The sequence below is a fragment of the Nyctibius grandis genome, chromosome 3, assembly GCF_013368605.1.
Source record: "Nyctibius grandis isolate bNycGra1 chromosome 3, bNycGra1.pri, whole genome shotgun sequence".
In the NCBI taxonomy this organism is placed as follows: domain Eukaryota; kingdom Metazoa; phylum Chordata; class Aves; order Nyctibiiformes; family Nyctibiidae; genus Nyctibius; species Nyctibius grandis.
The window spans coordinates 44280777-44568888 of NC_090660.1; the positions used below are offsets into that span (position 1 = coordinate 44280777).

Genomic DNA, 288112 nt, shown 5'->3' on the forward strand with positions numbered 1-288112 from the left:
AGTCCTTGAGGGAAACGTGAGACTTCAGGGAAGAAGTGGTGTTTAGGGGGGGAAAAAAAGTTTGCTAAAACTTGTAACCTTCCTCCTTGGTTTATGAAAAGGAAGCAGCAGCAGGCAGGGATCTCTCACCTTCTCATCCCTCCCAGCCGTCAGGAGGAAGGGATGAAGAGCCACGTAATGAAGACAGATGGAAATCTACACCCTCTTCCTTCTGTAATGCTAATCAAAAGAAGAAACCTTGGGGTTAGAGGACTCAGTGCTCATAGAGAAAGGCTGGTATGTATATTCATGATGGTCCTGCTTGGGACTACACGTGATGTGAATGTCACACGTATATTCACCTGCAGTGGTTTCAAGTAGCTGAGACTGGGCTCTGTGTCTTTGTGTGTGCTCCCAAAATCATTTATAGCAGCTTCATTATCTCCTTTGAGATCCTTTACACGTAGTTTTTTCCAAGTTGCTTTTGCTTCAATATAAATAGTTCGATTTTATGCAAATACCGATCGCTTTAGAGACACTCTCACAAGCAGAGGAGAAAAGGCTTTTAAAAGGTATTTAACGTTTGTCCTGAGCAGGCTTCTATTTGATCTGAGAAAAAGAAAAAACAAACCTGAAGAACTAAAAGTTGCATTTTACTCAGGAAATATCAGGTCTGCAAATTATGGTCTTTCAGAGAGGTCGCAACAGTGATGTCCAGCTTTTCCAGTGTGCAAAGGAAAAGGAGATACTGCGGAGCTGATGTCTTTAAGCAGCAGCGTGCCAGTGGCTCAGTACAGGGGTTCCCCGCCTGGAAGCCTGGGGTCACCTTCTCACTCCAGAAAAATGCTCATCAAGATGCTAACGCAATGGCAAGACTAAAAGCAACCCCCGCGTTTCATGAGTGTGCTTGTGAAATGGGGGACCCCAGCATGGGGGAGTCTGAATTTTTAGGGGACACCTGCACAAGTCCCTTGCTGGCATGACCAGCCGCTCCACAGGTTTCTGTTTGACCTGTCCTTGCCTCACTTCATCTTAGAATCATAGAATAATTTAGGTTGGAAAGGACCTTTAAGATCATCAAGTCCAACCATTAGCCTGGCACTGCCCAGCCCACCACTAAACCATGTCCCTAAGCACCACATCTACACGTCTTTTAAATACCTCCAGGGATGGTGACTCCACCACTTCCCTGGGCAGCCTGTTCTTGCATGGAACCTCTCCTGCAGCCTCTTCCCAGTGCTTCCCCAGCAGTGGTGGCCTTGTGTGCCCCATGGGAGCTGCCTGAGTTCCTGCATGGTGTGACGTCACCTGGCACTGCTCCATGGCATGGTGGGGCATGAAGGCCACTTTTTGGCCCCATCTTTCTTCCCAGGACCCAGAGCCCTTCTGCCCCAGGCAGGGAGCATCCTGTTCCAGGTTTTTAGCAAAGAGCTGCCCATCAGTTTCTAGTAAGGTTTGTAACCTGGCTTTGGAAAGCATTACCACAGCTGATACCAACAAAGGTCCTTGGTAGTATGGTCATGACAACTAGTTTCTTACTAAAAATATTCTTAACAAAGCTAACTTAAGAGGAAATACTACCCATGTTTTGAAACACTTGCAAGGGGAAGCACCCTGCTGTTCAACAGAGACAGCAAGATTTTATGGGAACCGATGCAAAACCCAGGGCACTGAGAAGAGCTTGTCACAGCTGGTTCTCCCCCCATGCCCTCACAGTAGAACGAGCGGGCAAGAAGCACCACCTGATTTAAACTGCCAATATTTATTCAGGATCTCACACAACCTCAGTGAAACCAGGTCCAGGTTAGAGATAAAAAAGGACCTTAAAGCTTAATGGGCTCTCACAAAAACTCATCGTTACCTGTGCATGAGGGTGTGGATGATACGTGTCCGTCGGTCTGAGCATCCCTGTCCTCCCATGCACCATCAGTGCCAGCTGCCTGCTCCGGCAGAGAGAGGCTCTGCTTTGACACAGCAGCAGAGCCTGCTTGCAAAGGGAGGCGGGGGGGAAAAGGAGCAGAGATGATGGCCTCCTCTTCTTGTTGCAGCACCTATGCCTTTGCTCCCCCCCCCCAAACCCTTCACCAACATACCCTATAGATATAGGGGTCACCCCACAGACACACAGCTTAACCGCTCTGCCCCAACATGTATTGCACAAGATGGATTTAGGGGCCTTAGGGGTGGAATTGCAGAAATTTAGCTCAAAATGACTGGAACCAGGTAAGCTGAGAGAAACTCCAGCCTGCGGTGAGGCTCTGGCCGCCCCGCTGCATGGCTAAAATGGAGTTCGGCTTCTCCAGTTGCTTTGGGTGACTCAATAAGAAGAGGAAGCTCAGAGGTGACCTTATTGCAGTCTACAAGTACCTGAAGGGAGGTTGTAGTGAAGTGGGAGTTGGCCTCTTCTCCCAGGCAACTAGTGATAGGACAAGAGGACATAGCCTCAAGCTTCGCCAGGGGAGGTTCAGGTTGGACATTAGGAAGCATTTCTTCTCAGAAAGGGTCATTAGTCATTGGAACGGGCTGCCCAGGGAGGTGGTGGAGTCACCACCTCTGGATGTGTTTAAGAAAAGACTGGACATGGCACTTAGTGCCATGGTCTAGTTGACATTGTGGTGTCAGGGCAACGGTTGGACTCGATGATCCCAGAGGTCTCTTCCAACCTGATCGATTCTGTGATTCTGTAATAAAGCATGAATGGAAAAAAAAAACCCCAGCTCAAAGCAACTTTTGCTGGTTTGGCAGGGCTTTCTGCAGGGTACCGTAAATTTGAGGAGCGCATTGAACTGTGGATCTATTGCCGTTACTATTAAAGCAAGAAACTGAAGACAGCTGCTGTGTGTGCAGCTCACGCACCAAACCCAGCAACCGCTCTGCCTTGGGTTATTTCCTTAAAGGAATAAATAAGAATTAAAGGTAGGCAGTATTTTAAAAAGTAGGGAATGCTTTTGATTAAGGACTTCTCCTTCGGCTCCAGCTTTACACTGTGCAGTTAACATTCGACTTAGAAGATCTCAAATCTGTGTTTTGAAAAGCTGAAAATGGAAAAAAAAAAAGCAATTGAATTCTTTTGCTTCAGAGCATTATAGATTTTTAAAGATACAGATTTTGAAAACCACACCACTGTCCCATTATTTTTTTCTTAAGTTCAGAAATGGCTTTAATGTAATAATACTTGACAGGATGATTTTTTCCATTAAGGATTTGTGATGGCAGATCATTAGTTCAGATGTTTCTTTTATTGGTTTATTTTCAGATTATGGCAATTAGACATCAAAGGATAAAAAAAGTCCCTTTTTTTTAATGTGAATCTGGGTGTGTAAAATAGCTTTGGAAAATGTATAAAACCAGCTATTTTTCTAGAAAACTTGTTTTCTCTGTGATCTGCAAGGCTTCTGAAAAATGCAACCAACAATTTGGGATATAGATAAGTAAGACTCACTGGGAAGTGGAAATGAACAACTTGTTCCCAGTAACTCTTCTCTCCTTTCAGGTCAGGTTGTCTCATGTTAGTGGGTACCAGCTCTCGCTCTGCCACTCAGGAAGCCTCCAACCCAGCTTCTGCACCTTCCTGGGCTCCCCAACAGGTGCTTCTCTTCCACAGCACCACTCACCCTTCCCAAAATCCTGCCTTGAGTAGTCCCACAAAGACGCTCTCATTTGCAAAGAAGAGAAAATACCCTGGATACACCTTGACTTTGGTAGTATTTGGCTTTTATGTGATTGTGCTTCAGTAAGTGCCTTGACTCCAGAAGCATTTGCATGGGCATTATGTGGCCCCGCTGTGCATCGGGGAGCCCTCCACCTGGGGGACACCACCAACGATGTGTTGTTTAGCTGGTACTGATAATAAATTTTAAAAATGGCAATTTTTCCAAAGTAAGGAGCGGAGTAAGCATGTGGCCAAACCCCAGGCTGGGCCAGCTTTGTAGAAAGGCTTAATCAAGCAACTGTAAATGGGAAAACATACATAAAAGTGCAGATTGCTGATTTGGAAACAGAAAAAGGGGCATAACGATAACTGCCTCGTTCTTTGGGCCAGACCAAAAGTATTGATGTCACACATGTGGGTTTTCATGACCAGAATAAGGAACAAAGAAAAAAATCAGCATCTGGATTTGTGGCACAACTTTGTTCCTCACAAAGAAGATAATTCCAATAGATGCAGACACGGATTTACAAATGGAAATAATTTTCCTTGTCAAATGGCTTCAGCTACCCTCATCTTTGCACTGACCAGAGACGCCAAAGAAGCCACTGCTGGCACCCATCAGCATTTCCTCCTGCATGGAGCATGTGTTTTGCAGGTAGTTTGGGTCCTGCAGGAAGCCCAAGCCCAGATCCTTGGCACGACCTGACCCCCAGCACCTGGCTTGCACCAGTGCGGTGGGAAGCGAGGGTGCCAGAAGAGCTGCTGTGCACAGCTGGGGCTGCGGAGGGTGGGGACGATGTGTTGGCACCCAGCAAGGCGTCTGTGAGCATCCCAGCAAAGGAAAATGCTGGAGGAGCAGATGAAAGACAAACTGAAAGGGAAACAAAGTGGAAATAACAGTGTTGGTGAAACCCCCTACAATTTCCCTGGAAATCAAGTCAGAGAGAAAGCTGCCTGCTGCAGAAAAGAAATAGACTCTTTTTGCCAGCCCCACCCTCAGATGGGTACAAGCTGCTTATTAGCAGCAGACCCCTACCCCCACGTTCCCATGTGGATGCCCTCCTACCTCCCCCCCCCTCCCTCCCTCCCTCTGCCCAGCAAATCCCGCATCCCTGTGCCAGGCTCGATGCTGGCTCCATCCTTTCTGGCTCAGTCGGTGCAGGGGTGTGGGTGCAGGGGTCCATGGGGTTGCACAGCCAGTTCAGGTCCCAGTACTGACTGATGATGTGATGTGACAATTACCATCCCAGGGATGTTCCCATCCAGAGTCCCACTAAGGCCAGGTTTTTCCAGCCTTCCCTGTGCAGCCCCCCCAAACTGAGAGGTATCAGATGTCTGTCTTGTTCCCCGTTTTGGATCGGCAATGGGGACCCCATGAGTGTTATGGGGGAGCAGCCACCCCCTTTCCCACCAGGATGCTGCTGGGAAGGAGGGGTCGAGACTCGGGCCATCAGATGGGATCTAAGAAGAGATTTTCCCAATGGAAAAGCTGACTTTTCCCCCAGCCACGCACTGATCAATGCAGCTCAGCCAGGGGACTGCAGTCTCAGTTATAGTTAATGGCTTTCATTATTTCAGTCTTATGCTAGAATTTAATGTCACCCAAATAAACTGGGGGCTGTACACCCTCCATGGGGCTCTCCTCTGCCCACCGCTGTGTCTTACCCACCTAAGCAAGCGGGAAGGGAAGGAGGCATCCCCGGAGTGGTGCTGAGCAGAGATTACAGAGTTAGCTTTGCTCCTCCATTTAGTGCAACCAAATTGGATTTGCCAAGCTAGCAGCCCCTCTCCTGCCTTCGCTGGCCAGTATCAATCTAATTAAAACGCTCGTTGTCCCACACAGCTTTTCTCCTCCTCAATTCAACTTACTGGAAAAGCAGAAAAAACAGGCTCTGAAGGGCTGGGGCTGGGGTCAGCTGGCAGAGCTCACGGCAAATTGCCAAAGCAGCATCAGCACAGAGGTATCGGAGTGTGGACTCCGTCACGGGGCTGGGAGGGACTGCGGCAGCATCTCTGCTTTCCCACACAGGCTTCTCAAATGCGGGCGCTTGAAACCCGCATCTAATAAAGCCCCAGGACAGCTGATGTAGGGGTGTCAAGGACAGAGTGGCTTTCATGTCGGGAAGAGACCCTTCTCATATTGGTAGGAGCCTCTTCAGTTTGTTGCGGCATACAGAGTAAGAAGTGAAGTTTCGTGATAGCACAGCCCTTGCAAAGACACCTCTAAAAAAAAAAAAAATGCATTTTCCCCTTCATCTGATGTGCAAAGGACCACACTTTGTTTTCTCTCTTTTTGAAAATGCAGGGTCTCACTGTTCAGCTTCTTGGTGCTGATGAGCATCATTGCTCTTACAGCAATTGCTCTCCCAGGGCAGTGGCAGCTCCTGCTCCTGCGGGGTCTCGCTGAAGCAGCAGGAGCAACCGCGGATGGGATGTCCCAGGGAGACGGTGAGCTGGCAGCCCAGGTATGGCGAGGTGAAGGGACTTGCCCCAGGCTGCCCAGGGCAGGGCAAGGAGGGTGGTCCTGGTTCCCACACAGGCAAGGACCTTGTCCCAAGGACCAGCTTGTCCCTGGCTGCGTGTGATGGACAACCAACAGCTCTGTCTCTAAGGCAGAGGAAAAGAGAGTCACTTGGTTTTAAGAGATTTCATTTAAGCTGGCAGAGACACAGAAGCTGATCCCTTCGCTCTTTTCCTCCAGGCCTCACACAGAGGCAGGAGCTGTGCCCTGTCCTCTTTCCACCACCTCCTCTCACCACCTGTGACCCGGAGCCTCCGGGATGTCTCACATCCCCAAAGGGCGCTTGGGTGCAGCCACCCCCAGGCCGCTGTGTAGAGACTTGCCACCAGCTTTTACACCGCTCAACTTGTTTCACTGCCCTGCAGCTCACTGTGAGACCTCAGTTTTGTGTTTCTTCACCCCGTTCAGATGCCTGTTCCTGGATTCCTGTACACACGAACGCTGCCAGGGAGCTCCCAATGGTGCATCACACGTGTCTCCACGTCCTTTGCCAGGTACCACCGCGTTTCAGCGCAGAAGCCCCTGCTGAAGCTGGCAGTGCTTAGCTCCCCCTCCCAGACCCTCAGAAGGACGACCTGGGCACGGTAGCCTTTCAGCACGTCTCAAAATAACCCCAGATAAATAAAGAAATAGCCAAAATAAATTACTAAAACAAACGACTGCCTCCAAGATGGTGTTGCCTTCGACACCCCATGGCCCTTCTGCCCTTGTTACAGCCCGGTCCCACGCCAGGATAAGGGGCAACCCTGTGAGGACAAGCCTGCAGCCCCAGTGCCTTCAGCCAAGGTGCTCCGGGCAGTTTTCCACCCATTTCTGTGTATCTCAAGGGATTGCGACAGGGCACAGGAGGGGAACACAAGATGGCAGGAGTCCCACAGCCAAATCCACTGTAGCCTTGATGCTGGCAGCAAATCTAGGCTGGAAAACCACCCTTCAGAGCTGGGGAAATCTCGGTTGCAAAAAGGGAAAAGAAGATTGCCGTGTGCAATGATCAGAGCAGCGTTTTAGCCTGCCAAGCGCTGGCAGTGCCTGCTGAAGTCATGGCCTGAGGGCCAGGGAGCCCTGGCTGTTTAGCAGAGCTGGTTGCCCTCAACCAAAAATGAACGTACGCCTGTCTGCCCCCCCAGGGAAATCACCCCAGCTGCTGAGGGGTCCTGCCCCATCTGTGGTCACGATGGTCCTGGAAATGTTGGACACTGGAGGAGGCTCAAGTGAAGGGTCACTTGCCATGGAGTTGGCGAGATGCTCAGGTTGGGGAGAAGCATGAGGGCTGCAGGAGGGTGGAGGAAAGCTGGGAAGGTGCCTGGCAGATCTCCCTATGATCTCTTATATCCAGGGTGGGGAGGTGGAGGCCAACCCAAGGCAGCACTTTTCTCTCTTTAGCAGGACACAAGTTAGTGTTTATGTGACAGACTGAAGGCATTTTCATTATCCTGTGAGTGGTTTGTAACCTTGGAGAGACTCTCTGGCAATGCCATTGGGGCACCCAGAGGAGTGAGGAGGGTTTCAGCCGGGCATGGGCAGGGCAGCGTGGCCCTGGGCACCAGCTCACCAGTTGCCTGCCCAGAGCTACAGAAAGGGCTCATGGGGAGGGGGCGAGGGCTGGTGCTTAGGGGGAGTCATGCAGACAACTGGGTTTTGTCACCTCCTGCATTTAAGGAAAGAGGAGGTCGTTTCTCTGTGTTTATGTAGCAATTTTCATCCTCCCCATTTACAGACTTTCTTAGGACAGGGAAAGACCGCTCTTCTTTCCAGGCCTGGTGTTAAATGATGACCTCTGGTTCTCACCTGCACTGTATTTGTTAGACATCCTCTGGGCCACAGCACCAGGAGAAGTGAAGGACAGTGTCACTACCTGAAACCTCTCCCTAGATTCAGCACAAGCAGAGGATAATCCCGAGAGGTGGGATTCGGGCACAGCCCACCCAGCATCAGCATCCCTGGGCGCGGGGAGAGCAGCGCGGCTCCCTCATGACCACAAGAAAGTGGCGTTTCAAATGGGAGCAGAGCTTTCTGGTATTCTCCTAGAAAATGTTTCTCAGTAGCTTTTTTCCTATGCAACAGGAGAAAGAAATCATCTCCACATTAATCAATTAATAAGCAGCAGCAGCAAGAGCTCACGCCGATGGCAGCTCTCAGTGAAGGGCGGTGGGTCGCGCAGATTTGTGACTAATGAGCCACATTAATTCCCAAATAGTCTCAGCCCGGCTGGATGGCTCTGGTGAAGGAGGGAGATTTAAGACAATTGCTGTTTCCATCTTAGGAAGCAGCTATTTACTATTGTTACTGCACATCAGGGAATACTTTAAAACGCTCAGAATCTGTCAGCCATATTTTAAACTCCTTTAGTAGGGAGTGGGAAGTAGGTCCTGAAGATGTGGTGTAGAGCTGTCTGAGTCCACGCTGGAGCCGGGCAGGCAGCCACAGCCCTTCTCCAGTGCAGCTCAGATGGGGAGGTGCTCCTGCTACGTACATCATGGGTGAAATTCTTCAATGGCAAAACCTGAAAACCAGATTTAGGAGCAGAGAAGGGCAGGGCAGCTCCCTCCAAGAGCTTCTTGCCCGTTTCCCAGGGGTGGATCAAGTAGGTGCGGATCTGACTAGAGATGCTGGCGTCAGGACTCCTTCCAGGGCAGCATTTCTGACCGAGTGACCAGGGCGGCTGGGTCCTTCGCTCTGATTTAGTTGCACAGTACAGGTGCTTGTGTGGACGGAGGGATTCAGAGGACCTCGCTGACACCTCAGATGCTGCCACCCCCTCACCATCACCTCCAAAACCAGCGTATGCAACATGCAGCTGCTGTCTTGCCTGAGACCAGCCATGGTCCAGGGACCAAACCATCGTGTTGGACATAACCCCAGCTGGACCCCCGAGCCCTTTCTGAGCAACCAGACCGCAGGGCACAGCAATGTGGAGATGCCCTCAGCTGTGAGAGGAAGGCTGGTGGCATGCCCAGGAGCAAGCCGCCTCTCCTCCAGCCCTAGGCTCTGCTCCCACTGCTGCTGGCACGGCTGGAGGTGCTCAGGCAGCAGACTGGGAGGAACGCAGAGCATCGGTGGTACTCACAAGCACTATGGATGCCCCGGGGGAACAAGTAACAGCAGTTTTCTTCAGTGGTACCACTAGCTGATCTCTCTGTTCAGCCTCCAAGGAGCTCCAGGGATCTCTGCCATTGGCATCCCACCAATGCAGCTGAAGGTGCCTTCCGGGCTCTGCCCCTCCTGCCCTTGCAGGGCAGCACACAGCCTGGGACAGGCAGGGAATATGGGGGACCGACCACAGAGCATCCACGGGGCGGCTCAGGCAGCAGGGAGGCAACAAGAGAAACGAGGAGGGTTCCCCCAGCTGCACATCTGCTTTGGAGGGCCGGCAGCTCGTGGAAAGGCAGTGCCTCCCCTGCCCTCCCACACCGTGACCCCTCAAACCTCCCAACCAGCTTGGCTTGGGTATGGTGGTTGGTACTTCTCGGAAACACCCTCGCAGTAACCCAAGGCCTCTATGGGCTCAAGATACTGAAAACGAAAGTCACTGCTTCTTAAATGCAGAAGAGGCACCATGGGGGTGGCTCTGGACACAAGGTGAATTATTTGCAATCGGGCTGACAGTGCTGGGCTCGCCAGGCAGAAAGATGGTAAAGAAATGAACATCATTGCTCCTCCCCACACCCAAAACCACATACACGCACTGAAACAACCCCCAGGTCTCCAAGAGCTCACACTAGCATCCCCTAAAGTTGTTTCTCCACCACTCAGCCTGCCCACAACACGCTGGTGGCTGGCATAAAGACTGCCATCTGGAACGGTTTTCCATAACTAATAAGGAAAAACATTACTGTCTAATGAAATCTGTATACTCCAGCAGAGAGCTATTACAGCACTACAGCTTTTCTTCTTCTCGTGTCCATCAGCACAAACACATACTACTTTCTCTACAGCATTTCAGACATCCCTGTCTTTGGTTTACTGGTACCAGGGTGATAGGCACACACTGTTGCCCTGCTTTCTCACAGCAGGACCCGTACAATACTTCCAGTGACTGGTGAGAAGGACATTGAGCACAAATACGAGAATTTTTCAGCAGTTGGAAGTCAGAGTCTATTTTTTTAATTAATACCACAGACCTTGCTGTTAATTGTCTTAAATTCACAAAGCCAACCTTTCTTGTATACTTAGACTTCTCAGACAGTTGTCTTTTCCATGTCATATGGGAATGAAAATTGCAGTGGACTATTTATGACTGGATTATTTTTCCTTTCTAATGCAAGCATCTCAAGTTTTCCTTTGTCGTTTGTCTTTTATTCTCACTGATGCCCGATAAATCAAGAATATACGTATGTGAAAGTGAAGAACTTCCTCATTGATAATAGACAAGTGCAGAATTTCAAGACAGTGCAACCCCCCAAGTTCGTACTTAGGTACAAACCCCCAGCCTTCAGGACCTCTTTTCCCACTGCCTTGTACCTTACTTTTGAGATATAAAGCTCTACAAAGTGTTTCCAAAAGGTTCTGGTATAAAAGGCTACTGTTTTGACACGGCAGCCCTTTATATGGCAACAGGAGAAGCGGCGACAGTGAGTATGTGCGCAGGGATGAGATGGAAGGTCACCCGACAGACGGGTATCTGAGCATTTGTACCCAGGCAAGAAGCCACACCAAGGTCAGGGCAATTGCTCTTGGGAGAGAGTTACCAAAATAATTTTGTTCTGTCCTGTGGAACCAAAACAGAGAATTTAGATAGCAGGTGTTCCTGGCTCATGTGAAGGCTGCTTTGCTGAAGACCCCAAGGGAGGAGATGAGCAAAGAGATCTTCTCTCAGCGATTTTATGAAGATGATATGTACGTGTCCCTTTCAGCAGGAACAGACATTTTACTAGAAGCAGAAAAACATTATATGGTTTTTGTCTTAACTGCACACTTTGTCTGCCTGACACAATGCCATCATTCAAAGAGCAGAGACCACCAGACCAAAAATAGCGCTGTAAAAACGAAGATTAGTATTTCAGTTGTAAAATCGTTTTTTATTGTTACAAATATACATATGAATAAAATCCCTTCAACCTTCAATGTAAGTGGGTAGCTGTGAAATTTGCACCCCCTCCCTCAAAAGCAGAAATGTTTTTACAGATGTCAAACTATTCTTCTTGTAGAATTACACATTGAAAGGAAGCTAATATGCAGACAGAACTGAGGAAGGCCTCTAGAAAACACCAATATTAATAAAATTTCAATTGCCCTCATTCCAATCAACTATATACATTAATATATGAATGTGGAAGCATACTATGATTATACGTCATCCAAATCCTTCTCTGTTGTGCTTTTTGACGTTACACAAATGTAAGCGCTGGAGCTTTATGTACAGTACGAGAACAGGAAGAAAGAAGCTCCCTATGGGAGAATGTAAAAACCATACCCAAGCATTTAATATATATAATCTATACAAATTATTTTATTAGTGTGCTCTTTTAATATAATTACAATGTGCAATTGCATACCGCAAGAATATATTTATAGGTAAGTCACGTGCAGATTTGACACATTTACATTCAGCAGTACAACACATTACCTGCTGTACAGTGTATTAGGGTAAGACAGTGTCCAGTTAATTTGCTTCGCTTTCTAAATGCCCTAACCCAGGGCACTCTTTGTAGCTGCTTCAGAGAAATTCAAGTAGAATACATGAAAGAATCGCTGGCTTTAGCAAAGGCATGGAAAGGAACGTCTGCCTTGTACAGAACAGAAATTAAGGACCGCATCAACGCCAAGTGAGCGTACTGTAAATCACGACTGGAAGATCAGATTTTCTGCATGGAAATGTACCAGTGGTGAAAGAGCAGCTGGCTAGGAGGGCTGTTGATTGCCGTACCCTGATTGTTATAAAAAGCTCTTGCGCTACGAAGCACTTGTACTGATTGCTAAACAAAAATAAAATCTTTATCTGCTTCTTCGCCAGAGTCACTGGACTTGCTTCCCTGATGGCCGTCTTTACTTAAGGACCTCTGCTTCAGTTCCTGGAACTCGTGAGACTGCTGCCCAGGGCTTCTTTTTGCAGCTGTATAAAACAGAAATAGGCCTTACTAACAATTGTAGAAGAGAAAGGAAGAAAAATAATTTATAAAAAGTCATTCATGCACACAGGACCCGCTCCTGCTCCCACTGAATTCATTTGCCCTAGTGGGAATAGCACAGGTCCATTAATTCTTCAACCCAGAAAAAGGTGAAAGAGAGAGTGCGAACAAACTTTATTCTTCTGCTGGCTGGCAAGCAGACAAACCTGAAATATGAAACCCAGTACTTCACTGTGACATGGATAAACATTACCGTTAGAAACGGCCTGGAGACTTTCTTCTCACCACACCACTTCAAAACCAGAACAGCATTCTGTTTTCCAGCTGGGCTGGAGCTCAGATGATGCACTCCTGACTGCTCAGGTGAATATCCTCGCTGGGCAGCCCCAGACCAGTGGCGCACATCCCAGGCAGGCCTGTCTCCCTAGGAGGACACATCTATATTCTCCCATTTGACCCAGCAGCCTTAATCAGGACAGACATTCACCTTGGCATCCAAGTTACCTGAAATGCAGCTCCCTGCCCCACCAGCACTTCCAGGTCCCGATGCCCTCCCTGTTCCCTGATGGGTAGGTGGGGGGGATAACCACGGCTCTGAGCCCAACCTGCACCTCTCAGAAAGGGTCATTAGACATTGGAACAGGCTGCCCAGGGAGGTGGTGGAGTCACCATCTCTGGCTGTGTTTAAGAAAAGACTGGACATGGCACTTAGTGCCATGGTCTAGTTGACATGGTGGTGTCAGGGCAATGGTTGGACTTGATGATCCCAAAGGTCTCTTCCAACCTGATTGATTCTGTGATTCTTCCTGCTGAGATGACAGCTCTGCACCTTGCTGTGCTTGGCAGCGCAGAAAGCAGGAGGACATACCCACTTCCCATCATCTAAAAGCAAATAGTACCCATTTTGTTTGCCCAGCACTCCAAAATCTCAGTAAGGCCCAAAACCTAGAAGCTTTGAAATAAAATGGAAAGAAGGTTGTGAAACCTTGTTAAGATTTCTGATCTAATCAGTGGTCTAAAATTGCTATGGTAACAAGGGAGATATTATACACATCAGTGGGGGTGGGGGGAGGATTGATAGCTTTAGAAATCTCATACTTCCAATTAAAATGAACCTTTAAACACACAGTGGCCCTTAAATGTGACTTCATTGCAAGTCATCTCGCTTCACCCCCACAAAATTAAACGTTACACTTATAAGACCTTCTTTGCTCCACCATTTCAGATAAAGGATCAGCTCTGGTCCGCGCTGCTCCTTGTGCCTGTTCCTGTTTGTGCACGCCTCTCTTAGCAAGGCACCGGCAGCTGTGATGCCTTGCAGCACCACCTCTCCTTCCCCACGTACAGCTCACCCAGAGCCTCACCGGCGCAAGGGACAGCCTGCCCTGTCACCAGCGCGCAGCTCCAGCCTCAGCAGGGGCAGACAAGCAGCAGGCTGTCGCTGACGCAGCTCCGTGGCCGTTTCAAACCACGCCAGGCTGTGTTAGGGTCTGCCAGGAATGTGGAAAATGCAGAGAGGGATCTCAAGGGAGCCGATGCTGCGGAGGTGCTGGGGCAGCCTCAGCAGAGATGCTCCCTGTACCCCTGGGGATACAGCACGACTCCCCAGGCAGCGCTGGTGCATGCCAACAGGCTGTAAAACAGGGGATGGAAAGCTCTGGCCCGTTTTTGTTTGGCATGGACGTTGTCCAGTTCTGGATCTCTGCTGTTGACGAAAGCAGAATGGACACATCCAGCGCGCATCTTGCGGATACCCACCTCCACACAGCACATTTGCTACCCAAATAGTTCTCCTGAGTCCAAAATACCTGTTTCCTTATTTGTGGTAGTCAAAATGTGGGAGGAAATGAGAGCCAGCAGCTACACACTCACTGCATTCTTATCCCAGCTTTGCAAGCTGGGAAATAAGAGGAAAGGATTTTGAGAAAGGTTTTTAAAGCTTTTTAACGGAATTGGAGAGGATTAGGATACCTAAATTCTGAAAAAAAAATAAATTTAGGCATTTCCACCTTCACAAACACCACTGCTTCTCAAAGAAAGAGGTGCCTGGAAATTTTTGAGTCATTCTTGATACTTGTACCTCCCACTAATTACATGGCCTTTGTTCGAGCCTCCATTCACTCTTCAAAGATAACCCAGAACACATCCTGCAGCAGCCATTTTAGTTTATGGTCTGATAAATCAAGACAGGTAGTGTGCCCCAAAAACACCTGAGAAATATATCAGGCAGTTAAGTCCACATACTGCAAGCAGGCTTCTGCCACAAGAGCTTACCCTTGCCCCAATGAAACCATACACAGGGGACCTGTGTACATCTGTGGCAGAATCAGTTTTTGAAACTTACTTTATCAGAGAGATATCTTAGGACAAACTAAAATATAATAATTTTATTATGATGGGGAGGAGAGATTCCAAGTTTGGGTGGGCTAAGTTTGATTCTACAATATGAAAAGAAAATCAGTTTATACATTTTGGGCTGAGGATGTTACAAAAGGGATACATGATGTTTTATAAATAGAAAAACTGTGGGTAAATGTAATTGCATAAGATGTTAAAATACCTCATTAAAATACTTCAGAAAAAAAGTAATTTTGAACCATTGCTTAAACAAATGACTTAAGAGGTAAAAAGAGAAGCATGTAAACACGTACCATTTGAGAACAGGAGCGTTTATATTTTAAAAACACATAGATCAACCAAACATTTTTATGGCCTACTGAATGAGTTCACTGTAAGTCAAAGTTGCTCTTGAGGAAGCATGGCTTAAGCGTGCAGCACAGTGCTGGGTTTGGGTTCTTTTGGTGTGTTTTTGTTTGTTTATGCAGCCGAAAAGCAAAGTACTATGTCAAAATAAGCCGATTTACCCAGTTCTCAAATGGTTTTGTGAGTGATGTACTGAAACTGGCACTAACAATATTCAGGCTGAAATGTGTTTTGAAATACTTCAGTGCACGCATCTTAAAAAGGAAAGGTACGCAAGCACACAAAGCAGTGGAGAGTCTACCTGCAGCGTGCCAGCCTCACCTCAATGAGCAGTCACGGTTTGTAATGACCCCTCTTCTGCAGAGGGGCTGCAGGTGCTATGGTACAGGTCACTGGTGTTGTCAGGAAGGAAAAATGCACACACATTTCTTATCTGGAAATTTCTTCACTCCATGTATTTCCCACAGGGGCAGAAAGATGATCAGCATCCCATGAGATTTTTACCTTTCTCATAATCCAATTACAAACCCACACCCTTTTGTGGCTTCTTTGCTATTACAGTTTCCTAACGATTGTTAGTGCCAGTTATCAAGCACCGTCTCGATGAAAAAATGAAAACTTCTAACCAGAAATGGGCTGTGCCTTCCTCTGCCCAAGCACATCAGCTTCCTCTTCTGCACTGGTAGAATACTGCCCCAAAGTGGTTTTCACGCTGCCAGATGGCTTGGCACAGTCATGAGCTGTATCGCTTTTTTGACAATCTCCTGTTTGCTCTAGCAGGGAAAAGGATTCATTTATACCTCTAAGCTGTTCTGTAGGCCCACATACGGAAAGTAATATAAATAATTTCACTTATCCACCCTATTTAATCAATTGTTCAAAGAGTACTAATCAATACGCCAGATGCTTGCTTAAATTTAGTCCAGATATTTGTGTAGGTTGGTCACTGCAGCCCAATCTTACAGGTATGCTGTGTAAAGAGGTGTATTTTGAGATTGTCCCACAAAGTACAATTAAACTAATTAACATAAAGCAATTTTATAATCAAGTATCATCTAATTTGCAGCTTTCTTTTGCAGGAGATATAATTTTGTTTACGAACTTCAGCAGATTTGCTGTGATTTACCAGTTGCAGAAATAAATTGAGCACGGTAGCCTGAAAGGTGGCAGAAAGCAAGGACAGAGGAATGACTGAATGAGGAAGCGGAACAGTAATAAAGAAAAAGAAAAACCCAAAAAAGAATAAAAAATAAAAGAAACAGAAGTTACTCTAGAACTTCTAGCAACTAGAAAACCCTGTGTTTGGCCAAGTCATCTGTGGAGGTCTAAGGGAGCAACAAGCGAGGAAAACAGTGTCTGACCCCTTTTGTGTAAGGGTTTGCAAATAGCAAACCCATTTTAAAAATAAAGCAAATGTCCCTCTTCTCATGTGACAGCCACAAACTGCAAAATCTTGTCAAATCTCTGCTGTGTTAGAGATTGCTGTAGCACAAAAAGATTGTAGTTATGATCCAATATTCCCTGCTTCTCCAATATATCCCCTCTCATGACAGGGAGATGGAGAAGGCAGATAGCACAGAAACGGTGAGGTTAACCTCAACAAGTCCCATTACATTGTGTTTCTCTAGTCATGTAGTAGTAACAAGTTGTCCCTCACAGTCTGGTGAAAAGCTGGTGAGAAAACAAGAACTCCAGTGTATGCAGCCATCAAACAGCAGCTCAGAGAGTCTGTTGTGGCAAGAGCTTTCTACTGCAACCATTCTCAACATGATGGCACCAGTGTAGTGAGTCTGATCCCTAATATGTAGCCCAGTTCACCTGTCTCAACACAGGCTCTGATGGGACCAAAGACAGGAAAAAAAACAGACTCTGTTCTGCCTTGCAGCTGTCATAATGCCACAGTCACTGGGAGGCACTTCAGACACAGAATCACAGAATCACAGAATGTTAGGGATTGGAAGGGACCTCGAAAGATCATCTAGTCCAATCCCCCTGCCGGGGCAGGATTGCCTAGACCATATCACACAGGAACGCGTCCAGGCGGGTTTTGAATGTCTCCAGAGAAGGAGACTCCACAACCTCTCTGGGCAGCCTGTTCCAGTGTTCAGTCACCCTTACAGTAAAGAAGTTTTTCCTCAAATTTAAGTGGAACCTCCTGTGCTCCAGCTTGCACCCATTGCCCCTTGTCCTGTCAAGGGATGTCACTGAGAAGAGCCTGGCTCCATCCTCTTGACACTTGCCCTTTACATATTTATAAACATTAATGAGGTCACCCCTCAGTCTCCTCTTCTCTAAGCTAAAGAGACCCAGCTCCCTCAGCCTCTCCTCATAAGGGAGATGTTCCACCCCCTTAATCATCTTTGTGGCTCTGCGCTGGACTCTCTCTAGCAGTTCCCTGTCCTTCTTGAACTGAGGGGCCCAGAACTGGACACAATACTCCAGATGCGGCCTCACCAGGGCAGAGTAGAGGGGGAGGAGAACCTCTCTCGACCTGCTAACCACACCCCTTCTAATACACCCCAGGATGCCATTGGCCTTCTTGGCCACAAGGGCACACTGCTGGCTCATGGTCATCCTGTTGTCCACTAGGACCCCCAGGTCCCTTTCCCCTACACTGCTCTCCAACAGCTCTGTCCCCAACTTGTACTGGTACATGGGGTTGTTCTTGCCCAGATGCAGGACTCTACACTTGCCCTTGTTATATTTCATTAAATTTCTCCCCGCCCAACTCTCCAGCCTGTCCAGGTCTCTCTGAATGGCTGCGCAGCCTTCCGGCATCTCAGCCACTCCTCCCAGTTTTGTGTCATCAGCGAACTTGCTGACAGTGCACTCTATTCCCTCATCCAAGTCATTAAAGAATATATTGAATAGTACTGGTCCCAGAACCGACCCTTGCGGAACTCCGCTAGACACAGACCTCCAACTGGACTCTGTCCCGCTGACCACTACTCTCTGGCTTCTTTCCTTCAGCCAGTTCACAATCCACCTCACTACCCGATCATCCAGACCACACTTCCTCAGTTTAGCTGCGAGGATGCTGTGGGAGACCGTGTCAAACGCTTTACTGAAATCGAGATAGACCACATCCACAGCTTTACCATCATCTATCCACCGGGTAACATCCTCATAAAAGGCTATCAAGTTGGTTGAGCAAGACTTCCCGTTGGTGAAGCCATGTTGACTGCCCCTAATGATCCCCCTATCCTTGATGTGCCTAGAGACAGCACCAAGAACAAGTTGCTCCATCACCTTTCCGGGGATGGAGGTGAGGCTGACTGGTCTATAGTTACCCGGGTCCTCCTTCCTGCCCTTTTTGAAGACTGGAGTGACATTCGCTTTCCTCCAGTCCTCAGGCACCTCTCCTGTTGCCCACGACTTAGCAAAGATGATGGAGAGTGGCCTAGCAATGACTTCCGCCAGCTCCCTCAGCACCCGCGGGTGCATCCCATCAGGGCCCATGGATTTATGGACATCCAGGTTGCTTAATTGGTCCCTGACCCAGCCCTCATCAACCAAGACAGATTCCTCCTCTATCCTGACTTCTTCTGAGGCCGCAGGGGTCCAGGGATCCTCAGGACAGCCTCCAACAGTATAGACAGAGGCAAAGAAGGCATTCAGTAACTCCGCCTTCTTTTTATCCTCTGTCTCCAGGACCCCCACCTCATTCATCAGTGGGCCTACATTGCCTCTAGTGTTGGCTTTACTTGCAATGTATTTGAAGAAGCCCTTTCTGTTGTCCTTGACCTCTCTTGCAAGGTTTAATTCCAAGGAGGCCTTAGCTTTCCTAGTTGCCTCCCTACATCCTCTGACAACAGACTTATATTCCTCCCAAGTGGCCAGCCCCTCCTTCCACGATCTGTACACCTTCTTCTTCCACTTGAGTTTGCCCAGCAGTTCCCTGTTCAACCATGCAGGTCTCCTGGTACCCTTCCTTGACTTCCTACCTGTTGGGATGCTCTGATCTTGAGCTCGGAAGAAGCAGTCCTTGAACGCTAACCAACTATCTTGGGCCCCCTTACCTTCTAGTACCCTGTCCCATGGGATTTCCCCTAGCAATTGCTTGAAAAGGCCAAAGTTGGCCCTCCTGAAGTTCAGGGTTGCGATTCTGCTAGCTATTCTGTTCCTGCCACATGAGATCCTGAACTCTACCATCTCATGGTCGCTACAACCAAGGCTGCCCTCAACCTTCACCTCTTCCACCAGACCCTCCTTGTTAGTGAGGATCAGATCCAGCAGCGCTCCTCTCCTAGTTGGCTCATCCACCATTTGCATCAGAAAGTTATCATCAATGCACTGGAGGAACCTCCTGGACTGAGGATGGCTGGCTGAGTAGGCCTCCCAGCAAATATCAGGGTAGTTGAAATCCCCCACAACAACCAGGCCCTGTAATTGAGAGACTGCTCTCAGCTGCCTGTAGAAGGCCTCATCACCGTCCTCATCCTGATCCGGTGGCCTGTAATAGACACCCACAACAGTATCACCCCTGCCAGCCTGCCCCTTAATTTGCACCCACAAACTCTCAACTCGCTCCTGATCTGCCTCTGGACAGAACTCAATACATTCTAGCTGCTCACTCACATAAAGAGCAACTCCACCACCTCTCCTTAGTGGCCTGTCTTTCCTGAACAGGACATAGCCATCCATGACCACATTCCAGTCATGCGAGGCGTCCCACCAAGAAAAGACACACCCTGATGTCTTTTCTGGACTTCGAGCCACAAACTGCTGCAGCTTTTGGTAACATGGACCATCTGAACCCTCAGCCCTCTCCAGGCACAGGAGAAGTCCTTGGGTATGCCATGTCCTACTAGCTCTACGTAACTCAGCGAGACTGTAGTGGTTGGGCTGGGCTACTTTTATGGCACAAGAGCAGCCCAACAGCATCATACAGGTGGCTGAAGCGAGCCACAATCTATAGACAGATACCCCACACATGCTGACATGCAGTCACCAAACAGTAGCCACCAGAGCAACTATTTTCCAAGCAGAGCAAAACCCAGACTGTGAGATAAGTCATTTCATAAAGGAAATGGTAGTTTTAGGAGAGAAAGGGAGAAGCTTCTCAAAATACACCATTCCACTTTGGGGATGGCTTTGCCTCTCCCCTTATCTAGAGGGTAACAGTGGGCTCTGTGGGCAGCACAACTCCTCAGTCTTCACAACTCGGTGTTATGCATCTGCCTTGAGTCAGCTGCCCCCATCCTACACTCTGAAAAACTGCTGCCAGAGTGTGAAAGGGTCCCCCTTTCTCTCACAGCTTAAGCGATGGGAATCATCTTGGGATGGAAAAGGGGCTCACTGTCTTTCTTGAGTAGAGTCCCAGGAAGGAAAAGGTCCCACTCCCAGATGTCAAACCTTATCATTTGTGCCAGCTATCACCACATTGAGCAATATTTCTGTGACTATTTCTCCACATATCCTATGCTATCAGAGGAACCCTTAGCTCTTCTAAGAGCCAACTGTGGACAAGCAAACGCATCAGAAAAAGTAGAAATCCAGTGCACACATGAAAAGCAGCAAAGAGAAGGCAGCAGCCTACTGTTGTGCGTAAAAGGTACCAAGCCCTGCCCTGGCACACACAGACACATTGCCCAAGGAGGAGGTGAGCTCAGTCACATGCAGCTGCCCCACAGAAGGGAGTAGTAGTCAAACAGAGCAACAGGCTGACTGCGAGGAACAAAGTAATGTCTGCTCCCCTGGACACACGCTGAACCACAGAGCTGCTTTTCACATTATTCTGTGTGACCAATATCAACCAGCATCTTGATTCAGACCAAACTAAATCATAACATACACAAGAGTCCTTTAATTGGTCAGCCACATTATTAATACCAAGGGATTCATCTTTCACTTCGTTTGATCAAAGGAAGAAAATATGGAGCACCAACACGTGGGTGGAGGAGATGGGGAATAGGTGACCAGATACACTTTCCTTGCTTTTTCCTCCAAATCAATAACCCTCTTCCCTTCCAAGTGAAAGCAAATCAGGGGACAATGACACATTGAATTCTAGTAGAAGACAAGCACACTGGAACAACAGTTATACCAACACTCCTACCTTCTTGAGAAAATGATCTGACTGTGGGGTTGCTCTGACCATCCTTTTCTTTATCAGAAGGAACTTTCTTCAGCACAGGTGGAAGCAGGGCAACTTTTGGGGAACTGGGGCCCGAAGGAGACTCCGGAGTGTCCTCTGTGGAGTACCATGAACAAAAGGGTGAGAAGTTATATTTGCGCTGTAGCTCACAGAAACGGTGCTGTTATGATGGGCCAAACCTCAACACAATACACAAACAAGAAACAGCTAGAATCTGTGTCAGAACAAGAAGGATTCAGGAATTTACATTATGTCAAGAGAACACACGATGGCCCTCAGTCCAGGTGAAAGAATTTTAATAGCCAAAGCAAAGATCTCAATTTCAGCATTTTTAATGTGTACCACTACAGTAGCACAAATAGAAATGTGATGGGACCAACTGAATTTTCTGCGAGACGTAAATAGGCAATTTGTGAAGAACAGATTAAAATTATTTTGGATGGATTTTTGGAAATATTTGTTCTATTTATATTTTTATTGTCCTGAAACATAATGAACTGATCAATTTAGATGTCCTGTTTCCCAGTTACAAAGCATAAAACTGAACCAGTGAAACAGACTTCATAAACAGCCTACAAAACTATGTACTTCCAGGAATAAATTGCCAGTACATAACATGATAGCATCTGCAAAGATTTTCTAAATAGAAAAAAACCTTTGTCCTCTAGACTGTGAGGAAATCTGGAATTTAAATTAAAATCCATAGTTTAAACCATCTGGATATCTTGTTTCTCTAAAAGGCTGGATATGCGTTATGTATGGCAAGTCGACTACCATCTTTACAGTCCTTACAGGAAGACCTTTTCAGTCTTACACTAGATAGCCTTTGTTTGGACAGCAGGGAAGTACAGCTACAATGGATTACTTAAACTGCTTGTATGTTTGCTTCCCAAGGAGTAAACAGTGGCATATGTATGCTACAGAGGAACTAGGAAAACACATTAGTATTGATAGAAGGAAAAAGGAACTCATAGTATTACCTGTATTGCATATTTGTACAATGGGTTAATTCAGTTGCATACTGGAAATTAATAAGAATTTATCTCACTGTTGAGAAGTCACCACAAAGGAGTCAATCTTTTTACTTTCAGCAAAGGAAAGCCATGACCTTCCAAATGCAACTCCATTTGAACAGATACACCAATTTTTGGACATTCTCCAAGCTTTTGATGTGCCTGTGAGGCCAGTTGCTTTGGGAAGCTCGGTATCAACATATGGATGAGCGCAGCACCTGGCAAACACGGCTATATCTTTCTGAATTAAAGCTGCTCTGTGCTTTATTGAGGAACCACATTCAGTCTTCATGGACATCCAAGCTGTGCTCCTTTGCCCCCAGATTACTTAGCAAAAATTTGCTACTGTTAGTTTGGCCACACTGCTGGAAACAACAGCAGGAGCAAGAGCGTAAATAGTATTATTGCTTGGCTGCTTCATCACGTTGCGTGGGCGTGCTTAGCCGGTAGGTTGCTACAAGTACTAGGATAGAAGTTAGACTGCAACAGAGACGGTGCTGTGTTTGCTGCCACCCAAGGAGCTGGACTATTACGAGTAAATATTAATTACTCTCTGTGTTAAACCCACAGTATGCTCTCTCTGCAGGAAATCGAGGCTGGCAGAAACAGATAGCTCAGGTCTTTCTGATACCTAAGATTTTGAGATAACACGCTGCCTATTTTACAGATTAAGTATCACCAAGTAAATCATGCTTTCCTATTCTATTCATCTTCATGAGCATCTTACCTGGCACCTCTCACTTTTATGACCATATCTAAAATGGCCAATAAAATAAAATTAAAGGCATCTAATACCTGAAGGTGATTCTGTACTTGAAAAACATTCTACCCACTGGAGTGCAGAGAGTAAGTAATGGTCAGGTACACACCAAGGGCAGGGAAGAGGAGATAACATCCCTCTGCCCCCTCGTCCTCACCAGAAATTACATCTTTTTAAGGTCAACAGTGAGTATCGGAAAAGCCTAGATGTCTGTCAGCTCTTACAGATGGCTATGCTCACATTTTTCAGTCACTAGCAATTAATAAGCTGTATTTGCCACAGCTACCTGGGGGAGTCAGTAACTAGCATTTAATTCCCCTCAACCGCAGTGTCTGTACTTTGGGAAGAGGGGGTTGTAACACTGGCCTATTAGACAGCAGACAGACAAATCTATGGGAGAGCTGCTGAAATATTTCCCACTATTGGAAACCTTCAGATAATATCTGGGCAGGGGATTAGGACAGAGCAGAAGTTAATAGTCATTCAGCTGGCAGTCCTGCAGGGTTATAAAAGCACAGTTACAATTATTTCCAGTCAAAAGGAATAAGGAAAGAAACAAAGGCAAAACAAGGAAAAAGAGAATGAGAGACAATCGGTTTGTGCAAGTTATTATGAATAACAGGCATTTGTTTGAGGGGCTAAGAGTAGCCTGCTAGAAAACCCTGAGGACTTCAGTATTTATAGCCAGGTGTTAGAGAAAATACAGTTATTTTTGTCGGTGCTACTACAACAGGGCTTTGATGCTGAAGTAGCTTTCTATGTTCTCCTCTTCCATGAAAGCAGGTTAACAGCTCCGCTGCTGCTGCTGCTGCTATTGCTTCTCCTCAGGCTTTACTATTGCAGATCACAGATTAAACCATTTTAAGAAGTCTATTTGAATTAGGGCAGAGGGAGGTGGAAAAGAAGGATGCAAGTCAAAAGCAAGTGACTGAAGAACCCATCCCTCTACATTTAACTTCTGTTCAGGATGTGGCCATGGGTGTCTCCTGCATAACCCACACAAACACCACTCTGAAGTACCCATCTGGGGATAACGAACACCCAGAAGAGCTCCTCACCAGTACGAGAGGCAGAGCGTGGTTTCTGTGGCACCGTGGGTCGTCCTGCCAGGCTGGGCTTTGTTGACTGCAGTGGAGGTTTTGGGCTGGTCGGTGTATTGGAAGAACTTCTTGCCTTTGCACCAGCTTCTGCCTTTGGTTCAGCTTTTGTATTTTTTTCTGATGATGCTGAGATGGAGTCACCTTTATTCGAGGCAAACCGGCTTTCTGGAAGAGTTTGCTGGAGTTTAGGCACTAAAATAAATAGACATGTAAAATAAACTCTCCTGCAACACAGAATGCTCTGTGAACAGGTACACTCACGTGGAAAATATCATCATTAGCTTACGTATCACTGCTGCACTGCAGTATTAGTGTGTAAGAGAATCCCTAATATTTAATTCAAAATAACTGCAAGAAAAGCATGTAAAACCACAATTCTTGCCTGTGCTAAACTTCACAATTCAATTGCCTCGGAGGCGATGGCATTTCCTCCCTTTTAATATATTTAGGGTAATGGCTGGCTGGACCTTATACTCCCTTCATATTTCTGGGAGCAGATGGTACAGTCTACCTGCTGAGAAAGTAGCAATGGATCAGTGGAAAAGGCAGCCTTTGGCTGTTTTGTGCCTCTACAGACAAAAGGTTGGCTATCCAAAATCAGCAGAGAAATCCTGGCCCAGAAAAATCCCAAATGTGTGATCAGCAGGCTACATCTTGTTATTTGTTGCTTTTAGCAAGCTCTAGAGGGGATTTTGAAAGTTAACCAAGATCAAAGTATTCTCTACATAATATTTTGGTTTATCTAATAACACTGTATATGGATTATGGTTTCCACACATTAGCAAGTTTATCAACATATTATATATCCCAAACAAAGACCAATATATTTACAGATAAAGCTACGCTGATTTCCAAGCAATAAACCAGTCCTATCTAGCTGTGCAAGTTGGTAGAAAGCCTGCTGGACGCTAGGTTGCAAACAAACAAAATGCCTGCCCTACTTTCCTTCTTTGCAGCTTTGAGGAGTTTGAAGGCTTTTATGAAGCAGATATAATGATAGTCTTGGAACTTCTATGCTAGCTTGGGATGTTCCACAACTGTCACATCCTTATTCTCAGAAGAGAATCACAGACTAACTGAAATGCAGACTGGTGGCCTTGGTACCTGGCAAAGCCAAGTATGTGCTCACAGATGCTGACTTGACCTACCTACCTGCTATTCCCATTCAGAAATCCTACATGTTACACAAGTGCTGAGCACAGACATTTTAATGGCAGTGGGAGGGAGGGGAGTGTTGATATAGTTTGTTGCAAGCCAGTCTCCAATATGTTTTTCCAGCTTATGCAGCTGTTTTTCAGCCCAGCTGGAGTTAAACTCTGGCAAACCATAGAGAGTTGCGTGGTGCATGTATTTGTGTCAGTGCATGACAGGCAGAGTTCATGTCTGCATGCATGCAATAGACCTTCACACTGCAAGCGAAACAGCAGGACACCTTCTCCACTTTTGTGTGTGTGCATACAAACAAGCAGGCAATATCCAGACATGAAGCAAGGAATAGCAAAACCTTCTTTTCCTTCAGCATCAATTTTCCATTAACTCTCTCTCTTGCCTTCCCAACCTCAGGCCTGCTAATATTATTAGATCCCAGTAAGTTAAAATAAATTAACCCAAAACAAACACAAACTGTAGTTGCAACAGCAAAGAACAGCTTCGGGGAGCTCTCAAGCAAGAGTGGTAAAGAAAGAACTGACAGCCAGAGGCCAAACGGAAGGGGCATGCACAGTGCAGTGAGGTGGAGGTGAAATATGTCACATACAAAGACAAGGACCAGAGAAAACTGGAGTCAGACACCCCCAGCTACTCTAACACCCCGAGCACAGACTGTCCTTGCTCCTCTGACTTCAGTTTGATGATATTGGGAAGCACATATAGTACACAAGCTCCTCTTCAAAAGACAAGCAGGCTTTAAAAGCGCCGATTTATGGAGTTCAGCGTGCTCTGAATATGCTGTCTTTTAAAACTAGCTTTACAAAGGCATAAAACCTCAAAATCCATTTCTGAAGTGCACAACCAAGATAACCACATTTGGATTTAGATTTCAGCCTGGTTTTTCAGCCTTCTTTCTGTATGTTGTGGCAACCCTATGTGCTGGGCTTGCAGGGTACCTAGCACCACTGTTGAGAAATCAGACCTGGATTTCCTAGTTCAGCCTTGACAAGGGCCCCTCAGCTAGTGCTCAGCGGGACTAGCTGCAGAGTGAATCGGTGCTGTAAGCACTGCAAGGCTGAACTCCACTTTGTATACGATGGGGAGTCATTGTGTGCATGCATGCAGTATCCAGGGACCTCCACAGCTTTGCAGAGAGCCCTGGCTTCGGTCAAGTTGGCAAAACCCTTGGAAGAGCCAGCTGCCATTGCCTATGAGCTGTATATTCTAACAGCTGAAAGCCAGGACTACTCAAGCTGGTACCTGCACTGACTACTATAAACCTTGAAAACTGGTCATGTTTAGGTCTTCAGGTTTATTTAGGAGTTTCACTTCTTCGTACGAAGACATTTTTGCTGGCTCCTGGGTTCAGCTTCAGCTTTTCTGATCCCATTACAAGTCAGCACCTTTTCGAAGGTGCCCCAGGCACATGCACTGAGTACTTTCCCTCCTCTGCAACGTGGAGCACAAGAGTAAAAGCTGAGCTGTCAACTCAGCCCTAAAACTGACTTCATGAAAAGCACTGTCAAACACAGTACAAAAGTGAGCTTTGTTTCCAATCCTTTCCATTTAGCATAAGCTCGTATTTTCCTTAAGCAACTGTAGGCACACAATCTGGAGAGGGAAGTAAGATTTTGAGGTTAGGCATTTTGCATTTTCTAGGAAGAGATTATACCAGGAAAACCAAAATGTACCTGTACCACTTCCATCCAGTCGTTCTGAGCTCATCGCCGTGTCAAAAGTCTCTCTGGGAGTTGTGTCATTTCCAAGTTTCTGAAAGAGTGAGAAAAGTTCTCATATTAATCATATATTTGTAATTAATACAACTCAGTGGTTCTTTTAGGAAAAAAAGCTCTAATTTAGAAGCCATAAGGCAGAGAAAGCAGTGATAGTAATAAATGGTGGATTTTCTTTCCTTGTTTCTCTTTCAGGTCTTGGAGATCTAAGCAGGAAGAAAACGACACTGATTTGATAACTAATACTGCCACACGTCTAGCAAAGCTGCAATGATACCTTGCCTCCTTAGTGACAGGTCTGCTAATGTATAGGCATTGAAACTGAAGGTGCTAGTTAGAAACAGTCTTTTCTTCAAAGATAGCTCCGTACTTTAAAATTCCTTGTTTAGGTTTAAAATAAAAAGTCTTTTTCTGAAGATCTAGATTTTGATTATAAGAGTGCTGAATAGATCCTATGCTCTTCCACGTACAAGAATTACTTTTTATTTTAGATAAACTTACAACTACAGAAGCAGCAGTGCCCACATATTTACAGGAGTTCTCTAAAACCAAACAGACCTTGCTTCTTGAAAGGTGTTTAAAGCAACCCATCACAAGGGCTGTTGGGTGCTCAGCACCTCTAAAGAAAGGGGGCTTCTTGTTTATGTGCTGATATTTTACCAAGTCTTCTGTTCTTAAGAATAGCTTTCCTAACAACCTGGCCTCAAAAGAAAAGGTGCAAAGACTTTTGCCTCATACCTGCAGAATAGGTATGAGGCGCTGGAGCCTGAGCGTCTTCCTGAGTGTCAGGAAGATACAAATCTAGGTGAAAGATCCTCTACGGGGCTACGTAAACAAAAGCAACCAAGTAAGAGGGTTGCAAGCAGCTCCAAAAAGGAGAAAAGAAAAGTAATTGTTATAGGCGACTCCCTGCTAAGGGGAACGGAGGGCCCCATATGCAGGCCAGACCCGACTCACAGGGAAGTCTGCTGCCTCCCTGGGGCACGGGTAAGGGATGTTGCCAGGAGGATTCCTCAACTGGTGAGGCCCTCTGACTACTACCCACTATTAGTATTCCAGGTGGGTAGGGATGAGATTGAAGAGAGAAGTCCCAGGGCAATCAAAAGGGACTTCAGGGCCCTGGGGCGTTTGGTAAAGGGGGTAGGTGCGCAGGTGATATTCTCTTCAATTCCTTTGGTATTTGGTGAAAATAGGGAAAAGACTATGAAAGTACAACAGATTAATAGGTGGCTAAGAGACTGGTGCCGTAGGTGGGATTTTGGGTTTGTTGACCACGGGGCGGCTTTCATGGCACTGGGCCTGCTTATGCCGGATGGGGAACAGCTGAGTCAGAAGGGGGAAAGGGTTATGGCCCAGAAGTTGGCAGGGCTGATCAAGAGGTCTTTAAACTAGGTTCGATGGGGGAGGGGGATAAGACCAGGGCAGCCACAAATGAACCTAGGGGTGACAGGCCTGCGTTGGGGGCAAGGCCGCTAGCCCAGCTGAAGTGCGTTTACACCAATGCACGCAGTATGGGCAGCAAACAGGAAGAGCTAGAGGCCACTGTACAGCAGGAAGGTTATGATGTGGTTGCCATCACAGAAACGTGGTGGGATGACTCTCATGACTGGAGTGCAACTATGGATGGCTATAAGCTCTTTAAGAGGGACAGGCGAAGCAGGAGAGGCGGTGGGGTAGCGCTATATGTTAGGGAGTGCTTGGACTGGGTTGAAATTGAGGAAGATGGTGAGGATGACAAGGTTGAATGTTTATGGGTGAAGATCAGGGGGAAGGTCGGCAGGGCGGACATTACGGTGGGAGTCTGTTATAGACCAACCAGGATGAGCAGGCGGACGAGGCGTTTTACAAGCGGCTGTTAGAAGCCGCCTGGTCGCCGGCCCTTGTACTCGTGGGCGACTTCAACTTGCTGGATGTCTGCTGGAAATACAACATGGCAGAGAGGAAGCAATCTAGGAGGTTCCTAGAATGTGTGGAGGACAACTTCCTCATGCAAGTGGTAAATGAGCCCACTAGAAGAGGGGCCCTGCTTGACCTGTTGTTTGTGAACAGAGAAGGACTAGTGGGAGATGTGAGGGTCGGTGGCCGTCTTGGGAATAGCGACCACGAAATGTTAGAGTTTTCGATAGTGGGGGAAGTAAGGAGGGGCAAGAGTAGAACTTCTGCTTTAGATTTCCGGCGGGCTGACTTTAGCCTGTTTAAGAGGCTGGTGGACCGAGTCCCTTGGGAATCGGTCCTGGAGGGCAAAGGAGTCCAGGAAGGCTGGACATGCTTCAAAAGGGAATTGTTAAATATTCAGGAGCAGGCTGTCCCAGTTTGTAGGAAGGCAAGCCATCGGGGAAAAAGACCGGCCTGGTTAAACAGGGAACTTAGACTAGAACTTAAGGAAAAAAAGAGAGCCTACTTGCTCTAGAAGAAGGGTCGGGCAACTTGGGAGGTCTATAGGGACGTGGCCAGGTCGTGTAGGGAGAAGATTAGAAGGGCCAAAGCTCAATTAGAGCTCGATTTGGCTGCTACAGTCAAAGACAACAAAAAAAGCTTTTACAAATACATCAACAGCAAAAGGAGGGTCAAGGAGAGCCTCCACCACTTGCTGAATGAGGAGGGTAGTGTAGTGTCAGGGGATGAGGAAAAGGCAGAGGTGCTCAATGCCTTCTTTGCCTCGGTCTTTAATGTCAAGACTGGTTGTCCTCAGGAGACTCGGCCCCCAGAGCCTGAAGTTAGGGACGGGGGGCTGTGTGAACCTCCCAGGATCCAGGAGGAGACGGTTAGTGACCTGCTGTGCCAGTTCGACACCCACAAGGCTATGGGCCCGGATGGGATTCACCCCAGAGTAATGAAGGAACTGGCAAATGAACTTGCCAAACCACTCTCGATTATCTACTGGCAGTCCTGGCTAACTGGAGAAGTTCCAGCTGACTGGAAATTAGCAAATGTAACGCCCATCTACAAGAAGGGTCGGAAGGACGATCCAGGGAACTATAGGCCTGTCAGCCTGACCTCGGTGCCAGGCAAGGTGATGGAACAGATCATCCTGAGTGCCATTACATGGCACATGCAGGACAATCGGGGCATCGGGGCCAGCCAACATGGATTCATGAAAGGCAGGTCCTGCTCGACCAACCTGGTCTCCTTCTATGACAAAGTGACCCGCTTAGTAGATGAGGGTAGGGCTGTGGATGTAGTCTATCTAGACTTCAGTAAGGCATTCGACACTGTCTCCCACGGCATCCTCCTAGACAAACTGGCTGCCCGGGGCTTGGATGGGTGGACTCTTCGATGGGTTAAAAACTGGCTGGATGGCCGAGCCCAGAGAGTGGTGGTGAATGGGGCAAAGTCCAGCTGGCAGCCAGTCACTAGAGGTGTTCCCCAGGGCTCAGTTCTGGGGCCGGTGCTGTTCAATATCTTTATAGATGATCTAGACGTAGGGATTGAGTGCACCCTCAGTAAATTTGCAGATGACACCAAGCTGGGTGGGAGTGTCCATCTGCTGGAGGGTAGGAAGGCCCTTCAGAGGGATTTGGACAGGTTAGATAGATGGGCCGAGACCAACGGCATGAGGTTCAACAAGAACAAGTGCCGGGTCTTACACTTCGGCCACAACAACCCCATGCAGCGCTACAGGCTGGGGGAAGAGTGGTTAGAAAGCGGACCGGGGGAAAGAGATCTGGGGGTGCTGATCGACAGACGGCTAAACATGAGCCAGCAGTGTGCCCAGGTGGCCAAGAAGGCCAACGGCATCCTGGCCTCTATTAGGAATAGCGTAGCCAGCCGGTCTAGGGAAGTGATTGTCCCTCTGTACTCGGCACTGGTGAGGCCGCACCTTGAGTACTGTGTCCAGTTCTGGGCCCCGCACTTCAAGAAAGATGTTGAGGTGTTGGAGCGAGTCCAGAGGAGGGCGACCAAGCTGGTGAAGGGTCTGGAGGGTCTGACCTACGAGGAACGGCTGAGGGAGCTGGGGTTGTTTAGCCTGGAGAAGAGGAGGCTCAGAGGTGACCTTATTGCAGTCTACAACTACCTGAAGGGAGGTTGTAGTGAAGTGGGAGTTGGCCTCTTCTCCCGGGCAACTACCGATAGGACAAGAGGGCACAGCCTCAAGCTTCGCCAGGGGAGGTTCAGGTTGGACATCAGGAAGAATTTCTTTACAGAAAGGGTTATTAGACATTGGAATGGGCTGCCCAGGGAGGTGGTGGAGTCACCATCTCTGGATGTGTTTAAGAAAAGACTGGACATGGCACTTAGTGCCATGGTCTAGTTGACAGGGTGGTGTAGGGGCAGCGGTTGGACTCGATGATCCCTGAGGTCTCTTCCAACCTGGTTGATTCTGTGATTCTGTGATTCTGTCATATCATAGCTCTAGCCTAAGTGAGCTTGAAACCTGTGTGTTCACCAGGAGAAGTTTAGATACACAGCCAATGTGCTTGTAACAGAACCAGCCTCCTTTTACTGTCTTACCTGCTACCAAAGCTTAAGCAGAGGAATAAACAGGGGGATACAAAAAGTGCATAGAAGTGAGTGCAGGCTATACTGTGACAGAAAGCCTTATAAAGATAACACTAGGCAAAAAAGTGAGATTTTTTTGAAACTAAAGAAGCGGGGATAAACTTTTGCAGGCAGCTTCAATCTTGATCTGCTATTTCAAGAGAGAGTGGCAAATGACTTAAAGCAAATTATTTGTGCTGATGACCGTTGCATTTGGTTGTATACCCACGCATAAGTCACATTGACATGTTCAGGACACTGCTACTACTACTACAACACCAGCTCTGCATGACTTGTGCAGGGATCTGACTGTCCCATAGAGTTCAGAAACCTCCACCACATGCCATGCAGCTTACATCAAACGTGATCACTGCTCTTTGGAGCTTACAATCTAAAAGACTCCTAGGTATAGCACATAGATAAAAATTGAGAACAGGAAACGTAGGAAGGAAGAGAAAGGTTACAAGTAGCAGGAGTACGTACTAATTATAGAAAAATTGACAGATTTAGAGTGAAAATAGTATTTAAATTATAAACATAAAGGAATGATCTCTAAATATCCATGCTGGCTACATGTCTCTCCCCTCTGGTGGTAATTCAACACAGGCATTTCAGGAGAAGCAGACTTTGGGGAGCGATTCATTAAACAGTGTGGTTGGCCTTACAGATCTACCAACACCTCCATTTTGCTCATGTAATCTCACAGCTCCTAAAACAAAGCCTCTCTTTAATCCAACACAGAAAAGGATGGAGATGATGAGTGCCTGCCATTCCTGTATAAGACCTGCCAGGGTAATGCCACCTCCTGACTTCTTGACTAAGTCCAGTGTGCGCTTAAAATGGCACACTGCATTAAGGAGGACGCTATTACAATTGTCATTACACTTCCTATACTGTAAAACTACCCCAATACAGATATCCACTATAAGGGATTATATTTCTACAGGTCTTAAGTATAAAATCATCTGTATGTTAACAAACACGTGTAAGCCAAACAACGAGGTCTTCTGGTCAGAAGCACTCTAGAAATGCAATGACTTGTAGGGCCAGAATGGTAAGCTATGGTGCCTGTATGAAGAAAACAAATTCCCCTGCAAAGCTAGCAGGAACGTTATGCTTTGTACCACTGGGAGAAAACCCAGCTTTTATTCCCATTTCTTGACTGTCTTTGAGATCTTGGCTAAATTCTCACCTCTCCACCTCCTAAAGCCATGCGTTTCTTTGTAAGACTGTCTTGGCTATATATTTTTGAAGGGAATACCACTCTCCACTTACTGGATTTTTCTTCCATACCTTGGAAAAACAACCTTTGAGAACTGAATTTACCAACAATTTCTTCATGGAATGTGAATTCCCACAAGCTTTTAGCAAAATACTGATTTTCCTACGTAAATATTGAAGATATATGCATAACACCTAACTACAGTAAATGACTTTTAAGAGAGCTGTATGACAATATGAAAACTAATTTCACTGTAACTCCTTCCTCCCTCTGTAGTTATGGGACTACTGGGGAAATATGACCACGTGCAGAGACAAGTACAAAAGCCAGTGCTGGCATCTATTAGTGTAGTACTTAAAAATGCAATTAGGATGTTAACATATTTGGCTTCCTACTGTACACACATTACAAACTGCTTACGGTCCTGAGACAACACTAAACACTTGCTGCAAAAATTTACTCTGAGAAGCTGTCAATCATGTCAGATAAATGCAGGCGAATTTATCATGCAGATAAGTAATGACCAAGCTCTACTTTTAGTAGGAATTCATGCAAGGTTGGGAAATACTGCAGAGTTGGGTGCCATTAAGAATGAATAAACAGGTTACAGATGATCTTGATCTGCTCATAGGTCTTGCTCGAGGTATTTAAAAATTCAGTCTGTAAACACTAGATGGAGTAAAAGATCTTTTTATGTACACCTAGAGGCAATACTAATCTGCAAATACTCCTCTCTACCATTAATGCCAATTTGCACGTTGTCTTCTATGAAAAATGAAAAAAAAGCATTTACCATCTTTCCATCTACTATGCACCTGCTCATCACTTGTATCTGTAGCAAGACTGCAGTAGGGTATGAATGAAATAGTAAATTCCTCCTGGCTTTGTTTTCATGTAAAATAGCTCAGAATATAAGCAACCATCTGTACCTTAAAGGAAAATACTATTTTCTATCATACTGGAATTCTGATAAATTTGAAGATGTTAGGGAAGCTGATGTCATATCCATCCTAAACAATGTAACAGAAGTGGGATGCTGTCTTCTGTAGCTCAACCATCAGGATACTGTATGATTTTCACCTTCATGAATATCATGAATAAAAGTGCAAACCTAAATTATTCGATACTGTGATCTAGGATGAAGTATGTGAAAAATTCTTTTGAACAGCAGTTCAATTTTGTGCGGTCTGGGCAATATTAAGAATGGATAACTCAGTGCCCTGCTGTGTAGAGATGCCTATTTCAATTTAGTTTTCTTGTGAATCTTTAAATTTAAAAGAAAAAAAAAAGACTTACTTTTGCATTCCATAAATATAAATTTTTACAAAATCTAACAAAAAATTAAGATCAATAACATTATTTTCTTGAAAATTAAACCTGAAAGAAGAGGGTTAACCTTTTCAACCAGTGAAAAAGTGAAAGGTGGAAAAAAAAAATACTGGGAAAAGGCAACAACTTTTCTTTTTGATAGATGAAATTCAAGCTTTCAATCAATGCTATGAAAGCTCATCAATCAAAGAGGACTTTTACTCTCCCCACTTAAAAAAAATTTACATGTTAATATTCTACCTCAGTCACATCATTCCAGATCTCATTAAGTCTAGATGATAAGTGTTAAGAACTTGAAGACCATCAAGCGCATGCAATTTATGCGGTTGTAAAAATTTATAGAATCTGGAGTAGCTTGGTATTTTATAAGTTACAGGCAGAGAAATACACACAGGTAAAATCTTACGGCATTTTACTTGAAAACTTGGTGTTTTAGAAATCAATGAGACTCTTCATGGACACTACTCAGCACCAATGAGAAAGGTAGGAATTGGTCATTTCTTTAGAAAAACCATTTTTATGCTGAGGATCCCTTTAATGAGGTATAGACTACTGTGTTAATTTGAATCTGCTTACTACAAGACTCCAGTGTCTGCAGGAATGGTTCAGATGTCACGGCAAGCACTGTAACACTATGAAGAAAGGTAAAAATGATCTTTGGGTGCCTTTCTTGGTCATAGCAAGACAATTCTGGAATGTGTTAAAGGAAGAAAAACACAGCAAAGCTTGCACATGAGCTTTCTCATAAGGCAACACACCTTCGAAATTACAGGGGATAATGGTGGTGAATGGATAGCATCTGAGTGCCCTGCATGTTGAAGGGGAAGAGAGGAGTGGAAAAAGGCTGATCCTTTGGTAATTTTAGAACATGCCAACTGCAGATAGGAGGAAGCAGGGGATGATAATGGGGAAGTTCAATGGGAAATGGGCGTCAGGCAAAATAGGTCGGCACAAAATGCTGTGCAGCAACACAAGGATACTCCACTCCACACATTTGCAAAGTGAAGCAGCGTTCCTGCCCAGCATAAGCACTTCACAGAGGAGAAAATTAGAAAAAGTGAAGGGAATCCAGACAGGTAAGTGGGAATAGATTAATTTTTTTTAACGTATGCTTATTTTCTTTGACTGTTAGTATTTGAAATACAGAAATCAAAGGCATAAAAACAATCAGGTGCGGAACCAAAGGACATAAAAATTAAAAAGTGCAACAGGAAAAGTATAAGCTCAATAGTTGTAAACAGTGTCTGGAAGCCAGATTTACTTCTCTGCATGGAATATATAATTTAAAATACAGTACCTCTCTCCACCTTTCTACATCACCTTACAAAAGAGAAGAGTACAGGTAAGCTACTGCTGTAGTTAACTCTGCCAAACACCTGAGGCACCGGTGTGCAGGGGGCACACAGTAAGAAGTCTGTCCTAGCTTTACCTTTTGTAAAGCATGCTTCCATTGCATGTGAACAAACCACACATCATATAGAGTGGCGATGTCCATGCTGTGCTTAGTAGTTGCCCAAAAATTACTCTGTAATACATGCAAACAATTACACATCCTCTTCTTTGCTTGTGATGGCCTGACATCAAGCGTAAGAGCTGGTATCACCTCCTCCACAAAACGAGAGAAAGTGCAGGCTTAAGGGTGCATCTCCTGCTCCACACATGCAGCCTAGTCCTTGGCCAGGGTATTTGTGTTTAACCAACACAGCAGAGAGCAATCCTCTTGCAGGAACACCATACTCCCCAGCGGAAATCAGGACTGATGTGTCAAGCCCCAGCCACCAACCTTTGTAGATCCAACCCACCTCCCCTGAAGACACCTAGCTCTTGCTCATTTTTTCAACAACTCAAGAGAAATCAAATTGCCTTCACCTTCTGAGCAGAGGCTGCTCTCTTCTCCTGCTTGGCTTTCATTTCTGCGAGAAGTCCACTGCCCATCACCTGCACGCCATACCTCCGGCCTCCTTGTGGGCTTCCTTTGCTGTCACTCCTCTCAGCTTTTGCAGCATCATCTGGCTGCGCCTCCTCCAGCGAGTCTGGCGTCTTTAATTCCTCAGATCGCTCTGTACTACCGTTCTGCTCTGCAGGCTTTACCTCCTTCTTGCTTGTGTCCACAGCTGGACTTCTCGCAACAACTTTGGGTGAGGAGGGCTCCTCTGCCACCAACACAGTCTGGGGACGTTCAGATTTGGAGCCTCTTGATTTGATTAAGTTAAGGAAGCCACTCTTCCTTGAGTCTCTTTTCTTCTTCTCATCACCTGCTTCACTGGGCTCACTGCTGTCTGAACTTTTAGTTGATGGCCTCCTATGAAAAGACACAGACATTTTAAACTCTTCTCCACTCCCCTCCTCCCTCTCTTTTAAACAGTACCTAATGACTTCTCTTGGGCAAAGCCAATCTTTTGTATGATCCATACATTGCCCTAGGCTCAGTCATTAGCTGGTGTTTCTAAATTAAAAACTGGACAATTAACATTGATCACACTATCTTGAGGATTCCTGTGCTGGCCTTTTGCATGGTATAACGAAGAGAGGCAGCTGTTTCATCTGCACTGGGCACCCAACTGTTTCCAATACCAGTGAGGTGTTGCTTCAGTGGAGCTCTGCCCAAGCTGTCTATGCACATAAAATTTCACTCTGCTCTGTTTCCAGACTGCACTACCTCCAGTTAGTATCTGCCCATTAGCAAAAGGAGAACAACTGATCCGCGCACATGATTCACACAGCTCTTGGGGGATCTTGTCCCTTAAGGGCCCTGTTTGAAATAGGAACTAGTTGGCACAGCCACCTTCTCTCGATAAGGAACACAGAGAGATCACCTTTATAGTGCAGACGCTCATCCTCAGAAAAACAACAGAAAAACCTCACCCCAAAAAAACACAACAACCCACTTGCCAGTAAGATTTTCTACAGGCATCTTACGAGCAGAGTAGTCACACTTCAGGGGAAAGCTGGATGCATAACACATCTGCATACGAGCACCCCAACCGGAGAAAAAGCCACTGGTGCAGCAAATGGAGCAAAGATCCTTAGCCATGGGCATGGCCAGGGATGGGCACATGGGGATATTGCAAGTTCACAGGGACATCTGAAATGAGCGGCTGGCAGGTGCCCAAGGGAAGCAGAGGAGGATGCGCTAGTCTGCAAGCACCCTGGACTTAACCTGGCTAATCCATTTTTCAAAGCTACCATAATTTTACCACTACACATAGGATATCACACATGGCTTCACATGTCACTATGGATATTTACAACTCACAGTGACTTTAAAACATTGGCTTTTCCTGAAACATCTATCTACCAGTTAACACCTACCATTTTCCTTAATGGATGTCACATACAGCATAGAAGGGGTCATTCCAAGTTGGCTGGAAATCACCCTAGCTTTCTCACTTATTTATGTAAGTATTTTTGTGCGTGTATGTGTGTCTCTGTGTGTGTATGTGCACAAATATGCATGCATGCAAGAACATCTAGATGCATCGTTCTGTGAATATGCAACCAGCTACAAATCAACTATATAAGCTGTATAACCCTAATACAAAGCTGAAGGAGATCCACCTTTCAGATGATGTATTGCCTAAATCCTGAATACTACAAATTGGTCAAACACATCTTTAACGTATTTCTGAAACAACATAAATCTACTGTCATCTATCGAAACACTGTGCCAAACAGCACACGAGACGAAGACACCTGTGTATACTACTAGCACTGGAGATGAGAGCCTCAACCAATACACAGCTCTGCTTCAGCTCTAATGAGCTCCACTGAAGGTTAAAATGAAGTCAACTGAATTACAGAAATACACACTACTCAATAATCCCCTCCACATGGTATATTAAAGCAATTTATTTTAAAGTAGTCATTTTTAAGGGAGGGTAATTGAATTCATAATGTCTTGACTACTAAGGTATTTTCTGACTTTGACAACAGCAACCCTGGATATGGGGAACAGAAGTCAAATACAACTGAGAAGAGCTACTTGCCCAGCTATCAGGAAGTTGTTTGGTTTTTTTTTTTAAAATTTTAACTTACTTTGAATCCATTTTTGTCACTTTCTTAGTGAAAAATTCATCCACGCCTTCATCCACTCTCCCCATGAGGCCATTCTGATCCCCTTCTGGAGGCACTCCAGCAGACACCTGACAGAAGAAAAAACTCTCTCTGGTATATAATAATCTAAGCATATCTATTTCAATGATAATAATTAAGAGTTAAGACATTATAAAAATAGTGTGTACCAACCAAACCTCAGTGCAGACAACGGAATCACCACTGAATTCCCCCTTTAGTCATGACATTTGATCAAATGCAAAGTAACCCAAAACACCAGTGACACATTGGATACTGCAATGCATGAGGCCAGGAATCAAATCATTGAATCATAGAATGGTTTGGGTTGGAAGGGACGTTAAAGATCATCTAGTTCCAACCCCCCTGCCACAAGCAGGGACACCTTTCCACTAGACCAGGTTGCTCAAAGCCTCATCCAACCTGGCCTTAAACACTGCTAGGGAGGGGGCATCCACAACTTCTCTGGGCAACCTGTTCCAGTGTCTCACCACCCTCACAAGAAAGAATTTCATCCTAATATCTAATCTAAATCCACCCTCTTTCAGTTTAAAACCATTCCCCCTCGTCCTGTCACTACTTGCCCTTGTAAAAAGCCCCTCTCCTGCTTTCCTGTAGGCCCCCTTCAGATACTGGAAGGCTGCTCTACGGTCTCCCTGGAGCCTTCTCTTCTCCATGCCTTGGTCTTGTGAGAATAGAGCACTGGTTCAGTTAGAAAAGAAAAAAAAGCAGTTAAGGAAAAATTAAATCCTGATCAGGTGGTGACCTGAAGAGAAAGTATTGTCAACAGCTAGTTGTTTCTCTGTTCATAGAAAACATATGTTCTGGATTTTGGATTTAGAGGTTGAGAAACAGATCTCCAGCAGGCTAACAGAGCCTTTTATAACTCATTCAATCCAGTACTTCCAAAAGCAGAGACTCTAAATACAGAATCAGGTGTCTCACTTTAGGAACAGAACACAGATTTTCACTGAGTGTCTCAAAATGGAAAACCTGCTCCCCTTCTTTGGTTTCAGTGTCCAAGTTTTGAATGTGGGTGACTAGAGGCATCTAAACCAGGCTGACTTAATAATACCTGCCAAACACAAAGGCCCTGTAAAGGTTAGTTGGTGACTGTGCAGCCTCCTGCAGATGAAACACGCCATCTCCTGGGAGGATTTCTCATGTTGTCTAGCTCCCGTATGTGGCTTTGATTTGGAAAAGCTCTATTACCAGTAGAGAGACTTCCTTCAATTTAAATGCCATATGGAAACCTTTTAGGTGACTACAGAGGACTCCACAAGATCCAACCCAGTTGTATTCTTGGTAGTACTAATGACCAGGAATCAGTCTGCCACAAAATATCAGTGTTCATAATTTGAAACAATTTAAATCAAGGAATCTCCTAGTAATCCCAGCTTCCCTTTTCAGCTGGAATACACACTCTTTTCTATGCCTCTAAAAAGAAAAATAAATACTCTTAAAAGCTGCTGTTAACATCAAACCCAGCCTCATTAAGCCAGGACAATGGATTGCATATGAACTAATGCTTTGACACATCCATGAAACTTTTTACTTTCCAGTGGCTGAACCTTGTTAGAAGCCTAGTATTTACTTTGTTATGAAAGATAATAGTTAATATTTTACTGAAACCTGCTGTCACAATGTAATACTCATCTGAAAAGAGCCCACCTGGTAACAACTGCTTTGTTACCAGTCAAACTGCATATTTTCTATAAAAAACAGTTTTATTCTAAGAAGTGCAACAACTTCTCAGACTTCCAACTCTGCCACCTTTGGGGTTTTCTGTAGAGAACTTGTTTAGCTGGAACATCTGACACTAGGCAGCAATGTGTATACTGACATCTGGGTTGGTCACACCAGTGCTAGTTGTCTCAGTGTATTTACCTTCTCAGTCAAAAAACAGTTGACACTGACATTTCAACTGAAACTTGTCAACCAAAAGTGGCTGACACATTTCAACAGAAACAAGAAATCATTTAATATTGATACTGGAGCCCTCCAGATAATAGGAACAACCACCGAAGTATCAAAGGCAAGTGCATCTCCTGAAGGGGAAGCAATGCAAGGATCCAATAATCTACAGCAAATGAGATCTACCTCACGAAATAAATAATTTTGTATCTGAAAAAGCAGCAAGTTCCTAAAAATGTACTAAAGACGTACACAAATGTTGAGGGCGTAATAAGGTCCTTAAGGCACAGGATATTCTTATGGATGTTTATTGTAATGCCTTTTGGTGTTTAATGTGAATATAAAAGACTGAACTCTGATTTATTTCGTGTTTCATGCTCCGAATGCTTAAAAAAAAAAGTAGTTAGTTTTCATTTGTCTTTTTTTTTTTAACCCTAACTTTAAAGGTGAGCCTTCTGTTTCTTTATTAAGGAAAAAAACTGGCTTGGAAGCACAAATAAATAAGATGAGTCACAATCTCTTTCATACATTAGAAATTCACCTCTTTCTTGTACTAAATTTTCACACATGATGGAAGAACTCATGAGGTTGAGATCTCACAAATTCTAAATTACAAACAACTGTATCAGCATATTACTTCAAAGCTATTTGGGGGTGGGTAGTGCTAAGGTTTTCTTTTTCTTCCTTTTTTTTTTTTTTTCTCTCTGAACACTCATTTCAGTAAAAACCCTGACAAAACTACAAATCTTTCTTCTGCCCGCCCACCTACCCCAAGTTAAAAGTTTACATTTCTCTCTTTTTTTTTTCTCCAGTTTTCCCCTTTTTTCCTTACATTTTTCAGCTTACAAAAACCAAATCTGTTTTCCAGCAAAACCAGAGAAGTACAGCTATGATCACCTGAGACCCCTTAATTACTACACGGAAATAATGGGAAGAGCAAACAACTCAACAGACATGCTTTAAGCAGTAGAAAACGTCAAGATTTTGCCTCTCACATTTTAAGTGCTTTTCCTAACCACTGCTTTCTGTGTTTTCAAAGTGGCAAAACCAGCAGCAAATAAATTCTGCAAACAATGCCACAGTCCACTCACGACTCTGGCCTTCAAAATTTGGCTGTTTCATTTCTGGAAGCATCAAAGCAAACACCTTAAGTCTTTCAAAAATTTGTTTAGATTTGTTATGACGTCAGAAGTAGTAAGGAATTAAATTGTCCACAAAAACAAGACAGGGACAAATGAGTTTTAAAAAGCTCCTTTCAATTTTTGTAATTAAATAAACCCCTAATTTCCTAGTTAATTCAATATGGACGAGCATTCCCACAACATTGCACTGTCATGGGAAGTAACACTTCTCCTCTACAAGAAGTAAGCTTTTTGTTTCTGTTGAGCAAGACATTGTACGTCCCAGTTCCATGCCTAGTAGCAAAGCACTTGCCCTCCCATGGCCCCACTCCTTCCCCACCCCTGTGCAGATGACACAGGATGCACCAAGTAAGTTTGGAAGAAAGGCAAATTTAGCAACTAGGAAAACACGTGCATTCTGCAGAATTGGAATTGGAAGAAATAAACACAGATGTGTTTTCACTACAACATGGAGACCAGTCCATCCTTCTGCTACCTTTATCCTTCACTGTAAAGTGCAAGGGAATGGAAAGTTGGCTTGAATATCACCTCTGCTTGAAGGTTTCTCCATTTCCAAGTGATGCAAAATGCTTGATATGATCTTTCCCAGCATTAGGGAAATTTTCAAGTGCCCTCACTGCCAACAATCCTCAGGGAGCAGAACAGGCCACAGACATTCATTACCAGGCAGCACAACTCAGAGAAACAATGTCTGCCCCTTGATAAGGGTTACTTATCATATCAGCTGTACTCTGTTGCCGTGAGATAGCTCTCTAACTCCTCCAGATCTGTCCTTACATATCCTGAGGACATACCATCACAGGAATAAATCTTTATTGATGTGGTATGCCAAGGAAATGGAACTGTGGGAAGTCCACATACGTATACTTGGGTTCACACCAATGCTTTTCGTAGACAGACAGTGCTCTTCTGTTTTGCTTTTCTAAGGCAGGCTCCAGCACGAAAAGCAGATCTGTGACTATGCAGATTTGCTGGCCCAAACACCACCTTTAGTTAAGGAGCTGTGGGAAGCTGGATGTCACAGAGCAGCTCCTCTGAGAGCCGATAGAAATAAGAATTCATGCCAAGTTACCACATCTTAATGCAGGCAGAAAAAAGGATTAACTTAGCAAACCCTTACAATATAATTGAAAAGTCTCATGATATTTCGTGCATTTCCTGTGAAAGCTCCAAGTACCTCCAGAAACTGTTTCCATGAAAAAAAAAAAAGCAAATTAAAAAAGGATAAAACATATCCTGGTTTTAGGCTATGTCAAACAAGACAAAGAGCTTGTAATAGGGATTGCACACTGAAAGACATAAATACCAGAAGAAAAATTAAGTAGCTGCTATGGCTTTTAAAACTTTAACAGTTGTCCACATTACATTGCAAGACCTGACTTATGGCAAAAAGCAACCCACAGACGACATCGCCAGCAATATTTTAATGTAGACTCACTGCTGCTTGGCTGGGCTGCTGCTTTTTATTTCTTTTGGGCCTTAATTTTGTAAAGTGTTCCAGTTTTCTCCCTTCTTCTGAAGGCAGCTCTGAAATGAATCCAGAAGTTCGTTTGTCCGGCCTGCTGGAAGGAAATGGTGGGTCTTCTATATGGATAGGTACTTCTTCCAGTGCTTTATCTAGATCAAATTCCATTTCTAAGAGAAATCAAAACTTTCTAATTAGACTTAACATGCTATTTAAAACAAAAGACAATGCCATTCCTCTCTTTTGTGGTGAACAATTATAAACACATTTAGAGAACTCAGCCACAACATGTTTGTGAGCAGAGAAAGCACTGTGAGCAAATATTTATTACCAAACACACTAGAAGAGTCACAAAACAAAGCAACCAGTGTGGGCCTCAAATGCAATCCAGAAGGAGGGAGAGTCACCTGTGCTTTTCAACCAAGAACCACCCAGAAGAGTCTGAGGCAAGCAAAGCAGTAAAAAGGTTTTAAGAAATTCTCACTTACCAAAAGCTCTGGACACTGGCCGGAGCATTCTACTGTGGATGCTTTTCCTTTTTGACTTAGGAGTCATCTATCAACATAAAACAAAACAAAAATTACTTTAGTGGACAGAAGAAATGACAAACACCTCTTTCTTTCTATCCAATGAATCAGTTCTTCAAGCGTATGTATCATTTCAAGATCTGATAGGGTTTAACACCAGGAGGGAACGGGGTTTTTTCCTTCCCTTCTCAAACATTCAGACCTTTTTCTAAACTGACCTTTTGTTCAACTGACTTTGAACAGAACCAGGGAGGTAGTTTATTCTTACCATTAAAACCATAGGCTGTACACAGGATGATTATTTGAATTGTGCGAGCATTAATTCATTGATCCCCAACTGTAAAAAAAGGGAACTATTGAAACCTCACCTCTGCATTTGAGATCATGAGGCACAGAAAACTTAACTACTGCATCCAGTGCTGCATAGTTAATGACAATACCAGGGACAGCCTCCCCCTTATTCTGGCTTGTATTTTTGATACAAAATACACTTTCTCAGTTCATTTGTTAGTGACATGCTACTGGGAATGATTAAATACAGGTATCTATGCCTCTGGACACCATCACACAGATCACCAAACTTCCCTAGGAAAATGCAGTCTTGGAGCACACAGCCCTTCTTCAAAAAGCAAAAATACCATGTCACAGTTAGCAATATCTCCAGCAAACACATGATTTCCCTGCACTTCAGATATGCTGAGAATAGGTGGAAAGTTACCTTGGCATACATTCAATGTAGTTACCGAAAGTTATGCGCCATTATTCTTCTCATCTTCATATTCCCAGAAAAAATGGGTATGTTGCCTTAAGAGCACAAATACCCAGACTTAAGACACGAGTTTGTTATTTTTGGAAGAAAGTTGCCCTTATTTTCTTGCCTGAACTTTTCTGAAAGTTTGCGTGCCAAGAAAGACTGTTTCACTACAAGAAATGCAGGCGTCACCAATTCCGAACCTCTTAACATAGCTCGGCATTGTAAGACTTCTAAATAAAAAGTTGACCTGCAGGTTTTCTAAAGAGTTAATTTTAAAATGACTCAGCTTTTGCAAAGATGGGCTCCTTTTGTGGCAGAGTCATACATGCCGGCTTTAGTGACTTCCATTTACTTGCTAGTCTTGAAGCCTAGTGGCTTCAAATCTGGAGTGTCAGTCAGGAAGCTGCTATGGTTCACAACTCATTAACAGAATTGTTAATCAAGTTTAGTAGTGTCAATTTTATACGAGCCAGAAAAGACATAGTTGGCATCGACATTTCAGACAAATCATGAATTGTTTAGGGTAAACATTTGCTAGTTTTTATGCATGAAAAGTTCAGTGCACAGACTTACACGTACTGAATTCATATTCCCATCCAAAGTAAATCAGGAAGATTATTATGCCACTATTGACATGCTAAGGATTATGACAGTTTTTCATAACAGGAAAGTTACTACCCATCTTCTCAAGATCAGAAAAGGACTTGCAGACTACAGAGAGGGCAGTGATAGCACTGTCTGGGCTCTGTTTTTATTGCCATGCACATTGCTGGGAAAAAAAAGATACCTTCAGCTGTTGCAGGTTTTCAGTTCTACATGTGACAAGCATCAGTAAATCATACAATAGTTTCAAGACCAGCCAGGAAATAGCTTGCCACCTGAGCAGACTTACCCTGAAACTAATGAGCAGGCAAAGTGTTACTTCATCAAAATGTCAGACATAACTTTCAGAGTTACCAATAAATTAAAAGCAATGGATTCGATGGCAAGTGGCTGGAGAGATGCTGAACTTTTTCAGCCAAAATTGCAGTGGATTGTGCAACTGGTAGGCAGCTGGGCAGCCTCTGAACTGCACACTTTGGCAGCTGCCGATCCATCACCCAAACCTGAAACAACCAAAAGCATCTGCTCCTCCTGTAAGGAAGAGCTGAAGCAGCGCAGCATTTGAGGAACGGCAATTAAAAGTCACTACCAGTAGTCCCCTGGTTTTATTTCCAGCCGTAGCCCGGTTCTCTCGTTATTGTGCATCTGCACGCATTTTGGTCTGCTTGCCTCTTTTTCTGGTGGTGTGACTGGAAATTACACCTAGTAGGACAATGCAGTAACTCATGCGCTAAAGAAGATCAGAAAGGAGGACAGAAAGCAAGGCTGATGGGAGACCTCTGATCGCTCTGTAACTTCACAGCCATGGCCGGTGTTCAGAGTGCTCCTGGATGAACACAGACAAACTGAGAGCTGCATCTGCCCAGGGCACCAATGCAAAACAGCACAGGGCAAGTTTTGAGGTTCCTGTGCAGGGACTGAAATGCTGCAAGACATCCCTGACAGCCTGGAACAGAATGATTTCATCTTGCTTCCTAGACAAGAAAACGCCCCCAGATGACCCTGCAGAGCTTGTGCTGATGACCATAAGCCAGTCTCTGGATCACTGCTACAACTTACTGACAGCTTGGCATGATCCATCAGCAGGTTAGTTGCTGGGGATAAAGGCATAGGGATAGAGATGCCTCCCATTTGCTTTAACAGCATGAATAACAGCCATACATACACTTTCATTTGACAACCTTCTGTTTTCTAGCCTGTTTAGGAAGTGCACAGATGAAAGGCTTCTGGCCAAGTGAACTTTCTAGATCACACGCAGAGCGAAATGGGTCAAAGCATTAATTTAAATAGGCCAGAGTGATCTTTTTACAAAATATTAGACTTAATCTCAGCTTAATATATCAGCCACTGTGCAGTATGCTACAGCAGCAAAGCACGTCATCACCAGAGGAGATATCTGAACTCCTAGGGAAAGATCTCTACCTCTCCCCAGCCTGAGCTCCACTTCCCATAGTTCATGGAAGCAGTTCAGGTTTGGCAGACGTGCACCTTCTGCTTTCCCAGCACCTCTGGCTACACAAGCACAACATGGCTCTCCTGCCTTACGTTTAGCTTGTGGCCTTTACAGGGGAATAGCTGTTAGTGTCAACCTCCCCTCCTTCACTTCTTCCACATCTTCCAGGGACTTTCCATTCTAGCAGATCACCTCCTGAACTTCTTGTTTTGCCTACTGTTCCGTGAGCACACTGTAGGCTGCCTGGCAGAGCAGATAAAAAGATTAACTGCATCTTTGGGTCCTGGGAGGCCCTCTTGGAAGGCTTCGTGCACCTATGCCACTGAGCTCTCTGGAGATGGCTCCATGAAGGTACCCCTCTGCAGCAAACTGGAGCCAGCAAATCTCCACCACACTCCCAAATAAGGGCCTATTTAGAGTCAGACACTCTCACGTGTCTAAGCTAACTTTAAACTCCCAGGATCTCTTCCCACGATCACTCTTCCAGATTCCTCCCTTCTGACTCCACTCCTCACAAAACTATCTGAGCTCCCTTGAGTTTTCTTAAATTATGTTACCAGCTGTGGAAGAACACTAGTATCTTGGGAACTGAAAATAACTAAAACACTAGCACTAAAACAACTTTGTTTTGAGTGCTAGAAAATAATGTGCCTATAGCAACAGCGTCTCAGATACACTACATTCCTTGTTCATACAGATAATTGAAATTACTCTCTGTGCTGAGGGATATGCTCATTTCCATGTTTTTCTCCTCCTCCGAAGTAATTTATATTCAATCCTGTTACATACAGGGATGCTCTGTGACCCTCCTGTCACTTCCCTTTCCAAAGATTTCAAACAAACTAATGAATAACTTCCCCCTCCCTCTTGAAATTCAGCTCCCCAACCAGTTTCCCTTCAATCCTCCTTCCTGCAAAACAACGTATGGGATTTCAGCTTCAAGAACACACTAAGGGCAACAGCACAAAAAGGTGAGAACAGCAGTCAAAAGCTCAAGGTGATTCAACTAGACAAAGAAAACACAACTGACCAAATGGAGATAACCCCTGACATCTCTTCCACCCTAGTGGCAAGAAAGCCCTAGTTTATGCCCATTTTTAAGCCATTCTTTCTTTAATCTGGATGACACTTGAATATAAAACCAAATCAATAGGTTTTATTTCTGAGCAGTAACGTTTGTGCTTATACTTCCGACATCAGCACTCTGCTTTGGTTTGGTCCTAAAGCCAAGGGATGCTTTAAATTCAGATGCTACGCTAGCTGAACCTTCTGGTAAAATCCAATCTCATCCCTGAACCGCTGCCTATTTCATTTGTAGGTGCAGACGGATGGCACTACAGTTTCCCAGGAGACTCACGAGGCAGTGCAGAGGCAAATGGAGCACAAGAACGTAAACAAGTACGCCAGAAACAGCAGAGCTAAAAAAATACTTACACTTGTACAGCAGAGAGTCTCCATGCAGCAAAAAAGAAAGAAAAAAGAATATGAATGGGGAAGACAGAGCAATAGTAGTTCTCAGGGAAGGAGGCAAAACTAGAATTCACCAAAATAAAGAAAACTAAAGCCAAAACACTTAGAAGTCTTAGCAGGAAAGGTGACATGCAAGAATGAGGTAAAAATCTTTGCATTTGGAGGTGTGATACACTTCGTGTTTCCAGAGGATAACCAGAGAAGGATGTGATATCTCTTGTTTTATCTACGTTGGGACAAATTCAGGTTTTCAGATGTTTGTTTCCAATATATGGCATTCGCTTAAAGGTGCCAACCTGCCACCTGCTGTCCCAATGTACTGTGTTTTTTTTCATTTTGCTGGCACCAGTAGTAAGAAAAAACCTGTAATTCTGTTATTTCCTAGTCTGAAGGAAGCTTCTGAAATAAAAATCTGTAGTTTGTTGTGGAAAGCAGGAGAATTAGGAAAACAAAACACAGTTTCTCTTGAAAGAATGAAAAGGGATGCAAGTCTGTTCTCCAGAGGTTTAAAAAAACCTAAGCCAAAGCAACAGTATTTCTCCTTCCCATAAGAAGGTTTAGAAGCACAGGCCTTTCAAGCATTTTTGGCACATTAGAAGAACGCTATTCCATTAAAGCAGCACAACCTTTCCTCTCCCCTTCAAAAATGTATTTAAAAAAAAAACCATCAAGCAGCACAGCCATCATATGAAATGAAGTAATGCCATAGCCCATCTCTTGAGTGGCACATGCCCCATCCAATCACACTTCTCCTTAATTTAGGGTAAAAAACCCCAATTACTAGAAGTGTGGGTTTGCCTTCAAGTTGAACGGGAACTGCTGTTACAACAACACTGCAGATATTCACACAGCGTTTGTCACAGAAGTCAATAGTCATGGTCTGGATTAAACTACTTGGCAAGGAAGTGCTGCATTTTTAAATGGATATTGCACTGGTGTTTAATTATCAGCAGTAAAAACAGTCTGTGCATAACATGAAGTTCATAATTTAATTGTTGAAGGCATATTAAGGTCAGTTATTCAACGCTTTGACATTTTCAACAATAATGATCCACTTGTCACAGTTCATCCTTTGAAGCTTAACTGTAGCTAAAAGTTTTAAAGACACGATGGGCTATCTTTGAATAGCAAGAGCAGCGTTCTTGCACACAGCTCCAGTCCTTTATTTTCCTACTGTCCTCAGGGCTTTTTTTTTTTTTTTTAATTTTTATTTTCCTTTACTCTCAGAAACTTTGGCTTTATGGAGTTCCGAGTTGACAGTGATTCAGGCAAGCCTCCTCATTACTCTCATTTTTTTGTGCTATCCACACACACACACTCTCTTACTCCATTTCCCTGCCAGAATACATGTTCTCTCTTCTCTTGCCCATCTTCTATATTACCATTCTCTAGGGCTGCACTGAGATTGCTGGAGAAACTGCAGAATCCATTGAGAAACATCTCTAAAACCGAAACCATCTTAAAAATATATCTCCAGCACATTTTAAAAAAATCAGTCTGCAACACAGTTTCTCTTTCAGACAGCATTCTTGGCAGTACTCCAGTGTGTTCTGTGTATTTAATGCACAGGCAGGAAAGTTATCTATATTACACAGGGAGCTGGAGACGATATTAGGACCAAAGTGCAAAGCAGTATATACAACAGGAAGCAATACCAGGATTTGGGGAGTTTTCAGCCTACAGTCCTGGTCCAGCAAGGGCTTACGGAAGCTCCTACCTTCCACACTTCAGTGATCTCACCCAAGTGAGTGTGACTACTGAGCTGCTTAAAAGGTGCTAAACAGCTTGTGGGTGGGGAGCAAGGAGGGAGAAGGAGGAGAGGGAGGCACATAGCAGGCAACAGGTTAGACAAGGAAGCACCATTAAGCAAAGCAAAGACTAAGGGACTTGCCTGAAGTCATCAATGAATTTGGCTGCTCTACAGGGAACCTAATGCCTGTCTTCAGACCTCTGAACAACTACAGACCATCAGGCTACCCAACCCTTCCCTTCGTTTGCTCTCAGCATAATTGCAAAATAAAGTGGGCTGCCTCCCTGCCTACATGAGCCATTGCTGAAGACAAAACACCAACCCACAACCAAAAATCCCAACAAAATTCAACCCAAACAAAACCAGAAATTGGATTAGGGAATCATAACAATGTGCTAACTGGGAATGAGCTGTCAGAAAAAAAGATTTTTAAGGATTCTTCCAGAACATTTTAAACCAGCGCTAAATTGTTTCAGCTATGTGTATTTTGTGGGGTAACCCTTTTTAAGATAGGGGCACAAGAAAACAAGGCATTTTATCACTGGTCCTGCTGTTTTCTTTTGCTGTAAGGAATCCTGACCTGTAAAGCTGCCATGACACCAATTCAGTCAATGAACATTTCCCATGCTTCTTTCAGTCTCCTACCTACCTTTGACAGAGATGTTGAACATCTGTTGTGTTATTTTAAAAAAAAAAGAAATCTTCACGTATTCTTCATTAAACAGAGCAGTTAATTGACCAACTTTGCTTTTTTGCACCTGAATCTTTGGACACACAGGTGTCTCACCATTGTATAGAAAGCCTAAGAAACTAGAAAGTCGCTATTGCTTACTTCAACCACTGAAGATTTTATAACATGATTTCCAGGGTAAAACCCTCAGGAATGGCTTGCAGAATTTCAGCTACGTACTTCCCACTAGCAGCGATGGTAACCTGAATCAACGCCCTTAGAATTTCCCCCTTGAGTGCCATCGTCCTTGGAAAGTTAAATGCAATGCTAAAATCCATGACAGCTAATGGAGTATTTTACAGGAGAGCAAAGCCACTAACACATCGTTTAGAAACCAAGGACAAGCTGTGATAGGCTGCTGTTTGTGTCAGCTGTCCTGAACATAGCGGCTATGCCTTTTTACACCAGCAGAGGATCTAGTCCTGACCTTGTATTTCAGAGTTCTGTCCTTTAATATGGAAATACTATACATAAATATAGATATTGTAAATAAATATGGCATACAAGTAATCCATACATGAATTTAAGGCATATGTTTGTTTATTTCCTTCCCTTCCTCAAGAGTTGAATTTCTAGAGAAAGAGCTGTGGTTCAGAATTAATTCAATTAGTCTCATCTAAACCAGCCTGACCTTTAGAATTACTCTGTAGAGCAACATTTTCTAAAAGAAAAGGAGTAGCACTGCAGTAAGACAAGCTCAATAGATATGCCCTTGAGCTCATTTTATTTTCCTTGCTGAGATGTAGCTCATGTACTCTGTGATATTTTGCCAAGTATTTCAATATATTCTTTCACTTAATAATTCTGTGCTGGCATCTTTCAAGTCATGTAAAATTCCTGCTAATAAATATTCCTGCGTATAAATATCCAAAGCTTTTATTAGGAAGAGTAAAAAACGGATGCGTGAATTAAACTGAGCAGTTCCTGTAACTATTAAACTGAATCTTTTATTTCATGTTCTGAATGAGTATCCTGCAAGGAACTCTGCCTGCAACTACCACCTGCAAGAGAAAAAGCAGTTCTCAGTATCATTAGTTCTGTTTTCTACTTGCTCATGAAGAGGCTAGCAGTGTCTTCTACTTGCTCATGAAGAGGCTAGCAGCGTCTTCATGTTCAGCTAGGCTTTAAGATGAACAAAGAGGATGGCTCCAGCTGTGTTCATGACCTAAACTTCCACATAGTAAGAAGAAAAAGTTCTTAAACACAGCAAATATGGACGACTGTTTAAGATATTCTTAGGCAATTCTTTAAATACAGCCACCATATGTATCAGGTGCCCTGGGCAATAACATCATTAAAGTAAGTTTGAGGCAAGGTACTCCTGAATGGAAGTGTTCACGGTGGGACGGGGCTTTGAGCAAACCGATCTAGTGAAAGGTGTCCCTGCCCATGACAGGGAGGTGGGCTAGATGACCTTTAAAGGTCCCTTCCAGCCCAAGTCTTTCTTGGGATTTTATGAAAAGGAACTGTTTTATCTGCCTACCCTACAGCTTTCGAGGCCTGAGAATCTACACAACTTCCGCATCTCTCCTTCCTTCTGACATCCTGCAGTGCGCAGCTACCAAAAGGATAGGTAGTCATCTAGGCAAAACCCACCAGTCATCTTCCCACCATCATTAGAACCTTTACGGGCAAATGATGCATTGGTTGCACTGAAATAGTGACATTTCAAAGGAGAAATGCTACAGGGAGACTCATCACAGTGAATCAGATACAGTTTACCCTGGACAGAGAAGTGGACTAGTAGCCTCCCTGCTCAGAATTATGATGGCAAGTTTTACCTTTGAAAACCCAGGCACACTTGAGCTGCTGCTCTTTTCTCATTGAAGTTTGTTTCCGACATCTTTCCAGCACACACAGTAAATCTTTATACCCCTTAGACACTTTGAGATACACTTTGTGAACTTAAACATTAAAAAAAACCCAACCAGCCTTCTTAAGTCCTGTCAGGAGCTACTATATCAAGATATCTCCATATTAAAAACAGGAGATCTCTTGATTGGCAACTAGCAAATATTCTAAGGCCCTGTATGGGAAACAGAAATATTTGAGTAGAGTATTTGAGTTTCTTCTCTAAAACAAACTGATGGAAATGGTCAATCATAATTATCCAAGAGAGGACAGCAAAACTCAAAGGCTGGTCTATGGAGTGCCAGCACCTAAGTGTGATACACGATTTAAATAATGCTGCTTGGTCAGACAGTCATGAGGCAGGACACGAGCCTAGGAAGGACAGAAACACCACAAAAGAAGAGGAAGACGCCTACCCTGCAAAGTAGAACTGCTCACCCGCAAGCATGGAGTTAAGTGCTGGCTGGCAACCAGGCACTGGATTCTGCAATTTCTCAGAGCATATGGACACAAACTTCCCCTGGAGTACCTAATACCATGGTATTGGAAATGACCCACAGCTAAAATGTACAAGATAAAAAGAGGTTGTGATCAGCTTTGAATGAAACTACCCTGACTTTTCAATCGCTTTGTCTTTCTGTCCTGCTGATTCCTTTCAGTTTTCTTTAACATCTGCTTACTTGAAGGGTTTTTTCACCAGTTTAAGTGCTTTTGGTTTCAGATCAGTATTCCATTCCTGTCACTACTGACCTCAAAAATTCACAGTAATTTGATCTTTACTCACATGAAGCAAGATCTTACTGCAGAGATACACCCACCACTTTGCAATGAGGCTTTAGCTGACCTCAATAACAACAGAAGAAAGAATCCATTTACCTCTAAGTTTTCCTCTAGTCTGACAGAGATGTTTTGAGAGAATTGTGTGATGCAGTTGACAGTGATAGCAGGGATGAGATTTGATGACTCAGAGGCTGTCTTCAAGTCTTTTGGCACTATATACTCTTGATTTTATTTATTTATTTACTTAAAAGTTCCCATTCCTGTAACCCAGCTCATCCTAAACTCCTTTTCCTTGACAAAATACAGCAAAATCTAATGGTACTCTAGAACCGCCTGCCCTAACAGGCTTCCTCTCGCCTTTTCTTGCGAGCAACTATTCTTTATCACTCCAATATGAGGTACCAATTTTGCAGAGCAAAAATTCGCAAGCCTCCTGTTCTTCTGGGTGAAGCGAGAACCGTGAAGCGCTCTTAGTGAGACAGACTCGTGCATGTGCTATTTTCAGTAGGCTATCCAGATTTCAGAGTAAACAAGACTCCCCCATACAACACAGATAAGTAACTTGTGCTAAGTTATTTATCTGAGATGCTGGAAGAATCAAAAAACAGTAGAAAGGACCATGCAACCTATACAGAAAACTCCTCAACCACTTGAGAAGGTCATTTTGCCAGGTATTAATTGAATCAAGAAGCATTATGGCTGCAGACAGATGTGTGCTACACAAACAGCACTATTAGAGGTTATTCTCATGCTGTTTGCTGTTGTCCCTCTGCCAAAGGTTACACAGTCTAGATTTTGGCAAGAACTCCTCCAAAGGAGCTCTTGCTAATCTGCCATGGGAAATAACGAGCAGGTTCTCACAAACAGAGGCTGTGGAAAGATGAATTCTGGATCTATTTATGCTGAACATCGATTGACCGCACAGCTCTGCTGGCAAAAGAGATCACACAAGTGCCCCCTGATCCAGCCCGTGCAAAGGGTCTTTGCCCTCATAACCTGTTAACTTTACCTGAAGGAGGTAAGTGAGCGCTTGGGTGATCCCTGCTCCTGGCCGTATGGGTGAGTGCTGTCTGGCAAGGCAAGCGAACCCAGGCAGGGACAGTCACCGTTCTCACCAAGTCAGCTAAACTGGATGGGTGTTCACCAGCAGGCTACAGCCTGCAACAGATAGCTGGTGCCTGATGATATGACTCTGCCTACAGTCTAAGCATTCAAATCCTTTCTAGAAGAGTGGCAAATGGTGGGACTGTGCAGCTGGGGCTGGCACTATGTATAGACTGCATAGCTACATGTGCAAGACCTTTCTGTTTACCAGAGTCTAACTTCTTAGTAGTAAACTCCCTCTTAAAACCACTCCAGAGAAGTCAAGACCAGTGTTTCAGTGAGTGCTTTGTTACTGAACTGTCTTTTCAATGTGGCTTTTTCCTGACACATGAAACAAAATGACGTAAACTCAGTATCAGTACGACAACTTCAGCCACAAAGGATGTAACTACACATCCTTCCCTCCACCCCCAATAAAAATCTGGGTCTACTAAGGCAAAACAAAGCATCAGCGTTACTGGAAGACAAGCTCCTGATACAGAAGTGCCACCATGCAAACAGAATACACAGCAGTTGCACTTCACAATTCTCGTTTTAACCTAAGCAGAAAAGTCTCCAATTTTACGCTATTTTTTTTCTTAACTAAGTGTGTAGTGCTGTTACTAGAAGCAGTTTATCGCATTCTTCATTTACTTTGTATTGTGCCAATGATGTACCCTAGATTAGGAGAAACAGCTCTGGATTCTGACTCAGAAATCTTAGTTGGTTTAAGAAAAACATACTATATATCAATTATCCATCACCTCCTTCCACTCAAAGAGACCAAGAAAAAGACATTGAAAGCCAGACTCCTTTTGAAGTGTTTCAGCTGGGAACACATAACCCCTCATGAGCCTGAAAGAGACTGTAGTCTATAGTATATATATGTAACAGGCATTGAATAAACCAGGATAAGGACCTCTAAGGGCAGTGAGGTTGCTGCAAAACTATATATAAAAAAAACCAGGAAAAGATAGGTAACAAATATTCACAACTAAAATTAATGTGATCATAATACTAACGGTGAGGCTAACATATAAAAACACAACTCGCAAATAAACAAGATATTCACAGGCTCTGCAAAATTATCACACTGGCTCCCTTTGTTTGTTACTTTCTCAGCCACAGCACTGCCTGCGCAGGGAAGGGCTGAGGGAGCACACTGGCTCTGTGCTGTGCCCCTCCTGGTGATGTTTTCATAAACTGTCCTAGTTTGGAGCGAGATAGAAATACTACTGGCCTCCCACTGAAGTAGATTTGCTTGCATGCCTGCGATGCAGCCTTTTCAGAAGCCAAGAATACTCTCGCATACCTTAATGCCAGTTCCTAGCTTCCCACAGAGTGCTGTATTTAGTACACATCAAAGGCCCATTTCTGCTAATGTATACAAGAGAGAAACTCAAGTGTCACAATCAATTTAATTCAGCATTCATCCAGGCTGCTGCCTTTGCCCTCATCCCTGCCTGCTTGTTCCTGCCGCTCAGGATTTGTTTTGTGAACTCAAGCAGAGAACTAGTCAGTCTGTAAACTAACCTGGGAAAGAAATCCTCTGTAAAAAGCTTCATTTTCAGCTGAATCAATTCCCACACCCAGTTTGTGGTGAGGTTGTGTGAACACCAGTACAAGTGTGAGGGTGTGGGCAGGAAAGAGAGAGCTGTGTACAGGGGAAAGTGGGAATGCTCTTTTTCAGCAAGAGCAATGATTTTTGCTGGATTAACCCAGAGCTTTATTTATAGCACAGAAGAACATAAGGAGTCCAACAGGAACTAGGGTTTTATGGCAGTCGGTATTCAGTAGGTATTCCTTCATCCAAAAAGCTGACTATCTATGCCCAAGACAATTCTGCTGCAGGTAAACAGAGAGCAACAAGAACAGGATGTGGTAGTATGTCAGGGCATACCAGAGAATCTGGCATTTTTCTTGCTATGATATCAGCACACATGTACATACGAGTCTGTATCATTATTTTCTCCTTCCTCCAGTGAAAGCAACTGAAGGGGTTTCCGTTGTTTTAATTATAATTTTCTCTGGATGAGGGGGTGGAGAGAGAAAAACTTTCAGCTGGTGCTTTATAAGTTTTCTTTTTATTTTAAAAATAAATTTAATTCTGGTGTAGTGAGTGCAATTTCTCCCTTTTCTCTGAAAACGCTGAGGTCCATACATTCCTTGTCTTCAAGACCCATGGGTTCATAAGTCTTCACCTGGATACTGGACTAATCTGCTAAATCTTTGATGATCCAGTTAGTACATACACCACCGATCTACAAGTGCTCTGCTACTTCTGCAAATTTTCTTCTCTACCATACAGGTGAAATCTATTGTTCAATAAAGACTAAAACATTGCTCATGGGATTATTTTTTTTTAAAACTTTCCTCCATTAAAGTCATAGAACCATCTCTATGGTTAAAATTAGAAATAGATGAGAAATGGGTAAGATTCAATATTCATCACAGGCAGTTCTATTTTATTAGCTACAAGCATTTTTGCAAACACGTAATTTACCATCCAAGCATTTCAATCTTATACTGAAATGCTTTAAAGAAGATTTGTAAGCAGATTTGTGTATTACAACCTACAATTCCTTTACATGTTTCAGTTTCCTACCATCACAGAATCACAGAATGTTAGGGATTGGAAGGGACCTCGAAAGATCATCTAGTCCAATCCCCCTGCCAGAGCAGGATTACCTTGACCATATCACACAGGAACGCGTCCAGGCGGGTTTTGAATGTCTCCAGAGAAGGAGACTCCACAACCTCTCTGGGTAGCCTGTTCCAGTGTTCGGTCACCCTCACCGTAAAGAAGTTTTTCCTCATATTTATGTGGAACCTCCTGTGTTCCAGCTTGCACCCATTGCCCCTTGTCCTGTCAAGGGATGTCACTGAGAAGAGCCTGGCTCCATCCTCATGACACTTGCCCTTTACATATTTATAAACATTAATGAGGTCACCCCTCAGTCTCCTCTTCTCTAAGCTAAAGAGACCCAGCTCCCTCAGCCTCTCCTCATAAGGGAGATGTTCCACTCCCTTAATCATCTTCGTGGCTCTGCGCTGGACTCTCTCTAGCAGTTCCCTGTCCTTCTTGAACTGAGGGGCCCAGAACTGGACACAATATTCCAGATGCGGCCTCACCAGGGCAGAGTAGAGGGGGAGGAGAACCTCTCTCGACCTGCTAACCACACCCCTTCTAATACACCCCAGGATGCCATTGGCCTTCTTGGCCACAAGGGCACATTGCTGGCTCATGGTCATCCTGCTGTCCACTAGGACCCCCAGGTCCCTTTCCCCTACGCTGCTCTCCAACAGGTCTGTCCCCCACTTGAGCTCATACATGGGGTTGTTCTTGCCCAGATGCAGGACTCTACACTTGCCCTTGTTATATTTCATTAAGTTTCTCCCCGCCCAACTCTCCAGCCTGTCCAGGTCTCTCCGAATGGCTGCGCAGCCTTCTGGCGTGTCAGCCACTCCTCCCAGTTTTGTGTCATCAGCAAACTTGCTGACAGTGCACTCTATTCCCTTATCCAAGTCATTAGTGAATATATTGAATAGTACTGGTCCCAATACCGACCCTTGAGGGACTCCGCAAGATACAGGCCTCCAACTGGACTCTGTCCCATTGACCACCACTCTCTGGCTTCTTTCCTTCAGCCAGTTCACAATCCACCTCACTTCCCGATCATCCAGACCACACTTCCTCAGTTTAGCTGCGAGGATGCTGTGGGAGACCGTGTCAAACGCTTTACTGAAATCGAGATAGACCACATCCACAGCTTTACCATCATCTATCCACCGGGTAACATCCTCATAAAAGGCTATCAAGTTGGTTGAGCAAGACTTCCCGTTGGTGAAGCCATGTTGACTGCCCCTAATGATCCCCCTATCCTTGATGTGCCTAGAGACAGCACCAAGGACAAGTTGTTCCATTACCTTTCCAGGGATGGAGGTGAGGCTGACCGGTCTATAGTTACCCGGGTCCTCCTTCTTGCCCTTTTTGAAGACTGGAGTGACATTTGCTTTCCTACAGTCCTCAGGCGCCTCTCCCGTTGCCCACGACTTAGCAAAGATGATGGAGAGTGGCCTAGCAATGACTTCCGCCAGCTCCCTCAGCACCTGTGGGTGCATCCCATCAAGGCCCATGGATTTATGGACGTTCAGGTTGCTTAATTGGTCCCTGACCCAGCCCTCATCAACCAAGACAGATCCCTCCTCTATCCTGACTTCTTCTGGGGCCTCAGGGGTCCATCCCTCTTCATAATGCAAATAACTTCTGCTTTGCTCTAAAAACAATAGTTATCCTGGCTGTACGCTTGTTACTAACTATAGTAATAAAATTATATTACTGAAATGGATATTTTAAAGATGATGAGTACATGGATTTCTAGTAAAGAAAAGCTGTTTCTAGTAAAAAAGCTGTTTCTCTCAAAACTTTTCTTCAAATAATGGCTCAACTCTGGTGATCTCCTTTTAGTATTCTGGAAGCCAAACTAACATTCAAATAGCTAAAAAAAAAAAAAAACGGCTTTAGAATGGAACTGTTAATCACAATCTAACAAAGATGCTCCATTACCTTTTGGTGGGGAATTGAGCACCATTTAGTATCGCTTACTTCTGCAAAGAACTAATGGCTAGAAAAGAATAAAGTACAACTAGAAGCATTAAGCAAAACTAAATCAGTTAGTATCTACCTACACAATTACCCAGATACTCAATCTCAGTAAAAAAGGGTGCTTTATTTAAAGTTCGTTTTAAAATGCATGCATTATTTTAAAATGTGTCACTCTCCTCATATATGCACAGAAAAATTTAGAGAAACTGTACTATTTTATGAAATTAATTCATGATTGAGTCTAAGCTCTGAAAAGCAGGCCATGCTTTTTCCCTTAATCTGACAACAGTAAGTAATGTTCTGCATAAAGATTTTTCTTTCTTTACTTGCACACAACTTTTATCTAATGACTTATTACCATCAAAGCAGCTCTAATTAAATGTAGACAACTAAGACAGCTGTAAATTAGGGAAGCATCAATTTACTGTGGTGCAGGTCAGGGAGATCAGAAACTCTAGGGTCCATAATGTTCCAGCTATCACGTCCTATGCTGGACCACTCAATCACTCCCAGCGTTCTTCAGGACTCATTTAATAGACTAGCAAATTCTGGTATGACTGACAAATGTTTCATGTTATGGGCTCTCCGGCCAGTGTTAAAGGCTGGATGAGAATCATATCCTAAGTTGAAGCTAATAAGCTTTAACTTCACGGTTTGGTATTTAGTCAGTCCTAATTCCCACAATGAAAAAATACTAGAAATAACATTTAATTTTTTTCAGTGGGGCATTTCAAGGGCTCATTTGTGATATTTCATTCTGTCTGTGTTGTTTATACATATCAAACTTCGAAGCAGATGGATGGCAACTCTCTACTCCGGCACAGAAATCCTCTCAGCCACAGCCACTCCGCGCCCTGCTCGAGAACAGGTGGCCAGGCTGTGAAACACACCAGTGACTGTTCGCTCTGTCACCAGCACATAGGTTTCAGACCCTATTCTGCCTGTCTGAGTTTTATAAACAAACCTGCACATCTTCCAATTTCAATCCGCATATAAGAACAAATAGCTCAAGCATTTTATTCCAAATAATCTACCTCATTCATAGTCATTCACTTTGTTTCAGTGCTATATAATCTACCTGCAATTATAAAGTCAAAACTGAACCTAGATCTAGTTTTTCCCCAAATTGTTCAAATACAGCTTCAAGCAAGGGTGGTGCATAACAACGTGCTGTTGTATACATTGCCTCAGCCAGAATACTGATCCTTGACAGCTTCTTGAAGAAAAGAAGAACAAAGAGAAGCAGCTTGCTGAAGATAATGGGTTTGAAAAATGAATCCAGTTTTGCAAATGGAAAAAAACCCAGCTCCCGCAAAATGGTGGTCCAAGCTCAGTGCCTCTCCTATAAGCCCAAAATCTCTGCTTCCCCGGACACCTTGACAAGTAGTTGGAGCAAACTGATAGACAGCAAACTGGAAAAGAAATGGCTTAGAATAGGAGAATTTTTCCTGGCATCCCAGTGACATGATCAGCCCCATATCCCGTGTTCCGTAGTCTTTTGGCAATAGGAGGGTAGGCTCCCAAACACGCACAACACCAAGCTGCAATTCAAGGTTTCAGATTTGAGGTTCACAGAACACACAGCTGGGTGCATCCTCTATTCATGTGTCTAAGATCCGTTTTAGCATTATACTTTGTACTGCTTAGGGATTTCCAGTGGCCACACAAGGCAGTGTTCTGGACTAATGCCATTTTGGAAGTGGGATCTAAATAGCTATTTCTCATTTAAGATTAAAAGTAATCAAAGGAAATTAGGTTCATAATTATAGTTCATAAAACCATATGCTTCTCTTTCTAGTAAAATCTTTCAGCAATGTATCTGTTTCCTGCACTGGCCAGCTCACAAAGCATTCACTGCTGCCCCTTTCAGAAGGTTCCTCATTTTGATGCAAATACCTGTACGATGCTTAAGAGCTGCCACAAATCAGGTTCATTTTTCGAAGCCAGTATCTGAAATCCATATGATTTTCCCATAGCTAGAATACATCATTTGGAAAGCACTATCTTTGAAGTTACTAACTCCACCCAGAAAATGTAAGAAATCCATTCTCAAGATGTTTGTAGTTGCAAAAAACTCAGTAAGAACACTAGCTCAGTAAAAATCACCGTATACTATTCAGCCTCTTGGGGCTACCTATTTATCTATATATTTTTACAACAACAACTGGTATCATTTGCACCCAGGATTCAAAAAGCAGCTCTTAAAAATGGATTACATTTTTTAATAAATGGGTTCTTTAGCACTAAGATTACTGCCTTGTGTTTATTTGATGCTTCATTTTCTTCAGAAATGAGACATTGATGAGAATCTGGGTTACAAAGGTATTTGAATGTCTGTGCAAGATGAGGGTGAATGAGGAGAATGAAGAGAGATATAAACACTTCTGAAGATAAGTACTGTTAGCATCTAATGCATCTTTTAAAGAGTGTAAGCATCATCACATTTCCATTATTTTAATATGACCAAAGTGAAAGGTATCAGCACAGCAATACGATCCTTTCATATAACCATGGTGATGTGAGATAAAGACAGGAGCTATTTTTTAAACTTCCAGTACTATTATTTTTAACATGCTGCAAGAATAAATTTAAAGGGGGAAGGAGCAGGTTAAAATGAAACCTTAGCTTATTTTTCTATAAATGAAGCCAGCATGCAAAAAGTAACTTACAGGTACAGGGTTCAGATGCTACATATTTTACTGGGATGTCTCTCTCCCATAGGATTTAGGGCTCCAAATGATTACTGAATGTTGGCTACAGAAAGTATCTAAAATTTGATAGCACCAATGATGAGCCAGATGATGCGGTCAACACCCCATGCCTCACAGGGATTTGTGATGTTCAGACAAACATTGCATCAAATCAAGTCTTGATGAAGAAGGAGATTTGGAAGGGAAAGAGAACTATTTTAAGCCAATATTCCCAGTGAAGGTGTGCTTTCATTTTACAGCTAAGCGAGACCAACAGACAGGTGCTGCAGAAAGGAGTAACCCTGCTGCTCGTTCTCTTGAGCTGTACTTGTCTGACTCTGCAGTAAGTCTATTCAGGAAGCTGAATCAACAAAACTTCATCTACAAAAAGATGCAATCAATTTTTCTGCCAGTTTAGCTTCCTGTGAAAGCACATGGCCAAGAAGCCAGGTAGGAAGGCAGAAGAGAAAGCCCATCCCTTGCAGCAGTAACCACCTATTAGACTAAGTCATAATAGAGAAGCGCTCCCTGACGTTCCCGTCCACAGCAGAGTTCCTCAACAGACTGAGTTGGGTGGAGGTGGATTTGAGGTTGAAAACAGTTAGCAACCCATTTATTCAGAATTCTGCAGATTTACATCTCATAAAGGAACATGATATGGCATGGAGCCATCTTTATAGTAAAAATCACACATGGGATTTTATACGGCACTTCAGTGATTTACGTTCAGCACTTTTACTGAATCTCACACTCCTTTTGAAAACCTTGCCCTGTAGGGCTACTTGCGCCCGGTCTCAAGGTTTTAAGACTTCTTCCATACATTCAAAAGCTAATTTTAAAAAATCAGCTTCTGTTCATGGCCAGTAACGTAACTTCTAGACAGAAGCATTTTTTTGTTATGCCTCAGAGGAATCCACATCAAGCAGAAGGAAGACAAAGGCAGAAAGCAGCATGTTGACAAAGGACAGCATGGTCCAATTTATTACTGCAACTGAACCTCTGTGAAACTGTGGCCAGTGAAAGAGACGTTTATTCTATTAGCTTGATTGTAGCAATGTATGCAAGGGAAAGGTCCTTGAATATGTACCAGGAAAGGGGAAGTGAAAAAAAGGAAAAAGTTTTTCCTTTGCTGAACAGCAATATGCAACTCAGACAAAATGTTCACAAGCTATCATTTATTTTTTCTAGTAGCCAGTTCCTAACTTCAGTTTCCTGATACCATGAAATTGCCAAATGACGTTTTGAAAAACATTTTTCTTCCAGTTATTTTCATGTTTAACCAAATGGGCTGAGGAATGTGTCTTACCATACAAGTGTCCAGATCCTCCAGACGTTCTATCTCTGTCAACTCCTCAACTGTGATTATAGAGCGTTTAGTTGGTTTTTCTTCTGCTAACTCAATTTCCAGTGATTCCTGCTGTGGAAGTGGTTTGCCACGTCTGGTCAAATGGTCAGCCTGCAGACAAGTATAAAGACAGAAACAAATCAAACTGTTGAAAAAAGGCAAACCAGAAAGCTTGAAGAATTTAAGTGATCACAGATCCTAGAAGACCAATTACAAAAGCAAAGCTCAGTTTTGTGTGTTAATCTTTACACAGGGTTTGTTTTGTTTTGGGTTTTTTTCCCCTCTTTTTTTGAATGGAAAACACCTTCCATCACACATTCTAAGAAGGAAGGGAGAAAGTCTAACAGGAGAAAAGAGAAGGAAAAAGGTCAGATAAAAAGCCACCCTTTTTTACTTATAATAGTCTTATGGGGCTTCCTCAGCATTTGTCCCATCTTTATTATAAAGAAAATAAAGGGATGGAAAAGAACCTTTGTTCTGGACCATTTTTTGAATTAAATAACACAAAGACATGTATAGTTTCAGCTAATGTAATTTCGATAATTATTAGATGGCCAAAATGTTAACATCCCCTATTCAAAAACCAGGACAGCTCTGTTAAAAAACTCAGTTCTGTTTCACTGAAGAAACACGTAGGTGTTACCATAAAAAGAGAGAAAAAAATCATCAGTGATAGATCCATGAGGTAAGATTTTTTTTTTTGAAGTATCAGAGAAAAAAACCTCCAACAATAATACAATCCCTTATTAGACCTGCATAGCAAAAACTGTTACTAAGAACACAGAGAATGTTATATAAACCACCCTGGATTGTACTTGGAATGGAGTGGGTTCATGTCGTCAGGAAAATGATGACATACTTTCTAGTTCTGTTGCTAACTAAAGAGAATATTAAATAACATCTGTTAAGAGTGTTTGAAGATCAGCTGGCCCAAATCAGTTAGTCACAGAAGCTTTCAAAGAGGCAGCTAGGGAGAGCTGTAGTCCACTGCTTAATATCAGCAGGACTCTGGACAACCAGTGTACTGTAGTTTTGTTAACCATCAAAGGTAAACAGATGACCTGAGTAAATTATAGCTCACTTAGTCTAGTGTCTACTCAGGAAAAACAACTGCAGACATGTTACAGATTTATCTTTAATCTCACTAAAATGGCTAGAATAATAATCAGCACATTAGGCAAACACAGGTCTTGTCGAACAAGTTCTATTTCTCAAATTTGTCTCAAACACTATCGTGTCAACGCAACATTCATAGACATTTGTAGGTGGCTGAATTAGTAGTACGTGACAGTCCAATTTAAGGAGCTAGCACAGAACTGTAACAGTGCATTTAATCTTTGCTCTATTAAGAACTAGCTGCCAGCTCTCAGATTGCAGCTGTCAGTCGAAGATTAACACTGACAAATTAGACAGGAGTTGCTCCACCAGCATTTTTGAGATCCGTGCTCTTCTATGTTTTCATCATTGCTATACTATCTGAAATAATCTGCAGCTACCAGAAACATGGGAGAGCTAAACAGTGAAAGGGACATGTTATTAATGCAGGCCAAAATGGATCACAAAGTACATCAACTCAAATCAAATGTACAGACAATCATGCCCAAGGAACTAAGAGCACTGGCGATTAGCTATGGACACAATCCTGAAAAGCAGCAAGTGACAAGCATCCAGAAGCCATTATTGGGACAGAGCTCTACCAAACTCAGTCCTGAAAATGAGCTACCACTGAAACTCTGACAAAGGAAGGAATTCTTATCTCCTTGGCTATGTAAATACAAGAGGTAAAGAATATCAGGAGAAAAACTATTTCACTCCTATATACAGTGTTGGTTAAAACACTGGAATAGTCTGTCTGGTTCTTGGGACTGTAATTTTAAAAGAGGCTTTTAAAACAGCTGGAAAAAGTGCAGAGGACTATTACTGAAGTGACTCAAAGGCTGGAGAAAATGACTTACTGTGCAAGAGTCAGGGTAGGTTGTGCAATACCACTGGACAGAGACAGCCCACTGTTGATGCCAGCTGAGCCTGCTCCAGGACCAACTGGAGCTAATTAATGTGGCCACTCACACAGCAGGCTGATGCTGCTGCATATCTCCTGAGACCAGAGGTTGTATCTTTACACAATCCTGCTCTGTATCATGAAGACACACCCTCATATAACCCAGTCTGGTAATTCATTTTTTAAAACAAAAAAAGAAAAAGAAAAAAAAAAAAAGGGGTGTGTGTGGGGGAAGGAGAGTGATTTGTTTTCTGTGTATGAGGACTTTCATAGTGGAAATAAAGAGAAATATATGTGGCTCCCTTATCTTGTGGGGAAAAGCATCTGAATGAACTCATGACTGCAAGCTGAAGTCAGAGAAATTTCAAATAGAAATGAAGAGCAATTTCTATCAATCAGGTGAATGACCACTCAGGTGGCTTCTTTAAAAAAAAACAGTACTGGATTCTCCTTACAGAGGCCCATCACATTAGAAATCAAAACGTTTTTCTGTACATACACAGCTGTTTATTTCTTATACTCTTGATGAAGCAAGTACCTTTACAATAATAACTGTGCCTTCTGACAGCTCAGCACCTTCAAATAACAGTGTTTCCTTTCCTACGTTTCTACTCGCGACTCTTCAAACTTGATACCTACATTCTGAAGTAGCCTCAAGACGTATTAATTCAGGGAACAAGGTCTCAGCAGTCCCTCTCTAAAGAATGAAATTTTACCTCTCATCTCACGAGCAACTGACCCGTATCATCTCACCAGGACAACTACTGGCACTGTTCTTAACTAATGACTCAATGTTGCTTCCTGATGGCATTTTTAGTTTCAGATCTGATAATAGTGCAAAAGATAAGAAGACAAATATATAATGCAGCCTCTTCCGAGGTTGTATCCTCCTTAAAGCAAAGAGGCAAGAGTCCCATGATCATATTTCAAATTACGTCAGTGATGCCAATGAAAATAAGACCAATTTCAAATCGAGCTGTGCTAAGGAGAAACCGAAAAAGATACGAATGTAATGGCATTGTTAAGATACCCAGCATATTCAGATATCAACCATGCAAATACTCACCAGTTTGTGATGGCAGTGGGAAAGTGCATCCAGGATTTCATCTACAACTCGGTCAGACAGGAAAGAAGCCACTGTCAGCTTTACTTCACTGTGTGAGGATTAAAAATGAGACAGAGGAAATTTTAATTCACACAGAAGAATTTTGTCTTTATTACACATTCAACAGTGCAACGATTATCCACAGCGCTGTCACTTTATTTGAAATAAAACATTACAGGGTGTCAGGATACATGACTGCAGGTTTCAGAAATAAACTCATGAATCACACAACAAACACAAGAGCCTCTGTACCATATTTAACCTGCTTCTAACATTTTTCTAAGAGCTGAAATGAAAACATCTGGGTAAGAGAGCTGAATAGAAACAACATGTGAAACTCAGTAAGGAACACTTCGCCACTGAAGTCAAGAGAAACACGAAGCTCAGATGAATGGGATTAGGACAGTGCTGCCTGTTTAACAGTACTATACTGAACAACTACAATCCACTCATTTCCTCAACTCCTTGTTGTGTTTGTCTGCCAGCTGAAGGGCAACTGTACAACATTGCTTCTCCAGTCTTTGCCATCACAACTTTACTGCTTCTTTTTGCTCTAGGTAACCACTTTCTGTCTCAAGAACTTCATGACAGCCATTTCCTTGACACAGACGTACATGGAACACCAGCACACCCCGTACACTGAATTGAGGTTTTACTGGTACCTTCCTATCAAGGAAATGTGTACCTTCAATTGCGCCATTGGCGTCCCAACTTTGGCCACAGTACAAAAGGCTCAGGCTGTGGAGGGGAGTTCATTTGCAGCTGACAAGCACGTAAGCCTGAGCTGCAGCCCGAAGCTCCATCTCTCCTGCCTCTGTGGTTTCAAGGCCAACTGCTTCAACTGACATTTGCCAGCCAGTAACATGATTTTGTTTTCAAGTTTTTATGTGCGGATTGAGTTGCACTGGATTAACAAAGCTATTTCTGTCTGGGGCTGGCACTACTGCTGCAGAAAGCCTGGGAAAAAGGTAAGAAACTCATTGGAAAGGCAATGCAATGCAATTCATAGGGAGGCAGAATGGTGGCCAAGCTACAGTGAGAAGAGGATGAGAGTGAAGGGATTTTCCCTCAGTTACCTACATATTAATTTCAAATAATATAAGGCAGGAAGGGTGACAGTGTGGCACCCTCACCCCACTGACAGATGCAGCTTCTACAGGTGGAAGGAGGAAGGGGCACTATTATTGTCTCAGGGTCACAATTTGTTTGACAGAACTGAGGTGAAGAAAACTCACTCCCTGAACCATTTTAAACACTCTGAAGGCATAGCTAAAGTCTTTAACACCTTTTCCTGCCCATTTTGCTGCACTCTGCAAAACTAATTTCTAAGTCTTACTGTTTTCTTCTTCTGCAAAGATATTAGCACCACAATGCAAAATGACATGCTTTTCCATCAAGCAGAAAGGATTCTTTAGCCACACGATGGCAACTGCAAAGGTTTCAGTACAGGTCAACCACATTATACCGCATAAATATATTCTCTGGTATATATTTAATATGAAAAAAAGATGCAGTAAAAGGTCAGGTAAAAGCCTCTCTCCCTCCCCCCACCCTTCTTTTAAAGAGCGAACAAAGAGTTGTTTAGGGTCACTGTTTCTGCTCCAGGTTTGTGGTTTGAATATCCAAGTTTCCATTTTTTAACTATGTCTGTCTGCTCTGCACAACTCCCACACAAACAGAGAGGTTTAAAGTGATTGCTACAGCTACAAGACAAGACCAAATGCAGCAACAGACAAAGCTCTGTTAACACCGAAAGCAAGTCAGTGCAATTTCCTTCTATTACAGTAATTGCGTGTTACCCGAGAACATCAACAGGTTTAAAAAAATGTATCAGTCATGAAAATGTTATTTGTGTACCATAAACCAAAACTCTTACTAAATAAAACAGAAACATACGCATTAATGATCAAGTTAACATCCTTGGAGATTCCAAATATTTGAATCCCCTGAACTAAGTTCACCAGACCAGTAGGACAATTTCCTCCTCTCTGAATGCCTTAATATGTTTTCTTGTGAGTCACAAAAGCATTCCAAAAATCTTCTACTACAAAAATACACATATACATAACCCAAAATCCAAATTCAATAACCAATTTTATTAGATTAGTCTTTTAAAGTACCTGATTTTATTGAGGATATCAATTCCAGATTGCTCCAAGAGGACATTTTTCACAAAAGTGCGTGGGATGGAAATCTTCTCAGTGCTAGCCTCAATCAGATCTTCACGGATGTGAGCTTTCTTCATTACATTTGGGCAAAGGTTTTCTGCTGCATCCACCATAGACTCAAGCAGCGTCTGCAGCACAGTAAGCAAAAGCTAACATCAGGTACTGAGATTTTCATTACCTTGAAGCTCACAGCATTATTCTGGTGCATAGCACTATGACACTTTTAGACGTGTAATTTTTACATTTTTTCTTCCTAATTTCCAATCCACTTTGCAATCCAACTGCAATATAAAAGGCATGTTACAAAATAAAGCTAAGGAGGAACAACATACTTGTTTTGGAAATGACCCACAACTGTACTTGTTTGCCTTTTCAAATATGAAACATTTACATCTCTGTGTGTTTAACTGTCAGAACAACAAATTAGCTTCCCTTGTGCACCCACCACTGCTGCCCCGGCATGCTGCAGAAGCAGTGGATGCTCTGCTGCAGCTGCCTTCGCTCCAAACTGTGCCCTGTATCAGCAATTTTCGTCAATGCTCCAGACCTGCCAGTTTGTAAGAGGCATGAGTTTATGAAGAAAGGAGACTCATGAGAACTTGGCATGCTGTACAGGGCTGGAATACACCAGCCAAATATTAAGAAGTAGCTACAAGTATGATTTGCAGTGGGCATACAAACCTTTACTATATGGATCTCATTTACATACATGGAAGTCCACAGTGAACCTTAGGTGCAGTCAACAATTTTTATTCTTTTTTAATGACTGATCAAAACCCCAAACCAGGACAGAAGGAAAACCATACACATTCCAGAAACAGGACTGTGTAACCCCCCAACCCCCTCAACTTTCTTTTTCTTAAAATAAGGTCTCCCTTTCTGATGGTATAAAGTCAACTTCTCTCTCAGACTTTCTCTTAGAAAAATCTTTCATATATATCTCAATGCTATGAAGTTATGTTATGAAGCCCCTTTCAGTTGCATTAGATTTACCTCCTATCTGTGCCTGTGAGAACAGGTAATTCTGGTTTAAATCCTCTTTTATCACCTACTGGTTTCTTTTCCAAACTCCAGCTCTGACTAGAAGGCTAAAGAGCCCTCACTACAGGCACAGGTGAGGGCTCACAGTCCCTCACATAATCATCCACGTATGAACTTGTGTCACGAAAAGTGCAGGAAAGCTCAAATGTACACACATAGGGATCAGGATGAGACACAGAAACACTACTAGTGCCCTATATCACTGAAACATCGTCCCTCTCATTGCTTTCAATTTTCGTATCCGAAAAGGTTAGGTAGGACCACAGAAGGTATAAAACAATCAGCTGGTCACCTGGAAAACTACATTTTAAATTAATACTGTTTTATCTGCATGCTGATATGTACCCTGTGTACAGTAAAACAGATTTATTTATAAACACAAAGCAGTATTTTCTGACAAGACTGGAAATGGTTCTTTGTTCAATGGTTCTTTGTTCAAATTCTCTCCTATATCCACCTTAGTCCATCTCCAGTCCCAGGAGCTCAGGAAATCTATTTTAGGTATCTTCAGAAGGCTGTTCAACCATCAATTAATTTCCCATCAAATACCTTGTTTCAGAGATTGCAAGAGGTCAAGGCTCATCAGTACCAGATCTGAAAGTAAACCCTCTACGTCCATTCCCAGCATGATGTGCTACTTAGGAAAGATCAATAAGGAGATGGTTCTCTCCAGCAGCAGGTCCCTCTGCATGCTGAAGCTGTCAGACTGCCGCACTCCAGTGACCGTGGGGTCTCCTCAGGCTACAATGCTTCCAAGGTGGCAGCAAGAATAAACACAATGTCCTTGGTTCATGCTTCAGTGTACGTGCAAGACCCATTTCCCCCAACTTTGAATCCTCTAAACAAGTGGAGTAGAGCTCAGTTTACTGAAATGGGCCAAGTCGTCTTCAGCAAGACTGAAGTTTGATAACCGAACAGGAAAAGGTACTTAAAAATAATAAAAAGAAACAAAATCATAGTTTCATTAGGCCTAGCTCTAACCTAGGTGCTTCAAGAAATTGTAAGAAAATAATGAATCGCATCCCTTGAAAACTCTACTGATTTCCTTTTTCTTCTCAATCTCACTCCACAGGTAAAGGACCTCAGCCTGAACTCCATCTTATCAGAGCTTTTTTCTCTTTGCGTAGCCCTACCATAACTAGCAATTTTCATATGTAGATACTGAGTACAAAACAAAAATACCATTACTGCATAATAATTTAAATGATTCATAGCAGCATCTTTCAGTCTGTACCTCTTAATTGACTGATTTTTAAGTGTAGATTCATGAGGACAACACAGCAGCATGAAGCAGCCACAGCACGCAGGGAAGTCTGATCTTTACAACATTTGATTTTCAGGTATAAGGGACAACTGCCATTACAGCTAACATGGAGCTTGTTTCTCGGTTCCCAATCTCTCTGCACTTTAAGGACCCCTCCCACACTCCCTCCTTCAATCCCCAAGCAGATTCTGGGGCTGTAACACTAACAAAGAGCCTTTCAAGCCCTGCAGCCATATCCACATGGAGGATGAAGAACTTCAATGGCAGCGACAACTGAGCCAGGTAAGCTACTAATGAGAATTTCTGACACATCCATTTTTTCCTATGGCATTTATTCACTGGTGCAACTGTGTAGTCTACCTTGAAAAATCACACTCAGCCTCCCAAGAGTTACTGATGGATCACAATCATAAAAGTTATAGAGACTTGCTATGTTGAATTACAAATGCAGTCTAAGCATGGACTTTCAAAATGGATCATGTGAAGAAATGCTGCTTGAAGGTGTCAGTGGGAAGTAGGAGGAAAAACTAAAGACCTTACCTGATAATTTCAAAATTATTTTTTATTCAAAATACTCAGAGAATGTGCAATTTAAAAGTTAAATAGAGTTTGGATCTCTTCTTTAAGTGCACAACTGAACATAATTTATTTAGTGGTGGATTATAACTGTTGATTTCATGTGACTTATCACATCTACAGAAACCTTCTCTGTCCCCTTCTTCCATCCCAAAACCTTTCAGTGATGGAAGCTCACAGTTAACAATATTGACTGTGGAGGGGCAAACCTTTCAGTCACAAGGCCGCAAGTGCCAGTCAGCAGGCGTGCAGAAAGAAGAGAATGAAGTCCTGCCCACAATTAATGACTCCTAACATTCAGGAGAAAGATTCAGTGAGTAAAACAACTGGAGGATGATGATATCGAAAGAAAAAATGGAACAGGTGACGAAGCCAACAAACCCTTTGCACTAGGACAGAATTTAGGAGGAGTAGTTCAAGCACTCTTATCCTTACAAAACAATCTTCTCTTGTCTAAGCACCATTTGACTTGCCTATGATTTTTCCCTTGAGCTTCTGCCAACCAAATAAAGCATCTCTGGTTTCTGTGTGTCCACAGTGACACCAGCAGAAGAGGAGAAATGCAAGGGCCTTGCTATAATTTCTCCTTTGACCAACTCAACTTACTCCAAGATGTTGCTTTTCCTTATTCTAACTTCTTCCTTCCCTTCTCTTCCCTTCTTTGAGGTTAAAAAAAAACAAACCCTCTTATCTGCCTGAAAAGCATTCATTGACTTTACCCAATTTCCAAACACTTCTTTCTAGAATCAGGCTCTGGTTGTTATGGAAGCTAAAAATCAAAACTCCACTTACAGCACATAGGATGTGTTTCCTCCACAATTACAAAAAGAGCTGTACTTATGTGAGCTCCCTTATCTATCTTCACAAATAATAAACTGCATAGGATGTTTTGAATTTCCTGAACAACTAGAAAAAAAAAATCCTAATACACATTCAATATTTTCTCCTTCATGCAAAGTACAACACCGTAGAACTTAAAGGAAAACCTTTCAGCTTTGAGTGTAAAATTAATAAAAATTAGTGTTACAATATACAAAGAGCATTATGACTTTAGAGTTTCTTGTAAGGCACTTAAACTTTAATGCCACATAAACCAAAAGCAAATGTGAAAGTTAGAATGGTTGAGCTAAAGTGCTTTTTGCTGTAAATGTGTAAAGGCATAAATGGAACACCCTTTAATGCAATCTTATGCCAGGAACTATAAATAACATTCCAAATGCTGAAGAGGCTTTTTTTATTCCCCTTCTATAAGACTCTCCAAAATGCACAGGACTTACTTAAGTGCATGAGCCCTGCCTGAAGGGCTGACCTGACTATTCCTGTCCCAATAATAGCCTAGAAGCTCCGTACAGATCCCAACAGTTGCTAAAGTTCCCCCACCTTGACTTCTTCCTGGACTGATACCTTCGCACATGCTGTATGGATGACTCTTCCTTGCTTATTCTACAGTAAGATCTAACATAGTGGAAGGCAGAAGTTTCTCAGCAAGAGCTAGCTGAACACACAGGTGAGAATATTTACAGATCAATGACATCTATTTCAAGAACTGAGGTTTGACAGGCAACTTGTGAAAAGATTTCCTGTAAAGCTGCCTGTACTAATTCTTGGGGCACTCTCAATACATACAAGTTATCCAAGCTAAATAGTTAAAGTTGAAATTCTGCACCAGGTTCAAAAATGGTCACTAGGAAAAAATTCTGCAATGAAGTCTACAGAAAAGCAGCTTTCACTCCAGTGGGATACCTTAACTAGTGAGTACTTTTCTCCAGGGCATGAGACTTTTTAGGGTGCTTGAGAGATGCTTTTATTAAGGGCCTAAGGAGCAATTGATATGTTTTCCCCTTCTAGAAGATAAAATAAGATGATAATAAACAGTATATGCTCCTTCTGCCCACTGCAAACACTAAAACACCTTTTTTCATTCCAATTGGGCAAGTATCCAGATAACAAGGCACAAGTTGGAAGAAACTAATAATGAAAAGATAGCTTATGTACAAATATATTGAGACGTAAAAAAAAAAAAGTGTGACACATTTGCATTTAGCAACAGAAGATATTAGATTTAGTTATTTCTGCATGTCAGAGATGGTAACACATCTATCCACAGACCTTAAGTTGCTCATCCACAACCCTTGTGACTTCTCCAGCCATGGATTCAAGTGTCTCTTGGATTGGATTGGAGAGTGAACCATTTGCTCCTGCCCAAGATGCTCCACCAAGGTGATACAGATTGGGTAAGAGCTGTAAGACAGAAAGAATATCTTCAGAAAGTAGGCTCATCACTACCGGTCTTCAAATCTGGACAAATAGGAGGAAATCTCTCTGCTAAAGAGATCTTCTCCCAAAATGAGAAAAGCTGCAAGCACACACTGAACTGCTCTCAGTACTACCAGCATGCTGGGAAAGGCTTACTGTTTTGGAGTTCTTAGCATCCCGCATAAGCCGTTCTGCAGATTTAACATCTTCCTGTACAGCATCCACACCACAGTTTCTTAAAGAGTTGAGATGATCTTGCACTTTTACACATATTCTGTCAATCATCTACTTGAACAAAAGAAATACAAAAGATAAAACATCAGAATGTTGGTCAAACACCAATTAAATTCAGTCCAGGTAGCATATCAATAGTAGCATCATGAGATTTGTAGTGACAATACAACAATCTGGAAATGTATGATTAGAGCTTGGAGATACATCAATGTTACTGAAGGAAAGCATTATATCTCATAAAGACACACCTAAACATTGGAAAAATAAATAAAACTTTACCATTAAAAAAAAAAAAAAATGCTCTGGAATATTTCCCCCACAGTTACCTCCAAGATAACTGCAAATAACCCACAAGTTATCCAGTTCAAATGTTGTTCTGTTTTTTGAAGTAAGTTTAATGCTGAAAATGTTGTCGATATATCTAACACTTAGCTCTAAAGGTCCCTGAATTGTTAAGAAGTTCAGACAGTAAAAGAAAGCTCTGTCACTAACCATTCAACAAACACCAACAGAGATTTCTCCTGTCTAAGCAAAATGCAATTGTGCAGGCTTCTGCGGTATTCTTTCAAAATGTAAATATTCCTATTTGCAAGGGAACTATAACTACCAAAGCAGAAGTTTCCATCAGACCTTTCACAGTGGGATAAATTGAACTTAATCTGTATCTACAACAGAAGTCATTCAACATGCTGCAAATACAGGGCAGGTGGTATATCTCTATCCTTAGAAGACAAACCAGTGAGAATTCCTGACATATAGTCAGTTTTGATTAAGATATATGAGTCAGGGAGATATAATAGTTAAAAGTCTTTATCAGCCCACGTAACATTCATTAGAACTGGCTATCTGACATTTTGCAACAACATCTAAGTGCATGTGTCATCATCATACAAAACCTAGAGTTCTAGCATCTTATATCATTAGCAAGGAGAACTGAAATAACTTCACAGCATGCTCCTTTTCTGCTCCACATGACTCTTCCTCTTCAAAGGGTTTTGGGTGTTTTTTTTGTAGAAGTACAAAAAGCTAATTAATTATTGTACAGTGGAAAGCCTCACTGGGACATCTGGACTGAAAAAAAAGGAAAAATACACTCTGGGAATAATAATGCAATTCCACCATACTAACTAGAGAATCTTTTCCATCCCTCTTTTAAAAATGTTTTTAAAATCCATCCTTATTGTACACAATTTAATATAGAAATGAGTAGTATTATTCTACTTTCAAAATAACAATAAATTACATTTACTGAAATCTGATGTGTGTGTGGTTGTTGGAGAAAAGCACAACTAAAACCACCAAGCTATAAAAAGACCTAAACTTAATTCATATGGAGATTATTAACATGGGAAAAAAAGGTAGCATTGGAACAGATAAACTACTAAAATAAAATAAAGCGATGCTGTTCTTGCAGTTTTTAGTGCCAGCACATCTCCACGTACCATATTCTCTGTCGAGAGGTTAGAGTACAATTTCAGGTTCTAGTAATAAAACTCTGTCCCATTACATTTTAATAACACAGGTAGAAAAAGGCCACATCAAATTAAAATTCATCAAAAAAAGTTGCAGAGAACAGAGAGATATTTCGTTGACTCAGCTGAAGAGCAAAACAGATATTCCTCTCCTGTTTGCTTGAGTCTCCCATTTGCATGGGAACACAACTGGTGCAAACAGACATGGAAGTAAATTTAAGACAAAAGCCGTGACAAGTTTTATTCTGCTCACACCACCTTGCTTCTGTGTTGTACTGCAGCTTAAAACAGCCCTGATGGGTACCGGAAAGAAAGGCAGTGGAACAGAGAAAATGGTGAGCTACCACAGAAAATGCCTGTAGTCCTCTCAAGAGAAAGGAAAAAAAAAAAAGAACACATGGCATTTAGGAAACCTAATGGCAAAACAGAAAAGCTTCCCAGCTTCAAGTAATATTTTGGGCTGTGTTAGACAGGAAGCCTTTTCAGCTGTCAAGACTATAAGGAGAAGAGAAGACTTCTATCTTCCTTTGCTCCCTCCAAGTAAACCTTCCCATGACACCCACTGTTCTGAAGGTGTAAGGTAGATGATGACTGGCTCTCTAAAGCTATTTGTTGTGGTGGTACCCAAGAGCATGTTTACATGGTTGCTCAATGCTAGGCAGAGAGACTGGAACTCACTCAGACACCACAACTGGCACAGCCTTATGATTATGCTTGTCACACTGATGAGAGCCTGCTGAAAAGTCAGACTCGAGAGCACAAATGAACTGAACTGTTCCTGGTTCCAACAGTAGTTCACCCAGCAATAGCTCAGGTCTTTCTCTACACAGTACTACTATACTTAAGACCTCCCTCTCACAAAAGCTTTTTTTCCTTCCAAAAATATTATCATTGATAGTTATTATTTCTTGAGAAACGAAGTATCACCCACAAGGCAAATCTTGCTTTAAGCTACTCTGAGAGAATGAGAGAGAACTCTGTCCCAAGACACATTTTAGACACCAAGAAGTACCAGTAATGAACAAGTTCTCACCTGCTGAGTGGTACTAGTGACAATGCCTTGCTGCAGCCGGTACGCTTGCTCCTGTAGGTACTTCCTGGTCTCATGATTACGAAGTAAGTAGTTTTCTATCTGAAAAACAAAGCCAGATTAGGAAACTGATTCGACACTCCACATTGTAATCTTCTTTCAATTTTGCCGTCGTATCAGAAATGGGGACTGACAGGAAAAACTGCCTAAGCGTTTATTTGTTATCTGCAAACCTTATTCTGTGTGTCTCAATGCTTAATAATCACATTGGCCAATATTCATTCACTCACTGACCAGTGAAACATCTCTAAACACTGTGCTTTTGTCAGTGTTTTCTGAATTAGTCTTCTACTTTGAACAATTTAGTAAGTTACGCTGACAAAGGAGTAGATCCAGGTTTGAGAAATATTTAAAGAGACTCTATCCATAAAGTGTTGTTGTAGAGACCATGATGACACAAGATAGATGATTCTTTTCTTTTAGACATTTGGCCCACTGCAAAGACACAGACTGAAATAGCGGTACAGTCTGGAGAGAAGATAAAATATCTAAAAGTGCCTAACTGACAGAAGTCTCAGTTCAAAAGTCACTTAAGGCTAAGCAGTACATAAGTGCTCTTCAAAGACAAGTGATTCCTACCCACAGCTGCTGGTCACAGCCCACCACAACTGTCACCAGCAGTAAGCACCTACCATCAGCCAGCTTAATGGCACATAGAATAACTCCCCAACCTGGCTCTATCAAACTTAGTCAAGTCAAAAAACCCTACTAGTAAACTGTTTAAAGTTCATCAAAGGTGATGGATCTGGTCTGAAAGGAAGAGCGGGGAAAAGGATGGGTGGAGTGGCCAGCAAGCTGTGAGGCAGAGACTAACAGGGACTGATGGTCACCTCTAAACCTGCATCAGCAGCAAGAACTGAACAGTCTGACCATCCCCCATGGTAATGCAGGGTGTTTCCAGTTTGCCCACACTGTAAGTAAAGCATGCTGCAGAGATACCGGAGCTCAGGAGGTTAGCTACTATGTCCATCTGGTGCCGGACCAGGGCCAGGAGCACTCTCACTGTACTCAAGCTGTGGTATGATGAAGCTTACGGACCCTCCCGAGACATCAGTCAGTCAGTTCAGATGTCCCTGCACCCGGCATGACAGCACAGTCCATGCGGGCATGCATTCCTGCGTGCATGGAGTTAGCTGTGTTCACAGTACCGCTCCACAGACTGTTACATTTTTTTGGAGAGAACTTCCTTGTGTTGTGTAAAGAAAGCCTGAACCACACATGTTAAAACAAACTCAGGGCCAAACTGTTTTAGCAACTTTGAAATGAATAAAAGAAATTGCTCTTTGTACACAATGCCTAATTAACACATAGAATTTAAATCCCTGTGGCCAGAAGCTTCACGATATTTTTTTCAGAGATGCATCTGTCATTCTAGATATGAACCTATCTACAAATATATTAAACAAGATGTAAGAAATATGTCCATCCACCACAATTCAGATTTTTAAAGCAGAATTTAGATAATTTTCATGCATCAAAACAAAATGCACTAACTACCAGCACTTTTCCCCGTGAGAATCACTTTATTGAAAATTTCTTTACTAATAAGGATCATAGACATTTGTTTTTTAATCACAGTTATCTGTAAGAACTATTTCTAAGTTTTTTATGACCTTACTCTGGCTGAAGAAAAACTACTCATTAAAGAGATGTGAACTGTATGCCTTCTGATTGAGCAGGAGGCTCATTTGGAGTTCACAAGATTTACTATATTAAAACTCATCTGGGAGTTTTATAACTCATGCAAGTGGAACAGCTACAGATACTGTCAACACCTCTTCATCCAAAAGAACATGTTGGTGCAGTTGCTTATTTAGGGTAACATAGTGTGTGAATTTTATATGTACAATATAAAACACAGGCAGCAAATGTTTTTATCCTCCTTCAAATTAAAGGGCATCCTTTGTCTTGTACAGTGCTGACTGCACTTTTTATGTCAAAATAAAAAATGCATACCCATAACTCTCTGCACACAGAAATAAGCACAAGCACATATGTAGCAAACATGCCAGATTCCAACTCTCCCTTTCACAGTTATGCATACAGCAATACAAGGTCTTAGTTAGTTATGACCTTTTGATACTACACCACTGCATTCCATCACCCTTTACTCCAACCACTCTTTGGAATAAAAAGCCTTACGTGCTCCCGCAGCACTTGATTACCGTGTATATGTCCATGCAAATCAAACGATCAATGAATCTAGCCTAGAATTCTTACTCATCCAAGCAAGAAATCACAGGCAGTTAAAATTACTACTTTATTTTTAGTGGTTTCATTTCTGAACATTGGCAGTATATGCAATACCTTTTGCAGTGCCTCTTCTGTTTTCTCAGGGTTTGTTTTGAGTGCTTGGGAAGCATCATTCATTGGTATAGGCATGAATCTCAAAGTATAATTCCTAAAGAAAAATAAAAGAAAATATTCTTAATAGTAAAAGTTAACCTAACTACTGTATCTCTTTATGAAGAATAAACTAGAAGGGAGAAATAAGATGCATCTGGCTTGCCCGTGGAAGGTACTAGGAATGTATTTTTCACATCTGTAAGTGGACTAACTGGATACATGCGTGTTCCTTTTTGCTCCCAATTCTTCTTTGCCACTAGACAGAGGTGGAGATTTTAGAAAGCGCAAAATGCAGTTAAGCAGCCAGCGCCCAGTGGCTGTCAATTAAAGGCCTAGCTGTCCTCTCTATCTTTGTGCACGGGGTTGGATTACTTTTTCCCATATCAAAACAGAAGAGGGAGTGTCAGTGCCTGCTGGCAATTCTACCAGATCTAAGTCTAAATGGAAATATTCAGTAACAGATAGATAGTGGCTAATAGACTGAGTTTTGAAAATTCAGATTTAATAACTTGTGTTTAAAACAATTTGAAGACACTTACTGAATTTTTAATAAAAGCTGACAAAACAAGTGTAGCATCTCCACATTGCTTTACACAAACAATTGCTCCCTGCATTTTACTTATTTGTTTGCAAAATATTTCTGTAGCTTTGTCCATCTGCTGCAATATGAGAATAAAGATAGGGTTTTGGTCATGACTCAAAATTGTATTTAAGCTCTGAGAACATAACTTGGCTAGCATCACACAGGTAAACCTAAAACGCTGTATGCAGTGGTATGTCCACACACCTTCAGATTTGAATAAATGAAAGCAAAAAAGACTAAGAAGTTCTTAAAAAGTGGAAAGAAAATTATTCTGCCTATTTTCAATTATCCTTAATTTCCTGCAAACATTTCTTCCTTCTCCTTCGGCTGCCTGCAAACGTCCCACTAACCACCTGTTCCTATTCCATCCAGAGTTTCATTTATATGGTTGGAACCCTCTACTTTTGAGCACTTTAAAGTTGACAATTTCAATTGAGTCAACTCCATTGACTTCAGTGGACCCATCCCTCACTAAATGCACTAACTCCAATAGAAGAGTCATTAACTACTGTGAAACTCCAAGGTTCTTTCACTTCCTATCCCACCATTTGCTTAGCCACACAGAACACCACTCTGAAGGTCTTTTGAACTGCCAAACACACTGATTCCTCATTGATACCACCCAACATTTTACATTAAATGATAACAGAAGACTTCTACGCTTCCCCAATGTAAACATGCTGATGTATAGCTGTCAGTGGCAGGCAGTTACTCACATGGAGTCAGCAAGGTCCCTGTCCATCCACAGTCCTTCCACAGTGTCCAACTGCCTACTGCATCACAGCCAGAAAATTAACGTTTCTTTCTAGTTGTCGTATCCTTCAAAAGTATTGTGCCTACTATACAGGCTCTGTTATGTGTTCTCATGTAATACTAAACAGAGAATAACTGGCTGTCCACCAGCATGGGGACCATTTTTAAATGTCAAAGATACCAAGCTCAAAGACAGACAGTAATTACAGAACTTGCTGATTGCCTACAACCTGGCAGGTGGGGTATTTACTTAGTTAAAAAGAAACAAAGGTAGATATCCAAGGATCTCTGTAGCTGTTTGACATTTAATACATCACATTCATTGAAATCTATAATTGCCAGCTCTCATGCTAGTAATTATATGCTAAATTCAATTAAGTCAAAGGCTTGGTGCACCCTCCCTCACACACACAGACACACACAGAGAAGAAGGGTGAAAAATGAAAGGCAAGGAGACCTCATGGACACACAGTCACAGTGGCAGAACTTCAAAAGATCACTCCCCTAAGGAAGGCTCTGTACTTGGTTTCCTTCCAGACAGACAGCATTGTATTGGAATGCTACTTTATTTTCATCTAAGAACTAACCAGCTCTTAGGGGCAAAAAAATCAAGAATTTAAAGCTCACTTTTCAACTTCGATCATCAGAGGAACATTTATCTTCACACTTCATTTTTCTCTGTTTCCTTTGAAGTCTAAAATATGCCTCCTTTCTTCTTTTTATTAACACTCCGCTTGTCTCTTGTAATGCAGTATGTTTCTTTACCAACTCAATAATTCAGTAATTTCATAATGCATTAATACTCTCAGCAAAATGCCTATGTTTAAAGGATGTTAAATTTCAGAGAGGCACTCAGAGACTGGAAAGGATGTCTCAAAAACCTCCATCTACATACAGCACATGTGACAACAGTCCTACATTTCATTACACATTATTTCCCTTGTAATAACTTCTGCTCCATTCATGACATACACTCTGTGCTGCAGAGAGATGATTTTACTGCCTATGTTTTTTCAAAACCAGGAATAAGACATCTGTTTTGCAGGCCTGGGTATGTGAATTTCATGTCACTGAAAATGTCTCTAACAAATCCCAGTATTTCCCATCAGATTTTAGAACTTGTGCTATTTCTTCAGTCTGTCCATACAGAAAAAGAAAAAAATCTAGAAGTTAATATGGGGCAATACTGTACAGTTCTACAACAGAGTGGGCTCTAGGCCGCAAAGGACGCAAGCACATGCTCACTTCCATATCAAAATTACTGAGATACAAAACCCTGTTTAACAGCCAGGCTGAACAGGATGCCCACTGTTCTCAAATGCTCTCCTGAACTGACACCTGTACCAGACTCTACAGAAGGTCCTCTCAGCATCTCATGTCAGCTGGCTGGGACAACCTTGGAGCAACTCTGCCAACAGCTAAGCTCCTGGAATTCCCTTGCAGAAAGAACATTTTCACACAACTTAAAGCAGAAGAAGAAAAGCTGGAAGGAAGGGAAAAAACAATCTTCAGATTACTTCAGCCTGTTTTAAAGTCTGTTACAATCCCTCCCAATTCTCCTTGGCCTCCTCATCATACTATAAAAGTCTAGCTTTCTTCTTTTTTTGTGGTTTACTACACGATCATTTTTCTTAAGAACAAAATCAAAGCAACACACACAACACACATACCCCCAAGCATCTTCAGCATATTTCATTCCATTTTGAGCTACAATTCTTTGCTACAGAATATTGAGGGTTTCATGTATTTTTAGGAAACATATGGTGCAGGATGTTCTCAATATGTCTTCGAGATGGATTGTTTAAAGGCTAATTGTTTTCAGCCAGTATTGACAGTCCATCTCTGGCAAGTTTAAACCTTTGTTGCTTGCGGTTTAATCTGTGACATTATCAATGGTTTTAGCAATTTTAAAATGTTAGAGGAGACATACAATGACCTCAGCTTCCAAGCTAAATAAATGAGATTTCACCTCAGCAAAGTGCAATGTCACACAATTATCTGTAGCATTTCTTTTTTTTCTGCTTAGATGATTTGCTTTTGCCTTAGGATTTCGCCCTCCTTTCTGTTTACTTATCCAAGCACTTCAGAACAGAAAAGTAAAGTTGATGCTAACCAGAAAATAAGTATATTTTCCTTTCTACCAGACTTTCTTATAAATGTACATGCTATTGCTCTCTAACAGAGAAATGTCTGCAAGCTGACAAATAACCTTTGCAATTTATTATTCCCTACTATCAATGGAATCACTGCAAGATTATTTGCTTAATTAGACATCATTTATATAATTTCCCCCATCAGTGCAACTGAATTCATTTTGAAACCATATATATAAACTACATCAGTTTCATAAAACAAGTAACTTTATAAACTCTAGCCTCGTGACCCCTCTGAGGGTTAAGATGCTCCCCTAAGTAGCTATACAGTTTTGCAAGACATCTTTTCTAGAAACTAGCAATTGTACATAACCTTCACCTTCTAAAGAGAGCCCTTGCTCATCTCACAGGATTTAATGACGTGAAACAACTGCAACTGCAACTGCTGCTTAATTTAAATCTGCAATTTTTCCCTCTTAAGAAAAGTAATAACATATAAAGAAATGTGATGGAGATGGAGAGACATTAAAGTCATTTAGCATCTATCACTGGTAATGGCTGAAACTGTGGGTAAGCCCAGGGAAGCAAAATGACCCAGACCACAGCGATTACGATGAACAACTGCAGTTCCTGAGATCATCACTATTAGTTTCAACTTGCTGGGGGGAAAAAAAAAAAAAAAGTCAGACCACAAAGGCATGCTTCAGTAATTTTCTGTTATTATATACAGCTTCATTCACTGACTAGAATAGAATTTCTGCATGCTATCAACACAAGAGAACGAAGAAAATAGAAAATATTCTCAAATCCAGATTTTAAGGCTAACAGCAGAACTCAATGGCCTTAATGCTGATAGCAGAGTATGGATGAAAGAGCCACAGAGCCTCTTCCCATCCTTTTGAAGGATGTTAAGTCATATATTTTCCTTTACATTAAGCACCCTGATGCTTAAAGTTGAGAGCACTCAGCATCTTCAAATCATATCGACTACGATGAGAGCTGCAGCTGCTCACATCATTCAGGATCTAAGTCTTTGGCCTCTTCATCAGTCATTCAGTTGCTTGAGAACTTACTTTTCCAGTGCCACAGCTATGTCCTGGAAGCCCTGCGCAGTGATGTTATTCTTGTCCCATATTACAGTTCTGAAAGGTGGTGGGGAGAAGAAAGGAAAAAAAAAAAAAGTTAAACAAGGACCACCAAATAAATCTGTATTGAAACTTTGCATATTGAAATAACACAGTGCTGTATGTTCAAAATTGTACAGTTGAAGGCAACTTTTAAAAAACCTGTCTTTGGTTATATGCCAAAACCTTGAATGACAGAAATTAGGGACAAAGATACTAGAAAATTCAGTTTCCCTTCCTTTAAATGGGACTCTGTACTATATTTTCCATCATTAACATAAAAATGTAACTTTTCTAAAATACAGTTAATAGAAAGATTTTGACATAAAATTTCAGCTTTTTCCAGGAATAGCATCAAAAATAAAGTTCAAACGTCTGCTTCCCAGGCCCACACTGAAAAAAACCAAAATTGCAGTAAGTGATCAATCTCCGTGCCACATTGGCTATATGGCTACAGTTCTAGAAAAAGGTATTTAAAAAATCCATGCTGATTGGTGGTCAAAATCTGCAGGCTATTGTATATTCAATCTTGTACTAGCTCATCACACAGTTCCTATGATTCCACATGCAACATAACTAGTTGCCAGTACAAGCCATTAAGTCAGGTGCATAAATTGCAGCTCTTTTCAATACACAATAGTGATGAGTGATCAGGCCTCCCCCCTCCTCCCCCAATTTAGACCACTCAAGCAGACTGCCTGGCAATTTGTGAACACGTGCTCAAAGATCTCATTAGTAGTCAGAAGAGACAGTAAAGCGGATAAATCTTGCTTGTGCAAGAGCAGTAGTTGTAGCTGTTCTTAAAAAAAAGGCACAAAAACGAACAAAGATTTCTGGTGTTAAAGAAAAAAAAAGACAGATGGCAGGGCTTCACAGGTATTGACACCCTTCTGCTGTTGCAGAATTACCCCTTGGTTTTTTAGATGGAATGATGGAGGTAAGGAAGTGAGGAAGGTTGACTCTACTCCCACTCTGCAAAGATCAGGTATGCTTAGGGTCATATCTTGGATATTTTTGTCACTGGAAAGTGTGTTTATATTTCTACCTGGATGTGATGTTATAACCTTTTAAGCAGAGCTAGTTATCATTGCGTTATTCAGTTTGTAATCACACCACAGACTGTGGTGACATTATGTCAACTGTGACATTCAGTGTACTGTGGAACATTTCAGTGTGCCATCCTGAAAGTCATCAAGGCTTTATTTCTTCAGGTACTGTGGTCATTTCAGGTTAACACATTCAATAAACCTAAGCCACCTCTCCAGTGTTTTCTTGACATCTTCAACATTTAGTTTGGGCAACACAAAGACCAGGATCCCGGCTTCTGAACAAAATAGCCAGGACTGTTCTGGGGTATTTCTTATCCTCCAGGGAATAAATGCTTGGAGACCAAGCACAAAGTGGTCTCTTCACACAGACAATACACTGAGGAAGGTTCATCTGCACAGTCTGACAAGAGGAGTGACGATAAGCTTTCCTGATGATGGTGACATATTTAGAGGTCCCCATCCAGATTCATGCCAATTGAAGGTTTTACTGTTTGCTAATCACATGCTGGACAGAAAAAAAGTGATACTCTCAAGCCATCAGTGCCAGACATGTGCTAACAAGCACTGAAGTTGTCAGGCAGATGAAGTTGCAAAGAAGAGATGCCAAGGTCCATCAGCACTGTAGGCAGGGGAGAGGGGAAGGGGGGATGGTCCATGCTGCTGCCCATTCTGAATTCCACATGCTCTTAGTTCTCCTACAAACTGATACTCCAGAAGACAAAGAATAATTTGCTTTAGTTTCCCACACAAGTACCAGAATTTTCTCTGCTGAGAAGGCCTCCAGTAGAAAAGAGAGAAGAGCAGAACAGAAGAGAGTGGCTAAGCACTGAAACATGGTTCCCAGAGACACTGTAGAATCCCTGTACTTGAAGATCTTCAAAATCTGCCTGGACGAGGCACTGAGCAACCTCGTATAGCTTTAAAGTTGGCCCTGCTTTGAGAAGGACATTGGATTAGATGACATCCAGAGCTCTATAACAAGGTAATGTTTCTTCCTATGATTCTAGGAAATTTAGAGCTCTCTTGTTACAACAAGAGATCTTTCTGTTTAAATTTAGAAAATGTAATTTTCTCCAGTTTCAGTTACGGAAATGTTTCTGCAGAGACAATTTGCTTCTCAAGGTTTTTTTGTTCGTTTGTTTGTTTTGTTTTTTTTTGTTGGTTTGTTTTTTGTTTTTTGTTTTTTTTTTAAGAAAAAAGGATGAGAATCTTTGCAAATGGAGACACTATAAAGCGGCTGTGCCAAGAAGGGTTCTGAAGAGAAACAGCTTGAGAATAATCCAACAACTTCAGTATTATTAAGCCATTCTATCTTTTATTGCAAATACATTCCCCTTACCTGAGCTTGGTGTTTATCTGTAGGGCTTTTGCCAGCATCTTTGCTCCCATATCTCCCATGGCATTTCCACTAATATCCACTTTTGTAAGAGAAGTATTGCTGCCCAAGGCATTAATAATGATGGTGACCTCAGTCTTCAGCTTGGAATCTGCGAGGGACAATGACTGCAGAGGCTGTGGAGCACAGAAAAGGCACTGGTAACAGCAACTGATAATGCAATAACTCTTCAAACATCAACCAAAAGAAGTTTCAAGTTCCTCAAACTCCTAGAGACGGCAGTAAGCATATAAGTTATTTCTGTGTTTGCTGCAGATCCTACAACACATGATAAATAGGGAGTCAACAACTTACAGCACAGGTGTCAAACACATACACACACACACAGATTAAGTTGCAACATCCTGAAAAAAACCCTATCTTTAGGTGACAGTGCCTCCAGTTTTCTGTGTCCTATTAAGTACAGAATACAGCAGGAACCTGAAAAGAGGCAAGACAGCAACAACCAGCTTCGCTAGACAACCTCTAGTGTCCAGTGGGTTTTGCTTAACCAGCGTGCTTCACTGTCAGTGAGAAAATATCTGGCACTCCCCCTCCTCTCCCTCAGACTGACTGCTTTATGCAATGACAAATGAGGATCTGAGACATTGTCAAAACACAACCAAATCCTTTAAACTGTTTTATTACTGTTACTTCAACTTTAGGAGTGATTTTGCATATCTGTTCCTTCAACTAAGGGCATGGACATCTGGGAGGAGAGATAGAAAACTGTAGCAGGTCTGACATTTAAAACAGTAAGACAGGTATCTATTAAAATGAGTAAGTCAATGGATATTATTCACAGTGGTGTTCTGACACTATGATTGCGATATCTTTATGTAACTTTTTTTTTATGTACTATGTTAAGCTGAAACTACTTTATTTGGCTCCTGCAAGTCACACTGTAAGACTTAAGAAAGCTTTTAAAAATGCCTGTATTCCCTCCATTCTCAGTGTCCCAGCACTCAATGGCAGGAGCTCAGAAACTACAGTCTATCCATCACCGTGCCTTGCAGAGGTATTACAGCTGCTAAAACTGTAATTTATCTTTGCTGATGTATGAGAACTCGACAAAACATTTCCCTTGCTCAAGTGTGAGTTCATATAGAGGAGTGTATTGTCATTATACACCCACTTAGGCATGTATTGGAAGATGAATTTTAGGAGCCTAAAATCTCCAAATTGCCAGTATGGGAAAATCAACATCTCATAAGGATGAACCATGGCACTTACATTAGATACCTAAAGCTTAGATTAATATAAATAAACCAACTGAACTGTACATGCCTTCAAGATGCTTGCATGGTACCGCTATACATTGAGACTCCAGCCTCCACACATCACTGGATTACAGTGATAACCAAAAAGCTTGCAACAATAAGAAAAGCACTTATAAATGAGGAAATGCATAAAAATTTGGAGGCACAGCAGGCTTATAATTAAAAAGTCTGACAGTAACACAAGCCACATGCTGGGGTTTTTTTAAATGGACGTTATTAAATTACTATGTTAATGCCCTTAATCTGCCTGTGTTTCCCCATTTTATTACATTCTGTAGTCTAAAGAATATTAGCATCATATTAGAATGACATTTAGAGCTCTTGGCACAAGTTAGAGAAGACCTCCTGCGACAGATTCACAGAAAAGCAGCATGGCGCAGTTCTCAGACAGAAATCACCAATGAGCTTGTGAAAGTGAAGTTTCTTCTGTTTCTCACGTGTCACTTTAGAAAGGGTCATTCAAGTAACTTAGCTGGAAGTGTTCCCTCTGCATACCAATTTTTCTAAACCTCAAATATCCTCCCAGGAAAGAATTTCTCACCTCTTGCATTCCAATACTCTGACAAAACAGTATATGATTGAAAACGCTTCTGCACTGTGTTCTGCAAGAATTGACACCTATACATGATTACTACCACATATGAAATAGGCATATAGCACAGTAAAGCAACTGCTATATTAGCAGTGTCTTTGAAGTAGATGAACTGCTAGTTTTGTTGCACAGCTACCCTTATTTCCTCAACAAGCAAGAAGCAAAAATGTCTGGACTCACTTGGTGCCCTGAATGCAAACTAAAATCAGAATGTAACTCTGTAGTATTAAACGCACAGGCTGCTAAATATTCATTAAATTCTCTGACCATTACATTAAAAAAAACAACCAAACAACAAAACACTCCCACCAAAATCGAATTCCCTACAAAAAGGGGCAATACTCTACATAGCCTACATTTATTTCTTTTTAACAACTTAATAGTTTTAGCTGGATATTGAGAAAACAGAAGTCTGACAAGCAGTTCAGTGTCCCTGCTGCAGAAAACAGATACTTTGCCAATACAGTGAAGATGTCTTAACACAATCTTATTAAGGAAGAGGAAATTCTTAAAGTAAAGAATAGAATTGGAAATTAGAATCATAGAATCGTTTTGGTTGGAATGAACCTTTAAGAACATCGAGTCCAACCATTAACCTAACACTACCAAGTCCACTACTAAACCATATCCCTAAGCACCACATCTACTCATCAATTGTATGATTGCATGCATTGATTTTGTCATACTCCCGCTGGAAAACATTTAAGAACTAAATCAAGCTAAATTTGTTCTCCTACGAACAAAAATGCTGTAAAAACCCTCAAAAGGCCAATTTTGCAACAAACACTGAACTAAGAACTAAAGATATTCAGCACTGTAGTAATTCTCTGCACCTATGCAGGATTGACTACCACTCTGAGCAACGGTAACATCTATTTTTGCAAGAAGAAAAGAAATGGCACAAACATACAGCTCCAGATGCTTCCTGCAATACTAATAAGAATACATTATTATAGCCTGCACAGTACAGCATCTACCTAAAAAGAGAAAAAAACAAATAAAACCAAAACCAAAAAACAAATCTAAATATTACATTCTTGTCTATATTAAACACCTGGGAAATTTTGCTGTTGAGGTTACTACTACTGCTTTTAAATTGTGTAGAATTACGTTTGCATCTAGCTGTATTTTTACAGTCATAAAACCAAGCTATTGATTGTTTAAATCATTTTACTCATGACTCATATTAACACAGTAACGGATCTATTTAAAGTATGTATAAACATATGAAGAAGCATTTGGCAGATGACTATTTTAGATTAAAGCCTCTTGCTTCAGATTTCCACACAGTAATGCATGGTCCCCAAACTGTCTCAGCCTGCAGGCAATACTGATCAAGCAGTATGCTCTTGGCAACATCATACGCTGGTCTCTCCAATTCCACCCTTACTTTTTCATGTCCTGTGGCAGTAAATGCATAGTAATGGCAGAACAAGGACCACCCCTTTTAGGATTCAAAACCAAACCAAAATAACCAGAAACTTAAAATAATTTTCTAAGCATTGTACTATCTCAAGGTAGAGTGAGGACCATCCAGCTATCTGCAACACATGCTTTTCTACATCCTCAGCTCTTTAGCTGCTAGGAGATGCTTCAGAATGATTTTAGCACCTGATGAAACAGAAACAAACAAGATTCCTTCACAGAAAGGGATTAAAAAGAGAAAAGAACATGGGGAGAGAAGAGACAGGTTAACACCAACAGGATCACATGCTGTATCCCAAAGGTTAATGCATGATATGAAGGAGAGACAGTTATTTTAAGTACCTAAATAAAATAACTTTTTGGTGGATTATTTCATTGTAACACTGTTTGAAAACAGGATGAGAGTACAGAGCGTGTTCTGTAGGTTAGCTCAGGAAAGACAAAGTGAGTAAGAATTACAGGAGCACACCTGACCACTGGGATTGTGGCAAAGGCAGAAAGTGGAAGGACAGTTGACGTTGCCTATGGGCTGCAAGGAAAAGGAGCACAGGAAGCTGACGCTGATGATGCAATGGAGGGAGAGCTGCGAGAATGATACATCCAAAATTCAGCAGCTACATTTTCCTGTTCCAGAAGCCTTAAAAACAGAAGCCATGAAATATAAACAGAAGGTTGTAACACTTAATAGAGACAATAAGGTGAAAGTTGGAATTTTTATCCTTGTGAACAGATAACATGAACGGGATAGTCATATAAATAGAAAAAACCCCAACAGCATGTTTGAGAAGACTGTTTGGATACTGAAGGACACACAGAGTATGTTGAAGAGGTGTTTTAGGATATGGCCTGAGTGGGAAGAAATGTTCACCTGCAACAGAGCAAAGGGAGGAAGGAAACTGAGAAAAAACATACTAAATTACATTTGCTTGTGATTAATCTGGTTTGAGAAACAGTCTTCACAGGATAGCTGTGAAAGATTAAGCATGAGATACAGGGCAGGACAGAGATAAATGTCCAAAAAGAAGAAGCAGGTGCCATCTGATGAAATGATACCACCTCTCAGTATGGTATCAACAGGAAAAGGAGAGAAGGGGAAGACAGACCTGTACCACTCCCATGAGAGACAGAGTAGGAGGAGGTGGTCACATACTGCAAAATGAAAAGGCTAGTTTGATACAACAAGTAATACAGAGTTCTACCAATACATTTCTTAGCACAATCCTGCATCTGACTTGTGCAAACAAGGACTTATTGCTTTCATTAGAAGTGCTAACTCAATTAGAACCAGCTCTGGTATCCATATGCAGCACTTCACTCTATCACACTGACATCCCATGTTTTAAAGAAGAAGGTGAGGAGGTAGGCAAAGAATCAATAAAAAAAGAGTACCACTAATCCCAATTAAGAGGACACAGAGAGGAGAGAGGACTAGTTTAACAGATCACTTCAAATACAACTAAGCAGTAAGAAAAGATGAGCACAGAATATGGGTCTAATGACCTTGCATGGAAGGAGACATCAGAAACCCTGGTAAAAACTGCTCCACTGAATTCCAGGGTGTAGACACCGATGGTAGTAGAAAATAAGAAAGCAGTTAGTGTGGAGACCATGGACTTGGAGGTGAGACAATAAAGACAACAAGAATAGCAAGTGTTTAGACAACTGAAGTCTACAGTCAGCTGTTTCTGGAGAATGAGGAAAGTACAGCTTGCTTGTTACTTGTATGGGAAATGAAGGAGAAAGAAAGGACTAAGAACAGCTGAATAAAGATTGACAAGCATGAGAGCGACAGAGCATCTTAAGATTCCCTTATAGCCAAAACTAGGATGCCAAGCAAGGCAAGAACACAAACCCAACCACAAAAGTCTTTCTGAATCAGGAGAGAGAGTGGAAATGAAGAAAGTGAGCAAGGATCCCAGCAAAGCACCATGAAAAGATTTTATGAAATTGCTCCTGTGATTCATGTACTAGGAGAAGTAAAGAACAGCACAGTGAACAGTTTATTTGCATCTTTTGAAGGAGAAAGGAGTTCTAGGAGAGCACTGCAGTGACTTTGCATTTTGTCAAGCAAAAAAAAATACTAATACTCAAGAACAACTATCAGGAAATAGTGCATTCTATTAATTAAAAAAATTGAAAAATAAAAACTCAGTTATTGAAGGAGTATCATCACCCAGAGAACACTACCATTATAATCTCCAATCAGGACACAAAAGTTTTGAAAACTTGTGCCTACAGGGCTGTATAATTTAGACCTAACGCAACTAGGTTAACCACATCCAACTATTTAGAATGAATATTTTTCAAGAAGCACGGATCCTAAGACCATCCTAAGAAACATTTACCTACATGCTACACATAATCCAAATCACTATTTGAGAAAATAAAAACCAAAACGTTGGCTGTGTCTGTGCAGGATCATGATCAAATCTTATGCAGCAAATTAACACAGTGAAGAAAATTATCAGAAATAGGCTGTAAGGGTACAAATACACACGGTGATAGTAGGCAGAAAGATACTCACTGAATCCTCGTCTTGAATCATCTGAACTAAATTATCAAGTACTGGAGTGAGATTTCTGAGGGAAGAAAAGTTAGGAAGATGATGAAATCAGCAGCTTCTCCTCATCCATTCTCTTGTTATTTAAAAGAAAGAAAAGCCTTACTTGGATTTCATGTTGTTAAAGTTTTTGCCTAATGCCAAGTGTCTTATCGATCGGTTTTTACTAAGCCAGACTACAAGGGTTGAGAGGTCAGATTCTAGGCCTGTAAAGAATCAGATTAGATTAAGAATTAAAACACGTTTTCACAAAAGCTCCAGACAGGGTCCAGTTATCAACACTATATTCATTCAAGCAACTGTATCAGTGTACTAATTTCCAAGAGTTCTAGAAAAATGTCCATACTTCTATTTTTTTTTTAATATTTTTCTCTTTTTTTGCCTCTGTTTTTCTATGAGAATAAATGCTTTCTCTAAAACGAGCCCTTTAAATCTCCATCCTAATCAGCCATTGAAGGCACCTCTCAGAAACACAAAAGATAAAAGTAGTCCCTTATCTGTAGTCCAGCCATACAAGGGTAGTTCCTCGCATTGTCAGGCAGTTTAAAAAGTTCCTTTAAGAATTTTGAGACCACGCTAACTGCTAGTTAGTCTTAGTAGAGCTGTGAACTAACAAGTTCTCAAAGCCTTCAAGTGCAAAAAGGCTAACATAATAGGTTATGAATAAAATGACCTGAAAAACAAGCCCAATTTTACTCTACTCGAGCGTAAGAAAAAACAACTTGCTGTAGTATTTTATTCCCAAACTAGTGCTGTATTTGAGGAGTCCACTAGTTAGATTACAATGACTTAGGATCCAGATCCACGGGATAATTTAGATGTCAAATATCTTTACTCACAACAATCAATCAATCTGTTTACATAATTGGGCTGAGTCAGTAGCTCCCAAAGTTTTCCACTTGCCAATCCATCCCCCCTTTCTTGGGCATTCAATTGTACTGGGAATCTCTTTCTGAAAGACTTCTGCATTTGGCTGTCAGAGGGGCAAACGCAGCAGGTGAATTCTTCTATTCCATACGTCTACAGTTTGAGTTTGCAAGATGAGAAGGCAGCTGGTATTCCCAGCTAGGATGCACAGAGCCTCCAAAGCAGGAATAGTCTAAGACTTTTCCAAAGAATCAAACAGGCCTTCTCTGACCTGAAGCTGGTTGACAGTTTGCTCCAAATTTCCCTCTCCTGCTTCTTTAGTATCATGACCCCACCAGCTTCACTCTGTATCTCATCTTTCACTTTCTTCTTTCACTACACTTTCATTTCTCATTTAGCTTCTCATCCCCTTGTACTTAAACCCACTTTCCTCTAGATCTAATATTGACACTTGCTGCCATCAGTTTATTCTGCTGTGTTACATTTACCTCAAAAACCACAAACTTCTGAGGGTACGGTTAGTCTTTAAACATTTCTTACACACTTTATAGCAATAAGAATTCTTGGTCTGAGACATTTCTATAACCAATATGGCCAATAATCATAAAGCAAGAGTGACTATCCTTGATTACATTGTGAGCTGAAAGAAAAAGAGTTTCTCAGATTCTGGACTTGCATGACCCTCCGTTCCTGTTCTATGTACTTACCATTGTCTGAAATATCTAGGCTGGTGATATTGTGTATTTCTGCTATGCATCCTTCCAAGACTTGTGCACCTCCAGATCTTAACTAGAGACAAAACATCATCCATTTTTGCAAACTAGTTATGGTCTCAAGATCACATAGAAAACAGCGGTAGGAGCTTTGTGAATACAGAAGGCACTATCAGCGGCAAAACCAACAGCAACAGGAGAAGTTACAGACATCAACATGACAGCCTGTGCACACATTCCTACTATTCTCATCCTGCATATAAATAAGAAAAAGGGCTCTCTTTCCTTTCTCTTAAAACTACTGCTCAGCAGTTAAATCAGGGAAAGCTTTAAATGGTGCATACACTATGAATACTTTAAGAGTGACTGCAGGAACTTGGTGAGGGTTCTCTACATGAGAGGGCCAGGATACTTCCAACATCCAGTGAGAAAAAAAATAAACTTAGTCCAACCTATAAGCATGCAACACAGTCACCCTTGAATTCCACTACAGTCAAAGCTTACAGTGAGCATCTTCTTTCAGCTCTTAGCACAATGCTAGGGTGCCCAGATCAAAGATGACTAGTAAATTTAAAAAAAAAAAAAATAAAAAAAAAGCAATGAAATTATGTTTCCCTGACACTGAAAAGAAAATTCACATAATCCAATTGTAAAATGGCCACAAAAGACCATAAACAAGAGAAATCAGTAATTTACCTTATTCTTAATTTAAAGATAGGCATAAAAGAGAAAAACAGCAACAATAACAAAAATGCCTAGCTGGAAAGTATCAATTACAATATTACTAATCTGAAATATTACGTGAATATAAAAATGTCAGGATTTAATGAAAAAAAAATGAAATGGTCTAGGGGAAAACAGCAACATTAAGAATCAAAGTTATGAAAACTTACACACTTATTTACTAATGCTACTGAATTAAACAACGCAATATATTTTTTTCCAAAGAAGCATTTCCTTAGTTCTTGCAGCTATTCAAACTATATAAAGTTCACTTTATGAACATCCCCCAGAGAAAGACTTAAGCAAAAGAGGGGAAAAGTTCTACAAAAATTCTATTTTTGCATCTTCTGTTTTCACTGCCCTTGCTTCAAAAACATGAAATAGCCTTTTTGCCTCCTGTACATAAAAAATGAGTAATATTTTCCTTAGTCAACTTACTTGGCTAAATATCCTGAATCAACCTGCTGATATTTCTGTGAATAGTCTCTTTTACCCATGCTATAATTAAGGAACCACAAATGCCTTCTAGAAGTATTTTTCAATAAAGACTTGATTTGGCACTTTTTAGAAAGTTTGAGATATGCGATTGGTTAACAAGCAGCTCAACAACTTGGACTGAGCATTTAAAGAACAGTGGCAGTCATAGGCAACATCTAAATTGTAAGTCACATCTGGAAGTGTAAGAGATACAGAATGTAAGGCACCCTTTCTCTTCTGCATAAAGCAAAGCCTACCTATCCTTCATCCTACCCTCTCAAGAAGTGGTCAGATTAAAGTCACCTTTGCTCTGTGCTGCTCTCTTAGCATGGCCCACCACAAGACAACCATTTTACACAGTGTCACATCTATTACTGCAACATCTATGGAACTGGCAGATTATATGCAGTCTTGGATTGGTTGTCGGTATGCTAAAAGTTCTATACACCAAGTTATACTCACAATAGAATCCAAATGCTTATGCTATATATACTTTGAGGGTTGAAATGGACAATTTTTCAGGAGCAGCTTTCAATCTTGTACCGATAATTCTACATTAAAAATCTTAAATACACAAACATTTCATGTGCACAAATGGTGACATCTATTTAATCTGAGGGTGATGATAACAACTTGTCTTTTACGATCAAAATTTATTGCAACTGTATTAAAATTATATATATATATATAAAAGCAGAGATTAATTGAAGGGCTGTTCATCAATGTAGACTGTGATACTGAAAAAAACTCCACCTCTGCAACATCTCCTATATGACATACTTCTGAGATTACACATACAAGCTCTTATTCAGAAAACGAACAACCCTTCAACAATTAAAAATGCCAAGTGTGTTCAAAGCTATGAGGTACCAATACGGGAAGGGCAAACAAAGCTGCTTACCAATTTAACAATTAAGGTAAAGCATGGAGAGTACTTACACAGTGACCAAGCTAAGGGAAGCAGAAGGGAAAAGAGTGAAATACATCAGTGCTGAGCAGGTAGAAATAAAAATGTAATTTTCATAGTAAAAATAATGAAAAAACAAACAAACAAGCAAGCAATATAAAATGATTAAGCTTGGAGTTAATATACCAGAAAATTATGGGAGCAAATAAAAAGTGGTGGGAGAGGGAAGGAACAGAGAGATTTATCCTTCCATAGTTGAGTACAGCTTGCCTGATGTAGGAAAGAGGAGGGCAAAGCTGAAGCATCAGCTTAACGGCCTCCTAACAGCGTGTGCTTGCAGGAACTGGGAGTAGTGGAGGTCACCAGCTCGGAGCTTCCCACAGCTCTGTTTCTGGGTGCAGATTACCCTGCCCAGCCCACAGAGGGTCAGGGAGAGGTGGAGCAGGACCCTGCAGTGCTGGGCCCACTGAGAGAACTCCCAGCTCCTGCCACATCAACTCCCCTTCTGGTGGAAGCGTAACTACTTCTTCCCAAAGCACGTGAGAATGGATAAAGCTCAGTGATGTGGAAAAAATGTTAAGGGAAGGATCTAAGGAAGTGCTGTCAGTTTGGAGGGACCACCTATGGGAACGCAACACCGCGAGCTGGGCACTATTCCTTCCTTTCTGTCATTAGGGTCAGCCATGACCACTTGTGCTTCAGTGTCCAATACAGCTAATCGCCCCTCAAAGGGCTCTTCCATATCCCATCCTAGGGGTTATTTAATGAAAGGCTTACGTTTTCAGTCCTGTCAGCCCTCGTTGATTTACATGCTAATTTATACTCTCATTACTTATGTTTGTGTTTTATTGATTTAGTCTTTTAAGGTTATGATTACAGGACTTCATTTTTGTTACTTTAATTACTCCTCCCTTTTCCTTTCTCCCTCTGAAAGAAAAATTATCATCCGTCTGATCTCTCTACTCAGAAGTATGTGTACTTGACTTGAAAGCTTTTCTATTTGGAATTTACATGTAATGCTCTTCGAAGTAATACCATTTTTAAAAAAGTATAAAATATCAAAACAAACTGTGAAATCCATTCACAACGATTTGGTTTTTCCTTCATAAGTAAATTTGTGCCCATTCCAAAAGCAACTGACCATGAACCTAAGGCAAGGTTTACTGCACATCAACATGTTCATCAAATTGCATGTTTTCTACTTAAAGGGAAACCATTGCATTTGAAAGACACTTCCAGAACAGTTAACTCAGGTGATGGACTTCGAAAGATCTGCCTAACAAGTGAGAGGCTTTCTTTGCAGCTTAAAAAAGAAAGGGTGGCCGCTCAGCTACGGAAGGCCTGAGCCAAAGCTGGTTAGTGTTCTTTTTGGCAAAAGTCCACACAGTTCTCTGTGTGACTTTGCCTCCCTGGCTCCCCACAGCCCTGGCTGATCTTTTGTCATAAGTTGCAGCCACACAGGTGGTATCCTGCAAGAGTATGGACAATCCTGAGCAACAAAGTGCAGAGCAAAGCACAGAGAAGCAAGAGGGAACAAGATAAAGCAAATCAAGCTGCCACAATTGGTTTTTGTTTATTCTTCAGACATTTAAAGCTGTTTGTACAGTGCCTCTTAAGTTAATGGCATGCTTCAATCAATGTTTACCAAAGTTCCCTATTGGCCTGAATTGATTAATTGATTAGGAAAGCAGAATTTCTCCCAAGGTTAAAAAGCAAAGCTGCAGAAGAGGAAGCATGTCCCAGGTTTTGAAGGAAGACAATTAAACCATGGACATGCCTCTAGGGCATGCAGCTTCCTGCAATCCATTCAAATCTGGGCACCCTGGGAAGCCCTGCTGCAGGGTCCTGTGTAATCACAGCACCAGAGAGCAGAAGCTGCCAAGCAGCAAACGGGGCTGGCTCACTATCTAGAACAGCTACACTGCAAGGAGGGTTTTGCCAATCAGGTGCTGCAAGTGCTTTGAACCTCTGTGCTCTTTATTTAGGATGATGCTGTAACACACAGCAGCTGATTTTTACCATAATGGCTTCTCTGAGCTCTACTTTTCCCACAACTTTTGACTACAGCAGAAGAATATCTTGCCCAGTGGATTTCATGGGAACTCCAATTCCACATCACTGCATCTTTTGAACACATCCTGATAAATATTTCTTACCTCACAGCTACTGAGATCTAAAGACACCTCCTTCAGATTGTGATTGCAAGCCAGGCCTAATAAAAGAGCTCTGAAAAAGATCAATTTTAGAATCATTTAAAAAAAAAAAAAGGCAGCTTTACATCATCATCATCATCTAAGCGATCACAGGTTAATACACCTATAATGCGAAGAACCATTTCAAAACAAAACCACACCAGCTGAGCAGTTATTTATTAAATGACAATGGCAGCAGAAACCTGCCACACTTAGAACACTCCAGCAGCTTCAAAAACTGCAGGGATGCATGGCTAATAAAGAAACTCTAAAGCTAATGCTATATCAACATTTAATAACATTCATCAGAGATGAATTTTCTTCAACATTTGCTTTCAAAGATCATCAAATTATTACAAAAATAAATGTTCTGTTGTACTACTGTACTAACTGTCTGATTTTCCAAAAATTTGGGAAAAAATGGAGGTTTTAATATATGCAAGATGCAGTGCAGCCAGCCATTTCAGCCATGCACAGTGCCTGTAACACTCAAATGCTGGATCGTGTTCAAGTATCACACAATTCTCCACTTCTGCAACCCAATAAATACAGATTTCAAAATTATATTCCCAGACAATGGTAACCTTTGTCTTTAGGCAGAATGGCAGAGAAATGTAGCAACGACGATTATGATTTTCATAAATCCACCTTTAAATTCTTACAGAAGTTTGTTTTCACATATAAAAGTTAGTGTTAATATCACATTTGTATTAATACTGTCAAATCAGAAAGCACAACGGTATGTGTCTTAGAGAAGGAGCAAACGCTATCTGTGAATACCTGCCAGTATCTTTAGAATAGATGCTGCTTTGAATTAGTAATTGAACAGCGAAACAGGAGGACTTCCTCCCCAAACTTCATCTCAGCCATAAAGCAAGCCAACAGAATCCAAACTACTGCTGCATGGAGATAAAAAAACAATCCATTTTGCTGAGCCATTTGCCTATACACTTGCTATGCAAGTAGTGTGTAAAAGCTATATTTAAAATGTGTGTGCCCTGGGAAGGTTTTTCATTTAAACCTATTTATATCTGCCCTGCAGGTAAAAATGTTAATCGCAACTTTGCTGTTAACAAAGGCAAATATCTTGTGCTTATTTACTTATTAAGCTATTAATATGTAGAGTTCGAAAAAAAAAGTGAAAGCTCTGCAACAGTTTTTACAAATTTTTAGACGATCCTTGTCTAGATTTCCTTCCCAAACATGCTTTTATTCAAAGTTAGTCTGGCTGACGATAATTTTGCAAAGAACTTCCTAAACATTTGGAGGCAACATAAAAAAATACAGTGCAACCATAAAAAATGCAAATTAAAAGAGAGACACAGTACTGCTTCAAGTGTACTCTCTTCACAGGAAGCAAAGAAGAGTTGCTCTGTCCTATAAACTCATCCTAAGAAAATCTCATGATTTCTCAATTCTTTGTCATGAAAAATCACCAGCATTCAAAGGCGCTGAAGGCAGACATATTATAATTATACTCAGCCACTATGTTTAAATCACACACACGGCAATACGTGGATAGGTCTTGTCAACTGTGCTAGATACAGAATGCAAGAACTGGCCTTCTAATTAGCATTTGCATGAGAAGCGTATCAGAAACTTGACTTGTTATAGCACTGACAGATCAAAACACAACTTTTGGCAATGTGTGTAAATGAACAAAACTACCAATGTACGCTTAAACAAGGAAAAGAGCGAGCTATGATGGAACATTAACTATATTAACTACATACAAGAATTAAAAGCACCCTTTCCCCACCCACTACGTGGCATCCTCGCAGTACAGCTTTATCAGCAAACCTCTTCCCTGAAAGGCTTGACTTATATTAACAGGTCTATCACTGTACAAGCAAGTTCACCTCCTTCCCTGACTGCACTAATTAACCAGTATCTTCAAACTTGCTGAGTTAGCATATGAGATTAAACATACCACAACTGTTGATCTAAAGGAAGCTGATAAGTAAGAAATCAAGTAACAATTAATCAGGGGAATTTGGGACTCAGAGTGTCAGGCATCTGCATTTATCTATATTTTTTTCTGTAGGCAGGCTTGATCTTGAATCACACAGCCAACCCTGTGACCTCTGGTTCACAGACACATACCAGGAAAAACTCCTTGTCACAGGACAGTTCTAAGGCCCACGCTGTCAAAAGCTTTTCGACATGCACTGATCAAAGATGCCAGAGAAGTACTATTATTGTACACTATGACATTTTTATTTTTCCTTCTAGAAATCATCCCTCCTGTGCTACTGCAATCTTGGCAATGACTGTAAATCTGTCTGAAAAAAGATGTTTCCATCTTCTTGTCTTGAACAAATCCTATGATCTTGATTGCTCTGTAGAAGTTTTGTAATTTCTTACAATTAAGACCAAAAGGCTAAGCAGCTGCCCCAGGATATAGCACATCCTCCATCCTTTTAACTTCAGATTAACTTCCGCAGGATGCTTTTCAAGTATATTAGTCAAGCTATACAGGTTTTGAGAGGGAAAGCAAGGTGTACTGCAGATCACAGTTCTCTGTAGTGTTGTTGAGATACACTCAGCTCAGACTGGAGAAAAAGCTCAGGTCAGAGAAAAAGCACAACAAGGAAACTACCAAAAAATATTAAAAGTTCTGTCCCACCCCCTAGGCAGAGGTGAATGCTGCCATCAGAACAAAAGAAATGAAGCCCATGCCAAAATGCCAGCCAGCTGAGAGTGGCATGGACACTCTGAGACCATCCGTGTCCAGCTGGACTTTGGACAGATGCTCCATTCTGGAGCTGTCTGTGCTGGTGAAAGAGGTTACTGCGCTCAGCTTATCCTACTCTACCCATCACTGCTTCTTTATTACCACTGACACCAGTCATAAGGGTAACTCCCTCTAACCCAATTCAGCCAAATTGGGCCACATTAGCTTAAACATTATCAACAAAGTAGGTTTTTGCTAATACAGATCACTTTGGCTGAAAAGGACTAGGAAGATCTCATTTGCTGCACAGCTGGTAGATCAAGGGGTCACAACTATTTGGGATAAATTAATACAATAACATCTTCCATGAGCACAGCCAATTGTAGAACACTCATCTGCCAAAACTTCTTACACCCCAGGAGATACTCAGCCTGCCAAGGATAAGAGCTAAATATGAACCTTAGTGTTTGGGGCTTCTCACCTTTCCTAACCTGTGTAGATACATTCAATGTCTCACAGCATTTTTTTTTTCCTGTAGCATTGGTAAGATTGTCTTGTGTATTACACACATCCATCCTCCGTTCGTCTTGCTTCATTAAACATAACTCCCTGCTGCCGTTCACCACAGAATGAATAGCCCTAAATTAATCAGAATCAACCAATGCGTTTCTCAATAATCACTTTCTGTTCAAAAACACATCAGTACCATACCTTCCTAATCTTAGCAAAGTCTAAGCAAGAAGACAGCAACCAAGAGCATCACACAGAACACAGTGAGAGATCAGAGCTAAAATGACAGGCTCCTGCAGTTGAATATTGATTTCAATTCAGTGCATCTTACTTAAGCATCATATTGTACTGTCTCCTCCAACATTAAACTGCATTAACAAAAAATATCCCAAACCAATGTACACTACTCTTTCCTGTGTGGCACTTGTCACTTTTTCTCTCCCCTTGCTTCCCCCAGATTGTATCAAAAGCTTTCTATCCGGTACTCACTAACTACTCTCTATATCCCACATCTCTGATTTTGCCATCAACTCCCATTCATTAGCTACTTCCTTGCTGAGCTACTGTCCACTGCCCTTCCCTGTTCTCCCTCAGGAGGCAGGCTCCCAACCACACAAGTATACGTACATGCACATACATACCTGTATCTGTGTTCAGATAAGGATTTTGGAGATGTGTTCCCCGAAATGGTTAGTGAACATGTCTAGGTGTCTACTATGGATAGGGTTATGTATGCTTTAATGCATATTAGCTAACAAGCTGACACTCTGGAGAGAGCCCTTTCTTTAATTTAGCCCAATAAAAACAAGGATTCTGCCAGAATCACAGAATGACCTATCCAGACCAGACCTACCCATCCAGACCTATCTTGACTTTAAAACAGACTTGTAAATTTTATATCTGGAAAGTTCACCACTGTTCAAAAAGGCACACGTCACAGGAAGGGTGACACAGTGTTACACAGTTTCCCTCAGTCTTCATTAGGCTGTAAAAGAAGTTTCTCTGCAGTGTTGGGTAGGCAACGGAAGTGCCCAGTCCACATCACCAGAACCTGTCAGACACAGGATGGGTGACACACAGCGAAAAGATGCGTTACACTTAGCATTACCACAAGCTTCTGCCATTGTCTCTTGCTACAAAATGAGGGCATAGCTCTGTTTAACAGGCTTCTCCTTCCAAGCACTGCAACAGGTTCAGTTTCACAATGGCTATTGCAATACTGCAGCCTCAAAGGAACAGCACTCAGTACAAGCACATAATCCCATTTTACTGTGAAGCAAACAAGTTTTGTTTGTAAGCCACAAAGTGAGAAATATATCACAAAAAAAAAGCTGACGGAAGCTAAACAGCTGTGACATTCCCACAGAACAAACTATCACTAATAGTCTCAACTGTGAGATGGAAACAATATTTCTTAAATGTGTGAACATCAGGAAACTCACTCTTGCAGTATCAATAAAGTACAATGGAAAAAAAAAACAAGTAAAATCCTTTCTCCTTCATTTTTAATATGAGGCACTCACATAAGAATAATGCAAACTAGGTTTTAGGCAACAGAAGAAAATGAAATTAAATTCTTACTTTAGAGGCTCAGGAGGGAGTTTAGTTCCCGAAAGATTAATCTGCATCAAAGCAAGCGAGCTGCTGAAAAACTGTTTGAAGGAGGGAGGGACTTCTTTTCCTTTTCTGTAAGTAAACAAATTCATTAATAAGTAGCACCTAGACACTCTTCATTTCAATAAATAGTGAATGTAAGCCGTCAGAATTGTAATGATCTTTTACATGTTTAATTTGCTCTACCTTCAACAGATCTCTAATCAGTGGCTCTCAATTAGCTTAGAAATACAATGTCATCAAAACGTTGATTCAACAAACAATCCTCAGCACCGCACTGCTGCACAGAAGACATTATTATCTAGCATCTGTTTGGTGAACTACAAAGAATGACCATTTAGGTCTGGTTAACAGTGAACATACTTATAAGCAAGATCAAACAGGACATTAGAAAAACCCTGAAATTGCCTTTTCACCACTAGAAATAATTACTCAATGCTGGAGTAGCTTACTCCCACTTAGGTGTCATTTCTGATATTGACCCAAGACACTGATTTGAAGAAAAGGGGAAGCTAATGTTAATATTTCCTATAATGCAAATATTCCACAAAGTCAATGTTCAGTCTCAAAGACTTTTAAAGAGACTTCTTCCCAGACTTCAAAGCCTAACGTTATGCCTCTTAGAGACAAAAGATGTACATAGACTTTCTGCTGCATCAGTATCACAAAAAAAGTACCAGACAAGGTAGCTTATTTTACAGCCATCTAGCAAAGAGTGGAAAGGGAAAGAAAATAGTTTGCTTGGAATAAATAATACCTGTTTCATAGAGAACTAAGACTTCTAAGGCTTTTATAAAGTCTTAGATTTCTTCTTAAAAAGACAGGTGCAACTTAAGAGCAAGAAATTGTAATACAAAATATTGCAGGAGTTGAGAGTAATGACATTTAAACTGTACCTGTGAGAAAAAAGGGTCCTAGAGAGACTAAGGACAGCTAGATGCTGAAGACACCCACGAAGGAGGGCTCCACATACCTGGTTTAAAACAAAGAAGATTGATTTTACTTTTTATTAACCCAGAAAAGTACCTAGGGATAGAAGGTGGGGAATGTTTCCTTGGTATTTGAACCTCCACAAAAAACATCTTTACCATATCTAGCGCACACTCTGTGTTGGATAAATCCAGATGAACAAGGGCATTTGGCTGGGCCAAAAAATTGTACAGGCTCTATAATTAATGGAGAAAAAAAATATCCATGTTAATTTTGATTTTATGACACCGATCACTGGATCGCTACTTCTCATTACATTTTAGGCTTTTATAATAAAATTGCACAAGAGTTCTGTCTGAAACTTCTTTTCACCTAATCAATACAACCTATTTTAATTTTGAAAGTGATCATTTTTAAAAACAATACGGGAAAAAAATGGTGCTCAGATTACATCTACCAAACATTACTCTTAATGCACAAGTCTTGAGTTACCTTGCAATTCACTTTCACAGCAAATGATAATTAATTTAATCAGAAATACCTTGGAATGTCACTCAGTTTGCTGTTACATTTCAGAAAGGCTAATTGGTTTGTAAGTTTAAGCCAGCCCCTTTAAGCATGAGGGAAGCAACTAATTTGCGTCTGAAGCCCATGGATTCAGTGCATTGAAGGTTTAAGGGAGAATCCAGATCAGGTAATAAGATATTAATATTGATGGCTTCAGTGCTGCATAGGATACGTCATGTAAATGTTAGTGTATGTAAAACTTCTTACTATATGCTGTTTTATTTTGGGCTTTTTTTAGTCTCAGAGAGCAACACAGAAAGATACAAGTATGACCTAATTCACAGAAACGTGGAACATTCAACTCCACATGAAATCCAGCCAAACAGAGCATGTTCATCATTTCTAAAATAGATCCATCTTTCTAAAAATTAGGTCATTTAGCCCCTGTACCAACAGTGCAAGAAAGGTCCCTGCTTTAAAAATCCCTGCGCTTTGCTAGGGTTTATTTTAATTGCTAAGTAACAGGATTTCCTTACTCCTGTTGGAAAACCATTCCACAGATTAAGAGATCTCTGTATTAATAATCTTTTTCTTTGAACTGTATCTCTCTGACAGGCTAAGAAAACCCCCACTTTTTATATTTATGTCCCTTAAAATATTGTAGGTAGGCATCAGATTTCTTTAAGCATTGCCTATCAAAGCTGTACATTTTATTTTACTTTTTGTTTTTACATTACTTGATATGTTATCCTCTCTTAAAGAGTAATTCACTGTGTGCCTTTATTTACATCTAACTGTTTGTTTGCTACCTTTTAAATCCTCTTGTCCCACTGAAACTTTCACCTCTTAAGTCTGAAAAGACTAGTTCTTTGAATGTGCTGATGAATCTGAAACTAGTAAGATCTCTGAAAAAGTCAGTCATGTCTGACTGCACTTTAAATAAGATAGAGTGACTCTAGTGTTGCATATTTTAAATGCTAAATACTTAAAGAATTCAAAGCCCGATACTTACATGCACAAAACTTTTGATGTGAGAGAGAAATATGGATGTAACAGTCAAAAAGTGACTACATACAATTGAGAACTAAGTGGATTTTGTTGTGGAGAAAATAGAGCTGCACCTCTATGGCAACTGATAAACTGAACAAGGGAATTGAAAAAACAACTACATTCTTCAAAGAATCATGAGCTTCAATGGCATGTATCAAGAAGGCGTACAGGTTTATTTATACAAACAAAAAAATTAAAAATGATAAATTAATTAAGCCTTTCCAAGTCAAAACAAATAGTTTCCAATCTTCCAATGAAAAATCTGTAATACACTTATCACTAAAAAGATGAGGTTTTTTAATTGTATTTTGGTCACTTTCAAACAGAACTCGGGGAGCATGGTACGCCCACTGAAACAAGTGGCACACTTGCAGTTTTCTCATTTATCAGTAGAAGCCAAGGACTAAAAACGTGAACTAAAATTATGTGGATTTCTTTAGTTGTGTGGGGCAATTTAATTCTCTGACTATATACTGAAGAGTAGAGATCAAAATGTTATTTTCTATCCCTACTAGAACTGTACTGAAATAAAGGCAAAAAAGGATCTAAACAAAATGGCTTTGCCCTTCTCTTAACAATTAATTAAAACATCCATTCATTAACTCACAAATGAGAAGAAAGTGCTTACTGAGAGATCATCACCGCGGAGCGCGTTCCCTGAGAGGTCAAGATAGACGAGCGTGTTTGCGATCAGCGAGTTGGCACTCAGTGACTGGGAAAGGCTATTCACCCCTGCCAAAAAAAATGTCAGTACTCATCTCAGTCTACTCTAGACAAAACTAGCCGAGACCCTGCAAATGCACAATTTCAGTGAACACAGATGTATATAAATGTTTCATGACCTCCTGTTACCATCAGTGTACTGCAGCAGAGGAATATAGATCACCAGGCAGATACAAGACACTTCCCTGCCCCAGCATGCCCCGTTTTGCCCAGACCACACTCCATCAGCTGCCCTGATGGAGCCACAGTGTGTTATAGGTCCTGGATTCAGGGAAGAAGTTTTTTTGTGAAGTCTGAAATGGCTTTAACAGCGCAATCCCATTTTGAAACAGATTTTTAAAACAGAGTTTACTCCGTAATGTTAAGACAGTGTCTTCCTGCAAACAATAATGTTTAGATAAAAGTATCTGTGGAAGCAGATGAAAGCCTCTGTGGAAGACCAAGTACATTAACAATTATAATTGCCAGAACTTCAAAAGCAACTGACAAGGCCTAGAAGTTAAAAATATTTCAATTACATATTTGCCTGTAATTTCAGAAGAATAGTTAGTTAATTAAAATACCAAGAGATGCATGAAGATTCTCAATTCTTGATCAGAACAAATCCATATTTTTCACATTAAAATTTAAAAGCTCACGTTAGGAACAAACTAGTCAGAGCTTTCTTCCTCTCAAATTGTCCAGCTTTTCCAAATACAAATTAGGACACGGCTACTTCCAGCAAATCTAACTTTCATCTGAGGGTTCTGTAGCTTATCAGCAAGTTCTCAATTTATTGTAGATGGCTATTGCTGCCTTTCAAGCAGTACATGGATGTGTTTCTTATATGCATGTGTTTTGTAAGTGCCCGGACAAAGCCATAAAGCAGGCAAGTGTTTTGATCTACTACACAATATTGGGCAATTTCTCAAAGCTACTGGTCAGTGAAAATGGACTGGCATTCAAAGGACAGAACATGTCCATTCTTCAATTGAAAACTATTACGAAAGGGATTTATCAGTGAGGATGTGGAGGAAGCAGCTAGCAAGCCACTGGAGACCAAAATACCCCACTTAAGCGCTTTAGTTTTCCAAGCCTTCAAATATTAAGAAAGTCTCCCATGTCAGTAGTATGGCTCTTGGTTTCAGGAGGCTTTTGATACTGAAAAGAATTGAAGCACAGTAACATCTTTGCCAACTCTCAAAACGTTTTCGTTCAGTGTAATTTTTCTTTTATCTTAAAATTGCATGGTTGAATCCACACCCTATCTATAAAAGTAAACTGAAAATTAATACTTTTTGAAAGATCTAAAAGCTCTGTTTAACCACTGCAGCTTATAGCTCTGGATTCACTTCAGTAGGTCTTCTCAACAGCATTTATAAGCAACAAGAAGTAGAAATGAATGTAATGTACTGTCAACAATTCAGCAAATACTACCGAGAACCAACTCTGGAAATTCAAGAGCAGTGTCTGAGTCTGGGGGAGAAGAGCAGTTATCAAACGATCCACAACACTGCCACCTGTTTCATACTTCACAAGGGCCAACTGCTCAGAATCAGTCACATTGCTGAAGGCAAACAATGCGAATGAGGGATTTTTTTAATTAGCCTTTGGCTTGGGCTCAGAAGAGCCAGCCCTATCTTTGAATGAGTATACTAGAATTTTCTATTTAACCAGAATCTTCAAATCAATAAATTTTTGTTTGAACTTCACCTGCCTCATGCTATACTCTAACAGTAATCTCACTTTCATTTGCAGACAATCTTTCATGCTCTTTTACCGCTCTCAGGAGGCTCAGAGTGTTAATTGCTCTCAGGAACTTTGAGATACAATATTTGAAGAAAGATCTTCTGGGAAGTTACCACCTGAACTTCAATTCTCAATCTCAGAAACTTATCTTGAATAGAAAGTGCTTTTTAAATAAGGTCAAAACCAGTGAGGGATTGTACAGAATTTCTGAAACTGAAAAGCTCAAAAAAAAAAAAAAATAAAAAGGAAAAGAAAGGCTGGAAAAAAAAAAAAATCCACGCACCTTGGAGTCTACTGAATCCAAGATCCAAGGTCTCCTTTAGACTTTCCCCATAGAAAATATTACAATATTCCCCCCTCAACATCAGAAGTTCAAAAATAGCCTCCCAAGTTAAAACTAATTCAGTACTGTCCTCTTAAGTTAATGGAAAACTGGCTAAGACAGACAGCTTTGCATACAATCAAAGAGGTGAAGCTGAGTTTCTTCAGGTCCAGAGGGTTATAAGAATTACAATTTTAAGACATCGCATATACTTTTTTTGAGGAATTCTGAGAAGCTGCCATGGGACAATATTCATGGTGACATGTTACTCTCTGGAGAATAGATAGTCATTGCAATGTAGTCTGGACTAGGATTCACATGAGGTCAGTATTAGACATACTGGAATATATTTTCAGCTTTTGTTTAAAGATTGTCTTTAAAAAGTGTGTTAAAAACCTTTCAAATTCTTTTCATCAGAATTAATTTTTACTGACAAGAGTTTTATGCATGAACTTCATCTAGCTGGCATTTATTCTTTACAAAGACGGAAGCGTAGCTGGAGTGTTCTCTTGACTCAGCGATCACGAGCACTTGCTGAAATCATTCAGACCACATGAAGAAAAGCACAGGATGAATGAACATACCAGAACTGCATGAATTTCTGTCAAATCATGAACATCTAATCTAAAGAGTACATGTAAGGTTAGTCAAGATTTTTAATCAATTGCTTGTCACCAAAAATGGAGTTAGCAGTAGAAAAAAAACAATCCTAGAGTTTAATGAAGTCTTTTTAATGAAAATCATGATTGAATAAATTCAGTTAAATTTTATTTACTTAAGCATAACAAGAGCTACAGAACACTCAAAAAACAACAAAAAACCCTTCTCCCCATCCATATTCCCCCAGGTCAACCCTTAAAGCTTAGGAGAACACAGAATCTGCACTTCAAAGATCAAAAATTAAAAGGATGAAAGAGCATGGCTCCTATCTGTTATCAACTAATGTCCTTCATAGACCGTAACTCACTCATCTTTTCCAGGTCATCAACACCTGCGAAAAAGCTGCAATAATGTCAGTGCATTTTTTCTATTTTTTAACACTTGCGTTCCATACAGGAGACCCTGGGTTTGTGTAGTTTGCTTAGGAGGTCAACGTGTCTATTATTCGTAAAAGAGCAATGCAAAAAACGCTGAAAGCTTCTGACTTGTGCTTCAGTACTGCTATTGCTTTTAAAATATACATACATTTCAATTATGATATCAAACTGGAAATTTGTAAATTATAAAAAAAAAAGAAGTCTTTACTCAGAGCAAACCACTTAACAGCCATTGTCACAACAGTGGGTTTCATAAAACAATTGCATGCAAAACATTTGGAAAATTCCCTACGCTTTTGCTTCAGACATCTTTTTGAAGCATATATGAAACATATCATTTATGCCAATTCTAAATTCAGTCTTTCTTTACAATACAGGTTCAAGCCCAGAGCTTACAGAAGCAAGTAAGAGTTTTTCAAAGTACTGAAGGGGACACAGAACCCAGTCCATGGTTCAGCAACCTAGGACTGCAAAAAAGCAGCTGCGCTGTTGAGAATACACGTGTAAATCAATTACAGAATTAATTACTTTATAATCTGGTAAGAAAAGGTATTATTAGGATGGAAGCCTGAAACTTTTAGAACAGAAAAAGAGGCATATCTATAAAACATACCTTTAGGTGATAAGGAGGTTTTAGATAAATTTAAATGTTTCAGTCCCTTTGGAAGTTTGGCGAACTGGATGCTCAAAGACGACACACCTGTTGGGGGAGTGAAGAGAAAAAGGATGTTTTCAGATTATCTGTGCGATCCCAGGTATTCCCAGCAATCACACTGGGGGCAAATACTCTTACAGGAGGAACTGTGCTCACTGTGGGGGTGGGCCCAAAATTATCGTGTCTTTTTATGAGCATAAATCTTTGAAATGACTGTTGTAGTCGAGATCCCTTCTTTATTACCCATTGAACAGACAGGGAACTTTGTTGTTAACAATCAGTGAGACACCTTAATTAGATTAAAAACTATATAATGCACACATACTTTCGAGAAGGGGTCAAAGGGAAGGTAGTATACCTGTCAAACAGTCAGCACTTGGGAAATCTGGAAGCTTTATGGTTTGGCCAAAAAAAATTATGTAAGTTAAAGAAAAAACACCACCACAAAATAAAACCCAAGAATGGTACTTCACATGAAACTACAAACTATTTTTATTTTCTTTTAAAAGGAAGAGCTGTCAAGGCAAGAGAGACATCCACGTTAGCTAACACTGTCCTCTTCTCCACCAAGTTGTAATGGCCACCTAACTCACTCCCTTACAGTAGCCTGCAAGTTACCAGCTTAGACATGCTACAACCACTTGCAATCCCAAACAGTCAAAACCTATTAAGATGCTGACAGGGACTAGACTACCTCAGCACAAATCCAATGAAAAAAAATAAAAAAGCACTTTTCATTAAAGCCCTTTCTCAGCACATCCGAGTTCCACACTCCATAAATTTATTCTTCTTATTTAAGCAAAAGATTGAAATTTGATTAAGAGGGCACATCCTAAATAACAATGGAACCAATCCATGAAAAATTTATTAGAGGAATAAATCAACAGAGAAAATCCAGGCTTAACCTGAGGTGTGAAATATAGTCCTCTACAGCAACTCACTTGGTGAGAAAAGGGCAGAAAAGGGGGTAAAACCTTATACTTGTTTTAAAACAACACAGTAAATGAAAAAGCTGATACCCTTCTCCATGTATGCAGACATGAAACAGTCCGCTAGTATGTCACATACATATGTTTATTCTGCTTTTATCATGTTTTACCTATCATTGATAATGAAAGAGCAGCTACTTTGCAGATGTTGTTGCAGGGGTTTTTTAATGCCCTCTCTAAAAGCAGATTACATGTGGTAGGTGAAACACCCACACAGCTCAAAACAAACACTGTATTTTACTTATATTGCCAAAATATTAGACTGATGATGCCTTGGCATGTTTATTGTAAAACACAATGTTAACCGGATGTCTTCACCAACTTTCAGCAAGAATGAATCAAGTCATATTAATAGGATTTTCTTTCATAGCTCTACTACAAAAAAAAAAAAAACAAACCTTTTTAGCTCAATCTATCTTAAGTTGGCCTCCAAATTTATATTCTGTAGCTGACTGTCCACTCTTGTTGAGCTGGTTTAGTCAAAATATATACTTTCAAAATCAAGGTAGAGTTATGCTGGCAGAAGAGGTGAAAAAGGAATACAATCAGATCATTAAGGATATCACAAATGTAATTTTCGTTGTGAAGTATTTTGGGTAAGAAGAGCAGCAAATAATTTTACCTCTTTACCTTTTATTTAGCTAAAAATCAACAGACCACTTATCACTCTAGCAGAGCTGAATAATTTTAACATCTTATCAGCACTGAGGGTTAAGGATCCACCCAGTTATAAGATGCAGGAATCAGGTGCAGAAACAAAAAAGTCCTTCTGGTCATTCAGGCCCTTGAACACTCTTTAAACCACCCGTTTTTGCTAACCTCATAACAGATATGAGAGCTCTAATGGCAGAAGTAGAGTTAACTGCATCCAGTCAAACAGTTTTGAATTTCAGTATTTCTAGGCTTCAGCATGCTTGTTTTGCATTATTTTTAATAAAATAGGAGATTAAATTCTGATCCTAGTGGAGCCAAAAGCAAAACTCCCATCACCTTAGCACGGCTAGATTTTAAAGCCAAGACTGATAATGAACTTTCCAGGTGTTAGTCTCACAAATATTGACAGTACCATAAAGGGAAGCCAATCACAAATTAAGAGACTAGTCTCAGGGTAAAACCACTTCATATAAACACTGCTTTGTATTTGAACTGAAGCCAGGTCCTACGCCTTAGTTAAACTAAACACATTTCTCATATTATTGGAATACAGACAGTTGCATTAATGTAATAATATAATGTCTTTACTTATTGGTACCTAATAATATATAATAGCTTAGGGTGGGTTTTTTTATTCAAACAAGGCACAATGATATGTTCTTCCCCATAATTCACACAACTCTGTTATTTCACTTATAATTGCAGAATAATCTGGTTGAACTTCCAGTTCCTGCAGAGGTGATTTTTCAAGAGATATTTTCCGAAATCTGTATGTTTACATGAATCTCTGTTATGCCAACCTTTACCTCTGAAATCCTTGCTGCCCCTCCAGTTTAGTAAAGTCAAATCTACTTTGCACTCTGTGAATATCAGATCACAGAACATGTAAGTATTTCTTAAACTGAAAAGCTGCAATATTTACACATTGCAATTAAAGTTAATTTCTCTTTAAATACTTATATAATTTATCTAATTATTTAATGAAAAGGTCAAATCTTAATTGCATATGTGATAGGAGAGACTGAGATAATGAAAAAACCATACTAATTTCTCCAAGTTGTAGTTTCTGCATTTCATTTATAACTGTACGAGTATACTGCAGAATGGTTTGAATCTACAGGTTTGTTGAGAAGAAAGTACCCACACCGATATGTTTAAAAAACAAACAAAAAAAACCCACAAAAAAACAACCCTGCACTGTAGAATATCTACCAAATGCTTTGGTCATTTGTTTTGCTTTCAAGATAAAAACGAGTTTCTTTTAAAAAAAACCTTCCACATAGAATCTAAATACACTTCTTCAAAAGCAGAATCAACAACATGACAGCCTGTTTTCCACCTTACAACAGAAATTTTTGTACAATGCAGTTAGGCCTATGGCACATTGTAATATTAATGTTCTTCAGTAAAACACTGGCTTTCACGCGATATGGATTCTTAAGGAGGCCAAGCGATAATCAGCAAGCAAGAGGCTATCAGAAGAGTTAAAGCAATTCATGTGAACAATTTTAAACAAAAAAATACTGTGAACAGGTTAAAAACAAAAATAATTTTCATACTTGTTTCTAGTCAAAAGGAAAAGAGATACAAAAGAGGAAAGGAAAAAACCCCTTCCCATCTTTTTTTCCTCACTGAACCAGGAAGAAAGGAGAGATACCTGCAAAACTCTGTGTTAACAACATTCTGAGTCACTCAAGTTATAACCAAAATGAACAGGTTTTCCATTTTGAATCATGACAGCAAAGAGACTGGAAAATTTCCCCAAAACAAACCAAATAAAACAAGAAAAGATTCACTGTATAAAATTCTTAATTTTTCTTCTGGCCCAACAGGAGCACAAGATAGTCTGATCCCAGAACACTGTGTGCCTGGAATGCATTAAGTGAAGCAAATGGAAATCTCACATGGGCAGCGCTGAAGGGTCAACTCCAGACTGAAAGAATGTAACCTTATTTTAAAAATAAATGCCTCTCGGGTGAAAAGAGAGTAGACAAGGGAGGGGAATGACTTGATATGTATTGAAATCATGCCTAGCGGTGCCTAGTCTGAGAAAAGCTGAGCTGTTCAGCTTGATTTCCGATCTTGTGGAGTCAACAGCACTTTGCTCCATAAGGATGCCAGTTATGCCAGTATTACTGAACATCGCCAAATACTGCCAACACTACAGACTAGCACAAAGCTGAAAAAGAAATAGTTTCAATATGGGAAATAAGTACCTAATTATGGCTGAAAAAAACCCACAAAACCATCAGGAAAATATAATCCAAGCAACAAAGTTGCCTCATGCTTCATCTTTCAACTGATTACATTGCCTTTAAAAATGCACACCACTTTATTTACTCTCTAGTTCTAAACAGCCACTGTGTTCTATCTTCCTTTAAAAGAAACTTCTATGAAAATGTAATGAAATCTACTGAAATCCATGGTTGGTTTAAGACATTTAAATATTTCTCGACACGCTAACGGATACATATAAATCAAAAAGAATAGTGATGCTCAGTTATTTGTGAACAGTAGGTATTTACAATAGCATCACACACAGAACAATAACCTATTATTCAGGCAAAGCTGAATGGAGCAGAGTAATCCTATTACATTTGTAGAAAGAGAAAAATATAAATGTTACAGTACCTCTGTCTTCAAGTGGATTGCTAGCAAGGTTGATCGTATGCAGTCCTGAGTTGGGATTATGGGCTAGGGCACTGGTTAGTTTCTGTGCAAAATCTCTGCAAGAAACGAAGAGAGAGGAAGAAAGACTCCTGTTATCTCCTGTATCAACAGCATATTCAGAGACTTAAAAATGTCAAGGGATTACTAGACAGAAGTGGCCTATCCTACTGCAGAGCAGTAACTGATTCTTCACAGTTTTAAACAATGCTTATCTTTCAAAGCTGGGTATTTTAGTATTTATTTATTCTGTGGCCTAAGAGACTGAAGAGAACTCAGCCAAAGCTCAAACTGCTTTTCATAAAGATCTGAAGATATAAAATAGGAGTTACACAGAATAACTCAAAATTCGAGCACGCCTTCCATCTCCTCCATGTCACACACGGGTGAGATATATACATCAACTTGCGTACCACTACCTCCTTCACTCACAAGTCAACCGAATCACTTGCAGCAGCTCTCTACCAACAGTCACTCAAACAGATGGGCTTTGCAGCGCACCCAAAAGGTCAACAAACCAGGAGTATTTCTAACCTTGTAAACAGCAGGAACAACGCTCTCAAAGAACAGCAACACGCTGATGAGCTGTGCCACCTGACAAGCCTCAGGGTATCCTGCTTTGCTACCAGCTGCTGCTGCAGAAGACTATCTATCTCCTGTAGGTCCCCAGTTACACTTGCCAACACTCTGTGGATACCCTTCAGCATTTAGTATGGTACTAGATGCCCGTGCTTAGGCAACTGAATCAAGCTCCTTATGTCCAGCCAAGAAAAATGAGGGTTTGAGTCAGAAACCAAACAAAATCCCTTTTCTTCATGAGGAGTTTCCTCCTCTTAGTTTATCCTTAACAGATTCTTGTCATTACAGAGTTCTGCCTACACCTCCAGGCTTGTTTACAAACTCTGCTCCAACTTTTGCCACCAATATAGGCAGGATTACCAAAACTTTTTGGAAAACTAGAGTGTGTGTGAACTACTTAGCAAAAGGCACAGTAAATCGATGGCCACCAGAAAGCACATGTAGGCTGCATGAGGCTCCAAGGCTCATTTTGGAAAAAACTAATACAACTGCTCAGCTCCCTGTGCAGGGATCTGGGTGACATCTCTTCACCTCCTTTGTCCACTCTTTGTTTCAAGTCCTAAAATTTATTGGGTTTTTTGGACTCACACTTCAACCACAGAGCAGGTAACACATGCCTGACGCTTTCTATAAAGCATCAAACTCGCTCTGTATGTCCTGCACAGCCACACGTGCCTGAACCGAGGACATTCAGGCTTGGAGGTAAAGCCCAAAAAAGACCCAATATAAGTACACATATGGCAGAGTAAGGATATTTCACCAAGGCAAAACTGACAAATGTGTCCATGACAAAAACAGACAATGCTGATCAGAGCAGATAGATACTGAGGTAAAATGCCAAACAGTGTTCATGTAGATGGAGACATGAAAACTAAAGTCACAGGCTGACGACCTGTCAAGTCCTGCTAAAACTGAAACCAGTTTATCCACCTGCAATAAGTTAAGGTAGGCAATGTGCAAAGGTAGTCAATATATCTTTTAATATTTATGATTATCACTGGATTTCGTGGTACATACCACAAGAAAAACGAGATTAAAATCAGGTACTTATGTTTGAAATAACAGCTATTAACGGCAACGCACTAGTGATCAGAAAGTTTGGGTGTAATTCCAAACTCCACCTCAAGTTTCCTGTGTCATTTAGTCAATTTTCTTTCAAAGGTATTTCAATGCAAAACCTATTCTACAAAGTAGAAAAAGACCCAAACAATGTAAGAGGAGACAACATAAAGCACGCCAAATATTTTCCCTGTGCTTGTTTCCCCTCTTTATTTTTAATTCAGTATAGCATTCTACTTCTCCCACCTTTTCACTGCTTTTTTCATTAATATAAAAATTCATTAGCGCTAGACTTTAACTTGTCTACATGGTCGTAGATGCTACTCTAACACCAAAACAAGCTACAAATACTTCCAACTGGGCTAGTTTGTACCTTGAACTTAGTTGCTTTTTTTCCCCCTTCACAGGAAATAGAAACAACCTAGTAACTACAACTTACTGTATTTAAAACATATGCAAGGATTAAATTCTATGGCTTACCTCTATGTACCTTTCTTTTAAGGCTATGGTAAAGCAGTAAATTTATCTACTTTCTTGCTTTAAAAAAGTTGCTAATTGCAATCCACAATAAGATAAAACCAGCTCTCTTGGCAATGAAACTCTAATCTGTTATGCAAGATGGAATAATACGCTTTTTTAACAAAACCTCAAACATTGTTTCTTAAATGATAACAAGATAGTCATACTTGTATTGGCAATCGTATTTGGAGAGGAACAGTATGAGCTGATTTAGGGTTTATGCCCTTATCTGGTCCGTTTTGCTCCACTTAACCCAACTTTCCAGGCAAAATCTTAAAAATCATCAGTTTAAAGGGACTTCTTGGACATAAGGAACCTCTGATAAACCTGATGATAAGCCTGTGACTACAGGCTCCTCAGAACAAGGTCGACATAGAGCACGAGCCTTTTTTAATGCTTATTCTGGCTAACGCACATCACACTTCCATTTTGCTGGGAGTTAAGCAGTAACTAATGAGACATTTCAAAGGTATTACTTACGTTCTAAGCCCGGCATTCTCTAATACCAGTTCTTCCAATCGATTGGACCTACTCACCACTCGCAGTATCTGCTCACAGACATCAGTGGACTGCCACAGAAAAGACAGAACACCATTAAAGAACACAAACATGGAATAGACGGTTATTGAGACGGTTATTAAGCTGTACATCATAATGGGATCCAGGCCACAACCATCTTCTATGTCATACATAAATAGTAAGTAAGAATACCGGGAACATCCCAGAAAGAGTCAGATGGCAACAGGGGACTTCTGGAAAAGACTCAGGGAAGCGAGAGGCAGACTAAAAGTAGGTCATTTATGAAGCAGCCCATCTAATCATAGGGGGAAGAATTTTCATAACGATAGTAAAAAACCCAAACCCTGTGATTCAGAAAAAATGTTCAATTTTTAAAGAAATCTTGTTCCTATGCATGCTAATCCTTCAGAAGAAAGTGGCAACTAGGGCAAATGAGAATAAAGCCTGACCAGGAATGACAACTAAACACAGAGAAAGATGTTATAAGGCAGACAAAAAAAACCAGTCAAACAAAAAAAAAACCTCAAGAGCAAAAGCACTCTAGCCACAGGTCCTCCAAAGACTGCTAAGGACTAATGCTTAAGGGTCAGTGTATTTCAGTATGAATTCTCCCAACATACACAGAAGTAAATCCCATCTCATGATCTTACTGTTGTTGGATTCTAGAAATTTGCAGAGACATTTGCAAGTACCATGAACAAAACATGATAATGGAAGATTTGTTTGCTGTGCTCATGCAAATAGACAGATAAAAACCTTAATGATTCAAAAGCCATACAGTGAACTCTGTACCTCATCACCTTTTATTATAAACTTTTATTTCACTTCTGGATTTGCCTTTTTTTTCACAGCACACACTAACCAACATTCATGTGAAGTCCAAAGCTGATTTTCAGTTATGACCATGAAGTGCTGAAACTATTCTGTTATCTGCCTTTAAAATCAACAACGTGACATTCATGCCTGGGACGTCCATGTCTCTAATGACAGTCTGACATTTTCTAGGATTTTTTTAAATTTTAAACTAACTGAATCTCCCTAAAAAGAAAAAAAACTCATCTACCACACACACAAAATCTTATTAATCCTTTACACAATAAAGGTAACAATTTTTCTAAAGGCTGCCAACTCAGCCACCTTCCCAATTCTATCTTTGCCTTCCATATTTCAATAATTCAGAATATTATCACGATGCTTCTACAGCAGTGATTGCAAGTGGAAAGTTTCATGCATGTATTATAAAAACACTATGGACACCATCTATCAAACACAATGTCAGAGCAGGACTCATGAAGCACAAAGCGTTCAATGGCCTCCAGATATGTCTGACCTCATACTGACCCTCAGCAGTGTTTCTATTTACTGCCCAATTTACATTTTCCTGGTAGTTTTGACTGAAAATTGAATGTGTGGAAGATGAAGTTTTTTGTTTGTTTTGTTTTAAGTGTTTGGTGACTTTCAAGGTTGACAAAATTTATTTGTTGTCCACAGAAAAGTTGCTAAGAATTCCAAAATACTTTCATGTAAAAATATCTCAGACAGATAACACCGCCAGTTCTTGTTCTAAGCAAACTACAGCAGCCAGTCTTCTATCTAAGCAAACTATCCCATTTCATTGAAGCAGAAACTCATTAATTGCATTGTACCTTTTAACAATGGTGATTTTAACAGCAAACTACAACAGGATTAAAAATACCCCCAGTTTCATTCAGTGCATAATTTCAAGATGTCCCAGAAAGAAAGAAAAGTTTTTTGTCTACTCTTCTGCCAAGAATAACATAAGCTAGTTTCTGCTGAATTTTCATGGAAATTCATAGCTTAGAAATGCAATGAGAGCATTTTCAGATCAATAAAACTGCATCAATTTAAGCAAGATGAGACTCAACATTCATTTTTAAGAACAAAAGCTTCTGGATGTGTGTGAAAGCAATTTCTCAAACCACTAATTCCACCTGTGGCGATAAACTTTCAAGTCTAGAAGTAGTAGTATATTTTGATATATTTAAAAAGTCACCTAATTACTGATTTTCTTGGCCCTTTCTTCAGCAGTCCAACTTGTTTAGATTTGCCCCCTTTTTGCTTATCAGAAAGAAAACTGATGTGGAAGAATATCAATGCAACACATCACTACATACTTACTACTATACAGGGTTAGCTTGAGACAACTGGGAGAAAAATTCATCAAGTTGCAATGAAAATTAAGAGGAAAAACCTGCTTTATATGTGAGAAAAAAACAGAATCCTGATATTTTCTTTCCACCTCCAAAAAGCACCTGAGATTTCTGGCTGCGTTAGAGGTATTTTACTATTTTGACACCCAATATTGTTTGAGGCAGCTAGCCATGCCTAAGGAAGTAGTTTTATGGCTACTGTTACTGCCCAACAAAGTTTTCAGACTTTATTCACTTGAAATTTTGACAAGACCTGACTCTTGGCAGTGTTTCTATCACGTGAATTAACTATCCAACAGTTTATATTTTCCTGATACGATTAAGGGAAAAAGAAATTCAATAGATTGCCCTCTTGCACTTCCCTAAAAATGTTCACCATGAAAAATGTGATAGCATCCTCTGAAACACAGCACAGCCTGGTAGGAGCAGGTATACTGTTTCAATTTATTACTTACTAATTTCAGATCCTTGGAGGACAGCTTTGTAAACCACTGATTATACTCCAGAGCAGCAACTATAGGTATTAAGTCTCTAGAAAAAGAAAAAAACTTTTACACACATTTCATATAACTGTTGGCTTTGGTCATTTGAAACAATCTCTTAAGTGTTCTCCCCTATCTGATTCCCCATGCTTTTGCAATGCTAATTGCCTACGATCCCCATTACAGAAAGCTCTGCATTTTGAAAAATGAGCATCACCAGCAACTGTGTGTCTTTCTCGTATTTTAATACAAATTTTTGACTGGCCAACTGACATCCATTCTAGCATGAATTTTTAAACCAGGAATTTGTCTGGGCTGCCATTCCTACTTTCAGCATTACTTTTTCTTCAGTCTGTGACATATTTAAGCTTCTTAATCACCTCTAATTATAATTGAGCATGACGCTAAAAAGCTTTTTGGCAGTCTGATGATTTAATATAATTCCATGACTGAATGCTTCTAGAGAACACCTCCTTCTCTCATCTCTATAGTTAAAATCCCCTAGGAAGCAGGAGACCTGCAAAAGGATAATGCGACTTTCAGCACAAACCCTCCTTAATTGTAAAAGGGATTTCACAAATGAAATTCTAAATTATTCCCGTCTTCTTCATTCCAAGCCTCTTAATGTGATCTGCTTTCTCTCTGTTAAGTTTCTCCAGTAACAGACGTTGATAAATGTCATGTCTGTACACTACCGCCCGGCAGACTCATCCATCAAGCACTAGCATACTATTTAGCAGCGCAGCACTTGGATCATTTTGATACAACATATTAAATACGAAGATACACCCACACTTGGACTTTACTTAGAAACCCCTTGTCTTTATAGAAGAGCTGTAACATACATGAACTTATCCAACCAGCCATCCAAGTGCCATCCAAGCCTCAATTTTTGCAGGTAGAAATTTAAAAGTATTGTTTTTTATAAGCTAGTCCCACCCTCCTCCCAGCTTTTCATTCAGGATATACGCAGATAGGCACAGATCTGCACTAAATAAGCAGCACCCTTCTCACATCTTCATTTCTTTCTTCCTCTCCTTCACTTTTCCTCCATGAACATTTAGACACTTCAGAGTGGTTGCTAAACACATAGGAAAGACAGGAGACAAGGCAACATCATATGGACAAGCCTTCAGCAGGCTATATTGGGAACTGCAGTTGCTAGATTTGGAAGTTCAAGCCTATCACTAAGGTAACAGTAAGAAGGTGCGGCATTTTGCAGCAAAAGTCTGTAGCCCACCAACTGTGAAGCTCATGCAAATAGACTGTTTTCACACTCCTGCAGAGGAACTAGTGTGTGGTGCCCTTCAAGGATTAAGCCTGTTTTCCATCTTGTTCACAGCACACATCACGTCTCATGGTGCACTCATTTCCACTGGTACAGCAGAGTCTTATCAGCTTCATGAAGTGTAGAGATTTATTTCTGTCCACCACATTGCTTTTGTTCCTACACACACACACTTTATCTCCATGTAAAGCAGTAACTAACTAGTGAAATGTTAGGGGGCAGGGGGGAAACAACCCAGAGGTATTTTCCCCTTAGGCAGGGCAGGCAGGAACCTTGTTATGGAGTAAGGAATGTGCACATAGAGGTTTGTTCCTCCTTTGCCTTCCCCTGGAGCAATCAGTAAGAAGGTCATGAATTAGCAGCTCTGACGTCCCTCTTGCCAGTGCCTTGTACCTTGAAAGTGGAATGAACATAAGACTTATTTTTCAGGTGTGATTTTGGTTTATCCACCCAGTGGTAACCAGCCAGCCACAGCTGGTGGTCACTGCTGGAGGGCAAATGTTGAACAGGCTGACGGTACCACCATCCCACCAGTGGAGCAGAGCTGTTCATGCTGTGGACCATCACCCCCAAAAGAGGCAGAAGGCACCACCATCAGTTATACTTCAGTCGTCAGCAGCAGCCCAGTTCCTCGGAAGGAACAGAGGGACAACGATCAGTTATCGCTGGCTGCAAGCATTTACACTACCGGGGAACTTGGAGGGCTGGCAAGAGCTCAGTACCTTCCAGGCAGGAGAGTGGCTGCAGGCAGAACTTGCCTGAGGCTGTCCCTTTCTCCCCTCTCCTCCCCAGGGGTGGGAAGGAAATGGCTGAAGAACAGGGGGTGCTCAGAGTTAGTGGGAAAACTATCCCACTTTCAAGAAGTTAAAAGAAACATTGCTGCAGCAGGACAGGAAGATTTTAAAACAAATCTGCCCAGCTGATTTGCAAATTCTCATGTTTAAAAAGTTTAGTCATCCACAGTATTCAAGGCCTGTTTGCTCACAGAATCACAGAATGGTTGGGGTTGGAAGGGACCTCTGGAGATCATCTAGTCCAATCCCCTGCCAAAGCAAGTTCCCCTAGAGCACGTTGCACAGGGTCGCGTCCAGGTTGTTTTTGAATATCTCCAGAGAAGGAGACTCCACAACCTCCCTGGGCAGCCTGTTCCAGTGCTCTGTCACCCTCAAAGTAAAGAAGTTTTTCCTCACATTCAGATGGAACTTCCCATGTTTCAGTTTGTGCCTGTTGCCCCTTGTCCTGTCACTGGGCACCACTGAGAAGAGCCTGGCCCCATCCTCTTGACACCTGCCCTTGCGGTATTTGTAAGTATTGATAAGGTCCCCCCTCAGTCTTCTCTTCTCCAGGCTAAACAGACCCAGCTCCCTCAGCCTCTCCTCATAAGAGAGATGCTCCAGTTCTCTGATCATCTTTGTAGCCCTCCACTGGACTCTCTCAAGTAGTTCCTTATCTTTCTTGAACTGGGGGGCCCAGAACTGCACACAGTACTCCAGATGTGGCCTCACTAGGGCAGTGTAGAGGCAGAGGATAACTTCCCTTGACCTGCTGGCCACACTTTTCCCAATGCACCCCAGGATACCATTGGCCTTCCTGGCCACAAGGGCACATTGTTGGCTCATGGTGAACTTGTCCACCAGAACTCCCAGGTCCTTCTCTGCAGAGCTGCTTTCCAGCAGGTCAACCCCTAGCCTGTACTGGTGCATGGGGTTACTCCTCCCTAGGTACAGAACCCTACACTTGCCTTTGCTGAACTTCATTAGGTTCCTCTCTGCCCAGCTCTCTAGCCTGCCCAGGTCTTCCTGAATGGCAGCACAGCCTTCTGGTGTATCTGCCACTCCTCACAGTTTTCAAACCCTAGAGAAGCACAGATACTGGCACACTTCAGTATCACCAACTGCTAACCTACACACACACGCACACCCCCCTTCCTCCCCACGTGCCTGAAGACAGTGGAACCTCTGCCCATTCTGCAGTAGCCTTACTGTCTAGAAACTTTGCTTTATCAGATTCTACCATCTGATTTTAATGAGAAACTATATAATTTAGTATTTTCTTCATTTTGTTCAAATTTTTGAAGATGCTTCTGACCAATGAGGGTCCTTTAGGAATTTACCTCTACTCCTTCTCTTGCTTTGAGATTGCCTAACCTCAGTGCACTTGGTATTGAGTTTTCCTTTTCAAAATTATATATTGCTTTATTCACTTTATTCTATTAAATTCTAGAAGTGGTACTAACAATGACCTGAATTCTTTTGCAATACAGTATGAAAGAACGCTATTGACCATTTTCAAAAGCAGGGCCTTCTCAAAACTTTCCGTCATTGAGTTATATTGAGTTGCTTATATTAATTAGTTTGTTTACTAAATTACCATCCAGAATAAAATAAGATTTACAAAATGTAAATCTGCGTCATCCTAAAATGAAAACAGATTCTGTTCTTCTGGAATGCAGAAAATATCTCCAAGCTTCAACAACATTCAAGTTTCACTAATGCCTTCATGTTTCTTCAACATCTCTGTCCTCCAGTGCATTTAAGGTAGCAAGAAATCTAAACAGTGCAATGAAAAAAAAATCTAACCAATCACACTGCTCTGACAATAGATTTTTTTGAATGTCCAAATATACTAAAACACATTACACGGATGAAAGTCATGCTACTGAGTTAAATAAGCCCTGTTCACTTTGAGCCTTTTTTTTGTTGTTAAACAATTATATGGTTTGCAGCACAACATAAATTCAGATAAAACCTCAGAAGTCATGTTCCCATGTGGCAAGCCACTCTATGCACTCTAAGTGTCAGATACTCTTGGAATTTAAATTCATCTATAATTCATGTCATCTTATGTTGACCTCTAACAGAAATGTTTTACTAGGAAAAACACAAATTGTTTATTTTTGCAATGCATAGCTCCTGTATCTGGAGAACTGGTGTACCTCTTTCCTACCCCACTTCAGAGCTACTTCACAACATGAAGTATATAGTTTCAGCGATCCCAAAAATTAGGTGGACAAGATATACGAGTCTCTCAAAATCCAAAGTATCATGGCATATTGTTAACTTATAGCATTCTCACTGTGCTAAATATCTCACAAAACACTCACATACATTCTTGAACTAACTGGGACCTCAGATCCTAATTTGTATTTTTAATGAATAACATAAGGTTATTCATTCCTAAAAAATTTAGTTTTCTTGAAATTTCAATCCAAAATCTTTTTCTCAGTTCAGTCCTCAACACATAGAAACTCTCATCACAAGATGGATTCCATGGCAGGTAAATGGCTCCAAAATGGTTTTGAATCTTTGGACTTACAAAATCATGAGACATTTAATAAAGACTTTTATTAACAACACAAATATATTTCCTCAGTGATGTCAATTTCATAAGGTATGCTTCAATGAAAAGCTTCTGTGAAGCAAAAAACCCATTACTCTGTTTTCTGAAAGCCAAATCATTTGAACCAGCTGAGATATTCTAAATACTTAAAACAATTCTTCTATCTACTCTTTCCTAATAATATTTTTCACTCTCAATAAATTGTTCAAACACTTAATTTCTATTGAAGCTGGGTACCTGTAAATCACTTTCACACGAATGCCCCATGGTCTTCTCAGCACTTCCACCTTGTAATATGTTTAAAGCATTCTTAAGTTCTTGTCCCACATTTGCTTGGGCTGAAAGTATTCCTTTCCTTATCTTCTCTCAGCAACTTAACCAAACAGTCTTTGGCTACATCCATCAGGCACTAGATGCAGCCCTGTAGTCTTGTTTGAGTTACCTCTGAATTAGCCAATACAGATACAGCTTAGTAACTTTGCCGTAGGATTCAGTGCAGACTGTGAAAACCCATCACAGAAGCTGAGTAAGTATTTGAGTGGGGTTTTTTGCAAGTTTACATACTAGATAGCTTAAAGCTGAAAAGAATGCTGTGGCAAAATGCTCTTATTCACCTACCTCTAAGTTCAGCCTTCCTGTATAATATTTTAACATTATACCTCTGACAGATTCTTAATTCCTCCACTGGGCTTTTCCAAAGAAACAAATGCTTTTCTCTATCTTATTTACAGCTTTTTAAATTTGTCATTTTCCTTGTATAATGATGGATTTTAGTTAAGAGTCCCTTCCATTTCCCTCTACTTAAATATCTTCAGATTCAACTTTCTTAGGATCCAATTTTCTCAGCCAGCTAATTTCAGTAAACCAAATACAACACTTTGCTAAGTTTCAGCATCTCATAGTAAAATTACCCTCAATTAGTTCCTTTATGGAAGCACACATTTTTGATAGTATCTATTGTAAGTGGAAAAACTACTGGCTGGGATCCAGTTGAACAACTTAAATCTTCTACTGACTTGCTGACAAAAATAATTTCCTTTACTGTGTACACCATGAGAAAAAGATTCTGCATAAGTAAAGACCGCATAAATTCCCTTTTTACTTTGCCCACCAGATGTAGTTGCATGTTTTCTCTGCTGAATTTGAGCTCTTATATCTGTCATCACAGGAAAAGTATCTATCTGCTAACTTTTTGGAGTACTTCCAATAGCAAAATATATTTATCTTCTCAAGCTCCTCAATGAAATGTGCTCTTCATGGGGCTTTTGTGAAAAAACAGAAGCTTTGTGCTGAAAACTGAAAATGCTACAGATGGTCATTTCAGACATCTACACATTCAAGTAACAGCTATGGGACCATCCCACGCTAGCAAGGGCAGGCAAACCCTATTGCGAGGGGGAATAAGGAAAGTTTGCAAAATATTAGCATGATTACTGCATATTGTTTACCTGTGGTCAAGGTGGCTGAAGTCTTGCAAATTCAACTCTCTGGTATCTTGTGTCAGATAAATTGTATCAACATCCTGTTGAAAATATATAATCAAATACATCTTTACAGAACTGTTGTTTTTCTCCAAGTACTATGATTTACCTGTTCTTTCAGCATTTGTACAGTTAGCTGAAAAGAGCTTCAGAACATGACATGTACTTACCCACTGTACTTCTTCTCTATAGGGAAATCCAAGCCAATCACAAACACAGGCATACATCTGTGAAAAGCCTCCTAAAAAAAAAACCCCAAGAGAGTATTTAATGTAATAGTAAAACAAGCAAACAAACAAACATCTAAAAGGATACTTTAATACTTATATTTAAAGATCCAGTCTTTCAAAACTCACTCTCTTTTTCTCTCAGAAGGGTGTCCATTGTGCTGCTGAAAGAAACTGAGACTATCCTATCTTTGCCCGGCAGGTTGCAAGGAAGCTTAAAATAGTGACTTCATCTACCAATCAGAAGTCTGCTCCATACTAATTACACCTTATAACTAATTACACCTTTACAAGTTTCTGCCAGAAATAGAATTCACTTCCTGACACTGCAGTTCCAGCCTTTTTATATTTGAGCCTTTAAATTCATTCTCACCACAAGGTCCAAGTTCTGCCACTGTCTGACTGTCCCACAAGGCCTGGAGATTAGCCAGTCTTTCTGAGGGCTCCATAGTTACTTTTTTCAGAATCCTCCTAGATGCAAAAAGGGGGGGAAAAAAAAATAATCATTCATGATGTTGAAAGTATTTTTAAATTCATAAATCTTCTTTATTTAAAGTACAATTTTAAATGAGTGTATATGAAGAATTACCATCTTTAATACAACTCACTTCTGTGCCTAAAATTCACACACATTGTGATGCAGCCCAGCAGGAGTAACATTTACTTGTCTCTTCTTTCTTTCTAATGATTAACCCTGTGACTGCTGGAGCAACTGAGCCCTTTTCTATGACAGGATCACTCAAGCTAAGGAGACCTGTGTCCCTCATCTAACACAAGGATGCCCAAAATAGGACAGAGACATGGTATTACTGGTTACCCTGAAACCACTGCTGTTTATACAGTGCTTTTATGTAGTAAAAGCGCTATGGTGCAAAGAGCCACAAAGCATGCTGAGTAGCTACACGTGGCCTCTAGGCTGCACTCTAGATACCCAGCTCCAGTCTTCGCAATTTGGTAGTGTTCTTCCTCCCCTAGACAGGAACACAATCCCTTCCTGCCTTTTAAGAAATTAAATCATCTGTTCTTCTGAATGACAGGACTGCCTCATAAACTGCAGAACTCCATAAAACGGGGGGAAGAATTAATAAAAGATACTAATGGGAGAAACCTCTTTCCCCCTTCTTGCCTGTTCTGGTCTTACATCATCTGCACAACTCCAATGTCTTCATTTTGGAAAGCTGTGCCACCTGAGAGGAGAGCAAGAAATTTTATTTCTTTTCTGGGAAGCAAGTACTCCATATAGCTACCCAAAACACTCCAGAAATGTTCTCAAGACAGCCCAGAGAAAACATATATAGAGCTCAAGGCCTTCACAGACACCCAGACAAACATGCACAGCCTTGCAGCCCTCTTCTCTCTACTCTTTTTGCCTGCATTTCTCACATCATTACTGAGGTTTCATGGCAAACCTGCTCACAAATATTCACTTGTATGCATACTATTTGAAAGAAGAGCTCAGTCTCCATTCAGGCAGTTAATAATACTGCCTCAGAGAAAAAGAAAATGCCAGCCAGAGTTTATGAACTTGATTTCCTACTCCACCTACAGGAAAGGTGAATAATAAAGACATGCACCCAAAATAAAACATGTAAATTTAGCCTGACCATTCACATCTACTGTCTGTTACAAGAGTTCACTTATAAAAATCAACATGTCTGGGAAAACTCTTTTGCGCAGTCCATTTTCTCTAATATTGGTGAAAACCAGAAGCTGAAGAGAGTAATAGTACAGCTGCATGATCTGGTATAGAATGATGAAGATGAGGCAAGGACAGAGAGAAGAAAGAAAATAAAATGAAGAAAAACAACTGAGAATTGCTGCACGATGATAAAATTCAGAGGCACAGATACAGGAAGAAAAATACAAAGGCAAGAACAATGCATAAAGAAGCAGAGCAAAAAAGCTAGAGAAGATGTACAACCCAAGGAGCCCGTTACAACATGGAAAGTATATGACAAGACTGCCCAGGGCTCAGTTTTGAAGAAGGCGGCTCCCAGTCATGTGCATCATTTTGCAAACACTGAAAGTAAACAGAACTTTTCCTTCCTCTCCCAACTCAGTTCTTGGGAAAACAAAACAAAACAAAACAAAACCCCAAAAAGAGTAAACTATAACAAAAAGCCAGAACCTAAGCTATACCTGAGGTTGGAGAGGCAGTAAGGTAAAATGAAAAATTAAGGCTCCAAATACGTGCATCGCTCCTTCAAAACAAAGGCTCTTGTGACCCTACAGAGCACGCATAGCTTACCTATGCTCTGCACTGCCTCCTGGTTCTGCCACACACCTGGACAAAAGCTTGGCGCTTGCCTCAAGGTGTTTCTCATATTCTCAGTGCATTTCTGAGGTCAGGGTGGGGAGACAAGCAGACAAAAAAGCGGTGTCACCCTTTCCACACAATCTGTTCCTGCTAGAGGTGCCCTAAGAGACACTTACACTGGCGAGAGTCCAGGGAATATCTTCCTGAGGCAGGTCCCAATGTGTGCCAGCACCTCGTTCACATCCTCCGAGGATGCCATCTTCATGGAGATGATGCATTTCTCAGTTTCCATAATCAACTACAAATAAAAGGGCATGAGGGCAAGAACTGGGTATCATATAATTCATGTCTATTTAGAAAGGAGAGTATTTTGGATGCCAGCTGAATGCTTTGCATGTTGGTAGGAATCTGTTATTCTTTAAGACATGACACAACAATGCTCCAGGTAAAGTTTCTGAAAGTTGTTCTTGAATGTACAAGAACCCCGTACTCAAACTTTGCTTTTCCTAACAGTGCCCTACTTCCCATGGGAATAAAATTTTCAAAGGATCTTGACCTCAGCTGACACTTCAAAAACCAAGAACTTTTCACAGCATTGTCCCCTTTTGAAACACATCCCAGAACACCAAGAGAAGTGAGCGCAGCCTGACAGGAAACTATTGAACGAGCAGGGCCTGCTTACTCCAGCAAAAAACAAGAGTCGTAAATGTCTGTGATCCTCTAGAAAAGCTCTAATGCTTTGATCTATGCAGTTTAAGAAAATGTTATGGTAACATACTGTCTTGGTTCACGTGAAGCAGTAACTCAGGTAACATAACGGTCCTGCTGTCTAGGGGATACGTGCTTCAGCTAGGGGGAAAAAAATAAAGCCTTTTGCAACCCATCTCTGTTATATACTGAGTGTTCAAAATCAAATTAGATTACAGTATGACTGACACACCAGGTCTGCTCCTGCTTTCAGCTGCATCACAGGAAGCACTGTAATGTTTCTGTCTTCTCCAATGTGACTATTTAGCACGGCCCAAGCCATAAACTCTTTCAGATGATGAGCTGTTCACACACAGTAAGAAGCTAACATTAGGAATAAATAAGAAGTGCAGATAGACAGTACAAGAGGGGACATTGCATAGTAGATCCAGGGAGCTATACGCCTGTCAGCCTGACCTCAGTGCCGGGCAAGGTGATGGAACAGATCATCCTGAGTGCCATTACACGGCACATGCAGGACAATGGGGGCATCGGGGCCAGCCAACATGGATTCATGAAAGGCAGGTCCTGCTCGACCAACCTGGTCTCCTTCTATGACAAAGTGGCCCGCTTAGTAGATGAGGGTAGGGCTGTGGATGTAGTCTATCTAGACTTCAGTAAGGCATTCGACACTGTCTCCCACAGCATCCTCCTAGACAAACTGGCTGCCTGGGGCTTGGATGGGTGGACTCTTCGATGGGTTAAAAACTGGCTGGATGGCCGAGCCCAGAGAGTGGTGGTGAATGGGGCAAAGTCCAACTGGCGGTCGGTCACTAGCGGTGTTCCCCAGGGCTCAGTTCTGGGGCCGGTGCTGTTCAATATCTTTATAGATGATCTAGACGTAGGGATTGAGTGCACCCTCAGCAAATTTGCAGATGACACCAAGCTGGGTGGGAGTGTCCATCTGCTGGAGGGTAGGAAGGCCCTACAGAGGGATCTGGACAGGTTAGATAGATGGGCCAAGACCAACGGCATGAGGTTCAACAAGAACAAGTGCCGGGTCTTACACTTCGGCCACAACAACCCCATGCAGCGCTACAGGCTGGGGGAAGAGTGGTTAGAAAGCAGCCCGGTGGAAAGAGACCTGGGGGTGCTGATCGACAGACGGCTAAACATGAGCCAGCAGTGTGCCCAGGTGGCCAAGAAGGCCAATGGCATCCTGGCCTCTATTAAGAATAGTGTAGCCAGCCGGTCTAGGGAAGTGATCGTCCCTCTGTACTCGGCACTGGTGAGGCCGCACCTTGAGTACTGTGTCCAGTTCTGGGCCCTGCACTTCAAGAAAGATGTTGAGGTGTTGGAGCGAGTCCAGAGGAGGGCGACCAAGCTGGTGAAGGGTCTGGAGGGTCTGTCCTATGAGGAACAGCTGAGGGAGCTGGGGTTGTTTAGCCTGGAGAAGAGGAGGCTCAGAGGTGACCTTATTGCCGTCTACAACTACCTGAAGGGGGGTTGTAGTGAAGTGGGAGTTGGCCTCTTCTCCTGGGCAACTAGCGATAGGACAAGAGGACACAGCCTCAAGCTTCGACAGGGGAGGTTCAGGTTGGACATTAGGAAGAATTTCTTTACAGAAAGGGTTATTAGACATTGGAATGGGCTGCCCAGGGAGGTGGTGGAGTCACCATCTCTGGATGTGTTTAAGAAAAGACTGGACATGGCACTTAGTGCCATGGTCTAGTTGACATTGTGGTGCCAGGGCAACGGTTGGACTCAATGATCCCAGAGGTCTCTTCCAACCTGGTTGATTCTGTGATTCTGTGATTCTGTATGCTACAGTTGAAACTGGTTCCCAGGGCTCTTTTGGTTCCCAGTTCATGTCTAGGGTCATCAGCAGGATAACCCTCGAAGAGGCTGTATTATGCCAAAAGCACACCAAGAATCTTCACACCTTTTCCCACCAATTTAACTCTTTTCTAAACCTGTTGCCATCACTCCCTGAAGATGAATGGGTGAGTGGGCAAGTTACTGCTGTTTTTCATCATCACCAATATTAACACAACATTTCCCTATATTACTCTATCCATTTGTTCACCTGTCTTACAGTGGGAAGCTCTTCATGGCTTTCTGCGAGATGCCTAGCACAAGACTATGTCTTTCAGGCATCACAGATACAACACACTCTATGCAGGAAAACTGCAACAATATCATTTGCCTCGCACGCAATAATCTAGGATTCTGCCTGCCTTCAGCTATAAGCCTTACACATTTAAAACACAAATGAATGTAAACATGCAAAACCTTAAAAAATATTTTAGGAAAATGGTATACTAAAAGTGAGGCTGATGAAAATCCCTTGTAAACCCTGCTACAACAGTGAATGTCTATGCCTTCGGGAATAATTAGCATTATCTACCATGGCATTTTAGTACCTTAAATAAAGCAAGCCACAAAAACATACACAGAATTTACTACATGTCTCTCCATTAAAATAGTAAACATCTGGACCCTTTTTTTTTTCTCCTTTAAGGAAAGCTTCAAAAGCCAGGTTAAAAAGATGACATGTTAAACACAATTAGAGCTTTTCAGAGTTCAAAGAAAGTGTCAGATGCTCCTGTTTTTAAAAAGCTCTTTAAAAGCCAAACAGACATGAAACACATGAAGACTTTGATACAATTGGACTGTCAAATCTTGCCAACATACTCATCTTATGAATGAAAAATGTATTAAAAGCATTCTTCTTTTCAGCACCTTCTCTTTAACATTCAATTTTTTGGCCACATAACTTGCTGTCAAATATATTTTGTGTTATATACAGTAACGGCACCAAGAATAGTTGGAAGCAAACCATTTCTGCCTGCGACGTAAGCAGTAGCTTTTGGCTTCACCATAAAGGTATACACCACAAAAGCCATTCAGGCTTGCATGGGGATGATTATATACCAGACACCAGTGTTTTATCATCTCTGAGAAAAACATTCACTTATGAGACAAACGAAAACTTGTACCATATTGAACTAGGAAAAAAAAATTATTTCTTATCATCATCCCACCTGCACAACACATTCCTGAAATTGACTCTTTAAATTCTTATCTTTATTAAGACTTTAAAGTATCATGAATGTAAGAATGCAAACAGTGTGCTCACCAGATGGGGACACATGCATGTTAGAGCATTACCTCCTTGACTGGAACAGATTTAGCAATGAGTAAACAAGTATCTTTTATCTAGAATACACTCACCTGACCTGGCTTACTGGAAGTTACTCCTTGGATTTCCAAGTAGCTGAAAGTTAGTTCTAACTGTAGTTAAAAAAGTGAAAATGCCACATTAGTGCAAACATCATCTTATTTTAAAGAGCACTTTACGCTTTTCAATGAGGTTAAGAAAACCTTGTGCAAGGCTACTTTTACATCAATTTCTGTAATTGACACTAAGTATTTGTTAATATCTTATCTGATCGCATTTTACACTGAAAGAACACTTACATTTGCTTGTTACCAGTTCAAATGGTTATTAGAGGTTATAGGAACACAACATTGGACCTTTTACTGCAGGCCATAAGCACATAAGCTTATAACAAAATTTTTGACAAAATTTTACTATGAAAAGCATTGTTCATACAATACCCAACTGATGTGTACTCTTGTGACTGAATAATCATTGATTACAATACTTACAGCATCACATATTACTTCTGCATTAGTTACACTGATCATAGACGTGAAAAAATTTTACTGCACAGAAGCTGAAGGGACATGCACACACAATTTTTTTATATATACATATATAAATAAAAATACTATATATAGATATATAGATACAGATATAGATATATAAATGCTCAAGACTGCTTTAGCATGTCTAAAAGTACGAGAAGAAATAATACATTAGCTTTGCCTGAGTGGGTTATCTGGACAACAGTCAGGATAGGCATGGAAGAAGGGTGAACATACTGAATCCAAACTGAAGCTTAGAAGGCGGCAGGAAATTCCTCTTCTCCAAGGACAAATCTAGGGCTACAGGGAGTGTGCTAAGATCTGAATTCACAACTACGTAGACAAACATCTTGACAGCTGAGATATGCAGAAAAAAACAAACCTCTTGGACTGAATCATAACTACAGGGCAAGACGTTAGCATGGTCATTTCCTTTTATTTATCATTAAAACCATTGCAACTGAGCAGTCTGTTTGAATTGCACAAAGTTTCCTGTACTTTATCTTATCCTAGGTTCACAGTCAGGGTGCTCCCAAACTAACTGTCACACACCATGTTATTCTATTTCTATATTTGTGGCAATCTTTTTCTAAAAATGACCCTGAACAACTCCTGGGGTGCTCAGAACCCCAAAGCAGCTCTCAAGACTCCCTCTCTGCAAAGGCTGTGACAGCGCATTGGGAAGTCGGGAACAGAGGTACCAGTTTCCAACCATAAACCAGCTGAAAGTTTTTCAGAAAGCAGCAAGATAGTAGGGAGAGCTCCTCAATGCCAAAGTCTCACTGGCAAATCTATAAGCAGTCATGAAGAGTGTTGCCACAGGATGAAGCTGCCCAAAAAATTCCAATTAAAATAGTTATGATTTAGAATGAGCTAAAATTTAGGGGGTTTTAAGGAAATAGAAGACCTTTTTAAGCACTTAGGTACATTATCCACTCACAACTGCAAAGATTGAAGATGTTATTACTGTCTATTTGTTCTTTGTTGCCTATTTTCTGAATCCTTTTCCCTTCGATTGCTCTCATGATTTGACAGCATCAGAAGATAAAAGCATCCCTCAGCCACTTCTGTGAAAAGTCCACCTTCCACCAAAGACCTAATTTAGTTACTAAACTTTACGCTGAAGTTTTCGAGGAGCCTTCACGTGCTTTGGTTCACTTATTCTGCTGCGTGGGCAGCATCCCACAGCAAACAGGCTGTTTCAGACCACAGGGGTGCCATGGCAGCTGCTTACGAAGCGAGAGTCCACAGGGAACTGAGGCAAGAGAGGCAGAACCAGCGCAACCATCTTCCCAGCACCCACATCAGCACCTTGCGTCTTTCCAAGGGTAAGACATTCACTTCTCTTTAGGCCTCTTCAGTGCCTGATTTCTTGGCTAAGACTGGCAATCTTTTGTGATGGCAAGACATAGCTCTGTGCACTTCATTCACACCATAAAGAAAAACAAAACCCATAGCAGCTCTTTCTCACTACTGGAGTAAGCCAGACTACACTTACAGAAGTGAAAGGCTCTTTTTCTCCAGTGCTAGTCAAATTAAACAATTAGACGTGTGAGACTAACATTTATTTACCCAAATCACAACGAAGTGTTAGGGAAAGGTTTCTATGATTGAAATCCTATTTTGCAAATTATTTACCTACCAGATTGAAGGCTCTGCTTTTGCTAACGTACTTTGTATATGCAAACACATATATATATGTACACAAGATCAAAAATACTTTTCTACTCCTGAGAAAAGTTTACACATATCCAGACTCAAGAATTCATTCTGCAAAAATTCGTTTGACTAGAATTAACAAATACCAGGAAATGTGGCCACATCTGTGTAGTTCATCTTTGGATCATTTTTCTACCTAAAACCACAGATTTACAGTCCTTGCGTTGCAGCAAAAATACATTCTAAACACCATCTACCTGAAACTACAAAATAATTTTTACAAGGTTTTAAAAAGCATAATCTAATTTATTACCTAAAATTATATTTTTTAAAAATCCTCTTAAAAAGCTGAGTGCCTCTCATTTAGGGACCCTGCAGTTACCAAGACAGCTAATTTCACAGTTTCCAATTTTTTTTCAATCGAAACTTACTGAAAGCACTATAAATATGTTCACAAACCTGAATTACACTCCCACAAATATTTCATACACTTATCTGTGGGCTTGATGACACATCCAACATTTACTAATGTTGCAACTACATTTCATACAGACTGAAGCAAGAATTAGTAGGCTTTGAGTACTTCCTTTCTTATCAATCCATCTTGATTAGTGGAAATGAACTGACTGGACCTGAGTGTAAAGTTATGAGGTGGCCATTGTAATATCCTTGCTCTAAGGATATTCATCTGAGTTGATATTCTAGTTAATCAACCTTTATTCCTTTTAACTTTGATCCTTGTTTAGTAGATACATCTCAACAGCATTGTTTAAGGAAAAGCAAAGCTTGGAATCAGATGTAGTAATAAACAGTCACTCAGAACTGGCCACCTCTCAGCGTATTCAATTCTGTGACAGGTCCCCAGAGGAATAGTGTCTTTGCAGCATGTTCTCAGCTGTCTTGCTAGGAGTTACTGCATGCCAGTTATATGGAAGTTCCCGGGCTCAAAAAGCTTCTGAGCAGCTTTTGAAAATACTACAGACTTCAGAAAATTTAGTAAATTTCATTAATCCTGCTAGAAAAGAAATGAATTTTCAACCATTCTAATAACTGTTCAGATACACAAAGTTTAATTTTGACATAAATCATGAGCAGACACAGTTTCTTCTGATCACCTTTCATCCATTTGTTATCACTAGTCACACATTTGTTTGTTAGTACAGCATAGATTCTAGATTTCCATGAAAACAGAAAAAAGTTTTTCAACTATGTAAATCCATTTAATAAAAGGAGTTTTGAGAGGAGTCTGTAACACTAAACTAGAAGTACAGCTGTTCCTTAGTACTCCAAGCCCCAGCCTTCAAGAGCTTTTTGATGAATTACAATGGAGTTGCTATAATTTAACAAGATCACCATCACCACCTGTCCATCATACTGCCATTGCACTGATGTCTGAGCTGTTCATCAGCTGGCTCTAGATTTCCATGCAACCAGTCACCAAATCCTGTCTTAAAAAAAAAAAACTGCAGTGATCCAAAAGCCAACAGACAACCAACTGGAGACGTATGTGCTACAGGGACATGGTGATCAACTGAAGGAAATAAATTTCAGCAGAAATTCAAGCTAGTGTCTTCCTACCTGTCAGTCAGTATCTTCAAATTATAGGTAAGGACGGTCACATTACCAGTGCCCATAACTGAAAAGCTGGTATCAATCACTCCATTTATTGATGCTGTTTTTTCTATAAAGCATATATATACACACACACACACACACTCTTACACACTGCCCCCCACACACACATGTGTATGTGTAAAATACAACAAAACAGAACATGTGCCAAATTCCCATTCACTGATTCTGAGCTGGATAAGAGATGTTCTTCCACATCAGTCATTTTCATTCACATGGAAATTACCTTTCTCTGCTACAACAATCATTATGAATTGTCCCAGGAATAAAAAAAATAATTCACCATCACTGCCAAGGCAGGCTGGCAAGATGCTTTTCAAAATGAACCACAGAAATAATCAGAAAACAGCAGAATTTCATAAAACTCAACATAATTTCTGTCTCCAAATCAAATATATTCCTATTTGACACTACCAACACTAGAGAGAATAATGACATCAGCTTGTCTGGACATAAACTGTGCCACTGCAAAGGTCAGCAGACTCATCTCATAGTTCTTCAAGCTGGTGTTTAATAATTCTCCACCCACCTGCATTTCTAGAAGTTAAAATTCCTCTAAAACAGTATATATAAATTGTCATATCCATTTAAGACAGACACTAACAGAAGCACCATTCTAACAAACTAAACACCATGCAACATACCATTCCTTATTCTTATTTTTTAAACAGATGCACAAGTATAACTAAAATATGCTAAGTTTATGCAAATTAGCTTATGCAACTTACGTTTTTATCTAAAAGACCGGAATATTTATAGAAACGGTAGCTTTACCTTGGTGGGAATCCGAGATGTTAAAAGAAATGCCCGACATGACGCCAACACCTATTGAAAATAAAGAACAGAATTTGTAAGAAATATTTAATTTATCAGGAATATTATTAAAGATTCCCTCCTAGGAAAATCCTGAAACCAAAGGGAAAAAGCCTCTAGTAGAGCTGAGTGTCGATTCCCTTTGCTGTCATACACTGAAGGAAGCAAAACTGGGCTCAGATCCAGTTGAGCATAGTAAAGAAACTGCTGCAATCTGATCAGCTATAAGCTAGTTAGTATAGCATCAAACTGAAGAAATTTATTTAATCAGTCTCTCAAGAACATCTAATAGCAATCCTGGTGACAATTTAAAAAGAAATAAGGATAAGAAGCCCTACTAGGAACATATGATGTACTTAAATATAACAAAAAAATGCAAAATAAACATGCTATTATTAGTATTGTAAGAGACTATAAGCAAACATTTTCTTTTAGACACACTTGGTGCACTTCTAGAGTAACAACGCAAAGATTTCTCATTGACATAACCTGCATTTCTTCTCCAGCAAGGACAATGGAAAAAAGTGATTAGATTAGTGAGAACAGTGACCCTAGGGAGAAAACACAACAGAACAAATATTTTGGAAGCTATTGCCAATCAAAATATAGTGATATATAAAAGTACCACTCCAATCTCCAGTAGCACACCGCACTCACCGATTTTACACACAGAATCACACAGAATCAATCAGGTTGGAAGAGACCTCAGGGATCATCGAGTCCAACCGTTGCCCTTACACCACCATGTCAACTAGATCATGGCACTAAGTGCCATGTCCAGTCTTTTCTTAAACACATCCAGAGATGGTGACTCCACCACCTCCCTGGGCAGCCCATTCCAATACGCTTTGCAAAAGGGATGACTCATTTTGCAAAACTACAGTATTGCTTTTTGAATTAACCATTGTTGGCTCCATCTTTTTCCAGACAAAAAACTGAAATGAACTTAATTTGAACATCTGGATCAAGATCCCGCAGCATGTGTAGACCTTTTCACACAGCTGGGACCACCCGAACCCAGTTCTGCTCAGTAAGTATCCATCTCCAGGTGAGCAGGTTGACACAAAACGTGTTCCTCGCTCAGAGAGGGAGAACGAGTCTGAGAAGGCAACCCAGCACCCAGCTCTGAACACCGTTCAAACGCGTGGGAGCTCAGATTTCAGCTTCGGTATCTCAGGTGAACCACGTCTTGCTAAAACCTAAGAGCACAAATGTTGCTATGTACTAGTGTTGGATATTAGCAGACTGTTTCAGGGTTGAGCTAGTGCTCTGGTTATCACTGATGTAGAGCCAAACCATTATGGAATAGTAATCATTGCCTCTGTAAGGCAAAACCATGGGGTTTTACCACTGCACAACCCCACTTTCCCCAGCCCAACAGCCACTCTCTCTCACAGTAATAAAACCTTGATTCTTTCCCCTCCCTCACCCACCTCCTCAGGGCAGCCACCCACAGCAGGGACACATCACTCTCCTGGGAGCCTCTGGGGAGGATCACACCCTCAGGCACACCCCTATGCGCTCACAAGAAAAGCTTCGCTATCAGTAAGAGTGTCCCTCTTACCCAACATCGCACCCACAAACAAGCTGTCCAGCTCACAAGAGGGGTAGGGGATCAGGCACCCTCCCTGCACCAGCACCACCAGCAAAATGGCTCTGGATCAGTAGGCAGAGCAGCTGCAACAGCTTCTCCTGATCTGCTTCTGGTCACCACACCTCAGGCACAGAACTGAGACACACCGGGGGAAAGCTCAGCTATTGAAGAGCTGCTTTCTATATTTACCTTCTAGGTACTGGCCTACAACATTAGAGAGTTCAGTGTTTGTGTATTTGCCACTGCAGTGGGATGGCTGGTTACAGGAAAATCATGCCACAGTCCTGTTACAAAACGTTTGCCTGCATATATGGGTTCAAGCTACTTTATGAGCATTGGCAGGGTCCCTTTAACATGATTACAACACACATGAGCAAATGCAAACCAGGTAATCAGAAGGCTGTAACCTTCCACTTCTGTTGGAAAATGATGTTCCAATAGAGCATACGTCAGCGTATCACTGCGTGGTAGACGTACTAAGGTTCCCAAAGTGATCTTGCTAAAACACAAAGCTGAAGTACCTACTTACCTTAAGAAGATGCATTTACATACAAAGGAGAGGGCTGTTGTGAGATGATACTCCCCACTCATGCAGTAAAGAAATGACTCTAGAGCAATAAGATGGTACAAAAAAAGCCTGAGCCCGCTAATCCAATAACACTGAGGTTGCTACAGTTTTCACAGCTGAGTGTCACAAACAAGTAGGAGTTTGATATTTACATAAAGTTAATTGAAGACAAGGTCAACTACTACCACAAAATTAAAGACCCATCTTGACAACAGCAGGATTAGATTTTTTTTTTTTGACACTGGCAGAAACGGCCAAGAGGAGGCTTGGCATTTATCACAATTTTAGCTGCTAAAATCCATGAGCATGCGTCGTGACCTTTGACAAGATCAGCTTTAATTTAGTGCTGATTTTTTTTTCAGTCTTTTCAAAATTTTTAGGCGACATCTACATTTTAACGTCACCATTTTTGTTCACATTTAGCAACACAGTAGCCTCTACCCCAAATCAACTTGAGATTTGGATAAGCTGCGAAACTTGAACAGTTTTCAGTGACCTCCTTCTCCTCCATAAGGCTGCAGTGCATAAACAAATAATGGCTATTAAGATACTGGCTCACCCATATCTCTGTCAATAGGCTTCTGCATGGTTGTTAGTACTTGCAAGGGCAACAGAACACATATTATAGATTACTTAAAACAAGTAGCACTCTATTCCTTCCCTTGCGAAACACAATGCTGGCGCCACAGGCAGAGGCATGGGAGGTGTTTTCGCACTGACAGTTCAAGTCCCCTTTTAAAGCACCGAGCTATTTTCGTGAAGGAAGTCCCAGGCCCCTGTTGCATTCCTCTGACATGAATAATGAGTATGTGCTTAATTGCATAATTGTCTAGGGCATTCAGAAGTATCCAGGAGTGCTGGGTTTTATGAACAGGCAGATTCTAGATTTCCTGCAGATTTTAATTTCTTCAAAGAAACTAAAAAGCAAAAGTAGCCACCAGTTACTCTGTAGCAGTTCTCAAGCATCTTATGGAGAAGATTCTGACACCGTTATACCTATTTTGCACCCAGGGAACCCTGAGTACAGAAGGAGTGCCATGGTCAAAGTCACTTTGAAAACCAGAGACTCAAGAGGAACAGACCACTATTCAGGGACAACTCTGAACAAAGCTCTCCCTCACTCACAACCCATCAGGAATGTCAGCTGGGCATGGTCTATAACCTACCTTATTGCCCGATAAAGAAAACGATCACGTGTTCAGCTTAATAAGTCGCAGCCCCATTCCTCCATAACCATTTTGTTTGGTTACAAGTGGTATTCCATCATTAATCAAGCTAAACGATCCCATCAAAAGATAAACACATGCAGGGTAAAGAAAGGCACTCAGGAGTGGATTCACACTTAAGCCAAAAGGTTTGCAAGTGACCGATGTGAAGGCAGCAAGCATGTCCTGGTGAATTTTATACAGGGTGCGTAACCTGGCTGCTGCTCCATGGAAGGGACAATAAAAGAGAATTCTATTTAGTTTACAGTAGCTTTGGTCTGTCTTCCTATTCTGCCTTTTTTCAAGCACAAAATAGGATTATCATTTGAATGTTAAATGACTCCGACTCACACACAGATACGCGAGTTAATGATTTCTTAAATGTTTTTATCACTCCAAATTCCATAACACTCCCTATACTGCTCACAATGTACATGAAAGAAGTTAAAATTTGGAAATTAATTTGGAAATGTTCATCAAAAACATACTCTGCAAATTATTTCTCCAGAGACTCATGTCCTACAAGGTCATCTTCTATTTACCAGAATAAAAAATTTGTTTCAGTAAATAAAATTAATTTGAACACAGATCCTCAGCAAGTATATCAACAACACATAAACATACATATGCATTTCGTGATTTATTGTCAAATCCTAGCCTTATTACCCATTTTAGCACTGAAAGTTAAATTAACAGGGCTGCACTTGGGTTAACCCAGCCACACTACCTGGCAGTCAGTCTGGGGAAGATCATTAGAGCAACACATCCCTGTGCTAATTGCATCTCTTTCGCCAGACAGACCACAGCAACTCAAGCCACCTTATCTATATTTAAAGTGGTTTCAAATTCACAAGGAAATGAAAGAAGTCTTTTAAAAACCACAACTACCCTTTTAAAAATGCAGAGGAATAGAGCGCTCTGGAAAACACAGTGAGCGTACATGGCTTTGTGATGAAACAAACCAAAATGAAGCCTCCCCAGCACTTCATGGGCCCTGGGAAGTCGCGTGATACTTGCTCCACTCACTAGCACAAATGTTTTGAAACTTTCCTGTGCTGAAATCTCAAGAAAATGATGGACTAGCCAAATGTTTTTCTCTTGCTGGAAACTGATTGACACAGATAGATATATATATATATATATATATATAAAAAAAAAAAACCTTAGTACTTCTTTAATCAACTGTTACAGTTTTACTTCTTAAAATACATGCTCTGATCCTTTCCTTTCACTGTCGTTTCTTTCCCCCCCAGCATTTGCTATTTTATCAACCTCAAAACTGCTTCGGTCTCTTCCATTATAATTTACTTGAGGAAAGAAGTATTTGTGACAGGTTTTCTTATTTAGATACCCATCATTTCGAGAATTCCTTGAAGTCCAGAAGACTGTTGCTTTTCTTTGTAGACCTCTTCATTATACCATCCCTATTTTTATCATTATTCATTACATTATCCCAAATATCATCATATTTTTTAAGTTTCCACACTTATTAGTTGCTTTATGATTTCTAGCATAAGCTTGCCATTACTACTACTGATTCGATATCTAATGTACACATAATAACCTGAGGTAAAGCAGCAGCACTAATACAGTTTTTGTTTTGTTAAAATACAGCTAAATCAATACGTGTTAAAGCATCCAGTCTCTCTCAGTCCCTATAGGATCGACCGTTCATTTCCTGGGTTGCAGGCCTGATGTTGTAAATGCTCCATCCTAAAGCAACTGGAGTTTGATTAGATAAAAGGCCCCTTTCAGTACTACGTTAGGGATATGAGAGCTGGTTTCGAGTGAGGCGGTGTCTGTTAAAAGCACTGTCTGTTAAAAGCCTCCCTACACAAAGCGGCTAGCTGACATCCTGCAGGTCTTTTTGGAGGGCTAATTAGCTCAGGCACAACACGAACATGTACACTGCTTCTGAAATGGTGGTATCACTTGGCATACGGTGGGTTTCTCTGCAGAGCGCTCACACCAGCAAAGTGGCTCAGTTCAGCCCCAATCTAAGGGCTCGCAGCACCACCACCTTCACCCACAGCCCTCTCACTTGTTGTGCTGGTTTTGGCTGGGATAGGGTTAATTTTCTTCATCGTAGCTGCTATGGGGCTGTGTTTTGGATTTGTGCTGAAAACAGTGTTGATAATTCAGGGACATTTTCATTATTGCTACGCAATGCTCACACAAAGTCAAGGCCTTTTCTGATCCTCACCTTGCCCCACCAGCGAGTGGGCTAGGGGTGCACAAGAACTTGGGAGGGGACACAGCCAGGACAACTGACCCCAACTGACCAAAGGGATATTGCACACCACATGGCATCATGCTCAGCAACAAACTAAGGGGAAGGTTGGCTGGGGGGTGGCTGCTCAGGGACTGGCTCGGCATCCGTCAGTTGGTGGTGCGCAATTGTTTTCACTTGCATCACTTGTCTTTCTTGGGTTTTATTTCTGTCTCCTTATTTCCCTTTTCATTAAAATTTATTATTATTTTTATTTTATTTCAATTATTAAACTGTTCTTATTGCAACTCGTGAGTTTTCTCACTTTTACCCTTCCAATTCTCTTCCCTCCCATCCTGCTGGGGGGTGAGTGAGCAAGCGGCTGCGTTGTGCTTAGTTGCCAGCTGGGGTTAAACCACGACAGTCCTTTTTGGTGCCCAAGGTGGGGCAAAGGGTTTGAGATAATAACAGATTGACCAGACCATATTAAAAGGGATTTATATTTGTTAACAGTTGTGGGTCACAATATTGATTCATCTGTTCTTGATATCAGTTTACCTGATCTGCACTGTGCTCTTTTTTTTTTGCTGTACCTGTTAAAGGTTGGTGTTTGCAGTTTGCTGTGCTCTGTAGTGATTAGTAATGTTTTGCCTGGGAGATCTGTTATTAGAACACTGACCTTGAGCTTAAGCTGGCATTTGGGCTCTGTACTGAAGCCATTACTGTACTTTGGGTACCTACTCATGGAGAAAATTAACAATTAATACTTCTTCCTCTGAGAGGTTTTTTGTGGAAGAAATACAGAATGGCACCTTGCTACCTTCTTCTCTGATGTTTTCTCCCTCATTACAATAACTTCTCGGTATCTTGAACATCCTTCGGTAGTTAAAATACTTCTATCGGTATTTCTTAGGAATATTGCTTTGGTTTTGTCTAAGGTTAACAAGCAATTTAGGAATATGACTCAGGCTCCGCAAAGAGTACGGTCACAGGTAGCACGGCATGTGGGAGAATACAGGCAGGTATTTAGAGAACTTCTCCCCTCCAGTGGTCTGGAACTTCACTCCTGAACAACTACAGGATCCTGATGAAGTGACAGAATGTTTGGAAAAAAAAACCAAAATGCTGTGGCTATTCCACAGAGGCACAATTTACTGCGCTATGCTGTGCCCTGGCCAGCATCTACCGAACACTGCTCCGTATTATGTAGCACCATCAGGGAGAAAAGAGGGAAAACAAACCAACAGACACTATGGCTAAACCAGACACTGTATCAGTGCCCTTACAACTAAAAAGAAACAATGGAAGTGGAAATTAGCTAGTTTAGTAAGGTATGAAGAAGCTTCTCCTAAGAGGGGGCAGGAAAAAGAATCAGAAGAGGCAGCTTATTTTGCAGCAGAGCAGTCACAAGAACAGAAGGAGGAAGAGACTGAAGTCATAAATGAGATAGTAACCACCTGATCTCTACCCCCAAGTGAGGTGCGAGATATGTGAAAATATATTAGCTGTCAACCAGGTGAGCTAATTCTCAGCTGGTTACTTGGAAGCTGGGATATTGGGGCCACTAGTCAGGAATTAGAGGGTAAGGAAGCCCAGCAGCTGGAATGCCTCGCTAAGGATAAGGCCATTGACAAAGGGATTGGAAAAAAAGGCAGGAGTCCTCAGTCTTTGGCAGCTACTCCTGTCAAGTGTGAAGGACAGGTATTCCTTCAATGAAGAACCTGCAAATTCCCGAAGCAAATGGACCAACACTGAGGGAGGTATCCAGTATCTGAGGGAACTGGCCATGGTGGAGGTGATCTATAACAACCTGGATAATGACCAGGCATCCAGAGACCCAGATGAAATCCGGTGCACGTGGTCCATGTGGTGAAAGTTTGTATGAAATACACCAACGTCATACACTCACAGCCTGGCAATAATGAGCTGGACAGATACGGAAGCACCAACTATAGATGAACTGGCCAGACAATTCTTGAATACGAAGACAATTTCACTTCCTCCACGTGAGCCTGTGTCTCAGCTGTGGACAGACTGACACAAAAAACGTCACAGCAAGCCGAAAAGGGTAGGTCTTCCTCACACAGTCCAACCAAAGCCTCAGATATTAAGTCAGTCACCTTCTGTTCAAGGGAAAGGGTATAGGTGGTGCACAGCACATGCAACTCTGTGGTTCTTCCTGCATGACCAGGGAGAGGACACAAGGAACTGGGATGGTAAACCTACCTAGAGACTAGAAGCTCAAGCACAGGAACTGCAGGAAAAACAACAGACAAAAAGCATCCATCCAGGAAAACTACTGCTCCGGTGTCTGTTGGGCAAAGTAGAAGGGTCGATCGTACTTTTGACCCTGATGAAGGGACTTCTGTTTTGCAGTTACAAAAATCAAGTAATGAAGACTCCAGCAAGGAATAGAGGGGCCGTGACTTCAGCCAGGCGAAGGAAAGGGACAGCTGGGTTTAGTGGACTGTGTGTATTCAATCGCCTGGAACATCAGCCCCATGGGAGTATGAGGCTCTAGTGGACACTGATGCACAGTGTCATTTTTTTTTTTTTTTTTAGCTACTATGGGCTATGGTTTGGATTTATGCTGAAAACACAGAGTCAAGGCCTTTTCTACTCCTTACACCATCCCAACAGCAAGTGGGCTGGGGGTGCACAAAAGCTGGGAGGAGACACAGCCGGGGCAGCTGACCCCAACTGACCAAAGGGATACTCCATACCATAACGTCATATTGCTGACATCATGCTCAGCAACAAACTAGGGGGAAGGTTAGCAGGAGAGTAGCTGCTTGGGGACTGGCTGGGCATCCGTCAGTTGGTGGTGAGCAATTGTTTTCATTTGCATCACTTGTCTTTCTTGAGTTTTATTTCTCTCTCTTTGTTATTTCCCTTTTCATTACAATTTATTATTATTATTATTTTATTTTATTTCAATTATTAAACTGTTCTTGTCACAGCCCATGAGTTTTCTCACTTTTACCCTTCCAATTCTCTTCCCCCCCACCCTGCTGGGGAATGAGCGAGAGAGTGGCTGTGTGGGGCTTAGTTGCCAGCTGGGGTTAAACCACAACAGTTGTCCAAAGCCAAATTTGACTATGAACATTTGGTCTCGGCTACTTTAGAAGTGTCAACTATGATAAACCTCATAATTGACAAACCTTATTCACTCCTGTTCCAAATGCCTACTTATTTATCCACCGGCATTAAAGCAGTCTTTCATAGCTGGGGAAGATCCTTTGGGAAAGGGTTAGTGCAATTCAGTTCTTGGCATTCACACACAAAAAGCAGAATTTCTCCCTCCCTCAGCTGACCTTAGCCAAGTTGAACACATTCCCAGGCTTGTCTAAGTTGTCAGTGCCTGTGCGGCCAGCCAAAGACCTACGCAAAACACACCCCAGAGCAGACCCTTAGCAGCAAGAGAAGCTGTTAGGTGCATCAGTACAATTCTCTCCTGCCCAAGACGGCGGCAAGCTCTGCAGTGCAAGTAACGGCCTCAGCCATCCTCATGAAGGATTGCTCTCCTGCATGTTTCTCTATGATCATTCCTGAAGTCAACCACAGCTTCCTCAATAAGGTCCCCTCACTGGAGCCACGGACAGAGAGCCTGCCTGCCCTCTGCCCTGCCAGCAGCACGCTGTACCTAAGTACAGGTTTTCGCTGGTCCTTACTGCTGTCATACTGCATTAAAAATTCAAGCCTGATCTGTATGGCCCACCATGTTCCATATTTTCTGGACAGCAACGGATGGTATGGAGAACAGTTTTTAGCTGAAATGGATTTTTACAAAACAGTGGGGTCAGATATCAGAACTGCTGGCAAAAAATCTGCTATGTTTCAAGAGGAGAGAAGCACCTTTCAAATTACTTTACCGAACAAGGCAGGGGACACCACAAGATGGCACAATGGAGTGCTTCATTCAAATCTCCCTTTCAGTCTAAGTTAGAGAGGACCCTTTTAACAGAAATGCTTATTTAGCCATTAGAGAGCTGTTCCAATATGCAGAGTAGTTTCTACTTCAGAGGCAACAATGAACTAGTCGTCCTTGGAAGATAGTTAAGAAGAAGTATCCTCATTTTAAAACTGACATAAAAACCAAGGCATGGACATGACAAGAGATTTGCCTAAAACAAAAGGGCAAAATGAAACTTGAAAGCTTCAAAGCTTGAAAGAGAAGCTTGAAGTAAATGGCTCCTAATTCTGGAGTATGAGAGGAAACAATGTAGGTTTATTAGCAAATTAAAATAAAATCTCCTACCCACAACAGATTTGTTCTGTTAGCCCCTCCAACAGCTATAATAACACTACTATCACCTTCATGCAGTGTAAATGTGCTGCAAACTTTGTGCTTCTTTAACACCTGGAGCACAAATAAATATATACACTTGCTACAACCCTGTCTGCCATGTGGAAATGACCCAGCTACTCCAACAAGGGTGAGATTTCAGAAGATGCTGAGACAGGGGTTCACCTTTGGTCAGACATTGCTGATGGCAGCAACAGGAGACATGGGCACCCCAACTGCTGGCCCTCGTCACTTGAGGTAGCTTGTGATGTGGTCACCAGTGGTGCAGACTGGAACTCCCCCGATTCAGAGACCATACTCATATTAAACAATTTTGTCTCATGACCTACCATTTTCACTAACTGTAGAGCTGCTTGTGGAGGAGCTGCCATCTACTGAATATGCACACATGGCTCCCCTTTGCTCTTCCAACCAGTCAGTAATGAAACTGATTTTCATGGCGTTGTGAGAGATGTCCAACACAAAGCACTTAAACCAAGGTAACCCCCTGCAGACTGCAAAACTTCCTCGCCGTTCTTCTCATCACCACACAATTTCCAACAACAAAAAACCCTAGTGCTGTAAAGCACTAAATACCAGAAGACCTCACTACCATGATATTTAAGCCTGCTCTGAGCCATAAAAATAGGAAGCAGAGAGCAGCAGTATTTCACTGATACAAAATCCCCTCCGTGGCATGGACCCAGCCTGGGCTAAGCCCAGCTGGGGTAGAGGAGGGGAGCAAGAGGGGTGCAGGCTCAACCACATACATTCATTTGTAACTCATCAATGACTTACACAATCCCAAAGGGCTTTTTCCCTCTCTGCATCTATGTTACATATAAATAGGTCACTAGCACATTAGTGCTAATACACCTTTATTTCAGAATTGTTTCCACTTTTGCTCTCCTCTGTATATGGCCATTACACAGATTCGCTGCCCCGAGCCAGGTTAAAGTGCCACAGCAGGATACCTTCCCCATGTACCGGCCTTTTAGGATGTTCTAGCCCCTGATACTTGGTTAAATAATAGGTTGAAAGCATTCAGTTGACTTGTAATTCAAAAGGCCCTGGGCTCCAGCATCTCCTGTGCAACCATTTTTTATGCTCTCACATTACGTCTCTCCATCATAAGAAGAGCGTACAGGCACCCTTTTAGAAAAACCCTCCCACTACCTATCCCTGGTGTTAATAGTAAGAAACATCCGTACGCCCTCCCCTCCTCCTACACAGAGCCTCTTCCTGGGTTTAAGGACAGCAGGTAAGACTGGAAGCATTTTGGTGTGCTGCGTGTGATGCTGTTTCTTTGCAGAAGTAGCTGGAAATAGATTTTGCTATTGCAGTGCTTTTATTCTTATCTTCTTTAATTTCATCACTTAGAAATGCCAGATCAAACATTTTGCAGTGTTCCTTGGTGACGGGGTTGCTCTTTTTGTAAGTATGTCACACACAACCATAATGTAAAATTTTAAAGACCAGGAAACAAAACACAACCTGCAGGCACAAATGCAATTTGATCCATAATGCAAGCGTTTTATAAGAAATTCCTCTACAACCATTTGTACTTGCTTTTAGTTATCAACAATTAAATGGAGATTCAATTAGTAAAGTGCAATGCACTTAGCTCCACTTAATATTAAAATAAAATAAATAAGCACAGTAAAACAATTTTCCTCAATACCCACTGCCATAAACCACAGTCTCAATAACATTGACCTTGGACAGCCCCGAGAGCTAAGGGCCAGAGAAAGATGTCAGCATAATAAATCTGTAGAATTAAGTCTTTTCTGTCTTCTCCACAGCATATACAAATTGAAACACAAAACCAAATTGATGGGTGGAGAGTTATGAAAACCTCCAAGCCAAGGCAGCTCTTTCTCAAAGAAACCACTGTTACAGGTGCAAGACAAAACTCTACTCCCCATTAGATCCAGAGGGGACTACTCAAGATCTGCTCCTCCACATCACTTCAGAAGCTTCACTGAAGACCTCAGGTGCACTCAGATTTCCTTTTCCTTCTTTTGCTTCCCCACAGAACCCTTTTTCCATCTCTATCATCTATAAAATACAAAGTACCCACTGGAACTAATAACCACTGTGACAGCCACTCCATACTTAATCACCTGAGGTATGCTGCAAGTCTTCATCTTTTTATATTTTGATATCTTAAGATCATCAATCTTTCAAGACAGGAAAGAGCTTAAGAGCTGGAACCAGCCACTTGGTCGTTTAAAATCCTTAAAAGCCACCACTATACTCCCGTCCCCCAAACTTGGATTTTTTTATTATACTGTTTTACATTTTACAAGATGATTTATTTTACAGCTATTTTATTTCTAGCGTATCACATTTCCCCTCTGCTAAAGAAATCTTTTCTTTCAGAGCTTTAAAACACCTTCCACAAACAGGGAGAACAAACTACTCTCTTGACCCTGCACAGGAAGGCAGGGCTGGAAGGGACCTCCTTTCACTGCCCATTGCCATCACCACACCCAGCTCCTTTCCCATAGCTCCCATACTTCATTATTTAAGTGGTGGGAGCTGCAAATAGCTGAGGCATCCTCTGTTGCCTTACCCAGTTGTGCTGGTTTTGGCTGGGATAGAGTTAATTTTCTTAATCATAGCTCGTATGGGGCCATGTTTTGGATTTGTGCTGAAGACAGTGTTGATAACACAGGGATGTTTTCGTTATTGCTGAGCAGGGCTTATACAGAGTCAAGGCCTGTTCTGCTCCTCACACCACCCCACCAGCGAGTGGGCTGGGGGTGCATGAGAAGCTGGGAGGGGACACAGCCGGGACAACAGCTGATCCAACTGGTCAAAGGGATATTCCACACCATATGATGTCATGCTCAGCGTATAAAGCTGAGGGAAGAAGGAAGGGGGGGGACGTTCGGAGTTTTAGCATTTTGTCTTCCCAAGTAACCATTACGCACAATGGAGCCCTGCTGTCCTGGAGATGGCTGAACACCTGCCTGCCAATGGGAAGTAGTGAAGGAATTCCTTGTTTTGCTTTGCTTGTGCGTGCAGCTTTTGCTTTACCTATTAAACTGTCTTTATCTCAACCCACAAGTTTTCATACTGTTACCCTTCCGATTCTCTCTCCCATCCCATGGAAGGGGAGTGAGTGAGCAGCTGTGTGGGGCTTGGTTGCTGGCTGGGGTTAAACCACAACACCAGTGCCAACCACCCACCCACAAGCTTAGCTGATTAGTAGCTAGCAGCTAGCATCTCCTGGGGACAACACACAAAAGCTTCTCTGTCAGGCACTTCACTCTTACAGCCAGGGCAGTCAAATAACTGAGGTGTGAACAACGTCCCCACTCCCCCATCATGCAGGTGCATGACGCTGAATGGATTTCTTTCTTACAAAATTCTGCACCAGATGATAAATCCCAGCTCGCAGTCCCTCCCCCTGCTCCCACTTGGTACCTAGAACAGGGAGAGCTGCAGGCAGGAAACCCGGAGGCGAGGCCGGGTTTCGGCCAGTGACACAGCTGATTGCATCTGGCTTCCCCTTAGATGGAAATTCAGGAATTGCCACATTCCAGGAAAGCACTTTTGCCTACAACATCCTGCAAAAAAATACTCACCATTTCACCCCACTCCCAACACGCCCACTGTCTGGTCTGCCTAAGAAGTACAAGCTGCGTGCACTGGGCAAAAACCACTAAGTAACCATTGACGGAGGTTTATTATTCTTTGTGCTTCTTTTTAAAAGTCATATGATGGCAATTATCTAATGCTGTTCATTATTAAAAATGAATATGCTCCTGTCCAATGCAAAAGTTATTTTAATACTTTCTGGTTTTGTGAGGATTCTTATTTAAATATATCACACTAATATTGCCTGTGTTTTACTTGTACAGCTTCTTATACAGTGTACTAACCCGACAAAATGCACATAATAATGAAATATCCCTATTTATCTGAGAAGAACATCCATTTCTAACAGCCAAATGGAAATTAAACTTGGAAAAAATGGCAGAAATCGTGCTAAAAAATGGAAATTACAATCCACCGAATGCAAAAGCAACAAATAATTCTGCTCTTCAAACTTAGGAGTTAAGTATAACAACTGTTACACTTGTTACTCAACCCTCAGTAAAAAGTTAGCTCCTAGCTACACAGAAGACTCTAGTGGTTTGTAAACTACCTTTGCCTCTGAAAAACTGGAAAAAATTCAGCTTGCTTCCCCAAAAAGCCTTCATGAGATTCTGATGCAAAAGTCTTTTAAGTCAAACTGTTTCTCAGAACAATTTTGTGGGTGAATTTTGGTTTTATAAGCACTGAGCCACATGTTTGATGCTGCTTAATCATGGTTCATTTCAAAACAGAAGAGCCAAGAAGAGAGCTTTTAAAAGGTTACTCACTACTGCAAACTTGAACAACCAATTCAGCTTGTCAGTGCAACCTACAAAAGTGTAAAGCTAACTAGACCCTTCTGGGCTTTATCATTTTGTCTAGAACCATGATTCACAAGCTCTTCAGTTTGCACTCTCTTAATTTTCGCTATGGAGGTACAGTCTGCCAAAAAGGAAAGTATACCTGAGAACAGCCTTTGCTCTTTTTAGATGGTAGCTTTGCAGGCAACTCTCTGCCCCGTTCCCCAGTCAGCCAAGCCTTCGATCCCTCTTAGCCAAGCCTTTCCCCCATCCATTCTGGAACAGCTTAAGCTCTTCTGCTGACCAAGCCAAGCCGCTCTCCAGAGGGTTTTGGTGGGGTACACAAGGCGCAGGGGGTTCATGCAGCCGTGTGAGGAGCAGCAGCACTGGCTGGGTGGAGCAGCCCCTGGGAGCTGGTGGCACAATCCCCCCACCTTGGGACCTGTCAGATCAGTGAGCCAGGCTGCCATCTCAAGCGGTCACTCTTGCACGCACACTAAAAATCACCCTGGGCAGACAGAACATGGATTCAGAAACTGTAACTGAGACATCAATGTTTTGTTTTTAAAGAAATTTCTGACAGAGGAAAAGCTGGTACAGGGCCACAAATAAGGAAGGAAGGTCAGCGCCCACCTGGCTCAGCAGCTCAGCAGCAGAGTTGGCACTGTGGTGGGACCAGCTCCCCCACAGCCTAAGCCCCATGTGCTGCCAGCACTGAACCACCAGATGGGCCCAGCACAGCCAAAGGCAGCCTCTTATGCAGGCAAACGTGTGATGGCAACAAACCTAGGTCTGCTCAGCAGCAATATGGCCCAGCTATCAACAGCAGCAGAAGTACAGGAACATGGTGCTCTAGGTGAGCTAACTGCCTAACAACTTCCCCATCCCATGGGCAGGTCTTTCAGGCTAGACTGAGCTCCACACTACTATAAGTTATCCTGGTTTTAAGAAAATTTAAGGCTTCCTTGAATAAGATAAGACAAGCCAGAAGGTATCCTGACTGAAGCATGGATGTAGTTTATAGCACACCCTTTCTAGGCCTCTGTTTTCCCAAAAAACACCATGCTCTTGCCATCAACACAGCTCCACTAGTGATGAAAACAGAAAGAAAAATTAATACAGACAAAATTTTAAGAAGCCGGGATGCCTTTAAGCACAGGATCCCCAGGCCTATTATCGCTACCTATGCAACAGCATGGCTGAAAACCCACTCGCTTTCCTACCACTGGAGATGTATGGCTTTTAATAAAGCTGGGAAGTCTTCAGCTGAAATTCAACACATCACAGACAAAATTTTTCATGTTGTATCTTTCATGTTGTATCTTTCCAATGCTTTACCTTTTCGACTCTGACACAGGGTATTTATACATACAATTTGTGTCTTTATTATGTTCTTAAGGTAGGGAGTTCCTAAAAAAAAAACAAAACCCCAAAGGCCTTCAGCCTACTGCAGAGAGACCCTTAAATACAACATTAACCCCAACACGTTATTTATCATCATGGCTTCAAAGCCAATGTAAGTGAGACAAAACCCATGCTAAAATCGTCTTGAACCATCTTAAAGAAGTATTGCTGTTATTTCCTCTTTTTTAAGTTGTGGTTTCTTTGATTCTTACTGTTGGTGAATGGGTTTTTTTTTACTGCAAAACCAAAACCAAATGTTGGTAACTGTATTTCAGAATAATGTACAAGCGCTTATCCTTCAAAAAACTACTACAAACGTTCAGTTTCCACGGTGGACTCCATCCAGTTGCTACTGTTGCCTTTCCTCGTCACCTATTAACTTCAGGTGGGATTTTAATACTTAGTTTAGGTAATGCAAGATCTCACAAGCGAAGTTTTAGTTTGGTTAAAAGGACAGTCCATCTAAGTTCAGTTTGTAAGAGCAAGGCTTGCAAGTGCAATTTTAAGTTTTTGCCAGTTATAAAGTATGGTATTAATATACACACAGCAGTTTAGCTGAATTTGCTTCTAATGTGCCTATCATCTTTAGCCTAATTAAGTTCACAATAACATTTAGTAACTATTGCTGGAGTTATACATCAACTACTTAACAAAAACTCATCCGGATTCAGTCAATGTTGCTCATCTTCTCACACAAGTCAGAAAGGAAAAAGATCATTCATTTGTGCTGCCTAAATGACTGATCAACGTATCTAACCACGACTTTTCAACCCACTTACTGTTTGTATCTTCTGTTGCTTAAAGTTCTACATATGTTTTCTTTTCCTCTTGTTGGGCTTTGATACTTATATCAATACAGAAGTTTTGTACAAGTAAAATTAGAACTTTAAAAAAAAAAATCACTGTAAAGTTTTTGAATTACGGGGATAAGCTCCCAAACACATCATAAATCACAGTCTTGTTAGCAGGTTTGCAGAAAATTGCCCCCAACAGAACATCAGATACATTGAAGATTTGAACTTTGCACATACACCCCAACACTCGTATTATTGGACTATTAACTTCATTATTCAGATAAAAGAATTAATGATGTCAGTAAAGCACGGCCATCAAAACCCAAAACCTCCCACCACAATTGCAACACTGAAACAACCCCTCCCCCCTTGTTTTATCTTCCATTTCTTCTACACCAGGGTCCTGTGATCACTCAATTTGTCTATGCTACCATGTTTTATTTTCTTGCAGACTGGATACAGATGTCTCCTCTTTCCCCTTCCTAAATCCCAGCATTTCTCACACAGCAAGTACACCAGGAAATGAACACAAGGAGAAGAAAGCATCCACGTCAACGTGTCTGTGGTGGAATTGTGACTTTTCAAACTCAGTTGCATTGCAGAGCTCTCAACAATTCTGAAAGGGCCACCACTTCCCCTCTTGGTCATAAATTACATGAGAAATTAAGAGATCTTCTGTCCTCAGGTATAGATTTCTCCTCAAGTAGTGGCCAAGGGAGATGGAGACAACAGCGGGATGCTCTATTCACACCTACTCCAGGCTGAGTAAGGAAGCTCCAAGGGACACTACTTTGCTCAAACTAAAACAGTAAGGGCACTCACTACCCAATGCATTTAAAAGAAAAAAAAAAAACAAAACAACAAAAAACCACAAAACACAGCTTTTCACCTCAAACGATCACATTATCATGACTGTAAAGTACATTTTTAATGATGCCACTCCCACCCTAGAAGCTATTACCATACACAGACATGTGATTAAGGCCCTAATTTAAAAATACAGATGACAGAAGCAAGTAGGTATGACCCTTTCAAGAAAAGATGCCCAATACCAGGGTTTAAAATTAATGTTAATATATCCTTATGCCCACTCTTTGCATGGCAAAGACCACAGCACTTCATCCAATGATATCGGCACGGGGCTTGTAACTTCAGCTCCTCAGTCTGATGCCTCAGAGCAGTTTCACAAGCTGAGCATTTGTTGTGGTTGCTAATAAAACGTCTGAAGAATTTTGCTTTAAAATATGTAACTGGGGGGGGGCGGGCAGTTTCACTTTTCCTTGAGAAAATTCCTGAGAGCTTTTGAAGTATATCATTGACCTGCTCATGGCACAAATCAATTAATTCTATAAAGTTTCTGAATCCCAGTAAATTAGCTAGGAAAACACAACTTTCTCCTCCCCGTCAAGGTTCAAAATTTATGATCTGACCCTAGTTGTAACGATCATGTCACTATAAACACACACAGAATGAATCACAGCTATCTGGAAACACTGGTACTCAATAACACTCCCACCAAAGGGCTCAAAGCCTGTAGACCACAGGCTTCCAGAAGCCCTGCAAAGGGACAGTGCTGCAGCAGCCTGGCGGGGCCATCACAAACAGGCTTAGCAACCTTGAAAAAGTGAGGTCACCAAATGAAGATGTGATGTAAGACAACCAGACAGGGCCAGGCCTTAGATCTCATAATCTGGGTATCATTCCTGGGGAGGGAAATGTGAAATGGATACTTCCCTGCAATCAAACTGGAAAGTGGTTTTAATGCAAAGCAAAAACACTACAGAAGTGACAAATGTCAAGGTAATCCAATTTCGAGGACTAACGTGAATTTTTCCTCTTTACTCAATTTCCAGTCTTTGCCATTTTTTTGCTTCTGGAAGGCAGTATTACCAGTCCAAAGACTACAACATCCCACAGAAACCTTCACTGTTAAGGACAGTGATTTTTATTTATACTGTCTGAAGGTGCTATTTGTTGGCAGCATGCAGATACTGAAGAAGAACCTGGAAGAAGAAAAATTAGGTTGAGGCTGACCAACCTCTTCAATTGTGGCTCCGGAAGATTTGTTCTACTTAGAAACAAGAAAGCCTGAACTTATACACAGCAAGACGAATGCTTCTGGAAAGCCTGGGCTGCTCTACTGCCTACAAATGATAGCTGCTCTGCTCATGCTCGGTAAGCCAACACGCTTGAGACACACTACACTTCCTGACATGCAACTCACACAAGCCATGATTGACTCCAGCTACGGAGTTCATGTATGTCTAGAGCAGATGTGACCATGATCTTGATGTCCAGCACCCTCTTCAGAGCCATGGTTTCATCTGGACCACAACAGGCCTGGTAATCCAGGAGAAATGCACCATGCCTTCAACATTTCATCCAGAATAACACGACCAGAGAAAACCAAATGTATATGGGTTGCAGAAACTGAGGATAGCGGTTCACAAAAGGGTTAATCTGTGCCAAGTCAAGCTGTCCTGATTTAAAAGCTGTGAACACATGACATTTAGTAGGGACTGAGCTCTCTCCCGAAGGCAAGTTTACCCTGGGCTAAATTTGTCACCTTTCATATGCCTACATTTCAATCCCAGTGCACTCAATTCTTATGTGATCAAATGCACAGCCTGCCCTTTTGTCTGCAGCTGCTTCACTGTTATTTGCATCAGGTTTCTGCCTGGAGGTTTGCCCCTCTGCTCCTGTGCCCATAGCTTGAGAAGCTCATAATTGGCAGATCTGGGATACTAAACAATTCTTACAGAAAAGCTAGGAAGCTTCTGAAACCAACAAACAAGACAAAAGAACATCTCAACCAGGGATGTGTGTGTGTGTGTAATGAATGAAAAACAGCAACAACATAAAACTGTATGAAAATGTTTCTTTGCAGGTCACTTCTACCATGGAACATGTTTTGATTCTCTGAATCCATTCTGCTGATGTTACAAACATACCCCTTTTCAGCAGCAAATGTATAGATGGCTGCAGAACCATAGTTCCTTTAAACAAGATGGTGCTGTTCTGTTCCGGATTATTACTTCAAAATACCATCCCTTGCAAAGCATACTCTCCTGTGATTTATTTCCCTAACTCAGTGCTGCTTTTGTAATAGAGCATTAATTCAAGTATTTTGTGTTCCATTGTAATAAATAAATGCAGAGACTACAAATACAAGGTAACCAACAATTTTAAAGAAACAACAAAACCATACTGTTTCCTTCTGTGTTTAATTTACTAATTCCTAGAGAAGAGAGAAATCTTTTGGAACGACAAACAAATCAGTTCTCTGAGAACCATGAAGGCCAGGATAAGATTTAAAAGCTAATGTCTTTTAAAAAAGAAAATAATTAAAAAATAAAAATTACAGTTAATGCTATTTCACCAGTCCATCCAACTGGTACGATTCTGGTATAGCTTCAGAAGTCAATTTTGTTATCAAAATACAGCCAGCAAATCTATATAATACTAAAAAAAAAAAAAAAGTCTGGAGTTGAACATCTCTGTCTTACCCTAGTTATTAAGTAAAGCAGATTGTGGGAGGAGAGGGCAATAGCTACACACAACTGGAGATACTAAATAAAAAGCAGGATTTACAACAGTCACACAAATACATGGTGACTTTTTTTCTAACCACATAGTCATGCAGAAATATCTGAAGATGATCCACCAGCACGAGAAGCAGGATTCACCTCCTCTTTCTTCCTTGTTTATGCATATGAACTGGTCTCTTCTGAGATCCAACTACATCCACTAAACCACTGATAAGCAGCAGGAAATCTGAATCACTCAACCCAAGATGAAAAATCTCCTCATTAAAAAAAGAGAACTAAATTCATACCCTGTAATAACACATAAAAGTGTTTGCAGCACAAAGAGCACCGCATCAGCCTCGGCACTCCATGTGCTGGGTCGCACTTACACGAAGCAGGAAAGAAAGCGAGGGAAATCAATTAGAAGTGCAAAGCCTCCGTGCACGTGCCAAAATGCAGTCTTAGGATGTAGCTGCATACTACGGCTAATCCATCGTAACCACAGGGCTATCACCAAGAGCCTGAGCCCACTCTCCCCCTGATTCCACCACGCTGCACAGCACTTGCAATGCCATGCAGCTGCTCAGGTCGCTCACCCAGGCGGGGAGCCAACACGTGCACACACACAGAAACAGTTCTCCAGCACCCAATGCAGACGTGCATGCCCACGTCCGCGCCACCAACCTGGCCGGGGGAGCGGTAACCTCTGCCAAAAGGGCAGGTGGCAAATGCAAATGGCAACTTCCTAAAATTGGCACAGCTGGATCAGCCAGAGCTTGCTGGCCATCTCATATTGGAAGGAGGGCCTTCCCTCAGAGCTGGACAAGTTCCACAATTTTAATTGCCACCCTTTTGCTTTTTGTCAACAGGACAAACCCCCAAAGAGAAAACAGAATCCCAGCCGAACTTTTCTTTAGAAAGGATCAGATATAAGATGGGTATGATTATTGTAGGGAAGAGCAGAAGAGGGAGAGCAATGCAATTAAGCATCTAAACAGGCCAGTGATGCACCACAGCTGGATGACTTTGAGTCATTCTGTGATTTAGGTATATAGACCAAGGCCTGGCAGCTCTCCACTCCCTCTGCTCTGGTAATTACCACCTGGCAGTTCATCCCCCGGCATCCTACCAGACACAGATGCCTCATTTGGAGATGCTTCTGCTGATAAACCTGGCAGAGCTGCCCTGTGTTCAAAGGGCAGCAGCACAGGCACAGTGGAGGTCACTGAAGGAGAAACAGACGCTGGAAGCTGGTAGGGCAGATCACTGGGGCACCGAGCAGCACAGTAACAAGCCCACACACGAGGGTTCATATATTTGTTTAACCACTACACTAGAACAGTCAGTGCCATTTGGGCTGATTAACCTTAAATAAATAAAAAAAAAACCAAACCAACCAGTCACTACATCCTTCAATGGATGAAGGATGAAATGCTACATGAGTTTGCACTCAACATTTCAGAAGCACCAGACTGAAATCCAGCTCTCCTGACACTGTGCCAGCACGCAGCATCCATTCTTTTTGATAGCTAGCAGCCTCTCACTCTCGTTTACCAGGGACCTGTTCAGACTATCCATAGCCTGAGCACCGATTTCAGTTCAACAATTAACTTGCACGTAGAAGCAAATACTTGTCCTGTCAGTCCTTGCCTTCCCTCTTGGGAAAAAGGAAGCAATGCAGACGTGTTGTATAACTGCTCATCGGCACAGTCAGAGAGTTTGGACAGGAATTGGAAGACTAATATCACTACTTCAAACAGGTGCAAAAATACACAGTGAAAAGCCCATTAACAGGATAGATGAGGAGACAGACATTCAACTCCTCTCACTGTCAGGGCTTCTACACGGCTCAGAATAATTTAATGTGGGATCCATATAAAATGTCCTCCCACGTGTATTAATGCTAGTTCACCGAATTAAAAAGTAAACTCAAGAAGACTGAAGCAAATAAATGAGTTGACTGTAAAACCAGCTCCCAGTTTGGGCAAACTAACCTGGTAGCATGCTTCATTCACATGCCCTAACATAGGGAAAGCATGTCATTTTGGCCAAGTTGGCTCTAATTCTGGCACTCCTGCTATCTACAGATACACAAATGGTTTCCAAAGAGCCCTTTCAGCTTCCATTTAGTTACCACATCAACCAAGATAAGGACATTCATACTTCAGGCAGTTTTCTAAAAGGTTCATGCTGGGTTTTTTTAAAAATAAACCATAATCAGAAAAACTTATGCTTGATTATGCTTACAGAAAGTTTGCTTTGCTTGCAAATTAAAAAGCAGAGGTAACCTACATGGTAACCTCCACAGCACCATGGAAGAAGTCATTGTGTCTACTGAGAGTAAAAGAGGAAAACACCTTTATCTAATACAAAGAGAAGTATAGATTAGCTATTCACCTGGTGAAATAGAAAGGGAAAAACATGAAAACATAAGACCTGGTAGTCCTCTTACTTCTAAAGTAATCAACAATTAAATAGAGGAAAACAAGAACAAGGTGTTTTTGAGTGGTTTGGGTTTTTTCCCCTCATAGATATACATGCATGCAGATATACACTGGATGGAGAAAATACACAAAAAAGTACATGGACAATTTTCTGGAGAACTTCTTTGGTACTAAAGGAGCTGCAGACATTATCAAGATTTTCTGACAATATTCTTCACAATACTGCAGACAGCAATCCATTTGTCACGTATACTTAGCAACTCCTTGCAGTTTACTGAAATAAAATTGTAGTGTTCTTTCAATGGAAGATAACATGCTTGGCTGCATAAAATCTTAAACAGTATGTAATAGAGTATCTTAGGACAGTCACAGCATTTAACACTGCCGTAGCGATATTTATGTTTCCTTTCCAATGACAGCAACATGACAACATACAGCATCTGTCCCAGAACTCTACGCAGTAATAAAGTTTCATTTTGTAAAAGAATTTTCCCTTTCAAGGTCCCAAATAAACCCAAAGACACCTGAAAAAACAACTGACTGTCCTTTTTGGAAAAATACTCTAATAAATTATAGCTAAAACTAGACATTTTAACACAACATTCTCCAGGGTCTCTTTTTTATGCATTCATAAAGCACCATTTATGATTTTAATAAAAATAGCAACGGTGGCCGAAGTGTCACTGTTTGGAGGCTGGTTGCACTCCAGCCCTTGCCAGTGCACCCCTCTGAGCTCCCAAGCTTATCGCTGGGTCCTCATCTGCTCCCGCTCAGACCCGATCCCAGCCCGTGATGCCCGCAGGTCCCCTGCCCCTCTCCTGGGACCCCGTACCCCGAGTCTACTGCCTCCTGGAAGGCTGTGGCTATACTAAATCAACTGGTTAAGAAGTCTTCTCCAACCAATATTGAATCTTATAGGTAGAAAAAAGTGTTAGAGGAATACGGGTTTGAAACAACAAATACACACGGCAAACCTCGCTTACTTAAGTGACTATCAAACTCCTGTGCTGGAGACCCAGGATAAATCCTACCTCCTTCATACTCGCCCAACAGCTTTTCCGAAATAAGGGCTGAACTCTGTCAGAAAGGATTTTTTTAACTGTTCATAACCTTTTGGCTCACTGATCCATACTACTGCCAGACAAAACATGTTTTGTAACCTGGCTGGAGCTCAGAGCAGATTTTTAACAGCTAAAAGCTCAGGAATTGTCCATTAACCACCCTTGAGATGCTTCCAGAAAGTATCTTATTTCAGGCTGTTGTTTTTCTACCTGCTTTTCCAACAGCCTGTTGTTATTACAGCACATTCACAGGGTAACACCTCAACAGGTAAGGGAATGGCACAATACAAGGTAAGCAAACCTGCCGAATGAATAGGGCATTTTCTTAGGTAATTACAGAGCAGTTGTCCATCAACACAGGCATTAAAAGATCCAGCTCCAGAGTCCGCAGTCATCAGAGAGCAGCCTTGAGTAAATACACCAGAAATACACAAATACCCTACCCACTATTGCCCTGAACAAACTGTAGATACACAATATGAACGGTAATACACCTGGTGTTGAGGAAAGATGGAAAACTGCACAGTTTTCATGGCTGGTTAATGAGATAAGCCATAGCCCAAGGCAATAGCCTCTACCAAATACCTTAAGACTGCATTACCAGTTTATTTTAACAATCTAGATTTTTTCCTATGTCTGATAAATAACAATATACTAGCTGTGTTATCTAGGATACTAAGCATACATGAAACTAACAAGACAGATAATTATATTACTATTCACCTGTAAAGGACTTAGAAATTCAGCAGTGAACATCCACACAGGTAAATGAAATAGTTAAGGAAGGACTTCAGGAATTAATCCTACTCTGCTCTCTAGGCAGCTGTCAGACTGCAATGATGAGCAATTTATCTTCTATCTATAACACTGTCAGCAGACAAGAGGAGTCACTGGGGAAGTCAGCTGCAGTCCACACCCTTCACAATATCAAATCCATGCCTCTGAGGAAGGACACACCAGGGAACTTAGTCATTTGCCCAGATGCCCCACAAACAGTGAAATACTTGCACTCTGGAAGCCAGGCAACTTCCATCCTGTTGTTTGATGCCTGCTGCCCTGAGCAAAGAAGAGCTGCCCCCAAGGGAGAACTTGCAAACACATGCCAGCTATCAACTACACTTTTCCACCCCTGACTTAGAATCAGCAGTGTGAGTCCCCACAGCTTTGTACCTCGATGCTACCAAAACCAGAGAAACCTCAAGCGCGGCAGCTTGGGAAGCTGAAATGCCCTACTCACCTCTGGTCTTGAAGGTACCACAGAGAGGCAAACGCACATGTGCAGCCAGAATACCTAATCCTGAGCATAAAACTCACTCCAACACAGGAATAAACAACTTCAGACCTGCAGACGGGCAAGGCAGCTCGAATCAATGACTGCCACTGCCAGTTACTTCTGCACAGGCAGAAGTGTTTCACCTGGAAGAGTAGGTGAGAACGCTTCCCTCCCACATCCACAGCTATGGCTCTAGAGTAAGCACTGCCACCCCCTTCCTTACTGCCAGGGAAACAGGTCTTTTTATTTCTAAAAACATCTGTAATTTCATGAGGCTGAGCTGTTCTCAGGTTAGCTCGCAGTGAAGGCAAAGCATTTTCATTTTACCTTAAATGCAATGAGAAGTCAGAAACCACACGGACACCAGTTGATGGCACAGATGCTGAGCTAGTGTGATGGAGAGGCTGGACACCCCACTCACCTCACAAGACCATATGACAGAGCGCTGTCAACCCGGCTGAGGAGTCAAGTGGAAGCAATACCAGTATGCATGTTTTGCAAATCCTGGTACGTGCACAACGGGAGAGCATGCTGAGCCAGGCCAGGTCTTATCAGTTCATTGCACAATCCCATGCCTCATCTCTAATTAAATCATAACAATCAACAGTCTTTATCTGTCTCTAACCAGCATCAAACTGGAAACTCACTGTTCTTTGTCACCAGTGACTCCAGAGGAGGTCAAAGACACCAGCAGAATAAACCTTATGAACCACTTGGTCATTTATTACAAGTAAACCCACAACAGCTCCAAGAGCAAACCAAAGTCCATCCCCACAAATAACTAACGGCGCAGCAACTCCAGGTGTTGCCCACAAAATCACCATATCCAGTTTACCTTTAAAGCACTACTGACATGCTTTTCAGCCATGACCCACTGCCCAAAAACATAAAAGAAATTGTTTTGTACCCTTAGGAACAACAAAATGCTTCTAGTTGGTGGCCACGAGCCACGGGTATTTCAAGTTTTCTCTGAAATGAGGCATCTGCTGAAAACTTCAGGAATGGGCTTGTTTCAAAGTTGTTTGCCTTGGGTCATGTAAGTATTAACTTCCCAATTTTCATCAGCAACAACTACATTTGCTAAGGAAACATATTAAATAAAGTGCCTCTATGAACTATAAAAAATTATCATGAGAATATTTCAGCTTTTTGCTTTTTGCCACTGTGCATTACAGAATGCAACACTTACCTCAAAAGCTTCAAGACTTTTAGAAAACCTCACTCCTCAATACGGCAACAATGAAATCTCCTTCCTACAAAGAGGAGTTCCAATATTCCAGGCAGCACCATCTCTCCATCTGGATGTGCTTCCAATGGTCTTATATTAAATACACATTTCAATTTTTTCACGCACTCATTTTTGCTGAACTGTTATGATTTCTCCCTTAGTTCTAAGGAAAAACATCTAAACAGCAATGGACATGTGCAATACCAAACAGGATTAGAGGTGTCACTAAAAAAAACCCAAACAAACAAAAAAAATCCAACAACACATAAAAAAAAAAAACCCAAAAAAACAAACACTAAGCAGCAATTTACTGCTAGACATGTTTTTTTCCTTTTGTTTAGACTCTTTATCCAATATTAGAAGTACTGCTGCTCCTTATTATTACCTCTTAAGGAGAAAAAACAAAAGAGGATGCTTTTTTTAATAAAGACATGTTACACTGAAAATTTATAAATGATTGTGGGTGTTTCCACTTCAAGTAATTCCCAGCTGATTCCTATAGTCATTTCTCTCTCCGTAGGTCTAACTTGTCATAAAGGTGGAATTACTAACAAACAGGAACTGACAACTAAGAACTCCCCTGTGACTTCACACAATACTTCTTGCGTCTAAACGTCCAACAGGGCTCTTCCCCACTCTGCGAAACCCCTTTTAACAATGCAAATGTTGCACTGATGCAGAGTGGGACCTTGCTAGCTTTGGAGTTTACAGGTACCATTATGGATACTAGCAGCTCCCTTCCTTGCTCTGCTCTGAAGAGGCAGCTTCAGTTAGTGACACAGCATACAGGCAGAGGAGCTGAATCCCCTTCCCTATGGCCCTAAGCAACTAACAGAAGAACAAGAAAAAAGCTGACAAAACAGTAACACTTCAGAGAAATAACTACACCACATACTGTAAGAGGGAAGCAAGACAGGAAAAAAGGAAAATCACAAAGTATCCTGAGCAACATTAAAAAAGAGCCACCTACCAAACAAAATGTAAACATTAATTGAAGTTTACTCTGTAACTCAGGGAGCTGTGGATTGTAAAACAAAACCATCTTTCAAGTAGAGACGTATCACCAGCTGTTTTATGGTGCTCAGACTCTGCTCATTAAGCAGTTCTGGCTGTGTGTAGCCAAGTACCAGTATTTCCCATTTCTAGACTTACATGCTGCCGCTTTCCAATTCTTATCTTCAGTCCCCAAGCCCCACTGGCCATGCTCCAGCAATCCTGTAGCCACCAGGAACCTGGCTCACCAACGATTTTTTTTTTTAATTGTGGACATATTTAAGAGGAAAAACACTTTGTTCCAGCAATGTTGAAAAAATTTGCATATGTGGAAAAGTAACAGCTGCAGGTATGAAGCTGAACAAAACCAGCCTGCAATGCACTGCAAAACAACTCCCTATCTCATGCTAAACAAGTAGGGCAGACGTAACCGACTCTGGGAAAACGACGATTATTTTTGTGAATGATCCACCTGCAATAGCTTAACCAGATTCAGTACTGTTTAGCCAGACATCTAGTCAGCTTTCTGCAATTCCTTTCGCAGAGACAATTACTCGTGAACATGCATGCATGTGTGCACACTCGTGCACACACAGTTACTCACGAACACGGTCCCTCCAGAGCAGGGCGCAGGGCCTCCTTATTTGTATCCTCCACACAAGCCACAGTCTGCGCTTGATGCTCCCTCTCCAGCTCCCATCAAGGACTTCAACGCAACCTGTTTTGCTTACCAAGATGCCAGTTCAAGTGTGTATCATACCAGGGTACATGAACTTCCTAAACTGCTGGGGAGAGGCGGGGAATCAGTGTACAAAGGTCTCATGTAACAGCAACAGCCTGTTCTGCCTCAGAGCACCTGGAGAACAAAGTAGCAACTCACTTCAAGTATACTCCAAATGCAGCTCTCCAACATATATCTGCGTTTTGTCATTTTGATTTGGATTAAAATGTACTTTTGTATGTCTTCTGAATACTGTACTTTGAATTGTAACAAGCAGGATCAAAAGGATACCCCGTAAGATGCCCTTTATGCTATCTTGTAAGTAGGAAATAGCTAAACGTAAGAATCTTCACATTTTCCTAAGCAGGTAAAAAAAAACACTGAGCTCATACTGCAGAATAAACATGAAGTTAACTCTCGTACAAAGCATCACGGTTCATCAGTTGTGCTCTATTCTTATCTTTCTAGTCTGGGAGTTTGTCATAGAAAAAGTAAAAAAAAAAAAAAAAAAAATCACTGCGGATCTTCTCACTTACTCAAAGTGAGGAAACCTCTGATGACGGCGTGTGCCCTAGCGCAGCTCTTGCTTTCTAGAAAATAAGGCACGCTCAGGAAGCTGAATAAAGCCTTCCCAGATGCTTTCATGTGAGACACAGCTTTTTCCACAGAACACCACCTCTCTCAGCAGGAAAGGCTGCCCAAGCAGCTCAATGCATCTTTCTGGACTACACACGCAGGGCCTGTGTAGTACCACACACAAGGAGCTACTGACTCTGTATGAAAGCACAGGCAAGCTGAACTCTTCTCACACATGCCTACAACCCAGCAAATCTACCTGGAAGCTGCTGCCTTCTGTCAGAAGCGCCAAGGAGATTTTTAAAGAAAAAAAAAACAAACTTGATACCTGGCTCCAAAAGACGGTAGTTTGGATAATGCCATCAAAAAAAGTAGGAGCTACTGTAAATACACCAACGATGGTAGCCAGTTCATAACGAACAGGGCAGCATGGTACAGAACATCTTAGCCATGCTGACTCTGAAGCTGTAGTTTGGGCATATCGCCACAAAAAGCAGCACCTACTATAAATGTTAACAACTCTATTTTGTAATGAAAACAACACTATTTTGCAGAGGATCTTAGCTGTCCTCAGTGTGGAATGACATCCAGGTGTGTCAGTGTTCAGAAGGAGGTAAAATCCAGTAGCATTCACCTAACCTGAGTTCTGCCAGGACAGCCTAGGCAGTTATTTTCTCCCACAGATCACACTTGCTGAGGATTACACTGGCAGGTTGGAAAGGGATAGCAGCGAACAGCTGATGGAGAAAGAGAGGGAAGGCTGAGCCACAGAACTTCTTGGCTGGGGTTTGCAGACAGAATGGCATCCTGGACTACAGCCTCCTGCAGAACACGGGTGGCATCTGCTCTGGAGCACTTCAGACTGGACACACAAGTATGCAGGCTTCTGTCACCACAGAAAAATTCCTACAGCAGGAAGGTACCGTGAACAGACATGGTGTTTCATTCTGCAATACTTGTGCAGACACGTTTTTAATGAATGTATCCATCATTCTAAAAAAGAATGTGGAAATATCAGCATCTGAGAGCAAACTGAGGCAGGAGAACGACCCAATATGTACAAGTATAATGAAAAAATTAATTAATTGTAATTCATGAAAAAATTAATTCTACAGGTAGGCTATAGCTCTTAGAGAAAGATTATACTCATACAGTAAAAGCACTTGGATAACTACAGTTCAGATAAGCAAGTTTCCCCAATAAATCTAAGGCAGAAAATATGTGAAACTCAAGGCACAGAACATCATGGCCTCTCCTCTAGGTCCTCTTTTTGCACTCTGCCCTTTCCATTTAACATCATCTCTGTACTTTGCATAGCTAGGAAAAAAGCACAAATCTGCTGTCCCTCATATCTTTAAGAATACTTTTACGTAAATAAAAATTATTATATCAAGCTCTTCAATGTACTAGGCACACAAAACCAAAACACACCCAGAATCAATCATGACTTTTTTAAATGTGTATTTTAAGCTTGTCTAGATCAGAACACACCACCAGCACCTATCTCTGCCATGTATACTTCAAATGACAATGACAGAAAGATTGTCTTTATGTGTCACAGGGTGCACAGATTTGCCACTTGTGATATTCACTGGGTGAAGGGCAAGGGGGTTTCTGGTGCCCAGGCACTGTCCTTTCAGCTTGACATGCTTGGTCACATATCAGCCTCTTCAGGTGCCTTGAGTCTGAAAAGCTGGAAAGAGCCCGGCTACACACCCTCACTTTTCCTAACCACTCTAAATTTAACATCTCAGTGAAGTCGCTATTCCCTCCTTCCCAAGATAAAGGCAGCACTGAAAAGGAACACACAAAAATCAACCAATCTGGCCCATGAAACATGAGCTACATTCACAAGACAAAAATAGAAAGCTTTCATCTTTCATTATCAGACACTCTACAGCACAGCGCAGGAAGCTTGAGGCAACAGTAGGTTTCAAATACTCCTCACAATGGGAGCAAGGCGTTCCTTTTCTGCTGTGTGAAAGGCTAAAAGAAGTTGGCCTGGCAATGACAAAAAAACATTAGAGACAAACAAGCCTCTCCAACAGCAATCCAAACAGAAGGGTCTTGGGGCAGGCAGTTGTTTAAGCAATAGCATCATCCCCACTGCATAAATTCTCCTGTTCAGAACGACAGCCCTTGCCTCCTCACTTCTGCTGATTCTAAAACTCGACATTTTAAAATCTTAAATTCTAAAATTGTAACATTTTTAAGATTCAGTCCTAGCCCCCAGAGGAATCCAGGAGGGAAAAGAAAGAGGAAAACACCATTGCTAGAGTTGATGCTTCATGAGCTTCAAAAATTGAATCGAAGCCCTTCAGCCTCCCTCTGAAAAACAGCAGCCTGAATTTAACGGGGTTTGCATCTGCTCTCTAGGGTTTGGGGAGAGCAGATGGAAGGCAAGGTGGGACTGGTGGAAAGGGGAAACGTGCTGTACTTGCTCCTCTGTCAAGAGTGTGTCAAGTTCTTCCAGAAGTCCCTTCAGCTTCTATCTTTACACTCTCAACAGCAGATTACGTGGCCATCTGCTGAGCTTCAATTTTTTCAAATGTTTTTATTTTAAGAGAAGTCATCAGCGGAAGAACCACCACGCTGTGGTGTGATGTCACAACCCTTCCTCAAATACACTTTCTTAGTGGTGACTTTTATCTTCTTACCTGCTGTAGTTCCCCAGTGAATGCAGAAACAAGCTGGTATCACCCACCTCGCTAGCTGGGGAAGTACCGTTTATGAATCTGAATGGACTTCAACACACCATGAACTGGAAACTGCACAAACCATTTAAACTTACCACAAGAGTCAGTCTGACTCTTTCCATCATTCACATCTAATTCACTCCTAGCTTACTCCTAAGCTTTACTATACACATTCAGAGAGCATCTTCTGGGGTCTATCATTTGTTGGGAAGTACCACATTTCATTACCCAGCTGTGTGTTTCCGCCTCTTCTGTCCTTGCAAAATCCTGAGAGGTAGTGGAGAAATTGCTTCCTTTTTTATTGATGGCGCTCAGCACAACAGCAGCAAAAGCACAACCCTCCTCCTGGGTAAGAGGACGAGGTGCCTGGAACGGTCGCCTGTTGGATGGTACATCACTGAAGGATGGGGCGAGCACTGGGAAGAGGAATTACTGCTGCTCCCACTCAGCGTGAACAAGCACACAGAGCAGTGTAGAGGAGAAGCAGGAGAAATAATCCGTTGGGGTGAAAAAAAGAAATCAAGACACAGTTTTAGACTTTTCCATGGCACCACTATCCTTACTTTTAAACAAAGAAATGAAAATTTCACTTAGGCATCCCAAAACACTTGTGCAGAGCATCTGACATCAACATGCCCTACAGGCGACTTTCAACAGTCTCCAAATTGAAATAACTTTCTGACTTTGCAGCCTGAGAAATCCAAGATGTCTATGAGGTAGAGAGCATGAAAATAGCAGCAAAACTCAAAGAGCTTAATCCACTCAAAAGTAGAAAAACCTCAATAATCACCATCTATGTATTCTTAAAGAACGGGCAAATGAAACTCCAGGGCTAGATGCGACGACTTTAATAAAACTATTAAGTATAGGGTGGCATATGATCTAAAAATGTTCAAACACCACAGTAATTAGATTTAAAAAAAAAAAAAAGGCAGAGGAAGTGGCGAACAAAAACAAGTCATCCAAGCAACTACTGCTCAACTACCTCAGTAGAAACATATGGTGTAGGAACACATTGTAAAGGCAGGCATAACTAAAGAAAGAGGTTAAAGGAAAACAGAATAAAACACAACATCAGTTTACCAGCACCAAAAAGAAAACCGCATCAGACCAACATGACATTCTTTTTCAGCATAGTAGCTCATTTTCTAAATGAAGGAAGTATGTTAGCTCCAACACAGCTGAGTACCCTACAGCATGCACTGGTGTTGGACACTGGAGATAGGAATTATAACTAGTTGTCCCAGGATCGAGGGACAACTGTACTCTGCCCCTCTCAGGTGGAAAACAATAACCTAGAGGAGAGGAGTGAGTGGAGGCAAGTCTATGGCCGTGGCAAAAGGCGAGTGCCCTCCTTGCCTACTTTGCCTCCACAGGTGCCTCTGAGCAATAGATATGAAGCCCTAGTGGAATACAGCCAGTCCAATGGGGATGTGGTGGAGAAGCAACCTATATCAGAGGTCCCACCACAGTCAGAAAAACCTGACGGGCGTATAGCTACCTCCTCCACAAGGAAGAAGAGAAGAGTTTTAGTGGTTGGAGACTCCCTCCTAAAGGGATCTGAGGGCCCAATATGCAGAGCTGACCCCCTTCACAGGGAGGTCTGCAGCCTGCCTGGAGCCCGAATCAGGGATATCACCAGGAAACTCCCCAACCTGGTGAAGGCCACAGACTACTACCCCCTGCTGATCTTCCAGACAGGTGGGGAAGAAGCTGCATCCCGTAGTCTGAGGGGGATGAAGAAAGACTACAAGGCCCTAGGAAGGTTGGTGAAAGAGTCTGGGGCACAAGTTGTTTTCTCCTCCCTCCTTCCATTTTCAGGTGATGACGTGGGATGGAATAGTAGGATTCTCTCTATTAATGCCTGGCTACGAGACTGGTGCTACAGGCAGGGCTTTGGGTTCTTTGATAATGGCTGGTTTTATAAGACACCAGGCGTGACGGTAATACATGGGAAAGGTTTATGTCGTAGGGGCAAAAGGGTTTTGGGACAGGAATTAGCAGGGCTCATTCGGAGAGCTTTAAACTAGATTCGAAGGGGGTGGGGTAGTAGCTGGGCTTGCACCACTGGGGCAACGCTCTACTGTTGAGGTAGACCAGGAGGCCCCCCATCCCCCTGGGGTGAAATCGGTGTGCTCAGCTCGCTCCCTGAAATGCCTGTACACCAACGCACACAGCATGGGGAATAAACAAGAGGAGTTGGAAATCCGTGTTCGGTCAGGGGCTATGATCTAGTGGCAATTACAGAGACTTGGTGGGATGCCTCGCATGACTGGAATGTGGTCATGGATGGCTATGTCCTGTTCAGGAAAGACAGGCCGCTAAGGAGAGGTGGTGGAGTTGCTCTTTATGTGAGTGAGCAGCTAGAATGTATTGAGTTCTGTCCAGGGGCGGATCAGGAGCGAGTTGAGAGTTTGTGGGTGCGAATTAAGGGGCAGGCTGGCAGGGGTGATACTGTTGTGGGTGTCTATTACAGGCCACCGGATCAGGATGAGGAAGGTGATGAGGCCTTCTACAGGCAGCTGAGAGCAGTCTCGCAATTACAGGGCCTGGTTGTTGTGGGGGATTTCAACTACCCTGATATTTGCTGGGAGGCCTACTCAGCCAGCCATCCTCAGTCCAGGAGGTTCCTCCAGTGCATTGATGATAACTTTCTGATGCAAATGGTGGATGAGCCAACTAGGAGAGGAGCGCTGCTGGATCTTATCCTTACTAACAAGGAGGATCTGGTTGAAGAGGTGAAGGTTGAGGGCAGCCTTGGTTGTAGCGACCATGAGACGGTAGAGTTCAGGATCTCATGTGGCAGGAACAGAATAGCTAGCAGAATCACAACCCTGGACTTCAGGAGGGCCAACTTTGGCCTTTTCAAGCAATTGCTAGGGGAAATCCCATGGGACAGGGTACTAGAAGGTAAGGGGGCCCAAGATAGTTGGTTAGCATTCAAGGACTGCTTCTTCCGAGCTCAAGATCAGAGCATCCCAACAGGTAGGAAGTCAAGGAAGGGTACCAGGAGACCTGCATGGTTAAACAGGGAACTGCTGGGCAAACTCAAGTGGAAGAAGAGGGTGTACAGATCGTGGAAGGAGGGGCTGGCCACTTGGGAGGAATATAAGTCTGTTGTCAGAGGATGTAGGGAGGCAACTAGGAAAGCTAAGGCCTCCTTGGAATTAAACCTTGCAAGAGAGGTCAAGGACAACAGAAAGGGCTTCTTCAAATACATTGCAGGTAAAACCAACACTAGAGGCAATGTAGGCCCACTGATGAATGAGGTGGGGGCCCTGGAGACGGAGGATAAAAAGAAGGCAGAGTTGCTGAATGCCTTCTTTGCCTCTGTCTATACTGCTGGAGGCTGTCCTGAGGAGCCCCGGACCCCTGCGGCCTCAGAAGAAGTCAGGATAGAGAAGGAATCCGTCTTGGTAGATGAGGGCTGGGTCAGGGACCAATTAAGCAACCTGGACCTCCATAAATCCATGGGCCCTGATGGGATGCACCCGCGGGTGCTGAGGGAGCTGGCGGAAGTCATTGATAGGCCTCTCTCCATCATCTTTACTAAGTCGTGGGCAACGGGAGAGGTGCCTGAGGACTGGAGGAAAGCGAATGTCACTCCAGTCTTCAAAAAGGGCAAGAAGGAGGACCCGGGGAACTATAGACCGGTCAGCCTCACCTCCATCCCCGGAAAGGTGATGGAACAACTTGTCCTTGGTGCTGTCTCTAGGCACATCAAGGATAGGGGGATCATTAGGGGCACTCAGCATGGCTTCACCAAGGGGAAGTCATGCTCAACCAACTTGATAACCTTTTATGAGGACGTAACCCGGTGGATAGATGATGGTAAAGCTGTGGATGTGGTCTATCTCGATTTCAGTAAAGCGTTTGACATGGTCTCCCACAGCATCCTCGCAGCTAAACTGAGGAAGTGTGGTCTGGATGATCGGGTAGTGAGGTGGATTGTGAACTGGCTGAAGGAAAGAAGCCAGAGAGTGGTGGTCAATGGGACAGAGTCCAGTTGGAGGCCTGTGTCTAGTGGAGTCCCTCAAGGGTCAGTACTGGGACCAGTACTATTCAATATATTCATTAATGACTTGGATGAGGGAATAGAGTGCACTGTCAGCAAGTTCGCTGATGACACAAAACTGGGAGGAGTGGCTGACACAACGGAAGGCTGCGCAGCCATTCAGAGAGACCTGGACAGGCTGGAGAGTTGGGCAGGGAGAAATTTAATGAAATATAACAAGGGCAAGTGTAGAGTCCTGCATCTGGGCAAGAACAACCCCATGTACCAGTACAAGTTGGGGGCAGACCTGTTGGAGACCAGCGTAGGGGAAACGGACCTGGGGGTCCTAGTGGACAACAGGATGACCATGAGCCAGCAGTGTGCCCTTGTGGCCAAGAAGGCCAATGGCATCCTGGGGTGTATTAGAAGGGGTGTGGTTAGCAGGTCGAGAGAGGTTCTCCTCCCCCTCTACTCTGCCCTGGTGAGGCCGCATCTGGAATATTGTGTCCAGTTCTGGGCCCCTCAGTTCAAGAAGGACAGGGAACTGCTAGAGAGAGTCCAGCGCAGAGCCACGAAGATGATTAAGGGAGTGGAACATCTCCCTTATGAGGAGAGGCTGAGGGAGCTGGGTCTCTTTAGCTTAGAGAAGAGGAGACTGAGGGGTGACCTCATTAATGTTTATAAATATGCAAAGGGCAAGTGTCATGAGGATGGAGCCAGGCTCTTCTCAGTGACATCCCTTGACAGGACAAGGGGCAATGGGTGCAAGCTGGAACACAGGAGGTTCCACATAAATATGAGGAAAAACTTCTTTACGGTGAGGGTGACTGAACACTGGAACAGGCTGCCCAGAGAGGTTGTGGAGTCTCCTTCTCTGGAGACATTCAAAACCCGCCTGGACGCGTTCCTGTGTGATATGGTCTAGGTAATCCTGCTCTGGCAGGGGGATTGGACTAGATGATCTTTCGAGGTCCCTTCCAATCCCTAACATTCTGTGATTCTGTGATTCTGTAATTATGAACTTTAAGGTGTGTAGGAAACTTGCTACAAGGGACAAAACGAGGGTTATACAAAGACCAGACTACTACACAAGTCAACATTTCACCTAGGACACTGATACAAAAATCCCCAGCATTAAGTCTAAAGGCATCATCAATAAATGGTTGAAGGGAGAGACAACTACTCATGTGACAGGACACCAAAAAGAGCTCGGTATATTTGCATTCTAAGGGGACAGTAAGTGTCCCTCTTACTGATTTAGTAAATCTTGAAAATGACAAGAACTACTTAAATTTACATTATTTTAACGGTCACAAGAACCAAGTATGGGTAAACTTGTGACAATATCTCTGTCAGAAATTGGAAGGTTCCTCACCACCAGGAAAACAAGACATCAGATGGGTGCAGCAGAGGCAAGAACCCTAAAGACAGAGCTTGGTTCATATATGAGCACTATTATATGATGTGGAGTGCCCGTAACAGCAGAAACTGGACTCAATGAACCAGTCCTCTCTTGCAAGGGTTTCTTTCATTCATCAATATTTTAACAGATTTTGATACAAGTGCCTCTCTCCTCTTCCACAAGAGCTTATTCAAATAGGTAGTCATATAGTAAAGCCTGCCAGAAGACTTTAAGATTGCAGTGGAACTAACTTTGCAGTTAAATATTCCTACACTGTGACAATACCAGAAGAGCTCTACTTTTTGGGAGGGGAAGGAGTGTTGCTTTGTTTGTTTTAAACCATATTATACCTCCTTGCTCTGAGCAAGTCTCAAAGGCACCAAGAATCTCTGCAGGGACAAGTTCTGGGACTGAGTTCAGGGCAGCAACTTGCAGCACACCTTCTCCTCAAAGTGGCGGAGCAAAAAGGGTACGTAGCACTAGCCCAGTTAACACGTTATGCAGCTGAAATGCAAGGATCACAGATTTCACTGAGAAAAAGTGAGGTTTAACAAGAATTAGTAAAAGTGACTTTTAATAATGACACTATAAGGTCTGGATTTTACTGCACCACAAAACCCAGACACCTAAATTCTACTTACATGCCCAGAGTTCTTACTCCCCACTGACTGGCCTTTCCTATTGCTATCTGGCTGTCTTTCTTACAACTAGCCAGAGGAAATCTGGTGAAATTTACGTTCTTAAATTCTTGTGCATTCCTACTGGACACCTGGGACTCTGCAGGTCTGTAGGTGTAGCTAACCCCCATTTGATACAGGTAGGTCCAGCAGTACATTCAGTTCTCACAAACTACCTCCTGAACCTACAGAATTCATGTCAGATACATATAAAAAGCAAACTTCTATATCCCAATTCAGTTATACAAGAGTGTTCCCACTAACTCATCTCATTGGAAAGATGAAAAAAGGTAGATGTAAATGATAGAAAAAAGATTTAATATGAGCCATGAAAAAATGGCTAGCAAAAAACACCCACCCACAAGCAACGGGATGCAGAACAGCATGGTATGTAAGTGGGACAGAATTAGCTGCCAAGTAAGATGTGAGCAGTAATAGAACATCATCAACAACAACTAAAAAACCCACAACAGTTGCTCAACTTAGAAAGAATGAAAATATCCTTCAAATGAGTCAGTAAATCTGATCTTATTTCTTCCAGTAAGTTGCAGTAATGTGAACAATAACATTCCCAAGTTGGAAGTTACTGTTTACTTTATACAGATACTAAGCCCAGAATTCTACATGGAAATAATGTGTACTTTAAAATAAATGAATGATTTTTATTTATTTATTCATTACAAATATTTAAAACAAAAACTCACTACGCTTCTCGATTCCTCTGCTGCAGAAAAAAATGCTGCCAGGAAACTGTAACATAATGAAATGAACACCTACAAATCCAAAATAGTTCACATCCACTAACAGAGGAAGTAAAAAGGCAAGATGGTAAAGAAGTGGGAAATCATGCTCATCTAGTAGGTGCAAGCAGATTTCTGTTTCTTATTAGTCCATCTCTTATTAGTGCTGCTAAAGAAAGGTTACTGTGCATTCTCAAACAGCATACAATTGCCATATCTAAGTGCTTCTGCATACATAGAAATACTACAAAATTAGCCCTAGGTACATAATGCACTTCCCTCCAACCTGCTGCAATAAGCATAATCTAGACTTTAAACCATTTTTGGCTGCATTTAGGATCTCACAGAGAAAGCTCTCCTTTCCATAGTCCATGATTTGCAGCACAACCCAAAAAACAAGAGAACAAAGGAAACTCGCTTGCCATTCCCCAAACTACTATCCACACCACTCTGTCAAGATGCTTACAGTTTTCTGCATTACTTTATTCACCCTCATGTCCTTCATCTACTGAATGATTAGGGGACAAGCTACAAAGGGGCTGTATTGTCTAACAGAGAGGAGCCTGATGGAGATGTACGAGACCTCAGTCTGTTCAGGACCTTACCAGTAAACCTAAGCAAGTCCCCTTACTTCAGAGTATCTTCTTCTCATAATCTTTCCTTACTTTGCCTCTTTTAAAGTTTTTGAAAGGGATAGTGCCTTAGAAAATGTGTAGTTATGTCTAGATGGCATGAACCACAGCACATAGAAAAACCTGAACTAGCTCAGGAAGCAGCCCAGCTATAGTACTACGAAGCCACTATTTGCTGTCACCTCCTCCCTGCTGTACTACACAGCTTCTAGTATCCAAGCTAGTGTTGTCTAGGCTTGCCCCAGAATCCTTAGTCATTACATTGAATACTGTGGATAATTGCTTTTGGATTTCTAGATTTCTCATTATAATTAAAAATAACAGATCATATTGAAAAATCTTGGGTTTTTCAGACCAGGACAGAACAGCACTCAGTCAAACATCCTGCTTACTCTTGTCTACCTCGGAAACACCCAGGCAGTGGTTGTGCACTGCTCTGATTTCACCCAGCAACTCTGACTGCTGCCTCAGTTTATGACTCCTGCTCACCTGCTTTCAGGGACCCACGGCAGCCACAGGTCCCACTCAAGACCAAAACACAGCACAGCACAAACACACGGGGCAGTCTGCATTAAACCAAACACTTCCCACGGACACGGCTCCTTCAATGCGCCAGCATTAAAACATGGCAGAGATACTTAGAGACCATACATAATGGGAGGAGCCGCTTTCATTCGTATGGAAGAAAGTTTAAAAGGAGGTTTGGATGTGTTTATTGTATTTCTTTAAATTTTCTTTTCCTTATTTCAACTTCAGATTTTTAAATGCAGTCCAAACATGTTTGTCTGTCTTGAAATCCTTATTCAGGGGACGTACAACTCATAGCAGAAAGTAAGAATATACCATACATATGAAATCTGATTAAAAAGCAGAAGCACTTGTTTTATATCCATATTACTTAATATCCCGTGGTTTTGGCTGATACCTTATTCAGCTGAAATATTGGGACATTTGGAGAAATGCTGATTCTGCTGAAGGCTCAAAACACCTCGCATATGCAGAAAGGGCACATTTCACAAACGGCATCATATTCCTTAACATTTTTATCCTGAAGAACATTCAAGTCCCAATCGGGATCAGAGCCACATTGTGCTAAAACTGAGAAAAAGTATATTTAGACATCATCTATCCCCCAATGAACTTGCAAGAAGACATGCAGCATATGGCAGATGAAAAAAACAAAAAAGGGAGAGGGGGCAGAAGAAAGAAAGAGACTGACTGTTAAAAGTACTTCAAATTAATACTTTACCAGGGGAAGAAAAAACAACTCCACACAAAAACACTTTGTCATGAGCTCAGCATTTCACAGAAACATGTAGAGGCATATAAGTATTTTAGAAACATGTAGAGGCATATAAGTGTTTTAAACTAAAATGACATTGACATTTCTATGTCAATTGTATTGCCCTCTGTCTCTGTATTCACAAGAGTGGTCATGTGCCTTAGTTCTATTTAGTACCTTAAACCGTTAATTAAAAAAATAAATAAATTTGACATTAAATAAATTTGACATTTCAGTGCCCCCCCCAAAACAGTATTTCAGAATTCTCATTTTAAGAATACTTCCCAAAATATTGGGATTGTTTTTTTTTTTTTCAGTTTCAGATAAGAAAACATTGATTTCCTCTTGCAATGCTAGAATTCCCAAAAGAACAAAGTATGAGTAAATATTGCAATATTATTGCAAGCCAATGGTTCCTACTACAACCCACTGACCTTTTAGAGGTAACTGAGAATTTCCATGAGCTCACTTCAGGCAGAATTGTGAAGGGATGTTAACCTACTTTCGCCATTTTACTGCCAAGTCTCATAATATCTAGTGGTTTTTGTAAATCCCACATCCTGATGTCAATATCAGAGTAATATCAAAGCCCATTTTATTCTCCAAAACCACCTGAGCATGGACCTCAGGCTTGTAAAGAAAAACTTGGATATGCTATCAAAGTTCACTCTAAAAGCTACAAAATCAGAACACAAATAAAACCAAGGCACTGCTCTAAAAACAACCACAAACATCACAAGATTTCAACTCAAAACCCAGAAAAAGATCAAGTGGAAAAGCAGAATTTGGGAGGTCCTGCTGCCCAGATTTGAAATCTTTATTTTTCTTTGGTGAGAGAAAGAAGGCTCCTAGCACAGCTCCATCCACTCTGCCAAGGGACATGCCCAAAAGAGTGGGCAAAATGCGGTGTTTTCATAACATCCTCTACCATCACTTGATTGTAACTGCCCTTGGCAGGCTGTTTTGGAACGTGCTCCAGTACAAAAACACCCCAGCAGTACTGAACCACCCCAAGCAACGTACAAAAGCATTTAGCGCAGGTTATGGAAGTTGCCTCCTGGCCTGTTGCAGACCCGGTGCCAGGCAACTAAGCCGGCTTCTTGAGGAATAAGTTGATCCACACAGAATTCTTCCCTGTCACGATTCAGGCTGGAAGGCCAAGTCCTGAGACAACCCAGATCTCTATGCATCATCCTGCAGCCTTGGTGTATGCAAAGCAGGGGGAAGGTGGATGAGGAGTCCAATCAGTGGAGAAGCAGCAGGGAGGCTCCCTGAAGCAAGAGCAAGGGCAGCAGCAGCAAGCACAGCCATGGAGAGCCTTCACATCTATTTGAGGCACCAGCTGGGATTAACACCTGGTCTGACCCAATTTGCTTCTAGCACAGCCCCATCTAGCAATGCTGACAGGTGACAAGCTGTCTGTGGGGCTAGGAACCGAAACTAGAGCTTTTGGCACCTAGTGCTTACCTGTCGTCTAATACCTGTGGGAGAAGGAAGCTGTTACAATGAACATGGTGGTGGCCTCCAACAAGTTATCCATGTAAACCGTAAACCACGTGCAGCTACCCAAGGAAGTAAAGGCACAGCTCAGGCCAGGAGTACACACTGCGACAGGCAGCGAGGCTGCAGAGGCGTGGGGGCTGCTGCCTAACTGCAGGCTGTGGAAGCAGCAAGGGCCACCGAGGCACCCACCCTTCGCTCAGCTGGGCCAGGCCAGGCACCCAGGCAGCCCCCTGCTGCAGGACAACCACAGGATGAGCAAGGAGCCATCACCATGTCCTGACAGCAGATTACCCTTGGGGTGCTTCTGCCTCTCACTCTGCCCCAGTGGGCTGGGCAGGACTTTATTTACATATTTCTTTTTGACTGAAGCCATCTTAAATTCGCAGAGAGCTGGTGATAACCACCTCTCTCGGCAAATCAGCCTGCAGCGGCCTTTGCGACAGGCTGGCAGCCAGGTCCTCCTCGCGGAGTAGCACCAGCGTCCCTGGCTGCCTCCACCCCAGAAACGATGGGGGCACATGAGCTCCGGTAAGGGGTGTCCTCCCCACACACCCCTGCACATCCCGAGGAGCTGCTGCCAGAAATTGCTGTACTCAAACACTGCCAGCTGAGCCCACTCCTGGCCACCACAGGGACTTCTTCAAGCGTCACATGTCATTCACCCACAGAGAAATTACCTCCCAGGGGATAAAACTGAAGCCACAGGTGCCATCAGCTGTGTCTGTGCAAGCAGCAGAAGTTACTCCTGAATTTCATCTCACTTTTTTGGCCTTCCCAACACCTGTTTGATAGGTCTTCTCAGATACGTGCAATGACCACTTGGGACCAGCGTGCCTCTGTGCTCACCCTCCCCTTGTTTATCTACATCTCACTCCAGCACTCATTCAGCAAGCTGTTACACTAAGCATAAAAACAAGCAAATTACAGAGTAGATAAAATGCCAAGCTTCTCTTGCACTGCCAGCTCCATTAGAAAAAAAAAGTGATGAAGTCTGCATGCATATAATCACAATAATTAGACACTTGTAACCAGCTGAATATCACCATGCGTGCAGAAATTAAAATAGCACAGTTTGAGAAACGTAAAAGGGCAGGATCCGTGCAGTCCTATCCTGCAGGAGAGGGAGGGAATATTTTTTGACTAATTCACCTCTATCTCAAAGAAAGCCCTATAGCGTTGGCTTTACCATCCATCACTTGCTACAGAAGAGCTGTTGAGTTTGTTGTACATCAGCATTCTCGTCATAAACATTTTTTTTAACCTAAGGAATTTAAAACTTGGCCGTGGTTGTGGGCAGCCAGGCCTACACTTGGACAATTTAATAATGCTGTGTAGTTTGGGTTTTTTGTGTTTTTTGTTTTTTGGTTTTGTTCTTTTTTTTTTCAATTTGACTCTTCTGTTAGCATTAAAAATACCTCCTTTCTCAGCACACTGTTTTTCTCTTTGCATGCTGTGTAGCCACTCACCAAGAGAGCCACTTCAAAGTCTCTGGAAGTTTAAGTAAGTATGAAAAGCCTTTTAGCTGGTTAGTGTTTTTGTTTAAGAGTTGTCAGAATTAATACGTCAACAAATGCAAAAATCCAGCACAGAATCAATCTTCAATATTGGCAGTTGTCACATGAGTTAATCCCTTTAAAACCAGCCTGCTCGTCCTGGAGACACTATTGCCAACTTCAACCATCAAAGTATCCCCCAATCAAAGGATTACAGAAAGTTCAAAACTGTCAACCCACCCTTCCTCCCTTTTCAAAAACTCCACCTTCTCATGTCTTTTAAAACTATGTCTCACTGACCCTTCCCTTTTCCCAGCTAAAGCAATGACTTTACAACTTCAAGAATATCACTTACTTTCTGGAAAGGCAAGATAGTAGAGAAAAATTTCTTCTATTTAGGATGACGCAGTCACTAATTTTCTCTGGACACATCAGCAAAGTTTTCCTTCAGTAAGAACTAGGAATAAAGTGAAGAGTATTCTCTATTCATGTTTTTTAATACAAAACAATTGCTTTTTCACTTTTTGCTTTTGTACATTATTTTTTCCATCTCACATTAGCAGAATGTCTTGAGCCGACAACCTTCTAAATCCACAGGCTACAGATGTGATTAATTTTATAGAATCTGTAGTGAGCCCACTTCTCTCTCCTCTCCATTCATTGAGATTTTGCAAGACGGGTGTTTGAAACAATTTCTTTTCTATTGAATTTTGTAATAGTGAATCAGTAAACAAGCACAGAATAACCAGAATGAGATGCGGGGGGCGGGCGGGGGGCAGGATGGTGTATAATTTTATTTTGGAACAGTATATTTCAAGTTGACATACTTCACTGGGTAAACATATTACAAATCTTCAGGAAGCAGACTGAATAAACGCAGGAATTCTGTCATGTGAGTACTACTGGGTTTAAAAGTAGTAAGATATGATTAGCATTACCGTAGCTGTTCTTGCTCTGCTGTTACCAACTCAAATACATTGCTGGTGTTAAACAAAACAAAAAGCTAACATGCGAATAAGAGAATCATGACTTTTTTAGATTGTATCTAATTAGTGCTTTGTTTGATGAAGCAAAATGAAAATTATTACTTATAGCAGATATTATTCATTTTATCCTCTGATGGCTTTTCTCCATACTCCTATAAACTTCAGCATTGGTAAGACAGAGACAGAACTTAAAACCTCTTCACCTGTTATTAGATCACTTGGCAATATGTTTGAGGTGTGGCAGCATGGCTTCCTGTAAGTATTTACCATTTAAATTTCTCACAAAAATTAGGTTTTTTACTAAGATCTTTAAAAGACACTTTCCTCAAAGACAAAGTTAACATCCAAAATTTTATCTCAGAAAGTTCTCAGTACACATTTTGTTTAGTTACTGTTTTGCACTCTTGTAACAGTCATTTGCTTCATGTTTTACCACATTAATTGTTTCAATGAGAAATTTGAACAAGCATGTGATACGATTCTCTCCTATCACATAGAAAGAGTACTTTCATGTACAGACTTGAGAATTCAATCTGAAATACTCAAAATACAATTGCAGACATGAATCTTTGTAAGGATGATTTAATAAATCCTGCAGGTTCTTCTGTTCGCTGAAAAACTAGCAGTACAGAAAAGAATCCCTCAGTTAAGAAACTGGACAATAGTAAAATCATACCCAGTACCTCACATATTTGCAAACAGAAAGGCCTATGACTTTTCTTGCCACAATTCAACATAACACTTCAAAAGGCTTGGCCACCAGAGAAGACAGACATGGGAGAGACGTCTGTGCAAGAGATCCTACCCAATTCACTGAGAGTTAAAGGCAACTGGTTTTGACTGTGAGGCATTTAATAAAACAGCTGCTAACAGCTTTCATCCTCAGTTGACTAAGATTTGGGTGGATGCAGCCACGTACCTCAGGAACGGTTGCCCTACTGAAGGATGCAAGACCCAGTGCCGCACAGGACGTGCCATGGCCAGGATAAAGCCATTAGAAGCTATCCTTACCATTCCTGCCCTGCAGCACTTATCCAGCAAGCTGTCATTCCTGCTGCGCGTGTCTACATAAGACAGTAGCTCCCATCAAGGTTTCTGACAGGAGAGCACAACTTCCCTTCTTCTACAGCTTGTTTACACAATGAGATATTAACATGTCAGGGAAAAAAACGTGCAAAGCCAATGGCTACACACAGGCAGCAAACAAGAAAAACTTCATGCTATTGAAGCAGCCACATGACACACAGGAATTTAGGGTGCAACACAGCTCGATCAGGCCTAGTATTGAAGACATCCAAACAAACAGGATAAGGACGAACGCCACAGATGTTAGTAAGATGCAGATGCTGTAAGTTTATGAACAGCTTCAGTGCCCCTGTGAAATTACTCCAGAAACGAACATTCAAAAGAACCCATTTGACTACAAAACATCCATCAGCATAGCCCAGGCTGGGACAGCTCTTCCCTTCCTGAGAGTTTCCTTTCCAGGCTTGTCAAAAGTCACCCAGACCCCTGCCAGACTGTAGCACTAACAGGCCAAGTCCTCTGGAGTTCATCTCTTTAGAAGTTATCTGGGGAAACCCCAGGATGCCCACTTTTCTCTGGGTTTATGTTGCGCCTCAGAAACAGCTTTGCTGAGACAAAGCAGCTTTGTGCAAATTCACAGCTGTGAAAACCACCAATATCCTCTGATACAGAGCCAGAAAGAAAACCTCTGGTTATATGCTGGTTTTCATCACCATCAAAAGCCCAGAATAGAGGGAAACATGCTTCAGCAGACTTTAGGCAGTATTTGATGTTTCCTAGTGTGAAGCAATCCACAGAGGAACTCCCCTGCAGGATCACCCAACACCCTTCCTTTTCATTCAAAAGTAATTAAACAGACAAGTCCAAATGGCTTCTATCACTTCAGAGGACAAATGGTGTCTTTCCAACTGCCCAGAAACAAGTTTGCTCAATGACACAATATCAATTATTAACTAAGACTTAAGACTGGTAATGTTCAGATAATAACTGCACAGAAAAAAAACCTGACCCCGAACAAACAATAAGACATCAGGAATAAACCTAAAAATTCATACAGCACAACTCTTTAGTCACACACACTCTTTTTAAATTAAAAAAAAAAAAAAAATCAAAATTCTTTAGCTCTTTACTGAGAAGTCCCTTGAACACACAAACCTATGCTGAAGTATAGGTACTACTTGAACAGCTAGATTTCAGCATGTGCTAACCTTCTTTGCTGAAACAGTGCCCAGATAGCTTATAAAATTTTTATACTGTATTATATAAACAACCGTCTGGTATGAAAGTCATATACTTCATTAGACACCCAAGCTTCCTATGTTTAGACCTAAAAGAGGTATCTGCATCTATTTAAGAAACATTAGCATACATTTAACTTGCCACTGATTTACAAGGCCTGCAAGTTATTTGCACCCCATGAGGTCACATACTTTTAGTCAGAGGTCTAGGGAAAAGAAACAAGGAGGGATATGTAGCACAATGTAAATCATAAGAACTTGTTCAGGCACTTCCTCCTATATCAGTACAGAAAATAGTCAAAAACAACCTTCAAAGAAATGAAGGAGGTCAACTAAAGGCCATTTAACCATTGCTGGCAATGACAGGCACTAGGCATGAAAACCAAAGAAACACCTTAAAGGTCCAGTCCAATTTTTTATTCAGCCAATTCACTTGGTTTTCAAGCTTCCCTAAATCATTCCTCAGTACTACTGCTTGCTTAAAAAACAGAAATGGAAAGACAACCTAGGCCATATGGAAAAACGTACCATAAGTCACTGAAAAAACATTTCCATCCAATGCCACCATTCCCAAAAAAAGGCCACAACCCTTGGCAGAAATGCAAGACTTATGCTTTGAATGCTAAGCTTGAAAAAGACTGACTCCTGCATCAAAAAGGCACTTGAAGAGCAGCAAAACAAGTTTAAGAATTGCTGATTTCATGAATGATTTCCAGTTAAATAAACCACCATTTCGATAAACTCCCGATGTATTTAGTAACATATTTCCTGATTATTTTTAACCTGTCAGCATGGTTACTTCATAAGCTCTAACAGCTTGCCACTCAATGTACAAAATTGTAATACGGGAAGACAAACAAGGTGATTTCCATCCCAGTCCTACCCAGCCATGGGGATTATTCATGTCTTGCTGCTCACCACCTTCTTTCAGAAGAAGCTTCCTTCTTGATCGTCCTCTCTTTCACTGCAACCCCAAGGGTTTCCTCCCTGTTTTACTCCTCCCTGTAAGACCTCTGTAATAAGCGTCCAATCTAGAAGACTATGGTCCCTCCACAAAATATGTCCATACAAAGTCAGGCAGTTCACCCCAGGTCAGCTGAGTGGCAGGAACAAAGAGACACTATTCAAACTTGAACAAATAAAGATCAACCGTCATTTACTCTTTGGGATTCGACATGCAGCCTTACTGGAGGTACGGCCATCCCCAGCAAATGCAGCTGCTGTCTAGATGCACTTAAAAGGACTGGTTTTACTCTGAGGGATCCAAATGCACGTCATTTGCTCTTATTCTTACAGTGGGCAATCTGCTAGGAACTGGAAGTATGGAAGAAATTTACAGTGAGATGAACTTAACTGAAAGCCTATTTGGTATGTTTCTTGCAGCACTCTTGCCAGTTGGTCATGAAAATGAAAGAGCTAAACAATATGGTATGTGTAACAGTTAATAAAAACTTACTTTAAGAGTCTGTGATGGCTGTATAGGACCATGCAAGAGTTGTACACTTTCCAAAATAAACTGTAACAACTGTACATCATAGCACTTCCCAGTTGCTCCCTATTTTCCTTAGCTTTGTACTATGTATCCTGTATAGGCATATACATATACCAAACAGGTCTTCAGGTGTGCGGTAGGATTTAGTCTTTGTTATCCTATGTCTGCACCCATTTCTCCCTTCTGAGAAAAACATGAAAATGGGGTCCCAGAGCAGAAGGCCCATGGCCATGTCCAGTCTCCCCAGTGCAACACCCATGAGCTGCATCAACGAGAAACCTGCTGTCCCAACAGCCAGCCCTTTCCTGCCACCCCGAAGCCTGCCAGGCTGAAAATGCCCTTAGCCCTACTTGTTTCACTCTGTTCTTGAGGCTTTCAAAATGCAGACACTGGGTGCTACTGTAAAGAGTATAAAAAACAATAACAGGAAGAGGGATAGGGGGAAAAAAAAAAAAAAAAAGGCTTTTTCTTAGTATTGAAGTTTTTCCAACTGAATTAAAACATGTAAATCAAATCTCCACTAAAACAGCCACCAAAAACCTCTCTCTAAAATAAATACTACAATCGAAAGGGAAAAGAGGTGGAAGGAACAATTTAATTCAGAAAATAACCCTAATTATACAATACTTACCCAACAACAGTGCTTTTATCGCCATCCATTCAGTAACTTGAACTGGCAAGAAATCAAAAAAACCTGCTGGACAGCCAACATATCACCTTCCTTCCTCCACAGAAATCACAAAATTATTAATTCATGAATTCAGCTAAGCCCACAAGCCCAGTAGCGGGACACCTAATTAATTCAAAAATCAAGCATACCACTGCTGACACATCAGCTTTAGGCAGAAGGCAAGACTGCTGGAGGGTAGCACAAGTCTGGGGGGTGCTGCAGACTGACACCTATAAGCTGTCTGGCTCAGACAACTTCACATAGAAACCTATATTGCAGATTGAACATGTTCAGCATAGCTACATTATAAAGGCTATATTTAATAAGAAGAGAGAAGAAGGGGGAACACCCAGAATCACTGTGTATTCTTTTCTCTTTTTTTAATTACTGATGATAATAATTTAAATTAAATTAATATAATTACTAAGCATCAGAATTATAGAATTATGTAGGTTGGAAAAGACCTTTAGATCATCAGGTCCAACCATTAACCTGGCACTGTCAATTCCACCACTAAACCATGTCCCTAAGCACCACATCTGCATGTCTTTTAAATACCTCCAGGGATGGTGACCCCACCACTGCCCTGGGCAGCCTGTTCCAATGCTTGACAACTGTTTCGGTGAAGAAATTTTTCCTGATATCCAATCTAAACCTCCCCTGGTGCAACTTGAGGCTGTTTCCTCTTGTCCTATCATTTGTTACTTGGGAGAAGAGACCAACACCTGCCTTGCTACAACCTCCTTTCAGGTAGTTGTAGAGAGCGATAAGGTCTCCCCTCAGCCTCCTTTTCTCCAGGCTAAACATCCCCAGTTCCCTCAGCTGCTCCTCATAAGACTTGTGCTCTAGACCCTTCACCACCTTCGCTGCCCTTTGGCCTCGCTCCAGCACCTCAGTGTCTTTCTTGTAGTGAGGGGCCCAAAACACAGTATTTGAGGGGCAGCCTCACCAGTGCCAAGTACAGGGGGACAATCACTTCCTTAGTTCTGCTGATCATGACAGACTGTTTGCCAAGAAGTCTGGATGCTACTGCGACCAACTTGCTGAGTTTAAGAGCAGCCTTGTTCTTTGCTGTAGAAAGTAAGTGACTTGCCCGTTTGCAAAATACTCTTTCTTTGCAGTGAAGTCAAAAGGATCAAACAATGTTTAGGAGAAACTTCCCATACAATGGAAATAGATTAGAAAGGTTTATACCTTAATCCCAAACGTCAGGAGAAAAAAATACCAATATGGTCAACTGCAAAATGAAGAAAGGGCAGGCACAGAGCAGGAATGAACGCTGTTTCGCAGCCAAGGGACAGGAACTATCTAACACAGATGGACCTCAGCCACTGCACAAGGCTGACACTTCCTAGAAAACTTCCCTGTCAAGAAAAGCCTTGGATAGACTCAGAAAACTTAAGCAACAAAATCATAGAATTATAAATCACTACTTTCTCAAACAAACCCAAAAGAAACAAAAAAGCCAAACACAAACCCACAACCAAAAAACCTCAGTATTTAATGCAGCATTACTTGTTGACCCCCTAATATATCAATCAACATTTTATAGGACAATTTTCAAATTCACTGAGTAGTTGATGAACTTGGAATAATGTCTTCTTTTGTATCTGACAAATCATTTGATCACAATCTTCTCTTTTTTTTTATTGCTGACATGTCTATTTTATTTGAATTTTATCAAATTAATGTGAATCCTAATTTGAATTCTAAGAAATTCTTTAATTGGTTTATAGAAACTAATTCTTTACTGCAATTAAAACTTTAAAGCTTTTATGCTACACTATTGCTCTACAAATTTTGCTCATCTCATTCTGTGTCCTCTGTAAGGCATAAATTCATTGAAACTCTTTGAGAAAAGCTTTCTATTATGAAAAAAAATTAATGTAATATTTAAAAGGCTTTCTAGTAATGGCTACTAATGTAACAATAACTATGAAAAGGTCAGTAGAGCACATAACTCCAAGCACAAGATTATTTAACATAGTTTTTAAATGATGAGTTACATAGCTGTCTTTCCCATAGAACTTAGAAATACTTCACTGAAATATTTAAGTTTGGCTTTTTAAGCAATGCGAAGTATCACTGGATGTATTATGTACAAACCAGAAGAGGCTGGTTCTCAAAACTAACAACCTGATGTCAGATCTATGAATGAACTGTTAAAGAAAAGAAAGAGTAGATGATGAATGGCAGTAACTGTGACTAGTAAACCTCATGATGAGGAACATTGACAGCAAACCACCAAAAGCTAATTTCTCTGCTATGCCCAGCCTTCAGCACGTACCATCAAATATTACAGACATCAGAGAATTTGCTGGAGAGATAATGGGCAATAAGGGATTGGCATTTATTACATTGCACATCTTTACAAGATTTATTTTACACTTTCAGAAAACATGAGCAGAGGAGGTACCTAAGTGAATTTCAGCTCACTTTATTATGAGAATGCTTATCTTGGGTTTGTTCAGAGAGGTATTCAAAGACTTTGCTGAAGCCAGCAAAACGCCTAATTGCCACCTCAAAGGCCGGACTTTCCCCATCCAGCTGCACAAGGGGGTTCGTTCGGATGATGCACGAGAGCTCAGCTGAACAGGAAGGGGAATGCATTTAAACTGGGTTAAGGGAAATCACCAGCTCGCAGGCAGCACACTGGCAGGGAAGCAGCAAGGGACGAGGCGGCAGTGAGGCCGGCAGGCCCACACGTGCTGCCTGCGAGGCACGGTCCTTGCTGCCCAGTCGCCTCCGATCCAGAGGGACAGCAAAAGCTGCTGCCTGCGCTCCGCTCCTCGCAGTCAGCCCCAACGCACTTCTGTGTTGAGTGGACTTTCACAGGCAGCCGCACGAGTTTGCTGAATCGATGCTGCCATATACACGAGACGCAAGCTCAAACAGTAAGCTCGGTAGAAACTCCTGAGCCAATTTCTCCATATGTCAGCTGGAGCACATGGGCTCAACCTTTCTCTCTTTTGTCCTTCTTAGCCCAGGCTCCTGCAGACAGCCTCCTAGGCTGTGCTCATTTCTTCCAGCTAATCTTTAGATTCTCAGTGGATAAAGAGGAAGCAAGATTGAGGCATCAGGCTCATTACTGTATTTAACCACTCTTCCTCACTTCTGGGATGCTCCATCTCACGTCCTTGCCTTCTGTAGCAATACTTCACCTCCTTTCGCCTCATCTAAGGCATTACTGCTGCAAAAGCGACTTCATTATTTTAAGAAGTATGTTTGGTTTTGTCACACAAGCGGAAGATTAATGTAAGAAACAAAAACCATTTCTGTCATAGCTCATCACTGCACAAATTCTTCCCCAAAGGTGTAATATTACAACTGTCTTGTTTCAATAGCAAGCTTTATTTAACTTTAGTGTATGTATACTTCTGTTCAAAAGCATCCAAACTGTAGTGCTGGATATAATTTTGCACAGCACCCTCTCAATGCCTAAAAAAAAGAGAATTAAAAATAAGTCATTAGTGTAAGCTTTTTGTTCCATTGCTTTATTCCAGCTTCAAAACAGGAGATTAAAATTTCAGTGAGCAATACTACCAGTCACATAATCCACCAAAGCCCCGAATCCCTTGACACTGCCCCTGCTCCTACAGTATACAGCCTTCTGTGCTCTGGATCAAATCTTCAAACCCTTTACTCAACGGGCCTCCAAAGAGTGTGTCTCATTATTTAATCCAGAAGGTATTATGTTCTCAAAAAGGAGTGGAAAGGTGACGATTTACAGACCCTCAAGAGAGAAGCAGCAGCACCCTATGAAGGCTGAAGCATTTCAAGCATGAGGTGCTTTGTAAAATTCTTACGTGAGCCCTATTCCTGGACAGCACTTGGCTGCCTTAACCTTAAAGTAACTTGCATGCACTTTCAATTTTTGGCTATGCGTTCATGGCATTTGTTTTCTTTATAGATGCCTCTGTGTTTTGCACAGTTAAGGAAAATATTTATGCATATAACTCTTTCCTCTCTAGGAAATACTCTAGGTTAGCTAAACAGTCAATGGGATGTTGCGGTTACCAGCACAGTACTAGTCATGTCAGAAAATATGATGTAACTGCTTAGCTATGCTTTCCAGACACTAAAGTATAATATACCAGCATCTAAAAAACAACTTGAAAACATTTGTGTACAACGTTGTGATATAGCTATATCTTGGTGAATGGGGGAAAAAATTAAAAATCACTGTATTTTCCCCAGATACCTCAGAACCATTTGAAGCATGTTCATAAAAGTAATTTTTCTTCTCTACAGATTTAAAACTCTCCAATGTTGTAGCTTCTCAAACCTTATTACAGACCTATGAACAGTTTTCTAGGCTCTCTACCTCAACCAGTTACAAAGCATCCAGGCAGGATGCTAAGCACCTTGACTTTCAAAGAATGACCTCGTCATTACCCTGTCTCACAGCATAGTCACATCAGTGCTTGCAAAACCACAATGCTTTGTACATTTACCGAGTGCTTTACAAACCAATAAACTACTTATGAATCAAATCCCAGAAGACATTTAAGCACAGGCTTTATTTCACATATAGCATGTACACATAAACACCACATGCACACTTAGTTCCACTAAGCTTAATATATTAGTCCAGGCAGTCATGTGTGCACATGTTTGGGACCCAAATATGTAAAATTGTGCTTTTTCACAGACATGCAGTCTCCTCCGAAAACACAGCCCTTTTCACAGCAGCTCCCCACCAGAGTTAAGGATGGGAAGTGAGCACTGCTGCTCCAGCAAAAACTACCAACCAACCTGAGGTCAGCATGGCCGTGAACAGCCAGGGTGTGACAGCAGAAACTCTGTATGTATTAGGAGTGAGTACCCACACTCATTCTGTTCAAACGAATCATGTTTGTTGTGTTCATCTTCACCCCTCTCCCTGCAAGACAGAACAAGCCATAGGACACAACAAACTTCCCATTCTCTTTCAAGAGCTCTGACAATTTAAGCGCACTGTAAATAAATTATGTCACAGGTAGTTATTGCCCATAAGCAATGAGCTCTTCCTATTGCTTTTGAGCTGACAGCATTTCTGCTGAAGTCTTCTAAGTACTTATTACAATCTAGCCTCTCAGCTGAATAAATACGAGTTGATTATGTTAATAACAAAAAAGTGCTGTTCTCCTCAGGAAGCCTTTCCCTAAAGGCACGTAGTGCCATGGTCTAGTTGACACAGTGGTGTTAGGTCAAAGGTTGGACTCGATCCCAGAGGTCTCTTCCAACCTAGTTGATTCTGTGATTCTGTAAAGAGCTCCTGCAAGCTTATGAGGTGAGTTTTGGCTGAGCACAGAGCACTGGAGAACACACGTCGAGGAGGTGGCAGGAGCCCCACAGGAAGGCAGCTGCGGTCGGCTGCAGGGAGCCGCCCAGCCCAGGCACAAAGAGGCCAGCACTGTCACTTGAGGCCATTGGGGAGCAGCAGCCCAGACCCCTGCAGCAGGGGCTCGCTGAGCCCCCTCCTCAGCACGGGCACAGCGGTGTAGAGCAGACTCTCTTCATTAACACCCAGCTTGCAAAGCTGACAGAGGTAGCACCGGCTGTCAGTCCCTGAGAGTGCCTTGCTCTTGCAAGCCACACTCCTCAGATCCACGGAACCATGAGAGCCTTCAGCCAGCCCATCTCAGACACTGGTTAGACTATATAGACTTTCTTTCCTCCAGTAGCTACCAGTACCACTCTCTTCCTGCAGCAACAAGCCAGTGCTGACAAGCAGTTCTGTGCCTGCAATACTTGCCAGTAAATAATATTCTGCCGAAGGAAAACAGAGGGGAAATATCTTACCACACAAAACAAACAATCAGGTAAAATACTGTTCATTTTATGGATCCAGGTCAGGAGTCCCAGACATCTGGGATTAAGACTTTAGTTCAAAATATGGAACTGTCTCAGACTTCCCCTTTGTAAGTCCAGACAAGTCACTTAAGTCTGTGCCACAAGTCTCACCTCTGGGACAGACACTCATCCTTCCTCATCTCACAATGGTTTATCCTGTCCCAAGGCACAACCAATGTCTTCCAGTCTCATCTTCTACTGTCAGCCAGGCCTTGATGCCTGAATTCTCCCCTGCCAGCACATTCCTGGGCAAGTCATTTCAGTCTTTGTTTACCTCCCAACAATACACTGCACTGACTGATCTAATAATGAAGTAGCAGCAAACATATCACTGCATGGGTAAGATTCTCCCACAAAACACGGCAGGGAACCTACCATGCAAAGCTAAGAAGGGGTAGGCCACACTACTTTAGATAATGCCATTAAATCACAGCTTAGAGCTGAAACGATGAAGCTCATAAACACATGACTTTCACTTTACAAATTTATTGTCCAATGACTACAGCATCTCGGAACTAGAGCAATGCTACCACTTTAGTCCTGCTGTATTAATGTTACACAAAAATGGTGCCGTTACTAACAAAATGAAGTAAAAATGAACTGCTCAGTGTGAGCCACATCTTAAACGCGAAGCTAGAGATCATTATAAAACAAATACAAATTTCTTTTCACTCGCTGATTTTTACATGCATTCCAACAGAAACATTTAACAGTGAGGCACCTGCAAAGAGACAAAGTGAAAAGCCATACAAATACGCATTCTTTTCTAAGAGGAAAGTAGTATCTACTGATGAACAGGAGTTGCAAATAAATAAGTAGTGATTTTCACTACAAGTTAATTAAGAATGGGGAAATCCTTCCTTGAAATGATCTTTTTCTAAGAGCACTGTGAAAATTCATATTCCAAAGTGATGGAAAATGAGGAGTTAACTGCCAAAGAGTATACTCACTTGGCTTAACATGCTAATGGTGAAAGGTAGAAAATCAGAAGCCAATTCAGCAATACGAAAACAAAGCATACACAGAGACTTTCTTTCAGCTCAGTTACCCGACAGTGAATACATTATTACTGTCCATCTTACTGACACATTTTGCCCCCTTGTTGAGGCAAAATTCCTCATGTTAACAAATATGTTTTGATTCCTCATCATTATGAAATTATTACTTCTTCCTTTGCTGTGAAGCTACAATCACAGAATTCACATTCCTCTAGAAAAATGACACCCGCTAAGAAAGCAACAGGTCAGTTTTAAACAATAGCAGATGAAAAAAAAAACCAAACAAAAACAACAACAACAAAAAAGTAGGAAAGTTCATGTTCGTTCGTGATCTGAACGTCCTGTTCTGGCCGCCCGGTGTTAATCACCGCCATGCGTCACTTCCTGGCCGATCACCCGCCGCAGCGGCGTGGGCTGCGTTTCTGTGCCCGGCTGCCAGGAGAGGTGGAACAAAATGAGAGCAGATATGATTCAGGGGATTTTTTTCTCTCTTACTCTTACATGTTTGCAAACATGTAACCATATGGTACCTGACTCTGTCTGGTCTCTGGGGCCCAAACTCACAGGTACTAAGACAGCCCACTTTTGAACAAACATCTTTATCCAGAAGTTTTATAGCACCAATACAGTGCAAAAACACCTCCCCATCTACACCAAATACAAGGCAGTAACCCTACAAAATGCAAAGCACAATCTTGCAAGAGAAGAGTCACATGAAACACTCCCATTTCGTGGGATGGCAGTCATGTGTAAGCCTCCAGTATTCAGCATCAGTGTTGGCCTTGAAATCAAGTGAAAACCCACACAATTCCTGGACAGTCTAGCTTAGCCTTATAACTAATCATCAGGATAAGAAATTGCCGCGTCAGCATGACACTTTTTTTGCAAACCTGCAGTAAACAGAGCCTTAAAATCTTTATTATTTCACTGCAATAAACTGAGAAACGTGCTATTAAAGAAAGAAATACAGAACTGAAGGTCTGCCAGGAAGCTGGCTGGTTAAACAGATATTCATATCAATTAGAAAAGGAACAAGCCTTAGGAACAAGTGGCAACTGCATCATATTCCTTTTAGAAAGCATCATCTAACCTTTCTCCAGTCAGGTAAATACACATCTCAGTGGTAAAAAAAAAAAATGTAAACAAGCACTGTGTTTCTTCTCCCTGTGCAGATAAAACAGCTGTGGGCATAGATCGCACAAGGTGCTGTCCTGCAAAACTCCATTTTGCCTGTTTCCATACATGGCACACCTGGTCCCCTTCCTAGCACGCTGTTGTCTCTCCCTGGGACCCAATGAGAGGATTCCTGAGTGTCTGCCATCATCCCTTCCTTTTGGATAACTGCAATCATTCTTCTATTTTCAACCGTGCTTACCAGGCAGTAACTCATTGCTATCTCCCAGCCATCACAGAGAACCCACTCCACCTTCTAAAAGCAAATTTTTTTGTTGTTCCTCCCTTTTATTATGTTTTTTCCCCATCTATATTAAGTTTTCTACTCTAGAAGTGTGCACTGTTTCAAGACCTACTTGTAACTAATTAAATGTGGAAAGAAAAAGTAACTAGAAGCATCACCCTTATCAAGCTGCAAACCCTTCAATTCCAGACAGCCTTTATCAGATGGAAGTGACAGCTACCACACCTGAAGAAAAACAAGCATCTCAGCTGCAAAACAAGATAACATTTCTCTGCCACATCCACTGTAGTAACTGCGTGATGCTTTCCTGGGCAAAGCCAAGGAAAGAAGGGAGTAGGGGAGAGGGGAACCCCGCAGCGCCTTCCACGAGTCACCCAGTCCAGCTGCAAACTTCAGATTTTGGGATACACACCACCTTATCATTATGCTGCTTGATGCGTCATCATTAGGTCAGTCTCCTTGGCTTACGCGGGGCAGGGAGCATCACCGGTTTTCTATAGCCTGAGAGAATCTGCCTTTGCTGATTTCATCAGCCATGAAATGATAACTAATCTTTCATGTGATACAGTTTGAGGCCAGAGATGCATGACATGCTTAGCAGTAAGGATAAAAATACATAATTAAATGTAAGCACAAGTCCCAAGAAAAAAAATAGTGCCTCTTTGGATGCTTTAACAGCTTAATCTCATTTCCTAGAAAATGCCATACTATGAATACTAAACAAGGGCCTGTCTAGCTATTAACTTTTTTCGTTATAAATCCACTGAGCCAGTCAACACAATTTACTTTTTTTAAATTGTTAAAAAAAAAAAAAAGGAGGAGGGGGAATAAACAATATTTAATATACTGGGAAGATATTTCATATACTCTACCGTGTCTGAGGACTAGTACTTCAATTCTTAATATGATAAACATGAAAAGGGGACATTGGACTAACCTATTTCTCTTCAGTTCTGAAATTCCCACACTTCTGCCACTGCTGGTTAGTGAACATCCTTCCCCCACCCCTGCAGTGGCATTCCTCTTCGATGCGGTCATCCAGCAATATACTGACAAGTGACCATTTCATCAACGGTGAGTGCAACGAATGCCAAAGCCAAACACATATGGCCCCTCACAACATTTTCTATAGAGGATCTATACTGTAGAACAAATTTAGAAGAACAGATACCTTCTTGAAGCAACACAGAGTGATATGCAAAAGACACACTTCTAGAAGGACTTGATGGGTGGTTTAACATAGATTCACCAAGCAGTTTCAGAGATGGAGAACTGCACTTACCAAAACAGCCCATTTAAATTACACTAATAGCTTTTTATTCTAACAGTTACAAATGGAGTCTTCATTATCCATGCAGACATAATACTGCTGTGTCTGGGTTCCTGCCAAAACTGAAGCAATAAAACTAATGAACTGTCAAGGCCAAATGTTCCAAGGAAAGTTTAGAGCCCCTGCACTTTATGCTGTAAGAAATTTTTTACACCTATTCCTCACACTTCACTGTTTACTGAAATTCTGAACTTCTGTAGTGGTAGAGTAACGCTCCCTTTTTTGTTCCCTTGCAAACAACCTCATCCCTTCCAAATCACGTTCTTCAGGTTCATGGCAGCAGAGGATACTCATACTGCTTAGGTGCAGGCAGGTAACTAAATATCTGAATTCAGAGATAAATCGTAATCAACAGAAAGATACAGCAGTCTCCACAAAGAGGTTCCGAAGAACTTAATCTGGATTCTCCCAGTCACTGTCTGGAGAAGCCCCTATATCTATACACTGATAAGAGGGTGCTTCACCAGACCAAAGTTGAGTGGCTTCATTTATCCCTCCTGCTCTAGCCTTCTATCACAAACACATTCATTTTCTTTCCTGGGTTTTGATTATCAGAATCATATGAAAATTTTCAGAAAGACGTACAAGTTTTCTAGAATACCTCAGAAGCTGAAAAAAAAAAACAATAAACAAGTAACTGGTAATAAAAAAAGTATTGGTTTGCAACATTTGATTCCATTGTATTGGCTACAAAAGCATCACTACAAACATCCTTTCATGATACTTCCCTACAATACTCACAGTAAAAATAATTCAGAAAATGCTGTTTCCCCAAAAAATCTTTCACTTTGTTGATCCTCACAAAGAATACAAGTTAATGCAATTTCTTCTCTAATTTTCCAGTAGTTACCAGCTATCAAGCAGCTTTTCAAAGGTATTCAGAGGCTTATAAATGCAGCCATGAAACAAGCTGGATTTTCGAAAGGTCCAGACAAGTTAAGTCCAGAATGCCCTTTAAAGTCTGAAAATTCTACCCTTATATTAAAAAATAATTAAAGCAGCAAGAAACATGCGGAATTGCTATCAAAGTCCTATCCACACATGTTGCTCCACCTAGTTAATATTGCTGCTCAGTTAGTAGCCCGTTGTTTTCTATAGGAAACACTGCTACAGAAAAGAAAGTGACCCTCTTTGTTTGCTCCACTAGGGTATAGGGTAAATCTAATGTCTCTCTCTCTTGAAAATAACGTCAATAAATTAGAAAAGTAGGATACAACCAGCACTCAGAGAGGTGAGGTGACAAACAAGCAAACACTTCAAGGTCTTCCTGTGGGGTGAATATTGACAAAGTAAGGGAAGATGGGGCATTAAAATGATTTGTCTATTATTCATTCCTAACTATGTCTTTTTGAGGACACAGATGCATTCTCTTCCTGACAGTTTTCTTCCTTTGAGATATTCCAGATTTAAAACAACGTGGGAGACGTGTACTATGTTTCTAACTCAGGTTTAAAAACAGCACCTTTGTATATAACTTTGAAAGAGGAAATTTTCCATCACAGAAACCAACAGGAGGTGGTCACTAATTTTAGTGGGACTACATAGCACCGCACACTAGAACAGACATGAGGCCTACTAACACTGCACACATACTCTCCATTTTTATTATTTTTTTTTTTTTTAAGCTTATCATTGTGTAACAGCCTCAATCCTTGTTCCCATTTCCACTCCTGTGCCAGTAAATCCCAGCTTGCTTAGGCCATGTTACGCGTAGCTGTACGAGCCGCTGGATGCTTAGTGTTTCTGGTGGAATTTCTAGCATCTCACCCACTGCCATCCCAGTTTGCTACAGTGAGCAACACTTCTGTTTCCCACACACCTGCCAGGTTGGCCTCTTGCCAGCCCTGGTGCACAACAGCACAAGACAGGCTTAGTTAAGCTCACTCCAGTTCTGCTCATGTGTTGCAGCTCACCTGGGAGCTGCCTGCAGTGACATGCTTTTCCCCCGGGGACCCTGCAGCTCCAGCGCTCCCCTTCGGAGAGGGTGCCTGCAGAGCAGGGGCAGAAGACAGGAGCCAGGCAGGAGGACTCAAGGACAGAAGGAGCAAGTCTCCTGATTTCATTTTTACCTTCCATGTCACTCATGGAATCAAAGAGGTTAAAATAAAGGCCACTATCTCTCACCCTGCCCATGCACTTGCTCAACACCTGTCCTGTTAGGATGTATAACAGGAGCACAAACATTGGAGTAGAAATCATCATACCTGACGTACCCACAAAGAGGCAGGTACACTTGCAGTCACACTGAAGGGACACACCTCAGGGCTCATTCCTATGCAGTTAATTATGTCAGGTGTGCTTAAACCGTGACAACACTTCATACTTGGAGGGTGAAAAAAAGTTCATCATTATTTCAGTTTGGAACTGGCTACAATTTCTACTAAACTGCATCAAGTACCACTTGAAGCTTGTATCTGTTCAAAACGATGCAAGACAGACAAGAAATAATGAGAAAGAAGAAAAATGCTTTCTTCTTGCAGGAAGAATGGCATCTAAAGATCAAATCACCCTAGGCAGCTTCAAGAGAAGGAGTATGCAGGCCATTACAAACCTACCCTTGGGAAGTTATTCTCCAAAAGAAATGGAGGCAAACAAAAAACTGCTGCTCTCTGCAGTCCTGTTAGGGCAGAGGCCAGGCAGAAGCAGCCAAGAATCCTTCACACAAACTGCTGCATGCTCTTTTTTTCTGCAAGGGTTAGAGGGGTCAGGGGGTTTTGTAGGATTTGGGGTTTTTTTTGATACTTTCCAGAGGATTTGTGTTAGAATTAGCAGGTAAGATGAAGTACTGGAACATCATTTGCTGTGATGTCATATTTGAGACATAAGTAAAATTGCTGAGAAAGGAAAAGACGTCTGCCACTTGGGTGTAAAGAAAAAGCAAACAAAAAAAGTCTTAGCAACCTATTAATACAGTGATAAATTTTTCTGTGACCAGGGCATATACACAAGAAAACTTTGCAAGCTGCTTATTAGTACTTCCACAGGAGCCTATTTGAAGCACTCAGAAGATACGATCAATAGCTATGCAAATGGCCTACCTTATGTGGCACCCTTGCAGATCACATCCATCCATGGAAAGAAGCATCTTTGTTCAGGTGCCTCTCACACCCGGTACGCAGAACCCTGGACACCACAGTCTCTCCATTTCTTCCCTATCACCCTGATCACACTCAGCATCCTGGCACCATGCATATTTTTAACAGCCTGGCTCACTTAGCTTAGTAGAAGCATCCAGACAGACAGATCACCCAGACTTGCTGATCATCTGACGAACGACCACAGCTGTCCATTCACAGCTCAAGGCCCATTTTTTGATGTTGATGAAACATAAGCCAGAAATGTTGCACACGAGAAAAAAATGCTCTGGATTCCAGACATTTTGAATTTTTGCAAGAGTAGGTTATGATTTTTTAATAGTTAGTCATTAAACTTCTTTCTTTTTTAATATCCCAAACTAAATATATCACCACAAACACTTCACATTTCATTATTTCTACATAAGCAGCACCTACAAACCCTTTTAGAACCAAGAGTCCGCTGTCCTGCTTGAACACGGACTCCCAAAGCTTTCAAGACCAGACAAACAGCAGGAGGAAAGGAGGGAGGGAAGACAGAAATAAATCCACATGTTTACAGAGAGTAACTGCATGAAGAGCCTAGAAAAATAATTAAGAATTCTTGGGGGAAGGGAGAAAGACTCGGAGCTCCATGAAATAAGGCATTCAGTGGCTATATCATATTTACAATGGATTATTACCCTTCCCAGGATATTGCATTTAAGCAAACATTCTGTGAATACTAAGTAGGATCCCACGGTTAATACAATAAAGTAGACTCGCAGCTGGACTTTCAAAAACTGCCAAGATAATATTAAATCAGAGTGAAGCAAGTCACCAGTTCAGAGGCTGCATTCTGAGAGGTCTGTTACCAGCAGTGTAACAAGAAATTCCTGCATGACAAGAGGAAGACAAACTTAAGCTATTCCCTGCACTGACTTCACTGCTCCTGCAAATTGTCCCCTCAAGACTGTTACTATCTAAATTGGTTTTTGGCGATGGATTAGACAACACTTTATCCTGCTCATCTTTGATTTAAGAGCATTTGCCTTAGCTCTTCTAAATAATTTGGGTTTATTTAAAGTAATCTTCATCTTTGGCTCTTTGGGAAAAATTTCTCCTCAGAAACAAAGAGAAAACTTCTGCTATCATGGTTAGAGCAAAGGCATTTGGAGACACCTGATGAGAGGCGCTTGCTCCAAGGGAAAGGCACACCTCCCTCCTCCAGCACCTGGTGGGACACCAGCCATGCCTGGACCGCAGAAGAGGCACCCACCCTAGCTGCAGGAAGGGGACTGCCAAAGCACTCGCTGCATTTCCCAAGATACCAGGGCAGGATAATATCAAAGGTCTCCATCAAGATGGTGAAGGACAGCCTCCTCAGCTGCAACCCACGCGAACTGTTCTTGATCAAATCCATGGTTGTTCAGGGTTGCTCTACAACATCTCTGAACACACTTCCCAACAGCTTTTCCTCACAACCAGTACGTGACACATTGTTAGTTTTATCCAGGACCCTGTATGATAGTACTCTAGTACTATACTACACTTCTGAACATGTTTATTTCTGTGTGACCAACATGTTCCAGTCCTGTTTGCCTCTAAGCACTGGAGAGAAGAAAGCAGCGCTGGACACACTTTAAAGAGCACAAGGAGGTAGAAACGGTGTCTAGCCAACTCCACAAAACATCTGCTAAATGCATTGCCACAGCCCACAGAAGGCGTCCCCATACACCATTACAGGCTTCAGCAGAAGACCAGAAGCCACAATTACAGCATGCCACAGCAAGACAAATGGAGAAATCAACAGCATGACCAAGCACCATGTTTGTGGAAACCCATTACACTAAAGACACCCTGAGCGCCAGCAGGATACACCATTCGGGCAAAAGGATGGTTATTCCGTGAGGCAGCACCAAGCCACTCTTCCATTTCACAAACATGAAAGCAAAGTGCAGAGAAGCAAGGCGAAAAATCATTTTGTTTCACTTGAGCCATGTAAAAGACAGGCATTTAGCCTAAGCTGAAGTCTAGGTGCCCCCTTTGGTCCCTCTCTACTCACAGAGGCCAATTCACATCACCCATTTCAGAGTTATTCTCTGATGACTTAACTAGCTCAAATAACAAACCCTCTGCTTTTAGCCAGCTAAACGTGCTGCAGGTTCTATCTTGCCCAGATGACTAGCAAAGAATTGAGCTGTGGTCTCTTAAGTAAGATGGAGACGTAAGGTTAAAACACCATCACAAGAACCTGGGTGTAGAGCAGGCTCCTTACTCAGCAGCACACCTCGGCAGCACGGCAGTAGGCATGGAAAGCTGACCGCCGCAGGAGAGCGGGTAGGTTACCCAGGACTTCTCAAAGAGTAAGAGCAGGCTTGCAGGCAAACACCAGCTGCAGCAAATATGCTAGACATCTGAACTCCAGCAATTCAGGCAATTGTTTGTGTAACACGCAGCTGACATTTTTAACCTGTGTAGTTGTGCCTGCTTCGATATTCCGGATACTTCTAGAAGGTAAAAGATTTTTAAGGCAGCACACTCAGGAGACAGCTGTTCAAGACCCCTATGCAAAAGGAAGAAGAAAAACACAGGTCCATCTTTAAAACCTGATTTATAATTGGAATTTTAGCCAACACCAAACCATCACTGGAACTGCTGATGTGATGCAATCACCCAGGCAACACCCCTCCTCTCCCTTTCCATCCCAAATAAAATTTACATCAGACCAAACTACTGCTTAAAGCTAACCTAATCAGTACAGAAATCTGAGTTTAGCACAAGGATAAACCTCAGCACAGCTACTCTTATGGCTAACCACTGATGTCTATGAATTGAAACAACTCCACAGCTGTGGATGAGCTCTAGATTTACATATTTGTATCCTTTCATTCCCTGAAAGCACACACTTCCCGCGGTGCTAGTTTCACTCGTTTTAACCACAATAATCCTGACCACTATCATTGCACATGTTCTGCAGAATTTTGCCACACTGTAATTATCCCTTGGGGCGGGGGAACCCAATTCAGTTCCTGGCCCTCCCAGGTTACTTCCACGTCCCTTTAGTGGAGCCTGATGCTAACAAGCACTGCAGTACTCCCCCAGCGTGGACTCAGATTTCCACTCTCTTCAGCAGGCAATGCAGACACCCAGGTCTTATTGAGACAGGGGTCTACAAAGCGATGCTGAGCAATTGTTTTACTTGGCTCTGCAGCCTCTGATCTAGTTTAAAAACTTCCCATTCCCTACAACCTCATTTTTACTTGCAAATTGCACAACGGTTTATTTGTGCATTCTTCATACACATAGAAAAGCCTCTGCCAAAACAAGTACTCCTAAAAAAAGCAGCTGGGTTAACTAAGGCAGGCTGCAAGATCTTTGAGAAATGAGGCTCATTAAGTACTTAACACTAGCGCAGGGTAAGCTGTTCATTCAAAACTCAGAGCACAGATTTCCATTAGGGACTGAAATAAAAGATCCAAGAGACAGGGAAGGGGAGGGAGGAAATGCATTTGAACGTTTCCATCTGCTTTTTCCTTCTTGGCCGTGAAGCCCGCTAGCTACAGCTCGCAAGAGCTATTCCACTGCGCGTTGATTTGATACCTGGCTTCTGTCTACACTAACAGGTAAAACTGCCCTGCAGCAGCCTGAGTCTGCTCAGCTTACTCACTGTCTCATCACAGCAGTTCACTCAGGAAAACACAGTGGACCACAGTACAGTGCAGTTGCTCTCTAGCTGGGAAGCCTTTTCCCCTGCTCTTCTCCAGCCTCCAATGAAACATGAAAACCCACCACAAAGAGCTGGGTGTCTAACCTATGGCTAGCATAACAAATAACAAAGGAAATTCCAGGGTTCAAAGTTATTGCTGTGCGTTTAGTCTTTCAAAACACCCATAGGTTGTTGCTGCTCTCTCTCTCACTAGGGGCGGTGGGATTACAAAGGAATTGGCACTTTTCTTTTTACAAACAAGTAAGAGAAAAGCCACAAAAGCCAAGCATGGATTTGACATTAAGTCGCTCCTTCACAGCCATCCAACTATCCATATCACCACCAATTCCATAAGCATCTTTCCCTTGATAATGCATCCTGTGAATTATAAACCTGAGTGCAACACCTTGCTTGAAGGGGTGGAGCATTCAGAAAATGCAAAGCAGAAAGAGAACAGTTCTTCACAGAAAGCAACATAACTGTTGTATCAAGTTTTCAAGGGATCAATGGACTTCTCTAAAGAGGAAAACAAACCGAGTGAAGTGGCTGCTTCACTGAAAAGATAAAACTGTCACAGAGCCCAGGGAATTTGGTTTAATCACTCACATAGCTCGGCAGAAAAATTCTGACAGCAATATGACTTCTCAAAGTTGGTAGCCAACAACTTTCCAAATACATTTGTAAACACAAATGACCTTTTAAATGGAAATCAGTTAACTTCTAGAGAAAGGATTATACTACATATTCCTCTGTACAAAGGAAGAGTTTCCAGATTGAGTCAAACTTTAATCCTGTCCAGCATTCGACAAGTCCTAACTAAACAATCTTTTCTTACAAGATCATGAAGATTCAAGGTCAGTCAGTCTATTAAGTACACACACACAGACAACTGAGAACTGCAAAGAAATGAAACACTTGAAGACCATTCAACATGGCCCTTCTCCATTCTCACCCCATGGCAAAGGCCATCCTGGCCAGGTAAATATTGTCTTTTCTTTCTACTGAATTACACAAATCAAGTTGGTAGTCTTTATCCTAAACCTCTTGCATTCCAGAAATCAATCCCAAAACCAAACTGGGCCTAAGAAGTTAGAAAACCTCCACTTTCTCCAGCAATTTTAGTAGCTCTTATCCACTCCTTAACTACAAAAGAGCAATAGCTCTTCTTCAAAAGCTGCAGCATTGCTTTCAAGCTAGTTTCTTGGCAAAGATATCCCTTTCCCAGTCTGATCAGTCAAAACCAGAGAAATAGTCAGGGATGGTTCCCAAATCGTAACATACCTTCCTAAAGTCTGCCTCAAATCCGTATATCTTTCCAACTCAGTCAAACCATATGCTCAATGTCACGAGTCACCATCTTCAAGATTTTTACTAGCAAGGATCTGACGCAGCCCCCACCAGACTCACGTTTTTCCTAAGCAGCATCCTTTCAGGTTAATTTAACAAGAACAGCTGCACTTGCATATTTTCAAGGTCATTTGAAAAAATTAGCAGACCTGTAATACTATAAATATTTTTTCTTGTCCTTGCATACTGTGTATTTATTAAAATCTGTTAAATGCTTGTGTTGCCTTGCAATATGTTTTTCCCTAGTTACTAACAATAAATCTGTAATGAGTTTCACTTCAGGGAAGAGCTTTACATCTCAGTTACCAGTGATAGTCCTTCGAGTAAGAGACTCTGAGACAATTCCCTTCTGGTTGGTTTTCCCTTTAATAACAAGTACATTGCAGTATACTTAGTTTGCTATAATGTGCAAGCAAATTATACAGATTTCATAAAAAACCTAGCATTTTCAAAGCAGAGGAATAGTCTACATTAGTGTAAGAAGGAGAATTATTTAACTATATATTGTTATTTATTTGTCTAAGTTGGTGGCTATGTCTGCCTGAGTTTCCCAGGATATCACAGCTCACCGTACAGTTCAAGGACGCTTTAAGTTGCAAAGAGACAACGCTTGTCCAGGAGAGCTTATTGCGTGGACTTCACTGGGGAAGCACAAACTGGGAAGCACTGAACTATGCTGAAATCACTTATGTTACCAGAACACAGAGATAATGTTGGAAGAAAAATATTTGAGAAAAAAGAGAGTTAGTTTGTCAAACCCAACTCAAAACGCATTTTTTGCTTGATACGTGTTTTCCCAGCTGCAAAATGGAGCCTCTCCAAAAGAGTTTGCCTTCTTATGAAAATAAGACAGCTGCTGAAAGTTGCCAATATAATTTATGACTCCGGGATTCAGGATCTTATCCTCCTGTCATTAAACCATCCCCCTCACTCCATGCACATAATCACCTTTTGAATCTGGTGGGGAAAAGAAAAAACAGCATTGATTTGATTTGTCTTGGTTTGAGGATGTGGGGGAAGACCCAAGGTACACACTCAGCAGGAACAGGTGTAAGATGATTTATGCGATGGCTACAATAAACTGACAACCCCACCTGATTATTGGATGCTGCTGGCTAGGGGTTTTTATACATCTGCACCTAAGTATTTAGTGCTATTAAATAACCATACTTACCATTCACTCACTTATCACTATACTGCTTAGAGCTTATGTCCAGGCATTTTTATTACCATTAAATCTAAACAAGTAAGTGTGACAGCAGACACCACTGTCAATATGACCTAAGGTAACAGATTTTCCTTCTGGCTTTCTGTCACTAGAAAATGCCTTTATAAATGCTTGTGTGACACGTCCCAACTTTCTAACTCTTCACTCATAAACACAACAGCTAATAAGCAGTGTAATTCAAAGTGAATGCTATCCTTGTGTACTCTGATATAACATGATGTGATCAGACATTAGAAACACAAAAAAAAAAAAAAAAAACCCACACCAAAAAATAGTTCAGATTTGTTCACCACCATTCCCCCCCTACAAAAAAAAAAACAATAAAAGGCAGAAAGAACAGAAGAAAAGCAGTAGGAACCTCAGTAAAGCACTGTTTTTAGAGAGCAAGGCTAAGCCAACAGCCACACACCGTTCCTGGCAAGCACCAACAGCCGTAGGCCAGCGTTCTCGCACAAGCGCTCACTCCTTCCACCAATGTTTGAGAAAAAGTTTACTGAAAAAACACCCATAGAAATGATAGTGGGGCTTCACACATTAATATTCACACCAGAAATACTTCCAGCATCTGCAAGTTTGGTGTGGAAGCAACATTCAAACAAATATCCAATAAGCCAGACTCAAGCCTCTGAACAGTGAGGTGAGCTCTGTACATCTGTCTCAGATTTCCAAGGAATGGTGTTAAATCCACCTAGAAAACAAACACCATGGCATTTTTTTAAACGCATAACCAGACAGAGGAGGTAAGGATACAAATCTATCCAATTATTTATTCATTGCAGATGACACACTTGGTTCCAGTTAGCACTCCCACAACTTCCATGGGTTTTGTGGCACTAAAACAAAAAGGAAAGTTTGATCATGTGCCTTGGAAATTGTTTCAGCAGGTCCAGTGTTACTGAAAAGGAAGAACTCACACCCGATAATCGCACTTATGGCACTGAAACAGCATTCCTTAGTAGAAAGAAGTAGTGGCACATCTGGTGCTAAAGCAGTACTGACTACACATCTACCAAGGGTCAGTGTCCTCAGCTGCACACTTATCCTGGAATCCAGCATCTCTGCTCTGGGGAGATACTATGACTCAGAAGGAATTATCCCATCATTTCAACATTGGGTGGGGGACCAAGAGTCTACCACTCAGAAGAAACTGGTTTCTGGTGTCCAGCTTGGTTTACAGCATTTTGAGGAGACCTGCACATCACGTGCCACGCTCATGGCTTACCCTATGGCTATTTCACCAGCTACAGGACTTGGGACAGACGTACAACTGCCCCTTGGCCAGATAAGAGTAAAGCTATGGAACAGCTGGGACGATCACAGTTGAGACCAGATAAAACCCATGAGTTTGAGGCATGGAAAGGCTCAATGCCTTGAACTTCTTTACAAATAATAGTCATAAAAACATTTAGCATGTAGACTGATAAAGTTCCCCCAAGCCACTTGAGCTCCATCGCTTTCGTTTCAGCTTCTGTTTGCCCAATTAAAGAAACACTAGTTGACCCCTACTCTGAGAAAAAATTATGCCTTTTTTTCCAGGCCTTCTGCTGTGTGGAGGAGGACAAGGTTCACAGCTGCAGTCTTTCAAGTACAGAAAACAAGAGGGAGGCTCACCCAACAGTCTGAGTAATTCCTCTGGCCTTGATCTCACTCTCCCTGGACTTTCTTTGAAATATTCTTCAGACAGCCTCCCATCTGCTTCTTTGTTCTTTTCTAGGGGAAGAGTCAGCTCTACCACTGTTAGCTATCTATCTTGACAGCAAAACTGCTGTCCCAGGTCACTGCTAGTGTTACATCCAACTGCACGAGAAGTCCTGAGGCTACCTCTCTTGACCCAAGAGGTCAATCTTACAGAGAAAGAACCTTATAGTCTCAAATTGGTTATTTTCAAAGCAAACAAATAAATACACACACGTGAAGACTGAGTTAAAATCTACAATGGCTATATTTTCTAAGAAGAATCAGAACCAAAAGTATTTGTATTTGGAAAGATACCTTCTTATCAAACCAAGATCTAGTGGTTAACTCCATTCTTTCCCCTTTAGAGGAAAAGCTGGTGTCCTGGATTAGTACCAGGTATGTTTATAGCTCCCAAATACTGGAATGCTCATCTAAGAAAGGATAAATAAAATACAATGTAATAAAAACAAGTCAGAACATGCTTAATAAGAATTGAAAGACAAGCCAGTGCTTACACAAGTCAGAGCTCAGGAAGCAAACACAAAGCCTTGATTTGTTTGTTGCTCTCAAATTATCATAAAACTTAAAATAAATCAAAAAACTTTAACACTGGATGTCTGAACTGAGTTACTTTAAAATTAAAACTGCAGAAAGCTTGAACCCTTGTAGCTCACGTCAGAAAAGCTCACCTTTCAGTTTTATGCTGTGTGTGTTCTTAATAGGGACTGCACACTGGCTACATTACTACAGAAGTACATATAACACACATACTACATAGTATGAACAGTCATTTTTATGTAGACCTAATATATTATCAGACCTCTAGAAACATTTTCAAATGCATGAGAGATTCTTGTTTCTGTTTCCAGTAGAAATCTGGAAAAATCTAGCACTCCATTTTCACACGACTACACGGCTTAAAGAACAGGATGGAGAGAATCTACCAGCCTGTTAAGTAGTCTGGTCTGAAGAGCACTTCAGTGGAAAGTAGAAATGCATAGTATTTGCATTAAAAAAAATCAATAACCCTTCTAGACTCTCAGTGGAGGTTCTTGGGTTCAGCCATGGTGAAAGGCATTTTATAGCACTTGTCAAGCAGAAAGCATGCATTTAATAATGAATAAACGAAGCAGATAAAGCTACAAGAACTCGGCAGCACAGAGGGTGAACCAGGCTATGGTATTTCACAGCAAGTGTCGACAGAGGAGTGTGTGCTCAGGCTGAAACAAATGGGCACTGCAGAATCTGCAGATGCGCTTGCTGTCTGGGGAAAACACCTTTAGCAACTGAACATCGAATTGATGCAAGAGGCAGCATGCTGGGCTCAGAAGATTTGATTTTATTGCCTCTTGTTTCAGTGTCAATTTCTACTGACCCTAAAATAAGAGAATAACATCATAATCTTTGAAATGTATGTAATCTATGGGTAATATATTAGGCAATATATAATAAACTGGCTCTTTAAGTCACAGACCTATCTAAAGCATCAGTATGTGCAACATTATACACACTGGTATACATTCATGGGAGGAGTGATTACTAAACACACTTAAAAGCTCAACATTCATTTTACACATGAACTCTGCCTACAGGAGTGGAAAAACATCGATATCCCTATTACAGATGCTTGAAAGCAACCTTACCACACAGTGGTATAGTGATAACTGCAAATCACTATGAATTTTTACCGCTGTGTAATGCTAAAAGCAGCTCAGAACAGATTTTCCTTTACAGGGGAATTTAAAAAAAAAAATTAGAAAAGGAGTATTTTTCTTACAGTAGCAGCTTAACACTACTGCCGGAAGCTACTGTAACCCAGATACTAAATTACCTCATGTCAATGCATCCGCAATGCCCTAAGCATTAACCTAATGCCCAGCCCAACTGGCCTGGCTCCACCACGCACCAACAGATCCCCTAATCCTCAAGCTGTGCAAGAAACTCTGAACAGGGCAATCCAATCCACTCTTCACCCTGCAAGTGTGGGGTCCAAAAGCCATACTTTGACCAGGAGAGATGACAGTTAAGAAACCAAAATCAGGTTTTGGTCACATCTGAAGTGGATAGAGTTCAATATAACTGAACAGCTGGGTTATTCAGAAACCCTAAAAATGTAACAGATCGGTGTTTAATGAATTTCCATCACTCAAGTTTAAATGACAGCAGGGCAAATTCCACGTGACCACATATTTTTTTGGTTTATTCTCTTAGACAATGCTATCAGATTATTGAAAAGTCAATTATGAAAACCTCTCTGCTCCCCAAAGGAGGGTCATCCAATATCCATGAACATAAAGTCTATTACAGGACTTAATCAGTGTCCTTCAAGATATTAGGTGGTAAGAACCACACTGTGCCAAACAACCCAGATGGCTTCCCAAAGATGCATCTCAACCCTACATGTTTTAGGGATTTTCTCAGCATATTTTATTATATTAAGTCTTAATTCATAAAACTGGGCCTCAAGGCTAATGCACAACTTGAAACACAGTTTTGAGGGAAAGGGGAGCAACGTCCATGCACTGTAGCAAGTCTCTCATGTATTTTACAACATTTCTGCAATTCTCTGTCACTTTGCTACATTTACCATGAGGGTATTCCTACAGAAACAAAACCTACGCAATTTGTAATACTACAACAACTTTTCTTTCAAAGATAACTGCAATGGCATAAATAAATAAATGTATGAAAATAACACCTTTTACCAAAGGATCTCAAATTACTTTCATGAGAACTAAAGCCCAATGAGATTGGTGCAGTATTTATAACCAATCCCTTTGCCTGGTCCACAGAAAACACACTTCAAGAGAACACAAAAACACAAGAACAACTAAAGCAGCTTCCTTAATTCCTGCCAGCCTTCTGACTGAGAGTCTCATGTCTCTGCCAGCTCTTCCTCTTTATGTTCCAGGAAAAGCTGCTATTACCACTTCAAAAACAGTGACACAGGGAGGTGGAGAAAGTTATTCCTCTTCTTTTTGCCAGTTCTGTCAGGCTGTATATCCCCTTCTGCACAAGCTGAGCTTTTTTTTAGAAGTATTAGCAATAAAACTAAAAAATTAGCAGGCGAAGATGACTTGGGAAAACATTTCTGAGGCTGGTCCCTCACAGAATATGTATGGTCAAATGGCTTGTGAGAGCAAGCAGTCCCTCTGATACAACCCCCTTACTCTAATTCTTTGGTGCACTGGAAGAAGCAGTACAGCTAGTGGATCCCTTCCTCCCATCATGTTCCGAAGCTGAAGCAGCACCATCCAGATTCCTGCATCTGGCAAGAGAAAGGTCTAGTGTTACAGAAGGAACTGTGCAAGCAGAGACACCTTCTCCTCCAGCGCAGCCAAGTCTCTTCTATCTCCCCAGGGCTCCGGCAAACGAACAAGGTTACACAAGGAACAGCCACGCTGTGAACTTACAATGCACGGGCCACTCCACAGCAAAGCTTTCTTTGCAGCACATCTCAAGGTACAAGCATGATAGCATTCCTCCTCTCATTCTAGGCTACCCTGATGCTACACTGCATTTACTCAGAGCCAGAGAGCACAGGCAGCAAGGGGAGGCAGAGGAAAGGAGGTGCCTAGTGCTCTGTGTCAAGCACAATTCACTTACCCCTTCCATGCAAGCTTAATGCTGCTCGTTGCAGAAGGGAGAGGCACCATCAGCACCACACGAATCACGTCCCAGAGAGCAGTGGAAGACTCGAGCAGTTACAGAGGTGAAAGGGGAGGCTGAGAAGCTGACTTGCCAATGTTTCCTTCAATTATGCATATGTCCTTAAGGCCAGTCTTGATTTCAAACAATTGTCTGCAATATTTTCTTTATGGTGAAAGTAAACAGACCCTCCAAAAAGGAAAAACAACATAAGGAATATTCTAAAATAAACAATGGAGGATAAAAATAGAAAAATAAAACTTAGAAAAAATGGAAAATATAAAATAGAAGAATAATATATTTTGGGCGGACTTAACCACTCAGGCTGAACAAAGACCTACTAAAATTGCATTAAGGCTACACTGTGATAAATTAATACCATACAAAAACCTGCAGGATTTTAATTTCACACAATTTCACGCACATATAAACAACAGTAGATCCATCTAATAGTGTTACAGGAAATACTTTAAAAGGATAGCATTACACTGGAAATACCACATGAAACTAACTCATCTTTAGGTTTTGCACTTTTTGCTAAATGTTTTCAAAATATTTAACAGGGAAAATATATTTCCAAGGCTTACAGTAAGCATTTACTAAGTTTAATAAATCTTTGCCAGCTGACAAAGATCATAGTTTAACAACGAGAGGGCAAGTGTCAGCATTAATCCTGCAACCACCTAAAATCTTTCTCACTTGAATATGCAACATGCAAGAGTCGAGAGCTGCACATCTTAATGATTTTAGTAGTATTCAGTGCAGGCAAAAAACAGCAACAGGTTACAACTGAAACAAAATATACATCCCTGCTGTATTAGGCCACTCCTGAAGACTTTTCTTGCATTTGGCTAAAGGTTGAACACACGCTCTTCTCTACATAACCAGCTTTTCCAAGCTTTAGTTGACATACCTACAGTAGAAGCCTAAGAGAGTCAGCATTCAGCTTCTCCTGCAGTTTGCCTACAGGCTGTAGCTAAGCAAGTAATGGTAGAAAAGTGGCTTTGAAATAATTTGTGAGGGAAATAGTACAGATTACCTAAGATACAGTTAAATTCATCTGCAGAGTCAAATCTCTTTAGAAGGTGTCGTCCCAAAGCAAAGAGAAAACTATAAAAATCAGGTGACACAGCATTGTATTCACAGAGGAAACCCTTTCAAAGCCATTTAACAATCTTTTAGACTGCTCTGGCGCTATCCACATCAGCTAAACTGTGCATTTAAATTGTCATGTTATACTACAGTTCTTTACTTGTTTTGGTTTTACTTTTTCCTTTTTTTCTGCCAAACAGCTCATCTGCCTAGAAAGATAGAGAGAGCAATGCAAGTGAGTTGTGTCCATCGTACTACCTTTCTTCCCCTCAGGACAAGCATAATTTGCACAGCACTCTGTTGAGATGCTAGCAGTTGCTTTGGGTTTTGTTGTTGGTTTTGTGTTTGTTTTGTTTTTGTTTTTTTTTTTTTTAACCAAAGAAAGCTGCTTTGGGAAAGGTGGAAAGAACCTAAAGCCAGATTATACTAACAGCTCCATAATGCCCAGCATGAATCAAATCGCTTCCATGACACAAATAACACAGATCTAGCATAGATTTTGATGAAATCAGAGAACAAGGAAGCAGAGAACTTGGCTAGCAGGATCAGGTAAAACTGTATAGAGAGTAAGTTTATGGTAGCCATCAATATTTTTAGCATAGTAGCATTACGTTACGTCCATCATCCCTCGTATTTGCAGGGATACTGAAGTCTTTGGAGATGTTTGCATTATCTCTGTAAGGAAAGGGAACAGAAGTAGAGGAATACACTGCTGGGAAAATGGGGACACTAGTGTGCGAAGGGGTAAACTAAAAAGCAAACCCAAGTCCTGACAGTAATCTACACACGGGAAAGTTTCCAGGGACTTGCTGAAGCAGTGAAGATGGAAGGACAGCAAAGAAGGAGATGGAAAGGTAAGAAAGGGAGCATAAAGATACCCGTAGTGTACGCAACAATAGTACACAGCATACACCGATAGGCTTCACAAAAAACACAGGCATTTCAGCACCTTCTTGAGATGAGAGAACAGAAAGCTCACTGTGCTTTTCTGACACTGGCAAGGTGCAGATGTGAACACTGATACAGTCAAGAAAACTGCTTGTTATATTTAAAATACATTTCTCATGTTACACTTCTTAAAATAATAATATAAAATACATATTTTAGACTTGGAATATGAATAAACTTAACAAGACGGCAGAAATTACTACTCATCAATGTAATACCTAACAAAAATAGCATTACTTCAAATATTTACTAGCAACATCGTAAACACCATAAGAGAAGATCGTCAACTAAAGCCAGCTGCACTAAATATCCAAACATCTGTATTGACCTACCTTCACTGCTCCTCACCTAAGGCTTCTTGAGCTCTGTGTTGGAGTAGAAGCTCATGTGCATGGCTGTGTGACGGCATCATTCTTAAGCACCAGGCTCAAGTGTTTGTTAAGAGATGAGCCTCTGAAAGGCTTCCCCTTTATCAATAGTTTTGTATGAATAGTTTCAGTCTTGCTAATGGCCTTGAAGGCAGAGGGGGAGAGCCTTTTCATTCAAAGGTTGACCCTGAACAAACACGGGGTTGCCCCATCTCCCAATTCAGATCAGGGTCAACAGCCATTCACTTCCCCTAATCAGATCTGAGTAGAAACTGCTCCACAGCAGCTATATCCCCTTCTTGTTTTCCTCCCAGGCCCCAAGAATAAGTAGGTATCTATAACTTAGCTCAAATCCTCAAAATTTCACAAAGCTCTACAAAAGCAGTGGTTTGTCAAAGTTTTAGGCAGAAGGGGAGGATCGCTGTTCAATAGGAGAACTAAGGATGTGTTCAGAGAAAGAGACATGTACCTGAAATGCTCATTCCATAAAGACATGCCTCCGGCAAGTTTCTTTCAAGCACTCAGGAGCATGAAATGGAAACAGCTTGCTCTGAATGACCTCAGCCTCCTAAGCCCTGGCTATTAGAGTGCTTCCAGACATCCCAACCACACCGCTGCCCACCTCACAGGCAGCTCATTGACAACTGCTGCTTTAACTGCAGAAAGAGGGGAAAAATTTAACTCTAGTTATTGACCTCTCTAAAAAGCACAGAAACAAACACCACTTGCAAAAGTAATGCAGGACAGAAATCCTAAGGGGAAAATAGACCCAGTCTCTCCCTTTCTGTTTTCCATCCCCACATACACACTTTCTGAAGCCCATCATGCTGTCACACAGGCCTTCTACTGTGCACAGGGATACAAATGTCACTTGTCAGCCAAGGGAATAAGCTGCACAACACCCAGCACCCACGAGCCCAGCCCACAATTCTTTTTTTTTTTTTTTTGTAAATAAAGGTCACTTTGCAAAGAAAATCCAGAAACATAACCTGTCCAAGTAAGAACTGCTCCTCACTTGCTCACAGTTTCTATCCTGCAGGGATCTTTGCATTACCACACAGGATACATGGGCCCTTTTAATTTGTATTTGTTCAGAGAGGCAAGTGCTGTCAGGATTCATTTGCAAAGCCCCCTGAAGAGTGACAGCAATGTAGCAATAAGCAAATACTATTCAGCTGAGGGGGGGAACCTTCCTCTTTGTTAAAACCCCACTTACCCATCACACCCCCAGAAGCCGCTGCCCTGGTCCCCATGGGGCCAGGCAACCATCCCTCCCACGCTCACCACCAGCAATGCGACTTCTTCGCCAAACTTCACACCAACCAGCAGAAACTTGTTTCAGTTTGCTAATGTTAAAATCACAACGCACAGCTATCTGGACTTTATTCTGCAACCCCGTCTCCCCAAGCCAGGGTAGCTCTTCCCTCACCCAGCAGGCCAATTAATTTGGTTAAGTCTGTTTCAGGAGTGTTGGGTTATCAGACTCTGGCTCTTGTAATTAATTTTTCATCATAATAGTTTGTCATCTTAAATGTTCAAATTAGGGAAGCTATCATTAACAAAAAGATATCACTCATGAGTTGTCACAGAGTGGGTGTTCCGCACACAGGGAGAGATTAGACAGGAACAAGTGCAGGAATCAGCTTGGGGACTATGGTAGAAGTACAAAGCACAGTTAGCAGCAGTTATATTTAAAGAATAATTTGACATCCTGGGCCTGTAATTACTTTACACAGAATTAAATTACCACCACCATGAGAAAAAACTGAAATAGAATTCTAGGTGATCCAAAGTAAGTATTTTAATAATCAGACTAATTAATGACATTCACCGACTTTTCCACCACAACAATGGCTGAAGAGAGGGGCTCTGAGCAACAAGAAGCATTTTTCACAGTACGCTGCACTAACTTTTCAATTAGCAGCCCTTGCGGCCTTTCTCAAGCGTACTGCATCCTCCACACCACTTACAGCAAAGTGAACCACATTCCCTGCCTGAGAAATCTTTTCTTAGAGTAAGTATCTTCAGGCAGACAAAACAAGCTGTGAGAGGCAAAAAAAAGAAAAGAAAAAGGAAAAAAAGAAAAAAAAAAAAAGAAAAACACCATGGACAAGGTTTTTGCATTTATATTGGTCTATCAAATAACACATATTCTGCTCCCTTCCAAGCCTTCTCTTTCTTAAAAAAAAAAAGCCATCAGTGGAGAAGAGTGACTGACACAAGAAGTTGACCCTAATGCTCATTTTCTATTTTTTATTTCCAGCTTTTGGGAAATTATATGTAATAGTCAGTCTTCTGCCACTTTTAGGCACAGATTTCAATGCAAATCCTTGCTTAGGAAGGCTCCATTTCACAAATAATGGTGGCAGGGAGTCAGGCCCTCTAGAAACAAAAGTACATTAGCAAACCACTTTGGTACATTATATATTCAGCAAAAGTAGTAGAAAGAGTGTGACAGTTTGAAAAAAATATGTTTTTAATTGGGTTATGAAAAATTGACAGAAGGAAAGATCCCATGAACCATTCAGAGCCACAGTGGACTCCCACCACTCCTTGTTTCCTGATAGCTGTCAGAGCTGTGAACAGAAAACCAGAAGCGGCTAAGAGTGAGATAATGTTTACATTTCCTCCTTCCAGAACACAGATAAAGATATATACACCCGCAGGTGGGTGTGCACATGCAAAGTACATGAGACAGAACAAAGGCAGGTACTTTCAGGACACCAAAAGACCTTTCCCTGCGGGTACCAGTTGCCCAAAACTAAAGAAAGGGAGAGCAAGCAAGCCACTCTTCTGATATAATGGCTATACAATCTCCCAACGTGTGCAAAGAATACACTGTACTCTCAACGTGCAAGAAATCTTCTGTGTTTCAACCAAGTGTCAAAGAAAACATACAATTCTGGGCAGAGCTGCACTCAAAAGGACACAAAAGCACCAGGACCGTAGAAAATCTGCATTTTGCCTGGGTAGCCACAGAAAGAAGACTGTTTGGGTTTGGTCAAAGGCCAATTTAATTAAGCGAGTAGATTAGATCTTACCCTTAATGCAGACAAACCTGAGAGAAAGGAGCCTCAGAGTTTATTCATATTATTATTATGCTAAACAGTGCATCAACACCGATTTAAACGCAAGACAAGGTTCTGTCTGCAATGGATGCTTTGAGTGTGGGAGAAGATAGAAATAAAGAAGAAGAGGAAAAGGAAAACTGGAAGTAGGAAGTGGAAGTTGAGGAAAGGAAAGCAATACCCAACCTCACCAACCCAAAGAAGAGGGAAGCATTCCTCTCAGCCTGGTTAATTCCACTGATGGCCAGTTTCCCCTCCTAGAAGTGCAAACATCTCAACAAAGAGGATTTCAACATTTGCATTCACTCTCACAGAATCAGAATGCTAAGTTTGTAAATCTCCCCACTAGTTGAAAGTAACCTTATAGATCAGTGTATAACATAAACATAGATTTCAGTAAAACTTGCACATAAATGAGTATTTTTTTTAAACAGTTCCTATTTCTGGACTATGTACAATTGCATGACTGGATTGCTGAATTCTCCTTCCAGCTGTACTCTTATTATTTCAGTTTTCTGTAGCAATCTTACTGGCCACAGTTCAATTGTCTTCTAAGGCATGCCTTGTAAATCCATTAAAATACGTTTTCACATAGAAGTATTTTTGATTACTCTACCTCACTTCATTTAGATTTCCTGACATGAGGGATGTACCAACACCTACTTCCTTTCATCTTCATAAACACACACTTAAGATATATGTCATAACACTCAATGTTCTGGGCAGAGAAGAGGAAACACCATTCTTTTAAAAGAAAGTCCATATTTAACATCATTATCACACACCAGCTGTCATGATATAATGAGCGCGATTGCACACATTTTATGTAAAACTAACCTTGGACAACCCTGTGAGCTTCATGCTCTTAGGGATTTAATACAAGTGCATATTTTTTAAGGCAAGACATTTGCACCTAGATAGATAGAAAAATTCATCTCTATTTGAACAGAGTATCATGGATGGATCAAGACAAAAGATGAGCAATGGAAAACAAGCGCCAGAGCTTTTAATCCCAAAATAGTTTTGGCAGTGCAAAATATTACTGCCTCCACCCGGAGACTGCCACCCTTATCGCTGAACAGGCACAGCAGCTCATACAAGCTTTCCTCAGCTGCTTCAGTACAGTCAGGCAGGTTGTTCAAATAGTATTCAGAAGCCACAGGAACAGTGCACAAGACGGCCATAATTGCTCCTTTAAAAGTAAATACAGATAGATTTTTTTAAATAGAATTTCAGTCTTTGTGAGTGAGTCTTAAGAAGTAGAACATGAAATCTCAGATCATACGCACAGAACAAATATAAACCCATTTGACGGGAGTGTAAATTTTGTTTTAAAAGCCCATGGAAACTATGTCCCAAAGAAAGTGGCAAGGACGTACAAATTACTCCCAGTGAATCCATGTTGGGCATACAGTAAATTTTAAGGAGAGCCACCTGGCAAAGCAACCGTGCCAGTTCCAGAAGTAGAGCTGTAATATTTTAACAAAGAGAATGTAAATGACCTGAGGCACCAGCGTAGCAGAGATTCTTCAATTGGATTTCCTAATAAAGTGCTCTGGGTCACTACATCACATCACACTATTCTATGGCCTTCAGGTAGGAAAACAAACAAACAAACAAACAAAAAGCACCAAAAGAAAACACAAAAACAAAGCAAAAAAACCTAGACCAGCCATATAGAGAGTACGGTCATTTGCAATATTTCCTCACCTTTAATGTCTAAAATATTATTTTGGACAGGAAAACTAATCTCAAAGGCAACTAGAGTAGGAGTATTCTCTTTCATTAATAGTAAGGAAACAAAAAGTAAGAGGAATCCTGAATTCTGGCCTGTCATTAACCACTCCTAAAAACATCAGTATTTCATAAGGAGTTAGTCAGAAGTATTTAAAATATTGCCTTTATCTTACAATTTCAACTTCTCAATGATTGCTACTAATTACAATAAATCTGATAGGAAGAAACCGCAATGGGAAATATTCAGTAAAATGCTGTACAGATACTTTAAGCAGCACCACAAACACAGAAACTAAAAAGCCCAGTTTCCTACCGGGGTTTGTCTGTAGGTTATAATCTGATAATCCCTAAGGCCCCTGGGTTAAAAAAACAAGACAAAACTCTGAAATCTCTCTCATGGATAGGGCATTCTGCCCCATCCCTTAAAGTGCCAAAAGGTGGAGTCCTTAGGGGAGGAAGTAGGTGTAAAGTGTCTCTTCTTTTTCTGACTGCCCACCCCCCCTCCCCAAGACCTACTCTGTTATCATTACAACTGAGACCTCTACACACCCATCAGCTTAAAATAAAACTACAGAGACGGTCAGAAGTTGTCAGTGTGAGGAGGAGCACAGCAGCCACTCAGTATGATGCCTTAAGTCTTGTCCTTGTAAGAAACCAGGTTTAAACAAAACAATCCCACAAAACCAAAGCAATCCTCAACCGCTTACAAAATAGTGACATCTTTATCTATTTTAACCCAATAAGACTACTGTCGCAAGAACCATATTGAAGCCAAACACAGCAGGGTCCGCTCCTGCAGCAGTACTCTGCCTCTAGCTGAGGGCCACGGGGAGCCAGCTGGGGCAGCCTGCCCAAGGGCTCTGCCGGAGTTTGGCTGCCTGTACCCGACACGGCACAGGTATGTGACCCAAAGAGCTGGGAGAACCTTGACCAGGGCTCCCCGTATTGCTATGCCGCAGCTACACCTGCACTCAGCCATTTTCCTGGCTGAGCCTCCCCCAACGGCCCAACTCCCTGGCTTGACCTCGGGCCTGCCTTGGCGCTACGGCCCGGCCGGTGATCACCGGAGCTCAGCTGCCCCAGCTACCGCCCCAGACCTGCCACCTGCCTTGCTGGCACAGGGTGGGACTGTGCCCGGTCGGGGAGCCCCGCAGTGCCTGGCCCCCTCGCCCCGTGGGGCTGCTCCTCCTTGGCAGCCTGTCGCCTTTCAAGGTTTCCTCTGTGCCTGGGTGTTTCCTCACCCTCCCTAATGGCAGCTTTGCTCTGCTGGAGTATGAAGATGACTTGGATAGGGCTGGGGTTTGGCCCTAATCGCTCAAGGACTGATCTTCTGCCCGTTTGATCTGGTTATTGGCTTTTCAGGGTTGGGTACCAGTTTGCTGCCTGCACATCTGAGACATGGTACCAGCATCATTATGACTAACTGAAAACCTAAATAACTGCAGATTGAGATTACTGAGGCAGCAAGCTCATTGTGCAGACTGAAAAAAAAATCAGTTTTACAGCAAAACTCCTAGTCATAATTTCCAAACTCTGGCACCTAAAGCTGAGATCCTAAAGCACCTTAAGGCAAGCACAGACTTCATCCACCAACTTGACCAGTTTAACATTGGGACCTTATTTCAAGCAACGCCAGGGGTTTTGCACTGTTTCTTCTTTGGTCTCAGATTCCAATTTCCACCTTAATTATCAGAGGAATTTCCTATAGCAGAGTGACTTAAGTAGATGGTTAGATCCACATTCTAGTACTCTGCACCTTGAATACACTGTGAACAACAGGGGCAAAGGTCAAGTGTTTTTATAGTTACCTGCCAAGTGCAGTCATTTTTAAATAATCTCCCTTTCTCATAGTGGTACTGATTTTGCTGGATTTTCCTAGGAAGGAAGGATAAGAGATCTTTTAATTAAAGCACAGATTTGGGTGCCAGGGCTCAGTGCCAACCGCTGCGACCAACCTCCTATAAAACCTTCAGCACATTCCACCATGGCTCTGGGGTTAGCTAGACTGAGAGCAACTGGTATTTTCTCCTTGTTAAGTGCTGGACCCAATGCATACTACCTAATTTCACAGAATGGTTTGGATTGGAAGGGACCTTAAAGATCATCTAGTTCCAACCTCCCTGCCACAGGCAGGGACACCTTTCCTCTAGAACAGGTTGCTCAAAGCCTCATCCAACCTGGCCTTGAACACTGCCAGGGAGGGGGCAGCCACAACTTCTCTGGGCAACCTGTTCCAGTGTCTCACCACCCTCACAGTAAAGAGTTTCTTCCTAATATCTAATCTAAATCTACCCTCTTTCAGTTTAAAACCATTCCCAACACCCAACAGCCAACCACTAATAAAATTAAAACCAAAATCTCAAAACAATTCATTGCCACACATGCACTCAAGAGACTGTGCTCAGAAGAAGATTAACATTTCAAAACTAAGCTCTTAGGACTGGAGGAGCGCTGGCATGAAGGTTGCCCATGCAATCACATTTCAGCCCTCTGGTGTATGCACTTAAGGATATAGTCTTTAATTACTGAATTGCTTTTCCTGCCAACACTTCATTCAGCATTCAGTTTGACATGCTCACCCAAGGCATAGCAATTCAGTATTCAGTTTTATCTGCCCTGGTCAGAATGAGGCCATATGCATTAATGAATACTGTTAAGTCCCAGCCTGGAGTAGAAAAATTCTTAATTTTGTTGGCAGCTTTCCTGTGCTGTTTAGCATTAAGCACCTGCATATTTGTGAAGCAAGTTTATTTTCAGCATCTCTCTCTTGAGGAGAAGAAGGTATACCTCCTCTATTTCACAGGCAAGAAGTGAGACTGGGTAGAATCACGGAATCATTTAGGTTGGAAAGGACCTTTAAGAATCAGGTCCAACCATTAACCTGGCACTGCCAAGTCCACCACTAAACCATGTCCCTAAGCACCACATCTACTCGTCTTTTAAACACCTCCAGGGATGGTGACCCCACCACTTCCCTGGGCAGCCTCTTCCACTGCTTGATAACCCTTTCAGTGAAGAAATTTTTCCTGTTATCCAATCTAAACCTCCCCTAGCTTAACTTCAGGCCATTTCCTCTTGTCCTGTCACTTGTTACCTTGAAGAAGAGACTGACACCTGCCTCACTATAGCCCCCTTTCAGGTAGTTGTAGAGAGCAATAAGGTCTCCCCTCAGCCTCCTTTCCTCCAGGCTAAACATCCCCAGTTCCCTCAGCTGCTCCTCATCAGACTTGTGCTCTAGACCCTTCACCAGCTTCACCACCCTTCTTTGGACTCGCTCCAGCACCTCAATGTCTGTCTTGTAGCGAGGGGCCCAAAACTGAACCCAGTATTCGAGGTGCGGCCTCACCAGTGCTGAGTACAGGGTGACAATCACTTCCCTCGTGCTGCTGGCCACACTATTTCTGATACAAGACAGGATGCTGTTGGCCTTCTTGGCCACACTGCTCGCTCACATTCAGCCAGCTGTCGATCAACACCCCCAGGTCGTTTTCTGCCAGGCAGCTTTCCAGCCACTCTTCCCCAAGCCTGTAGCAGTGCATGGGGTTGTGTAGACACAGTAAAGCCAAAAAGTCTCCACTAATTTGAGGTACTCAACTTAAGGTGTCACTGGCATCGTTTTTTTCAGAGGACTCTGCATCTCAGAGAACTCTGCATTCTCAACAGGAACCACAGTCCCCAGTGGCCTCTGCCACAGCAGACAACACTCAGCACTTGTGCAAAAAAGCCTACATAAAGATACACATATGAAATTAGAGAATCGTGGTAAAAAATGCCATTAGTAATTTGTACATCTTCACACAGGGCAGTTTTCTCCTGTGGCAGATGAAAACACAAAATCTAACCCCAGCAGTCAATTTCTCTTACCATGAAAAGATTATTTTTTTTTCAATATAAATCCTCTGCATTTTTGCATCAAAGAACAAATGGCTCTACCAGACAACACTCCCTTCAGCAATTCATCCCCTTGAAAGACTTATGCTGTGCACCAAAGACAACATGCACGCACACAAGAAGTGCTCACTAACTTGCTAATCCGTTAAGGAGGTTCCTCCCCTTTCCATACCTCTTCAGTCATAAAAGGTTAAAGTCTCCCACTTGAGAGTTTAGGAGATTAAAAAGAGAAAAAACATCCAAGTCATCACATTTAGGCATTTTACTGTCAAGTAGCACATTCCTCAGAAACTTCCCTGGCAATTCAATGCTTGATATTCTTTTGGTCCCATCAGATCAGAACAGTATTTCAGTATTTCCACAATATAATTCACTATTGATATAGTGATGATTCTGTATAAGTCAAATAATCAAGTGTTACTGCTTCAGTGAAACTGTCAGCCTTCCCTATAAACATGGCTTTCAAATAAAGACGATCAGTCAACATTCACATACTCAACCTATTTTTAGTACAGAAACTGTAAACCCAGGAGCTACATATAACATTGGTAGATATTATGCAGAAAATATTTCAAATTCCGTAAGTAGCTGCTCTCACTGAAGAGTAGACTACTATCAACAGTCTTACTGCCCTGGGATAAGCAACATGTACTTTCTGAAGATAATTCAGAACTGATTAATAAGTTGCAGTTTTTAAAGACAAAATAGAATACGTACATGGGGAACGTACCTAAAATCTGTAACAAGTCTTGGCAATGAAACTTTCAAATATGCAATAGCATTCTTACTGACCGAAAACATCAAATTTCAAACACCTTGCAAAATATTATAGCAGCACTGTAGTTACTTGCATTTGTTGCTCTAGTTCTCCTGACAGAAAGGTATTAAAAGAACGAAGAAATCAAGTTCCATCTCTTTTTGCATATCCAAGTATTCAAGACAGTATGGAAGCGTATCAGCTCATTACCACAGCTTTCTTCTTATCAAGAGAGGCCAGCAAAACTATTCTTGAGAAAACAGGAAAGCATACTTAAGTGAGATTAATTTGACACTCTCCTCCAGCTACAGTTTTAGGAATGACAATGGAGGATCCCACATGGTAAGCATTTCTTTTAAATTGCAGATGTGTGACTTAACAGAGAATACTAAAAAGTACAAATAGTCATTTGAGTTCAAAAAGCACAATAGTTTTACTGTCACTCTTCACTGTATAACAGCTTCAGAATATTCTCAAAAGGTAAGTAATTCCACATGCTTCATTTTGCATTTCTTGTCCACTCAAAATTCCTACAGATGTAAATGGGAAACCTAACCAGCAACGGCAGCAAATTATTTTAGAACAGGTTCTAGTAATAGCTTGCTTTAACATCAGTCCACAACACAATACCCTAAACTCTGAAGAATAACTCAGTAATAAACATGTGTGTACGTGTGCACATCAACTTGCTGTGCAGGCTAGTGAGAAAGTAGGAAAATAAGCGATGCGTATATCTTATGGTACACAAAAAGGTCAAAGAAAATTTCAAGAAGAGAATTAATGCCTTCTGAAAAGATACTAGCCTTTCCTTCACAAATTTAATCAGCATCAGTCTATTGTACTTACCAATATTTTGTTATCCACTTTATCTCCCTTGGTTTCCAGCTTTACTTTCTTCTTGACCGAAATTTTGATTTTCCTCCCAATAACATCCCTGACGCTTTCTGAAATAAAAGAAAATACCTTAACTAAATACCTTCAGTGACAACATGAGAAGGAAACAGACACCACTGTCAAGTTTTCAGGAAGACTCAGAGCTATGTTGTTCAACTGCTTGAACTCATGGAAGTCTCTTGCACACGCACCAGTACTAAACGCAACCTAACACAAGTACAACTTTTCTAAGTATGTCATCGTTATGTCTACTATGATAGGATTATCGATTTCATATGCCAGGATTCTAAACATAATTTGGTATTTCTTTCCAGTGCTACTTACACACCAAAAGCATTCCCAAGACAAGCCCCAGCACTGCTTAGCTCTACTCTGGAAAAATACAACAAATTCCTCACTTTGTACCTGAAAAGCTTGCTAAAGGCAATTAGCTTCTTGCATTGCAAAAATTTTATCCTGTTGTTGTTAATATCGTGGAGGCTGAATGGGTCAGATAATGGAAAAGCCAGTGTTCGCACATTTTGCACTCTGCACCTTTAAGTTGCAAAGCAAACGGAGGAGACTTCCACATACTAACACCCGACAGCTACACAGCGGATGCTATACAAGGCAACATTGGTCCGGGTCCAAGTCCCAGCAACAACGTAGCCACCCCATGTTGCCAACACCAAAGTTACATTAATTGCCATAATGTTTTAATACATACATGCACATACATGTATACACAGTCCCTGCTGAGTACCGAATGAACCAGCCTTTCCCCTAAATGTTTGCACCCTGGCCTGAAGGAAACATATGCAGAGGGAACCGTGTCAGAAAGCTTATACAAATACTGACACTGATGTAATTGGGAGATAAATAGAAGAGTTCATCTAGAAGAGCCAATTTGGCACCTTCCATAAGTTTCACTCCCCAGCCCCCACAGAAAAGGAATGAGAAAGAAATCTTTTAAACACATTAACCTATTTCCAGCACTACAACTGGCATCTGTAAAAGGCAAGTCTCCACCCTCCCCAGACACACACACTTTGCCCTTGTGCATGCTAAAGTTTAAAGGCTAAAATTGAAGATAACGGGCTCTTCCTAACGCTTTTAATTATAGTGCTCTGTATAGCACTTTTCTGCACAATATTCATCTGGCAGTCAGAATGCATTGGCACAAACAACGCACCATTTATTAAGCCTGGACGTTCAGCCCAGGCCACAGTGTTCTGCCTGCAGGGCAGGAAGCCGTGCAAGTCAGAAACACGCCTGGTCAGAGCGACTCTCCACCAGAAAGAGCTCTTTCTGCAGAATCGGCATGTTTGCCCCAGGAATTTTAATTTTCCTATCAGAAAACAAAAGCTCCTCGGTAGCAGCGTCTTGCCCGGTGAGAAGCCTGCCCCAAGCCGTGGCAGCCCCATGGCAGACGGCCAGCGCGGCCAGCTCCCTGGGCAACCGCTTGGTCAGGAGCCAGGCCACAAGCTCCCGGAGCAGCCAGGTACGCAAAGCCCAGGGGAAAGTCCAGCCCAATGCAAACTGTTTTCCCGAGGCTTTCTGTCCTATGGGTAATGCCTAAGTCTGGTCTTTCTGTCCCTGCTTGGGAACCCAGAAGCAAGCTGACGACAGTCTTTTTCACGAAGTCCTACCTCCTTGCAGAAGGAAAGGTATTGCTGCTGTCTCTGCTACTTTACCTCCACTCCCAGCCTTTGCCTTTCGGTTTCTCCTCTCCCACAAACAGCTCCAAGTGCCTGTGTCTAGCAAGGGACTTCCTCCTGAGGCGCCGGCGTGGGGAAACCCGCTTCCCTTCGCTGTCCCACAGGTCCCACACAGCAGCAGTGGCAGCAACTACAGGCCCTCAGCTCCAGCGCTCTTACTTCAACAAGCCATAGGGGAAGAAAGGGCCTGGCACCCAAAGCTCCACAAAGCTTTGAGATGTCAGCTCCCTCCAAGGCTCTATCTGCCAGAAAGGGCTAGAAATGCTTCTTCAGAGAGTTAAGATTTAGATTTCACAGGTTTCTCCTACACGACACATTGGTGGCAAGTGGATTTGCAAGGTAGTTTTTAGATTGAGAAATGGAAACACAATGTTAAGGCTCATATTTTCAAGTGCTCATTCATTTTTAACACCGGAGACTATGAGTGCCTGCCTTCAGACACCTGCACCTCAGAGGAGCGGATCCAGGTAAGCCAACAGTAAGAGAGGTTTTTTTGAAGACTATGACCTCCGAGACCTGACAAAGGTCACACAGGAAGTGAGTAACAGAACAAAAACTGCAGCTCAGACACTCCTACCCCCAGTTTAATCTCCACACTCCAATCACTGTTAAGGCACATCCTTTCATCCTGTTCTCAAAACGTAGGGTTCCTACAAAAAGTCTATTTAAAAGGTTAAATTTTAACATGCAGACACCAAAATACTGCTAGAAATCAAACCCATCTACTTGAACAGACCCACACACCCCAGAAGAGCCCTTAAAAATACAAGGTGGGTGGGTGCAGGGCATCAGGACTGAGGGGCAATTCTTAAAATTGTCCAAAGCCACTAGAGATGGGGATGTGTAAAGATGCTCACTTTGCTCTTCACCGTAACATGCTCCACACCTCGCCTATGACACTCCAGTACAATGCAGATCCACAGTAAGAAAGTACCATGTATTCGCACCTCAAACATGCCTGGCCATTTAAAAAAAGAAAAAGTTCACCGTTTTGACCATAGCTACTCCTAGCACACTTCCCAGCTCAACTTCTTAGTAGTAACCTATAGACTAAAGTAAACCCCATGGTTTGCACACTAACAAGACTGCAAAACAGAGCTATTTTGACTATGCTGAAAAAAATTTTGCGAAAGCTGCAACCATCCATCCAGATTTTTACCAGTATTTCATAAATGCTAAGTGATAGCACTGACTGACGAAATTGAAGTAAACGCAACAGTGAAAATAACCTAGGTAAGGTTTGAAGGACTGTATTCCATGCAACATGTACCTTCTTGCCTGACAGATTTCTGTTTCCATCTGTCATTAAGGCAACACTTTAATTCTAATGTTGGTGAGATCCTTAGATCTTTCTTCAAGAGGCAAAACTGCAACTAAGACCAAAGGAAGTTTGGCCTGAGCAAGGTGCCTGAGGACTAGGCCTAGAGCATCAGACCTGTTACCCCCAAATTACACCGGTTACCAACATGGCGTGTTAATGATCCATTTATCGAAAGCTCCCCAACAGCGATGACAGCATTTTCGGGGACATCACCATCACCTATGATTTCCTAAGCACGTACCATGCAACACAGGGGTTTGCGTGCATATGGCCATAAAACTTCCAATTACAAATTCCCTCGCTCTCTCGTACGTACGTAGGAAAATGAGTCTTAACCTACGCAAAGCCCCGAGGAAAAATAAAAAATCCCGACCAGAGCCACAGCTGGGAGCCTCAGCCCGTGCCGTCAGGCTGGGGCGCTGGGAGGACCTGCCCGGCCGGGCGCGGTGCGGGCGTCCCGCCGCGGGAGGCACGGGCGGACCCCGGGGCAGTTTCACCGCGCGTCTGCCAGCCCCCGCGGGCCCCACGAACGTCCCCGGCAGACCCCTCCGGAGGGCGGGCACACCGGGCGCCGGGCCGGGGCCGCCTGTCACCGCCCGCCGCGGGGAGCCCCGCGCTGCCCGGGGCCGGTTACACGGTGCAGCCCCCGTCCGCGGCCGCCTCCCGCTCCCCGCCGCAGGCCCGCAGCCCCCGCCCGCCAGCTCCCGCAGGCAGCAGCGGGGCCAAGCGCCGGCGGCGAGGCCTCGCCGCCCCCCGCCGGCTCCTCAGAGTCCCCCCCTCCCCGACCCCCCGCGGAGCCCCCTCCGGCACCCGCAGAGCCCCCTCAGCTTCCCCAGCCAGGCCCCGCCGAACTCCCCCCGGCTCCACACCCCGCCCCATCGCCGCGGCCCCCGGCTCCCCCCATCGGCAGCGCTGCAGCCCGGGGTCGCGCACGGCGGCCTTCGAACTTGCCCCCCCGGCCTCCCGCAACACCTTCCCCCGGCACTCCCGCCCCCGTCCCCGCCGCCATGCCCCATCCCTTACCGATCAACTCTTTGGGGACGTCGGAGCTCTCCTCGGCCATGGTGGCACTACCCGGCGCCCAGGGGTGCCCGGCGGCGGGGCTGCTTCAGCGGCGCGCCGTCCCTGCGCCAGGCGAGGCGGGCATGCAACCTTCGGGGCGGGGGAGGAGGGCCGGCCGTGCGCCTCTCTGCGGTGCGTGTGTGCGGTGTGTGTGGGGAGCGCGGGCGGAGGGAAGGGGCTTCTCCCGCCCGCGGAGCCTGCTCCCTCCGCGCTACATGACGCCCCCGGCTGCCGGCGCGGCGAGGAGGGGCATTTCCAAGGGAGGAATGGCTCGCAGGCAGCCACCAGGCGCGGCGGCCCCCGCGCCGGCTCCCTCCTTCCCCCTCACACGGCCGGCCCCTCCGCGCTACCCGGCTCCCCCCGCCTGGCACCGGCGGCTGAGGCGCGGGCGGGAGGAGGCGGTGGCGGAGGCTGCCCCCGCCCCAGGAGGGCTGGCGCCCTCACCCCGGCCCGGCCTTCTCACCTCGCGAGAGCCGCCGGGAGCCGCCCGCCCGCGCCCACCGAGCAGCCGGCGGCAGAGGAGGCTGCGGCGGCGGCCGGGAGCATCGCCCTCAGGAAGCCATCGCGCCCGCCCCGCCGCGGAGAGGGAGAAGGAGGAGGACGGCAGAGGGCTGGGAAATTCGGCGCGGCGAGGCCGGCCCCTCCTTCGCCCGAGCAGCCCCGGCGCTGCGGCGGGCCCGGGAGGGCGGCGGCGGGGGCCATCTGCCGGCGGCCGCCGGTGGCGCCGCTCAACCGGCCCGGCCCCGGGGCCGTCACCGTCACCGAGGTGCCCGGTGGCGGCGCCGGGCCTCCTCCACAGACACTCTGCCTTTGGGGTGCGCCTTCAGGCTGCGCACCGCGGGGATTCTCCCCGGGGCTCATGTCATTAAAAAAGGTGTATGGTATGAAGGCGGTGGTTGTCATCGTCAGGCCTGTCCTCGCTGCCTGGGAAAAGGGATTTGCCCAGGCTGGATCGCTTCGAGCCCTGGAAGAGGGTAACCTTTGATCCAGAACTCATCTGCCTCTCCCTCACTTCTCCACCTTATCTCCATAGGGACGGCAGTCACTTCAGCACCTGTTCTGAGATAACACCCTTGCTAGAGACTGCTCAGCAGGCTCCTCATGCAGGGAGAGGCAAGTCTCTGAGCTTGTGCTGGGTAGAAGGGAACTGAACATGTCTCCTTTCCCAGGACCAAAGGAAAATCCACATATTGCAGCGTTTTGCTTGTTTCACTTGACCGCTGAGAATTTTTGTCATGTGTAACAGCCACATTACAGAAACATGGCACTCGAGCTGCCTAATTGCACGTATAAAAATAAAGACAAAGAGATGCTTATTGGATGAGAGCGAAGGAAGAGGCTCGGCAGCTCTGGAAATCCTTCGGCTTGCTTGTGGTAGCGAAGCCTAGTTTCAATGAGAGGATCATTTTCACTGCAGCAGGACTGTGATTGGTCGCCCTCCATCCTAAAGGGGTGGATTACTGCATAAACCTCGCATTTCAAGCACTCTACAAGCGAGTGACGGATCTGGGAGATCAAAGTCATTTATGTCTAACTAAGAAACCTGAAATGCATTCAGTGAGGGCAACAGTGTAGATCCAAGAAGAGTTATTTTGCTGGTACAATACCATACTGCTGCACTCTGTTTCTCAGGGACTCCTGCGTACCCTGGTCTTCAGAAGAAACATGACTAGCAGGTGAAATTGATGTGACTTGTCAAACAATTTTATTATGATTCCCCATAGCACCACCCAGCTCTCTAAGTAATGCCGGAGATGATTTTACCAATACAGCCAGAATTACTATAGAAATGGCTACAATTTGCTCTCTTTCCAGGTTGCTGGTTACATGTAGCGAATAAGGACATACTGTAAAGAAAACAAACAAAAAGTGACTATATTAGTAAAAGAATGTAGCAAAGAAGCAGTGTGCTATTAATATAAAGCAATGTCAATCAAATCTTATCTGGATATGAATGTGTATATACATATATATATATATATAAAATGCACTCTATTCCTTTTCCGTTGACAGTCCTCTGCTCTCTTTTCCTCACTGTACCTGCATCCTTTTCTGATCTACGCAGAATACCTGCTGACCTCTTCCTTTCCTTCCTGCCAATCTTTCCTCACAGCTCAGCAGAAAACTGTGTTTCTTGCTTGCTGTATACATGCAAGCGTACTTCCACCAAGGAACACGGGCATCTTTCGGCAGGAAACAAAGAATTGAGAGGTCCACATCTTTTCTAGTACCCAGGAGGGAAAAATCAGATCATTATGTCTGCATAAGAAAGGCCGTATAATTTCATGGAGTTACTTCTGTATTGAGTCTAATGCCCTGTGTTCAGCTAGAACTTCCAGAAAGACATCTTCTCTTCCATCACTATTCATCTGCTCACCTTTTTGGATCTATGACCACTTATACCTGAAGCATAACAGTTTCTTAAGCTGCACTAAACCACTGCATTGTTTCTGTCTGAAACAGTATTTGAAGCATGGACCTTGCTGCCTTGGCTGCTGCCAGACAACCACAGGCCTCTCAGCATGCATCAGCTGCAAAAATGATGTGTTCTTCCAGGCCTGCCTGCAGCATTCTGCTAGGATACTGCTGGCACTTCCTCTCTCCCTGCTTCCTACCACATGAGCTGGCCAGCACAGCGAGGCCAGGATGTGTAAAGGGGCAGGGAAAAAAAAAAAAAAGAATGAATGATGGCAGCAGGCAGGGCTTTTTTGGTTTGTTTTGTTTTTTCAATCATCAGCACTACAGGCTAATGAAGTCGCAGTGCCAAGGCTACTGTATAATTCCTGGTTTGGAACCTAGGAGGCTGGATCTAGTTCAAGTTGGGGAAGATACGAATTAAACTCAGGTGGATTAGTGCCCCCAAGGCCAGGTTCAATCAGCAAGATGCATTGTTTCCTGTTCCTTTTTACTTAGAGAGGAGGCAGGACATGATTGCCCAGGCAAGCTGCTGCTTCCTTCTCCTCCAACTGCAGTAATGCCTAGATATTGGCACTGTTACAAGGTCAGCCTGGCATGTGAAAAGAAAGGTGTTTCCAATCCCAAGCGTCGACCTCCCAGTGCACAGAGGACTGGACCACCTTCCCAGGGATCCCAATAAACTCCCAGAGCCTCCAGAATGGAGACTCTTCCCTGCAGCCTACAGGCAAAGCCGCACCATGGAGACTGCTGGCTTTGTAAGGAGGTGTGATTTTCTTCATTTCCTGGTGACCCTTACTCTGCACCAGTCACTTCAGCAGGGACACAGCTGTCACAGGCATCTTCCCCAGTGGCAAGGCCACTTGAAGAAGTTCTGGCCCCCTGCACCAAGTCATCCTTACCCACTTGCGGCTGCTTATCACTTTCCATGTTGTGCCCGTGTGAGAAATTGTGATGACGTGTTGGAACCTGAATCAGTGAAGGAGGTCAGAAAGGGGATTTTTATCATTTCATTAATTCAATTTTAGTCGTCTTTTATCCCTCCTTGCCCACCGATAGAGGTGCATGGGCACAGCTGAGGAGAACAGATGTGCCCAAGTTAAACTGGGGTAACTGGGGCAGACTCAGATGGGTTTCCTGCCTGATCTCAGTGGCATTCCCGTAACTCTCAGGTGCAGCTCATGCTCTGAGCTGTGCTTGAGCTATCCTTGCTATGTCAGCAGGGCCTCCTAATCTCACGTTACCTGCGTTGGTGCAAATGATCACAACTTGGGTTCCCTAGCTAGGATCACACCCCAGTCATAGTACAGCATTGTGTATCACACATGCAGCTGACACGTGGAGAATGGGAAGAGGCTACCTTGTCTTCTACCAGAGCAGAAGATGTATGAAGTAATTTTAAAAGTCATTCAAAGGGTAACTGATTTGCCTGCCACAGGAATGGGATCTGTGTGGTTTTGATGTAGATATTTTTTCTTTAAAGACTGCTCAAGTTGTTGTAGTTTCTGGCATGACAGAAATGCTGATGAGAGTAGCGGGCTGGATTGTGTGCGAGTTAGATGGCTGCAGGGAGCATTGCAGCATCCACAGCTTATACTTAACTGACAGTAACAGAGCAGAGGGGAACTAAGAGCTTCAGAAGACATTGATCAGGGGGACATTAGACACAGAAGGGAGTGTGAGTGGGAAATGTCCTCAGAACAGCAGCCTTCATGCATCAGATTAACCATTAATTACACGAAATAACTTTTGAGGGACTTCTGACTCCACCTCTCCCAGGTTGCTATATTATCATGTCACCTCGCACTGTGTGTTGACATATGGTGTAACATATTCCTGTTTTCCAGCCTGACTGTTGCCCTTGTCCTCCTTCTCAGCCTAAATCCTGTCTTCTCCTTCAGATAAGGCAGGTGTCAATATGAGTTGGTGCCAAGCCATACAGACTGTCTTAAGATAGGCTATTCATAGTCTCAACTGCTGCATGTCGTCCCTGCCACCTTCTCTGCCACTGGGATTATGGCTTTAGCAATGAAGAATCTGTCTTTTTTCCTTAGAAGCAATAGTCTGATGCCATCAATATTATGGTGTGATCAATAGCTTGATCCTACTCCTGCTGAAGCCAGTGGAAAGATTTCCAGCAGGTGTCAGATCAACGTGCAAGTCACACTCTGGAGTCATTCTGCTGCAGAGCAACATCATGGTGGGAGGAACCAGATGATCCAATCTGATTTGCAAAGCTGCCTTGCAGCGTGCAGCAAAAGCTCAGAATGTCTCATGAAAGACAGGACAGAAAGCAGCTCTAGATATAAATGACCCAGTTGCATTTCTAAGAACAAATTCAAAAGGGTTAATTCTTCCCCAGCTGTGCCTCTGCAACCCCATAGATACTGTTTACTGTCCTGGTTTAGTGCAGACAGAATGGGGCCATACTGTCTCATATACCACAATACTAGTGAGTCAGGCATCTCCAAGAGCAATATGGTTTAAAGTAGTGTTACTTTTCAATCACAAGAGTATTTTAAAGACTAAGAGGCAGCTAACCTCCCACTCTGTAGAAGTATGTGAAGCACAATTAAGACACATACTTCCAATTATGCCTGAGCTCAGAAGTTCATGAAGTCTACTCATCCATGCCAGCTTTATTTCCACTCAGCCTAAAAATAATTTATAGCGCTTCCGATTTTGGTCTCTCTCCAGTTTTTTGTTTTTGTTTGTTTTAATTTTTAGCCAATAATTATTTTTTGTGTTCACTGTCTGTATTTGGTGGTACCATTAAATGTGATATTTGGGCCCCTCACATTGATCACATCTGTTCAGAAACCTGTAGACATTCCTGGACTTAGGGATGTTTTGACATGAAACATTAATTAGAAAAAGAGCAGAAAACAAGTAGCTAGCTAATTGCACAATAAATAATATGTCTTATATTGCTGAATGATTGGATGCCTGCCTTGGATTTTACCAGTTGAGACAAAATTGATAGGGAAAAATGCGTGTCCTCCATCAATCGCTAGTTTGGCAAAGGAAATGGCACACTTGTAAGTCGTCTGCTGTTGTTAACTGTGACTGAGTCTTTTCAAACCCTTCACTCTGGGTTGCTGTATGCTCTTATGATTATTTCTGTACCCTGCACAAAAAAAAAAAAAAAAGTATTTTGTCTCAATTTTAAATAGGGTGAATATAAATGCAGCAGCAAAGATATGTATTTTGATAAGGCGTACTTTGATGGTAGTGTTAAGAAGAGAATTACAAAAAGCAGCTGATGCCTCGTGAAAATCTTAATAAGAGAAATCTATTCAGAATAATTCTGGTTACTATTATTATATCACCTATTTCCATATTCTTTTTCCCTCATTTCTTTTTAGCAGACATATTTGCATAAACCCAGGATCATTGTTTTTAAGAGCTCATCTACTTCTGCTACTTAGCTCTCGCATGAAAGCATAATCCTCTGCATATCCCATCACATTTAGTTAGAGTTACCATTTTTATGACTTCAGGTGTGGAACTAGAAAGCAAAAGCGGATGATTCCTAAAGACGCAGCCTAGACTGGCATCCTGTTTTTCTCTGTTCAGTATCAGGCATTACTATCGACATGTGGAATACACTTAGCAAGATACTGAATGGAAATGTAACATTTTAAAGCATTTAAAACAGGTATGCGAATGTTGTAGCTCCTCAGCTCACCTGTCACTAAGTTAAGCTGCACCATTTTTAGGGTCTGTGAAATTCCATTTCTCCTCTATTAGAGGCTTTCATCACGTCCGATGTCTCAACAAGCCTCTTTTTCTTACCATTGACTCCAACTTAATCAAACAACATGCCTTGATTGGTTTCCCATCAGCCCCGTGAGATTAACTGTCTCTTGGAATCGAGGTGGTGAAACATGCTTCATAGACATTATTTGCACTGTCTGAAATAACTGAAGAGGAAGACAGATTTTCTTTGTGGCCAGTAAAGCAGATGAAATGAACCTGTACAGAAATAAACCTGGAGTAGTTCTGACCTAAATTTCAAACTGAACGTGATTCTTTCTCTCTTTTTTAGGAGTTTGAACTTCTCTCTCAGCCTTGACTACTCTTACTGCTTCCCCTGCAGAAACTACTAATAGCCCTTTCATCAATACCAATATCTTTCATTCAACCTAGCAACCTCTTCTGCAAAAAATATGTTCTTTAAATCTCAAAAAGCTTTCTCAGAAGCAGCACATTCTGAAGAGGTCAGTGACCATGTGGTTTGTCAACAAGAGCCTTTAAGAAAGCGTGCTAAGCCTAAGTGGCAAGACACGAACCCTCCAGCTCACAACGCAATAGCTCAAGGGACAAGGAAGAGAATGAGAAGTGTGAAGGAAAAGTTATCTTGGACTATACTGTGGGAGCAGAAAAAGCTGAAGATATGGTGACTAAAGAGAAGACCGGCAGCAATTACAGATGAAATTCAAATACCAAAAGCTTTCTAGCTACATTGAGCTACCAATCTTTTGAATTTCACCCACCTTTAGGAAAAGACTTGGGATATGGCTAGAACATGCAGAGGCCTACTCCTTTCACACAGAAGATCTGAACTCTGATATGGGCTGTGGCAATAATATTTTGTATGGTACTTCTGCTCCCTCTGCACAAGCTTTTTTCCCATGGAGGAGCCTGCATAATACAGTCTGAGAACCTGTGCCCATTTATGTTTGTAAACCATTTACAGAGCTCTGGCTGAATGGTGTTCAAGACCAACAAAGTGTTGGTCTTTTTCACAGATCAAAGTACTGCTAGGCTTGGTTCAGTTTTGGAGGACTCACTTTTTTGCCCTCCAAGGTTGCCTCTGGCACCAGGAGAGCTCCATGTGAGGATGAGATCCTTCTAGAGGATCTCTTTGCCATTTCCATAGTGTCCAGAGTTGTCCTAGATGTTTTGTAAAATAAAGTAAGGAACATCAGTCATCTCTGGACAACTTACAAAATTTTATGAATAACATATAGAGGAATTATCAAGCAGGGAAAGCAATGTGAGCAAACAACAAGAACATCCTAGCTGCATGTCCCTAACATAAGACAGCATCAGACGCGATATTTCAATGTGATAGGAATTTACTGGCAAAATGAGACTGCCATTTCCAGGGCTGGCCATAACAGGATGTTAACTAACAATAAGGGTTGACTAACAAAGCACCAGTTTTTCTGGATGCATATGTCACCTATGGTTTGGAGTAAATATTGAAAAAGTACTACTTTTCAGGTTCAAACCATCACTTTTCAGATCTGAAAAAAAAATCCTGTGCAATAGGATTATCACCAACACACAACAACTCCTTTTCACTAGTGTATGTTCCTCTGAGTAGATTTGCCTCCATGTATGGCGATTTACTCAGTCTTGCTGAAAAATAGTATCTTTAGGCTATTAATTCCAAGCCCTATTTCTAATTCTTGAAGTGGCTGGTATTTGGGGGCAAATGCCACCACTGAACCAAATGTGTGGTGAGAGGTTCTGGTTTGCTGAAGGGGCAAGAAACAGTTCTTGCCCATTCATCATGGCCCTCAGGGAAGCCTGATCATTGCAGGGAAGCTGAACAACAACTGACTGGGCTCACTTCACACTCCGGTTAGGTGTTCTGCTCCTCAGCAAAGAAGAGGTAAAATTTACATCAATAGCTTTAAAAAGGCAGGAGAAACACCACCACTCCACGTATGTGAAGAGGAAGGCTGTATTTCTATTAGTAAATTGACTAGCCCAGTGATGTTGCTGGGTGCTGAAGATTATAAGCATGGGGTGGTTTGTATCCGTGCTAATGAGCTCCCTTAGCCTTCCAAAGGGTACGTGGAGCACTTTAGTCACTATGCAGTGATGGAGAGTTGTTTGTTATGTGGCACTTGGCAGGCTCAAACCAGGGAACGGCTTTTTAGCGTAGATGTTTGCTTTCCAGGGGCTGGGTATGGTTCCTGGCACAGTTTATTTCTGGAGTGTAGACTTGGCCTAAGCATGCTCTGAATCTCCTCCCCTGCATGATGAAGGGTGCTCAGAGGACTTCTGAAGTTCAACGAAATGACCGGACGTTTTGCTGCAGAGGCAACGACCTCAAGCCAGCAGTGCCAAAGGAGCACTTTGAGAACTACAGAAGGAAAAATACTTCTGAAATTCCTGAGATAAGCTACAAATATGAGGAAGTAACAGAAGGAAAGCCTGCCTTGCAGTATGCCATCAGCAAAAACAGCCTAAGATGTTTCTGCTCACCCTGCTGCCACATTTCATAGCCACTTGATCTAGTGTACTGGTTTTGGCTGGGACAGAGTTAATTTTCTTCATAGCTGCCCATATGGTGTTATGTTTTTGGGTTTTGATGAAAACACTGTTGACAATAACATGGGGATATGTTAGCTGTTGTGAGCAGTGCTGACGCAGCACCAAGGCCTTCTCTGCTTGTCACGCTGCCCTGCAGCAAGTGGCCTGGGGGTGGGCAAGAGGCTGGGAGGGGACACAGCTGGGACAGCTGACCCAAATTCACCAGAGAGAAATCCCATCCCATCCCATACGACATTGTGCTCAGTGATAAAAGTTGGGGGAGAGTTTTCCAGGGCTGCTGTTGCTTGGGGACTGGCTGGGCATCGGTCAGCTGGTAGAGAGCAATTGTGTTTTTTTGCATCACTTGTTTTTCTTGGTTTTGTTTTTATTTCTTTTTCTTTGTTTCCTTTTTTGACTTATTAAACTGTATTTATCTCAACCCACAAGTTTTCTCACTTTTGCCCCTCCTATTCTCTCCCCCATCCCACGGTGGGGGGGGTGAGCAAGCAGCTCTGTGGGGCTGAGCTGCCTGTCAAGGTTAACCCACAACACTGGGCCATTACAACTCTTTGCAAGGCTGTACTGTAAACCAGGTGAGAAGGTCCAAGTGAAAAACAAGTCAGTGTATCATGATATTGACATCATCCTCATAAAGGGCAGATGCTCCAGAAAAATCGCAGCTGATCTTTTAACTTGCTGTGAATGCTTTAGACTACTCTTCCATTTCTCTAATCTCAAATCACCACTGAAAAGACCATGCACTTGCTGAATGTATTTGTTATTAGAAAGTACTTACCCACATACTTATTCAGAAAATAATCAGCAACCTGCAAAGCACAATTTTATGCATAACTATTTGCAGTTTCTAATCTCTAGCTACATTTTGATCTCAGTTACAGATGCCTCTCAGCTGGGAGAACAGAAACAAGACCTAATTATTTAGGCCTGGACATAAAGATGGCAAATAGGGAACTATATGGCTGACTGTAGCATTCACAATTTGCAAGCTGCACTTTTCAGTCAGTGGTATAGGTCAAATGGTGTTATTTCTGTTCCCCCTCTGGATTATTTACATAATAAACTAGCATAACAAGAACAGTGTATTTCACAATCAGCCTGAAGTTTGCTTTTAGCATACGAGCGCCAGTTCTCATCAAGTTCAAGTGCTCAAATGATCTCTGAAAACAATTATGAAATGGTTGCTCCCCCAGTGGACTCAAAATCTACTCATGAATTTGATTAGAGATTTTTGGAAGCATTTTCCCCAGTTGTCAGCCTTGGCTGTCATTTTCTGTAACGCAATTTCTCAAAGCACAAATGTACTTGTTTATTATGATTAGGTGCAGTAAAACAAAGCGGTGTCAGGGATGAGTTCATATTTACTTTTTTCCATCTCCATTTCAACAGAAAGGATCCAGCAGCATTTAGCAGTCTTCAGTTTGCCCCTAAGTGGTTAATTTACTGTTCAGAACAGGTTTTTATTATCGTTTCTTCCTTCCCTGCCTCACTGCACACATGCTAGTCTTTTTTTTTTTCCCTGCAACTTGATGCTTTTGGTTCCTTTCACTGTGTATTACCTGCTGCTGGCAGTAATCTTAGCTCTTCAACTGACAGCAAAATTATGAGGTGCTCAGCACAAGATGACAATTTTCCTTCCCTCATTCTAATTCATTTGCGCCGCCATCAAGGAATCAGCATCATCTTTTCAACGCATTAACAGCTCTCTGCTGATAGAAAGCATTAGCTCCCCATTCTTCAGCAAGAGGTCAAAAACGATTTTTATTTTGTGACCACCCATTAAATTTTGTGCTTTGGAAAATTCTATCACTCTCCAATGTCAAATACCTAGGCCATTGACTCAGTTGGTACACAGAGGGAACAGAGGGTTTGCTGTGAGATACCAAGTGATGCAGCCAGCCAAGGGTCCTTCCTAGAGAGGACCATGGTCCACCACTGGCCTTTCTGGGTTGATTACTTGCTTTTTTTTTTTTGTCTTCTCTTAAGAAAGCCTCTTTGTTTCAGTGTGCATGAAGAGGCTCCTGGCATCGTTCTACTGGTTTTAAAAAAGTGATAGCTAAATGTTGCTGTAGGCTTTTTTGAAGTGCAAAAGGATCTGGTTTTACATGTTACCAGCCAAATCTGCGTAAAATCCTGGCAGAGACAAGACCTACCTAACTTGATGCAAATAGTAAAGGTCACCTTTGTAACTTCCACAAGGTATTCTCACTGACTTGATACACCATCATGTGACCAGTAAAAAATTATAACAAATCATGTACCTCAACAGGAAAAAATATGTACCTGCACTGTTTCCATTTACATGGCATAGCTTTATTCAGTTTTCTGTACAGGTGAGCTTATCTGGGTAGACAAGCCAGTTCCTTTGTCCCCAGGCAGATTCGTAACAGGAAACCTCGGTCAATGTTACACACATGCTCATTTATTCAGTATAACAGAAGCCTAAAATCTTTGTCAGACAACTTGCATGAAATTGTTTGGTGAGCACAGTTGTGTTTCTGATGGGTGTACAGGCAGATCACAAATATACCCTTAAATGTGCCTGGTGGCAGACGGAGGGGTCTGTAGAGAGAGAGAGGCTCGCTGTCCCCTCCAAGGTCCCCAGGTGTTGGAGCAGAGCCAGGCTGACCAGCCCAGTTCAAGGCAGCATGAAGCTGGCAGTGCTGCTCCTCATCCTGCAAGCAGACAGATGGTCCCAGGGTTTTCCTACTTCTCTTGCAACTGCACCACATTGAAACACAAAGGGTAAAACTTGCAACAACTCAAAACCAAAATATGGAGAATGAGAGCCGGAAACAACCTTGTTAAAAATATCCCAAACAGTAAGTATACAGCACAGCACACATACTGCAATATTTGCAGACAGGGCTGGGAGGAAGGAGAGGTGGCAGACTGTGGTTTTGGGTGAACGTAGAAGTTGAAGAGCTAATTCAGCATTCACCTCAGCATAGTTAGGGCCCTGGCCGAGGAACCAGCAGAACTCCTGGGCTCTGCAGCAGCGATAGCAGGACACCCAAAGGACCAGGTCTGGAGAAGAGAAACTCGTTTGTTTGGGGGAACAGATGGACATCAGACAAAACACAATATTTTGAAAATGTTGAGGAGATCGAACTTGCTTCTAACCCAGCTGCAAACACAGGAGCCACAATTGCTATCACAGCTTCATCCCACCCCAGGGAGCACTGGGGGGCTCTTCAGGATGGGGGATTTGGGCACCTCCTCCCCTTGACTGAGCAGGAGCAGCCTGACAAAAACTGGGTTGGCTGCCCCTTTCCAAGGGCAGCGTGGTAGTCATAGTTCCCAGTAAGCTAGGAGCTCTGTGAACCTTTAGGTTATTGCTGCTGCCCTGGGAAAAGCCATATCTATTTCCAGTTTTACATCAGATAGCATCTGAAATTAATGTTCTTTAATGTGTGTTGTCAGCATCTCAGGGTGAACACAGATACAATTAGACCTTTGGCAGAGCTTATTTATGCTTTACCTGTGACTAGGAGTGGTCTTCAGATTTTGTCGCACGGCCGACCTGGATTGTTTGATTTATTTATTTAGCCATGATTCAACAAAAAGAGAGGAAAAACTGCCGCAAACACAAAGACTTCACTCCTCCTCACTCTTCCCAGTTGCACACACCCGATTGACTCATTTCCTTTCTCAGCAAAGGAATTAGGCCCCCATGATGCCATATTTCCAAAACAAGGAGGTTCAGCCACAAAACCTTTGCCTCTGTGGCAGAGAAAATCTGCCGGACTTCTGCGCCGCACACAGAAAGATGACCAGCCCAGGCGTTAGCACACAGCATACACCAGTTAGCTCAGAGAGATGCAAGACGTGCCAATGTATTTAATGCAACATGCACCAGAGCATTGAATGCAATGTGTGCCAAAGCTGCTGAGCTGCGAGGCAGCAGGAGATGCTCACTCTTCCAAGCACGGACACTGCGGTCAGACAGGGGCAGAGGGAAATGGCAGGGGGTGGAAGCTGCCCAGTGAAGTCTTTTGAGTTCCCTATAACATTTACGAAAAGCAATCCCTCCTGAAGCAACTCCCTGCTTCACCAGACTTAGGAGCCTCCTTGCTTTTTTCCAAGGGCATTAAATTATCATTTTCTTCTCATTCCCTTGGAAGACCCACCTAGTTTTTGTTAATTCCCTTGCTGAAGTACAGCTCTGCTCTCCCCAGAGACTCTCCACAGAGCTTGTAACGTTTACTGTCTAATGATGATTTCCCCATAAAATAGGCTTGGTTTGAAAGAGAAAGTGTGTTCTTGAGCTGCCAACTCAGTTAAGTCTCCAGCAGTTGAGCTGGATTTCTTCCATCTTAGGCATCATCACTAGTAATCAAGGGTCCTGCTGACAAGTTCCAGACCCTGTCTGTGCCTGCGGATGGTGCGGCCACATTGCTCCGGATGCTCTGGTACTGTCGCACGGGGGAACTCTCTGCAATGAAGCTAGCGGAGCTGGTGGGTGTCATGCTGCAGAGGGGTGTTAACAGGCATGAGGAGCACTGAGGACAAACTGACTAAGGTCAGGACATACCTACCCAGGTGAAAACACAGCATCTTTAGTCAATTTTCAGAGTGTGGATGCACTAGGAGGCTATTTTGCTGTGCACTGGACCGAAAGAATTTTCTTCTCTTTCCAGTTTTTTCCAACCCAGGAAAGAATCACTATAGGGAGACAAAAATGCCTCCCTTCCCCTCCAGCAAGCAATATGACACCATGGAGTATAAATCTGTGCATATTCACGTACGATCTTGTTTACTGGGAAAAATATATATAAGAACTGAAAGAGACAGTTCAGAATACCACTAAATTACACGTGCCGCGTAATTTGTATTTTTCCTCTTCAGCAAATCAGTGCTATTCTCTCTTGCTAGCATTCAGGGTGAGCACTTAAATGCAGAATGGCCACTCAGAGCAACTGAAGTTCACCTGGGGAACCCAGAGCAATTTCAGTGTCCATTAGCTGTGGTGAAAGGGAGAAATGTCTTTGCTATATTTCAGCTGGACTGTTAGTGCTCTTAGGATTTCTGAAGACAAAAATGCTGTTTATACAGCATCAGCTGGTAACAAGATGTTTCATTAATAAAGCACTGTTGAAAAATCTGGCTATTAATCAAGCTTTTAAATGGTGCTGAGCTTTTTGAAAGCCTGGCTTTCCCTTTTCTTTTTTCTTACATTTTTTTCCTTCTGTCACTTGTTATTCAGAAGTGTTAAGTGCCTCTAGAGCTTTGTCTTTTTTTTGCTGATCTTTTTCACATCTTTGTTAAATAGAAACATGTCGAAGAGAGTACAACTTTTTAACGTATCTCTTCAAAAGTGAAATATTGCAGAAAAATAGTAATGGAATTGAGTTTTGATTTAATCCATTAGCTATGCAGGTGCAGCTGCATATCTAATGCTACAAAGTATGCGTGTGATCTCCTTACAAGATGAAAGGAGAAGATTTTGTCGTTGAGGTTTATGCTCATCCTTTGCATTTACTGCCTTTTCATTTTCTATTTCCCTAACTGCCGTTGCTCCTGGAAGAGCCGTAAACTTTGCTACAGCTCTGCTTGATAACAGTACACCAGCCTTTAGTTCTTATGAGTGAGGATTGACACCTTGTGGCCAGAAGGTGCTAAAGCAAAAACAATCCTATTGCATTTTGAATTATCTGGCTATTCCCTGTAGGGCAAAGTTTTCTTTAACCATCATTTATTTAGCTCTTTAAAGAGTCACAGAAATATCAGCGTAAGTATGGGTTTGTGTTCTTTCCCTTATGTTTTTATATGGTTAAGAATTATTAAACTTCTCATCTTCCAGTGAGAGAAAATACCTTTGGAGGCTTTGCTCCTCTAGCAGCCAGGTAGGGGTTTTCTACTTCAGCCAGACCATCCTTTAGGGAGAGGATAGCTCAAGGATCATCTCACTGGGAGACTTCACTCCCAGTCCTTTGCTGGAATTTGAGGAATAATTTTTCTCCACTGGAAGCATTTGCAATACCTGGGCGAGCATGAGCGGTGTGATTTTGTTGAAATTACACTAACTCCTAGGAACTCAGTGTGCTGGGGTTTGTACTAACAAAATACTCAAAGAGTAGTGAGACATCACCTCATGTCCTCACTGTCTACATAGTGGACAAGAAGCATCAGCTAGGCAAAACAGATTAAAGGTAGGGATGTGAGCCGGGAAGACAAGGCAATAGAGTGAAAGGGGGAAAAAACAGACATTCCTGCTCATCCAGTTTAGGTGATGTCAGATGAGAATTTGTATGTCAGTGTGGGAAAGGTGAATTTTGAGCAGAGATGTCAGAGAGAGTATGTCTAACTTCCTTGGATTTTGACTGAAAGCTTTTCCTAAGAACGGAGGATAGTGAGGAAGAAAATGCAAAGCATCCTCCTCCTCTTGAAAAGTTCACTGAGCTAGTTCAGAGGCTGGCAATAAAAGTGTTACCTCACTCAGGGTCACCCTGTTTTGCTTATGCGGAGTGCACAACTTCTCCCAAAGTACAACAGTAATCTCTTGAAGATGCCCAGGAAAAAAAAAATCACTGACTTTTTCATGTGTAACCATTATCGTGATGCAAATGACCATTTGTCCATGGTGACAATGTCAAAGATACTTTAAGCTGTACAATATATTGAAGTCAGAGTGTTAGAGATTCCCTGCTCTGTTGCTATATGGGCTGTAAAATAACTTCTGTGTGAACCTTTATGAACCTAAGAGCTGACAGACTCATCCAAATCTCTTTCCTAAGTGAAGAGGAATGCCTGTTCTGATCTCTCCCGTTTGGAAAAATTTACTTCATGTAAACATTTAGATTGTGCAGGAGCCCTCCTGGACATCACGTGTCCTCCCAGTATACACCAACCACATTTCAGGTCGGTGGCAGTAACAGCTCTGTTTGCAGGTTTTGTGTGCATTACCTTGCACAACATGTCTTTATTTTTTCTCTCTGTTAGGTGATGGCAGCTCTGCAATGGACTGACATTTCCAACACTGTGTGAGAGGGGTCATGCTTTCACATACACTGAATCCCATGTCAATGTAAATGTGTGGGGCTTGTATGTGCAACTGCATTTTTGTCAGCCACCCAGAGGGTGTCAGATGGATTCAGCGCTGCACTAGCAGAGCCATGGAAATGGCACCTGACCTCCCAGCAAGTCAGCTGGGGTAGAGTTACCCTGCCTGATCTCTGGGGCATCCCCTCAGAGAGCACATTTTCTTACTGCTTCACACAGCTGTAAAGTATTTGATATGGTCCTGAGTGCCAGGAACCAAAACTGTGTCACAAAACCCTGGCCTGAGAAACTATCCTCCTCCCTCCCAGAAGAGGTGCCCAGGAGGGGGTGGCATCGTCCCCAGTGCAAGGGGTGGAGAGGTACAAGGAGGCCCCATTAACACCTCAAAGGGGCAGACAAGGGGCCCTGCAGCTGCAGGGACACCTCACATCCTTCCTTCTCTCCTGGCCTTGCTGTGCAGGAGATGCTCCTCCACCTCAGTGGGAGCTGATGGCTTTGTCTTGGCCACAGGCGAAGGGCTGGCATGCAGATGGCTCCCGTGTGCCTCAACCTTCCTCATGCTGGACCAAAGCCAGAAAAGGCAAAAAAATTATCCACTTTGTAGGATAAATCCTACCGGGATAAATCCAGGTGGTCTGCACCATGCCACATGCCAGCAGCAGCAGAGGGCACCTGAGGCTGTGTCACTGCACCCCGTAGGAGAGGTGTCACCCATTTGTCACTCAAAGTTACGTTGTGAAAGGAGGACTGAGGACAAGACACCTCTAGATGAACAGCCCAGGGAAAACATACTGATGTGGGGCTTGGGTACAGTTTTGATTACAGACAAACCTGAACGATGAGAAGCCCTAGCATTTTAAAAAAAATGGGTCTAGGATAAGAACCAGGAATTGTTAGTTTTCAGGACTGAAAAATCTAAGAGCCTGGCTTTATTTAATGCAAGTAGAGGACCTTAGGTACTTGGCACTTCTTTATTAGCTTAATCCTTGGAAATCTTTCAAAGCTCAGCTGGAGAGGGCCCTGAGAAACCTCATTTGATTCTGAAGTTGACCCTGATTCAAGCATGGAGTTGGACCAGATGACCTGCAGAAGCCCCTTCCAACGTCAGTGTTTCTATCATTCTCTGAGTTATAGTTATCCCAGCAAGCTGTGTGACATGTCAAAACAAGCCTCAGCCCAGACAGCTTTCAATAAAGCCATGATCAGGGTCTTCACTTTGAAGAGAAGCTCAGGCCTAACTCACAGTTTATTTACATCATGAAGTAAATGCTACCACTCCACTGGAGACACAGGATGCCGCCTTTTGTGGTTTTATTACCAATATTTGGGATGTAATTTTCAAGTTTCAGCTTTTGAAGCCTGGAAATTTCAGAATTTCGGGAGAAAATGAATGTGCCTATGGGATTGAGGCAAACTATTTTTGAAACATCACTTTGCAGACTTAATGATTTTTTGTATTTTATGGATGACCACTGATGCACCTTCACAGCAGTGCACTGAGTTAAAGTCTTTGATTCTTTGCAGGAGTCCCTGGAACAAGCCTAAAAGATTCTTTTTATACAGTCATTTGTTTTGGAGAGGGGGAGAAACAGTGCCCAGGAATGTTTCATCAGGCCTGCTTTTCTAAGGCAGTCAGTGAGTAAAAGCATCCAAGTCATGAGCAAGTGGAAGGGAAATTTTGTGTCAGACTATAATTTGAACCTATTTCTCTCCTACCAGATCTCTTGTGCAACTTCAGTTTGAGAACACGATAGGTTAGAATACAGGTTTACACTTTTTTTTTGGTTTTGAATCATGCCATTAGGGTCTCCATCAGCTTTACAAACTCAGAAATCATGAAGGCAAATGACTGCACTGGGACTCCGTATAATATTAGTTGCAATAGCTGTGGTTGGATTCTTCGTTTATGTCCATTCCAAGAGGTGAACTGCACCTTCTGACAGGATTATTAAAAGAGATAATGTGTCTTAAGGGGTAGTGGAAGGTAAATAATAGCTCATCTTTAAAAATCTTATTAATAATCTAAGTGCTACCTCTTTTTCTGGTTTAAGGTAACCAGATATATTCTAGTTATATGAGCTATCTAATCATTCCTTATTCTATGGGATATTATTAAAAATTGTTGAAGCATAGTAATAATCACTTTTACATAAATATGAAATCAGAAGTCTAAGAAATAAATTTACTTACAGAAAGTCAATTGTGAAGACTGAAAAACAAGCAGGGCGAGAGCTACCTTTGTGATATGGGACTATATACCACTGTGCTTGCAAAAGCATAACTATACAAAAGAAAAACATAAAGTTCTGTCCCGTATAGTCCTTATGAAGCTCCTCGAGTCCTGTGTTTGGTGCTGGAGTCACAATTGCCAAAAAGTAACTTCAAAGAGAAAGATGCATAATAATAAAAATATAGTCAGGACTATGGAACACAGCGATGTGCTAACAATCAACACATATTTTAAAAGAATAAGAAGAGAAAAAAACATTTAGGAGAATGCTGAGTAGAGCTAAACCCCAGAAATATGAGATGAAATTAATATAAGAGATGATTAAAAGGACTATCGGAAATGATACTTTAAATGAGTAAGTAAGGGAGCAGGCTCCAAAGGAAAAGACAGAAAGCAGCTCAGTAAATTTGGGAATAGATATCACTTCAAGAGCATACTTATTCTTGATTAAGAGCCTTTTATAGTGAAACCTACTTCTTACTTAAGTAAAACATAGCTACAATATCACTGTAATATAAGTGTTCAAAATGATCTTACCAGATACAAGTCTGCTGTGTACTTTTCGGTGTTTTGCTTGGGTACATCTTTTCAAGGGGGAAAACAATGGTAAAGTCATGCTGGGAGCTTCCATATGAGCTCCACTCTCACAGCAGCTCCCATTTTAGGCATCCTCCTTTACAGAAACACAATCCCATCCACCCTGGGTTTATCCATCTGAAAGGGTTTAGCAGTTGGTTTAGCTCTCACACCTGTGAAAGCCTGGAGAGCCTGAAAGCATGGCTCCATGAGCAGGCTTTACTGTACCAGGCAGCTGTCTGCAAGTGAAAACAGGGAAGTTTAGGAAAAGATTAAAGAAACAACAGAATTGGGCCTTGAGTACAATGTTTATTTATTGACCCATAAGTGGTGCAGCTGTATTTTCAATGTTTAATGGGAAAATGCTAAGATAAATATTTCAAGAGGTATGACTGTTATCTTCCCTGCTGTTATTCTGGGCCAGCAACCTATTCTGAAAGCTTTTTTTTTTGTCAGAGGTGAGCTTCCTGCAGTGTTTCTGACTCAACTCTATGTATACATGTGGGAAATGTTGGTTTATTTCAAAATCCTAAATATTTGATTCTTTGTGGCTGGTCCTGTCTGGAGAGGGTGCCTGGGGGATAGTTGAGCCTAGAAGAAGAAAGCTATCACAGTTACTTGAGAAACTTTCTTCCAGTACAGTGGTGTGCCAAGTTTATTGGTAGCATAATCCCAATGCTTGCCAATATCTGCAGTCGTTTCTAAAAATATTTAGTAAATACGTGATCATGCTGTTGAGATTTCTGGAATGATTCATCCAATTAATTTCAGAAGAAATTGCTCACAGGCCAACAAGTAAAATGTGAGGAAAAAATTAATTAAGATCACACACTGAACTTTAAATAATTAAAAAGAAAATATTGTGTCCTCAAACACAAAATTTATCCATGATTCTTTTGTCATCCTTTTTAAAGAGTATATGAAATTTCCACCATGCTTTAAATTAGGGTGAAGAAGCCTATCATCCCATCTTCCCGTTTTTAGCTTTCTACTGAATAAAGTGTTTCAAGAGGCAGTCCATTTAGCAATGAAGAAAGTTGAAAGCTTATTTTCCACATACTTTTACAAATACACAGTGAGGTCATGGCCCCACTTAAATGTGCAGCTGGAGGAGAGCACGAGTGGGAGGTAGAAACTGCAGCTGGAAGCAACTTCTCCGGAGTCATGCCCTGGCCTGGCCAAGGCTGTGTTGCCCCAGAGAAAAGTGATCATTTAAGATTACATGTAGAAAAGAGTGCTATTTTGATCACCCTTTTCATGATGAGAAGCTCTGGAAGGACTGCCTGCTGTGATAGCAGCCTGCATGGCCCACTGGTGCTGTTATTCTGGAGAAATTCTTGATTGATGCCACAGTCATATAAAACCCCCAATCCCAGGCTTCTCACATCAATGCGTCACCCTTTACAGGTTTCGGTCACTTCTGGGATGAGGGCTGGAATAACTCTTGTTAACCTGAACTCTTCAGAAGGTTAAGTGCCATCAGTGGAGTGAGGAAGCCAATGGCTATCGGAAATATTTGCAGAGCAATAGCAATATCCAGCCTACTAACAATGGTTCAAGTCATCTGGCAGAGCAACTCAGTGTTAGGCCAGCCTGCCAATCTGGGGTTTATCTACCCATGATGGGTGCAAACAGATAACTTTACAGCTCAAATAGGGTATGTGTTTTCCACCTTGTAAGCACTTCAGAAATGTCCCAGGTGGGACACACACATCCGTTTAGCCATTGCTTTGACATTTGATAACAAAGTCGAAAGTATTTTCTTAATTCTGCAGAGTAGTTCCTGATTTCAGGGGCTTGGAAAGCCAAAAGAAAAGCACTTCTCCATTAGCACACCCTGTGGCTGAGGACCTGCAGCCTGCATTTCAATACTTTTCCCTGATGTGGGAATGAGAGGTCAAGCCCTTGCTGTAACTCAGCCGTGTCAGGAAAAGCACCAATGTACAGACAGCAAAGTCTCCACGTAGCTTCTGCTTTTGAACATCTGGGAAATCATGATTACAGCAGGGAATTACATATTTAAGGACAGAAAGCACCATTGGATCTGACATGCTGGATACCACAGACCATCCCATCCCATCCAGTACTTCTACTGAGCCAACTGGTGCAGGATAGGGTGGTTCAGCTCTAAATTAGAGCTTATTATAAAGGCATAAAGACTGACTGTATTCACTAGCTATTAATTGCTTGGGCAAAATCCAACATCAAATATTTGCATTTTAAAATAAACTGGAAAATGTTTCGTTTAGGGAAACGATGAACTAAAATTTAGGAGGAACTGGTCAGTAGATGGCACAAGAGCAGCACAGGACTACACTGCAGGATGAGAGCTGAGCGGCCGGGCTTGCATCCTGAGCCATCAATGCCGACATTTTTCCCCCCTACAGTTTTTATAAACCCTGTTACGCAGTGATTTAACTAGCTAACTAACTGAATCATTGCACTGAAGCACACGGAGTGAGTGACTTAAGTGGAAGTTCTCCTTGAAACGCTAGTTACTTCATCACTGAGTGATGTACTCTTGACATCCACTAACATCGCTGCACCTTATCAACTGCTTTCAAGCATTAAGTAAGATTAAATTCCACTGTACAACAAAATAGACATCTGACATGCCAAAGTACAACACTCTGACATGTAGCAGGCTTGTGGTTTGCTAACTTGAAAAAATGTTGCTTATATTGTGATAAGAGCATCTCAAAGCCTTTAAGAGACATGGGGCAGCATAGCCCCGCAACAGATCCCCTCTGCTAATGGAAAAGGTTCATTAACTGTGTTTGTTTATCAGCAGCATGTTAGGGAAAAAACTAGTCAAGCCACATATCAGGGCTTGAGGCACCAATTTGTGGCCATCACGATCTGCAGGAGGTCTGTGTCTTTCTAGAGGAATAGCAGCAGCTGCTAGAAAATTGTGCTGCTCTGGGAGGTCAATGACGAGCATCAGATTGAGCGGTTATATTTAACCTTGGAAACTCTGCGATGACTGAAGGATGTTGCCTTCGTTGGCTGTTGCCAAGGTTTTTCCTCCTGATTGGAGTTACAGGAACAACGTGACTACGTGCGAACTGGTTCAGCAGTTCCTATTTCTACTGTGCAACTGCATGTGTCTTCCTCTCCACCAAGATTTGAAAGTAAAATGCAGAAAGACACATGTACTGGGTGCCCTGCCTTGTGACTCTGACATGTCATCATTCATTTACAGAAAATGAGTTGGAGGAAAATGGAAGGGGGGGGGGAGGGATGTCAAAAATTATGAGCATAATCAAGCTTTTCTGAACATCTCCTTTGCACTTTTGTGCCAGATGACTGCATGCAAATCACTTAGCATGTTATGAAGAAAATAGTAATGAATTGGAACCAATCAAGTGTAAAAATGATGACTTCTGCCTACTCTAAGGTAAAAATATATCTACAAATATCTTATTCTAAGCTTAGGTGTGTTTGTGTTTAAAAAAGAACAAAAAAGGAGGAAGACAAACATCAAATACTGAAGAAAACAAGCTCTCATCAGCACAAATATACTTGTCATTGTAATGTATTTTCCTTAAACAAGCAAAATTGAATGCTACATAGCCAGTCTCTTACATTATTCTTATTTATTTGTCTGTACGATGCTAAAAAGACAATTATAAGCACTATTTAAGCATAAAATACACCAAAGCCATCATACCTTTTTCTTTTCAGATCTAATTTCTATTTCCAGCCCACACATACCTGCTGTTTTATGTCATTTATTGCTGTAAATTATGTGCATCAGAGTCACTGCAAGGAATTGATGACACTGAGAGCACAGCTGTGCTGAATTCTAATCAAAAAGTGACTCTCCACCAGTTAAAGTTCCCTCAACCAGTATTTCCTTATTCCTCAAGTAAAGAATGGGCAAGAGGGCAGGAAGCCTAATTCTGATATATAATTTATTAAAGGCTGGAAATACACTGGGATTGCCTAAGGCAGCTGGAGACTGGACGTGGAAACCCAGAAATCCCTTCCAGAAATCCCTTTCCTTCTGGAAAACCAGAAAACCCAAAGCATCATAAGATGAGTCCTTCTTGATAGAAACAGAAATAGGTGATGGTGCCAATTCACATACCAGAAGCATGTCGGTGGAGATAAAATAACTTGGGTTAGCTGCTCCCTGTTATGCCAGCAGTGTTGTCCACCACAGTATGTGGCTAATTCACTCTGGCTGGTCTCAAAATGAAATTATTGCACAATGACTCAAGACTCAAAGTGAATTCCTCATGTTTTTTTGACGTGTTTTGCTCCACCACCCGTTACTTTAATTTCTGATCATCTCCAAATGAATAATCTGACATGACTGACATCTGGCAAAATGTAATGGAGATCTGTGGAATTTTATATCTTCCCTTGAAAATGATTTGTGGGTTTGTTTTAAAATTTCCAGTCTGTTTGGGGTTGGTCGTACCGAATCCTATGTGAATTCCCAGTGTGGGTGAGCTACACGTGGGCTTTAACACAAACTTCATGGACAAATATTACTGAGTTTTCCATATTCCCAATAGGGACTCAAAATGCTACTTTCAGTCCAGACTGGGATGAATCCAATGAACTTTAAAATGAAGCTGAATGCAGCTGCTGGGTTTTATCTGTCGTTACTATGAGAGCGCAAGTTTTACCTGGTTATATCAGACCAAAAAAATTTGACGCTGATGGCCTGGGTTTTATCTATCATTACAATGAGAGTGCAAGATTTACCTGGTTACATCAGACCAAAAAACCTGGCGATGACGGCCCTTTGGATGACCCTACTATGAGATTCAAATGGCAACGAAACCTGAAACCCTGCCAGCCACCACTCTCCAGTTACACTGGTGCATGTGGCAGGGCTTGCAGCCCTCCCATCCAACCTTGGGTGGTCTCACAGCAGGACCTGTGATAGGGAAGGGCTTCAGGGGTCCTGCCAGGGGAGGACACTGCCTATGTGTTTGCAACACAGCTCACGTGCTCCAGACCCACTTCTTTGCTTTGCTCTTACCTGGTAAAGGATGTGCTGAGGTGGGAGGGGTGTGTACGGTAACTTCTTTCTTGAAATGCAGGGAACATTTAAGGTAAGAAACACAAACATATTTGCTGAGGCAAAGCTTATAAGAATGCGATCAGGTGCCTAAATTGTCAACTCATTGGTGGAGAGGCCATTTTGTCAAGTTACAGAACAAGTGCCTTGCACAGCAGTGACAGGGTTATGAGTGGCACTCTGGCGATTACTGTAATATCAAAAGTGAGATTAGAATATAAGTAAGAAATGCTGACCAACCCTACCAGTGCAGTACTGACATGGACATGCTGAAGCTTTATTGCGCTCAAACACCCTCAGCATCCCTGTTTCCTCACGTTGCCGGGGACGTGCAGCAGCAGGGTTGGGGTTTCAAACACAGGCCGTGGCTTTGTGACCAGAGTGCACATAGGTTTCTATAGGGCATCCTAATATCCTTTAATCTCTTTGTGCTCTGGGGTCCACATGGAGCGCAGCACCTATAGACCTGTAGATGGATGAACTTCAGCCGATACCACAGAGGCTGAAGAAGGCCCCGTTTCTCTGATGGGCGCCTTCCCTGTCCCTGGGAGCACTGCACGCTCCTTGACTCCCTCAAGCTCTCTGTCCCCAGGCACCGATGCCGTGGCTTCTCCACATCGCAGGAGCTCACATACCCACCAGGCGCAGAGAATCGGGATGAAATTACGTGCTGTCGCCTTCATGCATAAAACATGGCGTGGCGACGCAGGGACGGCAGGGCCTCGGCAGCCGCCCGCCGCATCCTCACAGTGGCCTGGGGCTCAGCCCGGGGCTGCCATAGGTTTGCCCAGCGGGGAGCGGGGTGCCCTGGGTGGCCCCTGGGACAGGCAGCCCCTCGAGCCATGGACATGGCCCCGTGCCTGCACTGGATGCGGAGGCGGCTCTGGCGAAACGGGACCAGGAGGCGGCGGTTCTGCAGTAAGTGTTGCGCCGATCCCCTGGTGCCCCTTTCCCCTTTCCCACCCCCGTGTCCTTGCCCTCACTGGCTTGCAGCTGTCATGCCACATAGATGGGGCCAGCACAGAGCAGGGCCCTGCGACCCCCCAGCACCCACCCATGTCCCCAGGTCCAGGGCTCTTTGCTTGGCCGCTGAGGGCATGGCGGGAGGGCAGGAGCACTGCCATGGCTGTCTGTCCATCCCCTACAGCCCCAAGATGGGGGAGCCCCTGCTGAGCAAAACCCTGTGGCTGGTGGACCACCTTCGGGAGAGGCTGGTTTGAAAGGGTCCCTTCCTAACACAGTTAGGCACTTTTTCACATTTCTAAGTTTTAAGAGGGGATGGTTTGTGTGTCGGAAGGGGAATATGACGAAATGCAGAATAATACCTACCCCTCTTGTTTTGACCAGCTGCATGAATCAAAAAAGGTTGATTGAAAGAAACATAACCAGATCGGTGGCTCGTGAAATGTCACGGTGCAGACAATGTCCTGAGCCTTCCCGTTTCTTCAGCTGGTAGGAGCCGTGCACATCACTGAGCTAATGTATATATAGCCTTGCTGCAGGTTGCTGCGGTATATTATTCACCATTTCACCATGGTTTTACTGAAGGTAGTTTGCTTGCCTTCCATGACAGACCTTATATACCGCAGCGGGTGCTGCTGTATGGAGATCCAGGCGCTCCTAGGTGATTTATTCAGGCTCCCTTTCAGCTGGCACCTTGGAGAGAAATGCTGCCAGTGGTTCTGCAGAGGCTCAGCAAGGGTAATGCATCCATGACAAACTGGGGAAACAGGGATTTCTTTGGTTCAGGCAACTGTAGCATCTACTTGCTTCCAAGGAGATGCAACGCAGTGGCTCAGGAGGATGGGCTGGGTTGGCTGGCAAATTGAAGCATCCTCTCTCCTTTCAAGGGGGTAATAGACTGTAAAAAGGATTTTGGAATGAGAATGCCATTCAGACTACACTGCAAAAGGATAAATATGATAAAACGAGCATGCTGTTTGTCTGCACCCCTGGCTAGAGCTCACATCATTTCACTATTCTGGTTTATCCATGAAAATTCCAAGGTCTGTTTGAATTTTTCTAACTCATAGCCTTGCAGCATAGACACCCAGCTCTCACATTTACCTTCTTAAATATTGTTTTGTTGTGAATTCAACTGTAGTTTGCCTTTCCAATTCAAAATATTACTGGTAGATGTCAGAAAGTCTGATTTTCCTAGTTGTCAGTTGACTGTGCTCAGTTGCTCACTGGTTTTTGATGCTTACAGTTTTGTGAGTATTTTGGTGTGCCACAGCTTTATGATCAATTTTCTAGTTGTTAATGAAGTAGAAAAAAAGAAGCAGTTCTGTTTCATGTCTACTTAGGATTACATTTACGTTTTCCATTTGAAGCTCCCTACTCTTTACAAATATGCATTTGGCAGATAGTTTGGGAATGTATATGGAAACTTCTTACCACAACATTCACTTTAGACATTAATTATCCTATGAATGCCTGTGTTCCTTACTCGGGCTGTCCTCTGAGTTAATAAGAACTACTGCCAAATGCATGCAACAGCACATAGCTCAAGCTGTAAGAATGGGAAATTTGAGAACAGCAGATACTCTGAATAATTGAAGGAGGTTTCTTCGGTTGACCATGGTGCTATCTTTGCACATCTCTCCCAGCCAATCTTTTTATCTTGCTTAGGGAAACATTGCAGCGCTGACCAAAAAGAAAAAGAGGAATAAAGATTTTTTTTTTTTTTTAAATGAGTCTGAAAATACTAATCAGTTAGAAGAGTGTTGGTTGGCTTTGTTACTAGAAATAACTTCTGGCATCTTTAATTAGATTGCTTTAGCCTGCATTGGTGAAGGAGCACGGCTTTCTGTGACCTGGTGTGGCCAGTGCTGAGGCCAGTCATGAGGGTCTGCTCCTTGCCAAGTTCCTCACGTCCAGACTCAGCTTGTCCTCCCCAGCTGCGTTCTGCTGAGGAGCTGCAGCAAAACTGCTGGTGTTACAGGAGACGTGCTACTCTTCTGTTTAGAAATGTGCAGTTTAAAATTAAGGAAAAAAAATCTAGTAGGGAAAATGCTGCTGGCTGGTTTCCGAAGTCCCTGCGAGCACTTGCTGTCACTGTACCTTCTTGTTAAAGCAGTCATTCAAAGGAACAGCCAGGGGACTTTGCAGTCCTTCTGTGCCCGCCTTTGTGGCCCCATTTTACAGCCAAGTCCCGGAAAGAAGCTCCCTGTAGGCACGTGTGCTTGTGGCAAAAACGCTGCTTTGAACAAAAGCACATTTTCAAATGGAGAACAAAGCTCTCCTCGCTGCCTCGCTGGATGTGGCTGTTGCTCCAGCTGAGGGAAAGCAACTGCAGCTCATGCCAGAGAAGCCCTCTGAGAGGCTTTTGACATTCACAAAATTGACTCTCCATTTTCACCTCGCAGCAAGAGCTGGTTCTAATACTGGGGGAGACATTGTACAGAGAACATCAGTTCATGATACTGCTGTAAAAACTGATCCTGGAACTAATGAAATCTGCTTTCCTGCTGGATGCTTCCGTGTCCAGGCAGATGAAAACCATTGCAAAGCTTTCCTGGAGTGGGGCATCCACAGCATCTCCCTTTCCCTGAGCTCTCTGAGGTCTCATACAGGTTGACCTGCTTTTTCTTTTATTTCCCTTAGCCCAGACACATATGGTTCATGAACCTTGTAGGAACTTGGGGTCTCCAAGACTGCTGCCTGGCTGCTATGTTTGATTGAAGCTGGCCTGTGGCTTCAAAAATACTACTGGAAAGACTGATCAGAGCTTCATCACATGTACAATGTTTCCTTAGGATAGCAGGCTAAAAGGTCCTGCTCCTGCCAAGGTTGGAAGCTGAGTTTGAATCATGCTAGTAATAACTGCATGGAGCAAGTCTTAAAACTGCATGGGGAAAAGTCTGAAAAGCAGCTGTTTGCTGCTACTCCCCAAAATGTACTTGGCTTCTGGCCACCAACACATGTTAATGCCCTGGGGATCTGTGAGGAGGAGGTTTCTCTGGATTTTCCTGAAATTTAACAGATGGAGTTTGCACAAAAAAAAGGTAAGACTTCACACGGAGAAAAAGGATTGTAAGTCCCTGATGCAGGATTGCAAACTGGGAAATTCTTCTGGCTGTGTGGCTGAGGAGTGTTTTGGATGGCTTTTACTGGCTTGCCATGCCAGCTTGGTGCTCAGAGGTTGCAAAGTCCCCACTCTTGGTAGGTCTCTGCAGCTGTTCTTCTAGGTTGGACCCGTCCGTACCACTTCATGTATCACTGTAAACATTTGGTGACAGGGAAGAGGTGGGGAAGCAGCAGCAGAAACGTTAAGCAACTTGTTTACAACCATAATCCCAGCTGGGGCTGGGAGGCAAGACACAGGGTGCCCATCCACACGCTTGTCCCACGAGCACCGGCCACCTGCTGCACCGTGATGGGTCTGGTTCTGAGTCTGGGTCCAGGTCTGGGTCCGGGACTGGGTCCGGGAATGGGTCCAGGTCTGGGTCCAGCCCTTGGCAGCACTGCCCGTCACCACCACAAATGCATCCTGGGGCATTGCCAGGTAACAGGGGTCCGGCTATAGCATTTGCCTAGCAAAGGCGGGCCTAAGAAGCTATATCCTTCTGGTGCTAATGTAGCTTTCACAACCTGTAACCTTTAGGGCAAGGCATCAGTGGTGAGCTGTCATCAAATCTCATTAAGTATTCTTCGTTAGGCACTTTTTCACCTCAGCAGCAATGCCTACTAGAGTAATGTTGTGAATAGCCCTTTATTATTTCTGCTCCAAACTGGCTGTGCAATTTAGACAGGAAAATGTCTGTTGTATATTTCGATTTGCTTCCAAGTGAAAAAAAGAATCAATTGCCACAAATAATCGGAGAAAAGCAAGCAACCAGGAGCAAAAATGTCATCTGGAAAAGAAAAATGGCAAAAGCACAATTCGTACATGAACTGCATAGCCTCACACAATATCAAAATCTACCTTATTTATGGTACGTGTAATTGGTTCATAGGGAAAAAAAATTACACAAGTCACTGATGCTAGGGAAAGTAGTACAGAAATATTGTTCATATTTGTAAATGGAAATAATCTTCTATAAGCTAATAGATGAGCCTGGCTTTAAACTACCCTTAAATGGCAATTAAAAAAAAAAAAGAGTGCACTGTTTGTCCTACTCATTCTTAGTAATAATGTAGTTTTAAAAGGTGTTTTTGTTTTGGGAAGGCAGGAGATTGCTTTCCTGCAGGGGAGTAGACTTTATGCAATATTGGATACAAGAGCTATATTTTGCCTCTTACCTCAGGGAAATGTTCTTTGGAAAACATGCTGTAACGTACCCGGAGGCATGATGCCCCGTGCAGTGCTGTGATACTTGCGTGGGCAAAAAGCCTTTCCACTCGGAGGGGTCCATTCAGGACCGATGGAGATGATTGATGGATTTCAAAACCATCCAAGGCATGGCTCTTTGTCTTCTCAGACCTTTGACGTGTGGAAAGAAGAATATGCAAGTATGACTAATGTTCACTCATTGCTGTGCAAAACCTCTTCCCACCGAGCCTTTGTTAGTGCTGTACCCGTGCAATGCTTAGCCTTGATCCTTCAGTGACTGGAAAATCATAATGGGTTTCTAGGTACATTTTGAATACCAATTAAAATATTGAGAATTTCACATCAATAAGTCTCTGAAAACAACCTCAAGAACATTTGCATGGTTTGTTTTGTTTTTCTTAATATCACACATGCCCCCCCCATTCATTCTTAGGTGCGTTTCAGAGAAACTGGAACTGCTTTGTCATTACTCATTACAACCAGGGAACCTGACAGCTTAATGGTGAGGCTGCAGCAGACCCCTGGCAGGGCAGTTGGTGATGAAAATGGAGTAGATACGCTTGTATAACATGCAATAATTCACAGATGCCAGTATTAAGAATTCCTAGGAAATGGGTAGTAATTGCAGTTGCCTGAGCAAGACAGAGAAAAACTTTTGTAACTTAAATCAGTAGCAATAGTTATTTTGATTGTTGTGGTTTCCCCCTTCCTTTGGAGGGCTATACTGTGCTTTATAATCATAGACTTAGCATATAAACCCTCCTCCATTTCATCCTTTTGGATACAACAAAACTTTAGCAATTCTCAGCTGAATTATCAGCAAATCTGGTAACTCTCCTGCAGAGCAATAGTGGTTTCATACTCAGCATCAGTTAAAAAGTATCATGCTGATGCAATAGCCCTTGTTGGGACGGCACTACTGCTCCTCACTCTCATACAACACAAGCTTACAGATGTGCTGTGAAGCCTTGTCAAAGATGCCTTGACCTTAGGAGACAACTGCTGAATGAAAGGAAGGTGCTCAGCCATTAAAGTTCTCCCAGCTCTTGTGAGACTTATGTCGAGTTTCATCTGGGCATAAAACAATACTTGCCAAACACTAGAGCCAGGGTAAGGAAATCACTCTGTCCAACAGCCAAATGTTTCCTCTTTTTTTTGCATTAAAACTGTTATGTTCATAAAGTGAGGACTTCACTGTTCTGCTGAACATTTGGAGAACCCACAAACCCTCCATCTTCAGAGCAGGCTGCATTGCCTAATGCCTTGTGCTAAATAGCTTTGGTAACTGCTTATATAAAATCCAAAGGAATTAAATCCCTGAGTGGGCCTAGAGACAATCTCACTTAAATCTGACTTAGGCTGTACTTTGAGGAGGTGCGTGAGCCTTGCACTACACGAGGGAGAGGGGAACTGCCCCACAGCATCTTCTCCCAAGCAGAGGGTGCAGCACAGCCTCCAGGTCTGAGCATAACACCCTCAGCTCCTGCTCCGAAGACAAAAGGAATGGAGCAATCTAGACATTTTATATTGCTATATCACTGCCTCCCGATGAATTACCCCGCTGACAATACTCAGTTCCTCCTCTCTCCTCCCTGAGAACACCACGGGCTCAAGCTAGTCTCAAAACTTTTAGATGGATAAAATTAGTCAAGATAAATCCCACTCGTAGTGATCTTCTAAAGAGGGTTTCAACCCTAACTTTTTTTCAAAACAGGAGCTGGTCCAAAGCTGGTCATTTAAACAGAGTGGTTACAATGTCCACAGAACAGACACTAGTGAACCTGTGCCAAATATAATGACTGCTTTACTTAAGCTTTTTAGCTCTGTTAATCCTTTCGATCTGAGTAAGGAGTGACACGTTGGAAAACTAAGCTGGAAAGCAAAGAGAAAGTTATGAAAAGGAACAACAGATTATGCCTGCACAGAGAGGAGGACACCAGGGCTAAATAAATGCAAAAAAGACACATAAAAGCCTTAAAAGCATTAGTACAGTCACCAGGCACGGAGTCACTACCCTGAGCATCTGGTTTGAGAAGTCTAGATAAAAGCATGTAGCTTATATTTTAAAAGACCAGAAAGAACCAAACTCAGGTCTTATCAGATGAAGACTTAAACCCAAGCAGGATAAATATGTCATCGGGGTAGATGCTATGGCATGGTGTTTATGATGAAATGTTTTGTAATCTCTTGTGGATTACTATCCTGTACCATAGGCAGCAGTTGCATTTGTCAAAGCTTCCAAGTGCTCGTGGCAGATTTCCATCAAAGCCACCGGATCCTGAAGTCCTCTTTGCAAGTCGCCTTCAAAAGCCAGCGTGGGCTGTAGTCACCCATGGCTGAGCTCTAGTATCTCTGCAAGAGCTGTGTGTTTCTCTTGAGGAGAAACCGAATTACAGAAGTATTTGTAAAGCATCTGTATTAAATAATGGAAAGCAGCTGTTCTCTAAGTGATGGACAGCTATAGGGAATATCAGTATGCGTCACACAAATTCTGGGAGGAATACACACCTCCAGTAAAATATTACCATTAAGCTATTAAAATTGAAAAATACTTTTTGTTTTACTTAGAGTTGCCAAATTTTTCGAAGTGAGCTCTTTGCTTCTAATTTTCATATCAGTTATTCACCAACATACCCATCAAAAGGTGCTTTCATGTTTGTGACAAGCAAAACTCTCCACTTTCAAAAATGTTACGCCACTTGCTCTGATGCAGAAGTCAAATTGCTGGGGTAAATTCTCTGGATGCAAACTAGCATATTTGAAAACAACAAAGAAATTAAGCTCAAATTTCCAATTTTGTTTCTAACATCCAGATTTTAGACCACTAAGATAAAACTGAAAAAAGATTAACAGATTCCAAGTATTAAGGAAACTGTGTGCAGTAAAACAATAGCAATAAGGTTGTCACCACGTTTGCAAACCTGCTTAGCAGGAGTATCCATTATATACTTTTGCATAAGATGAACAGCCTTATAATGCTTTCACATGACCACATGTCAGTGAAACTAAGCCCTTTTATTTAATATAAAATCTGAGATAAAACTTGAACCCTTATATTAAAATGACATCTGTTGCATTCACCAAATCCTGGTACAGTAGTGAATAGATCCACAGTTATGGAAGAGAGCTCTGCAATGCAGAAGCATCTCCATTTCCCACTCCTGATCATCCACAGAGCATGAGGAGATCAGAATCTGCCAGCAGCAGAAAACACAGCCAGGGACCTGAGAGCCCAGCCAGGTCAGAGGAATCATCTGATGGAAAATAGAAAAGATCAAGTAGCTCCCACAACCAGCTTTACCCTACTTACCCTTTCTGTTTAAAACTTATGCTGAAGGGAGTTCAGGATCTGAGAGGGTTTCGTTTTGGGGAAGGGGTGGGCTGATGCATAATTGAATCATGACTTGTTTGGAGCGACAGTACAAAGCCAGGCTCCCGCACTGAGTTCCTAAAGTCTAACCCAAAAATGTCAAATCACCTTGAAGCAGAGAAAAAACTTCTAAGAAGAACATAGGCAGAGCAATTCAGTGTGCCCATAATTGCTTGTATTTCCTTTGCTCTCCTAGTGCAAGAGTGCTGGATAAATCCAGTATGGTTTAAAACTTAAGTAATTAATATTTTACCTACATATGCATACACTGGCTTTTTAATACACCCAGATGCTCTTTAGAAACACTGAAGTATTTCAGCAAGTTTTTCAGCAGGAACTGAGAAACTGCAACGTCTTCTTGATGCTGAGAGGAGCGTTAGCTGATGATATCTCTGTTACAAAAACTGGCATTATATTAGAAACCCACTCCTTTTTAAGCACATGAGGTAAGCCCAGAGCTCTTGAGCGAACTAATTATTGCTCATTAACACTCTGCTTGTGGTAATAAGCTTGGTTAAGCCATTTCCGATTGCCCTGTGTACAAGTTAATGAACGTGTCTGACTGCTAACATGGACTAACTTGAGAGCTTGACTCAGGCACATACTTTCATGGTGCTTCCTATGCACTTGCAATGGGGAAAAAAAGGAAACTATTGTGACCCCCAAGGAGATGGAGATGCTGAATAATGAGCGGTGTGCTGCCATGGCCCTAGCAGGAGGAACCTAAAGCAGGATCACACAAAAACGCCACTTCTGTGCAACACGCAGGTGGGATGCAGGGCTCATCAATCCAGCCCAGCAAGCCTGGGCTCCCTCTGACATGCAGCTGAAAAGCTGTAAGCTGTCAGGGGGTAGAGGACAAGGAGAAAAGCATCACAGTGTTTTGCCAGCTACGTGGGCCCCCCTGCTCAGTAACTGACAGCCGCATGGAAAGGCAGCAGATGTGCAGGGAGGAGTCCCAGCGGGAGATGCTTGTCCCAGTCTGGAGCGCTCCTCTGCAAGCCTGCCGTGCTGCCCTTCCCTCCTGGCTGATGCGCCAGCTGGTGGAGGGACGGACTTCTCCAGGAGGTGCCACTCCTCACTCCAAAGTGAAATGCCATCTGCTTAGGTCATTTGCTAGGAAACGTTTTTAGGTGCATACGAGGTGATCCTCTCCCCTTCTTCACTATGCATTTCTGCAGGCTGTGGGGCAGGGGAGAGAGGACGGCTTGGTGCTCACCGGGAACACCTATACTGACACCTCCTCAAGCAGCTCATAGCTTGGGCAGATGCTGCTTGGTTACACTCTGTGAATAATTTTCACAGTTTATGTTACAGTCACAAGGGTAACAGTTTTTGAATACATATATCAATAAGAGCTGAGATTGCAGAGAACAAGTTGGTAAATTTTGAGACAAACAAATGCATACAAAACTGAGTCCCAGCCAGCCTGAGTAAGTCCTGACCGTGATATCTGAAGACATATTTGTAACTTGTTTAGTGAAATTTTCTACAGTTGCAGGACCTGATGGCACAGGTGGGGTCTGACAATACAGCTGAGCTGATCAAAGTCAGCCACCACTGGAAGCTGTGAAGAGAAACCACATGAGCAGATTTACACCCTCAAAAGATGTCAAAGTAACAAAGTCCCTTTGGAAATACCAGCAGAAGGTACCTAAATACCTTTGATGAGCACGAGTATGCATGCTTCCCCTTCTTGCAGCACTTGGCAATCTAGGCAAGTCCCACCAAGCACAAGTAAATCATGTATTTAGTGTCATATTGGGGATGTCAGGAAAGAGAAAGGCTGCCTTCCCTCTCAAACCAGGATCCAGCTTGTGTCCAGCTGACCCTGCTGAGCCCTCAACTGCTCAGTTGCCCCTGCAGATGTCCTTATGTGAAATCCGTATCACTCCCCACAGCCCTGGCTCAGGACAGGGGCCCAAGGAAGACAAGGAGCTTCCAAAAAGCCACGAAAATTCATGAAGAAGAGGTTTCCTTCAGGGCAGGAGACAGTGGTGAGCTTCCTCCCTTGGAGCGAGGGGCTCCTTCACAGCCACTGCCTACCCGCTCTGCTGTCAGCACGTCAATATTTCACATGAATACTCCCGAAGCACAATGAAATGGTCATTTCTAAACCCACAAGCCATGTTCAAGCCTTATCCTGACAAAGGAAGGGCAGTAAAACCACCTCGCTTTGCAATAGGTCTGCATGGCTTCTGAAGGTGGGTTGGAGCTGCAGTGGGAGCTTGCCTGAGCCAAGCCTGGAGGATTGAGCACCTACAAATAGTGCCTCACCTTCTCATTTCAATATTTCATAATTGTATGTCTTCAGTGCAGCTATCACCTGCTCCCCAAACCCCAGCTGGGCAGCAGAAATACTGGCCCATGTCACTAACACTTTTTTATGTTGATTGGCAAAGTAAGGGCAGCTCGAGTTCAAGTAAGCGCTGGTAATGTACATGCCCTTGGTTTGGTTTGCAAAGGCTGTATCAAATCCAGCTAAACCAGAAAACTAACTTGATGGCCTCAAAAAAAATCTACTATTGTAGTTTTATCTATCCTTTCTAATAGTCCTTCTCGCCATGTTTGTTACGCCTCATCATTGCCTAAGGAGAACACAGTCACCTATTATTTGTCAATCAGATTGGTCATTTGAGATCAGTCATTACTACTGACATTAATGTTGTCACTATTTGAAAGATACATTTTTTTTAGAAATGCTTTGGTTTGGGGGCATATTTAACCATTGCAGTCAATTTGATACATGAAAAAGATGGGAAAACTTCACTTTAAAGCATTTGGGTGCTATTGTCATATTGCCATTTGTATTCAAATTTGTCCATTCAAGTACCGATCAACAGAGCCTCTGAAAAGGTCAGAGGGAGGTCTGGTAGACTAAAATCAATCATTTCCACAGTGCTACCATGCTGAATTAATCAATTAGAAGTGTTTTCAAGGATCTTTTGTGTCACTTCCAACACTTGTGTATTGCTAGACTATACATTCAAAGAGTCATGCTGCATGAATTAGCTTTTGTGGAGGATGTGCCTTTCTTTTATTCTTAAAAAAAGACTATTTAGCTGGTTGCAGGAAAATGGTCTTGTCCAATAAGTGCTTCCCTGAGTAAATGGTCAAAGATGCGTCTATATGAAGGCACCAGCCAAAGAAAATCCATACCAACAGAATTACAGATTATATTTTAACATACAAGGGAGATTTGAAAAACAAAAGAAAGAGAGGAATATGAGATCACTTGAAGCTGATTCTTTGGCTAATTTTGTTACAACTCTAAGAAGAGCAACTGTTGTGATCCCTTTCTGCATCTTTATGTGACATGGTGTCCTGCACCATACATCAAAAGCTACACAGTTCTTCTCTCTCATATGCACATTGAATTAAGCCCCGTAAAAGTGTTAGTAAAGCTTTCTCTCTTCTGGAACTGTGACTGGAGGTCATAATCTTATTTTTCTGGCACAGAGAAATATGTGTGTTGCTTTTGTACTATGACACAATTATTTTGGTATTACTTTAATTAGCAACCATAATTGCTAACTAAAATGAAAACAAGGTACTTTGTATCTCAGGTATTTTCATTAAATGTAATTTACGTTTAAAAAAACCCCAAACAGTAGCAACAACAGATTTCATGTCTCTTCTAAGCTCAAGTTTTCTTCCAGCCTGGGCTCGGTGTGTACGTATGACGTGAGCGAGGTGGGCGTGTTGGCTGCAGGCGCTGTGTGTGCGGGGGGGCTGGCAGGGTGCTCTGATGGGTGCACCTGTGGGAGGGGATGCTCAGGGAGGGTGCTGTACCCCCCACAGGAGAGGAGCGGGAGAGCTGCCCTTCTGCATAACCCCAAAGAGCCTCTCTCCTGAAATTGCTCTCTACTCTGTAAAATAGTCCATCCTGCAGTGTACACACACATGGAAGGCTTTCGCTCCGATTTTCCTTCTTTTGTGGATTTTTCTCTTGCTGTTGTTGAAGAGCAGAAGCTTAAAACCCTCTTGCTGTGGTGGCAGATGGCATTTGGGGGGCATTTATTCCTTGAAGGCAAAAATGTGTGTCCCACTTATGATTTCATTTGTGTGGTAACCTTACAATGCAGCTGGAGCAGAGATGCTGAGTTGATTATGCCAGCCTCCTCTAATCAAGTTCTCTATAGAAAGTAAGTGACAAAAACAAGGGGCAATTTTTTTTCTCCATTACCTCACGAAGATTGTTCAGTCATATAGAAACAAAGTATGTCTGAACAGAAATATTCAGGTTGGTACTACAAATATCTAATTGGAGACAGGATAAGGCTCGATAAATGCAAGTAAATTGTGTGCCAGATAAATCCATAAGTGCTGCTAAATCCACTTGCATTACTAATGCAATATAGAGCAAGTTCAGTGGTCACAGCTCTTTGCTGGCACATTTTTGACATAGCAAACACTTAATCAAGGGTTTGAGGGATCCATGCCCCCTGCCCTGTGAGATAAACCTGCTTTCTTTTCCTTCCAGACCCCATGGGTCCCACCAGAGACTGTGACTGCTTATTTTCCCCAGGAAGGGGTGCAGAGCAAATGCCTGCAGCCTGTCCTGCCCACCCTGCAGCCATGCAACCCCCCTATACAGGGACCAAGCCTCCACTCCCAGGTGCTGGGAGTGAGGACCACTGATGGACTTGCAATCAGCTCATCAAAGATGCAGCACAAAGTCCTAAAATCTCCCAAGGGAAAGTTTCCCTCTAGACCTCCTGAAGAGAAGAAGGTGGTCTGGAGGCTGGGGCTTTCAGCATGATACATCTGATGCTCAGCTGTCCCCAAATTACACAGAATTAGGTACAATTTGTCAGGAATTTATGTCCTTGAAAGTGAAACAATCCGAAACAAACCAACCACCCTGTAAAGCTGAGGAAGAGCGGTGAAATTCTTCCATCCTTGGTTTAGGTGAGACCATAAAAGGACTAAGGACTAAAACATCCTGCTTTGCCAGCTGAAGGTTAAGCGTGCTGTGACCTCCTTAGTAACAATCACAGTTGTCCCCTTGGAGGGAGCCTGCGCATCGAGCCCACCAACAGGAGAACCAGATCTTCGCTCAGACGAAGTCAGGCCCCACTAGTCTTGTCTGCAGTCTGCTATTGCCAAGGTCTCTGCACTCTGTTGGATGTATCTCCTGTGCAGTCACCTGACATAAGAAATTAAAAAGAAACGAGCCCTCTCTCAAAACTTACATAGACTCTCAGCCATAGGTCTCTAAGAGAGATCACCAAAGTTTGGCTCCTACAGAGAGCACTTTCATTACAGGCTTACCCCCTGTTGGGCTCAAAACACGAGTCCACCTCCTCACAGATGGCGTGTCCTCCCTCCCGCTAATTCAAAGGGACAAGTTTGTCTCTGTGATGCTCTTCCCAAGCCCTTACGTCAGGTCTAGAGAAACAGGTCTGGGGAAAACAAGAGGACAAGCCATCAGCAGCCTTACCAACAATGAGCCTCCAAGCCACTCTGCCCAGGTGGGCCAACTCCAGCTCCCTCCACCCAAGTTTCCTGATTCTGCAGAGAAATAAGTCCTGCCCTATTCCAAATGCCTTCATATTTTCTTGCTACAAAAAGGCAGCTGACCATCATCACAAAATTATTTCCTCCATAGTATTTATTCAACATTTCTATAATACACATCATAATGTGACTGCTTTTTGCTCCTAAGCATTATGTGGATTAACTTAGATGGAAAAATTAGCACAATTATCAACTAAAGTCGAAAAAGCCATGCTGAGATGGTGCAGCTCATAGTATTAAAATGCAAGATAAGATAAATGAATAAATTTTTATTCAGATAATGCAGCAGCCTGTAAAGAAGGCATTTCTCATCATGTCTGAGATGTTTTTCCGAGAGTTGTGTTTTTTGTAAGATAACAGCTCCCCGCCGGAGCAGAAGCACGGCTACTGCTGGTGGCTGCAGTGCAGGTGCTCTGTGCTGGCCCCGTACCTGTGCAGGCAGCCAGGCAGCTACCCGCAGCCCCAGAAGTGCTCGTGTCCAGGAGATAGATACCCATTTTCAGAAGGCAGAAAAGGACAAAAAGCATGAGGGAAGCAAAGCAGATTGCTTGGAGCAGTGAACAGCACTGGGTACCAGGGAAGGGTCACTGTTCTCCTGTTAGCACTGGTCTGATCCTGCACAGGGAAGAGCTTTTTGCAAAGCTGGAAAGTAAGTGCACCGAGGTATGCAGCTGGAGGGTTATTCACACTAGTGCTCCTCCACATTTGTTCGATTTGTGCCTCCTTATTACTGTGGTCAAACTTTGGCATGATCTGGAGGAAGCTGACTTCAGTCTCATTACCTTCAGTTCCTGATTTCATGCTAATGAGCCACAATAGTTTCACGCAAGTTTTACATGGCCTAAACACCTCCTTTTCCCATCTTTTTTTGTTACTAATTTACCACTGTTGTTCCTTTATTAAATATCCAGAGATTCTATAAATAGACATGTTGATAGAAATTAATTCTTTAGCTTGTTTGAGTGATGCTAAGTACCCGTGACATTCATTAACAGCCCGCTACATTTCCCTTTACGGATGGGGCTGCCGGCACCATCCGGCGTTGTCTGCAGGCACCTCTAGCTATCATCTAGAAGCACTGAAAGTATTTTGAACATGTTGCTAATTAAAGCCCAGAGCTACAAGAGGATTTAGGTGTGGCCAGCATCCTTGACAATCGTAAATGTTGAATAATACAGTAAGTGACACAGCTGCTTTGTGCTGTGCCAAGCCACACACTGGTGCGTGTATTAGGAGTACCACGAGCACACACAGGAGATCCAGCTGTTCGGGGGAATTTATTTGCAGATTAGGTTTTCCTGACTGACCTCCATTAAAGGGCTCATGGTGGGAGTAGATGAGTGCTGGTGTCAACAGCAGGGTGAATGGGGCCACCACAAGGCCCACATAAATGGCTTTAGCCTGTGAAGAAGCTTCCTGCTGCTGTCTCAGGACACTGGGTTGCTGCGCTGAAAAACAGCCTTAGGTCTGAGAGGTGCTGAGATATTCGGCACCCTCTCTGGGAGTCATTAGTGAAGCTTTGGGTGTGGATGCTTACTGGTGAAAATTTCAATGCCTATGACCTTTGAGGAGCTTTGGTTAGTTTGGGTCTCAGTGCTGCCACTGGACTGAGGTGGCCAGGCTCCACCAAAGTTGCACTGTGGGTGCAAGCGTGCTTTCTTCTTCTTTGTTTGGGTTTTCTCTTTTTCTTAGACTTTCCATTATGCATAAGCTCACAGGACCACACAAGAGAGCAGGTGAAATTCTGGTTTCACAACACTTTCTAAGATCTTTGTGACAGGTTTCCTCTGCGCTTCACTCACTGTCTTTCAATGTGTCTAAATTTATAGTTGTAACAACTCTTGTAATTCTAAAAAATATTCCCTTTCTCTTCATTCCCTCTGCAATTAGCATTGCAACAATTGTCATGAGGGATTCAGGATTGGTAAAATTAACTCTGGAGCCTCTTTCTCTTTGGGGAATGATATTAAGAATGTATATCTGGTAACCTGTGTATTTTCTAGTAACCTACTACACGTAGATTAGTTATTGCTAAAAGACATTTTTAAGGTTTCAAGAATAAGGCCAAAGATTTGTTTTGGATTGGAAGGCATCCTGCTGGAATATAATTTATATGCGAGTGGTTTTACTTGCTAACTGCTGACATTTAATATTTAGCAATAGGAATACTTACAGAGGAGAACCTGGAGAAGTTATGAAGCTGCAGTACATTACTGGAATCTGTGGGAGGACCGGATGCCAGATACGAAGCACTAACTTTGTCATTATGTCTAATTATATAAACTGTGTAATGGAGGGGTCAGGAATATAACCCAGTTCTTCTGAATTTCAGCATCTTCTAAGTCTGTTCTCTCACTGTGAGGTAGTTGCTCTGTCTGAAATAAGACTCCTCACAGGATATATGGAAACACATTCACTCACCAGTTTCCATACTAAAACTGTTCAGAGCTAGCAATGATGCTTGTCAACAGGTTCAAAAACCTCTGACATTACTGAGACAAAGTAAGAAATTAATAGTTGCAGTGAGACTAGACCGAAGGGGACCTTCTCTTGTTTAACTGAAAATGCAAAGACATGCTTTTGGGCACAGAAGCTCTTCTTCAGGTTGGAAGCAGCAGTCTTTAACCCTAAGTCACATGTACTAGGAGTTAAGTAATAGCTTCAGAAAACTGCAGAGTTTATTCTAACAATGCTAATAATTTAGATATCTCAAGAGAAGAGGGTGGCTTGTAACTGTGGAGTAATGGGGAATGCTAGACAGAAAAAGGGTGATGAAGTCATTAGCCCCTGTCACACAGACATCAAGAAAGAGGTAGCTATCACATTGAGCTATTAGTTGGGATAAGATATGGGAGAATTATTATGTGCCATGAAATCAGTTTCTCTGTTGCTTTTATTATTTTTAATATTAGTAGAGTTATGAATTTTAGTTCCCAATCTAGTCTTTAGAAATATTTTGTGGGCCTACCTTAGTTTTTTAGGTTTAGGGTGTGTCACGACATGCAGCAAGAAAGTCCCTACAGGATGAAAGCAGAACTCAAATGCAGAGAGCGATGATATTTCAGTGTTCGAAAGAGTAACACACCACTTTCCTTCTGTGCCCTGGGCAGACATAAGGCTTTTGGGACACTTCTCTATTTACATGACGTGGTGGGCACTCATGAGAGAAGAACTGATAGTGCTAACTTAACACCCACCAACCTGGTTTCAAGAACAAGCCAGCCCAGAAAGAAAGAACAGTTCCTGCTATGGTTGCATCTTAAACCTCAGTCTCAAATGTCCTCAGCCCTAAAACTGTCAGAAGTGGATCATTAAAACCAAGTTGTCAACTCCAAAGTTTAAGAGGCCACTGCATGTCACTGTCTGAGAGCCTAGAGCAGTGAAAGGTGTGTGCTAAGTTAATGGGATTGACCAGGAATGAAGAGTAAAGTAAAAAAATTCTATAAAAGCAAGGGAAAAAAGCTTGCTAGACTCGTTAGATCCCAAAGAAACTGTCACTGGTTGCGACGCTTTTGAAGTGTTTCTACTTGGCTATAACTGGGTTTCTGTAAACACAGATTGTGGTTTGATGGGTTCCAGGAAGAAAATGGTGGTAAGGGAAGGAGACCCTGCAAATGTCTGCTCCAAGCATTGAATTCTACCTCTCTGCATCTTTAAGCAAAGGGAAGATTTCCTTTTTTTCCCCCTTTTTTTTCCTTTTTTTTTCTTTTTCTTTAACGAGGGTGTTGCCAAGGGGTGTGCTATGGCAGCAGCATCCTGCAGTATGTTATTCGCTTCCTTCCGAATCAAAATATTATGGAGTTGTTATTGCATATCCCTTATTGCATGATTTAAGCCCCAGCACTTGGGGGATCACACTCCTCCCTGCCATATAAACTTTCTACGCAAATTCTCTGCCAAATTTTCAAGTGTTCCAATTTCAAGTTATTTTGATCTTATCTCTATTGTGTTTCCTTAATGTATCTTGTCTTCAAAGATAATTTATCACAGTCAAAACCTACATGCAATTACACTCAGGCTCCGCGAACACAGGCCATGCAGTCCGGAGCTCCCATGTTTAATGAAGATGGAGCAAAAAGTTACTTGGGCTGCTCCAGTAACTCAGTTTGAGGAGAGGCACAGACTTTCTAGCTTTAGTTTGAACCGCTGGAATTTGGCTCACCTAACTTTAACAAACCACGTGTTACAAGGCTGGGTGATCCCTCTAACTTCAGCTAGTTTGGAGTATAAATCTTCCTAAAGATTGCTGTTATTTTCTAGTCTAAAAGCCCCAAAGCTCTGCCAACAGAGCCGCACGAACGTTGGTATAAAAATGAAATTTTGAGCTAGTGTCCCTAAGTGATACAATAACAAAAATAGGTAATAAATGTCCCTTCCCTATTCCTAAAAGCTTTCTGTAGAGGTAGGGTGTCCCAAGGGAATTCCCCCAGCAGCTGCTTTTTGGCAGTTGTTGAAATGTCTGATGCCTGCCGTGCGTAGCAAGGGCGTTGGTGGTTTGAGCTCCCTTCACACAAACTTGCCAGTCAGTTGTCAGCTGCACTGCTAAAGCCGCACGGCTTGGAAACACCAGCAGCAGCTCTGGCATGGCTGCGCTGCCTTCGCTCCTCGCACACAGATGAGTCCAGAGCCAGAGAACAGCATGTAACACCCCAAATCTTTATGCTGACCCTGGGGCTGCTCTTCCTTAACAGGAAAGAACTTTGTGTACTTTCGGATGATTTCATATTTGATGATTTATTTTTCAGACATGTTTCCTGAACCACCTGCTGTTCTGACCTCTCTCTTGGACATCCAGGCTCTCCCAGCCTGGTACTCCTGCTGCAGCACAGAGCATTGTGTAGCACTGGAAGGCACATTTGTCCTGATGAGACTCAGGCGGTGTAAACCAGGGATTCATTTGCACTCACACACTCGAAGACTTATTTTCACAGCCTGTGTTAAATTCAGGGATTGGCATACTTGATAGAAAGCATATCTTCTAGTGCGGCTGTTTAGAAACACCCATAGCATATCTTGGGTCAATGAAACACTTCACACACCAAAACGAGGTATTATGCACAAACTGCACTTGCTTAGATATGTTGAGGGAGATGAAGGCAGAGACTGTAACTGAGAAACCTATGGAAAACTGGCTTTAGGAGAAAAGCTTTGGCATCTCTGACCATCCCATGGAGCAGGCAGGAATGTGAGGTTCTAAGGCCCCAGACAAAGGCACACAGTAGAAGCAGAGGGCTTCATTTATCTACCTCGGAAGCATTTGAGCTTGCTGCTCCAGAGCACTGATGACACTTGGCCGTGGCAAGGTGAGCACTGCATGCTCAGCTGGTCACTGAACGAGAGGCTAAAGAAAATACTCAAACACAGTAGGACATCAGTAGCTCCACCATACCACATGCTAGTGAGGAATAACTATTCATATCTCCCACAAAAACTGGGCATCACACCCTCGTGAAGCAAGCAGCAGCAGAAATGTCCACATGGTCATTTTGAGTCCTGCCTCTTACTGCCACCCAGGAATGGCTTTTAAAAAGTTTTAACAAATGTTTTACATCAACCACAATCTTGATAATGCACAGAAAGACTCTGTTTATGTCAAACCCCCCCTGTGATACTGAGGAGACAAGCAAAACATCCATTTAGGAGAGTTTTTCTCCTCTGGGGGCTGCTGGGGTTGCTGGACCATACTTTGCAATCTTGGGTGAGTGTTCTCTTGTCCTCCCTGGGATTTCAAACGTCATGCAAAACAGCATTCTCCTGCTGGGACAGTCATGCAAATAAACAACTGACTGGTACTTTATGACTTGCCTTGATTTTCTCAGTGAGACATTTCTAAGCAGCAATTAATGAAAGCAATACAACATAACATCATCTCTTTGCACTTAGTTGGAGTGCTGTAGCGCTTGCAGCTGTGCACTGCACATGCCTGAATGTGGGCTGACTGAGATATGAACCTCTCTGCCTCCCATTTTCTTTATTACTGGTTTTAATAAGCCTTCACTTATGTGAAGCATTTCCTTTGCTTATGAAAGCTACCAATGACACATGATGTGTGATGCTATTTAGAAAACTACCAGCAACAGATGATGAGTGATGCTGTTCAGCTGAATCAACCCATTCATTCCCCACGACAAGTAACCCATGTTTTGCCCCTCTTTGCCATCTACAAAAAGAGTTTTCCCACCAAGACCAACTCAAAACTGCTTCACTTGGACACAGCTGCTCTCCGCCTCACCCTATACCTCCCAGCAGCTTGTATCCCTGTTATACCACATGTACAGTGTGATATCAGATGCTCGCTAGCACGAGTGGCCAGCAACAAGCAGAGCTGAACTGATGCCAAGCACGAGGGCTGCGGCAACACTTAAGCATCCAAACCTTCCCCTCCTGGCAGCAGCAAGTATCAGGTGCGGTTCAGTCCTCTCGTGCAAACCCAGCCGTGAGGTCAGGGCAGGACAGTGCGGGAGGAGGCCCTGGCAGGGCATGGAGAGGTGTTGGGGATGGGGAGAGGTGCTTGAGGAGTGCCAGGCAGTGCCGGACTGGGGGACTGGGAGCAGCTGTGCCTTGGTTTCAGCAAGGGGTCTGCTCACCCACAGGAATCATCCTGCTGCCCACCTAGTTGCAGTCCTAGAGCCAGACACCCTGCAGCAAGCCCGGCCGGCCAACCCATCACATCCACCCCTCGGTACAAGGCCAGCTGTTTCTGCTCTGCAGCCCATAGTATTGTAAACTTGAGGGTATGATGTGAAACCGCAGCACTCATTTCACTTCAGAAAGGGCATGTTAGACTCAAAACCATAACTCTTTTTGAGATGTGAATATTTTTCTTTCCTGAATCAATATTTGCTCTTGTGTCATCCCTTTGACAAGTGACTGTCAACAAGGATTTCAGGGGAAAGTCTTGAGATTATTGCGAATAAAAGCTTCCTAAATATCTTGCTCAAGAAAAGTAAGGAAAAAATCCCTAATCAGTATATTTCCTTTAACATGTACATAAATTCAGCGTATTTCCTAAAAGGTAAATATTACATTGATGTTTAGTCTTAAACTGCAGCAGGACAGAGTTGGGTTAGACTTTAGGCAACCTTTTCTAGGGTGGAGACCACAGACCAGTAGGACATGCTGCCGGGGAAGGCTCAGACCCCCATCACCTGAGGTCTTAGGGAACAAAGATTTACGGTCAACGGCTCGATGTCAAAGTGGAGACCAGTGACGAGTGGCATTATTCAGGGGTTGGTACTGGGACCTGTTTAACATCTTTGTCGGTGACATGGACAGTGGGATTGAGTGCACTCTCAGCAAGTTTGCTGATGACACTAAGCTGTGTGGTGCAGTTGACACGACTGGAGGGAAGGGATGCCATCCAGAGGGACCTTGACAGGCTTGAGAGCTGGGCCTATGCGAACCGCATGAAGTTCAACAAGGCCAAGTGCAAGGTCCTGCATGTGGGTCGGGGCAATCCCAAGCACAAACACACACTGGGCGGAGAATGGATTGAGAGCAGCCCTGAAGAGAAGGACTTGGAGGTGTTTCTTGATGAGAAGCTCACAATGAGCCAGCAATGTGCGCTTGCAGCCCAGAAGGCCAACTGTATCCTGGGCTGCACAAAAGCAGCATGGCCAGCAGGTTGAGGGAGGTGATTCTGCCCCTCTACTCTGCCCTCGTAAGACCCCACCTGGAGTACTGCGTCCAGCTCTGGGGCCCCCGACATAAGAAGAACATGAAGCTGTTGGAACGAGTCCAGAGGAGGGCCACAAAGATGATCAGAGGGCTGGAGCACCTCTTCTATGAAGACAGGCTGAGAGAGTTGGGATTGATCAGCCTGGAGAAGAGAAGGCTCCAGGGAGACCTTATAGCAGCCTTCCAGTACCTGAAGGGGGCCTACAGGAAAGCAGGAGAGGGACTTTTTACAAGGGCAAGTAGTAACAGGATGAGGCAGAATGGTTTTAAACTGAAAGAGGGTAGATTTAGATTAGATATTAGGAAGAAACTCTTTCCTGTGAGGGTGGTAAGACACTGGACCAGGTTGCCCAGAGAAGCTGTGGATGCCCCCTCCCTGGCAGTGTTCCAGGCCAGGTTGGATGGGGCTTTGAGCAACCTGGTCTAGAGGAAAGTTGTCCCTGCCTGTGGCAAGAGGTTTGGAACCAGATGATCTTTAAGGTCCCTTCCAACCCAAACCATTCTATGGTTCTATGATAATTTAGCCAATATCTGTCTAGAGGCAGGAGAATGAACTTCTGCAGGTCTCTTCCAGCCCTATTTTCATTTTTTAATCTTCTAGATTTTTCCTCTGTACCTCTGTCCTTAACTGATGTCCCTGGTCAGCATTGGGTGGCAGCCACCAGCAGCTACCAGCCCGGTGCTGAGGTGGGAGGCGGGTGCCCTCTGGGGCGTTGGGAGAGCCAGAAGGGGAGATCCCAGGTGCTTGCCTCCTCCCCGAGCCACAGGGATGGCGATGGGCACAGAAACACCATCTCCTGCCTGGGAGACGTGGCTGCTCTGCACCACGCATAGCGGGCTGGGAGCCCATCCCAGCCAGCACCGAGCTGTGTCTTCACCGCCTGGCTGGGCTGCATTTGTTGTGCTGAAAAATGTATGCAAATACCAAACCATTTTCCTTTTAAGTTATTCCATGAATAAAATGGTGAGGTTTTAATGGCACTTTATTTTCTTTGGCTGCCAAAAATTCACTGACAAGGAAAAGAGCTGAGGGTTTATTTTGTGATGAGAGGGCACACGATGTGGAACACACCCTGGGATTTGCAAAAGGCTACCGAGCACATGCAGCAATAATTTGTAATCATTTTATTGTGTCATCTTGCAGCATTTTTCCTGCTCTTTAAAGACTGACTTACTGTCAGGAGGAGTAAAGTGTTTTCCATGAGACAGAGGGCTTGTCAGACAGGGGCCTCCTGGCAATTGCGCCACCAGAGATGACACTCGGCCATGGTCAGGTTCTGCCCTGAAAGGACATTTTGCAAAGTAGCGTCAGCAAGAAATCATTCTCTTCCATTCACTGCCACGGATTTGTCTGATGACTGTGGGTAAACATTTTCCTGGTCTGTGCCTGAGTTTTCTCAACTCTCAAATGTTCATGAGAGAGTTATGTGGCTGCTGAGTGTTTGCCAGTGAAATGGGCCCTACCAACTCCACATATGACCACAATTTTCAGATCAAGTGAAAATTATACCTGATGGTTATTTCTGACTCTACCAGAAGTTGCTTGACTTCACTGAGATAGTTTTGCAAGATACAAAATTTCCTGTCAGAAAGTTACTGGGGATCTTCTCCAAGAAAGAGATTTTCAGCTTCAGATTAACTTTAACTTTCATTTAGGATTTCATCATCTCTTTCTGGAAGGAAGTGGCTCTCTGCGTCTCTGAGGTCTCCTACCCAGCTGCTGGCTCTCAGCTGGGCCAGGGGCTTTATATTTAGCTGATGCTATGTGACTAGTTCTCCAAATTCATTCCTTCCTTGTCCCTTTTCTCTCCCTCCTTTCCTTCAGGGGAAAAATCTGGCACAGATGTATCCACAGCTTAGCTGGGGTACCCATGGGTCTTCCCCACTCTCCTTGTGTCGTTCTGTAACCCCATCACTTATCCATAAATTATAAATTGTCTTCTTGACAGCCGTGTTTCCAGCCCATCATCAAATTAAGTGATTGCATAGCCGGTACGAGCTGGTGTTTGGCTAACGAGAGTGCACTAATGTAAGAAGCTGCGCTCACAGTTTTCCTCTGCTGGGATGCTCCCCTTGCCCATGAGCCTGCCAGAGCTGTCAGCAGTGCTCATAGCCCCCATCCTGGCTGCATAGCCAGGGCATTAGCAAAGTTCTGCCAAACTCCCGACCGTGAGAGCAGGGCATGCTGATTTCACGGGATTTGCATGCGCTCTCCAGCATAGTGGATTTGTATCAGCTCTGTCACAGGCAGAAACAAAACCCTGAGTGAGAATGTTCCCAAGCCAAGCAATTTTGAACTCTACATTGCCTGTACCCAAAAGTAATGTCTTCTAACTTTTCATTTGGATTTGGGCAGTAGATAGTAGACAAGAAAACAAACCCAGGTCTTTAAGGTAAGGCTCCGATTAAATCTTTCATTTTACACTCTGTGCAGATTCTATCTCCTAAATATTTGATTTTATCCCTTAAATGCATACTTCCTGGCTCTTTGTTTTGCAAGTGATGAGAACAAATCTAGTCTAGCAACTGTGTATCTTCTGAACAGATCACACTGTATGCTTGTGCTGGCAGTCATTGCTTTCTGGATGGAGGAAAGAAAAGAAATCAAGTTTTTCACCATCTCGGTGATAAGACAAATTCAATACCTTTATTGCCTACGCAAGTAGAGAGTTTCTTTTTAATTACATAATACCAAAAACAAATGAGTCTACCTCCAGATCTCCTACTATGGATTCATAACATCTCCCACATTCATCACATAGAATAATGAATAAATAATGTATGAAAAATGCCTCCTAGCTATGAGTGGCATCCTTATTACAGGAACACATAGCATTTCAGACTGAGGAAATCTGAGGAAACTCACTGAGATGAGTTCTAAAATAGCTGCCATAAAAATTCACAGAAGGCTGGTATGAAATAGAGATAGCTTTTTCCTGCTAGAAACATCATCGGGCTATTAGCAACGTGGAAAAAAAGCTATTATGACTATCACAGAAACAGCAGGAGTAAGTGCCAGCCGGTACTGCGAGAGCACCTCGGCTGCTGCTTTGCTTCCGGCGCTGCCGGTGGATTTGCTGGGCAATGGGTACAAGTTCACCCTGTTCCTGCAACTGCTTCAGCCCTTGCTGTGAGGCAGCAACCCAGCCGCTGGCCGTCACTTACACAGCAGTTAGGACTTTTATTACTACATTTTAATTACAGTATTCTCAGCAAAGGGGAACCTCCCTGTGTCTAATTTCCACGCCCTCTGGATAAACTGGTGAGGAGATGCCAACCTCACGTGAAATCTTCCTGGCTTTAACCTCAACTGTGGCACCAGGAGCTGGTGTGCCTGGCTTTCATTGGTATTTTTAGGTGATGGCCTGGGGGCTACACAGCTGTTGTAGCTTCCTTTTGCCTCTCTCCAGCCCCTTGGACGAGAAGTGGGTCTGCCCCTCTGCAAGTACTGTCGACGGCTGGTCTGGTAGGGTAGAGCCAAGGAAGGGTGCTGCAAGAAGATGCTGCGTGCACAAGGAAATGCTGCCGTGTGGGCTGCACCTCTCAACCCACTGCTGAGCTACTGTCTTGGCAAGGTTTGCTAGGAATGACAAAAAAAAACATTCCCAAAAGGGAACTATGCTAATGTGCTGCATAGGGTTACTCATTTATCTGCTGTTAGGTTTTGAGCAATGACATTAATAAACACAATAAATGAAGAGTAAAATTTAGTATAGGTGGTTTATAGGTCATTCAGTCAGAATCCTATACGCCTTTGTATGCAGAAAAGTACTCATAGTAACGAGCTTGGTAGCACTTTCCTTGTTCATGAAGGTTTTGTGTGTCTTTAGAAAATCTCTCCTCTTTTGTCGGTTCATCTCTTAAACTAGCTATGCCATATAGGCATGTTATCTTCCTGACACAAGGGTAACTGCCTCACTGCCATCTGCCCCCCAAAGTGCTCATGAAAAGTTATTTGTCCCCAGCTAGAGTTATTTGAGTTATTTGTCCAAAGACTGAGTCCTTCATGAGCTTCTATTTGTATTTTGATAATTCATCACAGGAATTATTTAGCTGTTCACAATACATGCAAAGTAGCAACAATACAATATACCAACCTTTCCTGCCTTAATACACTTTAAATACTCAATTTCCCAGCTCCCAGCTGGCTGTACATGAGAAAGGAGTGACACCACAAATCATAGAATGTTCATAGAATCATAGAATGTTAGGGGTTGGAAGGGACCTCTGGAGATCATCGAGTCCAACCCCCTGCCAGAGCAGGACCAATCTAGAGCAGGTTACACAGGAATGCATCCAGATGGGTCTTGAAAGTCTCCAGAGAAGGAGACTCCACAACCTCTCTGGGGAGCTTGTTCCAGTACTCTGTAACCCTTACGGTAAAGAAGTTCTTCCTCATGTTGAGGCTGAACTTCCTGTGCTCCTGAGCAGAGGGCTCACTGCTGATGGAAACGAGTGGGATGATCATCTGGGCTGCTGCAATTCTGACACTTTGGCAGACCATTTCTAATCACAAAATAAGAGGAAAGGATTGAACGGGGATCTGCTGCTTGGTGGAGTCTGTACTTCTGTTACCGAGAAACAGCACTGAAAACTGCATTTGCTCCTGAATGGAGTCAGGATGTCACTGCACAGGGATCAGCTCATGTTGGCTGAGCCTCTTTCACAACAGCCTTTGGACTGAATCGTCTCAGCTTTTCACTTACATACTGTGAGAACCCAAAAGGCTTTTTTTTTTTGTTATTCTGATTGAAATAAAATCTTCTCCTTGCTGAAAATTAATAATTGAGCATTCTGCTGCTTTATAATATATTTATATGCTCTTGGGAAATTCTCCTTTTTAGAGCAGAGAAAGCATCGTCTTAAGCACAGCTCAGGCAAGAGAAATGGCCAGCTCTGCCCTGCGATGTCTTTCCTCCAAGTAGTTCAGGAGATAATGCTATCCACAGGCAGTGCTATTATGCATGGTACCAGAGCTTCTGAGCATTGGCTATAAAACGGAAGATAACCCTGATGTTCAGGATGGGCTGCTACTCTTACGCAAAGCACATTGCTCAAAGGGCTTTTCTCAAATTCAGGTGAAGTGAGCACTGTGCAAGCCTGCAAGGAGCTATATTCCATTTTCTGCTGAGGTTTGTGGCTGGGCTCGTGCCCACGGCAAGTGTGCCCTACCAGGGGCATGCCAGGCAGCGCAACTGGCATCTGTCATAGCTCCCTTATTCTCTTTTCCTGTCCCCAAAGGGACAAGTGTGTGCAGTGAAGTGTTTTGTTTTGGTGACCTGTTTGCTTCTGGCGTGCGAGCATTTTTTAAACAAATGTTATTATGCTGCTGTGTGCATGGTAGGAAAGGCCAGCTAATGAAGAGCAGTTTGGGCTGGCGACTGGGTCAAGGAAACTTGTCAACTCTTGCAGTAGTTGTCTCCACCGGCGTGAGGCAGCTGCTGAGGAACCTGTGTCTCTGTCTCAGACAGGTTTTTCTCTGCTCGTTGGGCTGTGGAGCAAGCAATGGAGGGGTGAGAGCTCACCCGCAGTCAGGTCTGAAAGACGAAGTCTCTCCTGCGCAGCACAGCTTTGCTCTGCCTTCCCTGTTCTCAGAAAACAGGGCTTGAGCAAGAAAGGGGTGCTCATCCTTGCTTGCCCAAGCTTGCTAGGGCCAGGTGGAGGCACTTGACTGTGACTGAGGGTGAGACTGAGATGAAGGAACAGGAGAGCATGGGCTAAAAGCTCAGTGTATTGCTGTTCTGGTAGTTCCCGAGAGAAAAGCAATTAAGAAAGTAAAACCCATAAATTCACAGGGCTGGGTCAGTCCTTCTGTTGCTGTTATGCCACTAATGTGTTTTGTGATCCTCCTACACTGAGTAACTTTCTTCTCATACTTAACCTTGACCACTACGGAAAAAAAAATCTGGCAACTTCAAATTTAGTGATTAATTCCACAAGTTATTGCATCTTCTAAAATGCAATCTACTTTAAAGGCTTAATTGCAGGCTTATTGGCTGCCTCAAAAGTTTAGTTTTGGCCTTGAAAATTGAAACAGCCTTACTCAGGCACCCTTACAGAGCTAGGCTTGCAAGCACAGCAGTGATGGATTGCTGACCTAACTGCTAAAGTAGGTGGGGACTAGGGGGTTTTTCATTACCTCCTTCAAGACAAGACCATTTGCCTTGCTTTAATCGATCACACGTCCCCAGACTCGGTGCAGGGACAAGTGAGCACTCTGGGAAGAGGCGTTTGGATGAGTTTGTGTTAGACAGCGTCCCAGCCGTGTGGAGTAAGGAGAGAAGAGAGTTAGGCTGTCAGTTGGACAAGGCACTCGGAGGGCAAATCTCAATAAACGTGAAGAAATGAAGAGAAAAACTCTATGGAGATTTCAGTTTCCTAAGCTCTTGTGTGAGGAGGCTCACAGGTGTTTCCTTCCCACCTCCAGCTTCCCTGCCACCCCCAACAACATCCTCCCTGCATGGCAATGCCTCACCTCATCTGCTCCGTTCATCAGCTGCAGGTTGGAACTGCAAACTTTTTGAGTGGAAATAACATTGGTTGGATACTAAGAGAAAAAAAAACATCATCATTTGCTCTTAGGAAGGAAAGCACAGCAAAAGCAAAGGGCTTGGATTCGCTCAATTCTTTATTCAAGATGCGAACTCTGAATATCAGCTCATGAGCATAACCAGGCTGGGTTCATGGCCAGCTGCACAGGCCTGCCTGTGTTTCAGCCGAGGGCTTTCCCTGCTTACCCTGCACACTAGACGTGTGAGTGCTGGAGGAGATCACCCCATGTTTCCCACAGCAGCCTCCGGTTTTGCAGTTTCTGAGGCACCGCCGGCCACACCTGGAAATCCTAACATAAATTTGTCTGCCTAGCATCTTTCTTTAGCCTCTTCTAAGTCTTAAATTTACTAGAAAACTTGCCAGCAAGATTCAGAGACCAGACTGAGTTTAATTTAAAATTTGTCTGACGAAAGAAGGCTCAGACGGAGTCAGTGCTGCACTGAATATGTCACCAGCTGCCTCTCTGCTCTGCTCTGCTCTGCTCTGCTTCAAGAGACAGTCTATCTACTCCAAACAGGCAGCCTTCATTCTCCACCTTTCTCAGATGTTTTTTAGCAACCTAGTTTCACTGGAGAGCAGTCCATGGGGGTTGGGGTTTTCTCACTTTGAAAATGTGAGACCTTCTGAGCGTCAACTACCAGGAGAAGGCCAGTCACTAAAGCAGGCAGTTTTGGACAGTTACCGAAGCTGCTGTGGAGGCAATTCTCCACGGGGAGGAGAAGGGTTCAGAAATTGTTCTCAGCCAGCTTCGTCCACATGGTGAAACCCTTGCAGAAAGGAAACGGGCTTCCTACGTGTCAGTTTTGACATCGTCATCCTGTTTCTTGCCTGTATTTCAGCATGCTAATTGCTTGGAAAGGTGGGAGGTAAAAGATCTTATACTTAGATCTTCATGTAGGTGCTGTTGCTAAGATGCATGATGAAAAAAAAATAACCTTTTTTCTTTTGACTTTGTATTTTATCCCTATCCTGCCCGGCTTCTGCAGAGGAGCAGGGAGGAGGGGTACCGTCCCTGTCCCCCACCAGCTCGAGGTGCAGCGGGAGGGCAGGGTGCCATGGCGGGGTGCAGCCACCCTGTGAAAGGTAGGGAGAGGCTCTCCCCAGGGCTCTGCTTCGCACCGCAGAGACGGCAAAAGTGAGCTGCTGCATGCTGGGCAGTGCCTGCTGCTGCCCACCAAGCCGGCCCATGCCCGGGCTCCTCCATCCCTGCCGCTTTCCTTGAGTGGCAGCATGTCTCTGCCTATCTCCAGAACTGGATGGGAAGCATGACATCAAATTGAGATAAAATATACTCTTCCCTTCCCCCCCGCATCCTTAAACTTTTTCACAGGCTATAGCACTCTGTGCAGACAGCATGAAGTAGGGCATGCCGGTGTGTCTTCCACAATAGCTGCTTTGACTCTCACTGTAAGTTGCTACTTTGCTGTCACCAATTTCTTGTCCCTTCTGCAATAGCGAAGCCTGTGCTGAGGCTGTTAGATCAACCACAGCACCGTTCCATACTAGAGCAAAGAATCTACCCACGGGGATATGCTAAATTTGTTTCTGATTTTCCTTTTGGCCAACTCATGTTATTTTCTATCATCAGCCATGAATACTATTTCTGAACTGCCTTTTGTGTAAAATACTGAAACTCATTAACACTGGTACTTCAGACTGAGCCATTTTTTGTTTACTTTGAGAAGCTAACTCCATGTTCCACCGCTGTTTAGGAGAGCCTCTCACTGGCCTCAATATGTGTCTGTGTGGAGTGGTCTCTACACAAGAGTTAAGCTTGCTAGAGAAAGAAAATTCAGGACATGCAAACAGGAAAAAAGTAACAGCATAGAATGCCACGTTTTGCTGAAACTCTTGTTGCTATTTTTATTTTCCTGTGTTGTTAGACTCTCTCTGAAGTAGCTCTCTCAGCAAACAAGGCCAGGATGAAAGACAGGCTGATTAACAAAATCAAGGCTGCTGAAGAAACACTGATGCATTGGGTGGTGATCTTTTCCTGAGCCAGCGAAGTATTAGTGCAGCAATGCAGCAGGAGGGAACCAAAATCCTCACCGTGTACAGTCAGTGGAAGGCTTTAGGTACACTTTACAAGTGAAATTTGTTCAGGATACCACGGTAAACAGCAGCCAGTTTACGTACATGCTGTTCCACCATTTGAAAGTAGGAAAACTGCCCTTCACTTCCTTTCTTAGAACTACCATACCTTTGTAGGGTAGAGAATTGCAGGTGCATGTAAATGTTTGCAGGGATGTCCTCATTCTAAGATACTCTACAAATATTATCATTGCTTGTCCACCCAGCTGACAGAATTCCTTCATGGAAAATATGATTGTGGTTCTTCTTTCTTTTGATGGGCCCCAGATCCATGTCCCTTCTTTTGACCCTCTGTGCTTTGCAGGGAACGGAGAACTGTTACTCTTCAGTTAAAAGCAACTAAAAACACAAATGCCAAATTGGTCTGCTGTGGTCATTACACTGTTTCTGAGCTGCTAATCACTTCAACAAATTGCAAAAAGTGAGATGCGCTAAAAAAAAAAAAAAAATAAAAATCCTCTTTTCTGTCCTACTTTGTAGGAGTAAAAATGAAGCAATCCCTACAGGAGAGTTATTAGCAGCCCTGTGCACATCCAGTCCCCGCGCATGCCCTGTACCGTTTGCTTAAAGAGGAAGGCAAGCAGGGCGGGGATCCCTTGCAGTGAGATTTCCTTTACCACAGGTTCCGTTCTCGGAAACCCTGCTGTTGCAATTATTTGGAGAACTTGATCCCAGAGTGGCACCGATGTATCAAGAGGTTGCAAATACAAAGAGGGAGCATTTTTCAGAAAAAGTTCTCAAAAGGTTGCCTGAAAGCCAGAACACAATAGGCCTGTCTCAGCTCTGCATCCTTAACAAAAAGTTCTCTGCTATCACAGGCAAAACAGGCAACAGAAGAGAGCTTTTCCATCCTTTGCAGCGAAATGTTTGTTTATTTTTTTAAAACTAAGATGCTCTGGTTTTAATACAACCGCACTACTAACTGTGCCACAGTCACCTGCAGTGCATGGGTTGGAACAAGTGACTGGGGAAGGATCAAAAGCTTGAGTGTTGGCATTGCCACTAGGTTTGGACTTAAATGCTCAGACCCTCTGGGACCTTGGTCTCAGGTGTGAGTGACATATGGCCTGGGAGAGAGCACATAAGTCAGGACCAGTACCAGCAAAGGTTTCACAGAAACCAGACTGGGCTAGAAACCAAACTACCTCACTGGTGTCTCCAGCCTGTGGTGAAGCCAGTGTCACACCAGGTTTGCAGTTACCTGTGTAAGCTAGACTGAAGTGACACCTTCCTACAAAGTAGAGGAGGTTCAAGGTTTAGGGCTGTTCCAGCTCTTGCAATTATAGAGCCTGGCAGAGGAAACCCTGACAGAGAGGACCTGTGGTGTTTTAACCACCTCTGTAACACGGTTTGGAAGGTAAAGGCATGGTCTGAACTTCATAGTTCTGCTTGAAACATTATTTGCAGCAGCAATTCCTTATGTCTGTCAGACCCTGCTGAGTGGTGCTCTGCAAGAGAGCTGCAGAACTGTGTTAAATAGTAATTTATACCTTTTTAAGGGACTGATGAAAAGAATGCATTGTGGATGAGGGGATGTCATGGAATACCACCCTGAGATCCCTTCCAACTATGCCAATTTGTTGCGGGAAAGTGTTTAGAAAAAAGTGCGACTTAACAGAGTTTGATGGCAAGGTTCACTCTGTTGCTTACAATATGGAGGAAACATATAGAGGGAAACACAGGTTAGAATCACAGCCAATTCTCTATATCACTTAGCTAAGATTTCAAAGTTTCATCGTCTTATTCCCACTTCACTTACCTTCTGTCTGAACATCCGGTGTTAGTTTGCTCTGAAGTTCGAACCCTGGGTTTCCCGAAGCAGGCTCTCAGGCATTGGACTTTATAAGATAAATAATTTAATAGAGTGGTACAGCAGCATGGTCAACTAGTGTTTCCTGAGAAGGGCCGAAGGGCGGGGGAAACAAAGAAATTCCTGGGCAATTATACCCTTACAGACTATTTACCCACCCCTCACGCGATGGTTTGGTCCAGTAGTAATATTTGGGTCTGGGGTCTCCTTGTTCCTCACTAGATTCCTTCACTGTCTTCAGACAGGCCACTGTCTTGTCTAGTTGCAGCTGCTGTTGATGGTTTGTAGCCTTGAAGCCTCCATATCTTCTGATTTACACTGGCTCTGGAGGCCCTGCTGTGACTAAACAGGCACATGTTCAGTAAACCTAAGTGGAAGTTTACAGCTTGCAGCCTAAGGCTTCAGCAAATCTGGCTGCTCATGCTAAGTAAGTAAAGCTAAGCAAACAGCACACTAAATCATACAACATGATAACTCTAAGTGATTAATTCTATTGAAAACTTACTTATTTAAGCTAAAAACCTAATATCTCTTAACGTTGAGAGGCGTCCCTGTTAAAGGGGAGAGTTCCCTGGTGTTCAGTCCAGTTGCCATCCAGGGAGAATTCAAATGGGGCTCATCCAGCTATCTGGCATTGGTACAAGATCTCGTTGCTTTGAGGAGCAGCCTTGAGAGGCATCACAGCTCAAGGGGAGACCATCGCCATGCAGCCATGCTGCCTAGCAGGGTGAGCTCGAAGAAGGCTCACTTAGGCTGCCATATTTATGGGATAAAGTGGTTGGCTCGTAGTCAAATTGCATACAATGGGAGAGGTATGCACGAGACTCCTTGTACCTGCAACCTATCGGTGCTCACTGTGTGGCTCTGCTTCCTTGTGTGTTTCCTAGAGGAGTTCTTGGCCCAGCTACGGCTCAGGCCTTTACCTCCTCTGGAGCCTGTACCAAACTGCTGCTGGTTGTCTTAAGGGGGGTCGAGTCCATCTGTCACAGGGGGAAATGCTGACACTTGACGGTGACCTGGTGATGGAAGCAGATAAGCCAGGCTGCCTTAGAGAAAAGCCAGCCTACTCCTGTTGCAGCTCCCCTAGGCAAGGTCTGAGCCATCTCACAACTGGAGCTGCCCATCTTACCCACAGTTTGCGGGAATATGGGAGAATGTCTTCAAAAATTCTTTTGGCAGAAAAAAACCCAAACATCGTCTTGCAAAATGCCTGGGGTCAGTACTGTCAGGAACCATCACACAGCAGCAGAACAAATACTGCTGGTTGGAACTGGAAGAAGCAGAGAAGACTGGGGGAGAAGGCCGACTCCTGAACTCCTTCCAGTGGCTGGAGAAACTGGAAACATGGTGTATGCAATGAAGAGCAGTAAAGGCCCCAAAACTAAATAGTCTACAAGCAGAATTAATTTAGTGTGAAGAAGACACATTCATCTACAGGCACCATTTGTTTGACTGTGTGACCTGGGAGTCTAAAATAAGTGACCCAGAACTTTCACTCCATTTCTAATAGTCTGCCTGGAGGGAAAGAAAGAGAACTCGTATCTTTATGGAAATATTACTGAAATATTGCTGTGAATCAACTTGCAAGTTACTTTGCCTGGGATGGAAGACATACAGCTGAACAATGAGATGCGTTTCTTCCCTATATTTCCTCCAACACCCAAGAAAATCGGTATTGGGGAAAAAAAATGTTTTATTACCAAATGCTATGGTAAAGAAGATTGGAAAGGTCTTGAGGCTTTGGCATAGGCATTAGAATACTGTATAGACCTCTTTGATACATTTTTAGAATTTTTAAAAATTCTAAAAAATTGGTAGATTTTCGAATTGGTAAAAAGATTATATAATAAAGTGTTGATGCTTAGTGGGATTAAGCATATTTGTTGGTTATGCTGCGGATAGCATCAGCTAGTTTGCATGTTATTATGGCATGTAGACTGCTTCTCTTTAACAATTTATGGAGACAATCTGAAATGTTTCTGAGAGAAACCCATGGGATTTAATCATCAAAGGATCAAAAAAATCCACCATCTATTCTCTGCTGATGACAATGACCTCACTGGATCACAGAGGAATAGGTGTGAAAATAACTAGGAAGAAAGAATGAAGGCAAAAGCAGTCAGATGTGAAGATTTCTTACAGAAGGACAGAGGTGGTAGGGATACTTAAATTGGTTGAAACAGCAAAGATATTCCCATCCCAGCCAAGAGCCACTGGAATGTGCCAAACCCCTCAAGCAGTGGGACAATTTAGCACTCAGCTGTCACTGAGAAATAAATCACTGTCACTGAGAAATAATATTGAGCATTACTCAATAGCTGCTCTAGCAAAATAGCATTGAGCCTAACCTCAAGAGATCCCCTACTCCCACTGCCCTTCCCTAAGGCAGAATCAACTATTCTTATATTATTCCCAATAGCTACTTGTCTAGTCTGTTCTTCAAAATCTCTATGGATGCTTTGTAAGTTCAAGCAGCACTCTGATTCACTCAGCACTGACTCACCCGCTTTTGCTGCTTCACTGTCTTGACTGTTCAAAAGTTTTTTCCTAACTTGCTCCTTCCTAGTTTCTGCTAGTTTGCTATCTAATTTGCTTCCTCTGTTCTGCAGCCTAAGTCCGTGACTCGTGCACCATAGAGGTGGAGAAGAGAGCTTGAGAACTGCTTTTATCTCCTGTCTCGATCTTCTCTCCCTCAAACAAAGTGGTTCCGGTTCCTCCTATATTTTGCTTAATTTCCTGTTTTCTAGCCCTCTGAGCAGTATGGTCACTCCTCTCAGGACTGTCACCAGTCTCTATCCTCCTTGAACTGAGATGCCCGAAAGCTGTGTCCTGCTTTGGCAGAGGCCTTGCTAACCCCCACCACAGTGAGAGAATTATCTTGTGTCTCTGCATTTGATCACACCTGACGGCATGTTGTCTGCTGTTTTCAGATGTTATTGACAACTCACGTTTGGCTGCTTTCAGCCTCTTTTCTGAAAAAAGTGCTACTTAAGCAGCCATCCCTCAGCCTGCATTTATAAGGTTGATTATTCCTGCTTGAGCATAGTACTTCACAGCTCGCTCTCTTGAACTGCATTTAATTTTTTCCAGACCACTTCTCCGGTTTGTCGAGATTAGCTTGAATTTTGATTCAGTCCTTCAGTATGCATACACTTCTGTGCATCTGCAAAAGTAATGAGTGTGATCATACCCATTTAGGATATTAAAGGATATATTGAATAATATCAGATCCAAGGCTGAGCCCTGCAAAATCACACTTGACCATGTTCTTTTCTTTTGCTAAGGAACTATTGGGAACTACTTACTGAGTACGATTTTCTAGATTATATTCATTCTGTAGAGGTTTCATACAGGCTGGTTTGCTTCCTCCCTTTGGATTGAAATAGTATTTTGCTGTATGAGAAGGTAATGATTTACTTTCATAGGCCAAGTGATACTGGAATGAAAAATGGGGTAAGAGAGCGGAAGAAGAAAGCCAAAGTAATCTTTGATGGGTCTGGTGGGATGCGCTAGGTGTTGTGAATTGCAGTGACATGCCTGAATGGATACACATACAACTCACCTCCGGGGCATGTGACAGGTCCACTGCACACAACACAGTGACGAACATGAAGGGAGACAGTACAGCACCTGTATCGTGGTCCCTGCTCACTGTGATGTGCGTGTCCACTGGGGTAGCGAGTACAAGGCTGTGCACAGACCTCTCCCCAAGCCCCCAAACCAAGGTGTCCATGAATATGTATACCAGCTGGGCTAGGGGAGCCACCCTGGAGTTCTTCAGCCACCATGGCTTTTGCATAGCTCAAGTGCATTGAGCTACATCCCAAACTGGCACCATAACCCCCCTGGCACAAGAGTTCAATTTTCCCAGAGGCCAGCTCATACACCCAGCTCGTCTCTACCATCTAACGCAGTACACGAATCCTCAGGAACCACCATCCTCTCCTCTGGGTGAATGGTTCCTGGAGCCTGTCCTTTTTTCAGCTCTCCAAAATACACAGTGTATATTCTATAGCCTCACAAAGATTTGTTCACAGGGCTCCTAAGGTCCGTGAAGTTGTATAAGTGAGTCATGTCTTCTACTGTCCTGGCCTGCTGACTCTCCTCCTGGACAGTAAAAGGGAGAATTTCTCCCAAGTTTTCTCTGGAACTGAATATCCCTGTGAGCTTAGTTTTTGGGGAAAAAAGTGCAAAAAGTTTCAAGTGTTTGCCAAAGAAAAAATTATACTAAGCTCAGTCACTCACTGACACAGATTGTCTAAACATAATCTAGGTCCCTGGAGACCATGTAACTTGCAAATGAGTTAACAACTAGACGAGTTATTGTAACTCCATTCTTCAGGTTTCTAAGGAGGATGTTTACTGGGAGAAGTGAAACTGCAGCAATATCCAGAGCAAAACTTTTATAAGTATTCTAAATCCACATGAACACTCCCTTTCCAAACTGACCAGTAACTGGTGTCAACCACCTTTTCCTACGTCCTCCTTCATACTGTCTCCACCTTAGGGTCACCTGCCCTTCCTTTATCATCTCTTTTTTCCCTCCTTGTTTCCCATGTAGGTTATCCCCTGCAATGCAATCTTCATACCCCAAATAGCCCCAGAACAAAGTAGGGGACTAACTAAGCCTTTGAGACACAACTTGCTCTATCTTGGGAATCCTCCTTGCGCTGGAGCAGGAGAAGACGTGAATAGGGCAGAAAGTGTTTAAGACACCTCCCTTCTGCATCAGCATAGCAGGGCAGAAAAGGGCCAACTCATGTCTCCTGCTGCTTGTGGAGATGTTGGTAATTTAAGGTAGGGATGAATTGAAACAACTCTATCCAACAGAGCTAAATGCCACAATTTTTCAGACTTCTTTTTCTTTAAGAATGTCTTGCTTTTAGTCCTGTGTCTGAAGATAAAACATCAGAATACTTGATTTTTCTCCTGGGTCAGAAATTCTTATAAAGTAAGTTGCAGGGGAAGAAGAGTAAGGTTGGGGTGATTTAAAGGAGCTGTTCTAAAAGCTGACTCCTCTTAATTGATCCACCCTTGTTTTTGACATTTCCCCAGTCTCCTCTGCTTTTAGTTGACCGGTTCTTACAGGATGGGTGGTGGCTTTTTCTGAGAGCAGCATCAGATGTGGTTACATAAAAAACATGCACATGAGAGCTTTGCAGTGACTGCAAAATTGATTTGGGGAATTTTTTGGTGTGGAGTGGAGTTTCATTAGCACAGGTGAAAGAAAAGGTGAAAGAAAAGTTTTCTTTCACAAACGAAAGAAAAGTTACCACGTTTTGGAACAGCTCAACAAGAATGAGATAAAAGCACTTCTTGTGAGTACAGAGGGGGAAAAAAAGCTGAGACGCTACAAAATAAAGCAGGGAGGAAGCTACTTTGTTAGGATGGATGGTTGAGATCAGTAAACAGCAAAGACACGGGCATGCAAACTGGCAGGGCAAAATTATGGTACCCCAAATGCAAAGATGGGGCAGAGAGAAGGGGGACCCAGGCATCCATGCAAGGTGGGCTGGTTTGGTCCATGTTAACTTATCCCATCTTGAGGAACAGAACACCGTGCTCCCCCAGGGGACAGGTTTCTAGAGGAACGTCTCGTGCTGCGGGCAATGTAGGTGAGGCTGCCGTCAAGGGACAATGGGGCAAACGGGAACGAATCAAAGCGACTCCTCTTTGTGCATTTGCAATGGAGGCTGAGTCATTACCATTCATCACCACCCCGGCTGGTGTGTTCATTCTGGTGACAGTTGTTTTCAGGAGAGAGGACAGCTTTTGATGCCTTTTAATTCCTGAAAATAAAAGAAAAAAGGGCTGTCAAGGTAACAGGAATCCGGAGAGGCTGACTGAAAACAGTGGGTAAGGAAATAACTTTAAGTCCCAGGGAAATGCAGCACAAAAGGGAGCTGCCACAATAACCAGGACAGCATGGCTTGCTCCTTCGTGTTTCTGAAGGAAGGGGTAAACAGCTAAAACTTCCCATGCTCGATTTACAAATGAGCTCCCATTGCAGGGCAACACAGGAAAGTTAGCATTGCTGTTGCAGGGTATTTCCTACAAGTTTCATCCTGCTAGGCTGGCTATATATGTTGAGTCATTCATCTCTGTATGTGTAGCATTGCTAATCTTGCCACTTATTCGAATCGAGCCCAAAAATCCTCTTCAGCAGGAACAGCGAAGCCGCTTCTGGCCCATGCCTGTCCTCAGAGACTGACATGCTCCACAGCACCCACTGACCTTTCAAGGTGTCAAGATTTCTCCATCCACTTCCTGCTATTTCAGGGGAACAATACGGCAGCGGCTGCCCATTGCTGGCAGTGGCTCTTGCCAGGAAGTTTTCATGCGAGGTACACCCTGTGACTGCCTTTCCTTCAGCACTTCTCCTTTCCCTCACCCCTGGCAATCTTCTCATGTGTTGGCCCTGCCAGGTTCTGCAAGCTCAGCAGTTTCCAGCTCTGACCGAGGGAGGCAGCGCCCAGAGAGGTGCCGTCCCCCTGTGTCAGTGTCCCCTCCCTCCCAATGGATGCTTCTCCTCTGCAGCTTTCAGGTCTCCATCCTGTTATTCCTCTTCTCACAGCCCTCTCCTTTTTCTTACTGATCCCCTCTTCTGCTCTGTTTCCCCTCATTACCCCGTAACGGTGTTTCTCTCTTTTTACCACTGTCTTCATCTACTCACCACCATGGCAGGAGGCACTTGCTGAGGTAGAGGGACTCTCCCATTGAGTGCAATAGGGTGCAGCTACCACCTAATCAGAGATAGTCCTTGCCTGAAGAAATCACTTTGAATAAGCAGGACAGGAAAAAGGGTGAGGGCGGAAGTCTAGAAAGAAGTGATTTCCTCAAGCCTGTCCAGTGGGGCCAGAAACAAGTCCTCTCTTATTCCTTGGGCCAAACTGTCATCTTAACTTCACAAGGACTTAATCAAGTGTAATTTTAAAGCAAAGCAAGCAAGAGAGGTGCCTCCTAGGAATAGAGTTCCTCAAGGAGTCTTGCTGCTGTGGCAGAGGAACAATCAGACAGTCAAGTCACACCATCCTAGGAGGCTCTTGGCTTTGCCCACATCCACGTAGGAAAACACAGCTTCCCACCCCCAGCAAGGCAGCAGCCCCCAGGGAGCTCGGCCAAGACGCCCAACGTGACAGTGAGGAAGCGGCACAATCTCCGCGGGATGCAATGCCACTTCCCAGGGACCGGGAGGCACCTTACCCTGCGCCCAGGGGAATGCTGTGCTTGAGCTGGGAAAGGGATTTTGCTCTTCCTAAAATGACCAAAGTGCTGCCACAGGATTTGCTACAGGAGCTAATGAACATGGCTGTAATGCCTGGGCTGGGGTTAGGTCAGACACTCCAAATGGATCTGTCTTGTCCTCTGTCTTGTCTTCTCCATCTGGACTTGTTCAAGTTGTGAACTCTCTCACTGCCTAGGAGACCAGCTGTCTCCATTTTCAGCCCTGAATAAACACACTTTAAAAAAAAAAGCCATAGTAATTAGAGATGAGCTCATTATATCTGCTTGTGACTCATCTGCCAGCAGCTGTAGTGAACACCGCTGCTGTGCTGGAGTCTCGCTTTCAAGGGTGTGGCCACACATGCAATTACTAGACTGAATAATCAAAACATGGTACACGTTCACTGTCATTACACACTGACTTCTGATAGCAGAGATATGAGGGTCTACTGGTGTTAGGCCCCACGCCTGTATGTGCACATGAATATCACCTGAGTGGTCCAGTGAAGTCAGCAGGACTATGCAAGGCTTAGACATTACCTGGAGACCAAACGTATTTTTGTGCAAGTCTAGAGTAAGTTAGTCTGTGGGCATGGTCCTCTCATAAACTGAAAGACCTGGCAGGAGGGAGTCAACTTGCTTTATCATCAGATTCAGAAAATGCAGCCACTGAAGGGACCAGTGAGATGCAGAATTAGTAATGACAGGGATACTAAAATAATATGCCTATTATTGACAGAAAGAAAGTTTTACTTTGATGTTCTTATATTGTTCACCTGATCATCAGGAAGGTCCTTAGGTTTGGTAACGCAGCAAAGACAGTGACTTGGGAAAGCCTAACTTCAAGAATCACGTCCCTGCTAGTGCATCTGCCCATGGGACAACTCATGGGACAACTGGCATCACCTACAGCTTTCCAGATTGTCCACAAGTCCATTGCTGTGGGTCACCCCAGCATGGGTGAGAACATGCTGTCACTGCTCAATTGTAAATAAAAAGTAAAATACCGTAAACACATGGCACTGAGAGAGCCTGGGGGGATTACTCTGGTCAAACTGTCCCTGCGGTGAAAGGGAACTGCTCTGC

The 288112-nt window shown here is 42.5% G+C and overlaps 1 protein-coding gene across 4 annotated transcripts; it reads right to left on the reverse strand.

Moving 5' to 3' along the window:
* Positions 1–11149: 11149 nt before the first annotated feature.
* On the reverse strand, positions 11150–224372 carry CARMIL1 (capping protein regulator and myosin 1 linker 1). 4 transcript variants are annotated; one of them, XM_068396150.1, is made up of 38 exons: positions 223923–224372; positions 219834–219931; positions 134748–134798; positions 130206–130265; positions 126461–126582; positions 124401–124498; positions 123971–124041; positions 123768–123841; positions 117666–117741; positions 115001–115089; positions 112328–112422; positions 108012–108098; positions 104217–104320; positions 102190–102267; positions 101998–102074; positions 101069–101173; positions 96268–96337; positions 91999–92080; positions 90531–90630; positions 90389–90443; positions 84532–84704; positions 82093–82161; positions 77552–77645; positions 75188–75286; positions 72605–72733; positions 72302–72433; positions 67264–67439; positions 65105–65192; positions 62001–62150; positions 42886–42952; positions 42371–42549; positions 37841–37947; positions 35675–36107; positions 26734–26812; positions 23852–24085; positions 20982–21116; positions 15550–15696; positions 11150–12204 (listed from the first exon to the last, which is right to left on the reverse strand). In XM_068396150.1, exons 1-38 carry the CDS (start codon positions 223960–223962, stop codon positions 12068–12070), a joined length of 4260 nt encoding a protein of 1419 aa, XP_068252251.1. In that variant the 5' UTR covers positions 223963–224372; the 3' UTR covers positions 11150–12067. The 4 variants fall into 4 exon arrangements, with proteins under 4 accessions (XP_068252251.1, XP_068252252.1, XP_068252250.1 ...); XM_068396151.1 differs by having other exon boundaries at positions 23852–24058; positions 42371–42567; XM_068396149.1 differs by having other exon boundaries at positions 42371–42567.
* Between the last annotated feature and the right edge of the window lie 63740 nt (positions 224373–288112).

What these genes read in the sequence shown, in the direction of transcription:
- CARMIL1 (XM_068396149.1), bottom strand. Translation starts at nt 223,962, where the DNA reads ATGGCCGAGGAGAGCTCCGACGTCCCCAAAGAGTTGATCG. An exon ending in CTTCCAGTAAGCCAGGTCAG is followed by an intron (nt 126,583 to 130,205) that starts GTGAGTGTATTC and finishes TTTTATTTGTAG; the next exon opens with TTGATTATGGAAACTGAGAA. An exon ending in CAGATCATTTTCTCAAGAAG is followed by an intron (nt 15,697 to 20,981) that starts GTAGGAGTGTTG and finishes TTTCCCTGCTAG; the next exon opens with AGCAAACAGGAGATTGTCAA.